This window comes from Halichoeres trimaculatus, unplaced genomic scaffold, assembly GCF_033239565.1.
Source record: "Halichoeres trimaculatus isolate MK-OKI-2021-1 unplaced genomic scaffold, fHalTri1.1 fHalTri1_scaffold_14, whole genome shotgun sequence".
Lineage (NCBI taxonomy): Eukaryota > Metazoa > Chordata > Actinopteri > Labriformes > Labridae > Halichoeres > Halichoeres trimaculatus.
Window position 1 is genome coordinate 18,135,490 of NW_027437192.1, and position 245,710 is coordinate 18,381,199.

A 245,710-nucleotide genomic window follows, 5' to 3' on the forward strand; every position below is an offset into this window, starting at 1 on the left:
CCTTGACGGAACAATGCATGTGCAGGAGCATGTGGGTCTGGAGAATGGCCCAATACTTGGCAGATCTCAATGTACCGTCAAAGACAGTGGGATGAGCAACACCAGCAGCACTGGTGCATCCCTGAACCATATCTCCTCTACAGTAAGTGCTTTGCATGCTGAAGATAATGCTTGGATTGGCCTTCTGCATCCCCTCACCTCATCAGCTTATCTTCCACTCTTCCACTTATCTTCAGGGGCTTCTTGACATCCTTGTAGGACCGTAAGCCAGGATCTAAAACACAAAATGCTGATTGGCTGTTTTAATTGGTGTTTTCTTGGGCTTGAGGCAGCAGGGGCTCTCCCCCCTCGAACACAAGTTGATTTATAACAGTTTCCAGTTTAAGGGAGTGTTGTGTCCTGGCTCTGTTTCCAAGGCTGACAGAAGTCTCTGTGTCTGCAGGTCTACTCAAGAAGGTTAAGAATCAGAAGGAAAAGCTTTCCAGGTTGCATCTAAAGGTACTTTATTTAACAAACAGGTGAACAAAGCTTATGAGTGTGAATTCTGCAGAATTCAGACTAACTACACAAGGACAAACACTACTCTTTATACAGTTTCATAAGGGGTGGCTCCACCCCTCAACTTTTCTCACGTACGCTCAGTTCTAATCGTGTCCTGGATCCGTCATTTTCCACATTACTGTATCAGTCTCCAGTTTTAATAGTGTCCAAACGTTCCAAGCTTTCTAGTAAAAAAATCAGGCCCCTACAGGCCTTTGTTTATTTGCCATTCGTTGCATTATTTGACTTACAGTGCATGATATACCACAATATAGTGGAGCTTACATAAGTGAATATTTGACACAGCAGTAGCACAGCGTGGAAAGTACCTAACATTTTAGAGTATATCTATGTCACAGATTACACAATTTCTTCCCAACTCAAGAGGTGCATTTCCCATGGGTGAATGGCCTATCTTACCATTCAGCCAGAGGGAGAGTTGCTTACTAGGCAACATGAAGTGGAATCATTCCCTAAAATGATCATAAAATGATCCCACAGGAGTCAAAGCAAGCTCAGTGTTTGACGGTGTCTCAATTTGTGGATCATTCGATTACTACAGATGGAGGTCACTGAACCCCAAATGCTCCCACATTTGATCTGATTTTAAATAAACATGATTCGTAAACATGTGAATCACAATCATGCAGCTCTGAGACCTCAACCCTGTTATCAGTTCACATTGTGGTGTGGAGTTACATATTGATAGGTGACATAGAGGGTGAACTTTGAAAACCACTCCTTCAAAAAAGTCTGTTCTCAGCACAAAAGATATTCAATAATGAGTACAGAAAATAGTTAACGTATCAAACACACATTTAAATAATGATTTTTCTATTTCCTATCTAAAGTCATTGTCCCCAGCACTTCTCAATGATAGTTATTGTCCTCCTTTTTATAACAAACTGACACATTGGTTCCTACAAAAGAAATTACAGGTCACTCACAAGTCTCTTTATAGCCCAATAACACTTATTATTTACAGCTCTTTGTAAGTTAGTATTTATACTACATTTTTATCTATTCACCCTCTTACATTGTTGTTACAAATCAGGAAGCCAATGCAACGAAATTTCAACCCCCAAATGCACTGCTGTGTAATTTGTGTGATGACAATAAAGGAAATCTTAATCTAAAAAGTCTCTGCCGTCAGCGTGTGAATCTGATGTGGATGAATGAGAGACGCAAGAAGTGTGTCTTTGAGTGGCCAGAAACACTTGCCTTGTCCATGTTGGTTCATTAAAAACAGCACAAATCTGACAGTGATTCACGATGAGGAGGAGGGGTGACCGTTAACTTACGCCTCCCCAGAGGTAATAGAGATAGTAAGTTACTATAGCTCTGCCCCTCCCCAAACCAGTAATGTGTAAGTCGCAAACGATCTAACTTTTAGAGCCGGCTCTTTGAAAGGATGTGAATTATGTATATCTTGTTGTGTGATTCTTTACGTTTGTTTGTATTTTTACCCCGTGATTGGTTACTTTGGGTACTTTTTTTTTTTTAATTTATTTTACCTTTTGTAGCACTGGGCTCCATGCTAAATGTGTTGAGTATGTTGAGTATGTGAATAAAGCCATTAAAAGCCATACATATATGATAACGTATGCTTTTGTGATATTTTACACATTATAAGTATTTTCTATTTTACTTTACTTTTGGTGATAAATTAATTTAAGCAAAAATAAAATCTAAAGAGCCGCTGGGGAGCCGAAAGAGCCAGCTCCTTTTTAAGTGAATCGAGCCAAAAGAACCGACTCTCTTAAAAGAGCCTAAAGTCCCATCATCACTTCCCCTCACTTAAACTCCGCAGCTGCAGACTGTAGCACTCGCTAGTTTGATATGCAAGGAGTGGGAGCAACGTCAGGTCGAGTCTTACCTCTGGTTAGCTTTTTTGTGTCTTGCAGGCATGTTGGGAGAGCTGTTGTTTTAGTGCTTAAACTTGTGCGAGTGAGGACTTTGCACCCTTTTCCTGTGGGTAGAGAAGACGTGACAAACTTCTAAACATGACGAACTTGTGCTGTCAGGTGAGTATGTCTGTTCACTTTGGACCCAAACTATTTTCTATTGTGCGTTTCGGAATAAGTGTTGAGTACCTACCGATGCTTTATGTTGCTATTAATATCTTCATATTATTATCATTGCTAAATTTTATATTTTTTTACTTTTAATATGAAATTTGGAGGATGCTCCCGCCATGGCTCGTTAGTTAACTAGCTTCACCTGTCAGCACCACTGGGAAACGACCCTCATTTGAGCACTAGTGACAGCAAGATTGATTTTTTTAGACAAAATGCACGAACGGGCGTGTTGTTGTAGGTACGTTTAGAGAGAAAATGTGCTATTTTAAAATTGCTAACACTTTACGCGCCCATTTGCATTATGTAGTTCAGGAGTCACTGGTGGAGGGCGATTCGCGTCCGGACCCACGCGCCATCAGACCTATCATATCAAAAGGGTTTTTTTTTTTTTTTTTTTTTTTTTTTAAATTTGATGAGACTCTTCAGTTTTCACCACCCCAGCGTCTCTTGGCAGTATTGTTTCAAGCAAAGCTTTAAGTGCACTAACAATTGCATTCAAAGACTTAATATTACATTCCTGTTGAGCCATCCCACGAGACACTTCTCAGTCAATCAAGTGTCTGCATGGCAGGCGCTTAAACACTGATGCTCTGCATGCTAACGAAAATCTAGAGTTACAAATTTAAAGTCTGGATGACTGAAAGCGCCAAAATAAAATATATAGATAAGTATATAAATAAATGTGTAGTGAAGTGTTTTAATATTGAAAGTAAATCAACAAATATATAAATAAGTATATAATTATTTCATTAATTAGATGCACGTGTTATTAAATGAATGGTAATTAGTCATTTTAAACCTATAATTAATACATAATTTATGAAAGACATAAATAATTGAATAATTGTTCTAATAATAATTTAAATTGCTTGTTTATTCTATATGAAAACACACGTACTTATGTCAATATTATGCAGTTATTTCATGGTTTCTGCTCCAGCATCATGACCTCATTTTATACGTCATCTTCTTCCAACAAACTCAGTGAGCATATGGTGCTAGATCAGGGACAAAAGTTTTGATCATTTGGGGGGAAAAAATGAAAAAATAAAATAAAATTGAGAGTATAAGTTTTGAGCTTGAACTTTCACACAAACATTGATTAATCAAAATAAAAATAGACAGCAGTGGCAATGTTCTGTTAAGCAAGCTTTTTATTCTATTCTAGGCACCAATGTGGCAAAAAGATTTCCCTATGGAAGATCAATAAAAATATTCTATTCTATTCTATTCTATTCTATTCTATTCTATTCTATTCTATTCTATTCTATTCTATTCTATAAAAGTATAAAAGCAATAAGAGGTATGTCAGATTGTGCAGTTTAGCAGTCACACTCTAAAACTTGACGTTTCCCACTTCCACATACCACAGTGAATGCACCACGTCCTCTAGCAGATAAAAAATAATAGCTTTACTTTGGAGAGTGTTACGTCTTTCTTTGAGGCTTTGAGGCTATCTGATGTGTCTGTATCTTCAGGTTCGTTCCAGAGTCAAAAATCAAAAGCAAAACCCTGTTCAAGTTGCATCCAAAAAGCACCTTATTCAGTAACAAGTGAACAAGGAGGGGAGTGTGAATCTTGCAAGGTTCAGACTGCCTCTATAACGGCACAAACACCACTTTTTATACAGTTTCAACTCGGGTGTAGTTCTACGTTAGTGCTCCACGATTTGGGGAAAAGGTGCGATTTGCGATTAGGTGGACAATATTGCGATTGCGATTATGCTTGCGGTTTAATAAAAAAAGTTGTGTCATGATGAGTCTACAGACTTGCTTGGTTATCATGGAGAAAAATCTGAATTGCATGTGCTGACATTGGGATTGCGATTGCGATAACCTCTTTTGCTATTACGTAATTGCATGTGCTGACATTGCGGTTGCGGTTGCGATTGCGATTGCGATAACTGTGCAGCCCTATTCTACGTCCCCTTTTATTCCAATCAATGATATTTCCTTTGTTTTTAATTCTGTCCAGTCAACCTGTAGGCATATGGGGCTCCTCCTTCAACTTTCTTTACGAAAGCCTAATTCTAATGGTGTCTTTTGTACTCATCATTTCCCAAGTATTAATCTCCAACTTTAATGGTGACCAGACATACTAATCTTTCATTAAAGAATTTAGGCCTATACTGACCTTTAGTTTTATAAATGAGACTCATGCAAACTTTAGTTCTTCACCTCTTTTTTTCTTTACATTTACTCGTCTGGCTCACGGAGACTCTAGTTCATGACTGGCTCATAACCCTCTTTAATCTCATGTAGGTGTCTGGCCATACATGGTACATCATAAATCAGGAGCGGCACAGGATGAAAAGCACCTAACATACACAGCCACAGCGTAAATGGGACATCATAATGCAGTGAGCGGCACAGGATGAAAAGCATCTATCATACACAGAGTGAATAGTGTCTAACATTTGAGATCTTTAGGATATATCTAAATCATACAATACACAGTTTCTTTTAATAGATTTTCCCATTAGTCAATGGCCTATCTTACAAGGTTTAACCAGGGAGAGATATGCTCGATGAGCAACAGGAGGTGGAATTCATAAAATGATCCCACAAGAGATACTATGGGAAATCATCCTAAGTATTATAATGATGGGTAAATTTTGTCAAAGGGACGTTTGTACAGTGTGATGTGGTTTTAGGTGTGGAATTTTCCAAAGCTTGAAATGCACAGGGTTAGCAAAATTAAGTAGCTTTAGGCAATTAACGTAAGCTGTTAGTGGTCATGAAATTTACAGTGTCCAGGTCAAGTTTTTACCTCATGTGTATCATCTTCACTAACATCTGTATTTGCTAGAATGTAAAGGATAATAGGACAGTGATTGCAGCTGCTCAGAGACTTACAAATGTGCTCATACAGAACCTCTCTCTTAGCTCTGTGCATTTCCAGCTTTGGCAAAGTCCACACCAAAAACTGCCCTCTTTGTCATACTGTCACTCATGATTCCATGCCCCTCTCATACCCCTTTTCCACCAGTGCTCGTTCGGTGCTACTGATAGTGCTGACTTGGTTCGAAGTTGCCCCCTTGCAAGATCAGGGCCAAAAGTCTGAAACTGAAAACAAAAATAATTTGAGAAAATTAGAGAAAAACTCACAATATGAATGCAACAGAGAAGTCCTGCATCAACAGGAAATGTTGCAACAAACGACCACCTGGCACAGAACCAGCTATCGTTACTACACTAAATACTGAAAGACGAAAACCACGAGTTACAAGATTGAGGTTAAACAGGTGTGGAGATGATTTAGTATCCCCTGGGACTGCCATGCAGAGTAATGTTACCATCCCAGAGCAGAGCTGCCAGTGTGGTGATGTGATGTAACACCACATGGTGAAGTCTATGGCTGTGTCAGAAATCACTCCCTGTTCTCTTTATAGTGCACTAAATAGTGAATATGCAATTTGTAGTGCTGTCTAAAATCTAAATGGGCACGGTCATACACTGTAGCCCACTCAATGTATCCCACAATGCATTTTGAGAAATAGTGTATTAGCAATGCTCTTTATGTGAGCAATACATAAGATCATGATTAGACTACTGATAACATGAAACAAATTAAAAAAAACTGTCAGAGAACAACACTCGGCTATCTGTTTACCTTTCAGACTTTTGGAGGGTGTCTCATTACCCCGAGCAGAGAAACACAAAACACATATGTTGGCCACTGAAGCGTCAATCGCAGGTGATGCATTTACTAGACCTTGTAATTCTCAAACACAGCACAAGTTGCTATATATATTGTTTGTTTATTTAAAAAATAACGTGTTATAAATGTTTCCATTATTTGGCTGGTGCAGATAATACACTGGTTATGTTATTAGTTATCACTGAAATCCATGCCATTTTGCAGTGTTTGAGAAAAACTATAACTGTATATCCCCAGCTGTCCAAGAGCAATGCAAGAGTAATTACGTCACTGTCAGCAGCTGGTGAATGAGTGAGTAGTGTCAGAAATGTTGTTTTGATTTAGCTGATTGAGTGGACTATGTAGTCTACTACATCTAATTCACTACAAGGGAGTAGGGAAATGAGTGAGTGATTTCGAACACAACCTATGTTTTCCAGGGTAGTTTCATGGAATATGGGCTCAATCCCAAACCACCCCCTACACACTACCCCTTCACTTCCGAGTGTATCTCCAAATGAAGTCACACTCCTGGCTGTGGAGGGCACATTAATTGAAGGGGGAGGGCATAAATATGACCGGCAGGAATGGGAGGCCCTCTTCAGTTCACCGGAACACAGAATACTTGTCGCCATGGCAATAGAAGGACGCTCTCTGTGCATGGCTATTACGCTGTGGCACAGACTGTGAGTAGCTAGGATTGCTACACATAGGCCTGTCATGATAACAAATTTTGCTGGACGATAATTTTCCAAAATATTATTGCCGATAAACGATATTATTGTCAATATTATTTTGATTTTTTTTTCCATTTTTTCATTGATGTAATTATGATAAATGGGATAATAAAGTGAGTACACCATATCAAAAGCAAGAAATTTAAATTCTTATGAGTATTTAATTATAATTAAAAGGTCAGGATTTTTAAAATAACAATAACAAATAACAAACAATATAATAAATTTAACAAACAAGAAAGAGAAAAAAATTCATACAATGGAAATGAAATGGACTCTCTTTTAGAAAAAAAAAGCATGTCAATGAAAATAATTAATACTAATCAAAAACAATAAAACATAAACTCTGTCTCTAAAGAAAAAATGAAACTCCCAAAAAAACAACAATAAAAACTATAGCCTAAATAAAAGGGAGTTTATACAGTTCCTGAATTGTTTGTAACATGTACTTTTCCCCAGTCAATTCGTACTGTCTGTCAAACATTTTTAACATTTCTGACTTTCAACTGAATTGAAGGGCTGCATTTCTTTTGCAATGTAGCTATTGTTGAGCGCCCACCATTTGGCGCTTTTATTTCTATTTACTTTGCCTATCAAAAGCCTCAGTAAGAGCGGATTGTCAAAGAACAAGGCTCCGCTGCACCTCCCTCTTCCTCTTCTTCTTCGTCGCCACTATTTTCAACAAATGTGACATATCAGCTCGTTGGTGTTCATGAGCTCACCCTTTGTTCATTCTGATAAAAAACAAAATATTCCCACACTGGGACTGTGGCAGGCGGCTTTAGAAACGTATCTTTCGTGCCATCACTCATATTAGCGTGTTTCCTCCTTACCCCTCAGGACGCTCGCTTCAGCTCTCTCCGTGTGTACGCGCGAGCAGCCCCGTCTTCACCCCATAGATCGCATTTTTGACAGATGCTCACTCCGCTATAAATTAGTTAAATCGTGACAGACCTAGCTACACAGGACTGATAACAGCTGTATGTTTCCGAAATGACGCTTAGATTGACACAGAGGTATCAGTGACAGATAGATTTCATTGGGATAGGGCAGATACCTGCTCCCCTGCCTCTTGTGTGTGTGAAATGAGAATCATTTGCAGTTTGGAGCTGCACCGCACTGTCTAGTTTTTTTCTACTTCAATATCATAAAATCAGAAGCCAATACAATGACATGAGCTTCATCATACTTCAAATAATTTTAAGTCATTCCACATGTCTTTCAATCCTGTTACCATCTGACATTACCAATCAAACAAATGAGTTAATGCTTCTAACTGTGCTCACATTTTAGGTGTCAGGGCTGCATGATCAAATCAAACGTCAGCATAGAGTAGGATTTGCTTGTTTAGTGTAATCTTTTAAATCACATCTTTTGTGATTTTCTGTCAGTGTGAGGAACAGATCTGACAGATGCAGCACTTATTTTCATAATGCTGTTTTGTCCTCCATTTTGTGCCATAGACACAAAGGTGCCTTTCCTTTGCTGTGATTGATTTTGACAACTGGTGCCTCTTTGTTTACAGTTGGGGGGCAGTCCTTATATAGACCAAAGGAATTTAGACCAGAAGATAGGCACAGTCATATTGGCCATCTGTACTGTGCCCAAGCATTCTCCATCCTTAAAGTCCAATTTCAAAGCCATGTTCTCTGTATTCTTCATTGGGCAGACTCTGATTAGACCATGCTCTTTGTAAACTAGGGATGCAGCTATTGAATATTTTAGTATTTGAGTATTCTACTGAAAATTCCATCGATTAATCGAGTAATCGGATAAGATACATTTTTGTTTAGTTAAAGAGCAGTTATTTTTCAAATGAAAATTTTTCTCTTTAAGAAATAAAATTTTCTGATACTTTGACACATTTTTTGTGTCTTGTAAATCTCATCAAATGTTGCGGATCCAAATGGCAACCGTTTCGTAGAATGACCCATTAGTCTCCAAACTCCAGAAAAGAAGCCAGATTTGTTGCTATTTGCTATTTTGTATAAGAGGTAGCTTGAGGGGTCTGAAAACTCTCTTAATATGGCCTCAGCTCTATTTGAAATTTAAAATTAAACGATTCCTCGAGGCGAAGAAAATTACTCGAGTAATTATTGTAATCTAGTACCTCGAATCATTCGAGGAATCATTTCAGCTCTATTGTAAACAGACGCTTCATGATGACGAAGGCGGGTCATGCGTGTGTACAAGTCTGGTTCATATTGGAGTAATGTTACTGCGGGCTGTGCAGGTGTCAGGGCGAATTTAAAGGCCAAACATAAAGATATCCATTTTATATGATATTTGTGAGATTTTAGCTGAGGTGAGTTCTGGAGCCAGACCTGCAGCAGGCTTGTTTTCAGAAAAGGTGATTGTGAGAGAGGTCAGGAGTCAGTTTCCCAGCCGCAAGCAGACAATACTTGAATCCTTTGCCAAAACGTTCCACCCTGATAGGAGCGTACAGGAAATCTCATGGCGTGACCACTCAGTTTGGCTAGGGCCAAACTATCCCCGTAGTGACGAGCTGTTAAAAAACAGACGCATGATGACATCACTGAAATCCTTATAAACAATAATAAACCCGCGAAGGCTGCCAAGTTGATTCTGTCGTCTCATCATTCATATATCTGTGTTTGCATCTGGGAAATCCCTTACACCGGCCAGGGGAATGGCACTGCAGGGGGCCAGTTGTGCTTGTGTAGAAGGTTGCAGCAATTCGTGTTCTTTGTCTTGGAAGTAGGACTATGGGAGGATTAGCTTGGCCTCAGAGTTTCTCAACTGAAGATTCTTGCTCTGTCACACATGCAGGAGGATCACAGAAAAGAACCTCGAACAATATGTGCAATAACAACAATAATCAATTAAGTATGGCACGGTACGGATGGCCACTGAGAGAAATTCTCTACCGACAGTCAAGGAGGAAGACATCATGAGCTCAGTTGGGTTTTTTTGACACAACCTAATTCTGGTGACACTAGGCGAGGTGTTGTTCCTTTTGTATTCACTCATTTATCATGTATTTGTTTTGATGTTTGCTTGTTGAAACTGTGCTTAATGCATTTTTTTTTGACTGTGTTACTGTTAAAAGCATCTAGTCTCCTGTCAACACCTCTGAGTGGTAGACTCTAGATTTCTTTGCAAACAGGAACTTCTGCAAGTGTTACAGTTATCAGCCATCATCACATAACCTACACCGAGACAGCTGATGGAGAATCCAGGAATCCCGGCAGTCATCCTGGCTCCATCCAGAAGAAGACCCGACTTCAGACGGGGCAAGACCCTGGCGATGTCAGCCCCACCCTCCTGGCCTTCATATTGTCTCTCAGAGCATCTTGTGGACATGTTTTGAAACTTATTTTCTGTAACTGGTTCAACTCTTTCAGTCTTGTGGTCAGACTAATCTTATTCTTATAGTTTTTAATATTTTGTAATTACATTTTTAAAATAATTTTCATGTGTTGAAAAAGACTTAAATTTACTAGTGTGCAAATTTAAGAACACATCGCCAAAAAAAATCACAACAACGGAGAGACATTGCAAATCAAATGTAGTCTATAAAGCTGGACAAACATTACCAGGAAACCTGCTGAGAATAACAACTTAATGCATAGTCAAGACACATCAACAGAAAACAGCTGCTAAAGGAAGTGGTTTGTTTGGTGCAGCGCATTTACTTTTTGGGCGAGACAAGAGGCAGACAAGGCAGGAAATCAAAGATTATCAGACCATAAAATGGAAAGAGTTGTCGAAGTGTGGTTAAGGAGAGGTTTCTGAAAGAGTGATGGCTTTGTGGAAGTCAAAAAACTCAGCTCAAGTCATCACTGCTTGGTAGGCTGCCTCGACACAGACAACATTCTGTCTGATTGCTTCTAATCATTTCTGGTCTTTTAAAAGGCATCTTTTGTAAGACTTCTGTTGTGATGAGTGAATTGCTGCATTTTTCTGAAGCACGTGTTTTCTCTGTATGTTTTTGACTTTTCAGTGCACTTTTCTGTGTTTTTGTTTTGTCAATTTGAAACATTTTCAAGCTCTATATTGTGCCTCGATGATTGCATTTCTTCTGTACTGACAGGGTAGAGCTGAAATACTGGACTGACCTCCACCAAATGCTGTTGAGTTTACAGCATCAACTACTACAGGGGAAAATCCTACATTTAGGAAGGCTCCTCTGGCACCAACAGGTCTAATCTGAAAGATCAGCGCTACAACCTGTAGCACTGATCTTTCAGATCAGAAAGCTTCTAACTCAGCTTGAAACGTGTTTGGAAGTGTTGCTTGGAAATGTTTAGGGTACTGTCTTGGAGGGACTCAGCGTGAAGTCGGGATAGGGACTTTGAGGAGGTTGATCCCATATCGGACATAAATCCAAATGCTTCCCTATTGGTGACGGACAAATTACATTGAATTGGACTTGTCTGACCATGGTATGGGGGTCAGATATGTTTTTTGCCTGAAAAGGGTGTTGACTGATGTGGACTTTGACTTTATGCCTTAAGTGTATGCTCCATGTTTACTAGGGCTATTTTCTCAATGCAGCGGATATTGTTTCCAAACCTGGCCATGACCATTTTCTGCATGTCTGTCTCAGCTTTCCTATCTAACCAAGACAAGAATCCTGGGAAAAGTTACTGGAAAAAAAACTGATGAGCAAACAGGCCAGTTAAAGCCAAGACTCTTTGTCAATACTTAGTCAGTCCCCCTGTAAGAATGGCTGTTGGAGCCTTACAGTTTAATGCTTGAGACTTTCAGAGTTTGATAAGAAGAAAAGATAGTTTGCAAATTAACGTCAGCTGTTCCAGCTTAGGTAAACTGAGAAACAAGCTTCAGGCTTCTGCTTTTACTTCCCTGATGGACCTAGTCTGGTGGAACCATCCCTTTCCCCTTTTTGACAACTGAAATCAACCTTGAGCCTTGATTCAGGGGTCTGTGCTTGTTCTTGAGGCAGAGGGGATGTGTTCAAGCCTGGACCAGCTCTGCCCCCCCTGTTTTCTTTCCTGTATCACACTGCAGACTTTTGGCTGTGTTTTATGGGTTGGGGGCATCTAAGGGGCTGGGTTGGTAGAATGAGTGTTATCACTACCTCGAGCTTGCACGTAAAAAGCCTGGGTCTGTTGAATGTTGGTTTGTTAATCGTTAGGGATGTCCCGATATTACATTTTCACTTCCGATACGATACGATACTGCAGGATTGAGTATTGGCCGATACCAGTATTAATCCGATACAATATCAGCATTAAATATGAATACTTTTATTACTTATTTTGTAGTATGTCTGTCATGTTAGAAAAGGCTTGATTAAGTGATATTATTTAAACAAAGAACAGTAGTCAGCAACAGTAAGTATGAGGAAAGACTGATCCATTTATTATTAACCAATGGGTATCAGAGACTGCTATTGGAGATTTTAGATGCATTCCGATACGATACCGATATTTGTTTTTTTGCTGATATTGGACCAATATCTGATACCAATATCGGACTGGGACACCTCTATTAATTGTGGCATTTTGATGATGGATATGATGGACCATGAGGGCAATCAGTACAGGCACTTGTGGGGTGGGTTTCTGTCCTGAGCAGGTATCCCTTCTGCAAGCACAAGGTTGTGTTTAACTCAAATTTTAGGCAGTAATGAGTCCTAGTCAGGATAAGGGTGATGGATACATGTTTGACATCTTGCAAGGTTCATACGGACAGGATTAGTCGGAAATCACCCAAGAACTGGACACACATTAAAAGACTATAAAGTGTACACGTGGAAACTTCTTTTTACAACCATTTTAAGCGCACAATGTTATTTTGAAGCGTAAACATGTTGCTTGCTCTTGTACAGCATATATGACAAGGAAGGATAGAGAGAAGAAGTCAGAGGTGATGATATGGCAATTCTGGAAGCATTGTGAATACATGACACATAATCCTGTTCAGAGGACCAGTCATAGGTCCAGGTTCAACAGCTCTGTATTGTTTTTTTCTGCATTTGCAAGGAGCCAAAGCCCCTGGGTTGGTATGGGGGTTACGCAGACTTAAGGTGAAGGAACACTGTGGATTCTATGCAGAAGTCTAAATCATGATTACTTCTACTTATTACTTAGGACATGATTTGATTACAATTAATGACGATACATGAGCATGTGTGGCTTGACTAGGATTGTAAAGATTTGTGAAATTATACCCATTCTGACTCGGCATTCCAGCTTTGTCACTGAAATACGCCTTGCTCTCTTTGAACACTGTTTGTACATATTGTAAACAGAGGTCTCTTTCCTTATTTTATTTGTGTTTTGCTGATGTATCTTTGTGTGATTATTTTTTAGGTCTGTCGCACCACGTTTTGGAAGATTCATGAAATCAAGGGGCACATGTTCTCAGAGAAGCATAAAAAGGTGGGGATAAACTATAAAAACTTGTACGCTTGATCAGATTATTCCCTGGCTGTGTTTTTGGAAGTGGCACTTATAGGTTGTAGATTTCCCCAACAATAATGAGAATAATAAGCCTCATATTCAGATCTGCAGCTTTTTTTGCAGGTTTGCTGAAAAAGCAATACACAGCAATACACATCTCTAAAACAAACCTAGAAATTCCACTTCACAGCAACTATAAACCATAAGTTTAAGGAAAATGAAGTAAAATTACCCAAACATTGGAATATATGACTGTTGGTATGCAAACTTTGGCACTGATAACCCTGTCAACTTGTGTCCCCCTTTTCACAACAGAAAATGAAGGAAGTCTTCCAGAAAGGTAATGCTCTTTTTTTTCTTTGTACACTTTTTTTGTTTTTGTTTGATTTTTAGTGTTTTCTTCATGAGGACATATGAGACTCTAGTTAATCAAACCCTTTTTCTTGTTACTTTTTTAGAAGAGTCCTGTGGTCATGGTAAGTCTCTTTATTTATTCTTGATCTCTTGTTCATGATATTGGTTATATCTTTTGCATTTGTGATATAAATTAGAAAAACATTTATAACACAAGTTATGCCATGATGGCCCACTGATCAGTAAGGTAACCTACCATATGGACAAAATATATTGCTTTGACCCAAGCCCCTTTTTTTGTGAGCTTCCAACCAGTGACAATGCTGATACTACATACACTGCTCAAAAAAATATAAAGGGAACACTCAAACAACACAGTGTGACTCAAAGTCAATCACACTTCTGTGAAATCAAACTGTCCACTTAGGAAGCAACACTGATTGACAATCAATTTCACCTGTTGTTGTGCAAATGGAAAAGACACCAGGTGGAAATTAAAGGCAATCAGCAAGACATCCCCAATAAAGGAGTGGCTCAGCAGGTGGTGACCACAGACCACTTCTCAGTTCCTTAGCTTTTGTTGTGTCTTTTTTGAGGCTTTGAGGCTATCTGACGTCTCTGTATCTTCAGGTACGAGAATCAAAAATCAAAAGCAAAACGCTGTCCGGGTTGCATCCAAAAAGCACTTTATTCATTAACAAGTGAAGGAGGGAGGAGATCCCTCTGGAGACCATCCTCCACCTCATCAGGAGCACGCCCAGGCGTTGTAGGGAGGTCATACAGGCACGTGGAGGCCACACACTACTGAGCCTCAGTTTGACTTGTTTTAAGGACATTACATCAAAGTTGGATCAGCCTTTAGTGAGCGTGACTCCAAATCCAGACCTCCATGGGTTAACAAATTGTATTTCCGTTGATTATTTTTGTGTGATTTTGTTGCCAGCACATTCAATTATGTAAGGAACAAAGTATTTAATAAGAATGTTTCATTCATTCAGATCTAGGATGTGTTATTTTGGTGTTCCCTTCATTTTTTTGAGCAGTGTATTAAACCCCACTTTCTCTAAAGGATCCAACATCTAACCATCTTGACAGAAATTCAAGAGAGCCAGGTTGACATGTGGGTATATATCCTTGTTGACACATTCTTTGGACTTCTTTTTGTAACTTAGTGCTATGTGCCTTCTTTTTCACTTCACACTTCTGCTACAGATCAAGTGCAATGTCTTGGCACACTTAAGATAAGGTTTCCAGCCCTAAACAATTCTGGAGGTCTTCAATTTTAAAAAACATTTCTAGTGAGAAACTATTTGCTTAGTTTTTCTTGATGACAGAAGTATTTAAGAAACATGGAATTATAAGTCTTCACAGGCTCCTACCGCTGTTTTATCTTATTCAAATACCTGAAACAGGGCAAGCAAATTTTATTAGCTCAGAAACAGCCAATGTAGAAACTCTTGCAGTTTGGTTAATGCACTCAAGACTCTGGCTGTGTCTTCAATAGCTTACTTCTTTACTTACACTGACTGTTTTGAGTGCATTCTAGCATTCACACTGACAGTATGGAAAAGAGCAGTGCACTTTGAACTCTCAGCTGGCACTCAAAGTGGTCAAAATGTTGAGTGTGGAACATCTGCCACTTCTTACTCTCAATGGTCACCAAGTTAACTATGTAGAGGACGGGCCAGAAAAAGGATGAAACAACGGATAGCAGTTGCAATTGATGACTAGCAGAAGAAGACCTTTGAATGGTTGTGAAATGTGTTTGTCATTTCCAGCAAGTGATGAGTGGCAGTATTTGATTTGAAACACTACCCTCTAAAATTTAAGCACTGCTAGAATAAGGGCATAGTGTACTTCATGTAGGTACATGGAGGTGATGGAAGTTTTCAATTGAAGCATCTGACTTGGCTTTACAAAAGGTTGGTTTCAGGGAATAAATGTGGCAAAGTGCAAAGGACCCAACACGAAGCTCTGAGGGACACCTTTATGCACTTTTAGATTGTGAACTATTGGAAATGAGGTGAGGTGCCCGACATACATCTGAGTGTCAATTGTACTGCTTTGCCACACTTCAATATCCGTTAGAAGGAACAGGGTACAATGCAACCGTAAACTCAGCTACTTTTCCCACACTGCCTTGCAGGGTACCTTTAACTGTGCACTCAGTCATTTTCCCACACTGCTTTCCTGACAGGGTACTCTTCACTGTAGGTTCAGCCATTTTTCCCACGCTGCTGCCTTGCAAACCATGAAGGGTACCTCACAGATATGGTTTGTCACTCAAAATAATGTCTAAGTATTGAATTTCCCATATACTTGAATTACTTCTTGTTGGAAATGTGATGCTATCTATCTGACCAAAATACCTTAAAATGATTAATCTGACTCCATTCTCCCCTCACCTCTTTCCACGTAGTTCGTTGATGGGGAAGGAGACGTCCTGGTTCTCAGTTGAACACAAATTTGTTAACAATAGGTCAAGAATATGCATTTACAGAGATCTCTGGTGCAGCCTCATTTCCCTGTTCCCTACATGTTGCAGAGACAGTTCATGAGACTGACCCTGACTCTTTATCTCAGCACCAACATATAGTCACTAACAGAGTTTCTCTGAGGAATGTAGGTTGAGTCATCTTCTTATTGACTCTCCAGGTGTTGTCCCCCTCTTATTGGCTGCTGGCCGTCTTTTGTCTCTGTCTACGACTGGCATTCATCAAGTGGGTGATCACCCCCCCTTTTCTTATCCGTAGAGAAACTGTTAGAAACACATCTCTCGCTTCCTCCTTTAATTATTTACCTTTGTCACGTCCACTGAAACGCCTTGACTCTAAAAAAGTAATTACTGACTTGTGTTATTAGTGTTACACAGTTACTTATTTTTATTATTGGGTATAAACATTAACTTTGCTTGTGGTCACTCTCTACTCTGGGTGCTCCATAAAATCCCAGGAATCCCCAGCCCCCCTCAAGTGTCTTGCAATGCATACCAACAACGATGAGCACATGTTTACAACCAAGTTAGTAAAGCACATCTGAATAGTATTGTTAATAAAAACATGTCTACATAGGCTATATACTGTTTCAGAACCTAAGGAGTGTGTGTATCCTGATGGGGGTGTGTAGGGATGTGATAAGGGTGTGGATAAAGAAAATCTGAAACTAAGGTCTTTGTATGTTTGATATCCATACCCCTATGTGAGCAGCAGCAGCAGCAAGACAGAGACAGAATGAGACACTTTGAGACATTGGCCCTTATTTATGAAGTTTTGTCTTGTGTGGGAAAATGAAAATATGAAAGTAGAGAAATGAACGACATGAGGACAGAATCAGCCAGTATCCTAGTCAAAAAGTGTGTTGCTTGTACTCAATTACACACTGGTGAACTGGAGTGTTGTGGTTATTTATACCACCAAACAAGCAGAATGCTTGTGATCTCGAGTAAATAAATGTCTTTTGTTATTAAATAGTCCACTTTTTCCCACACAGTTCAGGCTTATATGTCTTCATGGTAGATCATCAGGGGTGTAACCAGATCTTGTGCCACGAGATCTTGCGAGAACAAATTGTGACAGTATTTCTGGTCCCAGTGAAGAGCTGTCTTTGGGCAGAAGCCTGTCAGCATAGACATATGTATATCAGACTGTGAGCTATTCAGTTTTTTATTTGAGACCTATGATGGACAGCAATGCACCTTTGCAATGCCACCGAAGCAACCTGCAGTAGAATCATTTCAGTTTGGATTCCTCTATCAAGAGGCTCTGGGAAATACTCTACACAGCTTTTTTTATTTTAAAAAGTATTTTGCAGTGATTTTACAGGGATGATCTAAAAATTATCCATGGACAGTTTTTCTTCACTTCCCCCCGACATGAAACTTGCACACACAAACTCAGACCTGGTGCGGGATTTGCGCGTACCCGTTGCCCACGTCCAGATTGATAAATGTTAAACTGTGCATAGATATGAGTTTACACCCATTAATCTGTTGTACACGTTTGATAAATGGGGGACAATGATGCAAGAAAGCCTTGACTACATTTTTCTCAACCTGAGTGTGAACATGGTTCATATGGTCATAGCTGGGAAAACTGTGAACAGAGTAAAATACGACCTGGTCATTGGTGTGACTGCTAAATCTCTGTTAAAAACATAAGATGTTAGAAAAATATAAGAAAAGATTTATTGTTCAGGAGGTTGAAAACCAGAATAATGGGGGTCATGCTCTCTTGCATTTTCTACGGAAGAACTGAGTAATGTATGTTTCAGGGAGGCGTCGGGTTTTATTATTCTCGAAGGAGTAAAGGATAGGAGTGCGTAAGTAAAGTACTGCCACAGTCCAGGTCACAGATTAAAGAGAGAGATAAGGTTACTGACCAGTGACAAAGAGATAGAAGACTAGAAGACAAACCCCATGATTTGGGAACACACTGTGTGTCTTCTGGAGTGCATGTTTGTGTTACTTTCTCGCAAGAGTTCAGTAAAAGCTTTTATCAACTAAACTGACCTTGTGCAACTTTCTCTAGCCCTGATTGAGATTTCTCCATCATAAGCTCAAGTTTGAAAGATGTTAAAAATCATTGATTGAGAATGACTTATTAGACTTACATTAAGTAAAGCAAATTTTAGGTTTGTTGGAGCAGGGGCTGGAATACTTTGCGTACAGGTAATCTGGATCAAATTTATGTGATTGGAGGATCTTGCTCTTACCCTTGTATGTAATCGTGCCCTAATATTGGAGCTGTTGTTCTTGAGATTGATTTTGTCTCCCTGGGCTCCTGGGTCTGTATTCACAAAGCATCCTAAGGCTAAAAGTAGCTCTTGGTGACTTAATTCTTAGAAAAATGTTAGAATTCAAGGTATTCTGACATTTCTCTTAGAATTTACCCTTGGCAATATAAGTTATTCACAAAGTGTCTTAGGCCTTAAAGAGCTTCTAAGGTGAAAAACCTTTAGGAGGATAAGCCAAAGAGTGGCCGCTGATACTAGTGTCAGACTTTCCTAACATGCAAAACACAGTGTCTGCAACCTGAGACAGCTGTTTAGTTGGGGATCTGCCCTAGTAACTAACCCTGTAAATGAGCATTTGAAATTCTATAACATTCTTAAGATTTTTTTAATTTATGGCCGCTCTTACTTGGGATTGCAGCACATACCAGCTCTCCTCACACTGACGCTCTTTGATTTGTTGGGCAATTCGCTGCCAAGTCTGCCTCTTCCCTTAGCCGTGATCCCAGTTTCCCTCTTCCATACTCTTTTATTCTCCTCCACGTACTGTGCCAACATCAGGCACTGCTCTGTGTCCAGTTGTGCTTTCTAGTTCTTTATCTATTCTTTTCATTCTTTGGTTTGGTCTTCCCGCCAAATTAAACTACTTTTAACAAGGATGCCAGCTATCACAGGAATTGCTGACAACTGAGTCTGTGACCACCATTAATATCAAACACATTGAGTAGTAACATGACCAGCATGGACAGTAAACACAACAACAAGTAAATCAATATAATCACTCATGTGAGTGAAGTACATTTAAATTTTAGCTCATGTTTGGCCAAGGGGGAAAAAAATGCAGAAGGCTTTTTTTTTTGCCCCTTGTCTTTTTCCCTTTTAGTAACAACCAATCACAGCTTTTAGAGGGCTGTGTCATACCCATCGACGGGCTCAACCACACCTGTCTGTCCCCCTCCTTGCCCAGAGCTGCTCTCACAAACTTCTTGAATCACTCTCAAGCTAAGATTCCTTGCTAAAAATGTTTAGGCTAAGTGAGGAGCTCTCTGAGAGGACTTTAAGAGCCTTCGTGGATACAGGCCCAGGTTGTTTAACTATGAATACAATCGATAGGGATAGACTGTGGATAAAAGTCATGGAGTTTAGCGTGAATTGGTCGACTACCAGTATGGTGGCTTGAATGCCTCACCTTCTTCACATGGGACACCAGAAGGTGGCGTGAGTTGGCACAGGGCAAGGATCAGTTGTCCATTATTTCAGCACCTTGCCCTGTATAACCATAAATGAATATCTATAGGCTATTTAAACTAAGCGCTCTGAGGACCATTTGAATCCTAGACTTCTCCAAGTCCTTCATCTGACTAATGAAATCCAGGGGTGTGGCAGAAGAGGAAATAGATCTTGAGACAGGTGAGGGTACAGGGGAAGAGGGCCCTAAATGGCATTAGAAAGGTATGTGTTACATCAAAGCAGGTGGCTGAATTGATCTATCCCTCAGTCAACAGTTGGCAGAGGTCCACTGGTGAATGACTGAACTTCTAACTCCTCAAGTTTCATGACAGGTTTAGAAAAATCTGGCTATGATTTCTTGGTGTCAACAGCACCCACACGCAAAATTGTCGGTTTGACTCCTGGATGGTTTGACCAAACGAGCAGTGCCATGATATCAGGGACCTTGGCACTGGGGGAGCTGCATGTGAGCATCTCTCTGTCCTTCACCTTTGGCACATATTTCCTGTCTCTGTCTGGCTTTTGCTCTGTTTGCTACCGTAAAATTCACATTGACTTTTATGAATCACATTGTTCTTTATTCTGCATTTGTCTTTTGCTTCTTTGCTTATTCACACACAATGCAGATGGTGGCTGATACATGTTTGTGTGCTGTGTGCCTGGTGATACTGTATTTGCAGTCATTTTTTCCTCATTCTTATTTTGGTTTTGCGCCATGTGTATGCTAGGTCGTATCAGTCTTTTCTTTAGGAAGTTCTAGTTGGTCTGACGTTCCAAAAAATGAAAATACAACTTGTACCACACATTTAATGACTCATAGCTGAGTGTCAACTCTCCTGTTTTGGTGGGACAGCTCGCAGTAGCCTCCAGTAAAATATTGATTTTTTTTTTTATGTTTGGGTTTTGACTTTGCTGTTTTAAAATGCATGAAGTGTGAGAGAGAGAGGAAGGTTATGGTAATAGTACTGCCAAAAATGTAAAACTACTCTCACCCCTCCATTATATCAAGGATTGAATATGTTGTAACATGTTATTTAAAGTTATTTCAAAGGTTTTTTTTCTTTGCAGGTTTCCCCCCCGTTGTTATGATACAGCCACATCAAAAAAAATATATCAAACAACCCATCATAGGTAAGTAGATTTTCCGTGAGTATATTTAACTTCTGGTGCCGATTTTTTTGGTAGGATGACTTGGCTGTCTCCAGTCAAGGGCATATCACTTGGCTGACTCTAGTGTTTTTTCCCAGAAAGAGCAAAACATGTTGCCAAGGAAGTATCCACTAGAGCCTGAAGTGGATTTTCACTCCTGTCCCATCCCACTCCCACAGAAAAAAAATCCTGTCTCGTCCCACTCCCAGTAAAATGACTCCCACTCCCATCCTGCTCCCATTCAGGATGACTCCCACTCCCACACCCCAGCAGCAGCTTTATTTCTTAAATATATGGCAACAGTTACAGTTCATCTGTGGTAAAATTAGGAGCCATTTATTGCCTCAATCCAAACAAAAATATCTACCTCAGTGTAATAAACCTAAAAAAATGACCTTTCTTCTTACTATTTTATTGAGCAATTCTTACTGTTAAGCATTGACAATACTTTTGTGTTTTGACTGTATAAAAAAACCTGCAACAAGAGATCTGTCCAGTCTGTCAGTTTAATAAATAGGACCTTACTTCTTACTTTGTGTTAAGCCGGGCTCACACTACAGGATTTTGATATTGTCAAAAACTATAACTAAGGGAATTTTGTCTATCATTTTAGTTAGTTTCAGTTAGTTTTGTGAACACAAGATACAGTTTTAGTTTACTTATCGTTTTTGTTTTCTTTTCTAGTTTTCATTAGTTTGAGGTAACTGCAATGTATTTTAAATTTTAGTTTTCGTTTTTAGTTTAGTTTTAGTTAACTATTATAACCTTGGTACATGGCCACCTGTTCAGGGGCTTGGTGTGGATCCAAGACAATTGTTTGTTTTTAAAGCTCCTAAAGTGGCTTTAAAGCATCTTGTGATTATCTCATCATGTTTCGGGATCATTCTCTTACACAGAAATGAAAACCCAGGAGAGGACTCGATGTAATGCCAGTGGTGTCAAAGACGTTTTGCAGTAACTGTTTTATTTTTATGTCACTTTCTTCCAGGCTTGTCCCTGCTGACCCTCTGTTTCAGTCCAGACATAAGCATCTTCTTTTACCTTTGCCATGTCTGTGAAGAAAAGTGTTTACCAGAAAACATCATAAACCATCTCAACTCTGGTGACCACTGCAGCAACTACTTTGTAAGCAAATATAAAAAAAGAATGCACCAGGGCTCACAATTTGGATGCATAGGAAATACCTTTGATTTGTTGTTGTGTTTTAGACCTACACGAATCCCAATGTACTGAGTTACTCCTGGATCCCCAGCATGAGTATGAGAGACGTTCTGAGGCGTGAGATCTTAAAGGAAGGCAACAAAGCAGGGACAAGACGGCTGCAGGTTTGTATCTTGAATAACACATTCTGATGTATTGAATCAGGTTTGCTTCCTCCTTTCACGATAACATGTTTTTTAAGTTGCTGTTTTTGACTGTGTTAATTAAAAGCATGAACACCTCTGTTTGTGTTTCCTCTGTGCAGTTGTTGGATTTACCAAAGCAGCTGCTAGAAAAGCTCGCATCGTGCACCTACTCTAAAGGTATGTGGCTCTAAGACTTCTTTAAAGTACACGTTTGAACGTTTTGCTGCACAGTATTGCTAAAAAAACCATTTTGTTTCCCCAGTGATACAATCTCTGAGTGAAAACGACAAGCTCCTGAAACTGTTCGAAGGTGTGGCAAATATATTTCTTTTGATCATCTCTGTTGTAGTCATGCTATCGAAACAGCTGCACCATTTTGTAATCTGACTAACATACACCATAACACACGCATATTTACTGAACTCCAAAGTTTCACCTTGGCTTTGAAAACCTGACGGATCATTGAAACTTTTGTGAATAATTTAGTAATTATATACTCTTTTTGCTTGATGTACTGCTTCTTATTTCTATAATTGCTTGAATGTCTGCACTTCATCTTTGCATTTCTTTTTCCTGCAGCTGTAGCGCCGAAGAGGATGATGCTACAGCAATACCAAATAGACACCACCCGAAAGCATCCACTCCTGGGTGGGTATATGTGCCGCAATCTATCAGAACGACTCAAAGATTCCATCAAGGCTCGGCTAAGATTTCTTTATTGAAGATTTGTGCTTCTGCAGTGGAAAGAGGAGCTCTGCTAGAAGTTCCTAGGTTGGGTCTAGCCCATGTAAAAAATATAACCAGAATGTTGGCGGGGTCTTAAAAGTATTAAAAGTTGATCAATCAATTTTGGGGAAATAAGGCCCTTAAAAAGTATTAAAAAGTCTTAATTGTGGTATTATGAGGTATTAAATTTTATAGGTATTCAAGCTTTGCCTCCAAAAATATCCATGAATATTTATTTTCCTCCTTGTGACTGTCCCCTGATTGGCATTAAACATTCAGCCAATGAAGTTAGAAATTAGAATAGAATAGAAAAATGTTATTGATTCCAAACTGGGAAATTGTTGTGTTAACAGCAGAAATTGATTGAGTCAGGAGAAAAATACAAAAATTGAAAAGAATAAAATAAACACATTAAGACTCTAGTTACAATAAGATACAACAATAAAGATTGTGAGAGGCAAATATACCAGCTTTAAATTAACGTCACTGCTAGTTTTAGAAAGAGAAATTAAATACAACATTACAACAAATCACACAATCTCAGGCAAATGTCCTAAAATTTTGATAATGATGAAATAATTCCTCATTTTTTCAGCAAGTTGGCCTTGAATAGCTACTGTTACTTGTTGTATGAGTGTCAATAAACCTGCCTTTAGTTTCATTTGTTCTTTCAAGCTGTAATCTTTCCCAGCTTACATAATTTCTGTAAAAATGCAGACTACAACTGTTAAAGATGGGTTGCCAACAACAACTCAAAGTCGATAAAGTCTTTAAACTTTTTGAAAGATTTTTTTAAAAAGTCTTAAAAAGGTGTTGAAATCAACCTCAGGATTTAAGCATATACCCTGATAACAGAAGCTTCTCACTTGTGCCTGGCCCAAATCTTTGATCAAAGGGAGAAAGAAAGGAGACAGCAAACAAGTGCTTGGTTCAGTCCTCCAACTCTCTCTCAACTTTATTCAGATGTGCGGGGTATATGTACAGTGTGACAAACAAGATTGCATGAGTATGACCGTAAAGTAAGTAGCTGTAAGTGGTGCAGAGTATATGGTGGTGTGGAGTTACATATTGACAAGAGGCCCCCTTCTTACACAGTACATGCTGAAATGGCAGGTGAACTTTGACACATTATACCAGTATCACACACCTATAAGATTTGATCAATGGCAAACTGATATTGGAGACTTTTCTCTATCCCTGGTCTTCCTCAGTTTTCAGTTTGTAAAATGTATTTTTCTCTCCTCTTTCCCCTGGTTTGGTCTTGTAGGCATGCAGCACATTGTGGAATGCGTTTGTGTTGGTCCCACTGAGAGGAGACACTACCTCTGCACTCTGTGCAACCTAACTTTTGCCACCCACATGGTCATCAAACATGTTCTGAGCTTTGACCACATCTTTGGCTACTTTGTAAGTATTGTTGGAGCCCTGTAGAGTTTCAGACTTAAAGGGGACATATCATGCTGATCCGTGATTTAATACTTACATATAAAATAATTAAGTTGAAAACAAGACCTTACACCCCTTGAATTTTCAAAAAATGAGATATTGTATTTTTTCTGATATCCTAGAACGAGATTTGATGCCTCTGAAAATAGGTCATTGACATTTGGCCTCGATTTTGACCTTCATGACGACACGAGGATCCTTCCTTTTTATTGGAGTAATCTGATAAAGCAGCTCCTCCTCTGTGATGTCAGTTAGTCACACAACCGCCACCGAGGGATACACCCACCAAGAGCCAAGTATAAACGTGTAAACTATACATGTTACAGTACCGGTTTGACTCACCGCACTGAAGCGTCCTGAGATGATCTGTGTTGAGGTGGATTTTCTTCCTCCTGAGCTGCAGAACCGTCCTGGTCTGACTCGGGGTCCAATACAAAAGGACGTATCCTACACTCTGCCATTTTATTAGTGCTATCAATGCCTTACGGTGAAGTTTTGGCAAACAGCAAACTCGCTCGGTCTGCTCCATTCAATGTGGCGATTTTGTAAATACTGCCATGCTGCGAAACCGCCCCCTGGCTCTACCCCCTCCGCCCCTCTGATAGAATTGACCAATCAGAGCACAAAGGGCTGTGACGTTGCGAGGTTACTGGAGGTAATTCTGGAAACGGAGCGTTTCAACGAGATCTTCAGAATGGCCTAAAATGAGGATATTGAGAACGCTATTGTGGGGCAATGAAGGAACTAAATGACTTGTACTGAGGGCAGAAATGCTTTACAGGCATCCTAGTCTGGCATAGTGAAAAGGAGAAACAAGCATGATATGTCCCCTTTAAAAAAGATTTACTTACTAAAGGTCAAACTACAACGTGTAGATACTGATGGGTTCATTTATGAACAAACCTCCTTTAGATTGGCTACACTAATTCTTTTATATAGTCAGACACTGGAAGACTCCTTAAATACACACCTCCCTCCAGGGCCTTTTGACACATCAGAGTCTGTTCTTATCCTATTAAAGTGCCGAGGGGTGATGATATTTGAGCCTGTTTACAGCACTGTTGCAGACTCGCAATTTTGTGGAGGAAAAATGATGAAGCAGGAGCCAGAGTTCAGGTCACTAATGTGGAGGAGCTCTTTATTGACACCTTAATGCAGCCCAGGCTCATTTTTCTCTCTGTGTAGAAAGCGTGGCACCCTTCCACTTTGCTGTCAAAGGAGAGCTACACTGACCACTCTGCTTTTGCCTCCCTGATCCTTGACTTGGCAAAGCAGACGGAGAAGATTCATGATGCTGCAAACACTGGTTTGAAGGTAATGTAGTGTCTAATCCACCAGGACATATTTTCCCAGGTTGATGCTTTTGCTGGAACATTTTCTTTCTCTCTGCTACAGCAAGTGCAACTGGAGCCTGCTGAGTACTCTGCTATTAATTTTGCATGTTACAAAGAGGGTGAGTTTATTTGTTCAGGTATTAGTTTGTTAGTCCTCATTTGGGAAGGATTATCAGTGGGTAACTTGTATTGTGGCTTGCAGCTTTAAAGGAACTGGAATCCATCAGGAAGAAAAAAGAGGAGAGCAGCTTGGTGACGGTTGTCACACCAGGACCAAAGCTTGGTGTGTATAGTTAAGTTTAAAGCATTTTTTGTAGATATTTGAGTTTTTGGTGGAAAATCATCTATATCATCTCCATTGCCTTTTCAGTGTTTGTTGTGTCAGCATTTAACAATATAAGCACATACAGTATTATAATAGCTAATTCCTATCTTTCCTCAGAGTGTAATCCTGTGGGTCAGTGCGGGCAAAGGTTACCTGTGTTGGTACGCTGTCAGGTAATTATTCAACTATCTCTGTATCCTTAGTGGTCATTTTTTTCCCTCTGTATCTGTTTAATATTTCATTAACAACTTCTTTATGTGTTGCCTTGCATATCTTTCATTGCAGGGGTGTAAAATAAACTTTGACTCCATAAATCAATATTCAATTCATGTGAGATCAGAGACTCACCAACAGGTAAAAACACTTTTTCTTTCAAAAAGAAACACTGTTTTTATGGCTGTTTTATTACAAAAAAAATTAGACCCTTAAAAACCATTTCTTCTTATCCTCTCCAGGTGTTGAAGGAATATTTTGGTAAATCCTTTAACTTTTCTCTCATTTATCATAATACTGAATACTGTCATGTTCACATAAATAAGATGATTTATTTTCTTCTCTCCTAAAGGTAACGAGGATTCCAACTTTATGCATGGAGGTATGCCTTTTCTGCTCTGACAGCTTGTTGCAAATCCTTTATAAGAGAAATCACTTTGAATGTTTTAAATATAATATATCCATATATTATTTTGGACAGAAAAGTCATCTAACATTAACCATTTTGGGAGAAAAATATTCATGACAGCATCCATTTTTTAAAAAGTATTGCTTGGGTTAATTAATGAAAGAAGGGTTTGTTGATGTTTACATCTGCTCTGGTTTCAGAAAAAGTTGTTGTTACCTTTTTATTCATGGTGCACTTCTCTCACCTCTTCCCTTTTAACATTAGGGACAGTGCCCCACCTGAAGTCATTCACATACCTCAAAGAATGCCCAAAAAGTCAACCAGCTATTGGTGAGCTGACGCACCTTTGTGTCTTCACTTTTACCAAGTTAAACTTAAAAATGTTGACTTATTGCATTGCTTGCTCGTGTGTTTTTTCAGGTGTTTCCCTGGTTGTGACGTGCATCAGCTCTGAACGACGGGAAAAACCTGTTTGTGTGTGCTTTGCTTGTTCAGAATGCTTCTCTGAGTTCTCAGCCAAAACACACTTGAACTCTTCAAAACACATCATAAATACTTTGGTGAGTTTAGTTTTTTTATTTTGCAGGCAGACTATGGGACACCAGTATGCCTTTGGTCGAGCACAGCAGGTATATGTGGCAGTAATAGCACTAATTTGTGTGAGGATGCTTTTTTTGGTAGTTGTCCAGCTGCTGCTTAAGAAGCCGAGCCTGGATCCTTCAATAATGAGCAACTTTGGGCCTATTTCCAAGTTACCTTTTTTTTTTAACAAAAGATCCTTAAAAGGGTGATTGCTAATCAGCTAGTCCCTGCGCCAGGAAGACATGACAAGTTTCAATCAGGTTACCATCAGACGCACTCTACAGAGACACAATTCATTATCATTATTCAGACTATTCTTGGAGCAGGGGCCATCAACCTTTTAGAGTCTGAGGGCTAGTTCAAGGGAACCATGTCCTGCCAGCGCTTATCTACCAAGCAGAACTAACGTAACCTCACTCCTCATTTCATTGATTGACTCTCAAGTTTGTACAGACCACTGTAGAATAACTGCTGACTGTGGGTTGGAATGAACATTATCACAATCAGCTTAGTCTGTGTTTTTGATCCAAAACATAAAGCCACTAAAAATTTCTAGAAAGAGCTCCATTTTGACCAGTACTATTTTTAGGGCATGCCTCGCTGTGCCTGAAGTGGTCCTTGTGGGTGACCAGGTGCTTGTGGGCACTGCATTGCGGACCCCTGTCTTAGAGAGACAGAATGTCATCATGATGGCCGCGGACACTGGCAATTTCACGATTGCAGTCCTGTTTGACCTAAGTGCAGCTTTTGATACAGTTGACCATCAGTTCTTGCTGAATTGGCTCGTGGGTATTTCCGGCAGTGCTCTGAACTGGTTTGTCTCCTGCCTTACTGGTAAAAATGTCTCTGTTTCAGCTGGCTTTTATACCCCTGAGTCAGTCCCTCATCATGTGGTGCGCCTCAAGGATCAGTTCTAGGTCAAATTCTGCTTGCCTGGTATAGGCCACTCCTCCGCAACATTGTATGACATTTAGTTGCATTACTCCTTTAATCCTGATGATACCAATAATCTGATTCTGCATGACTGTCTGTTTGAAATAGATGACTGGTTAATTAATAACTTTCCTGAGCTTAATGCTACTAAAACCGGAGTCCTGGGCCCGTACGCATGTCTAGCCATTTAACTAATTGGACCATTTGACGTTCTGTTATGGAACGGCCCGTTTGGCTGTAGCGCGCATGCGCGACTGCAAATAGCATTTTATTTTTTCAGCCGTTGAAATCGGGGGTTTTATTACTAGAATACACCTGGACGAACAGCTGTTAGTCAACCAGGTTAGCAAATAGAAAGGTAAAATTTGGCGATCTTGAACAGAGTAAATGTGTGTTGCATTTCCGAGCGCACTAGAAAACATCAACAATAAAATCAGTAATATGAAAGCTGCTTTGCGAAACATGCGCCACAGCAATGTCCCAGTACCTCGATGAATAACTCTCAAGCAGTTTATAAACTCCAACATTTCACCATACACATATCGGAAGAACAGACGTATAAAAGCAAAAAGCGAATCAACTGAAGTCAACTGACGGCAGAGTCTAGCCAGCTTGAGACTTCGATTGTCCCCCTTATCTCATCTGTTCGCTGAAAAAATGTTGTGTCTCCTAAATTTGCTACACGGCTACACATTGCCACATTTCCAAAGGGTTGTCTACTGTCTTTGTATATTTCGTCTTAAACAGCAACGCATCGCGCGGTGTCCGCCTTTAAACAGCCGAACAGGCGCTGTAACCCTGCCGTTAGCACCTGTATCACAGGTTCTATCTAAAGGTGCTAACTGGTACTGTATAGTGGGGTCTTTTCGGCCGTTAACCTGGTTTATATGCATACCGCAAATCCATTTTTTCGCGTTAGTACAAACGGTCGGTTCTCCCCGCTAATGGCTCAATTGTTATGGTTTGGTTGTAGCCCCTGAATGCTATCTGTAACGTTGCTAGCAGTATTCGGTCATTGAAACCGTAGGTGAGGAACATCTCAAAACTATGGATGATGTCCTTGTGTCATCACGCCAGGATTATTGCAACTCTCTTTTTCTCTGTCTTAGCAAACCCTCTACTGACTTAACTTTCAGAGCTCTACAGGTACAGGCGCCTGAGTAACTGTCTGAGCTGCTTCAGGTGTACACTCCTGGCAGGAGACTCAGGTCTGTGGGTCACAACTTTTTGTGTTCCCCAAAACTAGACTCAAGACTCATGGAGATAGAGGGACTTTGAGGCTGTTGCACTGACATTATGGAACGCTCAACCCCAGACCCTGAGAGTTGAGACATCTCTCACCAGTTTTTAGAAGCAACTTGAAACCTACTTTTTTAGAGTAGCATCCCTGCGATCCTGTGGATTAACTTGCTGATAATTTTCCTTTTATGAAAGTGTGCTGCTTTTGTGTTTTTCTCTACTGTTTGTTTGTTGTGTGTGATAATGACTGCTGTTTTCATTTGGTGAAGTACTTGGAGAGTTTTCTCTTTGAAAGGTGCTGTACAAAGAAACATTACTTATTTACTTACTTTGAATGTATGTAGTTTATTACCTTGATAATATATTGAGATAAACGTTTAATTGTTACCTGACTCTCTTTCTGAGTACCTCTCTTTGTAAAATACTTGATTTTGATTAGTCAGCTCCAAAACGTTGACAAGATTATGACTGGCAAGAGGTTTGGCAGGGGAAACTTATAATACACAATATATCAAATCAGTCCGTTTTAAGGACTCCTGCACCGATGTGCCACTTTGTAACAACTTCTGCGTGAGATCCCAATCATATATCACATAGTCTCTTGATTGATATCTGACAGCAGGCACCTATAAACTATCATTTGGTTCATGTTAACCAGATTTGTCTTAATTTTGTAGCTCCATCTGAATCCCTGGCGACTCCCTCTTGGTTGGGATAATTTTCAGGATTTGGCTTCCTTGAGGTCTGCAGCGAAGGAAGAGGAAAGAGAAAGAGGACTAAATCAAACAGTGTTAAAGGCAAGACACCAAAAGAAAAGACATAAATGTACTGTAATGAAAAAGTTTGTCTGATATCACTGTGGAATTATTAACTTTATGAATGTCATTGATAATAACAGATTTTCTTTCACACCCAGATACTTGACATACCACCGTGGATGCTGAAGGACCTCAACCCTCCAAGTTACGGAAAAGGTGGGGATGAATATGACTGTAAACTCTATGAAGTGTTTAGAACTGAGGCACAGCCTCTAAAAGAGTAAATTTCATTTCATAGCAGCTTTTATTTAAAGTTTACTTTGTACTGCTTTGAACTGTGTCTTTATAGTCTACATTTTGTCTGCAGTGTTGAGGACACTGAAGCAACAGTACACTCTCCTGAGAGGTGAAGGTGGGTCATTCAGTTTCTCTCCCAGTTAAGTTTGATGTAAATATTGTTATTATCATCATCCTTATTTGGTTGGTGCTTATTTTTTTTATGCTTCTGTAGTTCCACCTTCTGAAACACGCACAAAACTCCAAGACAACCAGGGGTTTCCTCTTCTGGGTAAGTACCAATAAAAGGAAATATAGTGTAACAGTATAGTGAAAGTCTGAATCTTGTATGTTCTCTGTATAATTTCTGAACTTTTTGTTGCAGGCAGAGAGTTCCTGGTCAAGTTTAATGTCTTTGACAAAATGTGCCAGGACCCAGAACCAGCACTGTTGTGTACGCTTTGCCAAAGGAAGTTGCCATTCTTCGAGAATTATGCTCATGTGTTTGGACGGGAACACATAAGAACATTTATTGTGAGTACTAAAAAGTTGTGGTAAAAAGATGAGAGAAACGTTCTGTTGGAGGTGATACAGTTAGCCACAGCTGTAGGGAGTTCTGCATTCTAATCAGGAGAATGGCCTTGGCTGCAGAAATGAGTTACACACAGAACTCGTGAAAGGGGCATTCATGAAAGGAGCTACAAATTATGATACTATTCATTCTTGTGAGACATGCAATATAAATTCAGTGAGTCTACTAAAGTATAAGACACAATACGCAGATGATAACTTGATTATGGTTACACAAAAACATGCAATAAAGAAGCTAAAAATCTCTCACACCTGTGACTAACCTCAGGTTTTACATCCCTGGTAAGATAACTAAATTTAACAAAAATACAAATCTGGAAGAGATTTTAATTCTGTGTGGATGAATTCATTTAACTGCCAACTTAAATATACACGCTTGATATGTTGCAAAAATAAGCAAAGAACGAAAAATGATAAGTTGAGGGACATTATCAATATATGTTATCAAATTCAAGTTTTCTTTATTGTAGTTCTACAGTTTCATAAATTCAAACGTCTTTAGGATAAAACTTTGTTGAGATAACATTTTAATATGTTGTAACCGTGTGTAGAATTTTATACATTTTATTGCTTTTATTGGGAAGGTAAAGTTGATTTTGTGGCTCTGAAATGACTTTAATCCACATGACATGAGGCCAAATGGTTCCTTTTATAGTAAAGGTTGCAGACAGCTGTGCCAGGCAGATTTGTTTTGATTCAATATTAGAGAGTTGGCTCTAGGTTGTGACCTGCTTACTTTTTATCCACAGAATCATTTATAACAAGATATACTAAAAAATATGCAAATAAAAAACACAAAAAGATCAAAAAATCACAGCTGCTTTGTTTTGATTAGTTTAATCCGAAGATATTAGGTAAATAATTTAAGAATTGTAGGAATGTTCCTTTAACTTGGCTATTCCAGTCTGTTGATATGATCTATCTGTGCAGACCTCAAGGTTCTGCAGAAATATCTTTGAACTGTTCCTTTTACACTTTTTACAAAGCTGAACATGAACAAAACATATTGTTGTTTTTTAGAGTTGTTTTCATCCAGGGTCCCTGAAGCCAAACATGGATTTAGAGACACTTTTGGACTTGGCAAAACAGGCATTACGCCACCACCCTGTGCTGAACACACAGGTATTCTATGGCAGACGTTTCTGAACAATCAAGGTGAAGTTTCTTTTCCTCTATTGTGCTCATGTTGCTCTTTTTGTTTCCTGCACTAAAGGAAATTGAACTGGAAAAGCCCATCAAGGAGCCGTGTACATACAAAATGGGTGAGTATGTGTATGTCCTGCAACAAAAAATCCCATGAGCGCATGTGTTACTTTGAGATGGCTCTTGACTCTAATCATACCATTTTTGTCCTCCAGCATTTTTTGTCCTTCAAAGTACAAAAACAAGACAAGGGAAAGGAAATCTCAAGCCAAACATCACTCCTAAAATGCAGCTGTGTAAGTTATGCAAAGTTTAACCACACTTAGAGGTATGGCTAAGGCTTAAAATTAATCATAGCAAGAGTTTCTTGAAGGAAAAGGTTTTTTTAATTCAAATACACAATCACTGTTTTCTTTAAGGAAAGTACAGTTGTTATTTTTATTTAAATTCTTTTTTTTTAACTGTTGTGTTTCCTAGTCCCCAGAAGATCTTTGAAAGACACAGACAAAACACACATGAAAGACGACAACCCTGCTAACAGCTGTATGGTGGAGAACTTGGAAAAAAAATGTCCAGGGTCTACAGACCTCCCTGTCGATATGAAAGTTGGGGCAGAGGTCAACATAACACAATGTGCAGAAAACATGGAACAGAAGGTTGACCAGAAGCGTTTAACACCAAGAGAACAAGACTCTGTGACGACTGTAAAAGAAGAGATCAAGAGTGCTGGTGGGACATGCAACTCAATAAAAAAGGAGGAAGTAGAAATGGCTGTTGTGAGTAAACCAAGCCATGTGAAAACAGAAAGCTGCGAGTCCAGACATGAGACTGGAGTACAAGATGTCAAAAATCTGAAAACCTCAGAGAATTTCCCATGCAAAGAAGAAGAAATTGAGACATTTATTAGCATGTCCAAAGAATCCGAGGACACACGTCAGAATGAATGGAACAGTTTTGTTGTTACAGAAGCCCAGAGTCTGCCAAGTGGCAGACAAAAGGAGGAAACTGAAGCTGAGGAGGAGGGGAAGAAAACCAAAGCTGCAGAGGAAGGAGGCAAAACAAGTCAGGAGAGTGTGAAGACTGAAGGTAACTAAATAAAGCAGTTAAGATAGTCACAAGTTGCAAGAGAAACCACATGAACCAATGCTCTACTTCTGGTGCTTATATGTATGGTACACACAACCCATTTCTTCAATGAACACTTGAAACCAGTGACAAATCCCTAACATTAGAGCCAAGTACAGTCTGTATATGAGGGCTGTTATAACAGAAAGTCTTTGAGATTGGAATTACCAAGTAAACTGGAGTAAATGCATCCAGTTTCCATTTTGAAACATTAAATTTCATGCACTTAAACTAACTACACATAGATGATTTATACAGGTTTAAAGCCACAAAGAATAAAGACCTCTGATTCTCAGTAATATTAATTTAACCAGCACATCATTGTCAGAAGAAGGATAAATGATGGTAGTCAGGGCTACCCCAGTTTTTTTTAATGATGTTCACTGTATTGGAGAAAGGTATATTATATATATATATATATATATATATATATATATATATATATATATATATATATATATATATATATATATATATATATATATATATATATATATATATATATATATATATATATCATTGATTGTATAAAAGGGTAATTTAATTTTACTGGCCTAAACAGTTGTTAATGGGATGTTATGCTTTGTTTGGTTTAAATATTCACAAGTGAAGTGGATGAATGCACAGCAATCTCCTGTATTTGATTGGTTCTTAATTTTTTCTCAGCAGATTTCAATGTTTCCATGCAAAAAAAACACATTAAGTCTGACGTTACATCTGGCTCTCCTACATCACTGCACCAACATCCTGATCAGCTCTGGCAATATATCAAGACGACACACAGAGAACCTGTTATTGGTCAGTTGACCTTTTTGAACCTTTATTTTTGAGTTAAAAATTTTTTCAGGTTAGTTTTAAAGAAGTCATACAGAGCTGTTTTAGTGTTTGATTTTCAAGTATTTTGGGGTGAATTTTTGCTTTTCAGAACAGCTGTGGAGAGTAAAGAGGTGGGCAAGCTCCTAAAATTTTTCTAGCCCCCCAGGATTACATGAGGTGCACTGAGGTTGCTGTTGGGCCAACTTGCAACCTTTGTCTGTTGCTGATGATAATGTTTAAGGTGGTAAAAAAAAGAGAAAAAATGAAGATCAGAAGGGAAAATGAAACTGTTTTAACTTAAGATTAATTTCAGGGTATTACTATAGTTACAGTTTCCATGGAGATGATAAATTTCCCATCTTAAAGATGATCATCATGTGTTTTCCAGGATTAGGTGCACTTCTTGAGTGCAATTGTGATCAGCATAACCCCATCTACTTCTGCGAGTGCTGTTCTGAGAAGATCCTAGAGAAGGACATCATCAGCCATGTCTCTGGAGTCAACCATCACAAGATGTACTTTTTGGTAAGTAATTGTTTTATTTGCAGCCACCAGCTAGCTCAGGACCAGCACCAACTGCCAGTAACTGCCGTGAGCACTGGCAAGGCAAGGCAAGTTTATATGTAGAGCACAATTCATACACAAGGCAATTCAAAGTGCTTTACAGCTAAAATAAAATAAAATCACAAAAGACATAATAAAATATGGCATAAAATCACATCATGTTATTCATGACATGTTTTTGTGAAAAAGGTGTTTCCATTGCATTGTTGCGCTAAATTTTAATATCTAAACTTTTGGAAGGCCACCTCATGAGAGTGTTAAAACTTTTTATCCAAATGTGAAAGAACCACACTCTGATCCTCCAGCAACGAGACCAGATCAGAGAGCCACAGTGTGCTGTGAGAGCACTGGAAGAAGACAACCGATCTCTATGCATAATAGTCTGTAGACTAAGAGAGGAAGTGACAAACATCCACCAAACCAGAGCCAGACCACAACAGGAGGGTCATCTAAAGCTGAGTGTCATCTCTGCTCTCTGTGAAGCCCCCCCATCATCATCACCATCATCATGCTCGGTGTCAGTGACGCCTGCTCCTCCTCCTTCACCTCCAAGAACTACAGTATGTTCAAAGTTCGGCTGCTCGATTACTTACCCACTCCTGCTCCCATGAACACATCACATCCATTCTCCGGCAGCTCCACTGGCTTCCTGCCCAACATTGAATCATCTTCAAGAGCCTGCTCACCACCTGCAAAGCTCTCAATAACCTTGCTCCCCCATACCTCTCAGACCTCAAACGCAACTCAGACTCACTCTCCTTCAAATTCAACTCAAAATCCCCCCTTCGAGACAGCTTTCAAGACTTGACCCCTGCCAGTAAAATCTGTCTTTTCTCTGTTTTTCTTATCTGTGTCATGTACTCATATCTGTTTTGTAAAGCGCCTTTGAGTATCTTCAAAAAAGACTATATAAATCTGATTTATTATTATCAGAATAGATGAGCTTATCTAATGTGTTGTTTTGATGCACTCTGTGTTTCTGTTAGGGGTTTAAACGTCTACCAAGTTTACCAGGAGGATGCCAAGGGATGAGAATCAGTCACTTTGCTGCTTGGTACGAGAAGCATTATGGATATGGAGAGGCTCAGGTGTGGTCCTTGTCTTTTAACTTGTTGGATAATAGCTGTGTAAGAAGTTTTTTTTTTATTGAAAACGTTGGTTTCAGCCAAGGTTATGACCAGATGGGACCGTGAGGACTCAATATGGATAATAATGGGAATGTGAATCTTACGATTGACAGAGACCAATCTCACGTTATAAGAAAATTACGATGCATTAATAAACTATTAACTATTCAAATTATGCCAATCCTTGAAAAAAATATTAATTTTATTATTATCATTATTGTTATTGTATTATTATTGTTTTTGGTGCAGTTTTCTGCTGGTCGGTATACTTTTTGATGCTCTACGTACATTTATTTGGCCGTTTGTCGATTAGCATGACTTTTGGTAGCTAAATATTAATATGACCCGTTTGTGACAGCTGATGTGATGGGTGGGTCTGCCTGATTTAATTTGAAATTATATTAAAAAAATGTTTTCTGTGTTTTTGCATTCTTACAGATGCTAAAAGGAGTAGAGATTGCAAATCTGAAAGTAGCACATGCAATAGTTATGAATAAATCATATCATGTTGTTGTGTCTTAAATTGAGGTTATCTGATGTCTCTATTTCTTCGGGTCCAATAAAAGTCAAAAGTCAAGAGAAAGAGCCTTCAAAAATGTATCCAAAAGGTCTCTATTCAGTAAAAGGTTGAACAAAGGTTGTGAGCAGGAGTTCGATCGAAACCCGTGCTGCCTTGAACAAGGCTTGCTGTGTTTTATATACCCTTTTCCTAGGGGTCGGCCCTACGCCCCTTTTCCAATTCTAACAATACTGTTCGTTTGGTTTTTAATGGTGATCTCATCCAATGTGGGCTCCACCCCTCACCTTTCCCACATACTACAGATTATATTGGTGTCCTAGAGTTCTCAGAACTTCCGGGTCTTTTACTGTCAATTTTAATGGTGTCCAAGTATCGTAGTTTGTTTAATAAAAATTAGGCCTAGTTAGGCCTTTGTTCGTTTAATGATTGGCCTTTTTTTAGGATACAGAGTTTACACAAACGAGCACAAACAAAACATATGCCATCCTGCATGGTCACACAGGCAGATGCACAATACCATACAGATGATCTCATTTCAATGACCTCATAATCGTTAGCTCATCACCGTAGCCTCATTAGATGTCATTAGATACAGTAGCCTCATTAGATGTCATTAGATACATTGTGGAGAACACCGAGCTTCCAGAGCCTGCCTGAGTCATGTTTATCTGAATCATATCTACATGATCTCGCCCAACACATGGCCTCTCGGAAACGACCTAATGCTCCATCATTTGTTTAGATTACATACAACAGGTGCCTTCAGTAGATAACGTCATTCCCTTGGGCCGGCGGTCCCTTTCTGTGGCCTGCTTTCACAGGCCTGTGGGTTAGCACACGGGGGAGTATGTAGAGTTTGGTATTTGGATCTCTCTGTAGTCCAGAGGTTGAAAATACTCTACAATGTATATACATATGTTAAGTTTACCCTCTGACCAGTATATGGGGACATAGTTCATTTGATATGATTCTTATGTGCAGAACATGAATCAGTCAGATCTGACAAGGTAAGTTGCAACTTTGTGACAACAGGCACCAAGGGGTTATGAATGGCCACACTTGCTCTGTTCTGTTGTCAGATTTGGATGTGAAGCTAAGTATTGTTTATTTTTGGGCTCCAGGTTTTGGATGTCGATGAGGAGGTTTACCATAATTTGTTGACACAAAACTTTGAGTCAGGTAAGTGTAAATCACTCCAGAAGTAGACTGTTGTAATAACTTTAATTCTAATAGTCTGACTTACAGTTTTTCTTTTGAATTTTTTTTTTTTATCATTTCTTTAAAGCCCTGCAAACAGTGAAGGCACTGAAGGCTCAGCAGGACAGTGTTTGTGAACCCATCCTAACCTCAGTGCTGTCTACTGCTCAGCCTGTAGACACCTCACTCATCCCTGAGACTCAGCCTGAGCTCAGTTTTCTCCAGGATAATTACCAGGTAAGTCAGTACAGCACAAAAAATGAACCACTTATTTAACAATGTACCCCCTTTGTGGTGTAAAAGTCAAATCACATGCTGAAAAAATAAATCCACAAAATTCCAGCTTTTGTGACAGCATCTTTTTCTCAAGTGCATTTATCCACTGCACACTGTTTTTTAAGTAAGCAATGTTGCAATGCGCAGCTCTCAGTGGGATTTAGTCATATGGAGACTGAATGGGGTTCCAGCTATAAACATGTGGCTATGTAGAGCAGGGAAAGAGGTGAGTCCTCTACCATCTTCAGAAGATAGAAGTGAATGCTGAGTGAACCTGTGTGAAGTTTGAGAGAGCTGCTGTGTTGCCAAAAACGTGCCTTTCTGACTGAAAGAAAATATTTTTGGCCTCCATGTATCTGTCAATGTGTGTTCTTAGATGTTAACATATACAAATAGAATGTTTGGGAAGCAAGGTTATAATAGTTAACTAAAACGAAACTAAAATTTAAAATACATTGCAGTTAACTCCAACTAATAAAAACTAGAAAAGAAAACAAAAACGATAAGTAAACTAAAACTGTATCTTGTGTTCACAAAACTAGCTGAAACTAACTAAAATTATTGAGAAAATATCCTTAGTTTTAGTTTCTGACAATGTTAAGCCTTTGCCTTAAGGATTTAAATTGATCCGACACCTTTTCCCAACCAATTTTACGACAGTTTTAGGCAGTTGTCAGCGCCTTATGGCACCATCATAGCAACGTACTGGGACATGCTTGTTTACTGCACTGACTGGCTGTGCGCTGTGCTGCGACGAAACGTAGTTGAGCTATGAATCAGAGCATCTGTAATAGTTTAATTGCATTTGACTCTGCCTTTCTTGTTACAGAGTCCAAGTTTCTACTTATTTAAGCTCATGTTATATTGTTTTATATAGTTTTTGTTTATATTATTTTTATGTAATTCAGGTTAACATTTTTTTTTTTATTATTTATGTTTATATTTTTATGATAAGTTTATATTATTTTCTTGTGTTTAAGGCAGCATCCAGCAGTTCAGTAATAGCATTGACTGAGCAGTGAGCACTATGTTGGACTTGAAAATAAACAGTATGACAAAATATTTACTCTGACCTTTTTCAACCCTGCACCTGGCAAATAAGGTATGAAAAAACTAAAACTAAACTGAAACTGAACTAAAACTAAGCCTTGTTGCAAAAATCAAAAATAAATAAAAACTAGAATGCTCGCTCTAAAACTTACTAAAAATAAACTGTAATGGAAAAAAATTCAAAACTAACTTAAACTTAACTATAATGACAAATACAAAACTATTATAACCTTGTTTGGAAGAAATACATAAAATACAAAAATTTGCCTAGTTAACCAAAAAATGTCATGGCCCCCCTGCAGTACCTCCTTGGACCGCCCTTAAAGACCTGCTATAGTCTGCTTTCCTTTACACTTATTGAGAGACCCAACTTGTTTTGTTACTGCCTACTCTCGCTTCCCACTTGACCATTTGGTCAGTAAAACAACTGTGTAATGACCTTACTTCCTTACTTCTCCCCAGCATGAAAGGGTGAATGATTGAACCTGTTTGGAACCAAAACTTTTTTCTTGAAACTAATGCATGTGTTAGGTCATACTCGATTAAACTATTTTTCCCATTTTGTAGCTCAGAGTTTGGAAAAATAATTTATGCTCAAGCTTAAAGAATCACCAGAGCACCATAGGAGGCACATCCTGAAATTTGATCTTGGGAGGTTAATTAGTTAAAAATTTATATTTTTATATTAATTTAATTTAATTATTTATTTATTTGAATATTTATTTTTATATGTATATATATTTTTTTAATATTTTATTTATTTATGCACTGCAAACTTTGTTGTGTAGCTCTTTAACAGCTTCAAGCAGTTTGTCCACCAACATGGTCTAATTCAGTCATTTCATTTCAAAGGTGATGGACATGGAAACTGAAGGCGGTTTAGAGGACTCTGAAGAAAACCCATCCTCAATAACCAGCACAAAAACACCTGAAGTTGCCCCTGATTCAAGTGAAGATGTCAAAGTGACCCTGCGTAAAGAATCTCATTTTGCCCACAACACTTACTGCCAGATTGTTGTGAAGAGTGAAGAAGCAGCAAGTCCTTGTATGTCTACAAAGGGCACAAACACATGTATACAACCTGACTCCGGACAAGATAGCTTTAAACTTGAAGTAACTTCAGACACAGCTGTCAAACCAAGACAAAAAGAAACAAATGTGAAGTTATCTCAGGATGCAGATATGTCAGACACCACTATGACAACCTCCACCAAAGCTATGACAGCCGTGTCCAAACGTACAGCCAAAGCCCAACATTCTGCTCCAGAAAGCTTTGAACAAACAGCAGCACCTATTTCTAAGCTTGCTGCCAACACATCCAGCTGTGCAGCAGCCAAATCAGGAAAATGTGCAGCATCTTCATCCAGTGTTAGTGCAACCTCCTTCAAGTCTTCTACAGCCAGCTCCAGTAAGACTTCAACAACCACTGTGTCTGTGGGTAATGCCAACAGTGGCTCTGCAACAAGAGAGGCTGTCCACAGATGTGCCTTTGTCACAACAACCACCGCATCTGCAGATGATAACAGAGTTACAAGTGAGGTCACCAAACCTGTTACCAGAACAATAACCAACACGCCTGCAGCTGCAATCAACAGGGGTTTACAAACCACTTCCCCTAGTGGCATTTTAGCCACAACTAAAAGTAGTCAAACCACCCACAAGGTTTCAGCATCTATAAGCAGTCACTGTGCAACCACCAAAGATTCCTCTGCAACCAGTCAAAGCAGCGTTACTTCAACCTCCAAATTTCCACCGCCCACCAACAGCTGTAATGCAAACAAATCTAGCAGTAGAGAAACTGCCTACAAGTTTGCAACATCAACAATAAGTGCCAATGCAACATCCACCAAACCCACTGGAGCCAACCCAGATACCAGCACATCAAAAACAACTTCGACCTCAAAACCTGAGCAGGTGTCCAAACCAGTCACAGACAAGACTGGAGTTTCAACTAAAGCTGGAGTGAAGCCCGGGGTGGTGCAAGAAGCCTCCTGCAGACATCCACCTGCAGCCATATCTCAAGCAGTGGTATCCTCTGTGTCTGCTGCTGACCTTCCAGGGAAATGTGGAATTGCTGAAAAATCTTCCAAGACTGCAATGGAGAAAAAATCAGTGGGATCCAACGCTGATGTTGTACAGAATGATGGCAGTACTGCATTAAAGGGTGCTCTTATAATTGGTGAGTGTCAATTTTAGTGGTGTGAAAATGTACTCAAGAAATACATGACTGTGAGGTAGTATCTCTAATCAGCTACAGGCCTGACAAAGGGCATTATGAATGGTAATGGGCACTTGTGGTTTTTTGAAAGCACAGACAAACTTGTGTTCACTGTGCTAACAGTCTGTGCACTGCTTTTGCACATCTACATAGCAGGTGTGCATCTTAGTGTTTATTATCTCTTGTAGCGTGCAAATTGTTGTTGTTGGTTGATAATTAAGTGCTTTGTGTTAACAGCTGTATTTACTTTACAGGGTTAAACTATGGGATCAAAGTGTCATGTGGAAACAGAAAGCAAATTTACTGCCGACTGTGTTCATCCAGGTTGAGACGAGCGGGTCACTTCAGTAGCTTCAGACACAAATTAAACTACGTGGTATGTACTGGATCAGTTTGGTAGTGAAATTGGGAGAGATGTACAAATCAGGGCTGTGTATATGCAAACTTTGTGCTCTGAATGTACTTTTCAGAAAATGAAGTATCCATCGTGGACTGCCAAGCCGTCAGAGATGAAAAGCAAACTAGACAAGATAGTGACTCACTTGGCTGAGATTGAAAAGGATGTGGAGACCAAAGGCCAAGAGGTGACACACATAAGTCGAACTAACACTCGGGTGGGGTTGTTTTATTGTAAATATTGAAGAGTGTGTTTTAAATAAATGGAATAACATTGTCATAAACTTCGTAATGATCATTTATAATGTACCAGAACAGAATCTTAGGCCTTGTACACATGTAGCTAAGTATGTTAAAAATCAAATATCACCCCCCCCCCCCACAATCTGTTTTTAAAAACACTTTCATCCACACCTAAATGTGCAAATCCCCCAATAAGAGTGGCTCAAAGCATGCCAAATCCATACATGTAGTGTTTTTCAAATGTGAAACCCGTGCCACCCAATCAGAATGAACCCCTATCATTCAGCTGTGACATTTGAGAACCCAAAAGCTGTTTCCAAGAGTCTACCACAAAACCAGAGTCTTCCAAGGTCTTCACACCAGCCAAAGTTTTCAGAAAACATTGTTTTCAGTGACACAAAACTGGGGTTTAGTGTGGATGACGGGACGAAATGTATAAAGATATATGTGGTTTCCCAGATACACCGTTATGTGTGGACATAACCTTAATCAGCTATAGACTCTGAACTGGACTCTGATAGTAATTAAACTCCTTTGTCATGAAGTTCTGTGCATGACTTAAGATTTCATTTTTCTTTAAAACTTGTTTGGAAATCATTTGTAAAGCCAAATTAGAAACAAATGTGTAAAAATTTGTTGCATTAAGCACCTTGATGTCTCATTAACCATCCTGCATTTATGTTTTTTTTTCTTAAGAGATTTGAAGTTAATTTGAAGACTTACAACGAGCTGGGTGACCCTCTTCTTTCAGAAGATAAAGGTAAATAACCAGTTTAAGACCAAACACACTTCATAAAACAAAATCAAAGCAGGCACTCCACTACTTTGATAATTTTGGTGTTAATATCATCAGATAATTGTAGTTACCACTACGACAAAAAAAAATTGAATAGTTTCTGTAAAATGTGCTGTGATGCTTTTATGGGTGTCTTTTACCTGTACTGAATCGTCAGTCATTTTTACTATGCAATCAACATTTGTCAATCAAAACGGGTATCTAAACAATTTTTTTTTTCTTTTTCTTATAAAGGAAATACATTTTTAACTAAATCATTTTAGGTGTTGTGATGTGATCAAAGAAACATACTTTTGTCTATTATAAAGTTGATTTGGATATCAACTGTAGCAGACACAGTGACAAACAATGAGCTTCTCTTTAGTGGAAAACATGGTATCACTATCATGAGGGTGCAAATTGAAAGAAAGAGTAAATTTTGTTGCCAATTCTTTCAGAGCCCTCTTTTGTTCCCCTTCTTCTTAGACCAACGTACCTACAGCAGCTTCCCCCACCAACCACTGTTCACCTTCATATTTTTCACTCTGTTTTTTTCATAGCCTATGAAAAACTGATGGAGAAGATGAGGCAGAAAGACTCGTGGGTCTCATCCTCTACAGCTGACCCTTCAGAGGTGTGGACACCAGACACTGCCTTCCCAAATTCTCCTGAGGTTTTCAGCCCAGAGGATGGTAAATTCAGTTTCTCAGTCCTAAGTTGTGACTGTGTTTTCTTTATCCTCCCACAAATAAGTTTTTTTGTCTTTAAATATATTGACAGTTCCAATTGGGGTACTGCATTTTCTAGAGTGTTATTTCTAATCACTTAAGAAGAAGTGAAATGAATCAGTGATTGGGATTTTGTGCTTTAGAGATTGTGTGGCAGAATGAAACGGCTGGGTCTGAGAATAAAGAAGTGCTCCAGGCACCTCGTGCAAAGACTCCAGGTGAGAGCAGACAGGCACATAATCAAGCTTAATCAAGATTTTTTTTATCATGCCGTGTCACTCAGTCATATACTGGTGGTGTTATTTTAGAGAGCGAGGCCATCTCAGGAGATAAAAGACCTGAAAGACCTGCAGGACCGTTGGACCAATCAGAGCAAATCTTAGATCTAAAAGCTGAATCCATGGCAGGTAAGTCTGTCCTTTCAGAAACAAGTGGCCTAACTTTTATGCAGTTGTTACTCTACTTTACACACTAACTTACAGGTAGCTCGTATTTTAGGCATCTTTCATCTACCAAACTAAAACAGGTGTGATAAAACATCATCTCTGTTCTGTTTAGCCTTGGATCAGCAGGAGACAGTTGAGTCTAATGAGGAGTTCAGAGCTGAGGAACAGGCCATACCAGAAGGTATGACTCCTGAAAAAACAAGTCTTATGTGGTTTCTTTTGTAAAAATACTGCTTGGTTTTAAAAGTTTTAAAAATTGTGCCTATAATAATTTTTTCATTTACTGTATTTGTTCAATAATGTGATTGTTACCTTTCTTGTCTCCTCCTTCTGCATCCTTATTTAGTCACACAAAGCCATCATCTCTCCCACTCCCAACCACAAGTTGACAAAACACCTCAGAGTGGGATGGCTCCTCAGACCTTCATCTCTCAGGTTTTTAATGCATCTCAGGACGCTCCTGATAGGACAAACCAGCTGGAGGGAAGCAATTTGGAAAATCAGGTCTCTGGGGAAACATCACCTGTACAACACTCCAGCCCAGAAAAGGCTTTCTCTGCAGCATCAGTAAATACAGGACAGCAGAACCAACCAAGACCCAGTCAGACTGTGGAAAAAGGACCGACACTGCACGAATGGAGCTCAAGAGCTGAGCCCCACCATGCACCACGGGCACTCCCAAAGATTCCAATTGGTGAGGTTACGTCAGAGTGCTTGATTCAGTGATTTTTCTGTGCGATTAACTAATTTACAATTTTCACACAACTGTCACAGGAGACGTGTCTTGGGGCTGCAGTAATCTGTCCAAATTTCTGACTGTGAAGAGACTGGACTCTGAGCCGATCATAGGTGGGTGTAAGAGCCATAACGTAATAATTTAAGTACTTTAAAATATAATACTAAGTTCATAAAATCTATATTTTTGTTTATTGTAATAAATTTTATAGATGCCTGTGCTGTTAGATATTAAAAATCACTCAGGAGTTAAGTTTGAGCTCCTCCCCTTTGGCCTGCCCCTTTATATGGATGTGTGATGCCTCATACACGGCAGAGTGGCTCAGAATTGACGTGGCTTGGGAGCATATGGTTTTTCTACTGTGTGACTGACCTGTGATGTAAAAGAAACGTTTTCTTTTATTAAAAGTTAAAAACCCGGATACATCTCTTTTCATTCGCGTAGGAACTAAGTTATCAAGCCCGCAGTTTTTTAGTGGCCTTGACACAGACAAGAAACGCCACTACAGTGGGCGTGTCTACCCATTAATGTCAGATGCCACATTCAAAGTAGAGCCCGACCGATATGGGATTTTTGGGGCAGTTGCCGATACCGACACTGGGGGCAAAAAAAGCCGATATCCGATATATCGACCAATGTCTGATAAAACTGTCAACACAAGAACTGTAGTGTAAAGCAATGATAAATAAGAACAAGCTGCAAACACAATAAAAAATAAATAAGTCAAACTTTGAACACAGTAAGTAGAAAAAAAAAGCCAAACTGTAAACACACAATGAGCAACTTACACGTCATTAAAACACTGTATTATAGTCTTACATTAGATAATGGTGGACGTGTGAAATAACAGTAGCATTTATCTCTGTTTATCTCACAAAAAGCAACTAACACAACGTTAAAACGCTGTTCTTAAGTCTTACATTACATAATGGTGGACAGAGGGGGCGGGCACTCGTGCAGTGTACAGCCCAACACACAGGAACAGGAGGGACAGAATCTCTGTGGAGCAAAACTTTCTATAATCGGCTACATTTTGGCCGATGTTGATTAACCAGTGATAGGCATAATCGGCCCGATTAATCGGTCGGGCTCTAATTTAAAGAGGTTTACTCTTGCATGTGAAAGAAAAGTTTGATACTCATTGTGTTCTTCAGGTCTTGGCGCTGTGTGGGAATGCAGAGGGCTGCAGCAAAAAACCTTTTACCTGTGTGCGAGCTGCAGCGAGAGACTCTCCAACCGTGACATCTGCAAACACATGATCAGTGACAAGCACCAGCTCAATCATATGGTGAGTGGTGTCTCAGTAGAACGTTGAAGTCCTCTAAGCAAAACACTGTCCTGAAACGTTCAAGCAAAACGTATGTTTCCAGCTGAAGGAGTACAGTCAGTTGATGGAGTTCCAGAAGATGAACGATCTGCAGCCTGAGATTAAATGTGACGTTTTCAGGGAGGTTTTGATTGAAGTCTCCCGGAGGGAGCGCAACCTAAAACAGGATGCCCAGGTAGCTCCTAAATTATTTTTAGCATGCATTTTTATCTCAGAAATAACTTAAGAAATTCTGAGCAAATTCACCCACCAGAAATCCATCTTTTGCTCATTGTCACTCTGTTCTTCCACAGTGTGTGCCCCTGCCACAGGATCTGTTTGAATATGTTAAATCAGCTCCATTCAGTGAAGGTAACACTAAACTTATTCTCTTTGATAGTCTTCAAATTTTATGCTTCTCATGAGAAAATAGTTAAAAGTGAGAGATGATTTGTTTGCTTTTTGCAGCTTTAAAGTTTTTGCAGGACTTCAAGACAAACCAGAGACTGAGCATCATCTGTCCTCCTAGCAGTGCTCCACAACAACAACAACAACAACAACAACAACGAGGTGAGTCTCATTGTTCCAGTCACAGTCTGTCTTTTTTAAACTCTTGCACTGGGTTTGAGTGTTGAGCTTTTGGTTTGTGATGCACAGACCAGCTGCCTGAGGAGGATCAGAGTCAAGCAGGATCTCAGTCCACAGAGATGAAGCCTGCACAGGCGCCAGAGACAGACAAGACCTGTGACGAAGGTAAGAATGTGTTGTTTGATTTAGAAATCGTATTTCTTTTTAGGTCGAGTCCAATGCTACGAAAAATAAAGACAGAAAATGCACAAGGAATAAGACCTTTCAAGATGGTGTGTAAAGTATTTCATCGTCCAGAGAAATGTTCAGAGGCCATGAATTAAAAATGAGCATTGTGACCAGTGGGTCCAGAAACTAGTTTAATTAATTTATCACATAATAATAGTTCACCTCTTAAAGTTCAAAAGTGTGAAGAATAATTTGACCCTTGAATAGTTTATGTATTCAGTCATGTATTTAACCTCCGTACAAGTCTGTACACGTGTTTATGATCACTTAACCTCCTAACCTTTTCATATATTTGACTTTATGGAAACCCTGTTCTAATCCTGTCATGTAATCATGCTTGTAATTATCATCTACTAGCTCATGCTTCTTCTGACACCTACACAGCACGCACCCACATGCCTTAGACGTTTCTTAAGCACATGCCATATATACTGACAGACCTCTGTATCTGACCTCGGTGTGGAGGCTGTCTTTCGACCTCTTATCTGTTGAGGGACACCTTCCACACCAGCTCAGTCTGGCTCATTCCAAGACAGTGAGGTACGAAGTATTACACACACACACACACACACACGTACACTTTCTTTTTGACTCTCTCATAAATAACAAGAGCACATAACACTTCTTGAGTTTCAGCATCCAGCATCTTGTTGACATGCTGTAAACTCTGGCGCTGTATTAAATCTCAATGTTTTGCTTCGGTCGTCTCATGACCATTTTTCCTTTTTGAGTTATGTCAAGGGTTTCTGTGGTATGAACCATCAAAGTTATACTGAGCTCTTAAAATTGCGGAGGGACAAAATCCTGACAAGAAGCATAAATAAATCTTTGACTCATGGTTCTTTGTTTTATTTTTGATAAAAGTAAAGCCGTGTTGATCTTCTGATGCTGTGTATTCCCAAGGTCTTTGTGTGCTGAAAACACAATAAAAGATAACAGTAGATGGTTTCATCTCTCTGACCTGTATCTCATATTTTCTCCTTGTCTGTCTGAAAAGTGAGGCAAGAAACAGAAGAACAGCATCTGGTCGGGATCATCCAAAGAAAAGTCTTGAGTCCGCCAGAAGAGACCGGTGTCTGCACAGAAGAGGATTCTTCTGATGCTCAAGTCCCTGAGTCTGGTACTTGTCAGAGTCCAAAAGAGCCCGATAGCAACCAATCAGAACAGAGACAACCAATGAGTCAGTCTATCACAGGGTCACAGGTGAAACTGACAGAGCTGTGCCCACCTTCCTCACCTTCCTCACCTTCCTCAAAGGATGGCCAAAAGACCGGTCCAGCTGTGCCAGTGTTCACAGGAGATACAAGCCTTCTAACCAGGAAAAGAGCAAATGATACATCTGTTGAAATGTTTGCCAGGTCATGTATGGCTGACTCTCAGTTTGAGGAGCCTTTGCCACCTAAAAGGGCCTGCAGCTCTCTGCAGTTCAGCACAAAATCAGCCCCTGAGCCCTGTTCTGTTCCCCCTGCTGCAAGTGCCACTTCCCTATGTGCTGAGGACAAAAACACAGAACCTGGGCCTAAAACATGGACGCCTGACATAACAGACCTCTTTGGTCTGGTAATGGAGAGAAGGTCAGAAAAGAAAATGTCCCCTCTCAAAGCAGCTCAGCCTCACTCTGAGCTTTCTACATCCTGTGCTACCAACCCATCAGTAGGTGTGAAACTGGGTCCAAAGTCTGAGCAGAGTTCACCTGAAGTACCGTCCAAAAAGAAAAGATGGGATTTAGAGCCTCATCTGGATTACGCTACACATGGTACCAGTTTACAGTCTGACACCACTGCCGACTCCAGAGAGCAACATACCCAGGGATCTGTAGATGTTCAAAGCATGAGTGGAAAAATGAACTTATTCAAAGCTTATCCCATCAGTGAAGACACCGGTCACAACCCAGAGCCTCAAGTAACCACAGAGCATGTCATCAGGGAGGTTTCTCCATTGCCCATTAATGCCATTGTTACTTCCAGGCCAGACCATCGTGCATGGCAGCTCATGGCCAACTCAAAAATGCAGGGCTACTGGGCAGTGAACAGTACGGCTGCTCAAAGTCAGGCTGCTCATAGTCAGACTGCTCATAGTCAGGCTGCTCATAGTCAGGCTGCTCATAGTCAGGCTGCTCATAGTCAGGCTGCTCATAGTCAGGCTGCTCATAGTCTCTCCTCGGTTCAAACAGTGAGCCACACTAACACTCAGGCAGCCTCAGCAGGATATGATCCAACCATCCAAATAGGTTATTCCACAAATGGACATTCATTGTATCTTGCTCCTCAGACTGTTGGGGGCTTCACAACCCCTTTCTGTCCCTTGACATACACCCCGGGCACATACCAAGGTGGAAGTTACATTTCGAGCAGATCCTACCAAAGCCTAGGATGGATGGAAGTCATGCAGCAGCAGCAGCAGCAGTTTTTCCAGCAACAGCAGCTGTTTCAACATCAGTATCTGTATCCCCCGAGTGTAAGTGCTGCTGCAGCAAGCACAGGGGCCTATGGGACTGCCTATCAAGGCCCCTCTCACCCATCCAGCCAACAGCTCACAAACCTTCCCCAATATAAACAAGTGCAGCGCCCAAATATCCCACAACAGCCTTAACACCAGAACACAAAGTGATTTTTATGATGGCATGTGGAGTAATTATTGCACACACACACACACACATACATTAAATTAAAATATATTTAAATTTATACTTTTAACTTCTTGTTGTTCTATCTTCATATTTGTGTATTAACATTTATATCTTAATTAAACAGTGTTCATTGATATTTTCAACATTTTATTTCGGTTTGCCACTTTTTCTTTAAAGAGAAATGTTGAATTACAGAAACTCATCGTCAGCTTTTATTCCAGAGCCAGTTGTTCGACTGTTTGTTTTTTACTGATCAACGTGTATAAACTACATTAAAGGTGTTCCTTCAAACCAATAATGTGCAAAGGGAGTGTTTTTTTTCTTCTGGGTCTGCATGGTTGAATTACAGCTGTAACCAGTTCATAGAAAAACCTCAGTCAGAACTAAAGGCAGATGCAAAAGTCCCGTTCACTCAGTAAAAAGCTTTTGTTTAGTCTTTTCAAGAGTGGAACAGAAACATGAATCTGAGAGGATACACAGCAGTGTTTCTTGATCATGGGGTTGTACAGTCTTATCTCCTTCTTTTGGCGTTGATCGTCATTAGTGTCCTTGAATGTTGCTGCACCTAACTGCTATATCTCTGTTTCTCAGTCCCTCCCTTAGATGTGGGAGTCGAGCACAGCTGCAGTCTGTTTTCCACTCCTCTGACACATACATCTAAGTACTATTTCCCCATCAACCGTTCTGAAACAAAAAGATGTTTCTGTGTGTTTTGTTCAACACATTTGTGAAGGAGTCAGACAACTGAAAACCCTGCAGTGAGTGTCACAGGAGGCATCAGATGGTTCCTTTTTTTTAGAGCTTGGCTTGCCAGTGTCCAAACCACTGTCTTTCATTTCTATTATAGTTTTGTTTTGTTTTTTGATTAGCAGTTAACGTTGGACTATTGTGACAACTCAGGGTCTCAGAAGCTGAGGCAAAAAAATCTGAAAGGCTGACACAGAAAACTATAGGTAACTATGGGCAGTACTGCCCCTTGCTTTTTCTGTTGCAGCCATTCTGCCAGGAATGTGAGACACAATTTGTCATTACAATACATTCTCTGGATGTATGAAGCCCTGCCTTTATAATCCCATAATCTATCTACCTGTGCCTTCATGAATCAGCAGATGAAAAAATCTATCATCTATGTCACAACCTGCCAAAAAAAGGTCTCTACTTGGACATTTAAGACTGGAAAAAAAACAAAATACATTTTTGTATTTACTGCAGCAGAAATTTTCTGATTTACAAATTAGGTGATTTTGTTTTTTGGAAGTTTATACGACACCTTTCCCCAGCAGAATTTGGTGGGAGTGGAGGAAGGGAGGAGAGGGTGTCTGGCTTCATGTTTTCTTTCAAAGCAAGGTCATGAGAGCTTATCCACAGGAGGCCCTTATCAGCTGAATGCTTGAGAGCCCATCAGAGCCAGACCTGTACATTTAGTGTGTGGTACAAACTTTTATTTTGTGCAAACTGTGTTTGCTCTCAGGAGGATCCTTTTCAAACAGATCACATGTTGTTGGAAAGATTTAACCAAAGTTAGGTTTTAAGGTCTGTATGTGAAGTCATTAAAAGTCGTATCATGGTGTCAGTTTGATTCAGCAGCTGGAATAGCATAACAGCATCTATTGAAAGACATTGTTTTCATGTACGCAGAACTTGAACTTATACTTCTGAGAATCATCAACACTGAAAACACAGAAAACTTAGTGATGAGCAGCTGCTGTGAGTGTGAGCACAACGAGAATCTCTTTCATGTCTATCCCTCAGTATATGAAGGACATCCCTGAAATCAGAAAGGGGCCACTTTTCATGAAAGTGTATCAGTCTGTTGAAATGCAGGGACTTTCTTACATAGCAGATTATGTTAACTGAAAGACAACTTATTTATGGAGCTCCATAGGCCTGTGTTCTTTTAACTCTGGAAAAACTTCTAACAATACAAAAATAAACTTTAAATGCAAGGCTTAAAGTCATGTTGAAAATTAAATGTGTTATTATGTTGTTTCCTGTAACTAACAGTCCTATATTATACTGCTTATCACATGGTTAGTCCACGAAAAGCACATCGTCATCTGTTACATATTATTAGCACAAAAATATATTCTGTTCACTGAATAGCACTATGCTTGCATAAAAATTTACGAGTTCACTAATTGCGTTCAGAAGTTTAATCTTTGCTTGAGGGAACTGTCCGCTCTCTCTTGTGGTGGTCATACATGAACAGCTGTGTGTAAATCTATGTGAACTTTGTGTGAACACTCCGATTTATATCCTTAGGGGAGGTTTTCCCCTGGATGATGAGCGGCCTGAGGAGATGACCCTTTCACCTTCTTGTACTAATTTCTGAGAGTGGTAAAGACTCTTTTAAGATACATGTGATCATAAATAAATATGTCTGTTGAAGTGTGAAATGTTTTTGCGTATGTGTGGATGCCAAGTGGTTATAAAGCTGTACGCTGAAGTTGCCTTTGTTGGAAACTGCTCACTCCTTGCAAGTTAAAAGTTCATTGAACAAAGTATAGTTTATAGAGTATACTCTGCTCTCTGTGATCATTCTGCCACCACCTGTGAGTCAGGGCACAGGAAGAATTTTCCACACAAAACAGCTCTAGCTTTACATGCTGTGCATTTGAAGTACATATAAGTAAGTAATGGAGATTAGCATCAGCTTAAAGGTCTCCTCCATGGACTGACTTAAAGGGAGGGGTGTGAGGAGTTTTAAAGTGATCTTGAGAAGCTCTCCTTTAAAGATGTATGCCTGTTTGTAATCCACACTTTAAAATGAGATTATCAGCACCAATATAGGTTATTTCCCAAAGCTACTTCTTAGCTTCCGCATCGGGTCAAGCAGGACTGGATTAATTCACGGATCGTCTAACACCACACCTGCAGATGAATCTTGGTAGTGAGAAGATATATCTGTGTTTTTCTCTTCTGAAAAAGACTGTGATTAATTTTGAAATGATTGTGGACAGAGGGGCCTTACTGTCAGACAGAAAAGGGCAGAAGAGCAGAAAAAAGCTTAACAGGAGAGTGCTAGAGCATTAGCTAAAGGCTAAAACGCAAGCTAACTGTTTGTGATAATGTTTATTCTAACCCACATGCAGCAGTTTTTCTGCAGTGGTCAAACCTGAGAGTCTATCAATAAAATGAAGAGTGAGGTTATATTAGCTCTGCTTGTTAGTTGACTGGCAGGACATAACCAGGATTTACTAGATGCGCTAAACATACCCAGCTAAACTAAACTATGGTACAAACTGACAGAATGCTTGTTGCCACATTTCAAACAACAGCGCTACAAAACTGTTGATAAGTACCTTACCTCGGTGTCTTGTATCCTGTAAAAAGTTGTCTTGAACACAGGCCTTGTTAAAAGTAATGTCTTTACAACAATATGCATGAGACTCAGACCAATAGGTGGCGAGGTAGTCCAGTTAAAACAGATCATCCTCACAGCATCTTTAAAATGCTTCAAATGAAGATTCACTAACACAGGTAGCATTGTTTTCTTTAACATATAAGATAACATGTCACCTAGTACACATACTTAAATCATAAATAAATACAAAAAAATAAAAATAATCTAAAACACAATGTAAATACCCTTATCACAAAAAATCAGGTAAATAAGAGAATATATGATACTAAATATTATAAATACAACTATCTACAGTCTTTTTTCCTAATGCTGCATCTCTGGGCTTTTCTGAGGGGGAGGGGACAGAAGATGTGCTTGTTGCTGCTGAAGTTGTGACATCTGTTGATGGCACATTTGCAGAGGTTGGACTCAGATACCTAAAAAGTACCTCTGGAGAGAGATGATGAAGAGTATTACAGCTATAATAAAAATGATGGTTTCTAACAAAAGGTACATATTGTCTACCATGCATTTTCAATATACAATGAACTTTTTTGATTGGCATATTATGTTAGATTCCACTTCACTATCATCGCAGTGAAATGTCAATTAGCAGATGCAAAGACGCTGTAAATTGCAGTTTAATGCAGCATGTGGGAACGGTAAGTTATGGAGTACAATGTCGTAGAATTTTACTATTTGTCCCAAGGTTGATGTGAAATAAAGATTCCTAGAGACAGATTGTCTTTCTGTTGTTTTTAACAAGCTCTGTGCAATGGGTTCAATCAACAAACAGAGTGTGAGTCTGTTGCAGAAAGAAACAATGGATCAAAAAAGTTGAAATCATTCAATGGTAACGCACTTTAGATGACTGTTTCAACCTTGCCCGGAGATATGGGGGTACAGAAACAGTGACAGATTTTGAATGTTTATGGCATAGGAACAGATACTGAATGTTTTCAGAAACACAGACACTGACTGAGCAATTCTTATAATAAACTGGGAGAAGTTATTCAAATAAGTTGCACAAACATACAAGAAATTAATTTTTCCACCACAATAATAACAACAATGTGTACTTAGACAGTATGAACTGTCACACAACAAACAGCGAAGGTTAAAATGTGGGATATAAAGGGGTGAAGAGAGAATAGCATTTTGATTGTTAAAAACAAGAGGTCTGATATAAGCCAACAGCCTCACATTCCAGAGAGTAAGCCACTGCTAACACACCGAGGACTTGTGGAGCTCAGAGTTGAGACAAAACTGAGTCTGTTTCAATGAGCCGCAGTCATGACTACTGTGGGATCATTTTATAAATTCCACCTCCTGTTGCTCATCCCGCATATCTCTCCCTGGTTAAACCCTGTGAGAAAGGCCACTGACTAATGGGAAAATCTATTAAAAGAAACTGTGTATTGTATGACTTAGATATATCCCAGAGATCTAGACACCATTTACGCTGTGTATGTTAGCTGCTCACTGCTTTCTGAGCATCCTGCGCCGCTCACTGATTTATGATGCCTCATGTATGACAAGACACCTACATGAGATTAAAGAGGGTTATGAGCTGGTCATGAACTGGAGACTGCATGAGCCTGACGAGTAAATGTAAAGAAAAAGAGGTCTGAAGTTTACATGAGTCTGACTGAGGGCCAGTATAGGCCTAAATTCTTTAATGTACAAAAGACACCATTAGAATTAGGCTTACGTAAAGAAAGTTGAAGAAGGAGCCCCATACGCCTACGGGTTGACTGGACACTATTAAAAACAATGGAAATATCATTGATAAGAATAAAACGGGGTGTAAAACCACCCCCGCGTTGAAACTGTATAAAAAGTGGTGATTTTGCAATTGTAGAGGCAGTCTGAATCTTGCAAGATTCACACTCCCCTCCTTGTTCAATTGTTACTGAATAAAGTGCTTTTTGGATGCGACTTGGACAGCGTTTTGGTTTTGATTTTTGATTCTTGAACGTACCTGAAGATACAGAGACGTCAGATAGCCTCAAAGAAAGACACAACACTACATACATGCTTTCATTATGCTCACAGAAATGTACAGAAACTCATTATGTTCACAGAAAACCACCATGCTTAACTAATGGATTCACTAGTTACTTATCTAATAAATTCATGAGCTTTGCTCACCTAAAGAATTTAGGAGCTTGTGAAGTTGTGTTTAGTTTTTCCTTTGGGGGGCTATCCACCTTTCATGTCTGCCATCCATGAACATTTGCATGTAAATCAATGTGAACTTAATGTGAACTTTTGCACTAAGATCCTGAGAGAAAACAGGAACGGAGCCTTCTCAGGATGAGAGGCCATGAGGAGATGACCCTCTCACCCCTGCTTCGTAAATTTACAAGGAAAATAAAGACTCTTTGAATATTTATGTTTTCACAAACACAAATGTATACCTCTGTTGCTGAGTGCAATGAACCTATACATGTTAATGTATAATGAACATATGTTCTCTTAACTTCAGTCCTAATCAGAAATGAAAAAAAATCAATAAATTGTATTACTTTAACCCTTTAAATGTCCATTTGGTTACATGATGTCACTGTCTTTATTTTGAAAAACAAAAATAAAATCAAAAGCATAAAATGAGTTTTTTTTATATATATATATATAATTAATGTTAGAGGGCTGGGGATTTTTTTTAATTAAGGCTTAAACATATACAAGATTTGTATACACTTATACACTTTTACTTGTATATATATACATATATACAAGTAAAAGTGGATAAGTATAAAAGTATATCAGTATAAAAAACCCTCAAAGGATACTCAGTGTTTCAAGTTATCATTTCATATCTTACCCGAGTAAAATTTTTTCAACAGCAATACAAAACAAAGCTTGTTAATAGACTTCTGATTCTTCATAACTTTCAGTATATTACAGAACTGTGAGTGAACAAAGGAACCAATGGATTTGTCTTAAGCGAAAAAATTTTTCTCTACTGACAATGTCTGGACTCCATCAAAGAAAGGTGAAATGTCAACTAAAAGTTGGTTACAGTTGGTTGGTACCAGAAATATCATAAGGTCACAGCCTGCGTGCATCCACATGTATTTTTGGGGCATGTAGGATTGACTCATTTACATTAAGAGACTTTGATGGCATGACCATGAGCTTGTAGTTGTGGACCTCAATGACCAATAAATACTCTTCAGTTGTGTCCTGGCTTTGTCTCTGAGGCTGACTGAAGTCTCTGTGTCTGCAGGTCTACTCAAGAAGGTCAAGAATCAGAAGGAAAAGCTTTCCAGGTTGCATCCAAAGGTACTTCTACAAACAGGTGAACAAAGCTTGTGAGCATGAATTCTGCCGAATTCAGACTGACTACACAAAGACAAACAGCACTTTTTATACAGTTTCATAGGGGGTGGTGCCACACCCTCGTTTTAGCTTTACCAAGGGCGTTTCTTTGGTTTTTAATAGTGTCAATTGTTGTGGAAATTTTCCTGTTTCTGGTGAAGAATGAAATGGAGACTTCTGCCAGCCAGCAAGGTTTTATTTTCCTTGGGAAAGAAAAAGGTCAGTCAAACATGCGAGCGGTCAAAGTGAAGAAAGACCTGGAACATCGTTCAAGTAAAACATTTACGCTTCAGAGAAAGGCCCCCTAAGGTCGTCTTCACGCCCTTCTGTCTGCTGCAGAAATCCACATTGCAACAGAGCCTTGAAGCTGGGCAGAAGGTGTGAGAGGTGTAGACCTAAGACAAAAGGGTCTGGGAGCTTGTTGAGGAATCAGGATATGGGGAGTCTCTCAAGGAAGCAGGAGATGGGGCCTCTCAAGCAGTGAAAACAAAGGCAATGAAATTGAAATTACACCAGTCAGATTACAGATGCATGGAGCTCCAAACCTCAACTTTCATTACGTACGCTTAGTTCTAATTGTGTCCTGTATCCGTCATTTTCCACATTATTGTATCAGTCTTCAGTTTTAATGGTATCCAGATGTTCTAACCTTTCTAAAAAAATTAGGACCATACATGCCTCAGTTTATTACATTTTCATTACATCATTTGTCTTACCATGCATGATATATCATAAGATAATTGAGCATACACAAGTGACCTTTTGACATGGCAGTAGCACAGTATCTAACATCTCAGAGTATATCTACAGGTTACACAGTTTCTTCCAAACTCATCAGGTGCATTTCCCATGGGTCAGTGGCCTATCTTACTGACAGAATAATTGTATATAAAGTTATCTCACATTCAGACTGTATGCTGTTCTCATTTATGTTCTCCTTTGTTTTTGCTGATACAGGATATGATTGAAGGTCTTCCTTCATAGGAACTTCCCACTGCGTGTTAACCCACATGGGAAAAGAGAATGAAACTCTGACTCACTCACAATCACTGATAATTTTACGATTCACTCACCAACGCAGATGAAAACTGTACGATAACAATTGTGTCACGTTGTAAGTGTGTGTTCCCCTTCCCTTAGACTGCATTGTGAAGGGTGTAACTAGGGCATCCCTGAAGAAATAAAAAGAGAGGTGACGTAGAGTGTGCTTCAGAGCGTATTGGAGATTTGTAACTGGGCACATCTCTGCGTTCTCCTTGCAAGTGAAACTGAAGACCGTTGTCTTTGCCTCATTTGTGTATGTTTTCTTGTGTCTTATGTTGTTCGAACCTGACACTTACATTTTTTAGTAAGAAATGAGTATACTCATTAAGCAACAAGAAGTGGAATTGATCCCACACTTCTTCAGCTGCTTTTTGTTGTAAATCAACTTTGATAAGAAAATCATGGATTTTTTGCAACTCAACTAATAGTCTGTGTATGTCCAAAAATATATTGGCCAGCGAATAATTCTGTTCACATCCAAAGTTTACATCAACAAATGCATGCAAGAGTAATGCAAATGAATCAGATAATTTTATAACATGCAGCATGGAAAGAAGACCCTGTAAAGTGTTCTCTCTAGACAGTGAGGTTGCCTTGACTTAAGGCAGAGTTAAAGCAATAAAAATGCCTAAGAGCAGCCCCCTGTAACATATACAACAGGATCACTGAGTGTCAGCTGTCTAAACTTATCTTATCTAAAATGCCCCCTAAAATGTCTAATTGCCCCCAACCATAGGTGTCTGTTTGTGTTTGTGTGTTTGTAAGCCATTGTGTTGTAAATTCAGATGCTCCTAACCTTTTTCCTGACCTAAAGTAAAACAAATTATGGTTGGAATTTTTCAAACTTTAGGCCAAGTCTAAATCTCTGATCAGAGGGAGAGAAGTAGACAGCAAACAAGTGCTTGGTTCAGTCCTCCATCTCTCTCAGCTAAATGAACATGTGTTTTGATCAAAATGAAGATAAGCTCAGTGACCCCTTCCCTGTTGTCATCAGTTCACGCAGCAGTGTGGAGCACCACACAAGTGATGTGGAAGGTGCACTTTGAAACCCACTCCGTCAAAATAAGTCTGCTCTGAACACATAACATATTCAAAAATGACTGCGGCAAGTATCCAATGTATGCTAATAGTTATTGCCCCCGACTTTTTTCTTTTTTTTTAAAGTTAACTATATTTACAGATGTGCATGGCTGGGTCCAAAGGAGAGTAGTTGCTACTTTGGTTTAAGCCAATGTGTACCCAGATACACAAAGTGACCCAGGGTTTCTTTTCAGCCTAAACTAGTCCGCTAAAATGTCGCATACCATACCACATTTAATTGCTGCCTTGATTGGTCACAAACCTCTGCTTTGCACCGCCCACTTTGCACGGTTCAAGCACGAGGACGAGCGTTGCCCCGCCCACTTTCCCCGGTTCGCCGCGAGGAGCAACACAGTCAAACTTCCTCAACTTTGGTGAATCTTCACGATTTTTTAAAATCACGCGTTCAAGACTACGGCATTTGAAGGTAGGACTACATAAATCCAAAGCCTGTTATTTCGTTCTCACGCTGTTCTGTTGACTATCATCTTCAATACAGACTTGTAGCATCCAATTAACGTCTTTTTTATCGTGTTATTTTAATGTTCGTTAAAGGTAAAGTGAGTCGGTTGGCTGCTCACGGTTACACATTTCGTTAAAAGTGAGGCTAATTTAGACGAAGATAGTTATGTTAGGGATTTAGGAATTACTCTCTTATTTCACGGTACGTTTGCACATTTATTTTGTTCAAGTGAAAGTGAACTGAACGGTAGCTATGGACTAATGTGAACCGTTAGTTGGCAGATGGCCAGTATGTCTAGTAACAGCATGACAGTGTGTTGGTGGTTTATCCACGGATTGTCCGAATACGTTAACATCCTGTATGGCGTTGTTTAATTCAAGTTTTCCTCGATGAACCAGTTTGATACACCGCTTGAACTTTCTCCTGCATACTCTGAACATCTGACCTGCACCCTGACTATATCAAGATGATTTTTTGAGTCAACAGTTACTGTAAGGAGCACGGACTGAATGATAAGTAGCCATACGTTCCTGGCCTGAGCAAGCAGTGGGCTTAACGCTCCATCTGCTGGTTACAGTTGAAGTTACAACCACAGTTAAAGCAACATTATCTCTGCTGTGAGGGGAGGTGAAAATACAGCACAAATAGGAAAACTTAAAATGAAAATCAGTAATGTACAAACCTATAAAAACCCACCCATTATTCTTTCATCATATGATCTAGGCTCCCTGAGGGCACTGATCGCTTAATCATAACATATATGTATAAACAGTACATTGGTATTGTGGTACTAACAGTGAATCTATGTGCAGGTCTCCTGCTTCAGCATGCAGCCCATTGAGGCAGCCAAAGGTATGACTTTTCCTCTCTTTTCGTGGCTTTCATGACTACACCACTTTACCAAATTCACCATGGTCAAATGAATTTCTGTTTGCAGGATGTCCTCTCAAGAGCCAGCTGTTGGATTCTCTAATGGTGTATCTTAACAACAAAAGAAGACTACAACCCATTATTGGTTAGTGGAAAAAACAAAGGCTTTTGTTAGACATCTGATGTCCTTTTGTGCGTGTGCTGTCATGATTTGTGATTTTTCTCACACTCAGGCCTGGGGCGCATCATAGAATGTGTAAAGAAGGGTACACAAGATACAGAAACATTGTACCTGTGTGAGGTGTGTGTGTGTCGCCTCAGCAGAGCTGACATACGGACCCACATTATGGGGAGTCTCCATAGATACAACTACATTGTAAGTGGTGCTGTAAAATGAAGACCAGCTTTTTAATCTTCTGTCATAAGTTGTGGTGTTTCAAGAGGAGATGTTTTGCTTTACAGAAAGTCTTGCACCCAGACCTCGTGCCTGAATGGAAGGAGAACTGTGACCTGTCAAAGCTGGCCTGGCCACTGATGGAGATAGCAAAGACCCTTGAAGAGAAAGAGGGACCTGGAGAAGTGCAGGTGTACTGTTTTGGCCAAGTATGTCTTTGTTTGTAGCAGTGTTTTAGATATGCCTACTCAAATTTCTTTGTGTTTTCATGTTTAGCTGATAGAGCTTGAAGATTGTGTATTCCAGACATTGGCAGCATTCAGTGAAAGTGAAGGTTAGTAACAGTAACCTTATCCTAACATGCTTTTCAACCATGTTACAAGGCCACCTCTTTTTTTTTTTTTTCAACGACATTTTCCCTCTTACTCCACAGCAATTGCTCTGATCAGTATCATAAGAACTCGTCAGGTTTGGACTCAACCTGTGAGCTGTTTTAAGGAGCCACCAGTGCAGCCGGAGCAAACCCAACCACACAGGACTGTATTATTTAACCCCGACCAACAGAGATGGTGTGACACCAGCACTCAGATGTTCCCTGAAGCTTTTGTGCCGTCGGAGAGCAGCTTTCTTGATAACCACACAGGAACTTTTGTACCACCAGAGAGCAGCTGTGTTACTAACCACACGGAAACATATGTGCCGTCAGAGAGCAGCTTTCTTGATAACTACACGGGAATGCATCCTCTCATTGGTGAGTGCAGTTAACCCTTTCACTCCGGATGTGTCGCCATCAACACATATGCTAAAGTGCACTTTGAATTTTACAAAATCTGAATTTTATTGGGTACTTTGTGGTTGTTACCAGGGTGGAAAAATTAATCAAAATTTAAACTGACACCACAATGTTATAGAAAGCAGTTTTCAAATTGCAAAGGGTGCAATTTTAAAAAAAAGTTTTCAAGAAAAAAACGTAGATTATTTTCCAAAATCGCTCAGCCCTAGTTGTTATAGTAGTTTCACTCAGGCATTCACGGAAGCCAGAGAATATATATTAAGTGCAGAGAAGATAGACAGAAGGAAAGCACAGAAAAACAGAGCTAAGTTCGTCCAAAAACTCCCAAAAGAAGATTCTCCCGGGTTATATAACCTTCACTGAGATTTCCGTGTGATCTCGAGACCGACGGAGCATCTGATGGAGCAGCTTTATCTGAAAAAAGGTAACATTAGATGGGATAAATTTTGAGATGAATGAAGCTCTTCCTATCTAGTTTTTACTTCAAATGTATATTTCTTTGTGTAGATTGACACTTATATTGTGTGTTGTAGTTTAACAGTGTACCAAGTCTTCGTTGTTAAATATGTGCGTAACTCAATGTTTATTTAGAACAGAGTAGCATGCTGTGTTTTTACTTTATGTGTGTAAGCAATGTCTTCTTAGCTTAAGTCTTCTTGGCATTATGTATACATCACTTGAGGCTTGTATTGTGTAGTAACCTTTGTTGAACAATGAGCAATGCCTTTTTTGTTCTGTACGGTTTGTGTGTGACCAACTGAGTATTTTTTATTTTTTTTTTCAGTTTGTCTTGTGATGCGGAGCAACCATCCTGGGGAACAGCCGTGGGGATGCTGGAGGTACTGGTGATGCTGTCTGAAGCTTTTTTTTTTTTTTTTACAAAATAAGAAACAGAGACTCATAAATGTTACTGTACATGTGTTTTTTAATGTTCAAATTTTAAGTTTATCCTGTAAAGTTTGTTATTTATGTTCAATTGCAGTGTTTTTTCCCTTCATTAAACCCCGGAAATCAAATTCTGTGTTTGTGTTTTTCTTCATTTTAAACTGTCTACTCTTGTATGAAACGCAATAAATTGCAAATAACTCTGAGACATTGCAAGTTCCAAATATTTCAGAGGAAATGGGCAAAAGCACTTACTCATGGGACATTTCTTGACCTTTTTATGGTCAAAGTTAGCCAAAAAGTCCAGACATTTTAAGGCGCAGGTGTTAAAGGGTTAAAAAAAAAAGCAACAAACAGAAGTCATGGTGAACCTATTTCAGTGGGATTTTGACCAAGGAAATGACACGTTGATTTCTGTAATGCAGCACCCATAAAATGAATTTTTAAAAAAGTTTCTAAGATGATTAGTTAAGAATCAATTTTTAGTATTTTAAGTTGGTAGCATTGTAACAGCATGGTTTAAAAATTGACGCATTTTAGGAGGTTCGATTAAGTCCTGTTTTAGAATCAAGTCCCTAACAGAGCTTCTTTCACAAGGCTAACAACAAGCTTTTTTAACATGTAGGATCCATGTCATATCCATCATAGGGTTAAATTCTGATGAAAACAATCCTCATAATTTGAATCTAACAGAGTACTCATTTCAACTGCTCATCCCATTTCATTGCATGGTGCATCATTAACCTTTAATAGTGAGACATCAAAGTTGTGGTGCTCAGTTTAACCCCAGAGCATGGACCTCTGGTTGTGTACCTGCTGTTGGTTATGGTCACACACTTTCTGTATAGGGTTGAGAATGGATCTAATGTTACTGAACTATGTCCAAGAAAGAGTTGAAGTTGTGATATATATATATTCCAAATGTCCAGCTATTGCTTTAAAAGAAGTCCCTCTTATGTTTTTGAATCAGGTCTTTCCAGAGTGATTGAGTGTAGAGATGAAGATGGCCACACATACTGTTTCTTATGTCACTGCTGCCGCATCAGAACCAACAAAAACAACATCATTGATCACCTCACCAGCCCATCCCATCTTGTAAACTACTTGGTCAGTTTGTCTTGGATAAAAAGGAAAATAATCCAATTGTGACACATCAATATGTACCAATGAATTGTGTGGAGTATGTGAAGTTGATATTGACTGGAAATGTCTGTGCAGGGGGAAACTTGTCCTGAGCAGATGGAGGTATTGACAGCAGATAACAGTGATGACTATCAGCTTCTTCAGTCAGCAGCTGAGAGAGTGGAGCAGGAGGAGGGCATAGAAAGGCTAAAGGTATCATTTTTACATTTGTTCATCAATACTCATGCACGCTGTACAATAACAAGTGTTTTTATGCCACAAACATCTCAAAATTGTTGATTTAAAGTGGTGAAATTTCACATTCCAGGTTGTCAAAGCACCAGAATCTCTCTGTGTTAAGTTGACAAGCAGAAGTTACCACTGGTGTAAGTACAGATATGCATGTATGTGCACTGTTTTTTTGTTCGGAAGTTATAACCGCACCCCTTGAGCTCCAGCTCTCTGCTCTTACAGATTGTGAGTACAATGTTGTTGTTCTATCCTTTTCTTTTCCAGTATTTAAGAATTCTACTTTTAACTCCTCTTTTATTCTGCAAAATGTGTGCTTATTTCTCTCAGTTTATTTCCGGTATGATTTTGTTTTCCAGGTGTAAAGATGCTATATGCTGAATGGCCACAGACTGACATCCTAAAAACGAATTTATCCGTCAAAGGTGTTGCTTTTGAATACAACTGCTCACTTGAAAGAAGACAAAGCATTTTCTTTTCAGTGTGTTTTCTTACAGCTTGGATCAAATCTTAATTTTTCCTGAAGGGTTCAGTGTGAACACAGAAATGCCGGAGACTGGTGCCAGAGTGATGACCGTGTGCAGAGAAAGGCCAATGAGGAAGATGAAGAAAAAGAGGGATACTGTGTTCAGGGTAAGCGTGCCACTCACCCAAGGTCCACTGCTGCTGAAGAGGATGTCTTTCTCTGAGGACACCATTCCACTTGAAGCAGGAGAGTATGCGTCACAATCAGGCTCAGATCCAATCCAGATCCCATCAGGACCAAAGGAAGATGAGTTGGACTTGGACACCACCTTGAGATCAGAAAAAAACCTCACAGTAAAAATATTTCAAGAGGGCACAAGTGACCTCAGTGATAATGACCAAGGTGGAAACTTTACTGAGAAAGATGAAAAAAACTCTGATAGCGATAACGGTAACGGACAACACCCTCCTCAAGACATATCAAGTGAGATGTTGAACACAGAATGGCTCGACCAAGTCCCACAAGCACAAGATGAGTGGATGCTGCCTCCTGGATGCCACACTCAGGACGGGGCGCCTGATTTCACGTCCTATGGACAAATGTACTGGTACAAACCAACCTCACAGGCTACAGTTGACACAAATGTGCCAATAGAAAATACACAATGGGAGACAGTCTCAGATCCAGCACTCTCCTACTCTGAGTATTATAGTTATTATGACTATTATAACTATTTTAACTATCCTTACCAACAACAGGCCCATAATCAGTACATTGCACAAAGTAGTTCAGGTCTACAGACAGCTGTCCAGTCTGGAATGGATTGCCTGGCTGGTCAAATGCTCACTTAAATGCTGTGATGATTGATGTCCACCCATGCTGAGGAGATACCCTCACTCACAGAAGCAGCTCAGTACACTATTTGTAAATTTAACAAGCTCCACTATTTGCCATGTGCAGTCAGCTCCTCTAGGTTATACGACACATCATGTCAAACTAAACTGCAGATGACCTACCACCAGCAGTTTCCGCTGTTCATGAAGCCTTTTCTGAACTTCAGTTTAAGAGCTGCGGTTAGTATGGTTGATGATTTCAGGATGTATGAATACAGTGACTTCCTTTATACAAATACAATGGTCAAACTTTTTTTTTTCTTGAACTGAGTTAAAACAGTAGAGGTTTGAATCTTGGGTATTTCAATGTTACCAAGGCAATTCAAAGCATACTAGGGGAATAATATGATTTATATTTTCAATATGAATCAGTATATCTTAGATTTGTATTGATTAAGTAATGACCACGTCTCTCTGTAGTAATCTTATCAGACTGAGGTTATGGTTGAGAGGTTTCCCCTAATAATTGAAATACCAATAACATTTTTTTCCTATTTCTTTTCAACCATAATGTTATTGAGTGTGTGCATCTGCAACATGGATGACTCAAAAGATGAAACTTTGTTTGAAATGTGTGTTGGCTGCTTATTTTTGGGAAACAAATGTTCACATCATAAAAGGTCATTTTAGCTCTAAGGTCATCTGTTTATGGTCAGTCAATCATTCTGTGCTTATGGTGACTATAATTCATTCTAGGTTAATATTGAGAGAAAAATATTCAGTTGAGATTGTTCCCTGTGCATTTTGTTGTAGTACACAGTGAATCAATGCAAATGGTCAAACTCATGCACATTAAGTTTTGTTAACTCATTTTGGTTCCTCTTGTTTAAATATATTAACTACACTGGAAATAGAAGTGATCAGCACTGCAGATTGTGAACAAATAAACAAATGCACCTGACCCCAAAATTGTTTGCCAAGTGTTTTTTTTTTCAGTTCAACCTCGAATGCAAGATTTTATACGCGAAATTCAGGAAATTCCGCCTGACGTGAACGCACCTCATCTGTCGTCCGGAAGCTGGTCTTGCAGGCTTGTCTGTTGCCCCGAGCTAAACCAGCGAGGCAGCTACTCACAACACCTATGCAAAGACGTCGTTAGTCAGTTAGTGCAAACAAATTTTAATAGAAAACGTGTGGCTCTTCGTTTGGATGGCTGCACTCTCTGAATTGATCGGCTAGCTAGCTGTGAGGTAGCTCTGGAGGAGCCATCTGGGAGAACATTAGTCTAGAGCTGCCTCTCCCAGCACCAGCACCCCCTTTACTCTGCACAGCCTCGACAAGATGTCAGCTTTCTCTGAGGCGGCTTTAGAAAAGAAACTGTCCGAGCTTAGCAACTCCCAGCAGAGTGTGCAGACCTTGTCTTTGTGGCTCATACACCACAGAAAACACTCGAAGACTATTGTCAGTGTTTGGTTCAACGAACTGAAAAAAGGTAAGGTCGACATGAGCTAGCAGGTTTCCTTAAACAAACACAGCTAACAAGCCTCTTTAAGTCACATATAACTTAAGTAACTGCCTGCAAGATGAAATTACTAACAATAGTTTTAGTTGAAACATGTTTGAACTTTTCTAACTATCTATAGCGTTAACAAAAGTCAGCTCATGCGGCATGTCGTTGCAGATTAGCCGCTAACGCTAACTAACTTTCATGCAGTGCTACTCTTTACTGTTTGACTCACCAGCACAACCAGCATTAGCACGGCATGTGGCTACTCTTCATATTACTGCCCAGTAAGACCGCTGAGAAGCTACACTCATGCTTTTACAATGCGTACAGTGTATGCTAATATTAAATTGTGTAAATATTGTTTGGATGACTAAGCCCTATCCAAGGCCACACTTTATTACACCACTGGAGTGCTATTCAAGCTCACTGCAAATGTTATTTTGCGGACTCATGTCACACTTAATTCTTTAGAGATGCATCAATGGGCTGTCTTAAACTGAACAGTGAAAAATAAAACAACTGCTGTTAGAAAGGAACAGCACATGATGTTTAATCAGCAGAGAAATATTACATCTGCAGAAAAAGTGTAGCATCTTTGAACACTTAATGTTCTGGAGGTCATTTTTTGTTCCAAATGCCTTTATTAAGAGTGTATCAAACACAAAATGACAGTAAAGTTCCACAGTGAACCATTAGCTAGCTAACACAGTGGTGTATTTAAGAACTGAATAAGTAGTTTCCTCTGCTGTTTAAGACCAGGAGATGACAAACTCCTTTCTTAATAGTGTATAAGTCGGATAATTGAAGCTGACACCATTACATTGACAATATTCTATAGACCTTAGGGATGCACGATATTGGATTTTGCCGATATCCAATATGGCTTTATCGAAACCCCTTTTGGCCGATACTGATACCGATAATCACTAGTTTGTTTGTTTTTTTCACTGTAAAGAAAGCTAAGTCCATCCTGTACTGGAATTTATATGTTACTCTTATTGTGACGGTCTTATTTGTTTAAGAAACACACATAAAACAAGACAAAAAACATTTGATTTTACCATAAATAAGAAATGTATTATTTTTTCAAACTCAAGACATTCAGTATTGAAATACAGAAAAATAATTTCTTTAGATCACGTTAACTTTAAATGTACAATGCATTTTTAAACATAACCAAGTTGCATTTGATTATTTTAGAGCTACTGTAACAACCTGGTGACAGACACAGAGCTCTGCAGTGCAAATAAATGAAGTGCTACATTTTATTTAAGGAGCTTATTTTTCAGATGGAAAATAATAATAATCCTAACTGAATAGCACCTTATCCACCTTATCCTATCGGCAGAAATTTTCATATCTGCCGATACCGCTAAACGTGTTTTTAAGCTTTTATCAGTCGATACCGATATTGTGCCGATAATATCGTGCATCCCTAATGGATATCTGTTTATTTGAGGCACTAATACCCTCTTTACTGCCCCCCTTGGAGGACACGTAATACAGCTTTAAGTGGTTACAACAGATTGCCAACACCAACACAAATGGCTTATAGAGAGTGAGTTGTTTGTGAATCGTCACCCTGACTTCACTTGTTCCTCTGGCTTTGAACAAATTTCAGGGCATCTTTTAGCCGCTCACATCACAGCTCTACTGTTTTGGTTGGATGTGCTGCCCTTTTGACATCACTTTCAGCTCTAACAGCTCTACATTGTATTTCAGCTCCAACAATGGACACTAGAAAAAAGAAAACTGTGCAGAATTTAGTGGGTGAAGAGTCTGACATTTCTCAGGAGGCAGTGCAGACTTTAGACACTGTGAACAGAGAGTCACTTTCAATTTGCCAGGGGGGCATTGCTCCAAAAGAAGGAAACCACAAGTATTTCATCGCAACATAAGTGACAATGTTACTGTTATAGTGTTAGCTTCTGCGACCATTCAAGATCATCAGCGTAATTGATGATCTTGTCTTATGATTGTGCAGCTAGCATGTACGTCTTGTGAGCCATATTTTCACTGGTTCTGTTTGTAGCTGCTACGGCATGTGTAACTTTATGTGTGAAACCCAATCTTTACCCATTACTGATTGTTTTAATTTCTGACAAATATTGACCTGTGTTGGAATCATTAATAACTACACAATTATACATTTTCTCCAAAAGCTTTTAAATAATGAACAAATTGTGAGCTGTAGTTTGAAGGATGTTCAGTGTTTCTTTTTGTTTCCTGTCTCCTTTATGTACCACTTAGTGAAAGAAAAACTTAACTGCACAACTAGATGCTATAGAATAGAATAGAATAGAACTTTATTGTCATTGTAACAAGTATAACAAAACTGAAGTCACAGCAGCAATGAAGAAAACAAAAATAAGAAAGTGTATAGAAAGTGGAAAAAGGTCCATAAGAAAATAGAAGATGACAGCTTGTCCATCATTGTCCAGTTCAGCCAGTCTCCACCTCCACAGGGTCCAGGACTGAGCTTCTTCAGCAGTCTGTTCAGTCTCTGTCTCCTGGATCCTGTCTGCTCACAGCAGGTGAAGCTCTTCCAACATGGTGTTGGTGTCTGATGTTAGCTTCGTTAGCCATGTCTGTGAATAGCATGATGCTACTCTGCCCTCTGGTATTCCCTCTGTTGCTGGGTTAGCACAGCTAGCTCGTCCATTTTTACTGGAGATAGACCTTATGTTCCCAATAACGATGGATGGAAGGACAGGTCCATGTCGTCACTTCTTAGCTCACACCTGAGAACCAGCATGTCGTCCTCACCTCCTTCTCCTCACCTTGTGGGAAGAGATCAGGCCTTACACCAGTTAGCATTGACATGCTACAGGATGCTAACAGCTGAGTTCACATGTAAACAATGCAGCCATGGTTACATGCAGGATCTCCAGACAAACACAGGAGAAAAAGTAGTAAAAATGTCACTGAAGCCATAAAGTTTGGTGTCCATGACCAACAAATGAGCCATACAAAGTAATGATCCACTTCAAATAAAATGATTATCAATAAGAGACAAAAAATTACAAGAAACAGACAAAGAAGAGAGAGCTGCTGCAAAAGGCAGCCATAGCCAACAGGGTGGCGCCAAGCAATGAGTGATGACCTGCCATTAAAATCTCTTTGAAAAACTTTTCCAAGTTGAACAGCAAAAAATGCCGACCTTACCGACAGAAATGCAAACGGGACTGCTTTATTTGTGGTTAATACTGGCACACTGCTCCTAAGGGGGCTTGTTTTCATGCTAATGAAATCTCAAGTGGTTGTTGTGTTTTTGGAGCTTGTCTGCAGCACTGAAAGGAGAGAGCAGTTTTAGTAATGAGTTGGACAGAGAGGACGACACCTTTCCTAACAACAAATAAACATGCATTAATATTTACACTATAATAACATGTGCAATGACTAAGACATTAGTTTTCTTAGCATAGAAAAATATTGCATTACATTTCTGATTAGTATTTTCTTGTGATCTTTCCTGGGATTAAAAAAGACAAGATCAACAATGCTCATTCCAGCATGTTAATTGGTCAGTAGGTCAGTATTCATGGGTTTGAACAAACCTTTAAAAAGGCTTTTCTTAGTTTTGTACATCATTACCACACACATCACTGGTGTAAATCATGTGTCTTTCTGTCTTTGTATGTTTGCATGTTTACAGCTCAGGTTTCACGCAAGCTCACCTTCCTTTACCTGGCCAATGACGTCATACAGAACAGCAAGAAGAAAGGACCAGAATTCACCCAGGACTTTGCACCGGTCATTGTTGATGCATTCAAACATGTGAACAGGTAACTGTGTATCTGTTGCATCAGGGATACAGTTTTATAAACTTTTACAAAGCAGTTTGTTGTTTAAACGTGTGACACTTTGAACTATTGGGATGGATATGGAAGACCTTCCTGACTGGACTCTAAACATGCTGATAGATTCATTCACATTCACAGTCTTCCAAAGAACGACTCATGTTTTTAATTCTTGTTCTTTCATCCAGAGACGGAGAGGACGGTTGTAAGAAACAGCTGGGTCGAGTTTTGTCGATCTGGCAGGAGAGAGCAGTGTACGAGAACAACCTGCTTGATCAACTCTCACAAGTCCTGGGTGAGTTCATGAAACTTTTCCTGCAGAGGCCCAAAGATAGTGCTCAACCCTTTGACCTGCCCTGTTTAAACAACTGGGGCTTGATGCTGAAAGACCTGGCAGCTTCTCTGGGAGAATACACAGCTTTTCCTATCATAGTCTGGGTGTTTCAGTTGGAAATGAGCATAGCATCAGGATGATATTGTTCATGATACTTAGGGTCAGAAAACAGGATTCCTTGTGATGTTCCTCTGTCTGTCTTTGTCAATCCCAGACGGAGAGAAGAAGGCGAAGAAGAGGTCATACGAGGCGATCCAACCAGATGATGAGGACTTTGCTTCTCAGAGCTCCCCAGCTGAGCCCCCACAGGTGCAGGCTCAGACAGTCAGCGCAGCTATTGATAAAGGGCTTAAATTTAACAGTGCTATCAACCAAACAACTTTTAGACACTCTCGACAAATAATACATGATATCCTAACACTACCTTTTTCCACCATCCAGTTTTTACACTCACCGGACACTTGAGACCCTTTTTCCACCAAGCAGCTCAGTTCGCTTTGTCTCGGTAAGGCATGCGCGTCAAGGCATTTCCACTGACTAATCCTGGGACAGATCCCCAAGTCACTGAGACGAACCATCCCACTTTCTGGGACCCTTCCGTTGGGGTGCCAGACTAAACCGATGCGACCCCAGAAGGTGGAGCTGCAACACTGCAGACTGTTAATTGGTCGAAAGAATAATAACTTACCATATGGCACACAGTCTTCCCTGAAACAAAGCTTAATTGCACTTTGTAACAAAGAGCCACATGAAAATAACAAAGAAGACGAATTGCTTCCATCGTTACTCTTTGTTTACTGTGTCGTGTTTTTCTTCTTTATTGGATTTTTTAGCAAGGCACACGACGTCACACGGTTATGGCGTCATGCTTTCATGTTACTGATGCAGCGATTGGCATCTGGCTTAACTGCCGCCTACCAAGAGGGAGCACGGTTTGCTGTGGAAATGCCAACAGGATCAGGTTTAACTGATCCAGCCCGTACTCAACCTGACTGCTCCGAACTGGACTGCTTGGTGGAAACAGGGCTTTAATTTGGTACACCTTGCTAGTACTGAGTTGGACTTCGTTTTGCCTTCAGGACTGCTTTAATAGTTCGTGTCATAGATTCAGCAGGATGCTGGAAACATTCCTCAGAGATTTTGCTCCATATTACCATAATGGCTCCACACAGTTAATGCAGATTTGTCGGCTGCACATCCATGATGCGCATCCACCACATCGAAAACGAGCTCCTTTGGATTGAGATATAGCGACATCTCATGTTCAAGAAACCAGTTTGAGATTGTTTGAGCTTTGTGACATGGCGCTTTATCCTGCTGGAAGTAGCCATCAGAAGATGGGTACACTGTGCTCATAAAGAGATACACTGCAAAAACAGCCCTACTAAAAATAAGCAAAATATCCTCAAATTTGCTACAATTTCCTTGTTTTGAGCAAAAAAATCTGCCAATAGGGTAAGAAAATTTTGCTTAGCTAGAATTCTTAAAACTAGCTTATAAATCTAGATGGAACCTGTCTTGAAACTAGATAAAATGTCCTTGAATTATGAGAAAAGTTTACTCATTACAAGCATAAAAAAAGGTATTTTAAGAAAAGTTCACTTAAATTTTGTGTTGTGCTTTTTGATTTAGCTTATTTCAGGAATGTTTTTACTTAATTTAAGATTAAACATGTTTTTCATTTAGTAAAAAAGTCTTGGAATATGATAGATTTTCTTAAAATAAGACATTGTCTTTCTGATCTAGCTGGTTTAAAGAAATTATCCTCCAACTCCAAGAAAAACAATAAGCAAAATTAACTTAGAATAAAACATAATTTCTTAAAAATGAAACACAAACGTGTTTTTATCTAAAATCAGGAAACCATAGGCAATCCTGTTTGCTTTCCATTTATTAAAAAGGCAAATCAGCTGACAAACAGTTCCAAAAGCACAATTCTCAACAACTCAGCCACCATCTTCAGAAAATACTGTCTTTTGTGCTTTTTAAAAGGAATATTGCAACATTTTCATTGTTTTCGGTGTCTTACCTCAGTCCCCAGTCCATAGCACGCAGGAAGAGACCATTTTCTTGACTGAACGTCCAGTACCAATTATATTGAGAGACTTCTGACCAAAGCCACTAGCTTAGCTTAGGCATATCAGATAACTGTTGACAGTCAGATGGATTCAACTTATGTTTGTGTGATTTCTTAAACTGAGAAATTCTGTAACTGATCTTAATCTTAAAATAAGTAAAATAATCTTGTTTTTCTGTTAGGACTTCATTCAAACCTCTGTTGTGGCTTGTTACCAGCAATACTTGCTTAATTTTAGCTGAACTTTCTTATGAAGATTTTATTAGATGTATTCTCTTGAAATAAGTTTTTTTTTCTAACACACATCTTGCTTGTCAAGATAATTTTTCTTTTAAGGTAAAATTTAAGAACAAATTTCTAGAAACAAGCTTTTTTTTTCTTTCTTAAAAATCCTTTTTTGCAGTGTAGACATGGTCAGCAACAGTACTCAGGTAGCCAGTGGGGTTTAAACCAGGGCTCAGCTGGTACTAAGGGGTACAAAAGTGAGCCAAGAAAATCTCCCCTACACCATTACACCAGCCGCAACCTGAACTGAAGCTTGAGCCATGCTATTGTGCCGTTTAAACCAAATTCTGAGCCCACCATCTGCATGTGGCAGCAGAAATCCAGACTCATCAGACAAGACCAATCTTCTGTTGTCTGATTTTGGTGAGCCTGTGTGTCATGTAGCCTGACAGGAGTGTCACTAGGTGTTGACTTCTGCCGCTGTAGCCCGTCTGAACACACAACATGTCCAACTTTGAAGCAATCTGTCCTTTCCTCCTCTGACCTCTAGTATCAACAGTGCATTTTGTTCCAGATAACTGCTGCTCACTGGATAATTCCCCTTTTTGGGACCATCCTGTGTAAACACTAGAGATGGTTGAGTGTGTAAATCCCAGAAGATCAGAACAGCCTGTTTGGCACGCAAAAACCATGGCACGTTAGAAGTCTCTTAAATCTGATTGGCTGGTTAGATATTTGTGTTATTAAGCAGTTGAACAGGTGTATGTAACAAAGTGGCCGGTGGGTGTATTTGTAGTCAACGATAATTTGGAGACACATGACACTTTTTTTTTTTTACTGATTTACTTCACCACCACCCTTACTTCTCTTCTCCCTCCACCTCAGACACAAGACTTAATCCGAGCTCTGCAGGAGCTGGAAAATGCAGCCTCCGGTGACTCCGTGCTGCGTCAACGCATATCTTCTCTTCCAGCTGAGGTGCAAGACACGTCACTGCTTCACCGAATCACAGGTAGGAGGCAGCACACTGTTGCTAACTGTTTGTTTAAATTAGATATTTAAAGACTGTTTGCCTCAACAAAAACTGAAAGACGTTTGGGCAGAACACTGGATTATCAAACATTTAATGTGCTCAGAATGCCTCTGTCTGCAGAAAATAAAACACTCAAATAGTCATTTATCATCCAAGAGCTTTTATGTCCTAGTACTAGAAGATATCTGAATGTCCTTTCCCTGAACCCTTTGTGCTGATCTGTTTTAAGCCCTGTTCCTGTCTCTCTGTGTGCTCTCGGTGCTGTAGATAAGGAATCAGGAGAGCGGCTCTCCCGGCTGGTGGAGGAGGCCTGTATGTTGCTAGCAGACTACAGCGGCCGCCTAGCAGCAGAGATCGACGATCGGAGGCAGCTAACGCGCACACTAACGGTGTTCCTGCAGAGCCAGAGGGACGGCTTGGCCCAGAATGAGCAGAAACTTGAAGTGCGTAAACACACTTTTTTTGTCTTTCATAACTGTTTCTGTGTGTGTGTGTGTTTGCTTTTTCATGTCTGTGTGTCCATCTGTGTGGCTGTGTGCTCACACTTCTTGTCTTTAAAACTTTTGAAGTAATGCTTCTTTCTGTGTATTTCAGCATGTTGTGTTCTCCTGCTGAATACCTGCTTTGTCACTGAGTCAGCCTGTAAATGTCCGTTTGAGTGTCAGGCCTGCAGGCATTGCTAATAGAGACCCTAGTTTTTGATTATTTCATTTCACCAAATTATTACTCAGTGTGTATCGAGGTAAGTATCAACCAAAATTCTTCATCATGAAAGTCTTTCTTTCCTTATTTATGGTGACATTAACTGTCTAGCTTTTATTCACAGGGTACCAAGAGGACAAATTTTCAATTTATGTATCTTTTGTTGTAATAAAAAAATGAAAATAAAAAATAAAACAAGTTTTGTGAGTGCTTTTATTTTGCTATAACCTTCAAGCTGTAGATGGTACGTGAATAGTTCAAGTTTCAGTTAAAAGTCTGATCTCCATTTATAGTTACACCTTATTTCGTAGTATAGACATTTATTTAAACCTTCACTTAAATATGAATAATGGGCTAGCTAAAAGTCATTGTGGGTTCAGTGAGCATTGGAAAACTACAAATATTGTTATATGTGTAAACAAAATCAATCAAACAGAAAGCATTTTCTAAGAGTCTTAGGAAAAAAAAAGTTTAAATTTGATGTTTTTCATAGTCAGTTGTGTAAAAGAAAAATCAAGATTTCAAGTGTTTTGTTCCCACCACACACCTACATGCGTGTTTCACAATAAGTGATTAATAAAAGTAAGAAGAAAACAGAAAAATTTTCTCAGAGAGAAACTCGTTATGATATGTGTGAATTGGAATCACTGATCTTAGTACAGTTTCAGGGCAATCTAAAAATCCTCCAGCATGCTGTTTTGTAGGACTCCAACTTGTTTGGTTTTCTTTATGTCTTAGAGGAAAACACTTAAATACATAAACTAAACATCATTTGATGTTACTTAAAAAGGAATGGGTGAAATCTATATTTAATCTGGTTACTGCTCATCTTTCCTTCATAAAAAGAGAATCTTAAACATGCTGCAAGTTTGACACGAACGTGAGTTTATTATGATGCTATTATCTGTTAAATCTCACCATGCACTCAGGGGTTTGGAAGAGATGCTTCACTTTCTCGTATAAATAGCTAATTGTATGTCCAATGGCAATATTTAGCCAAAAATCAAACTTTGTGTTTTGACATTTAAGGACCTTTTAGTCAAGCTCACATTCTGTGATGTCAAGTTCAAAACAGACCAACTCTTTATTTTAACTCTTTCCTCACTCCCAACATACAGATATTTAGTTCTTTATGGGTTTCCTTTGAGTGTTTGTATTTAAGGAAGCCCCACTTACCAGAGATCTGACTTCTTTTGCACTTTTTTTATAACTTTTCCAGGAATACAAACGGAAACTGGCGAGGGTGACCCAGGTCAGGAAAGAGCTGCGCTCACGTCTCAGTAATCTTCCGGGAGGACTTTACAACTCATCAGACTGACTGAGATCTCCTCTCCTGATGCCACTCCTGACTTTCCTGCTATTGAAATACCCCAACTGGATCCATAATAATACCACAGCCGCCTGCTCTTTATTTTGCAAAGTGTCTGTGTCCACTGTGTGGTGACTGATGGTTCTTGTTCTGTTTCCAACAGATTATTTATTTAAATTGATTTTATTAACAGAACCCTCTTTTCTCTCTATCTGTTTGCTCACCTCTTCAAGCAGTCAGTTTCAAGTACATTATGATAACCAGACACAGGCCTCTCATGCCTTGGCCCTTATCCTTCTAACTTTTACAGCTTTAAAGTGATATGGATGATGCTGGTGTGATATTTTTGTATTTATAGTGATGAAAGAGAATGCACCAGAATGTATCCCTTTAGTGTGATCATTTGTAACACTTTTCAGTGTTTAGGGCTGCTGTCTTAATTTTGTTTTGTAATTTCTGCAAGGACAACTGTCTGACTCTAGGTTATAGGTCAGTATTAGTTAAATCAGGATTCATGTGTTTGTGCAGTGTGATGAAGGCCTCTGAAAAAGTGTATAGCTGTGAAACTCTATTCAGAAGCTTGTTAGTAAGCCATGGCCCTTTGAGCTTATCAAAATATGTTGTTAATACTTGTGGGAGGTGGGTGCAAAAACATCTCTGAATGTACATATTCAAATTTGTGTGTAATTATGAGGGGGGCTTTACCTGTGTGTGCTAATGATTTATTTCCACGTTATCATGACTTGCCATATAGTTATTCAGAAATTTACTGAAGTACACTGATACCTTCATAGGTGATAAGACCTCCAATACAGGCCTACTAGAACAATGAGTGAAAGAGTGTTCCTGTGTCATTCACTAAATCAGAAAACACCTGAATGCTGTGCAGCTGCCTCACACAGCTTTATGGATGCCCAAGTTTTTTTTGTTTTTGTTCATATGGAGCTATTTGTTCTTAGAGCCAAATAAACAGAGGATGCACAAATAACAGTGTGCACTGTGTATAATTGAAAATGGTTGTAGGTTAAGTCCTAACCAGCAGAGGGCGGTAACAGGAAACCTTGGGGTGAGGCATTTGCTCACACAACGGAAGTACCGTGAATAAATAGAGTGATGAGAATTCCGTCTCTTTTACGAGAGTCGGTTCTTTTGGCCAACACTTACGAAAAGAAGCTAGACCGATTGGGCTCCCATGTAGTTCTTCAGGTTTTTTTCACAGTACATATAGACAAATCATGCCACTGTTACAATAAATAAATGAATGAATAAATGAATAAATAAATAAGAGGAGACAAAACACCTTGGAGCCGACTCCCGTTGTTCACTACAAAGAATCGGCTCTAAGAGCCGGAATGTGCGCGTCTGACACATCGCTAGCATATTCCCACTTTTATGTACGCTTTAACAAAATCTGTTTGTGGCCTGTAAATATTGAACATTTAACATTACATTGTAAACATTTTTAGATTTAGGGGGCCAACGTGCTTGTCACAGACTTACAGCAGCCTTTATGGAGGTGTAGTAGAGCTAACTCTCGTCGCTAATTTGGTCTCTTTCGTTAGCTTAAACCTAGTAGGACGTCTGCACAACTAGCGAGCTAAGAGTTTCTGGTCTTTAACCCTGGTCTAACCTAACATTTACTCAAGTTGCGAAGCAGCAAATAATGGACGCGTTTGAAACACCGTATGAAGAGGAAGCTGAATTCATTCAGTGCACGGTAAGCTAGTGCTGGCTTGCCAACAGGTACAGGCGTCGGTGATATCGAGGTAGCATGAAGCGATGCAGAGAAGCCTCCTCTGTTTACTTTCTACACTTAAGTGCAATTTACTCTAACACACCATCACGATTTAAACCTCTGCCACTTAAATCAGCTTTTTGTCCAATTTAGCTGAAAGATTGATGTGAAGATATATTTTTCAAAGCATTTATAGAGATAGCGATGGTTACTTTTTCTATAGAGCAGGAATTTAATGTCCCTTCATCTCATGTGCTATCATTGAATCCAGGTCTGTGATAAATCCATCAAAGGAGAAAGCTTGTATAAGATACACCTGACAACGCCGGGACATATAAAGGTACGCATTGCAACTTAATGTTGTTTTAGTTTGATGGATTTGATTAATACCTTTGTTGTTATTGTAATATTTTTACACGTCCTGCTTATTTCTTTCATTAAGTCACAAGGTTTGGGATAAAGCTCTTGGCTGGGAACAAGGAGCAACCACTTATGATATTTGACTATCTTTCTAAAGTGGATGCAGACTCTTTATTAGATAAAAACTGATCTTAAGTTCAGACAACCTTTCTTTCTTTCTTTCTTTCTTTCTTTCTTTCTTTCTTTCTTTCTTTCATATCCTGTTACCTTACGCTGGCAGTTCATGCATCTTGATGTGCCAAAGTCAAAAACTGGTTGTACTGTAAGTACTGAATCAGTGGCAGCAACAGCCTCAGCATCCTTGCAGAACCAGACTTGTCATTTGGTGATTTCTTTTTGTCGTTGGATTGTGGATCCTTTCTGTGGTGACTGAATCATCCCCCTCTTAAGCAATGACTCCCCAGGAAAGAATGATGCTTGCTAACATTTGTGTGGGACCATCATGGAGACTAAACCCATTCATTTTGGAGGAGCATTATGTCTTTGGAGAATACACCTTGCAGTAAGTTTATGGCACCACATGAAGGCAGAATGCTTTTTGTCTGACCGCAGAACTTGAGCAACGTTTCATTCATGTTGTGATGGACACTGTCTTCTTTGTATTCATAAGAAGCTGTTTGTTTCTTGGACCCATCACTATTCCTCTTCTTTTTCTTGGTCCCCCCAGCCAAGCACTCAGATTCAGAACAACAACAACAATCCTGGAGACCTTTACGGGGTAAATGGAGTTATTTAGATGGTCTTGATAGTAATCCCCAACTGAGAGTGATCATCTTGTCGTTTATCATCTTTGTAGTAATTATTTTTGTGTCACATACTTCACATGAGGTGCTCATCTGTATGGGAGCTTTACGTTCTTAAGTGGAACAAATCAGAAGGAACCCAAAATTCATGTGATGGACAGAACAAATTTCTTCACTCTTGTCATGTTTAACCTTGTGCCTTAATGGAGTTGTGCCAGCAAGCCCTAAAATAAATAATAAAAGGGCACATGCCACGCGAGCTCTACATATCTGAACACATGGACTCCAACAGCAACTCTTTGAACCTGCATCTTCTTTATCGATTTGTACACCGTATGCATTCAGCCCATAATATTTAGGGGAGTGTGCATGATTCAGATGATGAGCTACATACTCACAGCCGCTTTTTAGCGGGCTGTAAACCTGGCATTACCTCTTAAAGTGTTTTTTTTTTTAACACAGGACCTAATGGGAATTTCCCAGTTTTTGCAGCTTGTCTCAACATTTGAAGAACTGCAGGTTTTTTGCACTTCATCTTCATCTTACACCACTGTGGGTCTCCACTTTACCTGCACATGGTCAGCAATGGTTGCTACTACCTGCAAGAAAAGCTTCTTGTACATTTTCAATGCCTCCTGTTTATCACCTCTTGTTTATACCACTGCTTAAATTCCTCTTGAGCCGATAGTTTGAACATTTTTCAGGAAAATGGCATAATATTTAACATTATGCTTGAATACTGACAAACGTGAGGGCCTGTAATTTTTTTCCTAAACCGCTTTGTGTAGTCAGTGATTGAAAAGCAACTACTATAACTGGTAACCAGTTATTTGTTTAAGAAAATGATCCCCTGATGTAACTTTCTGTATTTGTAGCAGTGGTGAACTCTAACCAGTGTCCTGTTTACCCAGCACTGATTGACTTCATATTTATTGCTCTCCTTTCATCTCTGACAGAAAGAGGATGGCTTTGTTGCTGCTGGTAAGTAGACTTCATCTTCAACTTTATCACTTTGTTCTCTGGCCTTGAGTTTTTCTTTTATCTGTCTGTTTTGACAGTTGTTTCAGCCACTACACAGATCACAGAGACCACTGTAAACGGTGTCCTGGTGTTAGTGGATGAGTTTATTTAAATTAAACAATAGTTTTGACCCCCTTGGCGAGCTCAAGAACATTGAGTTAGAACAAGCAAAAGGACATGTCAAAGTTCCCAGGATGTCAGTTCCTCCGCTCGTCGTCGGTTTGAATGTCAACAGGAGCTATTTTCACAAGGTGATCTCAATAAATATACAGACATTTGGATCTGGAGCATTGGAAGGAGCAATACTCAGCATCATCAAGATATTCCTGGCTTTCTGTGAAGGCTTCAGACATTCACCTTTTGCAGTTGCGCGAACATAAAGCTGACTAAACCCCAGGGGGTTGGTAGGTAAAACAACCGTTTAACTTCTGAGTCGACAGATGTGGTTATATCTGTCTCACTTTCAAGCCCTCTGGGAAATGTCTGGACATTTACAGGAATGTTTTACCCACATAAAACAGACAATGGATGGCCTTTCTTCCCTTTCCCCAAGATAAATGTTGGATGAAACAGCTCTTTGGAGACATGAACTGTGGGTAGCAGACTTGGAGAAGACATGTGCTAAATGGATATGGCAGTAAGTGGAACCAGTAACTGTTACAAAGACAAAGACTACAGCCTCTGTGACCTGGGCGCAGGCTTCAGCCACAAAGTCGGCGGCGCCCCATGGATGGCCTCTTTAAAACAAGAGGGAATCTGGTCATGCAGTGGAGTTGTTCCACAAAACATCGGTGATAAGTTATCACCACAGACTGTATAACAAATGGACGTTGTCTCCGTGATGTCACCTGTTTGTTTCTGAAACAGAGTTTTGAGGCAAATTGTCAACAGGGTCTGTGAGGTGTTTTTGTGGTTTCCAGTTCTTCTGGAGCCAGCCTCAAGCGAACACTGGACGAACTGCAGATTTTATCTGCATTGCCTCATATTCTTATACTGGAGGTTGCCACTTGGTTATTATGACACATGGTGAAGAGTTTCTAACTCAGATGTGGAGGTGGTTGTCTCATGTGGGGCCAGGTAACTTTGAGGCTTCTGTTATGCCTGGTTGTGATTGTGAAACGTTGGGGCAAGTCGAGTCGATGTCCAAGCTGTAAAGGAGATTTTGTCTGCATTCAGGATAGAACAACGCTGTGTGTTTCTTTTCATTCTGTTTCACTTTTCTTTTCATTCAATTGACCACTTTAACCTCACCAAAAAGTGCAATTATTACAATCATGGGGCTGACGGCATAGGCTTCTGTGGATGCTGTGGCTGGATGGCAGAGTAAAAAGCACTGCGAGCAACCAAAGAGTACCACAGGGTCTAGATCATGCCTCAGAGATGAAGGCATCAAAGCTTTGGTCAATGGGTTCGTAGTGCTGAGAGATGAGCAGGGGGAGACGATATATTTCGTGTGACCGTGGTGGTTTGATGTCTGTAGGGGTAACTTTTCCTTTGTGATGAAAAGCAGTATTACAAGCTTTGTCACTTGCAGAACTTTGAGAGTTTGTGGTAAGTTTTACAGTCAGATATTTACAGGCTGCTGAGGACTTGTACTGGTCAGGTGGTTGAGCAAACAGTCTTCTTCTCAGGCCACATTCCAGTTTGACTTGGGACCAAAATAAGTTGAAATGATGTTGCTCCATGTCAATAAAAATCAAGAACATGTTAAAGGCTGCCATATTTAAAGCAACACTTTCAACTGTCTTACTTGGAAATGTATTGTTTGTGGCTACTCAGTTTTTGTGTTTTGTTTTTGTGGAGCATGAGTTGTGAAGATGGTTGCTTTAACAACCCCTAGCCATCTTCACAACAAACAAACAAAAAACAGGCTCATGAGTTCATCTGTGGACCTGTTGTTGCGTTGAGTGTGCCCTCTGCTGGTGATCATTGAGTTGACACTCCACATTATTCCTATTCAGTGTGAATGGATGGCACTGGCATGAAATCTGGTGGCACAGACTTGGCCTACTCAAAATGAGATGCAATCAAAAGTGAAGACTACATATATCTGGAATGCTTGTAGCTGCTCCAACTTGGAAGAAGAACTGTGAAGAAGAATCTGATGAGCCGGTGTTTGGCGACCCATCCACGACTATGCGGGACTCTTTGCCAAAAGCTTGGGTACAAGATGTAATGAATGGATTTGTTTGGACCTAAAAAAAGAAATGTTCCTGAACCGCATCTGTGTACGTTTGCTTGTAAGTAACCTTGAGAAACATGAAGCAGACTACAAGAAGAAGACTGTGCTGTGTGCACGAAATAAAACAAGAAGATGGAAATATGTTTGCTGGAATGGAGCAAAAAATGGGAAGGATTACACAACTTTTTGTGACTGCTTCTGGTGATGTGGTATGAAAAGCGGTTTTCCATTAACAGCTGAAAACTTAAATAAGATCAGAATTTAGTTACTTTTTATCACATTATGGATTTTAAAAAGGTGCTGGAGTGACAATGCTTTTCAGGGCATTATGCTTTCTGGAAAAAAAAAAGGTTTTACGGCATAAATGTCATCTTGGCTCTAAGTTGCAAACACTCATACAGCAGAACCAAAGATTCAGAAGATGCTGATAATAGCATCACATGATCACATGTTGATGTCAGAGATGACCTCCTTGCTGATGTAAGTAGAACAAAATTTGAGGACCACAATGCTGCTCACATTGTGGAAACATTGTATTCACGTGGCTGAAGCAGTCATATTTTATATGTCATTTCCTAAACAGGAGATGTTTTTCACTGGCTTGAAAAATTAAAAGCAAAGTGCAGTGCACATAAAAAAAAAATAAAACCTCAAATAGTAGAGCACTTTACTGTTGTTTGCACTGAATTAATGAAACCAGTGAGGTAAGCTGTATTTTACACTTGCATGTGACCATTGGTAGTGCTTATTGATTAAAAAATAATGATAAACTCATTTTAGGAGATATTATCATTTGCTAATTTCTTATCTTTACTTTTCAGGGCTTTCTGTCAGACAGCAAACCATACCAATATTTGAGGACATTATGCAGTATCTGGATTACATGAAGCTTGATGAGCCCATCATCGGTGACTAACTCAGCACCATCAGTTTAACAGAATTTTTTTTTATTTTTTCCAAAGTTAAATTTGGAAATTTCCTGAACTTTTTTCTCTGTTTTTATATTTCAGGTCTGAGTTTTCTGGAAGAACTGCCCAGTGACCCACAATCAGGTCCTAGATACAAATGCACACTTTGTAATCAGACAGCAAACCTCCCAGAAACAGTCCGCCATCTGATTGGACGTAAACACAGGCAAAAATACGTGGTAAAGCATCATTGAAAAAAACCTTACGCTCGACTTGAATATTTAGTGAGTGGAGATATGAACCGGTAGTGACATTTTTTCTGTGTAGGAGCTGAAACGACCTGATTTGGTGACCTGGGATAAACTGTCTATCATACACCAAGGAGGAAAGATCATACGAGCCAGAGCAGAGATAATAGAAAGACAAGATGGAAGAGGGACGCCATCAGTAAGACACACATATATCCATTAATATAAATGTGGAAAATCATTTGGTGGTGTGTTGTGTTTATATGATGAATGGTTTTCAACATTTAACAACATGTCATTTGCATTTTTGTATGTGTGTTTCAGGCATTACCAAAAAGGAGGAATGCTGGCCAATTAAACAACCCACGAGGTACATCCTGACTGTGATTTTAGATCTTATGTCAATGCATATGCTTATCTTTCTTACCATGTTTCCTTTAGTTTTCAAGTTTGACAATTTGTCCTTTTACTGTCTCAGAAAAAGGTAAACATCCTGCGTCTCTGATGCATTTTAGTCCCAGAGCTTGCTCTCAATATGTCAGTTTGACATACGAAGTGTCTCCTTGTTCTCATTAACAAACAAGTTTTGAAACAATGGGACTTAACTGTAGGAACTTTGCTGCCCTAAACAGATTGTCTGTCTGATCAAATTTGAACTTTAATCTCATTGATTTATTTATTTTTTATTCAATTTAAAGTATCTGCCATGATTATTTTTTAAAAACCCAGCCATGAAAAGATTGTTTCATTCACACATTTGTCCCATTTATTTAAAAAATGTCACAAATATGTAATAATTTTCAAGGAATGTAGTTTGACCTTTGCTATGGATAAAAAGAACACCTAAGGGTCAAGTTTACAAAATTACCACAGCTTCACAGGAAGTGTTGGTAAGAAGTTTCAAATGAGTCCTAACAGAGTTTGTCAAACTATTCTCGCTCTTGTTTCTCAGCCCGTCCAAGACAGAACCAAAATCAAGGCCCCAACATCCCACAGAGAGCAGCCCAAGAAAGACCACACCTGCCACGGCTGATGGACTACCAGAAAGAGTACTATCAACAAGGGAGGTTTTCAGCAGAGCGCCTAAACACACCTCTGGCTCACCCTGATGACCCTTACATGACAAGCATGGAAGAAGGCCCAAGAAGAGCAGATTACAGGGACAGTGATATGTACAGACGAGAGTATACAGACCCTAATTATCATAGGGAGTATGAAGAGGAACATGTTGAACAACAAAGAAGAGCTCCACTGGGGACAGGCGGTGGGCCCCAGTATGATTCAAGAGAAGAGATGACTCAGCTGAGGACCAGGGATGATTATCCAGATGAGGCTTCTTACAGGAGACCTTACCCACAGAGAGATCTGCTGAAGGAGTTCTACTCAGAGGAAGTGAGGCGTCGACAAGCTCTCTCAGCTGAGCGTCCCCATTTGCAGCCAGGAAACCAAGAAGACGGGGAACACCACTGGTCTCTGCAGCGGGACTCTGTAAAACCTGAGAGTATGAATAGAGCAGGCAGGCAGTGTTCAGGTGAAACAGAGGCCAACAGAAGGAGCTTTCCCACACAGATGGAAGCTGAGCGATCGCGAGACAGTCCGTTTAATGTGAGCAGAGACTATCTGGATGAAATGAGGAAACCATACCAAGAAGAGACGGCAATGAACCCAGGGTTAATCAGAACAGGACCCCCTCAACCCCAACGGCGAGTGGAAGTGACCAGGACAATTTCTGAAATCCCAGAGCCATTCAGGCGCTTCCTGGAAGGGCCGTCCAACGATGAGCAACAGAACGGTAAAAGGAAAAGAAAGAGCCGCTTCTCTGATGCCACAGCAGAGGAAGTGGAAACGACAAAAGAGCTGTGAGTGAAAACGCACCTTGCTGTTGAAACTGGTTCATTTTGAAGGAACTGATTAATACTTTGAGTTATATCTAACTTTGTATTCTGGATGTGCTTGATTTGTACTTCAAGGTATAGCGTTGAGTTAGGACCTCCAAATCCAAAGTTTGTTGCTTATCCTCGACCTGTTGGTCGCCCCCCAAGACCTGAAATCCATGAAATGCAACACCCTGATCTAAACATTCAACCACAGGCAAGTAATTGGTCCAGTGGGTTGTTATTTATGATTTATTCATGTATTATTGACTTGATGCTGGTACTGATCAAAAGAAGAAACTACACTCACTTTTGTAATGTCATCTTTTCTTTCTAGAGCACACATCAGGCAGAAGGCAACCAAACTGAAGGCTCTGATTCAGGCCATGTCTTTGATATGCTGGTAAGACCATACATTTTCACTGCTTTCTAATGCTACAATTTATTCTAAAAGCCACCAAAAGGAACTTTCATTTGTGTTAATCTTGGCACAGTATGCCTAATCCCCTTGATCATGTCTTATATGCAGTCTTTTCTTGATGAGTGAACTCCTCCTGCTCTCTTCAGTATCAGTTTCTGACTGTTTTATCACCGACTCATGAACCCAACTGGAGCTTTAACTTTGCATTTTCCTTATTCCTTTCTCTTTAACAGAAAAACATTGAAATTGAAAATGCAGAAGAAGCCATGTTCCTGAAAAGCAAACTTTGTGACCTTCTGAAAGAATTTGAGAACAAAAAATCTCAGAAAGCTGCCAGGGTATGTGTGAACCAACTTTAAACACATATTTTTTTGCTTTCCTTCAGCACATCTGGGTAAATAAATAAATAATCAGCTCTTTTTTGGTTTTGTAGCAAAATAGCCAAGAACGAGCCATCATGTCAAAAGACTTTGGTGGTTTCAATATGAGCCCAGAGCTGGCTCCAAAGCACCGTTACGAGCCAGGGACAAGACAGGATTCAGACCATAGACGACCAGAAGAGCTCTACTATCAAGAAGATCACCGTGGAAGAGGCAGAGAATACGAGGACATTATCCCTGATGAGCGACTGCAAGAGTACGGCCATCCTGTGCGTGAGGAGGCGAGACAGTTGAACAGGAGCCATCATGAAGGTAAATCAGATTCAAACTTACTGTTTAGGTTTTTGTACTCATGTCTAAAAAAATAGCTTGACAGAGGTAATCAGAAATATATATACTACCAAGGTGTTAACTACAGTATATTCTGTAAATTCAGTATTCATGGATTTTGCATGATAAAGATCAAGAAGTGTTTGTATGCAAATAACGGCGGTCTAAGAAGGTATCTGAAGATTTATTTCAGATATTTAATTTGTATTCCACTTGTGACTGAGCTTGCTCCTATTAAACAAGGTGGAAATGTTGTGTTACAGGTGTTGAATAGAAGTCATTTTAGAAAGTATCTTAACATGAATCTTAATTTTTATTGTCCGTGTATTTAAACCATTTTCTTGTAGAGGATTTTGGGTGGCAGGAGACGTCTAGGACACCACATGCCAGCCATGAGGCAGCACGTTTTCCTGAAAGGTTTCAAGAAGCCAGGCACTCTCGTGACTACAGACCTGCTTCCGTTGATCATGAGTTTTTGGACTCTCACTCTCCTGCTCCCGCTCCTTCCCTCTGCTATGAACAAGGACCCAGACTGGACAGGGGACCTCGGTACTACAATAACCTGGACAAAATCACCTCCACCTTGCTGGAGCTGGTGGCAAGAAAATAAACACCAGTTTTACACCAGTGTACTGTACATTGAAAATATTTACTTAATGACTTTACTCAATTTGAAAATATGATTTGTTGTTTAAAATTTCTTTGATGGTTCAATGTTTGTTTCTTACTTCATGTGTGTGGATGAATTAAACTTAAAAATATCCATCTTTGTTTGAGTAGAATAATCGATTAATGCAACTGTGATGGTTTTCAAATTGATTTACTGCTGTTTTTAACAGTGACTTTACTGATGAATTAAAATTTTACTGTGCAGCAGTAAGCGTATGAAAGCATTTCATAAATAAACATAACAAAAATAAATTGTCTTTTACTGCTGTTGTTATGGGGTCTTGTAAGCTTCTTTGATATAGGTTCAATTATAGAGACAGATTAAATACATTTTAACTATTTGACTTTGTAGAGAAATCTACAAATTCATCTAGGGTACTACTGTACTTCCACTGTTAGTGATATTTTTGAAATATGTGTATTATGCTCAACAACTTTGGGGAAATACTGCATTATTCCCTGTTCAAATACGACTGTAATCAGTACTTTAAAACTTGATACATAATATCATGGCATAATACACTTGATGCATAAATGAACACAAAGAACGCAGTTTTCAATAGAGGATATAATAAGACTGGTTTGACACCGACAGAGCCCCTACTCCTCTCTTCAAAATCCCCCTCTGTGTTACGTGTGGATAGTTTGTCGTCCAAAACTAAATCCCTGCAGGGGATAACGTCCAGAAACTTGCAACTACATCTGAACTCTCCTCCTGACTGGAAAGCCTTGAGGAGGAGGGGGACGTTTTTCACTGAGAGGACGCAGAGGCAACGTCATCGCGTTCGTGTATCTCTTTCCGGTTCGAGAAGCAGCCATCTTGTTTCCCCTTGCTAGCTAAATAAAATAAATAATTCGCTGAGCCGGACTTCACTTCGAACCCGTAAAACAAAGTAAGTAAAAAACTAAAATTCATATGTATACAGAGCGTTCACGTGAAAGGGGTCCATGTGGGGCGGAGGCCGAAGCGAGTACTTCGCTTTTCTCATTTGCTGTTCTTGACCAATAGACGATTGTTTTGAAAGATGAACATAGGCGCCATTTCCCTCCCCGCTCTCTGAGGCGCTTATTGGTGGCCCGCTGAAGGGATCACGGGCGGCCAGGAAACTGGTGTTTGTCGTCCTCCATGTTGGCTCGTGCATGTGTGCCCACTAAAGGGATTGGCCATTTCTAATTGGGCCCGAATGGCGACAGTTGCAGAACGAACTTAGCCCTAAAAACCTTGATTGGTGGAATCTAGTCCGAGGTTTGATTGGTCTGAAGGACAGATCCAAACGTTGTCTTTATTGGTTAGACTGTTTCTTCCTAGCTTTGGAAAGCTTTGCAAACTTTCATTTGACGGGAGGACTTCTCGTCCATAGGTGATTAAAATTAGAGCCACACTGCAGATGGTCACCTGTGCCGTACACAGGGCTCTAGTGTGCATCTCTCACAAGCTAACATTAACTTCCCCTATGTTAGCATCAAGTCACAGATAACACATCAACGTTGGGTACGGATGCTAACTCCAAGATTTTCTCTTCAGTGTGCAGTGCCCGATATTTCATTGTTTATTTCCAAGATGCACTTTAGTGTACCGCCTTATTTTATAAACGGCCTGACTCTAATTGATGATGAAATACTTTTGTGTTTGTGTGGTAGAGGAAAGTCGCCTGGCTCTTTGTTCATCCTAACATTTTCATGAAATATATCGCTGCAACATCGTGTTAAAAGATCAGACATTTGGAGTAAAGTGGCTCTTTTTCAGACGACGTTTGAAAACACACAGAGACGCTTTGTTTTCAGACGTCGTCTGCTACTTTTCAGGTCAGTGTAAGCAACATATCGGTCGATAAAACTGAGATACAATACCTAACGTTACAGCGCTTATACAATGAGGAAATAGCTCTCTGTAGCTCTCTAACTCTGTACCTCTCTTACCATATCAGACCTATTTCAAAGCACGGCTATGCGCCTTTTTTTACATACAAGTTGTTGAGAAAATCAAACAATCTTACATTTTTTCAAATGTACTTCAGCATTCTCCATTGTTGAAACTGGAGACATAAATTTCACCATCTTGACATCTTGTTTTTAAATCCTATATTATGCACTGAGAAAGGACATGTATATGTCCCAGCCTTACTTCCATGATATGTTTACATATAATATTGCAGGTGCATTATGTTAATATCACATAGTAAAGGTCAGTCATCACTTTAGGGAACTTTATCTGAGTGACCTGTGTGAGCTAACCATTCAGCATGGCAGGCATACATGCATTTTTGCATTTTCAGGGTGAATGCATGACTAGGCCCTGCTACCCTCAGGGTTCTGTGTGTTTATGCAACCCATAGTCTGGGCAATGCATGTTTATCTCTAAATAGTGTCAGTGAGAGCAAACACGTCCCTGCTACGGGCAGCACAGGTCATGGGAAGGTCTCATTTGTATGGTGACCTTGCCAAGTGTCATTACTGAGGCATTTTGGGTAGCCAGAATGCACCTACAGAGAGAGAGCTACTTTGGCATGGCAGCCATGCTGGAGAGATTAATCTTTGTGCAGCTCAACTCTAATCATTAACTCCACTGCTGTAGTACCTGCTCCTGTCCCAATGCTCCTCTCAAAAATAGAAAAGGGAACATTTAGCTTTGTTTCTCTTGAGTCTCTATCTGGTGCTCTCACCCCCTCCCATCCTGTTACAGCTCTCCTCTCTGTCCTTCTCCATCCTCCTGGTTCCCCTCCCCCTCTGAGTTTTTCATTGATGGGGCAGGTTATCTCTTTCTACCTTTCTTTAGCTTGTAGGCTAAAAGTAGAGGTTTGCAGTATTGTACAGATGACAGATTAAACCTACCATCTTTGTTGGAGACTATCAGCTTAAGAACACCATGACATCATTACCTGCCATTAGTGGACACACATTTGTGTGTAACACTCTGTGTCTGAAGAAGTCAGCAAGTGAAATACGTCCATGGTTGACTACATTAAAACACTGTTGGTTTGTGCACATGAAAGCTGTGTCCTGTCAGTGCTTCATCCTGAAGGTTACTGTGTCAAAAGTCTGCACATTGAACCAGCAGGATGTTAACAAGAAGGGCATTGTGTGACATTGCTGACGTGTGTTTTTTTGATGACGCTTTGATTGTGGAAGTTGCTGTGAGCATAGTTTTTAGGGTCAAGACAACAACGTCCTTGTTGACAGACTTACGCCTACATCTCTCGGGTCTTGTTTATCCACAAATAGGGCGAGAATAAAACACACTCTCCTTTCTTTATCTCTCTTACTCGGCTGACTTAGCAGTCAGCTGATTTTGTGCAAAGTCGCTGCAGAATAGATCATTCTGCTGTGATCTGCTCTCGGCAACTAGTTATCGTGTGTGTTTGATTGATACCCTAATGAAGGTTTTATTGGATTAATGTTGTGGCTGCGGTGAGTTGCATAACAAAGTGCCTGTTAGTTAATTTATCCTGATTCAAAGTGTATAATGAGTGTGTTAACTCTTCACTTCATCTAAGCATAGCAGATGAACGGATCAGGGACTAGATGTTGGCTGTGTGTCCCTCTGACTGTGAGCAAGGATGAATGAGAAGGCAAGGACAAAATGTGTACGTGTGAGTGGATGTCCATGCCTACCTGTGTGCACGTATGAGACAGCGAGTCTGCCCAGTATGCTTTTGTACTTTAAATCATGTGGATGCAACATGCGGCATCTATTCTGGCACTTGCCTCAGCCAGTGAGGGCCAGCCCGGCTGCTTGCATCACCGCCCCGACAGCCTGTAGCGGCAGAGAGGAGGCGGGGCCGAGGGAGACATTTAGTTTGACATTGTAAATAAGCAGAGAGCAGTTGTCAGAGAGCAGCCCTGTGGAACCTTTCTCATCCATCCAGCAGCTGGAGAGGCAGGGACCGCCTGAGGACAAGCCATGCCGAGGCAAGCCACAGCGAGAACACTCTCACACACTCCCCCCTGAGAGCTTTCCGCAACTTTATTTGCTGTTTTTCATCCCTTTCCCCCTCTACTCTTTCTTCCTCTTTTCTTTCCCCTGACCCCTATCCTGCAGCTCAAGGTAACTTAGAGCAGGAAGTTGGCTGTCAGTGAAAGGGGGCCGGGCTGAGGAAAGAGGAGGAGCGTGGGATGTGTCACAGCTGACTGGTGTGTGCTGCACCCAATGGCTGAGCAGGGCTTTGTTTTCTCATTGGCTGTGAGTGTGAGAGTGAGGTAGGAGCCGGCTGGGAGGCGGGGTTTGAGTATCATGTAGCATGCTAGATTGATTACTCCTGAATGTTAAAGGGGAAGGAGGCTGAAGATTTTTGTCTGAGAGTCGGGAGTTGCCGCTGTCCTGTTTGCCTGCTGTTGCCTGCTGCTGTGCTGGCTTTCTATCCCCCACCCTTCACCCTCGTCTCTGCACTGGGGCCAGGGGTCAGCTCAAAGACAAACGCACAGGTCACCGGCTAGGGGAGAGAGAGAGGAAGAGGGGTGAGAGTGTAGGAAAGAAAGAGAAAGAGAAAGAGAGAAGGTCAGTGAGTTGAGAGGACTTGGTCAGAGACGGGCTGTGTGTTTGGGCAGCAGGAGGACGTTGGGGGGCTGCTGAAGGAGACGGGGCAATGTGTAAAGGGAGAGTGGAAGAGAGAAGGGGGGAGGGGTAGAAGAGGGGGGGCTTGCTCTTCTCTGTATGTCCAGGCTGAGAGTCCTTTTTTAAAGCCGTCCAATGGAGCCAGAGTGCTTTTTGTCTGCTGTTACGATCAGGGAAGCGGAGGAAGTAGAGGAAGACTGAGAGAGTTTTTCTGTCAACCTCTGTGCTGCTGCTGCTGCTTCTTCCTGCTGCTGCTGCTCTCAAGGAGACTTGGACAGAACTGTCCGTCTCCCTTGTTTGACTCTGCTTGGACGGGGCAGAGCGCTCACCATGAAGGGCACAGGGGTAAGTCTGACCGCTGACAGTATGCACACACAGAGGATCTATCAAGTTTGTTTCATCTTTGACTTTCTGAGCAGATTGTTGGACTCTAATCACTTTCTGTCTCCATCACGCTCTGCAGTGATGAGACGGTGTCTGTCCTTTGCTGCTGTCCTCACCCCCCCCCCCCCCCCTTCTGTCCTATAGTACTCTGGAGTTGTGCGTTGTGTGCCTGTGTGTGTATCTCATCCATGTCCTTCAGCTGTGACTTCAGCGTGACGTTTACATTTTCACAGAATGGATTGTGATTTATGTCGAGCTGTGATTGTTATTTATATATTTATATGACGTGTTTGTCTTTTTCATCATCATGAAGTTGAACATTAAAGTGGAGCCTGTGTGTTTCAGCGGTCACTTGATGTGTTTTAACTTTAGGCCATAGCGTGCACATAGATGCTCAATCCCACCTCTCCTGAGTGCGCTGCTTTTGATGAAAGTTAACTTCTTCATGACTGCGTTGGATGCACTCTACCGTCTTGCTAGTGTTGATATCTTAGACCCTGTTGCTCCTTTTTTTTTTTTCTTTTTGCTCATGATGCTGGTCCGGACCCTGCTTTCCAGCGGACGTCCTTGTTTACACGCCAGCGCCAGACTGTGACGCAGAACTGAGCATCAAAGATGACATCCATGTCGAAGGGAGATTTGGTGCACTTGGGGGACTCTGAGAGAATCCTTCTCTGCGTTGTTGTCACTATTGGTGTCAGGGGTCCCCAGGGGTGGAGGTGCAGCTGGTTGCAGTGACCTCAGGACCCCTCCAGGCCCCCACCCTGACAGTGCCAGACGCCCAGATGGGACGGCCTGTCAGCCTGTCAGCTCCAGGGGCAGAGGAGGCTAATAGTTTGATCTGATCTCTTCTGATGGAATCTTTGGAGGGCGCCTCTTATCTCACTTGCCTCCGACTCCCTTTCTCTCCCCTCCCTTGTTCCCTAATTGAAAGTTTCCATTGGTGCCTTTGACAAAACAAAGTCCCGTTGGGGAAAGAGAGAGAGAGAGAGGGAGTGTGTGTGAGAGATTGAGAGAGGGAGACTAAAAATAACTCTTAAGTTGAAGCCCTTGCTGCCAAATCCCAGGGTTGGCTGCTGTCTGCATGAGATTTGAATATCATTTGTGCCTCTTATTGTAACAACAGGAAGGTAAACGTACACAAACCAACAAACTGCTGAGACACAGCCGGGCCTTTCGGCGTACGGCTAAGGTGACCAGTCCTCTTCAGCGTTCACTCTTTTGCCCTTGTCCCCCCTCCTCCTGTGTTTATACATGTGTACACTGTCACTAAAGGCAGTGTGGGTAGCCAGGGGGGAGTCAGCTGTGCTCCAGCGTGTAATATGCAGGTAGCTTTAGCCCTGCCCACTTTGACGCCACAGACTGGGCCTAGCACTGGATGAAGGTCACAGGAATGTGAGATTGGCTCCTGCAGTCTCTCCGTCAGTACCGAGAAGAAGGAAACATGTAGAGGGAGATGAGAGGACACAGAGGAAGAGAAACTCAGAGGAGGATAGCAGAACGTGGCTGACACGTACAGTATGTCATGTTTTTATTTAGCTTCTTAGATAGCACACAGCCACTACCTCTGGGGTCACTTAAGTGCTGCAGCGAAAGTTGAAAAACCTGTCCTTTTTTTTTCTATCCTCCCCCTTTTTCTCCCTCCCCCTCCTCTCTTTCATCTCTCCCTCCTCCCTCTCTGGTTTCTCTCCCTCTCTCCCTCTCTCTCCTCTGTTGAATGACCTTGGGAGATCAGTGACTAGCACTTCCTGGAGTTGGCTTGAAGCAGAACCAAGGGCAAAGTTTGCAGGGCCGTTCGGTCGGCCGGTTCGGTCCGGCAGCGCTGAGGGGATGTTGCACTGCGGGTCAGCGCAAGCCTGCACACAGCTTTAACCCTGGCTGTTTTTTAAATTCTAATCTCCAAACACTTCTGACAACATCTGTGAGAATGTTGAGCGTGTGTTTCAGGAGTTAATCTGTAATTCCTGGCTGAGAACTTCTTGTTTTTTGTTTTGCTTGAGTAGATCATTTACCCTGCTTACTGAAACCGTGCCAGTTGGTTCCTGGGTGGTATTTGTCAATGGGTTCATCAAGGTGAAAACAAACATTGCTCAGAATTTATAATTACATCTTTTAATCGAGACCTATTATTACAAATATGTTTGTCGATTTGACATTTGACACTGTACTGCCGCCACTTCCCTTTACGTTCAGATAGTTAATGAGACAAAAAGCAAGCGAGCAAATGTTTAAAATAAGATACATAATATCACTGTAAGGTTAACTCCACAGTTCACATGACTGTATGCCGTACAGACTGTGTTTCCCTTGTTTTTCTGCTTAGGAGGCCAGTTGAAATGCAGCAGACATTAACCTTTAGTGACCTTCCTGCTGAACCGCTCATTCTGCATCACACACAGTTTCACTGAGCAGCATGTGGAAAAACTGACCTCTTACTAAAGACATCATGTCGGCCAAGCAGAACTTATCACACAGCGGGCGCCATAATACAAAAAAGAAGACGTCTTTCTGTGGATTTCATCATTTATAGGGAAACGTAGTGGAAACCAATTCATGTGGATACATGTTTGCTGTTTGAGCAGCTCGATATCAGTTTGAACTGTGAGACACCGTGATTAGGCACGACTTTAGAGGTAAGGCTGTCGAAATGTTTGATACTTTTCAATTCAATGAGCTTTAAACAATACAGTCTGCTTTTTTTTGCTTTAGATAATATCCAGATGTACCAACGTGTATGAAGAAGACTTTTCTACAGACATATCTACAGATTACAGCTGAGAGGACAGAGGTGGTTAAATTACATAGACAAAGAGTGAGCACTGCTAATGAAAACAAAGCAGAGAAACAGAAAAACTTATTTTACTTTTTATTTATCAGCTTGTTCAATTTTGATGTCTGTTTTGTGGCTTTTCTAAACCAGCATAGTTTACAGTGTGAATAAACAACCCAAGTTTAAGGTAGTTATGTTAAGTGACAGTTCTCCTATCTCCTCCGTCAATCATCACTCAGAATTTTTCGTTTTCTATTCATAGCTGTGTCATAAACTTGAAAACTACCAGGGCTTATGTATAATTCTACATAAATACTCTTTCTGTACTATGATCTCAAAAAAAGTGCAAGTTCTGGCTGCACAATACATTGTTTCAGTGTTGTCATCACAATATGTGCTTGAGCAATATTCATGTTGCAAGGTTATGTGATATGTGTGATACGTTATGCTTGTTCTAAAAAGTCTCTAAACAATACTTTTTATTGATTTATGTCTCTGGCAAAATATTCAAACCTACAAAAAAGGCAAAGTGTTGGAGGAGGACAAATTTGTGAGCCACTGTGCATCTGCTCACATTCAATAAGTATCCCCCTAATATTATTTGGTCGCAGAAGGAAACTTCAACGGAGGAAGTTCGGTGCAGGAGCGCGTTATTAAAAAGTCTGACATGATGTGAGAAAAGTCACTTGCAGGAAATATTATAGATCAAAATCAACAATTTACAGATATCAACAAGATTGAAACTCTTTGCTAACATAAATAGAGTTTACAGAGGCAGAGAAAGATAGAAGCAATAAGGTTAGAGCTGGTGATCATCATTTCAGTGAGGGCTCAGCTGAACACAGTCAAAAAAAGAAAACTTTGAAAATTATTGCAATATATATATATATATATATATATATATATATATATATATATATATATATATATATATATATATATATATATGGTAGAAAACTGAAATATTATTTTATTATTATTTTATATCTTGCAGCCTTGGTGGGAGTGGGTTGAAAAACTTTCATACAAAACTAATCTTGTATTTATTATGGAATAAATAGGGGATATACTAATATGCTAATATCTTGTCAGTATGAGTATGGCAAAGAAACATCAGTACCAGCAGAGGTGATTTTCTTTGTCTTTATTTGTAAACGTTATTTAATCTTTCATTTCAATTTTGAGAACCTGGTTTAAAATCACATTGATTGAAAATCGGTGCACAATTGGCCAATGAAACACACGAGAAAGTGCCTAAAACTGCAGTTCCTTCAGTGTCCACTTGAGGCTGGTGTAAAAAGCCAGTGAGACCCCATTAAAGCCTTTATTGAAATGCTCGTTGTTACACCACAAAATCGAACTGTGGTGATTTTTTTAGATATTTATGTTTTGTGTTGCTCACAAAAATGTAAAATAATTAGCTGATTGGCACAGCGGCTCCATTGTAGCTGTTAACCAGGAGGCTTAAGGTTCACCTCTGCCTCTTGTTAGGTCAAACAAAGGTCAGGTGAGGAGCAACCATCCTCGCACTTCGATATTCTGTTTTAGAAAGCAACGTGTGACGCCATCCTGACTGCATTCATGTTTTACACACTCTGTATCCTACACATACAGTATGTGTGTGTACGCTGATACGTGGGTCAGGTGGTCCTCTCACCGCACATCTGCGTCAGTGTGAGGAGTGTCAGCTCTTCTTAAAGGAGAGATCAGTGATGAGGTTTAGCACAGTGACAGCAGCGTGATACCACTACACCTCGAGGAAAAGCTCACACTTCTTCCTCAGTGAGGCCTTCAGGATGGCCTAGACTGCTTGGCTTCGTTGCTGATCAAACACTCAGCAAAAAGCTTGATTTATGCAAATCGTTGGGCCATTAAGAGGCTAATTAACCAAGGAACATTTCACCTAACTAAAGAGCTTCTTGGTGTCTCTGTTAAGTGGTACTCTGTCTTTTAACCCTGCCTTTGTGCAGAGTTTGACGCTGGAAGTTTTGCATTTCCTCTTTGCCCTTTCCCTGCTCTTTTCTGATCTCCAAAAGGGATTGAATTGGCACATAGCTAAGTGACACTATCCTGTTGTCTTTTTCTGCTCGGCTGTCCTCCCTGCCTGCACAGCTATCAGGTTTATTTGAACAGGAATTGAATGCTCATGTAAAGTGGAGTGATGTCAGAGCTGGAGCGCGTCGCTGATGCTGCTGTGAGTGGCCACTTGATGTGACGTGCCAATGAACGAGCCAGACGAGGAGGGGAGGTAGAGAGAGAGAGGTAGGAGAAACAGGACGGGGCTTGCTGTACAACATTAGCGCTGATTCAGCTGCTGCAAGCGGAGCAGCATCGACTTTCTGAGGGAAGTTGGAAAAGGGGGATCAGGTGAGAGTAAATTAGACAGAATGGGAGGACACACACCGACAAATGACAGAAAGATGGAAGGAACTGGGAAATGGAGAGGAAGACGGATGAGGGGTCGCTGAAGGAGGAAGGTGCTGTGTTTGGGCTACGCCAACAGAGCACAGAGATCAGATTTGTCTTTACAGACACACAAACACAGCAGAGTCGGTAGGAAACCTAACACTGGCGTATCTCTTTCTTGATGACCTGAGGAAGGACAACAAACCCGCAGGGGAGAGGAGAGATGCAATGCACACACACACAAAAATACCAAACAGTGCACCAAAGCTGCATCACTGCTCCAGCACATGGTGTTATCCAGAAAAACAAGCTCACTGAGTACAAAGAAACTCAGACAAGCTCCAATAATGTAAAGATTTTCAATCTTAAAACATTCAAAGCAAATTGTGCTTATCGCTGCAGATAAAACAAAACATCTAGAGACCGGCTCTCTCTGCATCAGCTTTCAGACTTTTTACAACTTTACAAAGTTGACATTTATTAGCTTTTGGGGAGTTCCACTGTGGATTTTCTTTGTGCAGCAGATAGCCCTGCACACAGTGATTGTTTGACTCGTCTAGACCTAAACCTTAGAAGGTGTTGCAGAAGTCAGCAGAAGACATTTTGCTCTGCACTCATGTCTGAGACATTAGCTGGCTCCCACGCAAACTTTCCATCGATGCACAGCCCTGGGAAATATGGTAATAAATTATTTTTTTGCGTTAGAACATGCAAGCTAGCTGGAGGAGTAATGCTCAGAGGGTAATGCTCTCTCACACACATGTTGCTCTGTATAATTTTTCTCCCTTTCTCTCAGGTTTTTTTCCCCCACACCTGCTTTCTCATTTCAGCTCACACATCAACACCCTCCTCGTCCCCTCTGCTGTTGCTGTGGTTAAGTGTGCGGCGTTGTGTTTAGATTGAAGGTTATGGGGTCAGAAAGCGCAGCGGGGGTTGGGGAGCCTAAACTTAAATTGAAGCTCTGTTTGAGAAGAATGGGTATAAGATAAAGAGATGTGATGTATGTGTGAGAGCAGAAGAAAGAGCCAAAGCATCAGAGGTGTAATGTTTTTTTCTTCCTTTCTTCTCCCCTCTCTCTATCTGTTTCCTCTTGGCAGCAGTGTTGTTACTATTGGCCCCGTTTTACACGACAACGGTTTTAGGGTTAAACGCAAAAGTTTTGTTGCGTTTCAGCCTCGCGTTTACACGGAAACGGCGTTTCAGCCGACCTGAAACGCAAACTTTTGAAAACGGCCTCCAGAAGGTTTTTTTTTTTTACCTGAAACGCTCTCGACACCGTTGCTGTGTAAACAGTAAGCCTGCGGTTTCAGTGGAAACGCTGACGTCACAGTCTGCCTCGCGCGCACGCATACAACAGGACAACAGTACCGTTGTTACGATCGTCACGAACTACCGTGTTGTGCTTGTGCTACTTAGTGTGCTGTATCTGCTGACTGTCTTACAACAAAATCTGTATCGTTAGCTCCACTTTTTGACTTGGTATCCCCCAATACACCAGATGACCGGCTCACCTTCTTCGGTGGAGATCCCACAAAAGCGGCTTCTGGACAAGACAGTTCTAGCACCACCTACAGGCCTGGCATGCTCACTACGGCGTTTTCACTCCATCAGCGTTTCCGTGGAAACGCAGATTTTTTTCACTTGAGTTTTCACTCCGTTTTAGCTTTTTCAAATGAAACGTTGTTGTGTTAACGGGGCCTGAAATTAGCATTATGGTTGTCAGGAAGTCTTCAGGGTTAAAGAAAATATGTGATTGTGTTGTTTAGTATTTCAATAACAACAAAAATTAATAAATCAGCTTTTAAAGGTGTATACAACCTTTATGTAACTGCCCCTATGTCTGTGTCAATACCTGAGCTTACAACATGTCTCTCCTGAATTCAAAATAAACTGAAACAGGTTTTATTTCATCACTAAATTGAATCCAGTTAATGTGAGGGCCGCGGAAAGCTCGCGTAATCTCCATCAGACTGCATCAAAATAATATTACAGCGTCAGAAGGCCCCTGTCAAACGTTTAAATGAATGCATCCAAGATGAAAGTGTGTTTCTAGTGTAGAGGAAATGTTTTTTTCCCCTGACTAAACATGTGAACGCTCATTTTCTGACATTAAAACTGTAATTAATTGCGCAGCCCGAGCTGTTAATAAAACCCTGTTCTTTATTTATTTTAGATCAGGCCTCCAGTCAGGGATAAACCTGCACCAGCTCAAGGGTGTCTTGTGTGAAATGATCACCAGGTTTAATACAGAAAACATGGAGGGTGAATACTGATTTCTAAAAGACAAAGAAACGTCTCTCACAGCTGTTTTCGTCACCATGTTTGCATCGTCACGGTGATGCCCGAGACAAAAGAAACAACCAGAGGTCATTTCCTCCATCAGCGAGAGGACGAAAAACTACATTTCCCATCAGTCATTCTTGTCCCGTGGAATGCTGGGATTGTTCTAGTGACTGCAGGATTTCAATCAACCTTGAAATGCAACTGGACACTGGAGCGTTAGGCAGAGACGAGGGGGGGACAGTCAAGGTCAATCACTCGCCCGGCATGCCATCGCTACAAGCAGCCTGATTGATTTATATAAAGCCGACCCCCCCGCTGCCATTCTGTCTCATTGATTTAGGCTGCTTTCGCTCCCAAACTGAACGACAGGGCAGGATGCAGCGTGGCTTCTTCTTTATTATTCAGTAACTTCCACAACTGCCATGGAAGCAATCTCCCCCTGTCAAAAATCAATCAGGTAGAGGGTCTGCTTTCTGAATTAGTGATTTATCCGTGTAAAATATTTACAACTGCACTTAAGTGGGATAAAAAAGGGACGCTGACATGGATCCAAAGTTCAAACAAACCTCTTCACTAGACAGTTTTTTTTTTTCTTTGAGCTAGGCCGTTTTAGCTGGACCAGAGCTGGAGCCGTTCATGCCCAGGGTGAGGAGAAAAGAGAGGAAGATAAAGAGGGACACCCCCCCACCCAAACACACACACACACACACACACACACACACACACACACACACACACACACACACACACACACACACACACACACACACACACACAGTTCCAACACTCATTTTCTTTGTTCTGTCAAGTCTTTTTTGTACACTCTCCGTCCTGTTTGACCCACTTTGCTGGTTTGCACATCAGTCTGACGGCGGTCTTGTCCGTCCCTCTTACCTCCCTCTGATAAAGCCTTTGGCACTTTGTCTTAGCTCTGGATTAATGCTGAACCGGACAAGGCACTACCCCTCCCTCAGAAGCCAGAAGCAAACCCCCCCTCTTAAAGTCTCTCTTGAGTGGCTCCACACACTCCTCTCTTGTTTGCCCTGCCACCCACCCCTGTCTCTTTTTTCTCCTTCTCCCCTCTGCCAAATCTTTTCACTGAGGTAAGGAATAAAAGGGAGAGTGCGATCCAGACACTCCGAGCTCTGCGTGCTCAGACAGGCAGGCCAATATTCCCCCAGCAGATTCCTGGCATGCCATAGTAACCTGCTGGATCCTCTTTCAGATCCCTCACAGAGGCACTTTATGTCTACATGCATGTGTGAAACAGTTTGTAAACCTCAATCCCCACTTCTTTTCTCTTTCTTTTTTTTTCGTAGAAGTCTGCGTGGTATGCAGCAGATGCAAACTTTCGACCTCTTGTGTCAGGGTTGTCTTCAGCGTGTGGGGTCACCAGCAGCATTTGATTTGCAGCGTCATGCTTAGTTTGCAGAGAAGCTTTTGTTGTGGTTGAAGCTGATCGAGCCATTCATAACCGAGGAGTGTGCTGCTAGACTGGAAGTGGGTTGTCGAGTATGTCAACATCCACCAAGGACAAGAATAGAAGCCTGTTGAGGCTCTATTTTGATTTTATTGTATTATAATGGAAGGGCATGAGAGGATGTGTGGTTGTTACACACAGGAAGTCCTTTGGGGAACACGGTCTGGTTAAGACTGACTGTGTGACTGTAAGCTGCCTTTGGTGACCAAGGTGTAAAGTCACATTTTTTAACTTGGTTCTCATAATTAATGTGCTTTCTGCTTTCTGCTTCTTTGTTCCAGCAGAATAAAAGATGTCAGCCGATGCGTTTGGAGCCGGGGGCAGCGATGCCCAGCAAACCCTGCAGTCCTTCTGGCCTCGAGTCATGGAGGAGATCAGAAACCTCACTGTGGTACGATACATCCAGAAATAAACACGTGCTAATACTGAGGCAAACAGCTTTCCTCAGCTGCGTGTCTGTGTCTTAGACTGACCACCCTTTCTGTTCCTTTCAGAAGGATTTCCGTGTGCAGGAGTTGCCTCTAGCCCGGATCAAAAAAATCATGAAGCTGGATGAAGATGTGAAGGTAAGAGGGCGGCCAAAGCTACACACATTTCAAAATACTTGTCCAAAAAAGACAGAAAAAAAAACAAAAAAAGATCACACACACAATTTTGATTCTTTAGTCTCCAGGAGAAAAAATATTTTCATGTATTCGTCAAAATTCATAGAGACATTTTATGCAGTTTTTGCTTCATCATTAATGAAAGTTGATCCTGATCCAGGTTCTAATAGTTTTGTCATTTCTACAATCCACACTCACACAAAAAGTTTTCTGAAAATGGATAATAATAATAGAATTTGAAAGTTTTCAAATCATTTAAACCCTATATCTATTTTAAATAATTCAATGAAAACACATTAAAACATTCAGCACATTTTAAAGTTGATGTCAGCAACACATTTCAAAAAAGTTTAGACAGGGACAACAAAACACTGGAAAATGTGTCCAAAAGCACCCAGAGCAACATCTCTGCAAACCAGGTAAATTGTCCCAAGTTAACAACATGACCGGGTATAAAAAAGGCACACCAAGAAGATCACCACTCATTATTGAAATAATGTTCCCCAGTGTACCATCACAAAGAATTTGGAGATTTTATCCTTTCCAGAAGGTTAAAAGATTAAAAAAAGTCTGAAGAAATCTTTGCACTGGAGGGACAAGGTTGAAAATCAATACAGGATGACTGTGATCTTCAGGCCCTAGGGTGGCACTGGGTTAAAAACTGATGTGACTCTGTTGTGAAAATCACCTGAGGGGCTTAAAATCACCTCCAGGATCCATTATCTATGAACACATTTTGTCACCACACTCAGTAATGCAGGTTAAAACTGCATCACACAAAGATAAACCATTTGCAAGCATGGACCAGAAACACTAACCACTAATCTAGGCCCAGACCCATCACATGGACTGAGGCAAATTGCCCCCTGGTCTGAGGAATCAAAATTTGACATATTTTCTCTCATAAATCATGGACGCAGCATCCTTCATTCTAAAAAAGAGGGACAGCCCAGCTTGTACGATCAGCATCTATGCTAGCGATGTTGGGATGTGTAAGTGGCTATGGTATGGTTGGCTAACTTATCTGGAAAGGCACCCTTAGGAATGAACATATGTGCAGGTTTGGAGCATCACACAGTATGCTGCCATTGAGAAAATGGCCTTTTCAGGAAGACAATGCCAAAACACATTTTGCGTAGATGACAACAGCGTGGGCTCTGTAGGAGAAGAGTCCAGATGCTAAACCGGTCAACCTGCAGTCTTAACTTGTCATTCATTGAAAACATTTAGCACGTCACAGAATAAAAACAGGGGAAACCTCAAACTGTTGAGCAGATGTGTCATTAATTAAGGAGGTTACACTACAAAACGGTAAAATTGTTTAAAAACCTGTTGTTAGAGTTAAAATTAACCCTTCATATCAGATTCTATTTTGATAAACAGCGTTTTTTTGTTTTTATTGGAAATGTTCATGTCATTTCACTGTCTGAAAGCCTGATGGATAATGCACTTTATTTTTGTGTTTACATTAAAGCTTCTGCTTTCAGGCCTGTTATTGGTGCTCAAGAATAGACTGTTATCTTATAATGGAAAAATACAATCAGCTCTTCGCTTTCAGACCTATCTGTGAGTAAAAGTGCACTTATAGTGTGTAATGGGATAGCCATTCATCACTCAAAGAAAATGTTGAACTCTTCATACCACTTTGTGGGCCACCAGCATTGAATCTATAAGTTTATTAATGTAGCTGAAGTTTAAACACTTTTCTGTTGGAGATTTGTACTCATAACTGACAGTTAAACTAAGTTCACATTTATTTTAAAGGGCAGAAAATAAAAATGTATTTTTAACAAACTGTAAATTGTTTACTTTGTTTTAAGTCATAACTTTCTCCCATTGGATGCGTCTTCCTACTGTACAGCCATCAAAGAGAAAGCCCTGAAGAGTGTGTTTAAGTGTGTATATGTGGCTTCAGTGTATCGTGTCAAGAGCAGCACGGCCTTAGTTAAGCAGCAGCTTAAAGTGGTAAAGAGATCAGCAGATCACTAACATATCTGAAGACAAGACCCTTCTGTCAGCAGTGACGCAGCAGCTTTCACTGCACCGTGTGTGAGCTGTGGTGTGTATCTGCAAACCGTCCGTTGTATGCAATGCTTTAACATACATTTCATTTCTGCACAGTCCTGTCTGTAGGTTAGGTATAATTTCCTTCTACGTAATGACCCACTGGAAGTGTGCTGACCTGTGGTTTTACTGCTGAAGACGTGTCGATGGGGACTATCTAAGGGCTGACACTATCTTGCAGCTGCAGTAAAAATAGAGGAAATGTTTGTGGGTTTTGGTGAATAATAATGAAATCCTCCAGCCAGGCTACAAAGGTCTGTGAAAGCAGTGTTTCCGTTTAACACAACCACATAAACTATTTATCAAGTGGTTTTTTTTAACACAAACGCAGTCATTTCTTCTTTTGCAGCACCTGTGAATGTACCACGGTGACGTGTTGCTCAGGTTCTGAGTGATTCATGTTGTATCTGTTATGCGATTGATGTTTGATGGTCTGTGGGTGTTGTTTTTTTAACCAGTTGTAACTCCATCCCTTCCCCACAGATGATCAGCGCAGAGGCTCCAGTCCTTTTTGCTAAGGCGGCTCAGATCTTCATCACAGAGCTCACCCTCAGAGCCTGGATCCACACAGAGGACAACAAAAGGCGTACGCTACAGGTCAGACACACTCAGAGAGGCGTCTTTTTTTTTTTTTTTTTTTTACTTCATGTATGGCACTGCTTGTTCTGGTCAAGCTTCAGAGGAGCAAAGTGACAAACCTTTTAATATCAGACCACTGTCTTGTCTTTTTTGGGATTAACATCCACTGTGATCATTTTGCTCCCTCTTCTTTTGTACATTTCTGCTTTGTTTTCACCCCACACCCTTGCATCATATCCGCTGTGTTTCTGCTTTGCTGCTTTTTATGACAAAGTGTCTGTATGTGTACACAAGCTGAGGCCCCATACCAGCATCCCCTTGAGGACTCTCCCTCCGCTGAGCTCTTTCTCCCTCCATTGACTTTGAAAGCAAAGCCAGGCGGGTGCCTTTGACCCACTTTTCCCTCCGGTGCCATATTGCCTGCTCTGCTGTCCTAAACTTAAATAAAATGGACTCTGAAAAGATGTGAGGGGAAAGAGGAAGCACAGACTGAGTGAATGCGTTTGGGAAAAATCAGACAAGAGCTTGTCTCACCTGAACATCAAGAGGTGGGGGAAACTGTGGAGCAGAACATGAAAGCCCTTAAGTCGACTTTATCCATTCACATACCTCTGAGAGATTAGCCGTCCATGGAAATGTGTGTGTGCGTGTGTGTGCGCCAATGCAGGTAGAAACAGAAACTGTTATCATTTTCATCACACTTTTTGTGAAGACCTACTTTGGAAGTGTGTTCCCTTTGCTGTTGCCTCGACTTATCCTCCTTTTTTTAGCGCTAACCTCCTGCTCTCTGCGCCCTCTGCTTTAAATAGAAACTTCATTCACCCTGTATGTTTACATGTTAATTACATTTTACACCCTGGATGACGCACGAGGTACGTGTGACCCCGTGAATATGTGATTTTCTTGCGCTTAAGTGAGTTAAAGCAGCACCCTCACATAGCCAGAGTCCTATTGTGAAGAGGGCACGCCAGTTGGTGTCACCATAGCAACGCTCATCAATAGAACAAGTGTAGATGTGACCTGGTGTTGCCAGATATTAATCAAGCTCCTATAAATAGACTCTAGTGCTGGGAGGGCCACAATAGGGGGTCCTGACAGCCAATATCCTGTGGAAAATTCCACAGAGACAGCGCAGCGCTGTGGATATAGGAAGGAGTATAACAGCAGAGCCGTGGCTCATGGAGGGGGTACGAGCCGGTCCTGTTAAATTCCACCCAGCATGCACACAGGTTTATGAGGAAGGGGCTGGGGGGATTTAATCCGGCCACCTGAAGCAACATAAAGTTGTTAACTTCTTGATTAAACGATTTGATCTTGCAGGTTTTAACCTAAAATAAATGTTGTTACTTCACATGTTTTCTTGACCATTTGTCAATCAAATTTTGGAAAATTGTATTTAATGTAGATCAGTTTCCTCTGGCCAGACGTGAGGCATTTGTCCAAATAACTCAGATGTTCCCAATCTTTGATGAACAGAGAAACAAATCCTCTCAAACACCAGGTTAGAACCAGCAAATATTCAGATCCTTCTGCTTTGAAATAAATCTTTGGTTTAATATCCATCACTTGAATAACTTTCTGTTGACTTATCCTTTTCCGGTCTAAACTTATCCTCCCTTCCTGTGGGATCAGTTTTCAAAGCAAAAACATGTTACAGTACCACCGGGAACTTTAATTCATCCTCCAGTAGCTCCTCGTGGGGCTATTTTTGGAGGGTTGACCTTAAGCTATAAGGCATGGTTATATATAGGTTGCTGCATATATTGCATTAGCATAATTCAAGTCTGACCTCATGGCTCTGACTCTTGTGTTCACAGAGGAATGACATTGCCATGGCGATAACAAAGTTCGACCAGTTTGACTTCCTGATCGACATCGTGCCCCGGGACGACCTGAAGCCTCCAAAACGACAGGTAGGACAGCGCAGCATGGAGAGATCGTCCTATTTCCTGCACATGATGGTTCTTATAACAAGGAGCTGGTTGGTTTGGTCTTCATCTCGGAAGTTTCTTTATTGTTGGCAAACTAGAGGTGCTGTAAACATCCTTGACTGGAAGCTGGGGTTCAAACAGAAGGAGCTTTCAGTCGGATGTTTGCAGCATCTTATTGCCTCTGACAGCCAACAGTAACCCCAGTGATGACAAAGGTTTAATTACAGTGGCAGAAAAACGTTTTGTCAGAATAAAAAAGAAATAATGAAAAGCCAATTTCCCGCATAAAATGAGGATAATCTCGAGCAGGAGATTGATGTGGCATGTAAGATACCAGATGGAGAGGTGAGATATTTAAATTGGTTGTCAAGAAGACTGTCTCCGGGCATGTAAACATCCTACACTCTCAGCTGTGTTGTCATGGAGCTGGGAGAGGGGTGTTTACGCTTCTGGTGATGGAGTAACTTCATCAGGATGCTGCTCATTTGTCAGGTATGAAGCAGGATGACACAGGTCAGCGTTTGCTGGTGTTCATGAAATCTGGGGTTGTTGTTCAAGTACTGGCTAAGAGTTAACCTGCTGAACTGTGCCGAGTACAATAATCCAGCTCTGACACCACCCCACTGTGAAAGTGGGAACGTTTCTGTGCATAAATCAGTGATAGTCGCACAACTGTTTGTATATCTTTATTACACTTGAGTCAGAAGTATTTGATAAAGATGTTTTATGTAAGTTGTTGACAGTTTAAACATCACAGTGTTCAGCTTGGCTTGCCTTCAGGCCTGCAGTCAATGGTATTGACCAGTATGTTTGCCTGTAATGGATCTTGTGTCAAGATTACATTACGTTTCCCCGGTCACGTCCCATCAGTTATTTATCAGTGCTGACCTCCTCTGCTGTTACACCTGCAAAAATAATTCATGGAGATGTAATGGACTGATAGGCCCCTTCCAATATGTGTGTGTGTGTTTGTGTGTGTGTATGTGTGATTTTCAGGAGGAGATGCGTCAGTCGGTAGCTCCAGCCGAGCCGGTGCAGTACTATTTCACTCTAGCCCAGCAGCCTGGAGCCGTGCAGGTGCAGGGGACACAACAGGCCCAGCAGCCCGGGGCACAAGCAGCCACGACCATCCAGCCGGGACAGATCATCATTGCACAGCCTCAGCAAGGACAGGTAAAACTAACCCTGTGCTTTAAAAAAGAGAGCCTCAGGTGATGCAGATTAAAAAACCTGCCACATGGATCATCAGAACACCAGAATAAAGCGATAAATCCCCGTGTGTCCTAACATCCAGCGCTTTTATTTAAGAGAAAATACATCAGCACACGTACTCAAAGAATGCATTTAGTTTGAGCGTGTGTTTGCATTCTCACCCCACCCACTCCTGGGACTCCTGCTGTACACGTCTTGTTCTTCAGGTCGTCATCGGAGGTTTTATTGATGTTAGTCTTAGCTCACATTTAGTCGCTGATAGCTCTCCCACCAGCAGGAAGACTGAACCTCAGAACACACCCAGCAAACAACACACACACACACACACACACCCTCCCTCTGCAGAGGAAATGCTTTCACACAAACCAACATTCCCATCTCTGCTTCGGTGAAATGTGATTGAATGATTACAAATACAGGAAACGAGTATGTAAGTAAGTCCAGTTAGTGCTGTCAATCAGTCTCTTTCCAACACAGGATCATGTAATTTATGTTAAAAAAAGGGATTTGAGTGTTTAGTCATACTTACAGAAAAAAAAGACTTCTACAACTTGAATCTCGTAAGAGTACAGTCATTTTTCCTTAGAACTACACCTTTCATTTCTGTATATCACTATTTTCAAACTTTATCTCTTAAGGCTTTATTAGTTTCAAAGTACAATACTTTTCTCCTAACCTCTGTTTTTTTTCATCTCCCAACTGGCTTCACCCTATTTTGTACTTTTTCATTTTTTTACCATGGCCTCCGAAATTCAAAGAACCCACTCACAAAACATGATGATCAAACCATGCTGCAGTTTTTTTGTTCTTTTCTCTGTTTCTCTTCATCCCGTTTGTATTGTGTGGTTTTTGTTTCAAAGAAATTATAAGACTGAACAAAAAACTGAATTAAATAGCTGTATTGTTAGGGAACAAAGTCCTTGCCACGTGCCAATGTCACCAACGCAGGCATATGAAAACACACACACACACAGTAGTGAGTCTTCAACAAACATGATTATATTGAGACATGTTTCCCGAGCGTCTTTCATCTGAATCCTCTCTTCTCCTCTTCCTGTAACTTTTGCTACCCGCTCAGCCTCTGCATGTCATGTAGCTGTGGGCCCTGTGCTGCTTCACGCTGCTTCAGCACGCTGCCTTTAGCTGAGCTGTCATAAGCATTAAGACCTCGCTTTATTCGCTAGCACCATTTACTGCTGCAGCCCTCAGTGAGAGCAGGAAGGTCACAGTTTGACACTCACCCTGTGTAGACTCATCACAGGCCCTGAATGAAGCTGCACTTCCAAAACTTGAGGACATAAATGAAATCTTTTCACATGTAATGATTATTTTGTTTTGATAAATATTTTTTGAAAGAAGCAACCTTGTGATCACAATATTTCCATCAATTTAGCCTTAAGTGTGAAATGTATCCGTTTTATTGTCTTACAGCCTAATTGCACCTATCCCTCTTGTTAGTTTTCACATCATGAGGTGTAAAGGAGGCCACTGTAAAGTGCAGCTGGCCAGCTTACAACTCCTCACCAGGCTCATGCTTTCTCAGTACACCAGATTTGGTTAATTTAGTTCATTTGAGGAGTAGATGATGGAAGAACTAAAGCTTTCTGTGTCTGCGAATAGAAGTTACGGACATTATTTAGCTGCTTCCCCCATGCTTTACACATTCAGGCACCATAATGTGTCCTCTTCTTGTTTCTCACCTCAGCTTCTTGTATCATTCATAAACATGTCATTTAATCTCATGTGCTGCTTTGTGTCACTGTTTACCGGCTTTGTCATGCTTTTGTTCACGCCTCACACGCTTCACGTTGAGTTGTTGCAATCGCTGCTTTCTCACTGCGTGTCTTTCTCTCATTCTCTCATCCTGTTCTGTCGGGCCATCAGATGCTGCAGGGTGCCACCATGCAGCAGTTACAGCAGGTGCAGGTGCAATCACAGGGCACACCCATCACGGTAAACATGCATGCACACGCGCATTCATATGTTTGCTAACCACACACACAGAGGTGACTGCTGCATTCATATGCGTCCTGTCCTGTTCTGGTGGCTGAGGCCTGTAGGGGTGACCGCGGTGTGCGATCAGGTGGCTTTTCCCCAGATACTGTGACAGACAAACGAGAAAGAGAGGTCACAAAATCTGCTGTGTCACCTCTTGCCCAACATTTTTTCTTCCTGCCTGATAATCATTTAAAAGACTTTCAGAATGAGGTTAAACTCTTATCTGTGGGAGGTCAGACATTGCTCTGCGTCAATCATAAACTCCATCCCTCTGCCATCTTTTGTTGATCATCTAATATGACACCATCTCATCTTTCCTTTCCCCCTTTTCCTCTGCTCTCCCTCAGAGTGCACCTGTGGCCATGCAGGTGGGTGAGGGGCAACAAGTACAGATTGTTCAAGCTGCAGCAGCCCAGGGTCAGGCTCAAACCGCGCAAACCCAAGGACAGACCATGCAGGTCATGCAACAGATCATCACCAACACAGGAGAGATCCAGCAAATCCCGGTGAGAGGAAATACCAACATGTGAATAATAAAAAAAGAAAACTAAACAAAAGAAAACGGTATTGACAGAAATGATGGGACAAAGCAGAAAAGAAGTAGTGTGGGTGAAATGATTGAAAGAAAGGAAAGAGTCTGGTTAAAACAAATTAAATGAGTGATGTCGTCTATGTTCCACTGAGTTAACTCATCACCAGAGAGGGTGAATGATTTGTGTTTGATACTCAGAGTAGGAAAATGGCTGTGACCTCTGCATTTGAATGACCTTATTTCCCTAACCAAACTTTGTCTCCCCCTTGTGGTGTTGGCATGTAGGTGCAGCTAAACACGGGTCAGCTACAGTACATCCGACTAGCTCAGCCAGTCTCGGGGGCGCAGGTGGTGCAAGGACAGATTCAGACTCTTGCAAACACCCAGCAGGTAATCACAACGGCAAAAAAAGGAAAACACCACGAATAAAAGGCACACATTCAAACAGTCAGATGTTGGAGTCTTACTGTTTTCTGTTTTTTCCAGATCACACAGACGGAGGTACAGCAAGGACAGCAGCAGTTCAACCAGTTTACTGACGGACAGGTAACAAATGCTGTTAATGTATACAGCGTCTTTTGAACTGTAGTGGTAATGATAACTTTTGGGTTAGGGTTAATGGTGAAACTCTTAGCAAGGCACAGTGTAAAGTTCATTTAGTCATTTAGTGTAGTGCCTTTTACAGAGCACAGTCACAACCTGCTTTACATAATGTCAACATGAAAACAAACAAGTGAGATGGAGAATAAATCAGAATAAAAATGATGACACACAGCAACAAGAGCCACAGGACGGATCATAATTTAGTAAAATAGAGATTAGGGCTGGGATGATATGCTTTTCTCCTGATACAATTCTTTTATATTTTTTGGAGTGCTGATTCTTTCTTGAATTGCGATTCTTTGAAAGTTCCGATTTTTGGGATTTTTAGTTTGCTATTTCAACACTAGACCAAGTGAAAAAGTTCAATGATGATGATGATGATGATGATAGACTATATCAGAAGCCATATTTTTCCCAAAACTGCATAGTACATGTGAGTCAGTTTTTTAGATTTATTTAGGGGATCTGACTGCTCAACTTTTTTCAGACCCAGCTAATAAACAGAGACTAAAATTAAGGACTTAAATTGGAAAAAAAAAAAAAGATTTTGAACAAAAAAAGCACAATTTTAAATTGTTAAAAAAATCCTGATACTACAATACATCGATTTTTTTCTCCCATCTCTAATAAAAATGATAAATAGAATACTTCGACAATGCATTTGGAAGTCAAAACCTCATGTCAGTAGAGGTAACGCACCAATGAAACCAACAGTAATAGTTCTGAGCATTGACAATGTTTTCCTTCAGCTGTCAAAGATCTGTTTTGGACTTACATATAATGTTGAGTCAGTTGGCTAATCTCTGTCTGTTGAAACAAAAAAAATATTTTCTGTTAAATTCTGATTTTTTGACTTTATGTTTTGCTCCCTTTCTTTATATAATATATTAGTATAATCCACTATTCTATATTATTATATAAGTTTTCTTTCCTATACCTGGCAGGGATAACAGGAACTCACTGAAAAATTATCAGACAGAAAACTTAATGAGTGTCCAAAGAAGATTTCCTTGCTCAAACAACCTGTAATCAGGGATGTCCTGCAGTCTGGTCCTCATCCGTTGTGTCTCTCTCTGTTTTGCAGCAGTTGTATCAGATTCAGCAGGTGACGATGCCAGCCGGACAGGAGCTCACCCAACCAATGTTCATTCAGTCCACCAACCAGACAGCTGACGCACAGGTCACACAGGTCAGCACTGACTGAGCCCAGCCAGAAACCTTTCCTTCACACACACATGTGCATACCAGCCCATCTGACTCCACCGACTTCAACAACAGAAACTTGAGCTTGACTTCGAACCCTTCTCTGAAAGCTGAGGGACCTGAGTTCTTGTAACACATTTTTGGTAATAAATTTAGTGCACTGGATAAAAAGCCAAAGGGACACTAAATCGACTTTTCGTATTCATGTGAAACTGCATGTTTGAGACACCTTTTGTACTTCTGCCACTCATCTTATCTCAAGTCCAAACTAATACTTCTTCAAAACACAATAGAGTGTGTGCTTTATTCTTGGCCCCCTTCATTTTGAGAAAGTCTTCTCGTACGTGACCTGCGCCTGACATATCTTTCACCTGCTGCTTCCAAAACCGATGAATCAAACCTTCTCTCTTTTTTTCATGAAGTTGATGAAGCCATATACCTCAGATTACACTTTTTCACAGCAGGCCAAATTAAGGGATCCCAAGAGGAGATTATGAGGTTCACTGATAATTCTACATGTACTTACTCTTTACTGTTGTTTTCCACAATGATGAAGCATATTTAAGGGCTTCAAAATGTATAGCTTAACTGAATATGTGAAGATGTCTGTATGTTTGTGTGTGTGTGTGCTTGTTGTATCAAGAGTACACACTGCAGGTCTTTTTTTCTTCCTGTTGTTCCTCATCCCCCTTTTTTTCTGGAGTTGAGAACTCTTCTCTGCCTCTATGCAGTTTCAAACATCCCCTCTTTCCTAGTTTGAGTCTCATGCACATACAGGTGAATAAAAAAATCATCCTTTTTATAGAAGTCTGTTTTTCCAAACGAGTGTTATGCTCTCAGTTTTGATGTTTTTGGCCTCACACCATCCCTCTTTTATTGTACAGTAATGATTATTATCAATGTTCTTATTATTGTTGTTTCTGCATGTAGTTAAAACTGCCAGCATGACATGCAATAGATAGGTACAGTTTTATTTTTGACGTTCCTTTTTTTTGTAAACAAACTTTGTGAGAAAAAAATAAAAACCATTGCCTGTCAAAGAGTTTTTGTTGTTTTTCACATCAAGGTCTCATCTGTGTTTTCATTGTTTTATTTTAGGTGAATTAAGCAGCTTAGCAGTGTGAAGACTGTAGACAGGGAGTGAGATGCAGCAGCACCCTCAGCAGTCAGCCTCCCTCTGTATGCCAAGGTAGACACATCCCACCACCAGAGCTAGAAAACATCACCTCTGATGCTTTTGTAGTTCCCTAAAGGTACAAGGTCAAAATGATATCCAAAACAAACATTAAACTAATGTTGTCTCTGTCTGGGTCTATGTTGTTTTCTCGAGTGACCACAAGAGGGCAGCACTGATCCAACAAACAGCTAAAGTCACTGATTTTCTGTATCGGGTAACCTGATTTATTGCCAAACACAGGTTTACAATTTTTCACCAGTAGCATTGTTTAAGAGCCATAGACAATTCATCCGATATCTACACACATTGTGCCTACACAAGACAATTTGAGCTCCCACCTAATCTCATTTCTACTGGAAAAACTTTCTGGGCTACAAAGGCCAAATGGTTAACAATAGAGTCACGAGTTCTGTGGCTGGAGACTGCTCAAGTGCTGCAAGATCAGACTGCAATCCTTATCCGACCTAAATCTTTAAAGGAAAAGAGGTAATTATGGTGAAAAGAAAATGAAGTAGGAAGAGAGGCGCAGGCAGCTGACAATGTCCCACTTAAGCTCCTGAAGAAGGTCCTTTATTTGACTTTATGTCAGCGTTAATGTTCAGAACTTTCGCTTCATAGTTTTCCCTCATATTAACACCCAGAGTTACTGCTCATTTCCCAATGGTTAACTTAATCCCCGTTAGCAAAGCCAGAAGTAAACATTAGTCAAACAGAAGGACCCTTTCTTAATCGACTTAATCACCAGACAATAACTGCCTTAACGAGTGCGGACTCATGCTCGGATCTTTCTAATAAGAGCGGCGAGGATTGTGAGAATGTTTGAGCTTAAGTCGAGCACGAAAAGATTGTCTGCTGGTATTTTTCTTGGCCGGCACGTCTGGTCGGATCAAGGCAACCTAGTCCAGAGGAATGGGAGCTGACTGCCTTTGCTGCAGTCTGGACCGTGTGATCGGGCCTCACTAAGTCAGGAACAAACCTGTAACAGATTTGGACGTTCACTTAGACGGGGTTTGTGTTTGATCCTCTTTTCCCTCTTGTTGAGGTGTCAGGAGAGTTTGTTTTAATCACCATCAAACTATAATGTAAGCTTTTCCCAGGTCCTGGCATTCAGTGTTGTATAAGAATAATGTGACAGTTCAATTATTCGTGAGCGCTTGTCTCCAGTTTTAATAAGTTCAGAGCCCAGGATCAGCTACAGGAACAAATCTCTAAGGGAGAAAAGATTTGTCTATTTATGTGCAGTGAAAGTTTGAAAAAGGGATGCATTAAAATGAAAATAAAAACCAATACATACGGTAACAGGTATATCAGGTGTATCTTGTTAAAAAACACAACATTTGAATTTGACTCCTCCTCATTGGATCAGTGCCAGCGGCAGCACACACTCACAAGCCCAGCAATCGCCTGTAGGATCACAATTCTACATTGGGGGAAACTCGAGGGCAGTGCATCAGCATGTTAGCACAAGCTAATCATGGGGTGTTTGACACATATCCATTTAGCAAAAAGCCAACTCGTGTCCCGAACTGCTCGCGAGGTTCCTGAGAGCGAGTGAAAGTTGAGCCAAGCTTCACCCTCTTTTAGGAAAAAGCTTCATTTCACGCTGGTTGTGTTTTCTTTCTCTGTGCTACGTAGCTTCTTCCACACGCAACTATTAACACATAGTCACTTGCACACTGGGTGCACTGTGATTGACCGAGGTAGCCACGTCCACTCTCCACCCAGATACTTGGTGAAACAACCAAAACATCACACACAGGCTGAGGAGAGGGTTGAGACAGACACAGACACTGACACACATGTATAGAGGCTCATTAGAGACGATTGAGCAGGATTATTCCTGTAAAACATGACATTTTATTTTTTAGGAAAATCCTGCAGACTCTACCTTTAAAATCAGGCTGTGGTAAAAGCGGTTCCATCTCTCGGGTCTGTCTCACTTGTATTTTTGGCTTGTGGAAGGTTTGAAATATGTTTGAACTGAAATCTTTTTCCTGAAGACCTCTTTGCACCAAACACAGTCCGGTTTGTGGAAGGTTTGACATCGACCACTTTTTTAATGCATGTGTGAGTGAAATCTTTTTATAGCTCTGACTTTTTTGGGTTGAGTTTGTTTTTGCCTGTCAGTAGTGAGGTAGTGTCTGGATTGGCGTCCACTCCACCCCTCTAACCGGCTGTCACTAACACTCTCCACTCTCCGAGCTGGAGGGTGCTCAGTCACTGCTGTAAAAGCACTATGAGTGGTTACAAAGGCTCTTTTGACTGGTCGTGAATGAGCCACTGAGTGAGGCCTCAGAACCAAACTACTGTCATTTCCTGGCTCAGTCACTTACATATTCATGTTTCAGGAAGGCAGATTGTCAGACTGATTAACACAGGAAAGCTGCCTCACATCATCGGACATTTTTACACCAGCTACACGATGGCTTGAGGGTGTTTCTCAGCGGGCGGTTCTTGCTCCAAACACAAGCCTTGTTTCATGTGTCATTTCATCTCTCTGAAGACTGAAACCAGACCTATCACGACCACATTAATCAAAAACAAAGGACACTACATCAACAAATCATCAGCCCACTCCTCCTTTGGTGTCTCTGATGTTTCCACGTAGAGAGATCTGGGTTAAAGAGGAGGAAATGGATAAAAAGAGGAAGAGAAAAGAGGTTAAATAAATGCAAACAAGACTGCGGCCTGGGAAAACCATTAAGTGGTGTAAGAAAACGTCCAAGTGCGCAGCGGAAACAAAAGGTTGGTGGGGGTCGGACGGAGTAAGATCACACTGTGCTCTGTGTAGTGCACGAGTGCTGATGTAAGGGTTTTTAAGTTCCCATAGATTCCCCTGAGTGGCTGTCGACTCCCCGAGCTCAGCGGAGCTCTGTGGGGCATGAGTGAATGCTTGGAGTGAGGAGTGCAGTGGAAAAACAACAAAAGTGGGGGAGAGGTGGGCGTGAGGGGAACAACAACAGCCGCCTTCACTGTGTGGGCCCATGTAGTCCTCTTTGGGTCATCCCTGACTGTAATTCCACCCCGAGTGCCACCATATCTTTGTGGGTGAGTGTTGGGGCTGTGCACATTTGTACTTTCAAACATCCACTCCAGATTTTACGGTGTGATCTGGCTCAGCTGTTGTGTGTTGTCACATCGGGTATTCTGCCCAGCCCTGAGAGTTGATGACTGGATGAGAGAAACACCACAGAAAGAGAGGTTGCATGTTATTGCCTCTTGATGTAAATCCCGCTGGGTGCAAACAGGGCTGTCCTGTCCATCGACACCTTCCTCCTCGGGCTGGTTTGGACAGCTGAGAGATTGAGGAGGGGAGGAGGATGAGGAGGAGGAGGAGGAAACCAGGCTAACAGAGGGAGGCTTGTAGCAGGAGATCCCGCTTAGGATGACGTTTAGATGGCCCCTCCCCCTTTCGTTAGGTCTCCTGTCCTTCCTGTGTCTGTTATTTACAGCTGAGTTTATATTCTGACGGCAGACAGACACACCTAAGTGGATAGTTTTAGAAATTTAACATCGGCCGTCAATGGACTTCAAAACCAATCATAATCAAAAGAAGAAGCCTGTCTGACTCTCACATTTCTTGAGAGATTAAAGTATTTCTTCAAAGGCCTCAGGCACAGGGTGATGTGGATTTAGACTGGAGCCAAAACTAGAAATATCAACCCAGTAAGGCATGATTGCCACTTTGTATTTACTTTGAGATATGGCAATAATTTAGGGCATTGAACCATGATGATGTGGCATGTTTTCTGAACTATTTTTAAATCATTTTGTGCCTTTAAAGATACTGTAAAGAGTTTTCAAACTGGTGCTGAAGGAGTGTCACTCTTAAACCTATGCTAGAGACTAGTGACTACATCATGTACGATTGTAAAGATATGCTCTGGCAGACTTGGTATGGTAGTTCAGAAAGGGTTAACTGTTTTTGTAAGAAGCTAGAAAACAAAGGCTTTGCTATAGTTAAATAAGTAAAATATCTATAAACATTGTCATTGTCAATCATTATTTTGTTAAAGTTAATAATTCAGCACTGCTACATTACTTCATCACTCTGCATCCTGAAAAAAAAAGTAATCGTGAACAAAGAAAAGTGCTGTTAAATAGAAAATCAATGCATGTGCTGGCAAAAGCCACATTTTGAAAGTTGTGTGTACTCATGGGAAATGCAGTCTTCACCCCAAAAGATTACTCCAATACTGTTCAAATGGGACTTCAGAGTAAACATGAAAACCACTTACAGTGCCTTTAAAATGGTTATTGGTACATTTAGCAAACTAGGCATTAGCATCTTCCTATGTCAAGTGTAATCCGAACTGATTTATGACTTTCATTAATTTGTTCACATTGATAGTTCTAACTTTTCAACGGTGATGCCTTTCTGCTTTTAGTGTCATATGTTAAGATACACTTAATCTTTAACCATTGATCCTTCAAAAGTTTGAGTTGGGAAACATCTTAAGGCCTTTTTTCCCACTTTGGTGACATTTTGACGCTTCAGTTTTCCTGACGGGGCCAATAACAGTTAAGTCATCTACTTTTCAGAGTCAATGAATGTTTTGTGGCTTTTGGGGATTGTTAAAACAAAAAAAAAACACACATGAAACACAAGGATCCATTAGAACACATTTGCTGATCATAACAAACTAACTTGCCACGTTAAGCAGCCTCTGTCTGTATTATCACATCGCTTGAATGAGGCACAGCTGTCAACACTTGATTCCATTTTATAGGCAGCAGTAAGTCTATGGGCTACATGTGCAGCTCTGAGTAAAGATTTAAGGATTAGTGATGTATAGTTATGTAATATGAGCCGGCCCTGGGAATAATGTAGAGATTTTTGACTTGTGAGAGACTCCAGCTGCATTCCCACATGTCGTTTCACAGACCTGCATGTTCCATAAACTGCAGCAGACACAATGGAGTAACCTGGCTCTGCTGTTGTTATGGAACACTGTAAACAGAAGTCAGAGGAGATGATCTCTTGGTGTTAAATGTGTGTAACTTTCATGTAGCTCACATAAAAGCCCAGATAAAGGTCCACTGGAGATCAGAGATCTGAGGGGTCGTGAGTTGAGGGAAAGAGTGAAGATTTTTCTCTTCTTTATCATGAAAACTCTTCTTTTTCTCCTCAGGAATCTAACCTACAGTAGCTGCAGGTTTACATTTGACCTGTTATCCAAACAGTTCACTGTGAGTTATCTTTGAAGTTGCTCACGGTGCTTGGTCACATGATGCAGTGAGGCCAACAGGAGTTTGGGGACCACCTCGCCACGCATTCCTTGGAGGCCCCTCTGACAGGTGATCTCTCTGCAGTGCCCTGTGCTGCATAACCAGTGGATTTGTGTCATAACCACAGCAAGCCTGTGTGTGTGTCACTGTTGTACATTTAGAAAAGATCTGTCCACTGTGGTCGTTGTGTCGCTGGGTTCCCCAGCACCTGTCTCTGCTTTCACTGACGCCTGTGGCCATAGATCCCCCCTGCAATGACAGCACAACTTTAGTCTGTTACAGTGTACTAAAAGTGTACTTTTCTCTCTTAATTTCACTGGCGATGCATGCAGGGCTTGACATTAACACCGGCCAACCGGCCAAATGCTGGTGGATTTCGGCAGTGGCTGGTAACACCACCGGCCACCGGCTGGTAACACCACTGGCCACTTTGGCGGGTTGAATTTTATCTCAAACATGGAGCAGAGAGACAAGCAAAAAGATGACTGATGATGAAAGCTCTGAGGAAATTTAGTTTACCTCTCCTTCATTGTCATTCTCATGAAAAAATAAATGATTTTCTGATTACAATCGTTAGTAAATATTTAAGCAGACAGTGTCTCTTGCTGAGTTTTTATCAGTTCAATTAATCCCCTGTACCATTTTATTATAAGCAATAACACATTACTATTTTAATTACTATGTCTTAATAGACTGCATATTTTCATATGAAAGGAGCACAATGTTACACACAGCTTTATCAGAGCTGAATACCTGATTAAGGACCTGTGGATTTTAACATTGATGTAGTCTTGTTTTGAGTGTGCATAGGGGTCATTTACATTTAAAGAGGTTGTAAATCTTTTTTAAGTGAACTTTAGCATGTCATCATCGGCTTTTATCATATTGAACATAATTATCCAACAACAAATTGTGGCCAGTGAAAATACTGAGTGGCTAGTAACTCAGGGATACTACTAGCCACAGTGGCTGGTGAGCAAAAAAGTTAATGTCAAGCCCTGGATGCATACAATTATCCAATTTAGATAATCAATTATTAGGAGAGGAGTTATGGCATGGTTTTTAGAAAGAGCTTGTAGGGCTCTCCTGTAAGTTAAGTGCGCAGCCCTTTTGATTGACCTTTTCTCTTTTTAAATAAATGTCTGCTTTGTTCTCTGTGAAATTAAATCAAATTTTAACAGCTTAAATAAGTCTTAAATTACAGGCACTACAATATATGGCTAAGTCCTGTAGGATGAGTTATCAGAAAAGGAAATGTATACTTCTCTCTGTCTGAAACTTTGTGGCACTGTAGGGTGTTGGGATACATGCACAAACAACATTTCCTTGCAAAGTTAGGTGCTCCATATGAAACCTGTCATCCTTCCGGTCAAAGCTTGCTAAATTAGAAAATCACAACCCAGTCTTCCTCTCTCTTGCTCTGAACGTACAGCTGTCCCGCGCGTTTCCCTCTCCCATCTTTTCTCATTTCTCCCGCGCGCCAACTCTCCAGAAAGGAGCGTGTTTCATCTTTGTCAGCGTTTGCACAGCACATGCAAACATCAGCACTCGTTTGTGTGGCTTTCCCTCTGTGTTTTTTAGGGTTAGCTGTCTGCGGTTTTTGACATCACCCTGATGGTCCTCTGTGCTCGTGCGCGCTCCGCCCCGCGTGCAGGAGCGGAGGAGCGCTGGACCAGAGAAGCGCGCGAGGAGCTGGAGCGAGCTGATGTTAGCGGCCGTGGCGAGTCTGACTCTGACATTTGAAACTTAGAGAAATAGCTTAGGCCAACGTAGTGACTGTGTGCTTGTAAGAGTACTTTCATGTTCAGAGACAGCAGGGTCATTACGCACTCGCTCGTTTTGTAGTGATTTATCAGCGCAGGGGTACTTTCACTGTACTTCTACTAGTGATGACAGGTTAGCAGCTCAATTGGTTGTTTTCTTGGACTTAGTGCATGTGTAATCACTTCTCTGCAACCGGCTGATTACTTATCACATCTGACTCTTTTACAATGATCGCTGAAGGTCACTTTTTAAAGCGACGCACTTGTTCCACAACTGTGCGTTTTTTCTTTTGTGATCGTGACTTGATTTACAGATAACTTTTAAATCTTGGCATCGACTCTAAACAAACAGGTATGATTTTTACTCGTGTGTTTTGATCGGTAGACTACTTTTAGTCCACTTTACAGCCAGTAGCTATGACTCGGGCAAAACTTTGCTGTGCGCTCTTGTGCGTTTGATCCTCTGAGAAAAGTGATCGAAGCCTATGTAGTTAAACCAGGTCCTGGTCTGAAGATGTTAGGAAGTCCGTCCAACAACGGCGGCATCAGAATGCTTGTGCCCCCGGCTCCGAACGACGACAGGCGGGTAGAGTTTGTGGCTCTCACCGCTGTCCACACTGAGAGGAGCGAGCCGTCCACCCCGGAGCGCGGACACCCTTCTCACCGCACAGGTCTGCTGGGCACCCCGCTGCCCGGGCCACCGGGACCCCGGGCAAACGCGTCCGCTACGAGCAAACGCTTCAGAAAGTTGCAAAACTGTCTGTACAACGTGCTGGAAAGACCAAGAGGATGCGCTTTCATCTACCACGCGTTCATGTAAGTACAACTCCATCATTTCCTTCATGTAACAACTTTTTAAAGTCTCATGAAGTCTGCGAGTGAAGCCACATGCAACCAGAAGTTCTTCATCAGACTCTTTTCCACTCGTGATTTGATCACAACATGCTAGCAGTCATTTGATGAATTTTCCAATTAACCGAGCAGAGTTGCGTATACAGCAGTTAGCACGGTCATCTGCCATGCATCAACACAACACGGGGTCTTGTGTTCATTTTCCCCCTGTCCCTGTGATTAAATCATCTGGGGGGACCTTGGATGTTCAACTCAATTTGTCTCGATCCACAGGAGGCGATTGGCATTTTGTTAAAATCAAAACTCATTTGCAAACATCATTATACCTGCTGGTATCCTAACTGATAAATGAATTATGATGGTTCAGCATTCACTCACTTGACTAATGACCTTACGAGTGGGTGATACACAGGATCAATTTATTATGACATAAAGTGACACATCACATGCTTTTCATGAGAAGTAGGATAGTAACATAAACTTGTTTGTTGCAGTTTCTTCTGGCAGCGTTGATAAATATACCAAAGTGAATTTGTCCTGACTCTTTCTGCCACATGATAGTTTTTAATTTAAATAAAGAATAACCTTGTTTATTTTACCCAAACACCACAGCGAGCCACGCTAAAGCAACTCTCCTCAGTGTAGAAAGTATTCTGTCAGGGCTTTAAAGTCCCCCTCGAGCCATATGCTCTATAATGTCTACAACATGTAAACACTGGAAAAGTATGAGCTCACTGGAAGCTGTGGCTGCTTCGCTCTGACAGACCAACAGCCCAGGACTTCAATGTGAAACATTTAGCGCTCATTTGTCCAAACCAAACTGTGCTATGCTTCATGTTGTTGAATGTGCACCTGTTCAACACTTAAATTTAACCCTATTAATAACGAATGAAATTACAGGAACGCTTTATGTGAATGCTAGCCTTAAGAGTCTCTTTAAAAGTCAGAGTTCACTCAGTGGATATTTACCGTTTCCTCCGTGTCTGTATACTGTCCGTCAGTTTCAAGGGCATATGTGCACCAGCAGCTGTTTTCCAGTTGTGCTAGTGGACGGAGCACAAGTGTGGGGCTCCTTTGACCGTGCTGTACTTTCTGTGTCATTGTTTAAATAAGAACAGCAGTCTTTCTGCCAGTGGCATCAAGTGTTTACACCAGAGGGAAATCCCGCTGCAGAGCCACAACTCTCATACATGTTCTCGTTATATAGAGCCAGCACATTTTTATTTACCATTGTCTCACTTCTTTCTATTCCTACAGGACTTGGAGCATGTCTTTAGAGCACACACACACACACATGGACTCACTACATGCCATGTACCGCCTCCACTCTGTGTGCCTCCCATTAAGAGTTTGGCCTTTGTGGGGTAGATGTGGGTGACATTCTCCCTGACATTACTGGCTGGCAGCTCTGCCACTGTTGTTGTATCTCTGTCAGAGAAGGCAGAGCAGGCGCACGGAGGTGCTCGGATCGGGTTTCAGATGCCTCAAAGATGGAGCTGGACTGACTTTAAAAAGTGAGCCGCCTCTTCAACATCCTGTAGTGTGCAGCCGCATTAGCATGCTGCACAATGTCAGAACCCAAAGTCTTACTCAGCTTTTGGAAAAAAGTTTTTCCACTTCCACGGGAGACGCATTGGGTGCACGTCTGTTTAGCGGGGTGCTCCCTTCCCATGTTACTGTATCATCATGTTTTGGCTCATCATGCTGAGAGTCTTGGCTCATGTGAGGAAAATTCATTGTGTGATGGAGCTCAATTAAGGATGAGTTGATCTATTGTAATTAAACTGAGCCGCACACTGCTGTGTGTGGCGCTGAGCTAACTTCCCTTAATCCTTTAATTAATCATATGTTGTAATGGAGGACAGTGGAACAGATATGTGGGTTCTAGAGAGCCTTATTTGCAGGTGTGAAGTGTGGACAGGGAGAAAGTAAAGATCCAGACATGGGCACTCACTTTAATGCCATCCACACTCCTTTTTCTTTTTTTGAACCTGTGATAAAATATTTCAAATCCAGCTTTTCACACAGTTCAAGTCCTCTACTTCTTCACTCTCTGTCCAGCAGATGTAACAACTGTATGGCACTGATTTCCTGCTCTCCTCTCTTCCAAAATCTGGTGTTGGCAAAGTGAATCTATCCACCTGGAAAGCCTTTTTTACATTAAAGAGGAAAGAGACGGGAGAAGGAGACTTGTCAAAAGACAAGTAAGCAAAAGAGTTACTGGAAACTTGCGCCACAAAAGGGGGTCCACCTGCAAAAGCATGCTTTTTTTAAGTTGGTGCATGGGGGTGTGGTGCTTACTACAGTTCCCTCGCTCAGTAACAGCAAAAGTGCAAGACTTCCTCGGCACTTTTGTGTCCCCTCTCTTTCCTCCACCTGCAGTGAAACTGCAATGCCAGCAGGAGAGTGGGACTGAGTTTGTTCAGAGCGTTGAAGTTTGTTCAACACAGCAAGAAAGTTTGGGTTGTAAGAGTGTGTTGTAACAGATGTGTAAACAGTATCTACAAAAAGGATTGTGTGTGTATTTGTTGACAGGAATTATAATTTCACATTACGCCCTCCCAAAGGAGATGTTGGCCTGGTCTGATCACTTGAAATTGTAAAGAAGTGTAATGAGTAATCAGCCTTCAAACAGTTGCAGATTCATCACTCATTCATGGAGTAATTGATTCTTCAGCTTATCATGTCAGGTCTATTATTAAGCTCCTCGTTAGTTTGTGTTTCTGTGTGTGTGTGTGTAAATCTGCTCTATGAGCACAGCAGATGACTGACAACATTTCCAAGGATCAGTTTCAGTGTTTCCCCTCACCTTTAACCCCCCAGCCATCTCCACCACTGGCACTGCTAAATATAGACAATCACATGAAGATTCCTGTTTTCAACATAGTTTTTATTTTTTTTTTATCCTAGCAGGAGGTCCTCCAGGGCGGGAGATCAAGTCTAAAATCAGGCTTCCGACCTCGGTCAGCTCACACCACAACTTATGCTGTCGCTGTGCAAATCCAAGAAGCCATGTCAGGGCTTGAACTTTGTGCTTTTTCCTACCGTGCTTCACGGCTGGGTCCAGCCCTGGACAGAGAATGCAGTAACAGTGCATGTGGATGGACAGGAAAAGCAGCCAGGACGGAGCACAGCCCAGCCGGAGTGATTGATTGGTTCTGAGGAGGTTGAAATTATACCGGTCATGTATTATAGATGTCTTTCACATGGGAAGCAGAGCTGTGAAGAAAAGTATATCACAGGGTTTAGGGACCAGAGCGCAAGCCTTATTATCTGTTTATCAGATTTTCAGAAACAAATATGTTGTCTCTGTTGTTCTACTTAGCTTAAGAGAACAGCTGAATATCATAGGAAACATATTTTATTTGTTTGATTAGCAGCTTCTATTTATTGTGACACTACACTGGATTTTCACGAGGACAAAGACACCTCTTACATTTCTCTTCCATGTCTTGAGTGTCTGATCTGGCTTTATGTAACCGCAGTTTGAGCAGCTATGATCACCTAAAGAAGGGCACAGCACTTTACTGAAAGGTCCTCTAGCAGAAAGCCCCAGAGACCAACTCGAACTGTTGAGCCTCCTCAAGGCGTCCTGAGCTTGTCTTGTTGGTGTTCAGGTTGCTAGTTACACTTGGTTGATGTGTTTGTTCATGCTGCCCTTCAGTTAGTGTGGGAGTCATTAAAGGCCAAGGCCAGGTGAAAGAGCCAGTAGCGTCTTATCAGCTTTGTTAATCCCTGAAACTTGCATACTGTAAATGAATTTCTAAATTCATCATCCCCCCTTCTGAAAACAGGGGTAATTTTTAGCGAACACTTTCCCAACAGGCTTCTTACTGTAGCCCTGTTTTCCTTATTCTCTTTTATAACATTTTTCTACACTCTCCTCTTTAACCATGTTCCTTCTCTCTCAATGTACATCACTCTCCTCTCTTTTTCCCTCGTCTCTTTTCTGAGTATCGTTTTAGGATGCTGGAACTAGGGCCGCACGACATGGCCTCAAACCAATATCTCAATATTTTCAGACCTTACTGCGACACACAATATACACCTCAATAGTCTGATTTCTCCTCTAAATCACCTTACAAATTTTAAATTCAACCCTTTGATGTGTAGAAGTGCCCATGAGCAAAGTGAGTGAGAGGAGAGAGGAGAAACTGAAACTTAAGTAGGCTGTGTATTGTCGTGTTTCTCGTGGAGAGCTGGGAGCCACCTTTTTTCCCTCCCCTCCTAATACAAAAACACAAATGTGCAGGAGAGTTTTCTGGGGGGGGCGGGGAAGTGTGCTGCCTGCTGTGACAGGAGAACCAGCAGAGAGTGAAACAAAGTCCACAGAGAATTACATACTAACGTCTTAAAACATTTACGTGATAAGTTGTTTGTACTTGGTAGTGATTTCATACATCTCACGTGCAATAATACTCAATATATCAAGTGTATTTGATAAATCCTCCACCTCTAGCTGGAACTTACTGTTTATTCTTCCTTGAAGAGTTGCTGAACCAAACTTGATTAAACAACAGCTAAGGGAGTTGCTTACGTGTGAGTTGCGTGTTATGTGTTGGCTCTTGCTGCCCGTTGAGTGACACAGGTGTTTGGATGTGTAGAGGTTCTTTAGGAGCCATGTTTTTCTGTTGAGTGCCGCTTAGATAAATAGAGCCTGGATCAGTTTAAGGTGGCAATGCTTTTTAAGGTTCAATAACTTGCAAAAAGAAACCAGCGTTGGCTATCAGTTTAAATGAACAACACTCAGCATTTAAAGATGGATGATGGTACGAAAACAGTGATGTATTGTGCTGGTAGGGATAAGCCAGGGGAATTTCTGTATTATTGCTTTCTACTCTTCTGCAAAGGAACACAGACATTTAGTCAACATTAAACCATCAAAATCCCTCTGATTTGTACAGTTCGCTCTCATGACACATGTTTTACTCTGTTCCTATTTTACTCTAAAGAAACACTTCTTACACTTAGGCCCTGGATTACACGACAATGTTTCATCTGAAAACGCTAAAACTCAGCGAAAACGCAGTAAAAAAAATCTGTGTTTACACGGAAACCGAGGGACTGAAAATGCAGTAGTAAGCATGCCAGGCCTGGAGGTGGTGCTCTAACTGTCTTGTCCAGAAGCAGCTTTTGGAGATCTCCGCTGAAGTAGAGTTGAGCCGATCATCTGGTGTATTGGGGAATACCAGGCTACAGATGCACAATTTGTATGAAGACAGTCAGCAGATACAGCCGATTGAGCAGCACAAGCACAACACGGTAGTTCGTGACAATCGTAACAACCGTACTGTTGTCCTGCTGTATGCTTGAAGCGTGAGGCGGAGTGAGACGTCAGGGTTTCCACGGAAACGACAGCTTACTGTTTACACGGCAACAGTGTCTGCAGCGTTTCAGAAAAATCCCACTCTGGAAGCCGTTTTCAAAAGTTTGCGTTTTAGGTCGGCTGAAACGCTGTTTCAGTGTAAACGCGAGGCTGAAATGCAACAAAGCTTTTGCGTTTCACCCTAAAAACGTTGTCATGTGAACGGCCCCTTATTAGCAGCACCTGAAGCCATATAACTTGTAGCACTTTGTCGCACTCACTAAGGTTTTCCCTTCTGTCTAAATTCCTGCTTGTGTTGTATGTTACTGTGGACAAAGCGTCTGCTAAATGAAATTGTAGAATTGTAAATTGTAAAATTGCACTCCACTTAATTGCTGCACACAGAGCTAGGGATAGACCAATAATCTGCCAGGCTGAAAATCTGTGCCAATATTTGCCATTTTTAGGCATATTGGCATTGGCCTTTTCTTTGATCTGATGGACGGTTAAAAAAACTCAATTTAGGACTGGGTTATTCTGGCTCTCAGGCAGCAGCACCTCTCTATCTGCATTTACTACCCTGTCTCTAGCATTGTCCCGCTCACAGCACTATCTGATTGGTTACACACAGAACCTTTGCTTAGGTAACAGCCAATCAGCAGTGAAAGCTGTGCATGCACAGTGCTCACACACACACTGTGAGAAGGAGAAAAGGTTTTGCTGTGTGGAGAAGCAGATATAGTAGGTTTCAAAAGCAAGTTTAGGCAGCTGACTCTCTCGAAATTGTAATAAACACCTAGTCCCATTTTTTAAAATTTTCCTTTATATTTATAAGACATGCTGCTGAGCCTGGGAGCTGTTTAATAAACTATATGCTTAAAGGCATTTAAAAAAGTTGAGTGTTGCAATTGATATTATTCAAAATTTTGACACCAATATTTTCTTTTACTGCAAATAAATATTGGCTCCAAATATCGGTTATTCCTGACTAATAATCAGTGTGGGTATCTGCCCCGAAAAAAACACATCAGTCTGTCTCTACACAGAGCTGTTGAAGTCTCCCTCTAAGAGGCCTGTATCACAAACCGCACATTCAGACACTAACACAGATAGATCTCCTCAGCAGTAATTGAATATATGATAAGACACTTGAGTGCGCACAAATATTTTAATAATGCATTATGTATGCTATTAAATAAATGCTCGTTACTTGGTCAGGGAATTTATTCCTCCTCCTTTTCTCCCTTCAATCTTAAACAACAGCTTCACACATTTCCACAGTTAACCTTCAGATTAGTCCTTCTGTTGTGGGGAAATCCCTTCACTTGATCCTTTTATGGCGCTGATGGTGTTCACTTATGAGAGCTTGTGTCTAAAGCCACATTATTTATAGATGCAGAGGGAGATACCCACAACAAGACTCCCTCCATCATCGCACAGCTGATGGTTTTGGTCAAAGAGGCGACGCTGCTGTGTTCATCACTCAGTGCTGTACACAGGATGCAGATTGCAAGCTTTGCATGAAAGGTGAATTGCCTTTCTGACATTATTGAACTCATTTGACTCAGACAGCTTGTTGATTTAATGTGTTGATTCTTGCAGTTTCCTCGCCCTCTGAACCCGCTATTAGCCAGCTAATCTACTTTCTCACCCAGGTCATAGAAAAAGTCTGGTCTGCTTTTCCAGGTTTTCAGCCAAGCGACACAAAATCCACTAAAACCGCTCCACCTCCTCTCTGGCATCCTCCAAAAACCCCTGACGCGTTTGGTGTTGGACCTTTATTATTAATGGTCTAAGTAATGAAAATCAGAAAAAAGCTCTTTGTTTGTTGTTGGCTCTTTTAGTCAGCACATGAATGTGTTTTTATTGATGACTCAGTAAGAGTGAAAGAAAGGGGAAGTGGCACCATAACGCAGTGAAGGGAGAAAGCCACTCGGCACTTTGTGTGGGGTTTTTAACCTGCTCAGGACTGCACACTGGATGCCTGTTGTTCATTTACCGCTGCTGTTTTATTTTTTTTATCTGTTCCCTTCAGCAGTTGTGTAAATTCTGCTCCATTAAGAATCTTTTATGGCTTATGTGTGCTCTCGCTCCTCCATCACCCTCTCTTTTCTACATCTTTCTCCCCTCCCATCTGTCCTGAGTGGGGATATCAGCTCTCATTTGCAGCACCGCCTTGTCTAATAGACTTCCCCTCCCTCTCTGTCTCTCCATCTGATCCTCTGTCTTCCTCTTAGTCCTGATTGGTGGACATCTGTTTGTGTGTGAAAGATCAGCTGTATGTTCCCTTATAATAAACAGACATTGTTAATAAGGTCAAAGTATTTAAATGAGCTATTAAAACTGTTTAAATCAAAATATACGACAGTAAATGACGTTACAGATTAAGAGGTAATACCACAACAATTTTGCCAAGTCTCGACTCACATTATCCTTTTCTTTTCTGCCGTCTCTTTGCATTTAAATTTGTTTCAGCTCCTAAAATGCTGTTATTTTAGACTACGGTTTATGCGATGTATCTAGGTTGAAAATGAATTTATTTAAGGGATTTTCTCAGCCAAAATGCACGAAAGTACAGTTTTACCTTACAGTGTTGAGATACAGGAAAAATGATAAAGAGGAAGAATAATTAATAAAGAATAAAGCTTGATTTCTTTCTTTTCACTTTTGTTCAACTGTGGGGATAAAAAATCTGTTTTACAAAGGAGTCCTGGCCAAGACAGGGATCCCTAATCGGGATGCAATGTCTGATTCCAATTGAGTCTGTAACCACGTGATAGGCCCTGATTTTCGATCACGTCATTAGATCCGGACATCCCTACTGTCAATCATCTTGAAAGGTGATGTAAAGCCTCGGTTTTAACCTCTAATAACTAAATAACAAATGAAAAAGAAACTTTTTTTTTAGAGAAAAAGGGCTTAAACACAAGGCAGCCCAATAAAATCTTAATATCACCACAGCATACAGATATAATAAACATTTCTGTGAAGTGTGTTTATTTTATAAAGTTTGACCACAGCTCATTTAGAATGACTGGGGAGACAGAGTTTTGACCTACGCTGCAGCCAGTTTTTTTGGTGACCTCACTTCAAGCCAAGTGGGATGACGTCCATTTTTTTTTCTATGCCCCCAACTAATAATCTTTTTTTAAGGTGCCATACTAATACATTACAGAGCCTAAATTTGATCTTGGTAATTCTTGCCTTCCAGAAATAACTCTAGTTTTATTTTATAAAAAGTTTCAAAACACTAAAGTTTTTGTTAAGACAATTTTATGCTCTGTTTGCTTATATTTACATCAGACAGCTTAAAGACAAGGGAGAGACGAGGGATGACGTGTAACACTCAGCCTCTCTGATCACTTGTTGGTGTGAACTTAGACAACGTTTCATCTGAAAACACTAAAACGCAGTGAAAAAAATCTGCATTTACACCGAAATGCCGAAGGACTGAAAACGCTGTAGTAAGCATGCCAGGCCTGCAGGGGGTGCTATAACTGTCTTGTCCAGAAGCCACTTTTGGGAGATCTCCACTGAAGTAGAGTTGAGCCGATCATCTGGTGTATTTGGGAATACTGAGTTCAAAAGTGGAGCAACAGATGCACATTTTGTCGAAAGACAGTCAGCATTGTAACAATGGTACTGTTGTCCTGTTGTATGCATGTAGCGCAAAACGGAGTGTGATGTCATCGTTTCCACTGAAAACACCGGCTTACTGTTTACACGTCAATGGTGTTGGCAGCATTTCAGAAAAATCCCACTCTGGAGGCCGTTTTCAAAAGTTTACATTTTAGGTTGGCTGTTCCTGTTTTATTGCAAGGCTGAAACGCAACAAAATGTTTGCGTTTCAGCCTAAAACTGTTGTCGTGTAAACAGCCCCTCAAGAGTCTTTTTAATGAAAAAGATTTTTTTAATCAAAGAAGGTCTTTTGTCAAACAGAACACAACCTTTTTTCTCAAAGAGATGATTAAGACACTGCAGGGGATGAAACGCTGTTTAATGGCGTGATGGCTTCTTTACGCTGCTGAGTGGTTTGTGGTGACTGAGGTTAAATTTTATCTGAACACTTTCAGAAGGCACTCTCTGTCTCTTGCCTGTCAAACACTGGGGCATTTACACCTCCTTTCCTCTCTAAGCTTATATTTTCCAAGGAGTGCTTTCCACCAGCGCCAGAGTGTGACCCAGAGGACGAGTAGAAAAAGGAAGAAGCTTGAATTTGGATGAATAATAATGATAATGTGATACTATATTGATCCTTTTAGGAAAAAAAATTCTTTCCGCTTGTGTCTACAACAGGAGCATGTAGGGATCCAGTGTCTTGCTCAAGGGCACGTTAGCCGGACACATGGATGTTCACAGTGGACTGGAAGTCGGCCTCTTTTAAGCAGAAAAGGTAAAGGGAGAAGTGGAAATATGTAAAGGAAAACTCTTGTTTTTGGAGTATCAATAGTGTAACTTCATAAGGAATACGTGGTTAACAGAGTGAGTCGTTTTATGCATGCATGTTTGGAAAGGTAGATTAAAGACTTGTACAGAAAGGAGAGTCGAGGTTACCTGCTGTATTAATTTCTTCATTCAGGGCAAATTGTGTTTCCCAAGTGAGCGGACTGTCTGTCCTAGGATGGCCTGTCAGGAGTCAGGTTTCCCTCTCCAAATACCTAACCCCATTCCCTCCGCTCACTTTCACCCATCAGGACACATATTTGCTCACACACCAATATCATGATGAAGGAAAGTGTACAAATGTTGTTTATTCACTTGACTGAGCAGAACATGCAAAGAAAGGCTGAAGGTCAAAATGGCACCGTTCGATTCTGCATTTGACAGACAGGTGATCAAAACTGGTACGTGTACACACATCTTTTGTGTTTGTGTAATGTTAAAGAAACCGGCCAGAGACACTGATGAATTTGGCTGTGAGGGTAGAAAGGAAATGAGTTTACTTTGTGTGGTCAAAACCTTCTAAAGACTCCAGACCTGCTCTTATAGCCAGGAAAATTTAGAGGCTGTCTCTTGAGTCCCCCTCTCCTTAAATCTTACCGCTACCAGAGGGAATATGTCCACAGACACTAAGTGTACTGTAAAAGTCATTGGTATTAGTTTTTGCTCAATTTCGAGGATTTTTGCTTAATTATCCCCAGTGTGGTGAGGACACTCTGTTGTTCAAACTTCCGACATGGTTGAAAAAAAATGACCTTCTCTCAACTGTACCCTCCTGCCTCCCACCCACACTGGAGGATTTCTCTTGAAACACTTTATAGAGCTTCTGTTCCCACAGTGCCCTGCTTTGAGTCAATGTAACACTGCACCGTCAGAGCCCTGCAACCAGGCAGTAAAGTTAAACAGAACAATTAGGAAGTGGGTGACAATAGACTGCCATGCCAGTAAAGTCCGACTCCCTTTTGACTGGAAATTCATGTCACAATCCTCTGGAGTCTGAAGCTTGACTCCCTCTGTGAGAGATGCACCGTTGCTGCATTAGTCGCCTCCCTTTTGCAAATTTTACATAATCATTCAGACCGTGAGAGCAGGTGGTTGGTTTTTAGGTTTGGGAATAGTCTAGTTATGTTTCAAGCATGATTGTAGTCCACTTACTTAACATCAGGCTGATGTGCAGGAAAAACAGTTGATTCATATGGAGTGAAAGCATGTGCAATAACTCCTATCTTAATGACATCCCAGCTCCTGTCAGAACAGATAACAATAGATATCACCTCTATTAAAACAAGCATTTTATACATCCCTATCTTCCCTATGAGTACAGATCTGACAAAGCTTGCTTTGTTTTTCTTTTCACCAATTTGTATCATCAATGCTGTGAGATTAAGTTGCTGTTTCACTTTTGTAAGACAGAATGCTGCCTATGTGGAACTTATTTACAGTGAAACTGAGACTCACCGATAACAGATAAAAAGGTGCTACTCCGTGGAACGGAACAATAAGAGAAAATGTTGTTCCTTGGTATATTGTCATTGGTTTCTGAGCATGCTGCACCATTAAACAACCATTGTTCTCAGCTTGAACACTTGAGCCTTGTTTCCACCAAGTGGATCAGTTCGGTTTGGTTTGTCTCAATACCGCATGCATTTTGGCCTTGACCCTTCCATTGGGGTGCCAGACTAAACCAATCTGATCCCAGAAGGTGGATCTACAACACTGCAGTCAGTTGATTGGTCAAAGAATCGTCACTTACTGTGCGACAGCGGCTGTATATCTCCTCAAAGCACACAGCCTCCTCTGTATCAAAACTTGATTGATCCACATGGAAATCATGACGAAGACAAATTTCTGGATGTCCTCTATCATTGCTCTTTGTTGCCGTGTCAAGTTTTACTTCTTCATTGGATTTATTTGTGGGGAACACTGTGTCACGCTGCTATGGCATCATGCTAGTATGTCACTGAAGCGTCTATCGCCATCTGGCGTACTCGCTGCCTACCGAAAGGGGGCATGGTTGGCTGTGGATATGTAAACAGGATCAGGCTTTACTGATCCAAACTGGACCACTTGGTGGAAGCAGGGCTTTGGTCACTTTATGTACGGCTTGAATGGCTTTTCTTTTCTTTGAGGGGTGTCGCTGCCACCACTTAGAGAGTTCCAGTGCTTCAGTGAATGGTGTAAACAGGGCATATGTGTTCATGAAGTGTGTGCCGTGAGCAATGAGTGTTCAGGAGGGTCTCTGTGTGGGGAGACCATAAGGCAGGCAGAAAATCAATCAATACCTTTTGCTTTGCTATTATCTCTTAGCAGCACACTTAAAGTCGAACCATAATGAACGTCTGCAATCTGCTTTGCCAGCCATCTGCAAATGCAGACTGATTTAGGAATCAACTCGTTACTTTATTTTCTTGAGGTTATCCTGTGAGTCTTTAGAAAACTTCCCTGAACACTCCAGGTTGAAAAAGTGCTGAATTCGTTTGGCCTCTGGTGTATTTGTTAAAACTTAGATGTACTGTTTGTAAAAGAATTATATGAAAACAATTTTTGGAAGCAAAATAAGATGCAGTATCTAGGTGTAAAGTTTCCCTCATAATTTAATTTTTTCATCAGTGTTTGTTATTAATGTGACATTTCCTCAGAAAGAAATTTCTTTCGACTTGACAAGTTGTTGTTCCGTCCTGGAAAGGAGCTCATACAGTTTTTTTTTATCACCAGATTATCTTTCATTTATCTTCTTATTGCCCAGCACCTTGTCAATACATGATATAAATGATACATGCAATATGGACAAAATCTTCACCAACAATGTATATTACCTCACATATTCATGCTGATATATTGTGATATTGTACATTTTAACATATAATCAATTAAAAAAATAACTCTCCATCTGTTTTGAACTAATCCAGCTTATAAAATATCTGACGGATCAATGAACTTCATCACTTCACATTGATACAAAAATCACTACCATGATACATCCTGGCCTTTTATAGATATTTAGTGTTTTCCAAAAGGTGTAATGCACTCAGGCACGTTAAATTGAGACCTACCTAAACTATTACAACTTCTCTGACAGCAGATAAATCAAAATAGCCTCCTGATATGTGTGCATTGTTATAACTACAACTGTCAGTGGGGAAAAAAGTTATCTTAGGTCAGAGACTTTATAAGTGAAAGGATCTAACAGACTGTGTACCGTGTGTTTTCCCACAGTCTCATTGATGTCTAGAGGCCCAGTCCCAACCAGCCTCAGAGTATCAGACTGTCTCTCTCTCTGGCTTGTTATTGTTCTCATATTGGATTTAATTCTTTGTAATTTTACTCCATTGGGCACATGAGCGCTGTTGTTATTGTTTTCAGCTTGACTGTGCAGTCATGATCCAACGCTTCACTGCTTAAGCATTTTTAATTTTTTAGGCAGCGTTAAGAGTTCCTTTAAACTTCATGTGCCACTCTAGGCATCAGTTTCCTTGTTCTTTTCTCTGAAAATCCTGTCCCCTCTGCATGCTGTCTGTCTCTGGTCTCTCTTGTCTCCGGGATAGCCCACACGTCTCCATGTCTTTCTCCTGTCGACTCCTGTCTGGCTGCACCCGCAAGCAAGGCCTGTCTTCAGGGTTGTTAAGATCATTTGAATTTATAACCCCACTCACTGTAAACATGTGAGGAAGCAGCACCATGGAGATGGCGCTCAAACACAATCACAATGTGGGACAGTATTTATAAGGTCTGCCCTGCCTGCAGAGTGCGCTTTGCAGTGTGTATATATAAGTGAGCCAGTGTGTCTGTTTGTGTGTCATTGGGCTTGTGTCATGTTGTCAGAAAAGGCCATAAGCAGCTGGTGCAAAATGTGTGTGTAATCATGCAGGTGTGGATTTATGGCGATTGTGTGCGCGCATGTGTGTAAATGACTGCCCAGTTGCACCGTGGGTAGAGCATAAACAATAATCAAATGTTAACGAGGGAGTCGTAATTACGCAGGCTGCCTGCCACTCTTGTGAGATTATTTTTTCCTGTGTCCTTTCCCCTCCTGCCTTATTTGCACAATTCCTTCACTTGTCATTTCCTCTATTTCTTCACAGCTGGTAGTTTTTCAGCTCTCTTCGCTGTGACCCGTTCCTCTACTCTTATTTTTCTAAATTTCTATTTCAGCGTTTTGCTGCACCTGTCTATTCTGTTGTTTTCTCTCTCTAGTGCTGTTTTCACACATTCACTGGGAAATTTCTAGGAAAAACCTTAAGCTCCACCTTCAAAGTTTAACTGTTAACAAGTCCCCTCATTGCATGAAGTTGTCCCTCTTGGTGCAGGCAGTTACAATATGAATTTATTAACCTACAAGGGATGCATCTCTCCAACTTTTCTGGTACCAATACCACTATCTGGGCTTTGGGTATTGACCAATATCAACACTGACCCCGATACCAGTGTTAAAGTAATAACCTGCAGGGCACGCTCCCCAGTGGGATAAGACTGGTACTGTTTTGGGTAAAAGACTAAAAATGAGCACATATGGAATATCTAAGGTTTATAATTATTTCAAATATAAAGTGTTTTAAACGTTTACAAGCAATTTGGTAAAAACAATGCTCCAGAGCTTACAGAAATTACTCTTTAATTATTCAATTATTACTACTCTTATTACTATTCAATTAAACTTGTATACCCTGTCAACTAGTAATGCAGCAAAAAACAAAGAAAGTGCATCAGAGGTGACTTTATGGTACAAAACAGTATTACACAAAGGTAAGTAACCATATGTTTTTAACAAAGACATAATTTTTTGGGGAAAATGGCAAATTGGGAAAATAGTTTGCTTCAGTCATTATCTAGCTTTGGTTAATTAAGTAAAATGAAAGGTAGCATCAGCAGAATTTTCCTAAAAAATAAAATGTCAACTTTTACAGGATTGATCCTGCTCAGTCGTCACTTCTGAGCCTCTATATGTGTGTGTCAGTGTCTGTGTCTACTTCGAACCCTCTCCTCTGCCTGTATGTTGATGTTTTGGTTGTATCGGGACATTTCTAGGCAGATAGTGGGCGTGGTTACATGTCAATCACAGTGCACAAGTGACTTTGCATATTGATGTCCCCGTGTTGAAGAAGCTATCTCGAGCAGGTATGATAGTGGACGTAGCAGGTAGCAAGAAAACCCAACCAAAGTGAAACAACGGCACCAAATCAGGTGCATGGTGCTTGAGTCTCCCCCCACATTGAAACGCGAGGGTATCGATGGTTGCTGGGCTAGTGAATGTGTTCATGTAGTCACAGTTGGAGGCTGTGGGTGTGCGCTACCGCTGGCACTGAGCCAAGGAAGAGGAGCCCAGTTTGAATGTTGTGTTTACTCACAAGTAATGAAAATTCCTGCAGACCCTCATTGGTTGATGTGGTGCTCCTTTAGATGCTTCATCAAGCTAACTAGATTGGCACCATGGATCAGCCCTTTCCCACCTACACGTGATCCAGCTTCGAAGGGCTGGATCAGGTCATCATCTGGATTGGATTCGGTAGATTCCTATAGCCTTCTGATCCCGATATGCTTTCAATTCTTATATCTCAAACCCTTCCACATAAGTGTCTAAAAGCACATTTTCAAAAAGATGGAAGACGAACTAAGAAGCTCTGCATAAACTTTTCCTGAGTAAGTGGAGCAGTCCCCTTTGATTGAAGGTTTCATATTCGGGTACCTAAACACACCAAAATCACATAGATGGATTTTGCAAACTTGCAAACTAACAACCTCTACTTTTGATTTGCGCTTCAGTAGCATTTTTCACCTGAGCAGTTAAATTAGCCATACAACTTATGCATTACCCCACTTGCTTGCTTGCAATGAATTTTTCTGAAGACTTCCTGCTGAGTTGCCACACAAGCTCACCCTGACTTTACCACAAATGTGTATGAGAAGGCTGAGAGGGAATATCCTGGTTGATGTCAACAAATCAGGATGGTGTGTTAGTCTGTTCATTGATATGTAAGTGCTTAATTTCATGAAGCACTTCCATGTCAACAGGCTTCTTGAGGAAGGAGGAGGAGGAGAAACTTTGTTCAAAAGTCACCCATGCAGCTGTCTCCCAAAAGGTCTGCATCTCCTGCTTCTTTCACCTTTACTCTATCACTTTTATTCTACATCCCAACAACAGAGATTGAATTTGATAAAGCGTTAACGACAATTAGGAGCTTAAAGTGGATGCATGTGTCTTCTTGTGGACAGTATAGAAACACATTTTGACCAACTGTTGGATACAAACAAGCTGCCGCATCAAACTGTCCTCATTTCTCTTATTGTGATGTCATGCAGGCTGACATTTGGATAACTTTTTTTAATGTCCTTTTGCAATAAAAACTGTGCAAATGCTGGTCCCCCCTTAAACAGCATGTTAGCATGTATGTGTGTGTGTGTGTGTGTGTGTGTGTGTGTGTGTGTGTGTGTGTGTGTGTGTGTGTGTGTGTGTGTGTGTGTGTGTGTGTGTGTGTGTGTGTCTGAGGGCCCCTGGTCTCTTCTCTTGGCCCTGAGATTAAAGCATGTCAGCAAGTGTGTGATGAGACCTCACAGACGATACCTCATCTCTCTCTCCCTCTTTTCCATTCTGGCTCTTCTCTTCTCGTCTCGCTGTCCCCTCGTCTGTCCGATACATTATTCAGCCACCTCTTTCTGTCTCTTGCCCACTATTTTTTTCTCATTATCTGTCTCCATGTCTGCCTGATACTCACTTCTTGTGGCTACTTTTCTCTGCGCCTCCCTCTCTTTTTTTTCTATCTGCTGCTGAACTATATTTATTCTCTGTCTCATCCTCTATCTCGTCTTAGCTATCCCCCTCTCGTTCATCGCAGCTCCTCAGTGGTCAATCGATCATTCTTTCCTGCGGTCGCTAGACCTTCTGGTGTCCTGTGACGTGCGGACAATGTCCTGTGCCCCATTATGGACCTCAGAAGACCTTTATGAGGACAGAGTAGAGTCCTGAAATAACCAATTGAATCTATCTTAAAACTGCCACCATAAGTGGACTCACTGGACAACTCTGTCTGTGACGTGACATGTTTTTATGTACACATTGCTTTGTCTTGTCCATGTACTTTGTTTTTTTGTATAATGGATGACATGAGGGCTATCCAAAAGTGACGCCAAAACTTTATCATGAAAAATTGTGTTCAAGTGTGAATTTTGTGGCACATTAAATTTGGATTATTATTTTCATTTTATGCTGAGAAATTGTATTGACATAGTTGACAATTTTGTTGACAGATGTTGCTTCTTCAGTGCTACATGCATTTGTATGGTGGATTAGAGCAGGGTTGGCCAACCACATGTGGCTCTTTGCCTTTTGGTGTATGGCTCTTTGATCCATTCATGAGTAGTGGTGTGCTGATCAATCTAAAACATTGATATACTGATGCCAATGAGATCAGTGTTGATCCATGTTTGGGTGTACGGATTGATACTAAAGTTTCGGTTTCTCTTCTCTAGTACGAATTTAAACACACAAACACAGTAAATCTCGCTTTGAAAATTGAAAATGTACTGATTTTCATTTTAAGTCATCTCGTTTATGTGTGAGAGGAAGTGCTTTTGTAAAACCCTGGCTCTCCGTAGTACCATGGTCATTTTTGTGGCTCTTGGTCTCTGACTGGTTGGCCACCCCTGGATTAGAGGAGTAACAGTGGAAGAAAAACAGTAACACAAGTCCCTTAACTCTCTATTACTATGAGTGTCAAACGAAAAGCTGTTACAGCTAATTTCCACCTGATTCACGTTCAGTCTGTCTCCACTCTGCCACGGCACTGAAGCTGCCAATGTGTTCACTTCCACTGCCTTTTCTCTGTTGTGTTTCTGCTTTGTTTCAGCTCTAGCAATTGTGATCCCTTTACAGCTAAAACACAAGACTTTTATTTTAGCTGAATGCTGCGGCACGCTGCATCAATCAGTACAGGTCGAGCAGAACAGGAAGTCACATGCCAAAACAACATCAAAGCACACGGTTGGTTTTCAGAAAAAAAAAACTGCATTGATGCTAGGTTGTATCTTTCTTAGTTTAAGTACACCAACAATGACGATGAACAGAGCCAAAAATCATTGAGTCAGAGGTTTCAGAAGCTGAACATGTGTGAGGAGAAGCTCATCATGAATTTAGTACCTACCCCACAAAATCCTCAAGCTTTATGACTCTTGCTGCTCCATGCTGCTCTCAGTGAGAATGGACTTCAACCTTGTGGCTCTCCCAGCTTAACCATACTACACTGTCTCTGCATCTGGAAAGGGTAACCTGCTCAGTATTTTGTTGTCCCACCAGGGAGTATTTTAACTTCAAATTTGTAAAATAAAAAATGTGGAGTGGGGTCTCATCCATTTTTTTACATACAACTATTTTGTCAGACAGCTCAAGGAGCTTTACCACAGACCGTAAGCACTGCCTCGATGGTAAGCCAAACAGGTATGCCTCAGGTAATAGTCCAGTCACTGTGCTATAACTAAATATAAGTAACAAAAACATGAAAACGTCCTTGTTGCATGACTGATTCAGAATCTGAGGTTTTCTGATAGAAACATAATAAAACAATTTTGCCTGTGCTATTTTGCACACCTTTGATTTTAATGAGATTGCACACGTTGGATTTATTTTAATCATCTCCTGGTATTTTTCAAGCAGTGGACTTAATCAAAGGGGGTGGGGGGTTAGACAAGTGACCGGACAGGCTGTAACGGGAGGGAATGTCAACAAGAAAAAGATCTGAGATGTCTGGGCAGTGTGTGGGCTGAAGCAGGGTGGGAGGTACACTGAGATTCATCAGAGGAATGAATAATTCAAAGAGTATTATCCCCCCACACTCACCCACCTTTCTCCTCCTCTGCCTGTCACTAAATTGGTTGTAATGAGTTAAAGAGAGGAGAGGGTGTGTCTGAGAGGCCCACGAGTGGTTGGCTCTGATCTTGGCTCTGCTTCAACTATACTAAAGAGGAGGAGGAAATGATGAAAGAAGCTTGGACAGAAAGAGGAAAGGGGGTGTGAAGAAGGAAAAACTTGAGCACAGTCTGAAAAGGAAAGAAGATTTTAAAGCTTCCTATGAAGAAATAACCCAATTACTATGATATCACTATCTTAAATGCAGAAGTTGATGTATGCAGCCTTAGCCTGCAGGAGGATGAGTGGCAAAAGGAAAAATGACTTCTCTGTACAAAGACAAAATATACTTTATCCAGAATTTAGATACACAGAAGGTTTAGTGCAAGCATTAAAAATACATATCCTGTGTCTTACTAAGTGAATAAAGGTCACTTGTTGTTATAGAGTGATACAGCTGTGCAGTTTGTTTGTAGATGTAGGTTTTATGATGTTCAGGTATTATGGCAGAAGTAGGTGTGTATGTTTGTGTGAAAGGAGATGGTCGCTCTGGACTTCTTGGCTTACACACAGCCGGACATAAAGAGACTGACAGTAACACAGAGACAAGTGTAGTTGCAGATGTGATGGTACACAACTTTGACGTCAGCTGGACTGGACAGTGCAGGGATCTGCCCAGAGAAATTGATGTCAGGTGGACTTTTAGGACAGTTTACATAACAATGGTTTATAGAGTGAAACGCAAAAATATTGTTGCGTTTTGGCCTCTAGTTCAAATGGAAATGTTTTTTCAGGCGACCTAAAATGGAAACTTTTGAAAACGACCTCCAGAGTGGAATTTTTCTGCAATGCCACAGCCACTGCATGCCATACAAACAGCAGGCCAGAGTTTCAGTGGAAATGCTGACGTCACACTCTGCTTTGCCCATGCACATAAAACAATACAACATAATGTGCATCTGTTGCACCACTTGTGCAGTTACTATTCACCAATGCACCAGATGATTGACCAACTCAACTTTGTTGGAGATCTACCCAAAGCCGTTTCTGGACAAGACAGTTATAGCACAAACTACAGGCCTGGCATGCTTACTACAGCATTTTCAGTCCCTCAGCGTTTATGTGTAAGCACAGATTTTTTTTTCTCTGCGGTCTTTGTGTTTTGTGGTGAAACGTGTAAACAGGGCCTTAAACCTGATGTTTGGATGGTATCAAACCCTGATATTGGGTCAATGTTGATAATAGTGATATGGAGAGTGAATATACACCTGGTGTGGTTGGGTATTGCAATTCTACATTGGACAGACATCTGATCAAATTAGAGAAACTTCAGGTGCTGGCATTGGATTGATGTAGAGACTTGAGATTGGATTGACATCACAACCAGCTGTTGGGTTGGCATCTGAACCTGATGTTGAGTCAATGTCAAAATGAGTGATAACAAAGCTTAATGAAGGGCAAATGTTGAAACCTAAAAGTGGGTGAACCCCATGAGCTGTTACTTGATAAATGTCAAAATTTTGATAAAGTTCAGGTCAAAACCTACAGAATGTGACACTGAGTTGATGTCATGACCAGACTCTGGGCTGTCATTACTTGACTTTGGGTTGGCTTTAACAGCTGCTGTTGGATGGACATCCAAACTTGATGCTGATCATGGCAGACCTGCAGGACCTGACCTTGGTTTAATGTGAGAACCTGAAATTGTCTGTACATATCAATTCAGCATTAGGTCACAACCATTTTTTGGAACAGCATCAAACCTGAAGTCAGGTCAAGGCCAAAACTTGACTTTAGAATCTGACGATGGGTTAAAATGAAAAACTTGTGTTGGATTGCACAACATCAAAACATGGGATTGTGCATTTAATATGTTTAATTGAAATTAGCCCATATGAAAAAAAATAAAACACTTTGGCATGATTGATAAAAACTTGTAACTAAGATTATTGTTAGAAGCGGAGACACATAAAATTTGTTACTGTTGTCCTTACTAATCCTCTAGGGACACATGTCACATGATCATGCTGCAACCCATGATCAAGGTTTTCGAGCGCAAAACAAAGGAAATTAGATTTTAAAGAAATCCAAAGATTGATTGTCAGAGAATTTTTGCATCACCAGAAGTACGTTTCATCTGCAAACACCCGCTGGTCTTTAACCTGAGCAACAAAAACATCTAACTGCCAAAATAAGCCACTACTTGTCTTGTAATCCCATTTAACTCAAAATATGTGGTACCCCACAGTGCTTTACATATCCTCTACCTGCTGTATTAGTTACTGCTACCATTGTGCCCTCTGTAAATCCTGTCAGCTCCTCCAGATCCGCTGACCACCCGGGTTGATATGACCCTGGCTCACTTTCTCACACCCTGCGCTCAAAGCTGCTGGGCCAATCCCATTACCCAGAGATCAGATGCTGCAGTCACTGCCTCCTTTTTGTTGTTTCTCAATCCTTGGAAGATGCCCTTGACCCTCGATAATCCATCACTGGAGAGACCCACTGGCTGGTGTAACAAGGTTAGACCTGTCACAGAGTAATGATGATTGGCCTAAAATTCAGTGGTTCTTCTGGTCAAGAAGAGCGGGGTGACAGAGTTTGGGACGCACGTGTGTTTTGAGTCATGGGGAGTTTCACTTCCAATAAGCCTCTGGCAAGTCACATGGTGCCTGGTTGAATATAAGAGCCTGTGTTTTAAAATACTTTAAAACAAACTAAACACACCAAACACAAGGAATTCCAAGAATTCTGTCCAACTCGTGCTAGGTCTCAACAGAAACCAATCCCCAACTACAGCTGGTGCGTATCACGGCTGTGTAAAGGTTACTTCACTCACTGGTTCAATGGTTAAATGTCAGTGTTCTACAAGGACTCTGGTGCACCTAGTAAAGAGTTGTAGATTCTGTGCTAATTGGCTAGCTGGTGCTAGCAGTGCCATCGCTAAATGTCAGAGCTCTCTCAGCACACTGACAAACTGTGGTCGCATCCCCAGGCTCTGGGTACAACAGTTCAGTGACAGGGAAAGACAGGAGAAAAGAGGCTCAGAAACAACACAGCACATCCACAGTCAACGTAGGTGTGTTTGGCTCTAGTTTCAGACTGTGTGCTCATGCATGAAGTGGTGCTTACACCTGATTATAAGCTCATTTAGTTTGTCATGAGGATCTCCATTTCTTCACGCTTCATGGAAAGCTGATGTCAATATTGTCCGTATAAACCACATGTGTGGATAATTTGACACTGAATCATCTCTTTTCAATGCACTGTCCCTATCTGATATTCTCTCCAGTGCTAAGCAATCACCATGAAGTTGTGTACATCAATCAACTACTCGTTAGACAGTGCAAACGCAAGCAGACAGACAAAGACTTAAATCCTTCAGCCATTTTTCCTGTGTGGTTGGACTGTCGGGTTCCTCCATTTACTGATCAGGTGTGTGACCATATTATTCTTCACTCTTTAACCACTTGCACCACATAAGTGCACAGCATCAAATAATTTGCTATTTGAAACGTAAATAGCACCCAAAAAATTTAAAACAAACATGCACCTAACTTTGAGGGACCCAAAGTCTTGCCTTTAGTATATTTTCTGTGTAGATTAGTTCTACAATTCTACAGTTTTATCTATCCGACTCTTTTGTCCAAACTGCTGATTATAAAGGTTATTTTACTCCACTTTTCAGAATCACACAATATTCATGTTCTTAATACATTTACATGCAGCTTAAGAAATCAGACTGTGAGCTTGGTCAGCACAAGATCAAACTATTACAACGCATGTAGACAGCTTAGTCAGACTGAGAATGGACCAACGTAAAGCCTTGTTTTTAACCTCGTATAACTAATGAAAACGAAACTTTTCAGAAAAAAGAGGACTTGAATACAAGGCAGCCAAATGATATCTTCAAATCACCACAACAATCGGTGAGAAACATTTCTACGAGGTGTATTAATTTTTTAAAGTTTGACCACAGCCCATCTGTTATGACTGGAAAGCCGGATTTTTTTAACCTATACTGCAGCCAGCCACCAGGGGGAGCAGTTTTTGTGGAACTTCGAGCCGAGCAAGATGACGTCCATTTTTTTACAGTCTATGAATCCAAACAGGAACCTTCTTGCTGTGAGGCAACATTGCAAACCACAGCACCACTGTGCACCCTGCCACCGTATTGAACTAATTCTATCAGTCCTGCACATTCATACTCTCCTGGTTATGCCACAAGGAGAAAAATTAGGTTTAAGGTCTTATCTGTTGATTCTTTGGCACACATGACCACAGGAGATGGGATCGAACCACTGACCCTCCAGTCAAGAGGTGACCCACTCTACCACTGAGCCACAGCTGCCCCTGAATTGCATTTATAGCATTGCATCCGGTATGCTAATTTCCAGTTTGTTATTTTAAAATGCTTGGTACAAAATGATTGAAATGTTAAAACTTTTTTACTTGAAATGTTATGTCTAGTTTCTTTCATGTGAAAAAGTGCCAGAAAGCGAACCTGTTTCCTTGATTTAGAAAGACACCGGAAAAGAAACACCAGTCTCCAATGTGCTTAGTTCACTGCATAATGATTTTATTTTACTACACTAGATACTTTGTAAGGGCGTTTATCTTTGAATTTACATTGTTCAGTAGAGAGAATGTGTCAGTCCAATCAGCAATTTGTCTGAAAAGTTTACAGACCGACAATAAAACGCCAGGGTGGTCGTTGGTCCCTTGATATAAGTTTGCATGTATGTGTAAGCAGGGAAGAGTTTGTGTAATAAAAAACCCTTGTGAGTTGTGTAACCAGCAATCATTACACTTTGCTGTTACTCTTACTCGTGTAAATAATTGATTAAGACATGATGTATACCTGAGAACACATTCCTCTTATTTTTTACAAAAAACACTCTAATGTCAGGTCCACCTCCCCCTTCTCAGTGACTACTGGAGCCTCTGAATCCCTCTGTCAGCCTTTTTCCTCATGAAAAATCACTTTTCATCTCTTATTTGTGTGTTTGTTTTTTTTTCGTTCCTGCCTTGAAAAGTTTGCTGTCACAGAAGGAAGAGGAGGAGGAGGAGGGGACGCAGGGTTACTAACGGTGGCTTGCCTGTTCAGATCCGTGCTGCACACTCCTCTGCAGCCTACCTGTGCACATTTTTCCTGCAGTCGCTATATAAAGACTGAGAAATGCTATTAATATCTTTCTACTGTTTCCACCTTTTTTCCCCTCTCCCTCCTTTCTCTTCCTCTGCTCACCACACTCTCACTTCTTCCTCTTGCTCCCAGCTACCTCACTTATTTGCTCATGTTACTCCTCTCCTGACACGGCTCAATAGTTCCTTCCTTTTTCACTCATTTGTTAGCTCTGAGCTGTTGTTAGCATTGTAAGGGGAGGTGTGTTTTTGTAAACACTTGTGAATCATTACATTTCCAAGGTTGCATTTGACACAGGTTCACACATGTGCATCAGGTTCTACTATAAATAAATCCTATGCCGTAGTAAAGAAGTGTTTGTATGTGTATGTCCTTGCTGAAGGTGTCACTAAGTGTGTGCTCAATAATTGGTCTCTGTGCGTGGTCTCGTTGGGTTTGTGTGTTTGTTTAACTGCTGTGTGTGCAAGGATTGCAGGTCACTTTCTGGAAGCTATCACCAGACTGTTATTGATCAGGTCTGGCTCCACGCACGCACGCACGCACACCTGCATTTACACGCACATTTACAAGTGCAAGTACGACGGCGTAGTTTCACAATGACCCCTGTAACCGTTCACTTTTTGTCCAGCTTAAACCCTCCATCTTCCTCTTTGCTTCACATCTTTCTACCTCGCCTTCCTCTTTTTCACTGCACCCTCCTCCCCAGTCTTCACCCTCTGGTCTCCCTCGACCATCTCTGTTTGTGTGTAACTGATAGCTGCTTTATCATCCTGCGGTTATTGAATCAAAAGTGCATTCTCCAACACTTCAGCTCTGCTTCTCTCTATCGGGCACGCTGACTGGCGCAAAGCAGAACACGCTAACCTCATAAACTCTTCCAGAAAGACACACAACATAACACAGCAATGCTATATGACTCATTTTTTTATTAGCAGTGGTAATACCTATTTATCTCGCTGATATTTTCACAGCCCAGTCAAAGTAATGTGAGATCTCCCTCTTCACTTATGTATGCTTACAGGAAAAACTGCAGTAAGAGCACCCTAGCTCACCTCCATTAGGAGCAATCTGGTTGCCCTGTAGGCTGCTGGACGTTCATTTGTTGTCTGGCCCGGCTGGAGCTCGATGGCTCTCTGGAGCTTTAGCGCAGTGAGCCAGAGAGGATGCACTTTATACACCGAGTCTGGCTCTGTGTTACAGTTCACAGTTAGTTTACAGAGAGAGAACATCACACCAACCAAAGATGACTGTAAAAAGATCTAAATGTAGCGCTGATAATTGCTTTTTTGCCTTTATTGTATTTTGCTTCTTTCTTTCTTTCTTTCTTTCTTTCTTTCTTTCTTTCTTTCTTTCTTTCTTTCTTTCTTTCTTTCTTTCTTTCTTTCTTTCTTTCTTTCTTTCCATGTATCACTGTGCTTGCACTTTTTTTGCATCTCCACACTGTCCATGAGACAAATAGCTCTTCGTTGGCTTTTGGAGAGCAGTCAGATATTGTGTGTACATTATAGCAGAGCATGCAATATTCTTTCTGAAAGTTAGAGGGCAATTACTAATGCAGACAGCCTTACTGTAAACCTCTTGAGCTGCTGACTCCCATAGATTAGTTGATTCATTAGAGCAAAAGGGACTTTTTGATTGGCTACGAGACATGTGGAGCACCCATACATTAGTCTGTTCATTTAAAATGAGCGTAACGAGCCCGTCCTGTCTGGTAACATGTCTGGGTTAGTTGTTATTCTGCGGTGACGACAGTCGTTCTCTGATGCTAATAACTGCTTTACTTAGCAGGAATACGACACAAAACAGACATTTATGAAAAGTGACTGAAAATGACCACTTGTCTATCTGTCCTATGTATGTGTCAATGTTATTGTTTCTTCATGTGTTTGCTAAATCACAATGGTCCTTTTTACGTTTATATTATTGTTTTATGTTTCTATATGTTTTATGCTTTCACTTTTTATTGTAACTCACTTTGGTAGGCCTCCAGCTGTTTCCAACGCAAATAAAACTGACATTGACATTGACAGTGCAGGCGTTAGAGATGTGAGATATAACATTTAAATTATCATTATTTTCATGCAGTCGATGAAGCTCAAGCTTACTATCATCTGCCCAAGACTAACTGGAAAAATATATGTATTCTTTTTGGATTCATTATTGGTCAGATAGGAGCATTTTAAAACAAAGAGTGTTGTTTTGCACATGTAGAAAATCTAAGTTATAGAGTACACCCACTCTATAATGTTTAATAATTGATTAGATTTCACATTCCTGCTGCAATATTAAAAAAATGCAATTGCATATTTCACATGCTTTCATATTTGCCAGTCCTTTGGTCAGTAGTGACCTAAACCCTGACTGACAATTATGTCTGTACAGCCTAATCTTGATTTACTACAAAGCCCTGTGGTTCCCACCGCTGTTTCAAGGTACATGGTCATGCTCGCAGCTCTTTACAGCAGAACTGAGACACAGCAGTGCCTCAGCTACAAGCTAGAGCCTGAATGGTAAGTGAGGGACCCCCTGTATACCCCCTGAGCCTTTTAGTCATGCCCTTAGTACCCCCCCCACTCATACGTGTTGATGATTCTTCAAAAGTAGAATATAACACAACTGATGATTGAAGGAAAATCATTTTATTTTATCTCCTTAATTTGAAAATTTAGTTCTCTGGCATTTTCTTCTTTTTTTCAGTCAAATTAAACATAAAAATAAATAATATGTTGCCTTGAAAATAAATAAGTTTTATAAATAAATAAATAAATAAACACAAAATCAAAATAATCAAGCTACCTTTGTTATATATAACTTAACATTTACCACAACAATGGAGCTCTGTTGAATAAGTTCTCTTTAAACAGGTGTTAAAACTTTCAAAACCAGGAAACACTTAACACAATAAAAAAATAATATTCAGACTCACTGTAGCAGTTTTACTCTCTTTTCATCAGTTATTTGAGCTTCATTGAGACACTTGAGCTTGGTTGTCTTTCATATTTGCCTGGCTGCAGGTAAGCATCTGTTTTGATTTTGGTGTGGCTGTGCCACAGGCTATTATCTCCCAGGGGAAACAAGTTGTAGCGCACATGTACATTTTATTGACAGGCTTATCAGTACTTCCGAGTTGGAAATAAATTATTAGATGTTTCCATGTACCCCCTACAGTGTGTTGGTATGTGAACCCCTGATACAGAATCACGGAGCTAAGTTATCAATGGATTTGAAGTTTTCATGCAAAAAAAAAAAAACATCTTATGAAAAGGACTTGTAATTAACAGTGTTACTGATTTAGATACACGCTATAGTGTGAGGTTGTGTGATAGTTGGGCAGATATTGAGGCCTGTTTGTGTCTTATGGTGTGGACGAGAGGAGGTTCGAGGGGTACAGATACGGTGAGCTCTTGTGGACAGTAACCCGCTGCAGTGCTTTGAAGTCACTGTCTACAAGTGAAAGTGGAACTTTCAGGTGAATGCAGAAATGCTTTCAGAACCTTTTTATGCAGGACTGTTGCGTTTGCACTTTGTCAGAGTTTGAGTCTGAGTCCGGCTATTTGTGCAGTGGCTTGTTTCCTGTCATAAAGCACAAGTCAATGAAAGAATCCACCTGGGATGCTGCAGACTAATCGCCTCCTTAAGGAAATAAACTCAGTGCTTTGGGTTAATTGAGGGAAAAAAGACAGACGATTCTGTCAGCACATTACTAAGTTGATAAATGATCCAAAGTGCGTTGTTTGGGTATTTCTTCAAACTAACTCTGCTGTTGCTGAAGCACAAACCCTTCTGCATTCATGCATCGGTAGGCTGAGGTATAAACAGGAGGCATGTGGTGTCTGTTTATTTTCGCTTGATCTCCGGTGCTTCTATAGCAGTCAACTTTGTCTTTATATTTGTAGCGTCTCACCATCCGGAAACTGAGCAGGCAGACGAAACAAAAACAGTCTGAGAGGCTCCTCACATATGTGATGACAAAGTGGTGTACCTCTGTGACTGCATGATGGAAAAGAGGGAAACAGAAGATAAAACTATTTTAAAGTTTGCCCATTTGCTCTCAGGCCTCCAATTTTCAGCCTGTTTAGCCTGCTGTGAAACCAAATTATTCATGTCTTCATAGATGTTGATACTCAACGAATCAATCAACCAGGAGTCCACAGGAAAACACCTCAGATGTGTCTCTTATCTTCCTCTGCTGTCCTCCTCCTCATCTGATGTAACATTGATGCAGGACTGTTCAAACCACCTCATGTTCTGTCCAGTATTTACAGAAGCACAATGCTGCTCCCATTTCTGTTAAGCAGCTTTTAGACTCTTTTCACACACTTTCACACACATAATCCCAGAGAGGAACTTGTTGATCGCATTACTAATCAAACAGAAAGGGCACCCTTGTGTGAAAGCATGAGAATTTCTTCAGCACCTACAAGTGATGTGTAACTTTGGGCTCTGACATGCCAAACAGTTGGGCCGGCAGCTGCCACCTGGATAATCCCGCCCTGCTGTTGGCTGTTCACATGGCAAGACATCGAGCATGCTGGGGTGTGTTCTCACTGGTGTTTGTCTCCAGGCTCGTATCGTTTTATGTTGCATGTTGTCATACAATAATTATCTGGTCACGTATTGGACAAGCTTTGGTTTTCAACGCTGAGCTGCAGAGAAGTGTCACATCTGAATTTTGGGAAGAGTATATTTTAAGAGGTCCGCTAAGGTTCAGACTGCTGTCAGCCAATTTCTATAAACAAATCATAACTGAAGTGGATCAGTGTTTGATGAACTCATGGTGCAACACTGTTCATTTAAGAGAAATAAAAAAAATAACTTGACATTATCATTATTTACTATTTGAAATGTAATGATAGGTAAATGAGAGCTGCTCCACTCTCAAGAAATGTGTACGATAATTTAAGTTTTGTTTTCTTCAGATGTAACACTTGTGTGCTTATATCTCTTTGGTCTAAACTTGGATGAATGATGGAGGCGGATCAGCTGAGACTTTTTCAGTGTGGTGGAAAAGATGAAGTGTTTACACTAACATGAGAGCACGTCCAACATCAGACGCATTTTACTAGAATTTATATTGTGTGTTTATTCTGGAGTAGTTCTCAAACTGAAGTGGCCATTACTCCTGAGTCAAGCAGATCAGCAAGGTCCAAGTGGCAGTGGGATAATACAGGTCATTTACAGACCAGTTCAGGGTTTTAACAGACACACTGCTGACTATGAACATAAGGAATAAGCCTTTATGCTGCCTAACACCCAGTCTCTATGAAACCAATGTTTTAAAAGAAATAATAATTGATAGAGGATATGATAAAGCCCCTCGACTGGCTTCTTCATATGGGAAACATAGGATGGAATTAGCACAAGCTAATCACAAGTATCTGACACATACCTGGTTAACATAAAGCCAACTTGTGTCGCTCTTTGTCCCGCGCTGTTCTCCAAGTGCCCAAATGTGAGTGAAAGTCGAGCCAAGCTTCATCCTTGTTTAGTAAAAAGCTTGATCTGTTCGGTGTTTTGTTTTTTCTCTCTCTGTGCTACGTCTACTATCCGCTCCAGATAGCTCCTTCCACTCACTAATCAACACGCAAAGTCACTTGTACACTGGGCGCGCTGTGATTGGCTGATGTAACCATGCTTACTCTCTGCCCAGAAACTCCCTGATACAACCAAAACATCAACACACAGGCTGAGGAGAGGGTTTGAGGCAGACACAGACACTGACACATGTGTAAAGAGGCCCATAGGAGATAATAGAGCAGGATTATTCCTGTAAATCTGTTTTTTTTTTTGCATCCATACTTACCAGTTGTCCCTGAAGTCACTATTATTGACGTACACAAACAGTCACAACTTAACGCCAAAAACAAAGCTTTAAAACCAGACTTTGGAAGTGAATGGACAGAATTTTATAAATCAAAAATAAATAAACAGTTTCTTTTTTAGGTAAGCAGGAATCAGTTTTTATCGATGACTCAAGCACTGTTCTTGTGTAGATTTAGTTTGAAACACATCCTAACTTGTCTGTGTCCTGTGTTTCAGTTTCCTGCTTGTGTTCAGCTGTTTGGTGCTTTCCGTCTTCTCCACCATCCCCGACCACCAGAAGTTTGCCAACCAAGGCCTCTTCATCCTGGTAATGACCCCTGCTCTCCTATCTCCTTCAAACCTCCTGCCCACACAAATGCAGACACATATGACTACTTCAGCAAAGATTTCTATTGGCTGTTCTGTCAAACACAGCATCCCACTTACCTCAGTGTATCCGTATGTGCTTGCGTACATGTTGCTTTATTCGCACAGACAGCCATGTAAGCAGGTGGGAGGCTTCAGGTGTTGTTGACAGCGCAGAAAATCACAGGCATGATCCACTAATCCTAATAGCCACCGTATAATCTCCCCCTTCTCCTCTGTGCTACAGCTGCTTTAGTTAAAGGTAATGGACACTCACTTTCTCCTCATGACCCCCCCTCCATCCTTCCACCTTCCCACCTTGCTCTTCTTTACGTGTTATTTAATGGTCCCGCTTTTGACTTTCCTGTTCCCTCCGTTCACTCTTTGGATCAATCAGCCAGCCATTAGCGGGCAATCAGCCATTAGTGAACTTTACTTACATGAACATCTGCGCTAATGATGGGCTGGCTCGGTGCACCTTAAACTGCCCTGAAAGCAAGAAAGACAATACGAGAGGGAAAGGGGGCGTGTTAAAAGGCTGTTACTTCTGTTATGGTGCTTTTATGAATTGTAATCTTTTTATAAAGTCTTTGAACATGAAGTACACACATTTGACGTATAAGACTTGAATTTATTATTATCTTCCATGAGGGTGAAATTATATAGTGACAGATGTTAAACATATAAAGACGAGGACATTTTGTAAATAACTAATGTTACGCTAGTTAAGACAGGACATGTCTGCCATGTGGGGTATGTGTGTGTTCATGTTCTTTTATGAAGATAGGATTGACCTCCTAACATCTTGGACTTATTAAATATTGAACTCAAGGATTTAAGTTACGCACACTGTTACCTGTCTAATATTTTGTCCTTGTTATGTCAGTTTCACAAAACCCTCTGAGCTTTCTCCCGTAGTCCAGAAATTTCCTCTGTCAAGTGAAATAAGAATTTTAAGAACACTGATTTGGAAATCAGGCAGACACCTATAAAGAAACTGAAAAGTAGCTGATACATTTAAAACACCTAAAAATGACGAAACATCAGCATGACTTTTCTGATGAGAGAGATGAATGTAAATTAAAGTTTCTCAATAATGGTGAGAACTTACTTTATTTTGTCAGGTTATGAATCAGACTGGCAATAAAAGTGATCTGTGAACTTGAAAAGCAAACAAGGTCATCAGTTAAAGATTTGTAACTATTAAATATCCTGTATTAAGATTGATGCCTGGCTTGACAGCTGAAAAAAAAAACTAAAAAAAAAAAAAAGCGCTCCACCTTTCGTTTTTTTACAGTTTTTTCCCCCACAACAAATATTTAAAAGACACTTTATATGTAACTGTTAGACGCAGCAAAATAATCTTTTTAATTTTAAAATATTTATTTCATATGTACAGCAAAAAGGATGAACAAAAGTCTTAGTAGCATTTTAAAGGAAGTTAATACCAATGGGGGGAATGCTAAAAACTGCAGCTGATCCTGGACTGTCTTTTTGAAGCCACATACACACACTCATATTAAAAAAGTCCATCTTTACATGTTCACAGCTCAATACAAAAAAAAACCCATTTTGATCTGAGATTCCCATTTCTCTGTGTTGTGGTGAGGTGGGGAGTACATAAAAAATAAAGTTATGAGTTCTACAAAATTAGAAGTATGTCCGACTTGACTGAGAGGAGGGTACGCTGCAGCTGTTAGCGAGAAGGCTAAAGCCCTACCACAACTTTGGCCATCATTTGGCTTCAAAACATGGCTTCAGACAGCAAAGGGGGACACCACTGAGACTACTGATACGTTTGATACAAATTATGGTAAAAACAATATGAGCTATGTTCAGTTCAGTAAAAAATACAGATGTTTGAATAGAAGTAAAAAAAAAAAACTTTCAACGAGCAGAGAAAATGAAGTTTAACTGATGAGTCAAACTCCAAGTTACTCGTCTGTTGCATGACGCTGACCTGTGTGTGTTTTGTGTGTGTGTTCCAGGAGTTTGTGATGATCGTGGTGTTTGGTTTGGAGTACTTCATCAGGATCTGGGCAGCTGGCTGTTGCTGTAGATACCGAGGATGGCAGGGGCGGCTGAGATTTGCCAGGAAGCCCTTCTGTGTCATAGGTTAGTGGTTGTCCGAGTGTGTGTGTGTGTGTGTACACCTCTTACAAATCCACTCCAAAGCCCTGTATGTTATAGTTAGACAGGTCTTGTAACTAGACCAGAGTGAAAAATTGTGTAACTATTATATACGGTGTCAGACCAAACTAACCTTTTGGACTGAAGCCCTGTGTGTGTTTACAAGAGAGTGGTGTTGTCTTATCACCTCGTAACAACTTGTCTTCACCTCTCTATGTGTTGGTTCCTCTCCACAGACTTCATAGTGTTTGTGGCCTCCCTGGCTGTGATAGCAGCGGGTACGCAGGGGAACATCTTTGCCACATCAGCCCTGCGCAGCATGCGTTTTCTGCAGATCTTGCGTATGGTTCGTATGGACCGACGGGGAGGCACCTGGAAACTACTGGGCTCAGTGGTTTACGCTCACAGCAAGGTGGGAGGGCTAAATATAGTCATGTTTCTACTATGAAAACACATCTTTTCTTGTTTATGTTTGTGGTTAGCTGTGCTGACAGTGCGCTGATACAGAATACTACTGCATGGTGACTGCATTCAGCTTTGGGGGTTATAAGAAGAGAATAAATTATGCTGAGGACAAGAGTCAGCTATTTAAAAGCTGGGAATAATAGTTACTAATGGGATCAGAAACCTCATGAATATCTGTTAAATGGAAATTGTCGTAGACGCCCTGGTAACCAACTTTACTCGGCTGCATGTGCTGCTCACAAACACTAAACTCTCCTTATTTGGCAATTAGTTGTTAGTTTTTATGCTGACCAAACAACCACCACCCTCCGCTCAGCCACAGAACAAAGTTAGATGACAGTGATGATGATGAATTGACGTATCAGCTGTCTAAGCAGAAGCATGTGGCCAAGTCGAAGTGGAAGCCAAATGTGATGATGATGGGAATTTAGCCAATAATGATGATAGTGATACGGTAATGACAGCAGGGATTATGGTGGTAAAGATGCTGTTGTTGCTGCTGACAAAGGTGATTGATACCTCCTCTCTGTCTCTCTCGGTCTCACAGGAGTTGATTACAGCTTGGTACATCGGTTTCCTGGTCCTGATCTTTGCATCTTTCCTCGTCTACCTGGCAGAGAAAGACAGCAACTCAGACTTCAACACCTATGCAGACTCCCTCTGGTGGGGGACAGTGAGTACTACATGATACACACACAGAGGCTCTCTAAGGATGGGAAATAACATCTCACTTTTGTCATCAAAGTAGTCTTGAATGCAAGGTTATTAATAAGAAATGAGGGAGAAACAGGCAGAACAAACATAAAGGGGAATGTAAAAAATACGGAAAAGTCAAAGGAAGTTATGTAGTCTGCACTTGAACAATTTAGCCAATAGTGACACAGTGACTTCTCAGATTGTTCTGTTTGAAAAAAGTGAGCATGTATAGGTTAAAGAGCGGAGTTGCAAATGTTTTGACACATGAACAGTCAAAAATAATTTAAAACAACATGATGTTACATTATTTATTATTACCACTTGTTATTTTTTAGAGGGGCTGTGAGGAGTTTCTAAGTGATCTGTAAAAAAACTCCATTCTAGATATATGCCTGATCGTAATCCGCACTTTAAATAAGATTTTTAGCGCTTATATAGGTTATTCCTAAATGCTACTTCTTGGCTTTCTGATCGGGTCAGGCAAGATCAGATTGATTTTCTGCACGTCTCTATCCTCCTGACTACCAGGAAAAAAAATATTGTCCAATCACAGAGATTTTAAGATTCCCCAATCTTTGTGAGGTTATTAGAATACTGAACACATTTTTTGGATTTTTTTTTTTTATATTTCAGATATTATGTATATTACAATGCACATTACAATGCTAAAATACAGTAACCATTATTCAGACAATGTTCAAATGTGTTGTTAAGAGTCCCATGTAAAATATGCCACCAAAATTTCAAGCGAAAATTTGCTTATTAAAAAGTTTTATACACTTACTTTTCCTCTTCCCATAAATTGCACTCCCACTGATGGATGCCATTTTCCTTAATGAAAAAGAGAAATGAACCAAAGCCCCACCCCTTCACATTTAGTATCATTGAAAAGCCCTAAATGTCCTCTGTAGATGGCATGAGGAGTTTATTCAGTAGTGTGAAGTAAGTGGAAGATATTTAGGTTTACAAATGTCCTCCACAAAGGACAAATTTGAACTACTGGTAGTCAGGAGGTTAAGACAACACCAGGCTGGGTGGCAAAGTTTAGAAGTGAGAAGAGAGATCTGGGTTTTTCTCTGCTGAAAAGGATTTCTGGGATTAATTTTGTTGTAATGGTAGACACAGGAGCCTAACTACAGAAAAAGGACAGAAGAGCAGAGGAAAGCTAAACAGGAGAGTGAAAGTGCACAAGCTAAAGGAGAAAGCATGTGCTAAAGGGTAAAAGGGCTAAACTGTTTGTGATAATTTTCATTCAATAAAAAGAAGAGTGAGTAACGTTAGCTCTGCTTGGCAGATGACTGGAAGGACATGACCAGGATTCACAATCATTCCACGTTACATTACTTTACATTACTTTACATTACAAATCCTTCAGGGGTTGAAGAGTTGTAAGTCTTTATGACACCAGAAGCAGCTGTTAATCTGTGACTGTTAAAACTCCTCTCCTGTTCAGAACAATGACAAACAGAGACTGTAGGACTACCTGGTCTACCACTGCCTCCATCACTTGGTTTGTTTGTCATTTTAAAAGTGTAAATCTGTTTCAAACAGATGTGCAAAATTTTCTTGAGAAAATTTTTTTTTTTTTCTTACTCCCAGATTACTCTGACCACCATCGGCTATGGTGATAAGACCCCTCGTACCTGGCAGGGACGGCTCCTAGCTGCTGGCTTCGCCCTGCTAGGAGTCTCTTTCTTTGCCCTGCCAGCAGTAAGTCACTCACATGTTTACTTATTTAAATTTACTCACAACCGTGTTTATGGCGCCTCTCAGCCCCGGTCAGAGTTGCATTACTCTCTTTGATTTGCCTTCTGACCCTCAGGGAATTCTGGGGTCAGGCTTTGCTCTGAAGGTTCAGGAGCAGCACCGGCAGAAGCACTTTGAGAAGAGGAGGATGCCTGCTGCAAACCTGATACAGGTAAAAGTCACGTGAGCTGTTTCAATGTGGAACATAAAATGGAGTGTAAAGGTCAGGTCAGGGGTCAACTTTTACTTTGTGTTTCTTTTTTTAAGGCTGCATGGCGTCTCTACTCTACAGATGCCAAACACTCCTATTTAACAGCTACATGGTACTTCTATGACAGCATGCTGCCGTCGTTCAGGTAGGAGCTCCATGAACAGATTATCACACATCTGTGGACGTCATTTGTCCTCTGTTTGATGTGTTGTTGGGAAATGCAGACAGAGATTTCAGAGTTGCATCATAAAAACATTAATTATGTGCACATAGTGATATGTTAGAACAAAACAGACAGTTTCCTTTTTTCATTCAAAAACTATTTTCAGTTAAATGTCTGTTGTGGTGGCTTTTATTTACAAAACACATTTTTTAAACATTTCTGACACCACTTTTATATTTTATTTTATTTCATTCTCACAGTGGTTTCTTACGATTTGTTCTTCTGTATTAATTTGACTAATTATTATTTGCTTAAAAGGAGGGGAACAGGAGAAGCAGAAAAAGAGAATTTCTTGTTTTCTCTGAAGTTTCCCTCTTCTTTTGAGCATTCGGACCATTATTTTGGCCTTTTTGTGAGTTTTCTCTAATATATTCATTTTTTTATTCATTTGTCATGTGTTTTTGTTTTGTTTTGTTTTTTTTTATTTATGCACGTGGGGGGTGTCAGAGACTTGACGCTCCTGTTTAGTCACCTCCAGAGACAGCGTAACAACAAGAAGGTTCTCCACAACTCCTACCACACGCTGCTGTCTGGGCTGCGGCCCTACAGTTCCCCCTACCTGTCGGGGGACAGGTATGCACCCCGCAACCTCTCACAGCCTTACAGTCCATCCAGACAGGTGGCTGTGAAGTCCACCTACACTCACACACAGGTACAACTGATCAAAACAGTGTTAGCAGGGACTTAGAGAACAATACTCCCATCAGGTGTTCAAGCTGACAAAGCTCTGCATGGATATGTGTGTGTGTGTGTGTGTTTGTGTGTTATTGACTGTATAAAAAGATTGACGTGTTTCCCTCTCCCTCCACTGTACAAAAGTGAAGCCAAAATCATACCCTGCTGACATTACACTGAGTCTGTGCTGCAGGGGGAGCTGGGATATCACCATCCCACCTCTTTAGCTCTGTAGCCTATCAATCATCAGATTTAACCTTACTAAAAAATAACTGCAGAGGTCCGTCAAGTTGGTACTGTTGTGTATTTAGTTTCATAGTTTGACCTCTGCCACTTCTGTCAGTGTGGAGGAGGCAGAGATTATTTATTTTGCAGCCAGTTACCTCCGCGGGGAGCGCTAAAGATTTTCGAAAGGGACTGGCAGAAAGGACCCAAATGTGCACAAGAGAGGCTCTTTATTACAAGAGAAATCAGACAAATATAATACATAAACAAAATCACAGCAGAAAACTGAGAAAAGGTCGAAACACGAAATTACAGCTTGCTAAACACTGTAGACTAGGTACTTGGAATTCACACTAAGGATGGCACAAGAACTTACTAGACAAGACGATCTGGCACAGGACAAGCGTAAGATGCAGACTTTAGTGCAGGAGGTAAAGGGACACAGGTGGAAACAATGAGGAGCGGGGACGACAACCACAATGGCGGGAAAACACCAGGGCCCTGTTCTACGAAGCAGGATTACTACCTAGCGAGGTAGCTTTGAGGATAGGTTCTGGATTCCTGTTCTACGACATGGGATCACTCCTCAGCGAGGCGAGTCTCCATGGCAACATACGCTGAACGGCTAACCTGCTCCGGGGCAGGTTAGGTTCCAGATTGAACTCGCGGACAATAAAAACCCCGCCCACTGACCAATGAGCCCTCACGAAAAAATGGCTTGTCCGTTCTTAGAGGATCCCATGGACATCGGAGCTCGCATTGTCCGAGGCGCACTCCGGCACGCAAGAGTTTTCAGGGACCGCACTGACCCCCTCTCTTTTTCGGATGACCACCTTTATGAAAAATACCGGTTTTCCAGGGAGGGGTTGGTAGTACATGACACTTTCTACAGGTAGTTAAAGGGAATGAAGAACTCTCATTGCCGTAATAAGATCTTCAATGCCAACACTTCTGTTCCATGACAATATTTTATTGCCCGTATTAAAATTGTGACAGGAATTCATGTAGGGCTCGTGTGGGCTACATATCACACAAAAAATGTTAACACGATAGGAATGAACAAATGAATAAATTTATCTAAGAAATAAATTAGGTAGGGTGCATGTTACAGTAAAAGTGCATGGTGAACAGTGCTATTTCAGGATGATAATGGCACAAAAGATTTTTTTTTGCACTACACTTACGCATTTAGACTGTCAGCAATTTTCTGCCAGCATTCCTTCCGTGCTTTAGCAGCGGCGACGGTGTTGCTTTTAACGTTAATTATATGTTTCACCTCGTCATACTTCCTCATGATCACCTCCTGCTCCTCCTGTGTGAAGTATACGTTTTTTCTCTCTCTGGCCTGCTCTGACGCTCCAGACTGCTCCATGTTCGCGATTGGTCAGATGCAGCGGGCTCCGCCTTATATGCGTGCACGCGCTCATTGCCAAGCTGGATCCACTTATGAGGTTGATAACCAGATTCGTAAAACCGTGTAGTGAGACCGCAGGCTACCGCGCTCAGTTCAGCGAGTTAGCTCCAAGGCTATCTCGCTAGGCTGAACTTGAATCGTGGAACAGGGCCCTGGGCAGGAAGTGAAGTGACTTGAAATGAGAGAGGAGAAGGGACTACACTAAACCAGACATGACAAACATGAAAAACAAGACAAGACATGACAATTTTGGCTTCACTCCTTGGGAGCTGTCACGTCGTCCATCTCTTTATACAGTTTCTGGTTTGTTTATATGTTTAACAATGCGCCACTAACGCTGATCTGAGACCACTGTGTTGCAGGCCCCCCCCTCCACTGCTCCTCTGCATCTTTGTCTGCTCAGCTCATACACACGCCATCTCCACCGCCTCCCACTGTTCACTCACTGGTTCCTCTTCCTTTCTTCCTCTTTCTTTCCCTGTCTCTCCATCATGTCTTTTCCATGCCATCCACCCTCCATCCTCCATCTGTTCTCAGGAAGGCAGAAACTCCGTGCAGGTTTGTTCTTCCAGTCCAGAGCTGTGCTTGTCAATAAAAGGGGTAGTCATAGTGAAGGTGGATTTTCTGCTGTAGAAACTTTGTTGCGTTTTAATGAAACAAGGTTATTCATGATGGACTTGTGCATGCATGATAAAAGAAGTACATGAAATAAGTATTTATTTGGAAGACATGTCGTTAATTTGATGAGCTGGCGTCATTTTAGGATGATTACTGCCCTGTTTTGATGAATATACTCAGGTGAAACCTTCCACTTTTGCATGATCACTCAAACCCACCTCCTCACGTCTCACTGTGTGTCTCCATGATCCAAAACTGCCTCTCCTTTCTGATTTAATCCTTCAGTTTCAGGTAGGGCAGCAAAATTGGGTATAAAAAGAGCTTTTTGGATTATTGAGATGCCACTCCTCACCCTCGCCACCTCCCCCTCTCTCCCTGGTTTTCCTCCTTTTTGCTGTCCTCACGGGTTAACCATGTACCCAGGTTGTGTCCCACGACTCCTCATCCACTTCCCTCCAACCCTTCTTCCACTTCCTCTCCTCCCCTTACCCTCTCTCCCTCTGCCTTGTGTGTCTCCTCAGTCAGCTCCTTTCTAAAAAACGAGGTCTCTTCCGGATTCATGCTGGCCGCAAGCAGAGGTATCCACTGCAACGCGCCTGTGCACGGGGCACGCTAAAACGTCACCAAGACAATAACAACACTCGTACCTGTCATCAAACCCAAACAACCTGCTCATTTTACCCAAAACACTCAAAACCTGTGGGCTGGTGCAAGCTGAGGATGTTGATTTTTTTGAGAAGCTCTGTTACATTTCAATAAGATGCAGATGCTTTAATACATTCCTCATTCTCACCGTGAGCAGGCCCCCGTCCACAGCTTTGAGTGATTTCTTTCCTGTGATGAAATGAGGATTCTCCAGCTTGCTCTTGTGTGCTGGAGAATCCAGTTATGATCTTGCCTGGTTTGCTTGAACGCCATGATAAACCATGTGTAGATGACATACGTCTATATGGTTTATTAGTGTGACAAAGATAATTTTCCTTTTTTTTAGCCAAGTAGACATGTTTCATCAAACATCTCAGATGAAATGGCTAAAAACAAGTCAGCTCAATATTTTTTTCCCACTTTGTAGCTGAATCAAGAAACTGTCTTGCTCTGGATTTGCTGTATGCTTTCAATTTGCTTGTTTTTCTCATTTAAAATGTCTTCTTGGAGAGAACGCTAAATGATTCAACATGCTGTCCCATGTCAGATTAATCGTATAACCTTTTTACAAAATGAGTGTTTGTGCTGTATTTTGAAAAGGTCTTTAAGTGCTCAAATGCTTTGGTTGGCATGCGATATTCTTTCAGTGATTTGGAAAGAATGAGCGAGGTTCATGCTCCTGAATGCATCCGAATCATTCATAACTGCATGCTAAGGTCTTTCACTCTGTCTTCCCCACTCTCTCCAGTCTACCTGAAGCGTTTCAGCTTGTTTGTATGAAACGCCGATTTCCACTAACCTCCTTTAACTATTTAAATTTTAATTTAAATGGCTGCCTGTCACACACGCACAACAAAGAGTATATCATCGTAAAAAAAGAAAGGGGGAGTGAACTGGTCTGGAATTGCTCTGCGGTGCATGATGTTTGCATTTCCTCATGGATCCGTGACAGTGTGTAACGTGTAAGTGGCTGCAGAGGAGTAGTGGTCTCCAAAGCATGCTATAACAGCAGCGTTAGGGGTAAGAATGGCCGTCGAATAGCTCCCCTCCTGTAAATAGATGACCTCACATACCAGCCTGCCTTTGGTGGTGGTGAGTGGTATGGAGCGCGTAATGAGGAACCTTTGGTGCGACTGCGCCTTGAAGCTGATGTTTTAATGCTTATTCACTCTGCTGAAGGGATTAAGGAAGCGTGTCTTTTTATTCTGATGGTGGGTGGAACATTTTTCCGCCGTCCCAGCACTACTGCAAGTCTTGGATCAGGTTTCAGTCAGATCCTGCTGAATCAGGTGGCATGATAGGCACATTAAATAAGCAAATCTGCAGGGCAGAATCAGTTTTTAGCTTTTTATAGAGCGGTCCCTGTGGTCAGACGGTGTGCATGAAAAGTCAGCTAGTCTGTCCGTTGCTGTGGGAAATATTAATGTTTGTTTGTATCTGCGATTTTTGTGTTTGTTGATGATTTCTCTAAAATCAGAAGCCTTATTTTTTGCTGTTTCACTAACAAACTCTTTTCTAACAAGCTGAGGCTGCCCCTTTACTGCTTCAGTATGCTCCCTGGATAACACAGCTTAGTTCACCATGGAGGTCAAACGCATGGACCTGTGATTTCTAAATAGAAACTTTCCAATCATGATCCGCAAAGAACACTGCACCTGCAAATGGATGACTCTTGTATTTCCACTTTCAGCAGTAAAATGGGATTCAGGGATCGGATCAGGATGAACAATTCCCGATCATCCCAAACTATCAAGAACAAAGCGTCGCCGCTGCCTCCTGGCTCTGGGGTCCGCTGCTCTCCCAGTCAGGAAAATGTCCCTGAGGCTACCAGCCCAGGGAAGGTCCAGAAGAGCTGGAGCTTCAACGACCGCACACGCTTCCGTACTTCCCTAAGACTCAAACCACGACCACCTGCTGATGGTAGGATGTACACACACACACACACACCAAACACACAGTCAAATGCACACCACCATTGTTTCTGCATTTTGATGTGTGTCCCTCTGTTGATGCTCAGTGGAAGGGGTTGGTGAGGACAGTGTGGAGGACAAACCCTATTGTGACGTAGCCATGGAGGAGGTGATCCCAGCAGTGAAGACTCTCATACGGGCTGTCAGGTGAGTTCTGCTATCAAAGGTTGATTTGGTAAAAAAAAAAACAGTTTTTGTGGACCTGTTCACTTGTTTTGGTGAAACACTTTAAAGAGATGTATAAAACACACTTTCCCAAAGTGTTCACAGTAGCCACGTTTACATGAGGAGTTTTTCGTCTTTCCGAATGGAATCTTTCTGAATGACTTTTCCAAAAACAATAGTATAGATGGAAAGGAATATTCCAATCTCTGGTCTACATGCGCCGCTCTAATCAAACAGAATAGTCAACGGGGCATGCGCAGAAAAACGTAAACATCAAATGATTGATCAAAGATGGAGGACAACAGTTTTTTTTTATCATGGTATTGCAATACTCCATATTGAAAGTGTCCGTCTAGTCTTGAAATTATGTTCAGTTCTTCAAAGTTTGGATCAAAAACAAACTTTCCTCCAGTGCTGACTGCTCGCCGCCATTTTTAAAATTGAGGAACGTCTCTAGTTGCATCTTACGTCATATCTTAGCATGCGCTGAAAGAACGCACCCTGACAACTTTCCGTCTGAGTGGATACATGAAACCTCAATCTGTTTGGGGAAAGGAATATTCCACCTCTGCGAAACCGATTAAATGTCCATTCAGATTGGCACTTTTCTTTTGGAATAAGGTGTATACAAAGGTTAAATTCTTTCCGTTTGAGCAAATAAACCGAAAGCAAGCGGAATATTTGGGTTCATGTATACGTGGCTAGTGATGCCTCTGGTTGACCAAATATTATAGTATTTAGAAAAATTGACCTTGAGTTTAACTTGTTCTCGTACACATCATTGAAAGCACCTCAAAGGATGTTTAGAAAACTATAAAAATTTTGATAGATTAGGCTTTATAACACACATGAATCTCATTGGTCAAAACCTCATATCAATAGTGAGTTCTCAAATGCAGAAATGGTGCCAGGGACAAACCAATTTTTCATTCATAAATCAGTCACTGTTGCCAAATGTGTTGGTTAAATTACATTCAGGATATTTTTTAAGTTAGTTTATTTTTTGGGGGGCTCATGTCTTTAATGAGACAGGAGAAGACTGTGGATAGTTTAGGAAAAGGAGCGAGAGTGAGGAGTGACATGAGGGAAACAAGCCACAGGCTGTATTCAAAACCGAGCCACCTGCTCGAGGGTGAACCTCATGGAGCGCGACCTAGACTGCAAGGCCGTCTGCGCCCCGACATTCAGGATATTTTGTATACAAATCCATTGCCAACACTTACGAAGTCAAATAACTTGAACACCAGTGTTATAATTCACAGCCTGCCAGCCAAGCCATGCTGGGTCTGCAGGTTACTCCCTAAAAGGGGCGGGGTAAGCCAGAGCTTATTTGCATGTTCAGTTCTGGGGATGAAACACCTCGCTGAGAAATGCAGTAAAATAGAGGGATTTCAGAAAAAACACCACATACTGGGGATGTCCTGATCACATTATTTGCTCCAGATCCAATTTCAACTTTTTGATTTTGAGTATCTGCTTATCCCGATATTTCCCGATCTGATCTTTCAGTAATGCATTAAGAAAAAAGAAAAAAAAAACTCCCACAAGTTGTCCTTTGAGATTTTTTTTATTTTATTTAAATGAGGGTATCATTCTATCCAACATGGAAGTAGCTTTTTTTCTCCACTTAGTGCAGCATTGGATCAACAAAATAAAAATAACGATTCTCAGTGGTGCATCACAAGACAACAAACCCTAATTTGATGCAGAATAGTGCAATAATGTGTTGTTTATTGTATTTCCTCAGATGGCGAGTTAAATTGGACGTGTTGTATGACGCTCTGTTCTGTCCTCCGCGCTGAACGTCCGCCTTGCAAACTTTGCATATGGCTGTTGAACTGGCTTGACTTTCAAGCTTAAAAACCTTTCAAACTTTGGACATTTTCTCTGAGTCAAGACACTGCTGCTGGATGTAGGCTCATAGCGTTAGCCTCCTACTGTCGTTACAATTGTTACTAGAAGCCCGGGCGTCCCCCTAAATGTCACTTCCGTGCAGCCTTCCTAAACAGATCTACAAACTCATAGGGGTTGCGGGAGCGACACGTTATGAGCTTGTAGGTCTGCTTTTTTCTGCACGTCACTACTACAGATTGCAGTCTCGCCTTACACGGCTATGTGACAATAAGGTTGCAATGTCGTTGTTTGCAGTTTTGTTGTACTTGTTATAATGACAAATAAATGATTCTAAAATGAATGATACTGTGCTATTATATACATTTTAATTAAAAACAAAAACTAAGGCCCCAGGCTTTTCCGATTCCCTCTCCCCCGATCTCTGATAGTTAAAAAATGATGTGATCAGCCCCGATTCCGATCACGTGATCGGATTGGGACGTCCCTACCACATACGTAATCAGTCCTGCTCAAATGCCTTCAATAATCTATTTTCAATGAAGCAAGGGAACTAATTTCACAGATGATTAACTACAGTCATCTTTTAATAGTTATTTTGTGTAAAGCTTTACTTGCTTTGAAAGATCCTCTCAAACGAGTCAAACCAACTCTCCTGCAAGTGTTTTGTTTTTTCAGAAATGTATATAGAGTGATAAGCCCAAGACTAAAAATAAACTTTTCATCTAATAAAATTACATAAACTGCAGAAAAAAACAAATTTGCTTCAGGGGATACAAGGCCAAAGGTCAAAGATCTCCGAGTTGTTTTTTTTGTGTGTATTTGGACCAGAAAATGGTTCAACTTCTATTCGTTTTCTCAGCTGTATCCTGATGAGAAAGCCTCGAGCAAAGAAATCCTGGGCATTAAATGCTTGTGTTTCCAGGAACGTAACATTGTTACATCCCAATTTTGACACAACCAGAGATCTTGGTCACTAGTAGAAGCAGCTCACGTTGTCCAGGTGTACACAGACTAATCATGAGCTCGTCTTGGGTGTTAATGCATGCAGCAATGGGTGAACACACCGCTCCTACATTTAGGCCCTGCTGCCGTGTGCAAATTGAGCTGACGGAGGAGAAATATCCACTTAGGAGAGGTAACTGAGCCTCGCTGCAGGCCAGGTTATTTCCCCGGTCTGACCTTGTCACTCAGCTGGTTCAGGCCGGTCATGTGAAAGGTGGCGTGATAGGATGGCCTTCTAGTCCTCACAAACCCACACACACAGATCCTGCAGGATCGCACTACATCACGACAAATGATATCATTCAGTTCACACAAGGACAGCTGTTCCACTGATTAAAAGCATTCAAGAGTTTGATTCTGACCGCTGTCACTGTGTCATCTGCCCCTGTACGCTTTGTACACTTTGATGTAATGATGTTGTTGTGTGTCAGAGTTAAATACCCTCACACAACCTGATCATAGACAATCTACATACATGGAAACCACTTATTTTAGCCTCAACATAAAGAAAATAGAAACAATGCACAATCCATGAACTCTGTATGTGTGTGTGTGTGTGTGTGTGTGTGTGTGTGTGTGTGTGTGTGTGTGTGTGTGTGTGTGTGTGTGTAAGGAAATGCTCTGTATGCAAATCCTTACCAGAATTATAACAATTAGTAATTAATCATGATGTAATAAAAATAAAACAACACACATAACCTTCTGTTCTATAAACATATATAAACCCCAGAGACTGTGTCAAATGCAGACACATAGTAGTATGTGCACAGACTACACAAACACACCAACACAGGAGCAGTGGTAGTTTTTCACTGATGGAAGCAGAAAAAATACAACTGCCAGCAAACATCTGGTGTTGGGGCCAGGCCGGTCTCCAGAGAGGTGTGATGAAAGCGGATTATAACGGATCTCTTTCTGGTCCCCGATGTCAGAGCTGGTCCTTTCACAGCACTTCTCACGGTCGTGTGACGCTGTCAGTGCAGGTCCTTATGTACTCTGTGAAACTCCTGAATGAGGTGGGTAACATCCTGGAAACAGAGGGAGAAGCATCCTGAAAGCTCTGTTGTAAAGATGCAGTCGGTGTGATTACATCGTCCCGTCTGTGTGGTTCTCTGCATGGGCACAAACAGGCAGCCATCTGAATCATGAAAGCTGGTAAACAAAGTAAATCTGTTTGAATATTCAGATAATCTGCTGTACCAGGATACTGACATCTTAACGGAGGGTAAAGAGAATGATTTTTTTTGTTTTTTAGGAACAGCATTTATGCATTAAAAACTCATGAAACACTTTTTTCAAATGTGGAAGTATTTTACACTATCCTGTAGGATTCACTTCGACATCACCACTCTTTTCTATAAGTCACTCTTTGTTATAATAAGGTGTTTTAATGGATTAACATGAATAAATGAAGCATTGTTTCCTTTTTTCCCTTTTTTTATTGAAAAAACTTCTTATCTGTTGATTTACAGAAAATAGATGTTTTCTGACTTTAAATGCAGCATCATGGTATAATATTCTTTGATATGGTTATGCCCCTGATAATGAGGTCATTAAACGACCCCTCCTCGAGTTGCACTGACTCAGCAGAACTCTGACCTGAGCTGCTCCATGCTGCTGCAGACAATAGAAGAGAGGGAGTCCCTGTAAAAGTGCAGGTGTGTGTACAGCAGGTGCTTCACACACACACACACACACACACACACACACACACACACACACACACACACACGCACACGCTCACCAATACAGATTCTTCGCCAAGTTCACAATTGATGTCTATGAAACAGAATATTTGCAGCAGGCTTTAGTGCTGAGGTTTCACTTTGAAACGATGCACGTGGTTTATCAGTGCCTGACTGAATTCTTTTTATGGACACAGGGGGAAGAGAGAGGAAGAAGTGGGAGGAAAAGAGGGTGAGGTGGATGGAAAAATGGAAAAACAAGGCCCCATATCTTTGAATGTTAGGATGCTCTGTGCTGTGAGGAACTATCGGTTAATGATTTTAGCACCCCCTATAGGCAAAGATGTGCATCTTATCACTCATGTAGAGACATGAGGTGGAGGAAGAAACATACTAACTTATCTTATATGCTTTTAAAACTGTTTAATCCAATAAATCAGCCCATTTAAATTAGTTACGACAGCATTATTCCGTAAATACACACCTTTCGGTAATTATTCATTGTTTAATAATTTACTAAAGGAAATTAGTTCAAACCTTTAAACAAATACCAGGTGCTGGCTGCAGTAGAAACCCATCCCTACAGCACTAAAGTTATGCTTGACCTTGTCATCTCTTACAGTCATCTCCAGAGACAGAAGTAATGCACTAAACTGATGGAACAATTATTAAAGTCAATTAGTTACTCAAATGGGCTGTGAGGAGTTTCTAAGTGATCTTGAAAAAGTCTCCCTTCTAGATTTATGCGTGATCGTAATCCACACTTTAAAGTTAGATTATCAGCACCAATATAGTTTATTTGAAAATGCTGCTTCTTAGCTTCCCGATCAGGTCGAGAAAGACTGGGTTGATTTATGGAACGTCTAAGTCTCTATGACGACACGACACCGGCTGACAAAGTTTAGTAGTGAGAAGATAGACCCGTGTTTTATTCTGCTGAAATTGATTTTTATGCTTAATTTTGTAGTGATGGTGGACACAGGAGCCAAACTGTCAGATAGAAAAAGGTCAGAAGAGCAGAAGAAGCCAAACAGGAGAGTGATAGAGCACAAGCTAAAGGCTAAAACACTGGCTAAGCTGTTTGTGATAATGTTCATTCCAACCCACATGCAGCAGGTATTCTGCAGTGGTCTGTTCAAACTTGAGAGTCTATCAATAAAATAAAATAAAATAAAGAGTGAGGTTACGTTAGTTCTGCTTGGTAGATGACTGGCAGGACAAAACCAGGATTCACTTACATCACACATTATGGACATGTCTCACAGCACCAGGCTGCCAGTTGCTCTAAATATAGCCGGCTACTAAACTACGGTACAAACTAACAATGTTTGCTTGTTGTCACCTTTCAACCAAGGGGCAACATCTGGTTAGTAAAAATGAAGCCTATGCGAAAGTGCTAAATGTTGCTGTTCATCGAGAATCCACATGAGGTAGGCTGCAGAAAGACCAGAAGTCACGTACACACCCAGCAATAATAACACAGAAGCATATTTACAACCTGGTTCAAAGAACGACTTGGGTCTTAAACGCCGATTTCACTATCGGCACACACTGTGGTGAGTGAATTTTTTTTTCTAACTTGGCGGTTAAGAAGTTATTAGGATTGTTCGATTGTCCAATCAGAGACAGAGCTCAGGTCATGTGTCTGAAATGAAACTCACAGCCAGCGTCATAACAAATGTGGCTGCGTCCGTGGACTGGCTTAATTTCAATTGTCAGGAACAGACGCGTGACGCTGTGGAGGCTACGTCCATGTTTCATACAGTCTATGGTTTCAACAAACAGCGCTACCTAAGTGTACTGATAAATTCCTTACCTCATCGTATCTTGTAGAAAGTTGCCTTTAACAAAGAATACTTTTTTTATGATCTGAACTACATTCATTTCCAAAATAAAGACAAGTCTTGTTAAAAGTCACCTCTTCACGACAGTGTGTGAGAGCCAGAAGGTGGCGCTGCAGTCCAGGTTAAACAGATCCTCCTCGCAGCACATTTAATCATGCTAATTTCTCCAGAGGGCAGAGTTCCCGAATGATCCCTTTCAAGACACTCCAACATCTGTTGTACCTAAAAACTCACAGAGGCTCTAGATCTTCCTCATAACATTTAGAAGTGAATCGGCTGATGTATATTTTTAAAGAATGAAGCATTCATTCAGGATTTATCCCTTTAGAAATGATTGAAAACATGTCTTGCAGTATTTGTGTTATATTTTGTGCAGGTAGCGTGGTCTAATCTGGCGAGACACCAGACTCCCCTGCCTGGTCCACCTAGGGTTGGTGTCAGCATAACAGTCATTTTATTAAGCCTCAGATAAAACCTCCCCATTGGACACTATCAGGTATCCAACTTTGCTGAATTGCAAGAAAAATAATAAAAGGACTAACTATGCAAGTATTTTTAGGCCAGGGATGACACTTCCTGTTCTGGCAATGACGCTTGGTTTCAAAGTGTCCGGTTCCTCACATTAGAGGGTATAATACGCTTCAGTGAGCTGTGCCAGCTGAACTGTGCCTCTGCCAGAGACTTCTTTCTAGGATGTGTGTGTAAATGGGGGGGGGGGGGGGGGGGGGGGCAAAGCCTGACAGTGTATGAAAGCCTCAGCATTGACAGAAAAAGAGTCAGCATTTTAACAAAACCCTTGGAGGGTCCGAATCAAAAGTAACCCCCCCACACACACACCATTCCCCCTGTTTCCCCAACCTTTTTTTGCACCCACACCTGAGACCAACCCTGGCAAAAAATCTGCATCTACCTGCAAAATAAGAAAAGGCTTCCTGCAAAAAAAGAAAAAAAAAACCTGAACGTAGGAGTCATCAAGAAACAGAGAGTGCTTTGTGAGGTGGGAGAGTGTGCTGATGGCTGCTACGCCACCAGCTGTAGACTCCACCACTCCTCCTCCTCCTCTCGCTCCTCTTCTCCTTCCCTCACACCTTCTCCTCTTTGTTGCAGCAGCATTCACTGCACAAAACCGTATGTGGCTGCTGTAAATGCAAGCGCTGCAGACCTCAACAAAGGTTACTTGAGAAAGTGACCCCTCCGTCTAAGTTCAAATTTCACTTTGCTGCTGCTGCTGCTTAGTCCAGGTAGCTGTGTAAGTTTGCACGCTGTGCTTCTCAGATAGTACGGGTGAATGCAGCTGTGGCAGAGTAGTTTGGTTTTTGTGTGTGTGTGTGTGTGTGCGACGTTTGTCTGAGAGCCGCTGAGTGTTTCTGATCTTCCGCTTACTTGACCTTTGATGTGATTTCTTTTCTTCCTCCTGTGAAAATGTCGGGTATTATAGTCGACTTAGTGGTCTGGTTGTGTGAGATAGGATTCCCTCGTAAAAATAAAAAAATAACTGAAGAAAAGAAAAGAAGAAAACTGCGCCGCTTTCTCTCTCTTTCACTCCTTCATCTCTGTCCTCCTGACTTGTAGAGCAATCCATCACTGGTGGAGATGACACTACGACTGTGTAGATTCTGTCCTGCTTACACTTGATGTTTCCTTACTTTCTGTGGAGTCTGTATCAATGATCTATGGATGACACACCCAATACACACACACACACACACACACACACATCCTTCCCTCCATCCACAGACTGCTGTGGCACGGGATGCTGTCAGGGGTGCGTTCAGGTGCAGGAGTGCTGGGTCAACATTCCTTGGTGTGATTCCCCCTCTCATTTAGATGTGGGCGGCGATGAGTGGGAGCAGCTGTGGTACAATGTTGGCACTATAATGGCTGCCACACTGAAAGATGAGTAGAAACAGAGGGGAATCTCTATTGCAATGTGTGTGTGTGTGCGTGTGTGTGAGTGTGTGTGTGTGTGGTACCCATTACTATTTGTGGGTTTGTACTAATTGCTGAAACAGCAAGTCCAGATAAGTAAATGTCTCCTGGAGATGTTGTCATCATCACAATATATCCACATGGTTTGGTGCGGTGGCGTCTCTGCCCTCTTTATGGGGCTGTTAGTGAACGATAAGGTCACTCTGACTGTAATTAATCTTGTTTGATCTCAGGGTGTCCCTGCCTCGTTTGATAGCTGTCCTGCCATTGCATTTTTCCAAAGGTTTACAGTACGTCCATACATGTGCTGTATGAGGCTCTTTGTGGTGCTAACAGTGAGTGTGGTGTGTCTTTGTGTAGGATCTTAAAGTTCCTAGTGGCAAAGAGGAAGTTTAAGGAGACACTGCGGCCGTACGATGTGAAGGACGTCATTGAGCAGTACTCTGCAGGACACCTAGACATGCTGGGACGTATCAAGAGTTTGCAGATGAGGTAGGGGTTACATTTTAAACTGTATTCATGAAAAGTGTTGGAATAAAAAGGTGAGTCCAACAATAACAGAAATAAACAGCCCCACCCTGCAATAGGGCAATTCACACTTTTTTCTTATTTTGTTTTAAAAAACAATGGAAGAAAAAAATAGCAAGATTTAAAAGAATCAAATTTATCCCATCATTTTTTTAGTGATTGTTCTGGTCACTGCTGTCAAGCTGTCATTTAATTGCATATTGCCATTTTTTATTTTTATATTGGAAGTCCTTGTTCTCAGTAAGGCACTACAATTCACAGGTAATTTGCATAGCTCTAAAGAGGAAGATTCTTTGTGACAAAAGTGACAAAACTTGTCCACTTGATTCAAAATTCAAAGAGTTTATTGTCATTTCCACAGTAAAGAAACGTTTTTCCCTGTACAATGAAATTCTTTCTTTGTTGTTCACAATGAAAGCAAACAGTAAAATATTTTAGAATCGCTAAGATGGAAATAAAAAAATATAATAATAATAAAATAATAACAGTAAATACAAATGTACAAAGAGTACAGAAAATAAGGCAGTTGAAGTCAGTGCGAAGTGCAAATATAATTTTATCAGTGCAAAAATGAAAGAAATTCCTGCAAAAATATGAATGCAATTGTGTGTAGCTCTTGACTTCATATTAAAATTTACAGATTTGTCCAGTCCAATCCAACCCAATCCAATCCAACATTATTTGTTAAGCACTTTAAAAAACAACCATAGTTAAAACAAAGTGCTGTACAAGAGAGTGAATAAGATACAAGATAAAAGAATAGACATAAAACACAAGTAAAATGAATTTGTCAAAGACAAGGAGCAGAATAAAAGACATGAAACAAATTAAAATGAATAAAAACACAGAAGAAGCAAAATAAAATAAATAAACTTAATAAAAATAATAATACAATCGCCAGCCACTGTACTTCAAAGGCCAGGGAGAAAAAGTGGGTGTTCCAGTGTTGTCCAGTGATATATATTTATGTATTATAAACTCTGAGGTCAAAGAGGAATTTTGTGCAAGGTGATTTCTGGGTTAATCATTTTCTTTCACCATATACCAACATAAGACTGTCAATGTGAAAAGTCATAAGATTAGTAAACAAACAGGATATAGTAAATCAGACTGTTCAGACAAGAGGAGGTGGTAGGAGGGTTTTGGATAGAGCCAAACTGCCTATTCCACCATTTCCAGTCTTTATTCATTCACACTAGACTGAAAATAAAAGTGTTTAATTTGTTGTGTTATTATAAAAATATTTTCTGCTTCTGTTAAGGCTTTACTGTAAATATCATGATGTGTTCCTTTTATTCTAAGAGTGGATCAGATAATTGGGCGAGGAGCTGTGCAGCCGGATAAGAAGGCTCGCCCTGAAAAGGGGGAGAAGACGCCACCGGAGCTAGACCCACTGGATGAGTTGAGCATGATGGGCCGTGTCGTTAAGGTGGAGAAACAGGTATTAAAGTTTGATCTATAAAGTTTTTTTTTTATGTATGGAGGGTTACATTCTGACTAGAAGCTCTAAAATCCTTAGGAGGAGAAAAGAGAGGACAAGAGAAGCATGACACATTGTTGTCTATTGTGTGTGTGTGTGTGTGTGTGTGTGTGTGTGTGTGTGTGTGTGTGTGTGTGTGTGTGTGTGTGTGTGTGTGTGTGTGTGTGTGTGTGTGTGTGTGTTCGCTCAGGTCCAGTCCATAGAGAACAAGCTGGACCTCCTGCTCAACTTCTACTCTCAGTGCCTAAAGAAAGGCTCCTCTAACTTCACTCTGTCCTCACTCCTGGACCCTGACCTGACATCTGACTACCACAGCCCCACGGACCAAAGAGACCTCTTCCCCTCGGCCAACACGCTGAACATCTCTCAGTCGGAGAGTGGAAACTTGGACTGACAGTGAGCTGAGCAGTCTGCAGGGCTGTTTGAACACAAAGACCTTTACACGACGTCTTCCTGTGGCTGAGTCTGCAACTCGAGCAGCCTGAACCTTAATGTCTTCATCACTTCATTTCATTTCATCTGAGTCTGCGATGATTTCTTTTTTCTTCTCTTCCTCTTCTTTATCCTGAAATGAATGTGTCTCCAGAGCTGATTCAAGACAAAGGCCACCAGAGGGCTCCACCTGACGAGGAGCTCCAGCCAAAGCTGCTCACCACACACACACGTCTGTCAACCCGACACGATGAGGATGAGGAGTGGACACATGAAGAGCGATGAATGACTACTGAACCACTCTCAGCTGCTCACCTCATGCTTCATAAATATACCAACTTTACAGCTTCAAATCAGACTCAGACTTTAGATTTTTCTACTTTTTTGAGAAATCTGTTGTACCGTATAGATATTTCTCTTTTTCTTGGCTGTTTGAATCACCTGGGTGAGAAATATCGACCCGATGCTGGAGATTTGCTAAAAGCTGGATTCACACACACACACACACACACACACACACACACACACACACACACACACACACACACACACACACACACAGAAGAAGAAGAAGAAGACGAAGGAATTTTGTCGAGACATGTCTCCCAAAGACCTCCATAGATGGTCCCTCTCCAAACTCAAAACCAGTTATTCTTAATGAGTGAATCCTGCTCTGAATTACTCAAACTCACCCGACTGAGACAGATGGAAGAATGTGTTGAAACGACTGATATGTACAGCACTTTTTATTCATTTTCATATTCTTCATCTCCAACAAGCCCACATGCAAAAAAAGAAAAAAGAAAAAAAGAAGGGATCGTATTCCCTGGTTGGCTGGTAAGTCCTTCCTATTAAGGTTGTAGTACAGCTAAAATGTCCTTTATTGTGCAAAATCCTTTTTTTTGCAATGTTTAGAGGCTCATGTAGCTCTTAAAGTATTTAAGAAAGCTTTCTTAATCAAGACACCCCTCAAGTCTCTCTGTCTTGCAGCCCGTCCTCTGGACATGCATGCTCCTCAGACCAGCCCTGTAGATAAAGCTCACTGATCTCAGAGTTTAGACATCCAGCCTACAATTAGTGAGAGATCCCTGACCTCTCCTTCCCCCTCTTACAGTCAGCAGCTGTGGATACTTTCTGGCCATTCTGGTGCAGTTTTGATACAATAAAAAGCCTCTAAGACGTCCAAGTCTAGTGCATGAACTCCAGACCAGTACCCTTATGAATGCACAAGTCTTAGGAAATCCAGGACCCAGCCTTACAGCATCACACCGTTAGCAATGCGTGCACTCATCAACCATCACACCCTGTCGGCCAAAGTCTCTTCAGTAGTCTTTCCTGGTTCTTTCTTCAAGATTCTTGATGCACGTCTGTGCTCGTGGACAAAACTGGAGAGTGCAAAAATGCACAAACATACACACAAACACACAATGTGCTCAATTCCTTTTCTTAAATTCTCGGCACTTGATAGATATGACACTTTTTTTTTGTCTGTGTTCTAGTCTCTTTTCTGTAAATCTGTTCATGCACTCGATTTTGTGTAACCTATTATAGCAAATTTTCTATTTTTTTTATAATTTTGGTTATTAAAGCGAATGTAGAGTTTTAAATTAATATATTTAATATAGTCAGATATGATCTTGAACTAATGTAGCATTGTTTTTTGTCGAAATGAATCATGGATGATGACACACCTGTAACCACATACAGCTGATCAGGTTCACATTCACAGAGCTCTACGTATATTTTCTGATGTCGTCAGATAATTGCTGCCAGCTTGGACTAAGAAAACGTTCATCCTGCTGTTTCTGGCCAGTGAAAACACTGATTCTACCCTCACATGTGAGTCATTTACATGGTGCAGTCAAACCAGTTGACTCAGGTGCTCCACTTTTCCAACCAAGTCTAGACTTCATGGCTCGGTCTGTTTGGATCTGTAAATGTCAACTTTTGCATTTGTTTCATGTAGAAGAGATAGAGCGCTTTGGCCTAATTAAAGCAGAGGAGCCTGCCTAGTTGAGGCATTATTAGATTGTCATTTCATTGTCATGTGGAATGCTGAGCTTCATCAAACGGTCAGTGAAACCCCTGTAATGCATGTTGTTGTTAGGGGTGGCCCCAGTATTAGAAGAAAAAACAGAATGAAAGGATCCTGTGCCTTCTATGTCATTCTTCTATAACTATAAAATGTTAGCTTTTGAATTTTTTTTTTCAAAACCTGGGTTATAAAACCCTTAAAATGGTCAAAAGTACTTAAGGGTTGGTCCTCATGGCTGCTGCAGTCTTTGATCTCCTCTGACAGTATTCTGTATACTCAACACATGAGTGTATCTCTACCAGGAAATCCCCTCTTCGACCCCCTTACTGTACTTTAACACCAGGAGGCACAGACGTCTGTAATATCACAGAAAACTCTGCAGGCATGTCTCCTTTCATAAGCATGTCCCATTAGAGGAAAATGGCTTCCACAGAACTACCTCTGAGGTCACTAGGGGGCAATAGTCTAGAAACCTGAGTATGAGACTCCTTATAGGTGATTGTCTAACTGACTGAATGCAATGCATGACTTGATGTGCACGTTCTCTTCTTCACTCTGTTCTTCCTCATGACTTCCAAACCATTGTTCACTGACTTGCTGCCATTTTACATTCCAGCTCGTTGCCCTTTAACTGGTAGGTTTATGGAACTGTTGTTAAAATGAAACACAAACTGATCAAAGCAATAAGCAAAAGCAACAAAGTCTTCCAATTCCAAGACATATGGGATAACAGAGAATGGAGCTTATCTTGTTTTCTAATCTAATGCACACCTCTATTTGATCCTTTAGGAAGTACGAAAATGTGTATCTGCTGAGGTTAGAATTAGCTCACTCAACTAACTTATTAATTTATTTGTTTCAATAAAGCTCTTTGGACTGTTTGCTGACTCCTGTTCCTTTTTTTAATCCAGACATTTCCAACAAATATCATGTAGCGTTCACTATCCTCGAGACATTTATTTCTCCCTTGGTTTAAAAGTAGTTAGAAAAACAAAACTGCAGACAAACTTTAGAAGTAATGTGATTTCTGTAAAATAATAAACAGGATGGTACAGAGAAAGATTTCTCAACATAAAACTCAAACTCAATTCTTCATCACTTAAGAAGGAAAAATATAACACCCTATGTTAAACTGTGTATTAGTGGTGTAGCACAAGCATATATACATAAAGCTCCTGTGGAGTTTTTAACTGGTTATGAAACAGTCTGAAAACGACAGTGGCAACTCTTTGTGACCTCAGAAAAGCAAAGAAAACTCTCAGTAAAAGGATGGATGATTTTTATATTGATACTTAGAGGCCCGTAACAACAGCAAGGGGGTAGGTGTCAGGCAAGATGTCACTGTTTAAAAATAATGAGGGTGAGACACTTGGCTTGAAAAATTTCTTCGGGATGAACAGAACAGAGTCAGCAAAGATGTATGGAGTACCACTTTGTCCATTGGGAGACCACAACAATTAATAAAAAAACAAACAAACAAACAAAAAAGTTTCCTCATTGGGGCTTTGATTGTGATAGACAACAAAAGGCCAAACATATGTCAAATAATAAGGCATATTTTTAAACTGTGACTAAAAAGTTATTCCATTTTTCTTTACAAATCTTCGGCTTTGATGTCAAAGCTTCCCACACCGTAGTGGTGGTAAAATAAGGTCACATGTCTTTTATAAGGGTCCACAATCAAATAGGCAAATGTCTGTTCCTCCTCCCGTCCCCCAGGGAAACATCTACCAGAGTCATCCTGCAGAGAAAAAAAAAAGCATGTAAATAATAAAATCATGATTAAAAAAACACAAATACATTTTATCTCATCTATGGAAAGATGTGAAATTGGACTGTTACTGTTTATAAAGGAATCTTGCGGTGAAGTGTTTTGTTAACAGATGTGCAGGTATTTAGTTTATGAATAAATGCCTATTAATCAGGTGATTTACATTACTTTGCTTTGTCAGCAAATAAGATGTAATGACCCAGTCAATGTTAGTCTGTAGTTAAATAAAAATGTATTGTATGTATGCATATGGTTACTTACATGGGCACAGACTTTGAGGATAGATGAGACAACACTGATCTTCTTGGTCTCTGGATGCTTCTGAACACTATATCCAAGTAAAGAGTAGAAACACAATCTCACTAAATTTAAAAAAAGTACTCAAAAAAAGATGACAGACTGGTAGATTTTAGCCACCTGATCAGGTCTTTATAGATGAGCTTTGTGGTGCTGATGTAAGGATCTATGGTGTCCTCATGTTGACAGAGCTCCCCTCCAAAACACAGGTGCTTGAAGATGCAAAACAGAAATTCTCTTCGCTCCTCTCTTCCAATCACAGAATAGTGCTCAGAGTCCTCCTCCCGCAACATCTGGAGGAAGAAAGTTTTTTTTTTAACCTCAGTCCATGAAAGACAGATACAAATGGTTCAAAGAAAAAAAAGAGAGTAACCTGTCTGAGTTCATCATAGTCTGGGTAGACATCATGAAGGCATTTAACTACATGACCAGAGGGCCTCAGGACACCACAGGAGTAAATGGGATCAAACAGCTTCATGGAGACTTCAGTGCACAGCACCTGTTCCACATCAACACACACCACTGGCCTGTCTGCAACATACAAAGAAAATATCTCATGAGATTGGACTAAGCTATTCACCTGCTGACATCAACACTCTTTTAAAATGAGTGATTTTAGGTATACCAAGAGTCATCCGGGCTCCACCCTTCATGTTCCTCAAACTGGAAACAACATTGGGATCTCTGAAGAAACACTGACATCATAACCAACACCAGATTAATCAAGAGGGGATGTAGTGGATCTAGTGCTCTGTTACAAGGGATAAATTACACCAATTTACACATAAAATGAACATAACCAGCAAAGGAAAGGTTAGCACAAATTATTTACACCTTAATTTGAAAATACATGTTTAATTTAAGTCTGGATATTAGGCCAAGTTATGATTTTTGGGTCTTACTAGTGCAAACCTGTCACTTTTGTACGGGTAAAAGCTCTGGTCAAAGCTGAAGCACTGAGCTGAAATCCTCCCAAGCATGGACCTAGAATTAACCCAAACATAAGCGTCAATTATGGATTACAAACATCACATTCGTGTTTTTTTTTCAGGGAGGGAAACATTTTACAACTCACCATTTCATTAACAGAGCTAGCGTGTCTCTGTCTTGAAGGAAAGAGGGCTTCTTCGCGGGAAGCGGAGAAAAAGAAAACGTCTGCTCAAACTCGCATCCCTCTCCTGCCATGTTTATCACCTCCAATGTTGTTCTTGGGCCCGTTGAAAAGAGGTCACAGGTATATGTTCAAAGGCCACTCAGCCAATAGGCGAACAGTCTTTAGCGATTTGTCCGGTTGTATGATATTATGCCGGAGTAGTCAGTCTACTGTTGTACTTGTTGCCTAGCAACGTCGCTGTGGCCCAGAACATTCTCAACATTAAATGCTAGCTAATCAAGGCTAATTTAAGCCTAGTTAGCCCACTAGTTTTTATCTTGATTCGCCAGTATCCCCTGACTTTTCTCAAAAGTTTCTAAAATTCTCTGTCTCTGTCCACCAAACGTACTTTGAGAAGATGTTAAGTCTTCACAACCACTAGAGGGCAGCCATGTCCCGCTGTAGTGACGGCACTGTTGCACTGTTTTTGGCCTACAGACTTTTTGGTTCATAGAAACAGTCTTGTGATTTTGTAATTCCTGTCGTCTTTTATACTGCATGATTTGTGACATTACGTAAACAGGCTGGCATCTATTAAGTATGCCTTTTTAAAATAAAATATCACAAGTCTTTTACACTAGGTTTGCTGATTCTTTTAAATAGAACTCACTCTGAAGTGTATCAGTTCAGGCAGACTTTGTGTGTCTGTATTTAAACAGATGTCCCCGTGGATGTTTTGACTAGCTCTTTCTTTACAAAGGTCACAAATGACTAAATGTTCCACTGTAAATTTGTTCAGTCTCACAGGAACATCTGAGAATCAGAAACATAAAGGGCATATTCCCTTTTACAAGTGGCCTCACATTTATATTGGCTCTTTTTTTCTGACACAGCAAAGGGCAAGGCTTCCTCTCATGCAACTCACTTTTTGGGGGTATTACAAGCTTCAGTCACTGTTACTACTGATTGTCTGTCAAGTGAGTTTACTCCTTTTCTATATCTACACGACTTCTTTGAATCCCCCCCGACACACACACACACACACACACACACACACACACACACACACACACACACACACACACACACACACACACACACACACACACACACACACACACACACACAGATCCATGAGATTCATCCTGGCTCAAATCCTTGTTTTATTCCCATCATTCCCAACATTCCTGGATGGTCGAGGATGATGGACCCTTGTGAGGCACATTCCAGTATAGGACACCCGGACCCTGATACTCCTCTAGGGGGGAGCAAGCCAAGAATATCTGGCATGGTTGAGGAAATCCTGAGGTCTCGATAATGCTGCCATGTCTCTTTTATGTTTCTGCCTTTGGTATAAGAAGATCCGATGCATCAGAAAATGTTGGTGCACTTTAGAGAAGATGATTAGTGTGCCGTCAAGAACAGGAGTACAATAAAAACTTAATACTTGCTTTGTTTGTGATACGTTGTGATGGGGGCAAATCTTCTCAAAAACATTATGTAATACATTTAAATTTATATGTGTGATTTTGTATTAGATGTCAAATCACACTGTTCCAAAAGGCCAAAAAAAAGAAGAAAAAAAAGTTGAAAAGAAGAAAGGAAATGAAAATATCCTATCAAAACTAATGGGAGTGAAAACTGACAAACGTGTCAGGAGGCCAGAAAGTCAGATACAATCTCAAACATCCTAAAGAGTAAATCCAATCTATACCAGTTCTATTTTTGTTAAATACCTCATTATGTGATGCTTGGGTTGAGGTAACAGCACTTGATTTTTGCTCATTAGAATCAAAAGTAAAACCTAGCGAACAGAGGCTGAGGCAGGTGAGAAGATGTAACAGCTGAGGAATGTTTTGGGAGGTGATCACTCACTGCGATCACACATTTCCCTGTCAGTCACAGATAGACACATTTTTTTCAAATCAATGATGATGGGATGATGGGTGTCTCGGTCTGTAGGTTTGTCCATGAATTCTCCATGGAGAGGGTGACAGACAAAGCTTAAACTTTGCTGATGATAATGAGGTCATATCCGCTGTAATTTTTCACCACATTATGAGACCTTTGGGATATGATTATAGCCCCACTTTCCTGTACTTTTTGGGCTTGATATATTGGCGCTATGCTGTCAATAATAGTGGAAGAAAACATAACTCGATAGTTAACAGATCAAATCAAATTTAAACAATACAGATTGTCATGTGTTTTCTCAGCTTTTTCTTTCTTATCCAAGCAAAGTTTTCTGAAGAGATAACTTTCATTTTCCAATCCCACCCTGACCTCAAGTTTAGTTGTAATGGAAATCAAATAATGAAGACTAACAGTTCATTGATAGATTATGATCTCAGAGTAGATCTGGATAATAGTTTGATTGTTTCCACAGAAATAGAAAATATGTTCAATCAGGGCATTGACAAAAGAGAAGAGATGCTTGTGCTTCTTTAAAAGCTGACACTGAGTTTTCTTGCCCTGTTTGCTGTTTTCAGAAAACTTGTAGGTTGAGCAGATTGAAAACCTTTCACCTTCTTAGTGTTGATTTTCTTAGGCAAGAGCAAGACAAAGTCACTGAGTCACTTTGTCAGATGGTTATGCTTGCTCACCTGTGCCCCCTGAAGAAAACATGTTCTAACATTTCCATCAGCAGGTATTGAGAAATGATCCAGAGTTTGAGATCTGTTACAGCAGAGTGTGGTCTCAGTTGAGAGGCTTCTGTTCAGTGGGTTCCTTTAAAATAATCATTGTTCAGTGTCCAGGCGTATTAGCTGACCTGAGCTCTGTCAATGCAGTCTGAACCATCAATTTACAGGTGTCACTCAAACGTCGAAACATGACTCCAGTTCAAGGACCATACAATTGTCTTCAAGGAGACGACTTTAACTATGTGTGGTTGATTCTTTCTCCTCTCATCTTCTGCTAAAAAATATGTTATGGAGAAAGAAAGGTTGTATGAAGTTCAGCCCCTTTGAAAAAAGATTTTTTTTTTTTTAATCTGAAAAGCCTCGCCATTGTCTGCTTGTCTTATGCACTTCCAACATTTTTTAGTGAAAAAGTGTAATGAGTTCAAATGTATTTAAAATTAGAGCTTACACACAGATGGTATGTCATGACAACTGAGAAAGTGGAGCCAAGGGTTGGGCCCGCGCTCAGAGAACAATGGGAATTTGCTGCTGGAGTATCTTGATAATGAATGATTCAGACCCTAAAACTTTCCTGATGATGTCACGGTGAAAGTGAACTTTGTTTCTGAAGCTCTTTTTATTCTTTTCAGGGTCAGGTGGCTCTGGCTGCGAGTCCCAGAGGGACCGCAGTTATTCTCAGTCACTCTGCACTCAGCTCTCGCTGTCATTGTGGTGCTGCAGAGCAGAACATTTCAAAAATAAAATGCCACACCCATAAACATACATTTCCTTTCATTCAGCAGCCATTACAAACAAAATACTTGACACTAAACGTTGATACTTTCATGTTGTAAAATTGTCATTACCTTATCTGGCTCAAAACGTTTTCATTGAAGTGATATCAACTCTGCCTAAAAACAACTTTTGACCTACAGAGGCATGGGTTAGAAAAAAGATGGGGAGCAGTTTTTAAGATAGTTCATTTTGACACACTTTTATACTTTATTTATCCAAAGAGGAGTGTAAAAACAAGATCAAATCAGCAAAATTAAGATCCTTTTTTTTGACAGAGAAGCAGTTTTACTGATTTGCTGTTGATCTTATGGTGGTTCAAAAAACCCAAGAGGTGCTGGAGATCAAGAAAACAAGGTTTGGGAACATTAGAAATCAGAGTAACCATGTTATGTCTTCCTCTGAGCACACTCTCACCCTTTATTCTTTGTTTATTAATTCCTCCTGCACCTCCTGTGTGATAGTGTATCTTAGATATCCTGGGAATCCTACAGAAGCCGTGTCAGGACACGCCACAGAGAAGTGAGGGATGGAGGTGGAGGTGGAGTGAGCCACAGGTAAAGAAAAGCGATAAGACTGTCACTGATGTGACTGTGCTGAAATGATAAAATCTGTGGTAATGTCTGCTCCCTGCCTCATCAGCACACTGAACCTCTTTCACAGAGCGCTGCAGCAACTTAGCTCAAAATGTGTTGATGGATAACAGGTGCTGTCACCGGATCGTGATGGCATAGATAGCCGTATAGGATTCCTGCTGTGGTTAAGGAGACAAAGAGGTTTTAGCTCTTTCAGGGTCAAGGGTTAGCATTAATTACAGGTCATGATTGAGGGCCTGTGTCCACTAAAAGCATTTTTGGTCCTGGCAGGCCGTTTTTTCTTTGCTAACCAATGCAGCTCAGCATTTTCAGCCCTTTGGTGTCCTGAGTGCAAACACACCATAAGTGTCAGCTGTGCTCACGGTGCTCTCATTTGTTTTTATGAGGTCCAGAATTCATACATTTGTAAGTCCGTAGTCAGCTACCAGGTAAGTTAAGTATAAAACTCACCATATCAAAACAGTGTACACATTTATCCAGCGGTACCATGAAGACTACCCTTGTAGATGTTGCTCTGTGTTTAAAACCCTGCATGTCAAAGCCACTGACTGGATGTAGAATGGATAGCGTGGCTCAAATTCATGTGTTTGAATTCACACTTTTACCATTGTATGGTTTTGAAACCAAAATACCTTTGCCAGAGGCGACCCCCTTGTGGAGCCAGTCTCCTCAGTAGAGACCATGAGGGACTCAGAGGGGATCTGAGTGGAGCCAGGGGACAAAAATTTATACAGTTTTTTCTTTAAAGATTCTTCTCTCTTCTTGGCTCTTCCTCCCAATGTTTCTCAGTGCTCCTGAAAGAAACAACACAAGAATGGCAGCTGCCAACCTTTGGTAAACATGACGTAAAAACCCCTTTTAACCTCTTATAACTAATGAAAACAAACTCTTTGGGCCAAAACAAAAAAAATGTACTTGAACACAATGCAGCCCGATAATATCTTCATATCACCACAGCATACGCATGTGAGAAACATTCTTACGAGACGTATCTACTTCTTTAAGTTTGACCACAGCTCATCTGGAATGAATGGCAGGATGGATTTTTTGACCCATACTGCAGCTGGTCACCACAGGGAACAGTTTTTGTGGTGACCTCCCTCTGAGCCGAGTAACATCCTTTTTTTTTTTACAGTCTATGGTCAAAGCTCATTTTTGATAATACTATTATCAGGCAAGGAAATTTATCAAAACTTCAGAAAATAAAATTTAATGGAAGTATGTTTCGTTTTATGTACTATATCCATAGCAAAAGTGATAATGTCTTACCAGGTGATTTAACCTGTTTGTCTTTTTCAACTTATAGACAAGAATCTGATCCCACTCTGTTCGGATAATCAGTGTCTCACTCTTTGTCACTTGTCAGCATTGACTCGGAGAAGGTCATAGTAGCTTCTTCCTGTTAGTATCAGAGAGTTTAAAACCTCTGCGTTTGCATTATTGCAGACGCTACACCCCCATCTATGGTGCAACACTGCCTGTATCTATGGAAAGTGTTTTTTAAAGGCCTCGTTTTGGGTGACCTGAAAGTCTGTTTGCATGTAGACAAAAGGCCAAACACGCAGAAATGCCACGCTTTCAAAAATACCGCCCACGTGTGCACTTGGCATTAGGGGTCAAATGAAATGCCAATAAAAGCAACGTAAACCTAAACTTGATGCTGTTTCCACTTTCCATTCAGGGGTTTTGTTCCTTAGCACCATGGTTTCTGCTCCAGAGAGATGTACAGTCAGTGGGTGTAATGATCTTGTTTTTTCTGGCGAGAAGGCAGCATAAATAAGACATCTGCAAACTACCTTTGCTGTGTGAATGGACAGAGCCTGGAGTAGAGAGCTTTGAATATGAGCTTACCTTTATTTTCCCATTTTTGATCGTACTGTGGAGTAAAACAGTGTCTGTTTTGTGCAGGTGTCTGAATATTTTTAACTAAATTTTGTTGGTAAGCGCTGTTGATGAAAATGTTGTGTTTCAATATTTAATATTTATGCATGTGGAAAAAAGTTTCTAATTAACTATACAATGACAATAAAACCATGAATATGAGACTTGAGAGAATCTACTGTGTAAGACATGACACGAGAGCATTTGACATGAAGTGCATTTCCCATTAACAACATTTTCCATATTGTTTGTGACTTCCTCGCCCTCTTGACATTTCGCTCTAACAGCCTTTTTGTCCCACTTCTCAACATTTCTGTTTATCTCATTTTTGTCCTGGTCTCTGTGGTAACGGTCTGTGTAAAACGGCCCGACACTGAACACGATGCTCGATGTTCTGCAGGCGTCCAGGAATCCCACATTTCTGCCAGCAAACAACAAGGCGGTCTGCTCATACAGTCACTGTCTGCTGCTTTTTGCCATGGAGGCTCTGCAACAACACACAATAACATTGATGCTTCATGATAATGCATATTTACCAACTTCCTCTAACAAGACCCTCAACCTTCTGATTTTATTTGAGAACAAAGAGCTGAGGCCAGCAAGTAAATTGTGAACAAGCTTTTGGACTGAGAGAGGGATGAGAGAAAGAAGAGGACATTCAAACCTTCAGGGAATGTCTAATGTTGGCCTAAAATAACACACAGCGAGCCTTCAGTTTACTAAGAGTAAACAAATACACCAAATTCATCCCATCCATGAAATGTTTCTTCAGTCTCAAATTGCCCTGCACATCAGTGTACTGCTTGTGTAATGGTGAAGTGAGTTGGACAGGATAAACAGATGAAAAACAAAGGAGAGGTGAGGGGTGTTGCTGCCACCCCCGAGTCTCTCTGCTGGCCCCCTGAGCTCCTGTCAGCTCCAAATAAAACAGAAATCCCTTCCTTTGAGCCGAATCTGCCTCCACTATTCATGGAAAACATACTCTTCAAGAAACCAAGCTGAGTAAGAGTCACGCTGTAATGAGTCATACTACCTATCAGCACAAGGGACACACTAATTATTCATGCTGACCTTGAACAATATGAACTGTTCCAAACTGAGATTTTGAGTGATTTTTTTGTCTTTGCAGGCTTTTTCATGCGCTTTTCCAAAATCTAAAAGAGCTAAGATGAAGAATATCGATCACTTGCAGGACTAGCAGGTGACTTACGAGGCCTTAGAACCAGTGGCGTCTGCTGGTCAGTCAAGGAGGGGAAGCTCAATTTTCTCCAGCCTACATTGTAAATCTATTTATTCGAACATAAATTCAACCCTTCGTTGTGTTGCGGGTGTAAAAGCGGCTTTAAACAGGAGAAGCTCCTCTCTACACCTGCCGGCTGTAAGTGTGAGTGACAGGGGGGGAAGCTCTGCAGCTGTAGCTGTAGCTGCTTACTGGTGAAGAGAGAGAGAATCTTTAAACACAGCGCTCGTCGTTTTTAAGAAAAGTAAACTCGCTGGAGATCGACAAAGCCTCTGGATCAGTCCAGAACAACTGAATGTACAAGTTAAAAGATGCTCTGGTGGAGGGTTATACTTCAAGATCGCTGACTGGCTTATTTCACTGTCAATCAAAAAGGGATTCGGCCTCAGACAGATCATCCAATCATCATGCAGAAGCCCAGCGTCCAGGCCAGCCCACTGCCCCATAGACCCCCAGAGACGCTGAGCAAAGCCCAGTGTTTATCCAATGACCGTCCAGTTTCCACAGTGGAAAAACCCACTCTATACTTCCCTGCTGAAGTCAGAAGACACTCAGCGTCCGACTGTGTTAAATCGCTGAGACACTGCAGGGATGAATGAGAAGGAGGTCGAGGCAGTCACCTGTGATAGGTAGCTGATTCTGAACAAAAGATGAAGGAATTCTAGGGCATGTTTTATCAATGAAATGTAAACACAGCAGAACACATCACCACTTTTTTGGGGACATTTTAGGGGAAACTGAGCTTCCCTTGCAGTCTTAAAGCAATCGCCACTGCTTCAAACAGGGTTGTGTTTACTGAGTCCTTGAGAAGCAGCCATAAGCAAGGAATTAAAAAATGGAACGTTTGGTGTCCATGATGCTGATTCCTCTCAAAGGGGTTCCCATTTAGCTGCCAATGAAACATCAAACCAATTTAGGTTTTGAGTCGGTCCATGGCCTATTAGATTTTTTGGGGGTGATTATGAGCGATGAGCACCTTCGGTGAATGGTTGGGTGAATACTTGAGTGCAGGAGTGGGTGACAGGTATTGAGCGATGGTGTTCAGACCACCATGTCTGGGTTAGTCCCTGTGGGGATGGAGGGTTGGATGGACCACCTGATGCCTCCTCTTAGCTTTTTGTTTAAAGTGAAGAGATGACATCATAGACCAGACAACGGTGTGCATTGGAGAAAATCCATAAGGTGATCTGAGGTTTTCTTTTCCCAGCAGACACACACACATCTCCAGAAGTGATTTCCCCTGTGTCTTAAGTCACATTTCCTTCAGTTTGAGGTCAAAGTTTAGACATTTATCAAGAAAGTGTGAACAGAAAATCTGAAATATTTAGCCACGGTGTGTGGAAACACCTTGCTATGGAGACTGTATGTGCGGCAACAACAACAAAAAAGGCAGAAACAAAGTAACAAGCCTCCACATGCTGCTTTTATTGACTTTAACTTGAAAAAATACACATATGTGGTAATAAAGTGTTGGTGGTCCTTACTTTAACTCCTCAGGGCACCTGCTCTGTAGTGTATGATGTGTAATCTTTGGCACAGAAGAAATAGAGCTGTCTAATTCATGGTAATAAAACACAGACAATGATCTCTGAGTGGATTAAAGGTGGCTAAATTTGAAAGTTTGGTGAGTGATTGTTTCTTTTATAGTTTAATATACATGCAAAATAAGCTACAGAAATGTGTCATTACATGTGAGGGTCTATAAAAGGTTTTAGGTTTTAAAACTTGTTAGTTTAATTTTTGTATTTCAACAGTTTGACAAAAGAAAAACAATAGAGTGAATGAATGAATGAATAAATAAATAAATAAACAAACAAACAAAAAAATAAATCAATAAGTAAATAAATTAATTAATTCCCTAATTTATGTAATATTTGAGTGATAGTATCAGATAACAATTAAAACATAACTTGTGTTGATACTCGACCCCACTGGGTCCTTCTGGCTCTACTTTTAGCTGATGATGTGATGTTATTCATTGATCCTGTTATGCAGACTGTGTTTCCTTTTTGCTGACATAAATGTGCTCAGAGAGTTTGAACTATTCAGTTTTTCCAATGATTCAGGTCCAGTCACTTCTCTGTCAGCAATAATCAAGCTGCAAGTGTGCGGTTTCACAATCAATATGAATCTGAAGTGACAGACGCAGAGATGGGAGGGTCGTAGAGGTGACAGACGGACTGACCTTTTCAGCGAATAACCCCTTTGTTTCATGCTGAGTGATCTGTTATTTGTCTCATGACGATGAGTAGAGGTTGATGGCAGAGGGCTTTCTCTGGGTTTATGTACAGAAGTTAATACTATATATATATATATATATATATATATATATATATATATATATATATATATATATATATATATATATATATATATATATATATATATATATATATATATATATATATAATTCGTGATTTTATGTTTCATGTATTCTCACTCCTCTTTCTTAGTTTGTCTCTTCTTTGCATCAGCGTTGGTGCAGTAGCTTCTCAGGCTGCTCTCAAGCCCAGCCTGATACAGAAAATTGTTTACAATCTAATCATTCAGGGTACTCAGGCGAACTTCGATTTTTTTGCCACATAGTAAACAGGCAGAGGTGAAATGTACCAGAACTCCTTTCTGCAGATTGATTTGATATAACTTGTGATCAGTTTGTCTCCATCATCATCTTTTGTTTCAGATCTGCTGACTTCTGTGTCAGCAGGATTTTCACACCCCTGCAGTCATGACTCACAGTTGGAGATGTTTTGTCTTGAAGATAAGCAGAACAAAAGTATATGATGAAACCTGTTTTTTTTTTCTCAATAGGAGACGTAGAGGCTGACCCTGAAACTGGACCTGAAAAAGAGGATTAAAGAGAGAAAGGACTTAAGAACGTAGCTCTCACATGTCTGTCTCATATTCCACTCTTAAAGTTGTCTGTGAGAGTTATCTGGTTTAAGGTGTGTAGCCTGCAAACAAAAGTACATCAACCGCTCTCAAAAACAAAACTGTTGGATGCAACAGCTCCAGCTGCAGAACAAGAGAGAACACACAGTACCATAAAGCTCCGATTTCCCTCCAGATAACTGGAGCTCTACTTCACAACAACACGTGGGTGTTTATTTATTATACACCTGCAGCTGTCTGACTCAGAAACCTCCAAACGGATTGTTGATGCCACGTGTCTCCTGTCAGCTCATCCTTGTTTACTATCAGCTCCTGCATGTTCCTGGAACAGGAAATGCTCTGGAGGGATGGAGATGGATGTGTGTCCACCACTCCTCCACCCTGACACAGTGCAGCTGGGATTCCTGGGCTGCTCGGTATCATGGGAGGGTTGTGACGTGGTAGTTAGGAGAAAGAGGGGGATTGTTCCCCAGGATGAGTGTGTTTGAGTGTTTCGCCCATGCAAAGTGTCAGTCATAACTTGGATTCATGTTAAAATGCCAATTTTTTACAGATTTCTAACCAAAAGGAAGAATTTGCAGGATTTCCTAAAAAAATAAAATGTCAATTTATACAGGAATAATCCAGCTCAATCGTCACTTCTGAGCCTCTATGCATGGATGATTCTTCAGATAAGGGAGTTTTTCTATCCCTGGGGTAAATTTTCAAGAAGAAAAATTCTTCTTTTTTTTTTTTTTTAAAAAAAGAAAGGGTTACCTTGAAAAAGTTGTGAAAAAAGGAACAGTGTCTCAAAAATGATACTTAAATACTTTTTATGTGTGTTGAAAATTCAAATGTGCAAGATTTTCACTGTTTTGGGTTTATTATCTGTGTGATGGTGATGACAAGTTTAACTTTTTGCACAAAATGTTGGTTAAGTTTTAGACTTTCTAAGCTAACAGGCTAGGTAGCATACAATGTACACATAAAAATATGTAAAAAAAGTGAAATTTCCTGCCAAAAAGTTAAAATATTCAAAGAGTAGCTTGTTTGGTAATGACACCTAATCAAGGGGCAACATTCGGTTAGTAAAAATGAAGTCAGTGTGGAAGTGCTAAAAGTTGCTGTTCGTCGAGGATCTGCTTGATGGCTGGCTGCAGAAAGACCGGAAGTCACGTACACATCCATCCATAAAAACAGACTTTTACGGCATTAAAAAGCATATTTACAGCCTGGTTAAAAAAAACATCAAAGTTTTTTCTAACTGCGGTTTAGCAGTTATCAGGTTGATTTCATTGTCCAATCAGAGGCACAGCTCAGGTCACGTGACTGGCAGGCGCCCTGTAGCAGTCTGAAGAAAAACTTCAGCTGGCGTCACAGCAAATGTGGCTGCATCCATGGATTGGCTTCATTTCATGGTTTCAGGAACAGACGGGCAACGTTGAGGAGGCTACACCCATGCTTTGTACAGTCTATGCACCTAATAAACATACTCTCACATCAGGGTGTATAAAAACTAATTCAAGAATCACCTACATGTGTACCAATGTCTGTGTCTGCTTTTAAGTCTCTCCACTGCCTGTATGTTGACGTTTTGGTTGAGATGTTTTTGGGCAGAATAAGCGTGGTTACTTAGGCCAATCTCAGCGCGCCCAGTGTGCAAGCGACTTAGCATGCTGGTGGTAACGAGTAGAAGACGCTATCTGGAGCAGCTATGATAACAGACTTAGCTCAGAGAAACAAAGACACAACCAAAGAGAGACATTAACACATAAGGCTTTTTAGTAAATGAGGGTGAAGCTTAGCTTGAGTTTCACTCACCTTGGGGGACTTGGAAAGTAGCATGGGACCAAGAGCGAGCAAGCCGGCTTTCTGCTAACCAGGTATGTGTCAAATAACCCAGTGATTATTTGTCTCTCACATGTAGAAAAGCGATGCTGCAGGTGGTTGTTGGGCTAGGGAATGTGTTTACGTGGTTAACCCTAATCCTGAGACATAAGAAAAGTAAATTATTGCAGTCTTATCATTAATCTGATCTAATTTTGAAAGACATGCCAGCTGCTATCTGTAGTAGTGCTATCTAAAGGGTTTTTACGTATAAACAAAAAAAAAGCTAACAACAAAACCTATTAATTTCTTCTTTTACTAAAGTAAACACATCTGTAAGTGCCCACATCTATGTGCATGAGAGCCTGTGTGTTGCCCTAGCTGAGGCGTCTTTGTGGAGATGTGTATGTGAAGCTCTATTGTTACCATGTGTGTCCTCTGCCTCCACAGTTGGGTCTGTTTCGGGGAAATTACCTCACAGACAGAAGCACTTCTGATCTGATATCTGGTTCCTCTTTTTTGTCTCTGCCCCGAACAATCAGTGTCATGTTTAACATCTGGAGGGGTCTTTGAGGCCTGAGTCACTGAAGGCCGGGTCAGGCCTACGCGTGTATGTATCAAATGTACGACCATACACGAGTGTTACGACACACACCGCCTACTGATCTTGTGAAATACATTTCTAACAGCCAGTGGAGGTGATTCAGTGGAAATGAATCACAAGCGCACTCTCCCTCATCTGGTGACTTCCTCCACTCATTAAGGGGTCTGCTGGAGGAGATCTGAGGGTCCTCACACACACACACACACACACACACACACACACACACACACACACACACACACACACACACACACACACACACACACACACACACACACACACACACACACTCCTACAGATGGCTACAATTAAACACTTGTGTATTTACGGTCAATGGAGCATCACAGCCATATCATTCTACAAATGACTCATTGACTGACTGTAGTTGCTGCATTCTTTACCTGTTAGTGCAACTGAATCAGTCAAAAGTAAACAACAGGAGCAGCAATGACTGAGAAGGTGAAGACAATAAAACACTGTAAACATAGCTTGGAGCATCTTTCTACAGGAATTGTGTAAGAGATGTTAAAGCAGTAATTATAGAGTTGTAGAAATGAGACATCTTTGTTCATAAAGCTGACAGAAACTGTCTGAGAGATTGTTTTTTTGTCCTGTATGCAGGAGACGATGTTATATGTCATGTAGTTCAGTGATGCCTGCTAAAGACAGAAACCTGTTTTGTTTTGAAGTGTTAAAGCACCAAATCAAAAAAACTAACACGTTTTTGATTCTTGCCATTGATTTTTTTGAATGGACAGTTTTAAACATTAACTTCTAACATTAGCTATGTTTTCTTTTGTTAACCTCTGTGTATCTATTTATCTTATTTGGCCAATGGGTTACTTTGGACTATATGTGGGCATTTTAAAGTGAAACTCTGTGTTCAAAAGTGTTTTCATATTTATAATCTCAATCATGCCAGCGGGAAGCAAAAATGTTCTTCAGTGGTTTAACTATGGTGTCTAAAAAGGGACAAAATAGCAAGAAATTTAATATAGTGTACTTGTGTTACACCTTAAATTCTTTATAATTTATAATGATGCCCTAAAACTTCTAATACCAGTTCTTACTCATTTTGTATTTCATATTTATTACCAGCTTATTTGACTTCTGATATAGAACATATACCCTACATGACATCTAAATTGTCACCAAATGATATCAAAAGTTTGAAATAAAAATTTAAAATAAGCACCTGTCATTTGGAAACATCTAATAAAGTTTTATGAGACATTCTCCAGTGTTTTCTGTCTGCATCAGTCTGAGGTATGTGGCCTCAAGCAGTTAACGTAGGTTTTAAATTCTGGTTTATTGTCTGTCAGCACAGTGTGAGTACAGTATGCCTGCTCCAGCGCTTGTGTTGAGGCCTCTGTTAGATGTTTTTTACTTGTTTAAAAAAAACAGTTTAGAAAGATCATTATTAATTTTAGTAAAATTTCTTTTGAACTTTAAATTAATGTATATTGGAATCAAAGTTTCCATAACTATAATAAGATCTCAGCTGTTTTAAGAGAAAAGTGATGTGAGAAGTCAGCGCAACATCCTTGACACTTTTTTTTTTCTGTTAATATTTCGAATTCATGTTCTTCGACGGAAATAAGGAGAAAATTTGGTTTCTCATTGTAGCATTACATTTTTCTGTAATTATTCCACAAGAGCTTTTTTACACTTATTTAATTTTCTGACATCTAAGATCCTTTGTTTTGACCAAGCTCTTCTTTGTCCGGAGATCTTTTTCAAAAAGCTTTTTCGCCTCCACTTCAACCTCCACTCCCTCACATTTATTGATTCTGCCTTTAGCTTATTGATCCGCTCAGAGGGGGACCTGTGGCACAGCTGCGTCTTTGAGACCACCATGGCAGTATCCTAAGCTCCTTTTTAGCATTTTTTATGGAGAGAAAAAAAAAACAAAGACGAAACTAGATTTTACATGCTAGAAATTTTTGATATTTTGGTACAGTTTGTGTTGAAATAAAGTGGTCACAAAGAGCATTCAAATTTAATTTTGGATTGTTAGATATTGAAATGATCCCTGAATGATTTCCCAAACAGATTCTTTCCCTTCTGGAAAGATGCAGATGTTACAAAACAGGAGGAAATGACAGAAACAGGTTCAAGACAAGCGACACGTGGATCATGAATGAAGAAAACATTTGGGATATTTTGCTAATTCAAAGTATTCGGCCTCCCTAAAACACCTGCCAAAACTTTGACCCCAGAGGCTTGTTCGTAACTTTCTAGAAGGCCTTCCCAGGGCTATCCCATGATTCCTGGCTGCCTGTGGTGAAGACAAGCCCATGACCACTAGATGGCGAGGAGGTCAGCAGTCCTTACGACTGTGTGTGAGTGTGTGTGTGTGAGTGTGTGTGTGTGTGTGTGTGTGACAGAAGCAGATTTGACCCTGTGGGGTAAAAACACACAAAGATAGTGGAGGGGAAGCTGCTGTCAGAGAAAGTGACAGAAGACAGGAAAAGACAAACAGAGAAGAAGAAGAAGAAGAAGAAGAAGAAGAAGAAGGTATACCATTTCACTTTCACATTCTCAGCCTGACAAAAAGGACAGACATTGAAACAAAGCAAACCTACAGAAGTGTGTGTAAGTGTATGAGCAGGGGACACAGGGCAGAAAGTGTGTGACTGTGTGTGTGTGAGAGTGTGTGAGAGTGGAGGGGTGGGGGGGTCGAGGGAGGGAGGAGTGGTTAGCTCCTGCCCTCTGCCTGTATATAGAGAAGAGCGAGTGTAACAGAGCAGATCCTGTAAGAGAGGGAAGGAGGGAGAGAGGAACAGAGGGAAGAGAGACTGACCTTTTACCCGCGTCCACCTGTGAATGACTCTGAGAAACTTTTCAAAAAGACTCTAGTTTCTTATTGGATTACAAAAGCAGGATTTCTCTGTCAACTCAAGGTAACAACAGTTTTTCTTTTTATCAACTTAAGCTTTTCAACTATAGGTTTCTTTTATTCCAGGCAGGTGCAGCATGATCTGACTGATCTCATGTTACAGAAACATCTATCGAAAGTAGTGTCCTTCATATGTAAGCTGGTGCACAATTTTTCACTGAGACTAGACATACTTTTTCTTTTTTCATCCAAAGAGAAAACAGAAGTTTGTCAGGGCTTTCTGTCACCACATATTTACCTTCTGGGTGTGTGATTGTAGAACACAATATTCTGTGTGTTATTAATAGCTTTGAGATTATGAATAGAAAACTTGTGTGTGTTTTTTCCTGGAGGTTACCGAGTTCACCGAGTGTATATTTGCTCAACAATAAGACTTAAAGCGCACCGAGGGCATATTTTCCCATCATTCACCTGCTGTTCAGACCACATTAGACACCTGTATGATTAAGCACACGTCCTCAGCTTTACCCTGACCTGGTGTGTACTGTGAAAAATAAAGCACGACAGAGTCTTCAAGGGCTGTGTGACACAGGGGGGAAATGGAGCTGAAAGGGCTTTTGTACAGACACACACACTGAGCCAAGATGCCTGAATTATCTGGTGGGTGGTGCACAGATATCTTGAGTTCAGCTGCGCAGGAAAGTTCAGGAAAGTAGTGGAGTCATGAGGCACGTGTAAGCAGGGAATACGCCTGGATGGCTCGCCCACAATTACAAAATAATAACAGATTCATTTCACTTACCTCTGGTTGCCACTGCAGGTAGTTTTTGGTCTTTCCAGTTTTGAAAGTTAGTAACTGAAATTTCTTCCACCAAACTAATAAAAGTGAAAGTTTAACACATTTGCATCCTTTTGAATTTGGGGTTTTACTAAGCTTTTAGAGAGACTTTTTCAACATTTTGAGATTTTTAAATGTATTTAATGACACATGTAGACTATCAATGGAAAGAAGTGTTTTAGATTAAAAGAAAGATCTCGAAGCGAAATAAATCAAAGTTACAGTCAGCTTTACTCCACAAGAGGTCGAAGAGAAAATGTGTTTGTGTTCTGGTTGTTCTGACTCTTTATGCTGCTGAGATACAGAGTTGAAATAAAATCATGTGCATGTTTATGATGCATCTGTTTGTGTTTGAGTGAGTGTATCTGTGTGGCATCCTGTGCTAATGGTTTATCTGCAGTGTGGGATCAGTAGCTTGGCTGCAGCTGTCTGGAGCTCTGATGGGCCATATGGTGTCTTCTGTGACAAGCTGTAACACCCTGGTTTCATCAGACTGAGAGGTGCTGAGACATCATTTCAATGTAAATCAAAAGATGTGATCACGAAACGTCAGACATGGGCCAGGTTTTGTTGATTTGATTAAAGCGGTTCAATTTACTGGCCAAAGATTTACTTAAATGATCAACTCATTCTGATGAATAATCCATGCAGTCATGAGAAGCTTCTTAGTTTTGATTTGATCAAGTTACTAAGTAGGAGCTGAATAGATTTTGGGAGGTTATTGATCAGGGCACAGGCGGCGGCTGCTAGCGTGATCAGCACTTGTGGTTTTTATTCACCCACAGTTTGACCCACAGGTCTCAGCAGCTCGTTGAGCAGACTAGTGGGTGTTTTATTGCCCTGCTGCTCAGAGTCTGCCACAACAAAACACTTGTGCGAAGGAGGAGACTTGCCCATCCCATGCTGCCATATGCTCCTGTGTGTGTGTGTGTGTGTGTGTGTGTGTGTGTGTGTGTGTGTGTGTGTGTGTGTGTGTGTGTGTGTGTGTGTGTGTGTGTGTGTGTGTGTGTGTGTGCATTTTCAACTAAAGGCACAGTCATGCAGAAAACAGCACAGCAAAGGTCTTTTCCGGAGCCCCTGCTTTATGCACAGGGTTCATTGTGCTCTGAGATGTGATTGGTTAATTAATGATGCTATTTATGTAAGCAGCAAGCCAACCCCCTCGTCTTTGTCATGCACTGACATAGACTCATCCATCTGGTAACCTGAGACCAGTACACGCACATGGGCACTCGCTGACACAAACAGCAGTTCATGTGGATTATTGTCTGACCTTTGTGAAGCCTAGAGTGAGAGTTGGATGCTTGTTTGTGACTCCCTGAGCCTCATCATTAAATGTGTTGCACAGAAAGCAAGTGTGGTTACATAAGAGAGACACAAAAAAAGAGTAACAATCAAAATCAAAAGTAGTCTACACACAAATCTGGATTTAAAGTAGGAGAAAATGGTGAAATTTTCCTTTAATATGAAACTGAATGATTCTGATATTTTGATTTAATTATTTAATTATCTAATACGAACCCACTTCATGCAACATTTTTACATTCTTAGAATTTCCCTACTAGAGTCCCCTAATAGTAATTTTTACAATTACTATTATATGCTATTACTCCCTTACTATATGACTCATGCACAGCTGTTAATACACATGCTGCTATTTAATGTATTGAACCATAGTTAGCTTTAAAACTAATTTTGATCTGCAGACGGTGGTTAATCACCAGCTGGAGCCCTAATGTGATCATGCTATTTCCTGAATGCATTAAACAGACATTAGTGAATGCACGTTTCCCTCTGCCTATGCTGTTACCATTCCTCGCTTGGCATTTACATAAACTGTATTGTTTTGGATATTGCTCTACATTAACACTAGATGTAAAGTGTTTATCCACCCTGAATACTTATCTCCAGTGTGACTGATTATTTCTGGCAGCGGGACATGACTTTATTTTTGTGCCTGTGGTGACAAACTAATATTAGATGATAAAGCCCCTTACCTCAGTGGGTCTTTATTAGACTAAATCATATTCACTTACATGATGATTACAGAGCAGAAGGATTTATGTGCTAATGAAATGCAAACAGTGTTTCTTTAAACGCCAGCGCTTATGGAGGATTAACAAAATCTGGAATTACATACATCAAGTTGGGTCAACCTTTCACCCTCAGACCTGGAGCGACCTGATCATACCTCCGTCACCTTCTTTAAAGACCTCTGTTTCTTACATCACAGGCTTGTTTCCATCACTGTCTTGCTAAGTGTGTTTTCATATCGAGCTGCTGTTTCTCTTGGCTGCTTGAAGGGAAAATTGGACAAAATATGCTGATGATCTCCGGGATCATGCTGGTTTCTATTTGGACCAAGTGCTATTTTAATGTCTATCTTTAGGGACGTGTTTCTAAATGGCATATTATAAATTCTGTGCGTGAATTATCCAGCAGAGAGTTGGCAGTGGTTATAACCCATTTATGATCTTCACAGTGCGTCCCCTTCCCTGCTTAGTCTGTGAAATGTGAAAAGCAGCTTACCTCTCTATTTTCACTTTAGGATAACAGCATGAAAGTGTCTGATTATTTGATGACTCAGTTATGAGACGACTTTGACCTAACCATCTTATCTCCTCACTTTACGCAGGTTTATCATGAAGCTCTTCCTGTTGTCCGTGGTATTGCTGCTCTTGGCGGTGGAAGACAGCACTGCAGACAGAATCCTGTCCAGAAGAACCAAAAGAGAGCTTGCAAGTCCGCTCCACGTTGGTGGCATTAGGGACCCATTTGGTTCATACTGCGAGAGGAGAGGAGGCTGCTGTCCCGGCAGAGATGACCTGTGCACGGTACCCTACCTGGACACAATCTGCTACTGTGACCTCTTCTGTAACCGCACAGTTTCTGACTGCTGTCCTGACTTCTGGGGTCACTGTTTAGGTGTACAGCCACCTTTCATTGGTAAGTGAAGGGTGAAGGAGCCAGTGTGTAAATGTGTTTGTGTGCATCAGTGAGCTTTGTAGGAGAGTGTGCAGTACTGTCACAGTTAGTCAGGATCTTCAGAGAGCAGCACAGACACCCCACTGAAAAACCTGGCACTGAATCACAATACAAAGCTACAGGACCCTCTAGAAATGAATATAAATTAAAGTTTGTTGCTTCTCCCTTTTTGACAAACTGACAGGCTGAAAAAGCTTCCAATTTTCTCCAAAGAATATGGTTGAAAAAAACATTTAGTAGGCACAGGTAGGACAAGCTACACATTTTTAATTTGATGAGAATAAATGAAGAACACTTGCAGGGACATTGTTTTTGCATATTCAGGACTTGGGGATCATTGAATCAAACTGATGTGAACGTGAAAATAGAATAAGCATGGAGGAAGCCAGAGGGCAAAAAAATTAAAGATGAAAAACAATGTTCAACAACACTCAACAACACACTCCCTCCATTATCATAGTGCCAGTCACTCACTTCAGGTAGAGGTGTAAAATGTGCCAGTGACAGCAGAGACCTACCTGAGAACAGAAGAGCGGGGAACAGTGGGTTTCTTATTAACCCAGACAGAGGGCGGGTGGAGGGATGGATGGAGGGATGAATGGAGGTCAGCAGAAAGAATGTGCACTATGTGGAGAAAGGAGGAGGTGGAGTCACAGACAGAGGGTGCAGGATAGGAGGCAGAGGGGCGGGTGCAGGTACATGTCTACTGGATGACAAGGTGCCACTCAAACACTAAAGCATGAGTAAGAGTGTGCACACAGATACCTCCAGCCCCTTACAGTAGGCTGACATACAACTACTCACCCACAGAACTCACTCATAAAAATTCCTCCTCTGTCAATGTGTAACTTTTTGCAGGTCTGCAGCGACAGAGTCGTAATAGACTGTGAGACAGCCGTGACAGAGGAGATGTGGTATCAGAGGGTCTCAGTCATAAATTAAACTTTCAGCTCAGGGCCTCCCACCAGTAAGAAAGGAAACCTATGTACACTGTAAATTCTGAGCCAGCTCATGCTTTAAATATGAAATTCACACTGACAACACCTTTCACTGTAAATCAACTCGCAGGCAAACCTCACTGAGAATCTGTTGCCAATTCAATACAGTTTTCACAATCTGTACATAGAGCAGGGCTCAAACTGTAACTATTACAGCTCAAATTAATGCAAAATGTTTGCTAACACTGACTGCCAACTCAGTTTTTGTTGTAACCGACTGTACTCAAACAGCTGCTAATTTCCTTTTGCTACTTGACTGTAGGCTATACACTGTATCTCAGATGTTGCTAACAAATAAGGAAGCTTTTACTATTTCACTGCTTTAAATTGAATGACTATTAAAAAAACAATCAACAGTGAAAATCAAGAGGGAAACCTTGTCACATTTTGAGTAAAAATCAACATATAGCAAAGCTATTACAATCAGTTAGCAGCTAACATCAGCATTGAGCCACCTAATTAGCTAAACTCTCTGTTAGCTGGGATGGTTGAAAGCAAGGAACAATACCAACTATCATTCTTACTCCTTCTACTGTTTATTACCCTTAAACAAAACATTTTTTTCAAACTGATGACAAACCAATGTCAGATTAGGTTGACACATTCACAGCAAACAGACTTCACTACAATGTACTGCATTGCATGAATGATTAGGGCTAAGCCATGAAAAGTAAGCATTAAGCTAACGTTACAGGGTTCAGGAACTATATTTTTTAGCTTCTGAATACTGTAACGTTAGCTTATCAAAGCTTATGTAACTGATGCAGCTCCTGAATGCAGCTTAGCTGTCTAATCACTCATGAAATGTAGTTCATTGCAGTGAAGTCAGTTTGCTGTTAATCTGTCACCGTGGTCTGACATCGGTGTAGCTATTATTAGCTATAGCTGTAGCTGATGCTATCGCAGAGTTAGGTAGATGGTTAATCGATCGTTGTAACGAGCAATTTTAAAATACAACCAACAACTCAAAACATGGCTAATATTTACATGAAGTAGCAAGAGATTGGATATCTGATTAAAAAAATTGTGATATCATGGGAAATTTGTCATACCCGGTGATTTCAAGTGAGGTCCTGGTTTGTCTTTGTTTCAAGGGCTGTGTAGCCCTTCCCCTTGATATTATGGAGAATAGGAACATTACTTCACTACGCACGGGCAAAACCAAGGACCATGGGGTAGAACTGGGATTGGCCAAAATGTTACCACTAGGTACAGTTACACTGTGCAACATTACATTACAAATACAACTAAGTGAAGATATGTTAGCCAGCTTCCTAACATTACTGGTTTGCCAACTTAAATTTACTAGCTAACACAATGTTAAGTTGAAAATGGTTGAATATGTGTGATGTTATAGTTTTTTTTCACTACAGACTCTTTAAAAACAAATAGTTCACACTTACACGACCCTAAATCTGCAGATTTAGATTAGCACTTATCTTGAAGCAGCAAAACGATGACTGGGATTATCATCTCATCTACATCAATACAACTCACAACCTCACACACACACACAGCAAATTGGCTGCTGTGTGAATGAGGTGCTCATGAATACTATTCTTTGTAGGTGCCTAATAAAGCATGTAATAAAGGAGCTACTTTTGTGGCCACTCTCCTCCAGTCCCTCCAAAGGTGGTGAAGCGTAAGAGTAAGCTGGTTAAAGCATGACGAGGGCCCAAGTATCCTGGGAAGGCAGGAAAGAAGCTAACGCCACATTCCTACACTGGATTACTGGAGCTCAGAGCTCCTTAGACCTCACATATTCTCCCTGCTCACTCACACACTGCACACACACTCACACACACCAGGGGTTTACTGTTAACACTCTTTATTGTGGCTGCTACTGAAAGAATTTTCCTCTGTGATTGTATGGTATTAACTATGAGCGCCTTATATGTGTGATCTCTGTATTTAGAGGATGCCTTTTTTGTAGTTTGTTGTTCAGCCACTTCAAAAACACATTTATGTTAAGTTGCCCTGTTTTCTTCTCCTAGGCACCTGTGACAGAAATGGCAACAGGTTCTTTACAGGACAAACATACAAAGAGAACTGCAATTTATGGTACGTGAACCACTCTTTCTTTCCCTAAGTCTTTTTCTCCACTCTAAATTCCAGGCTTTCCCATAAATGTCCCCATGAGTGGCTTAAAGTTATAAAAACATTTCCTTACACTTCATATCAATGTATATTATACTTGTTTTAACACCAATATTAACCATTGCATGCGTATTGTACATATAATACATATGCACAAGCTAACCATGTTGTTTGATGAGCAGATTGTACCAAATGAAGCAAATAACACTTCTCTAAATTTCATGCTGGCAAACAGTACCACCGGGATCTGTGCTGGAATTTAAAATTGACTTGTGAGGTTTGTGAAATGTGTGTGTGCACAGCATGTGTTTCTTATAATGAAACCACTGGTGGCTTTATGTTGTAACATTTATGATTAGAGTGGAAATTTTCAACTATCCCACGAGCATCATATCTTCACACACACACTGACCCTGTCAACCTCCACTTCCCCTAGTGCTACTCATGGCTCTGTAAGAGTAAGTCATTATGACACTCTATAGGAAGAGTAGCACAGGTGCTCATCATAAATCAGTGACAGCTGATTTCCATTAAGGTGTCTCAGTTTTAGGGTCCTGGAAATGGATATGCTTGGTAGACATTTGTGACATTGGGGAAATTTATTCACTCAAAGCAATTGTTGGTATTACTGATACATTTCTGCTTTATTGTTTGAAAATATGGCAGAAAAAAAATTGTGTTGGAGAAATGGGAGGCAAAAGAAAAACTGCTAAAAAATAAAAGTCTGCTAAACCTGTTATAGACGACCTTAAAACTTGCTCCTGTGAGAAGTTTTTTTTTCTACTTTGTTTTGACTCTCTTAGTTTAGTCCTTGACGTTACTTCATGATTTTCCCAGTTCAGGGCTGCCGACGGACCAATTCACAAACAACTCCTCACTTTATGACCCCGACATTAGGCCACGAGCTGCTAAAAACATTATTTGAGATTAACTTTGAGTAACAGTAAAGTGTCTTTATCGCTGTGGCCTTCAACAACCTTAAAGCAACAGAGTCCATGCAACTGTTGTCATTTTTGTGCATGATATTAAGTCGAGGAGAGTAGAGGAGCTCTTTTTTTAAGCAGACAGAGCAGGATCAGGAGGTTAAGTGAGTGGAGGTTAAGTGAATTCCTCACCTGTGCTTCAATATGGTTTCCCACCTACGTGTCATTTAATGTTCCTCAACAGCACTGTATGCAAGCGTGTACAAATGTGCACTCTTGCACGCAGATGCTGATTTTAAAACCACACTGACCTTTGCTGTAACTTCTTCTGTGCAACTACAGCGTGCTCAAAATGTGTCTTACAAAACAACGTTAACCCCAATGATCTCCTCACCCTCCTCTGGAAGCCTGGTAGCTGCTTTTTGTCAACTTGATAGCCTTGACTTTTAGACTTTTGGAAAGGAAGCTCAATTAGGCTTGACTTAGGGAGTCTGATGGGGCTGTAGATAGCAAAGGGTGTGAGATGATAAACAGCATTACTTGAGGAAACCCTAGTGGAGATTTAACCAAACATAGACTGGGGAGTACAAATAGCGTGCAGCGGTCCAGGTCACCAGAAAACAGCATTTATGTGCTAACTCACCCCTTTCACCTCTAAACAAAGGAGTCTTACAGAAATAGTCTCTGACACATGCTTGTTAAAGCAACACACACACACGGCAAAGTTGCACCACAACTTTGGCACAGGGGGACACACACTCCCATTTCCTCCTCCCACACTCTTCACTTATTGATTTCCCAAATGTGCATCCTCCTAACTCCTCTTCCTCTTCGAGATGAAAAGCCGCTCTCCCTCTTTAACATGAAATATCTCTCATTAGCAGAAGTCCAGCTGGAGGATTATCTAATCTAACCTCCTACCAGTTTTCACTAAGCACTAAAACATCTGAGCAAAAAAAAAAAAAAAGGGGGAGCAAATATCATATGCGCTCTGTCAAAATCAATTGTTTGACATTTGCATCACTGTTGATTTGAGCTTTCCCTTTCCTGTTTTAAGATTATGGCTATAGGCAGATATTTTACACTACACAGAATAGTGTACAGCACAACCTGCCTTGGAGTGAGCAAATACTCCTGTTTGAAGATGCAGCACGTTAATGGGATTACCAGCTGAGGCCTTTTCCTCCCTGAGCGGTTTGCATCCTGATAACTCTTTGTGTGCTCCAAGTGAGCTGAAACGTGGCGCCTCTCGCCCTCATTGACAATCTAACAAAACCCAAAAGACCAACTATCTCCTTCTGCTACCACTTCAGATTGGACATCAGCCAACATAAGCTTGGCTGTCCTGAGCTGCCGTAAAGATTCCCAGGTGGTGTTGATAAGTCATCCCTAAAGACTTGTTATGCCTCCAATAAATGGAGAGAGGTAATCAACAGATTCCTGAGCATCAAATGTGTCATTTTTTTTTTAAACTTACACAAATTAACACATCAACACTTGCACAGAAAGTATGACACATAAGCAGTGTCTTATCTATACAATACCATTAAACTAAAAGTTGCATTAACTTATATCTGACACCATTGAACATTTAGATACATACATGTTATCTTCTGCAGCTTGTAGTTTTTTTTCCTCATCAGCACAAACCAGATGTAATGTTCTCCTGGATGCTGTATCTATTGGTTGTTGATGTTGATTCTAACAACAAACAGTCTTTGCAGAAGTCAACTTAGATTTTATCGACCGTCACTGGGATTTTATCCAAACGCCAAGATGAAAACAATGTTCCTTTAAAACAGTTTGGATTGAGTTTTATGACAAATTTACATTCATCTGGGACTAAAAATGTCATTTAATATAAGGTCAGCATTAAGTGCTTAAGTACTTTATCTTTATTATCTATCTTAGACTGTATTATTACAGTGTGGGAATTGCCTTATGTACATAATGCGACATCACTTGACACAACCACAGGATTGACGCATTGACTGAGCATGGACTCTACGAGCACAGCAAAGTTAAATTTTACTTAAATGTAGTCAAAATGCTTCCTTGAAACATCTTCATGAGCTAACAAGTGATTTCTATAAGATTGCACAATAAAATTAGAATAAAAACAATGAAAAAAGCACAACTTTAAATGTGAATAAAAATATTCATTTAGATTTTTTAGTTTTCATCAGATTGTACAACCATAGGGTTATTTTTTATTTACTTATAAAGTGAATATTTCTTTTAGCACTGAACAAAAGCTCACACTTAAAACCTCTGTTCCCGTCATTGATCTGGAAGTATCGGTGACAATTTAAAGGTTCCATGTTATGCAACTTTTCAACAAGTTTAAATAGGTCTCAGAGGTCCCAGCAAAGTCAATTTGAAGCTTTTAGCCTCAGAATCCGGTTATTTCCTTGACTTCAGCCACTCTGTAAATCCCCTCTCCTGAGCGCTCCTGAGAACAAGCTGTTTCTGTGGGCGTGGCTCTAAATGATAATGAGCTGCCCTGTCCACGCCTCCTTCGATCTGTGGACGAGGGTGTGGCTTTCGCTACGGTACCATGCGGGTGTTTACAGAAAGTGCGTAGATATGGCTCAAAGGAGCCCCGTGGTTCAGTCATACCAGTTTGATCCAGAGTCTGACCCTGAAAAGAGGCGCCTGAAGAAATCCTTACCCTCTCTCAGGTTAGCCTCAACCATCAGGTACCATCAGGTAAATACAGCTAACGTTAGCAGCTAGGTGCTAGCCAGAGTTATATGACAATACCGGGCAGAAAGAACTGCACTCAGCCTGGACTGTTAGTTTTTCGAGACAGTACCATGAGGGACATCTATCAAGCAAACCAAACTGCAGCAGTAACACACACATTAGTGGTGACTGTGGTCTTAGCATCCATAATAACAGCTGAGAGTGTGTTGGGTACCCTGTAGCACAACATTAGCTCCGCTGGGGGCTACCGCGACAAGTAGTCACATCCGTCCAAACAAAAGATAACTAGCTTCCAGTGACATATATGTCCATATATCTTCTCTTTAATGTCCCCTGACATTATCTACTTATGTGCGCTAACATAGTGTAAGGAAACTATGTTACCAACCGTAACTTACGTTAGCTGCCATGCTAAAACCACATTCATTAGGCTATCTCCCTAGGTACAGCATATAGTAATTCACATTAAATTAGTAAAACTTACAGCTCTTACGTATGTAGCTGGGTCACAGACAGTTGGTACAGATCCATGCTTCAGCTTCAGGTTCTTGGTGAATCCTGCTTTGTACTGGCCCTCGTCGTTGAGAAAGCAGTCCGAAGTGAAATGGTGAGCGCACACATACAATATTTTAGTAGTTGTTGTGGGTGCATCTCCATCAAAAATAAAATAAATCCACTGCGTCTTCAAAACCTCAGATGATGGAGTTAAAAAAAGGCTTCTGTGCTCTTTTGTGCAGCCAACAACAGAGCAACCGCCGAGCTTTGCTTGTACCTTTGCTATGTTTATTTTACTGAAGCAGCCGAGCAGCCAAGGTGAAAAACGCGCTGCACAGAAGGGGCAGTACAAGGTCATGACGTCATGCAGGGCATATCTCAAATCCGCGTGTTTGAGCACACGTCCTGAAAGCAAGTTTTGTCTGGAGCAAGCAAGAGAAGGAGACAATAGAATTTTCTCATTTCGGGGTGTTTGTAGACAGGCTGGGGACGCATATTACTGTTACAAAACAAGTCTAAAGTGAATTTTGCATAATGGGACCTTTAGGTTAGCAATACAACAGACCCCCTACCAGCCAGTTGTGTGTGTATAAGTGCATATCTCTCTGTGTGTGAGTGTGTGTATCTCAGAGGTGAAGAGGGAATTAAGGAGTGTGACCAAAAATGTGAAAAATGGACTCCTGGTGTCCCAGGGGCTCCCATATTTCTTTCTCACTCAGCCTGTCCCACTGTCTCCATGAGTCTGTCATTATGTGTGTGTGTGTGTGTGTATTGCTGTTTTTGACCCATGGGGACTGAGCTTCATCCATGTGCTCCTGCTGGAGGCTGAAAGGTCATTGTGGATTGTCCATCAGTCTGACTCTGACCCTGTGTGTACTGTATATTTGTGTGTGTGTGTGTGTGTGTGTGTGTGTGTGTGTGTGTGTGTGTTTAAGCATTGTAAATGAATCTCAGCTGGGTGGAGTGCATTGTGAGAGGTGATACACATTTAGGCTTCAGTGGGACTAAAGGGGATTTTGGCATCTCCCTCATTGTGTGTCTGTGTATAATGATGCTCTTGGGCAGGTTCCCGTCTCTGTAAACATGATGTCTGATGTACAGTAGACTTAATGGATGGAGGTCTGTGCATGTCTGTGGGAAACACCCCTCATTGTTTCTCTCTTACAACACACTCATTTATTATGAAATTCCTTAAATGTCTGCTGACCCTGTAGCTGCTGCACTCTGCAATTCATAGTGACACTGTAACTTCATCTAATAACCAGGTATTTGTCATGGGGGGCCACCTGAGAAGAAAATATTTTGACATTCAACCTATATAACATGGGGAGAGTAAAATAATCTTTCTCAGCACCTGTTGGCGATAATTTGAAAGGACATAATATCTGAATCTACACAAGCTTAAATCAGTTTGTTCAGAAAGAGTAAAACAGATAAAGTAACAGACAAAACATTTTTCATCACTATCAGAAGTGCTGTAACACACCGGATATACATTGAATTTGAAAAGATGTCTTGGTTTTCTTGGAGAGTTAGATTGAAAAAAACTTGTATCACCCTGTTTTACAGTTTAAAGTACACAAATATTTTGGTTTTTTTTCCATTTAAAACATCTTCTTCAAAACAGTTAATAGGGAAGCAAATATCTATTATGCAATAATATCATCTATGCAACAGTAAGAGCATTTTCTAAAGGTAACACTTTTTACATTTATAGTACTAACTTTTTTTGACCTTATCTTCTAGTTACTGAAGTAAAGCTAGATGCTGTGAGGAGTTTCTAAGTGATCTTGAAAAAAGTTCCCCGTCTAGATACATGCCTGATCTTAATCCACACTTTAGAATGAGATTATCAGCGCCAATATAGGTTATTTTGAAATGCTACTTCTTAAGTTATCCCTCAGGTTGCACAAGACCAGACAACATCAAAAGTTTAGTAGTAAGAAGATAAATCTATTTTTTTTTTTTTTTTCTGCCGGAAAATGATTTCTGCGATTAATTTTGTCGTAATGGTGGACACGGGGGCCTAACTGTCAGACAGAAAAAGGACATGACAGCACAAGAAAGCTAAACGGGAGAGTGAGCTAAAGGCTAAAACAAGGGCTAAGCTGTTTGTGATAATGTTTAGTCCTACTCACAGTCAGCAGTTATTCTGCAGTGATCTGTTCAAACTTGAGAGTCTATCAATAAAATGAAGAGTGAGGTTACGTTAGCTCTGCTCGGTAGATGACTGGCTAACTCCCTTATCAACTGTCTCACAGCACCGGGCTGCAACTAGTGCTACATATAGCTGGCTACTACTGTGCTACAGACTTACAAGTTTGCTTGTTGTCATGTTTCAAACAACAGGGCTATGCAACTGTACTGATGAATACCTTACCTCGCCGTGTTTCATCCCGTAAAAAGTTGTCTTGAAAAAGAAAATATGTTCCAAAAAAACACGTTGTTAGAAGTCACATCCCCACGACAGTGTGTGTAAGACAGATCCTCCTCATAGCGTCTTTAAACAGCTTGCGCGACACACACACACACACACACACACACACACACACACACACACACACACACACACACACACACACACACACACACACACACACACACACACACACACTCAGTGAGTCATTAGAAAGTACACAGTGCAAGTTGTTTTTTGAGAATTCCTAAAGCAAACATTATCTTTATTATTAATATCCTGTTTTCTTATCTCTTCTGTCATCTTCTGCAGTTGCTCTGTGTCCCTCTGTCCAAAAACGGATCACTGCTCTGCAGCCTTAAAAGGCTTAATGTCTTCTTTAACCTCTCACTGGATTCCTCACCCCCTCATTTTTCCTTTTTAAAGTTGTTTCCAGTTAAAAATGTTCCTTTCCATGAACTAATAGATTTCTATTTGTTGACCTGGTGGAGCATAAATATGAGACTTGAAAGTATTTTAATTGTAGCTGGTAGATGCCTTTAATGGTCCGTTTTCTTTCCTCTATTTTCTGTCTGTCATCTGTAGCACATGTGGGACCACAGGACGGTGGGAGTGTGAGCAGAATGCCTGTCTAATGGAGCCTGACATGATCCATGCTGTCAACAGGGGGAATTATGGGTAAAACAAAAAGAAAAAAAACACAGGCACATATAAACACACCTGTAGATGTTTGAATGTGTTCAGTGTGATTTCTCTTTTGAATTTCCTCATCTGATTTCAGGTGGAAGGCGGCAAACTACAGCCAGATGTACGGCATGACGCTAGATGAGGGCATTAGGTACCGGCTGGGCACACAGAGACCATCCAGGACCATTATGAACATGAATGAGATTCAGGTAGGGAACAGGCTTCATCTTCAAACCAAGTTAGGACGTAAAGTTTTTTCTTCAAAAAAGAAGGAGACAGGTTCCTGGAAGCACAAGAACGTGAACAGTGATTAATTCTTTACATAAGTGCCCCCAAGCACGTCATGAGACCTCTTCATCCTAGTTTTGTTTCTAACCTTTGACCTCTGACCTGTCATTTTAAGAAGTGTCAAGAGAGAAAACATGTCTATTCAGTGATTAAAGGAATATCAGGTTACGTGTTGCTAGCAGGTATGACCTCTTGAACTGCGGCTTTCCCTTTAAAATTCCACTAAAATGTTTTTGGACACTTAGGGTCCACTTAAACTGTGGGATATCTTGAATTAAGTTTTCTTCTTTGAACCAAGGGATGGCATCCAGTTTAGAAAGTGAAGCCTATGGGAAAGTGCTTAAAGTTTCTCTTCATAGAGAAACTGTGTGAGGCTGGCTACAGAAAGACCAGAAACCATGCACACTCAAAAAAGAGACTTTAAAGGCATTAAAAAACCTATTTACAGCCTGGTTCATAAAACGGCTTAGGTCTGAAACACTGAATTTGCTATTGGTACACGCTGCACCAAGGGTGAGTTTTTTTTGCGGTTAGAAGATATTAGGATCGTGTGATTGTCCAATCAGAGACACAGCTTTGCTCAGGTGACTGGCGGGTGCCCTATAGCTGTTAAAAAGGAAGCTATAAGCCTGCGTCATATTCAATGCAGCCATGTCCGCGCATTGGCATCATTCAAGCGGCAACCTCCGGTCTAAGAACACGAGACAATGAGGAAGTGCTAAAACCTGCTGTTTCTCGAGTGTTCGCTTGAGGCTGGCTCCGGAAGTACCAGAAGTCACATACACACCAAGCCAAAAACGGCAGTTTTTAAAGCAGAAATTAACCTCTTTACAGCCTGGTTCAAAACAACGTCTCCTGTCTGAGTCTCTAATTTTACTAACGGCACCCACTGTACTGGGGGTGAACTTTTTTCTAACTCGGTCGTTAAGAGGATATTAAGATCGCGAGCTCACCCAATAAGAGGCACAGCTGAGGGTCACGTGACCAACAGGTGCCCTATGGCTGTAGGCAAAGCCCTTGCCACTGCCAATATGACCGCTATAGCCGGTGTGCTTCATTTTCCGTTTCAGAAACAGACGGGTGATGTTGTGGAGACTACGTCCATGTTTTATACAGTCTATGGCTTCATTTCACTGTATGAACAGACGGGTGATGTTGTGAAGACTGCATCCATATTTAATACAGTCTATGCTTTGTACCTATAGAATTCTCTGCTATTAAAAGTTTCCACAAAACAATCTTCTGTTTTGATCAATATTGAAAGTATTTTTGTCACAAAGCCATAGACTGTATAATACATGGATGTAGTCTCCGTGACATCACTTGTCTCTTTCTGAAGCTGAGTTTTGAAGCCTATCGTCATCAGATGCTTACACTAGATTCAGATTCCAGTTGTCTGTCGTCCTTTGCTCTAAATTACAAGTAGTGTTGGAGATGTTTAACTTTTAGGTGTTGGTAACTATCAGCGAGTGTGACACATGCAGGTGAGCAGGAAGTTAACCTACAAGCAATAAAGCAGAGGAACGGTGCATCTTTGCAGCTGTGCTGTAGAGTTTCACCTGCATGCCTCATGTTTATCATTTGTAATATAGAGGTTCAAAACACAATACAGCAAAGCGAGCTCTGATGAATGTTCCCCTCCTCATTACATGGGCTTGTTGTTACTTTGTAATACTGTCTCAGTCTAGAGCTGCATCCCCCTCTGATCTGCTCAGTCTTTGTTTATGTTTTACCCAGACAGATTACATAAGACAGAACCAAAACACACACATACACACACACACACACACACACACACACACACACACACACACACACACACACACACACACACACACACACACACACACACACACACACACACACACACACACACACACACACACACACACACACAGAAGATGGAGGAGGCTGGTAGCTGAGCTGTCTGCAGAATGAAAGGAGCTACTTTACCTCCCCACTGCACCTCCTCCAACTCCATCTCCATCCATCCTCGCTCCCCCTTGCTAACATTCCACGTCTGAAAACCCTCACAGCTCCGCCCCTCCTTCCGCTGTCAGCGTGTCTCTACCTGTGCCAGGAGCCAGATCAGAGCTTTGTAGTTCATTCATAATTTTTTCCCCTCTCCTTTCCTCTGTCCATCATATGACCTGTGTCTACAGGATGTGAAGTTATGAATCCATCAGTGACTTTCTTACGCAACTCCTCACTCCGAGAGCCAGTCTTTGCTCTTTTATCACGCCCATAGGTCAGGTGTTTCAGGTGTTGATGACTCTGGACTACGACCTTCCACACATACGAACCTCTGACCAGCAGCACATTCCTTTGGTTATGAATCAGGTGTCCGTTTGAGCCCTGAATACCTCACTATTAACCAGAGGAATGCAGAGCAGGCAGCCACGAGGAGAGTGGGAGGGAGGGTCCGTTGTCCAGAAGTGTGGTCTCTGTTATCACACATAACTCGGAGATTAGGAGAGCGTCCAGTCTGGAGTGGAAAGTGGTGTTGGGTGTTTGGCATCTGGGAGGCACCTGCCAGTGAACACCAGGAAGATAACGCTGAGTAATCCTAATTAAGATGAATCATAGTGATATGGATATGTTAAAAAGGGGTGTTTGCTTTCTAGGTTTAAGTGATGCATTCAATGCCAATCTGATGTAACCAGCAGCCTCATGGTTTCATGGGGATGACCAGGATCAAAGGTGCCTGTCTTTCTTTCAGCATCATAGGGTCAAAGGGTCCTAGTTAATATGCTCCACTAGATGGTGGATTAGCAGACTTATGTAACTCAAACTTGATGTACAAAGCATTTTGTTTGCAGCTGCTAGACTGGAGTTTGTTGAAGGAAAACATTTACCCTCTTACATTCAAAAAGTCCCTCTACTACTGCTTTATTTTGGTAGGTTTAACTGTGTTAAACTGTAAACGACTGTTTGAAATGCTGGGCGGGCACTCAGTGATAATTACTGTTTTGGCTTCATGTTTTGGGTTTCTCTGTGAGAGTGTAGCTGCAATAAAGCCATCATGACTTGACTGTTTCAGACCTGTGATAACATTCCCTCCTTTTCTGTTATTTTCTCTCTTTATTAGATGAACATGGATCCTCAGAGCAACAGTCTGCCTCTCTATTTCAACTCAGCAGAGAAGTGGCCGGGCAAGATTCATGAACCTCTCGATCAGGGAAACTGTGCCGCGTCCTGGGCTTTCTCAACCGCAGGTAGAGCAGAAAGATTGAAATATAGAGACAAATGAAGGAAGGTATAAGACAACAGCAGAGAAAGTGAATATACATAATCTTTATTTAATCTGTTTATCTGCAGCTATGCTATCAAGCAATCACAGCATAATTATGCCTTAGTGTAAGAGTCCTGAGTATGACTTTTCAATGGTTATCATTAGTTTAGCCCCAAGAAGAAAAAGTAGAGGAAAATAAAGGATAACATCTCTCAACATTTTTACATGCAGTGAAGTTTTGAGTCATAATGTTGCATATCCTCTTCCCCAGCTGTTGCTTCTGACAGAATATCCATCCAGTCAATGGGTCACATGACACCCCAGCTTTCACCCCAAAACCTTATATCCTGTGACACCCGCAACCAGGGAGGCTGTGCAGGGGGACGCATTGATGGAGCCTGGTGGTACCTCAGACGTAGAGGGTAAAGGATTTTTTCATATAAACAAAAAACAACTGCTCAATGCACGTTTGGCCACTTACTGTTACACCTCCTCTTTTCTCACAGAGTGGTGACTGAAGACTGTTATCCATACCAACCTCCACATCAAACACCAGCAGAGGTGGGCCGCTGCATGATGCAGAGTCGCTCGGTCGGCCGGGGGAAGAGGCAGGCCACGCAGCGCTGCCCCAACACACACAACTACCACAACGACATCTACCAGTCCACACCCCCCTACAGGCTTTCATCAAATGTAAGCAACCACAGATGCTCCTTACGCCTCTCCTTACACTCATTCGTAGATTTATTCAACTGCATATTTCTTAATCTTCAAGGCGCACACAGCTTTCTTGCAATCCCTGTGCATTTTTGGGATTTCCTCGTGCCTCAGTGGGCCATAATCTCTCTCACGTGCTTTTACAGTAGGTGTTTTTGCACACTTTCCTCATGCATACTTGACTCGGTTGTGAGTGTGCTTGGGAGTGAGGAGGATTTAAGGCTCCACAGCACTCCTAACTGAATTAATGGAGGGCAAGAAGTTGTGTTTTAAGATTCAGGCTGGTTGATTCAGGACTGAAGAGGCCAGTGGAAATGTACAACATTAAAACGCAACCTTGTTTGTTTGCTGTATTGGTTTGAGTTATTCACACACTGCACTTAAGATATCATTTTCAAATGTAATTTTGTTTTTCAAAGTTGGATTTATGGATTCTTAAAGTTTGTAGACAAATTCAAGTTTCTTTATGTTTTTCCAGTAGCAATATGAAGTTAAACCCTGCGTTTCTACTCTGTTTATTGTGCACCCAAACACTGAAAATGAGATTAATACTGAAAGATCTAAATTTAGAGACACTAATTCTTGTTCGCTTCATGCACAGGGCACCTCAACCTCATTTGCACTGAGTATCATGTATCACAAGTAAATCTGTTTCCAGAGACAGTCTCTGCATGAAGCTTCATCTACAGCCCACATGTGGTTTTGTCAGCCAGCATCCATCAGAGCTAAACGGCAGCTAATGCCTCTCGAAATCATTACAGCCTGTTGTTTCTGACTCCTGATGGCCTGTGAAGTCAATAAGCCAGGCATTAAAGCCAGGGGGCCCTGCAGGACTCAATCTTGTTATCTGACTTTTAACATCTAGGGGCTTTGTTTTCATCCTCTCCATTTCACGACGTGTAACAATCCTGTTGTCTGTCTCTCCTTCTCTCTCCTTCAAATCTTCTTTTTCTATCATCCCTCTCAGGAAAAGGAGATCATGAAGGAAATTATGGATAATGGTCCCGTGCAAGGTGAGATAACTTGTAAATAATATTAAAACAACAACTTTGTCTGCCTTCGAAAGTGAATACAACACTGCTATGAACACGTGCACCTCTAAGCCTCGTGTAAGGAAGCTGACTTGGGATGATGTCATGTTTGACCCCGTCAACCTTGTGGTTTTACCCTCGCTTTCAACTGTGACCCCAGTCACCTGGTCTGAAATGATGGGTCTTCATGTCAGTGTGGTTGAGCTGACCCTCGTTTACTTGCTCGCCTTGCTGTCTGGTGCCCATCTGGGCCGTTGTCAAAAACACTTGAGAAGAGGAGTCACATGTTAGTGTGTGTGTGTGTGTGTGTGTGTGTGTGTGTGTGTGTGTGTGTGTGTGTGTGTGTGTGTGTGTGTGTGTGTGTGTATGTGTGTGTGTGTGTGTGTGTGTGAATGTGTGTGTTTGGTATGTTCTATGAGCTTGTGCCAGCGTTGTTGTATTGTTTAGGAGTCCCGGGGAATGTGATGGCTTCATGTTCAGTTTCCTTTTTGGCTTTTAGTTTAGCTCTGACACAATGACACAGAGGTGTGTGTCTGAGCACTCACCCATTGTGTGTTACTGTGAATGGCTAACTAAGGTGTGTGTGTGTGTGTGTGTGTGTGTGTGTGTGTGTGTGTGTGTGTGTGTGTGTGTGTGTGTGTGTGTGCGTGTGCGTGTGCGTGTGCGTGTGCGCGTGTGTGCGTGTGCGCGTGTGCGCGTGTGCGTGTGTGTGTGTGTGTGTGTGCGTGTGTGTGTGTGTGTGAGTGTGTGTGTGTGTGTGTGTGTGTGGAGCAGGTAGACCTCCAAAAGAAGGATTTTCTGGGAAATGCACCCCTGGAGAGTCATTGCCATTAAGTTTGAATAGAGAAGTCAGAAAGAAGTTTAATGCTAGGCTTCCATTGGCACACTTACACAAACACACACGCAAATACACATTCACTGTGTCTGAAGTCTGGGTGTGTGTGACTCAGGGGAGAAATTAAAAATTGTTGATGAAATAAGGTGATTACCTTTAGATTGTTGTTTGTTTGAATAATATTTGTGTCCCTTCCTGAGTAATTGATTCTGCAGCTTTTATTGTGTGTGTGTGTGGTTGTGTGTGTGTGGTTGTGTGTGGTTGTGTGTGTGTGGTTGTGTGTGTGTGTGTGTGTGTGTGTTTTACATTTGCTGATTCCCTGCTTGTTCGTTCTTGCAGCTATTATGGAAGTCCACGAGGATTTCTTTGTCTATAAGAGTGGGATCTACAAACACACTGACGTCAGCTTCACCAAACCACCACAATACCGCAAACATGGAACTCACTCCGTCAGGATCCTTGGGTAAGTTGATTTACTACAACGCACATTAACATAAAATATTTTCACCCTCCTTTTTCATTGAACTATCAGCCTGTTAGTCAGTCAGGATATTCTCACAGCTCATTTCCTCTGACGTCAGGCTCAGGGTGGGATATTAAAATGTTGTGATTAGGTCTAAAACTGTGACAAGCAACTGAAAATATATAGAAGTCAAAGTTGGGAGGGTTATTGCGCTTTATTTTTGAAGTAAAAAAACTAAAACAAAGTTGATCATTCATTGAGTATCCTAGCCAGCTAGCTTGCTTTTGGCTAACTTTAGCATTCAACAAGCTAAAATGACTGCGTTGTTAGCCTACATTTCTGTAAGCCTACATCTTCTATTAGCTCAAGTTTGCTTAATAGTATTGATAAAGTCACAACAAATAAGCGCATACATGTGTTTGTCACTGCTCTTTTATCAGTTCATGTTAGCCAAAATATATGTTAGCTAACATTTCCTACCAGGTAACGTAAGTGTTAGTGAGCATCTTTCCAAATTAACAGTTAAGGAATGAATGATCACTTTCATTAAATGTTTATCACTTCATCAAACAGTGATGTGATCAAGGAAATGGTTTAATCCTAATGTTAGCTGCAGTCGACAATTAGCTAGCTTAAAGGGGCTGTGAAGAGTTTCTAGGTGACCTTAAAAAAGTCTCTCTTCTGGATATCTGCCTAATCGTAGGCAAACTTTAAAATGAGATTATCAGCGCCAATATAAGTTATTTTGAAATGCTACTTCTTAGCTTCCTGATCTGGTTGATCAGGACCGGATTGATTGAGTCATTATGACACCACCATGCTGGCTGACAAAGTTTAGAAGTGAGAGGAGAGATCTGTATTTTACAGATGAAAATGATTTCTGAGATTCATTTTGTAGTAATGGTGGACACAGGAGCCTAACTGTCCAGAAAAAGGATAGTAGAGCATAAGAAAGCTAAACGGGAGAATGATAGAGCATGGCTAAAGGCAAAAAACAAATTAAAAGCTAAATGAGCTTGTGATAATGTCCATTTCAACCCACATGCAGCAATTATTCTGCTGTGGTCTGTTCAAACTTGAGAGTTTATCAATAAATTGAAGAGTGAGGTTACGTTAGCTCTGCTTGGTAGAAGACTGGCAGGACATAACCAGGATTCACTAACGTTACACATTACAGAAACGTCTCAGTGCACTGGGCTGCCAGTAGCTCTATGTATTGACAGCTACTAAACAACAGTACAAACTGACAACATTTGCTTTTTGTTAAGTTTCTAAAACATACCTGTACTGACAGATACCTTACCTCTTTGCACTGTATATGGTAAAAAGTCATCTTCAACAAAAAATGAATATTTTAATCCATTCCATTTAAAAGCAAGCAAGCAAGCACACACCTTGTTAAAAGTGATGTCTTCAAGACAGTGTACGTGAGACTCCAGGCCAGAAGGCGGCGATGCGGTCCAATTTATACAGATCCTCCGCACAGCATTTTTAATCAAACATTGTCTTTCAGTTAATGATCAGATGAAAAAAAATAAAAATATTTTGTACCTATTTTGTCTGTAACCGCCTGTTTGCAAATATTTGATTTAGAAAAAAAAAAATCAGGAAAAAAGTGGAAAGGTTGCGCTGCGGGGCGAAATTTGACTGATTGGTGGAAAAGTCTTCCATTTATAAACACTACAGAGAAAATCATGAAGCAAGGTAAATTGTTGTTCCAGGCATGAACCTGATCAGATGCGTAAAGCCATAAACTATTAAAGGAATATTTTTTAGGCCTTTTAACTGCATCGTTTTCTTTAGTTGGAGTTACTGGTGTTAACAAAGAAATCATCACATCAAATATGATCTGGATAAAAACCTTTCCCACCCGTGAGTCATGTCTTCAAGAGTCTGGTTTCACTGTTGCTACATGCTCCACAGTAGCCACTCCATCAGACCACAGTGTTTATTTAGGATGAATCAGGTTCAGTTTAGTAGCTGCTTAATTCAAAGCGTCACCTGCGCAAGTGTTTGAATTAAGCTGAGTGTGTGCTTGTGGACAAACTCCCCTCCCTGTCTATTGCTCATAAAGACACGCCTTGGCTCCACTCCTCTGCCCCAAACAAGGCCCCCTTCCTTCCCCCTCTATCTATAACTGTGCCGACCACAAATATGCAGACGGGTAGACAGCCGACACACCTGCGTTACCTGCCCCCACCCCTCGTCTGTCTGTAATCCCCTTCCTCCTTTCTTCCCCACCTCATCCCCTCTTTCATATCTCCTCAGCCACTGCCCGTCTGACTCACTGACCATCCTGCTTCCTCTCTTTCTCTTTCTTTTTTCCCCTCCTCATCTGAGCCGTATTATCGTTCAGACGCTCCTCAGCGAGGCAGGTTGCTGTTTGCTGCTGTGTTGTTTACGAGCTGTTAGGAGGGTAGAAAGAGACAAGGAGGGGTTTGGACCTGTGAAAAAAATCTGAAACCTGCATTTTACTAGGTCTTCTCTGGGAGTCAAAACAGCTGGTTTGGAAAATGTGTCTGCTTTGAAAATGATACATTGCTGCTCACTTAAGTCTCACTTTCCAAATTTGAAAAATGGGCACCTGCCTTGTAATGAGTCCCAAATGGGAACCAAGAAATGTGTGTTTTGTGCATTTCAGCGTACAGTGGTACCTCATTGTCGGAGCTTGTCCCTGAGTTCTAAAGAAAATCCCAGACAGAGGATCACAGTGCAGAGATAAAAGCCGTCTCTTTCTCTTTATCTGATTGGCCATTGAAGTAGACTAAACATTTGGGAGCAGATCTTTATGTCCCATTATGAGCGCCTGTCTCATATGTATATTTTATGACATTCCACTTTGTGTCATCAAATGGCATGTGTAGGCATGTGCAGGATAAACACTCCAGCTCTCATCTTAAACCTGTACTTAACATACTTAAATCACAAACCCCTCCACACATACATCACATAAGAATGTTCTGAAACAAACTATAATTATATCTCTACAGCCTCAGTTTGTCAATACAGGTATGCAGGTTGTGAGGTGACACAGAACACAAGGATGCCTCCTTCTCTTTGGCTCCTTCCCCTGATGCTGTGATCGGGCATCCCTCACTGAGCAAGTGGATGTGGATGTAGCCGCCACACGGGTTTTGGAGCGGATGGAGCAAAGAGAGGAGGAGGAGTAGTAGTAGTAGGAGGGGAGTGTGTGTGTGTGTGTGTGTGTGTGGTGCTCCAACCTGCCAGCCACAGGCATCAGTGTGTTTACACAGGCCAAATCCCACAGCGATGCGCTCCTTTAAGCCCAGCGCCTGGGAAAGTTTGTGGAGAGAGCATTGGGGTTCACTGTGGTGGAAAGGGCATTGTCTGGGCTGCTTATCCCGACTGCACCAGACAGAGAGGCAGGGATCAAACCATCGGAGAGAGGAGGTCAGGGCCACTGGGGAAGGGCGGGGCACGTGGGCAAAGCAGTATGCCCGTCATTGTCCCAGAGTGAGCAAGTGAGCTGATTGGAGCCCTGATAAGAGATCAGCAGTGGTCTGATTGTGTCTGGATCTGTCATACTGATACAAGTGTAGAGAGTCATGCATGCATATGTGATCAAACACACACACACACACACACACACCCCGTCTCACCAGTTTGCAGTTTTGATCTGTTGTTACACAGCTGATTAGAATGAGACGGCTCCTGCTCAGTATGACGTCTGACAACATTTTGGGCCAATAAAGTCACTAGCTGATGGGACGTTGGCACAAGCAGCCCCGTGCTGTGGTGGCAGGTTACCCAGTTGGCAGTCAGACTCCAGCCACTTTATTTCCCAGCATTCCTTTCCCCCTTTAAAAAGATAACAAGCGATTGGGCACCGTGAGTCTCTTGGGAAACCGTGCGGCTCGCAGTGAAAAACAGGATGGGAATTGGCCTCGAGAGAATGTTTTGATCATGACGAGCAGAAAGCGTCTAAAAAGTTGGCAGCGCTAAGACTAAAGCGCACAGAGCTGGAACTCTGTGGCCTTTTGCCAGGCTTTCCTGAGAACAAAGTTAGAAAGATAAAGATAGGTCTGTGAGTTCAGACATATATATTTTTGTTTCTTCGTTTGGGCGCTCCGCATATTGATAGGATTGAGGAGGTGCTCACTTCCTTGCAACCGTCCCTCTACTTCCTGTTTTATGCGTGGAGAGCGGAAACAGCAGAGGAAAAGGGGGAACTCCGTGTTCTTTGGATTGGCATGATGTGGGAGAAAAACCAGGCGGTGTCCAGCCAGAAATACTCTGTTTTCAGGATGTTGTTAACAAGACTGAAGATTCCTCTCGCCACACTTTGACTGGCCTTTACTTCTTCCTCTTTTTCTCCATCAGTGATGCCAGGCGTGTCCCATGCGGACACAATCCTAAGAAGTGTTTACAGCCCATGTTTCCATGTTTTAATAATAGCACTGAAACTCTCACTCAGATAATATCTCTGGGGATATTTTGTTTCCTTGTTGAATGCATGTGAAATAACCATCCTCTCTGCTTTGTGCAACAGGTGGGGAGAGGAGAGAAACTATGACGGGACATCGAAAAAATACTGGGTAAGGTGTTTATTTTGCAAGAATTTGGTGATATACAAGTGGAGGATTGGCAAATGACCTGGTATATGGCATACTCAAAGTGAAATTTGTTGTTTTGTGGTAAATTTGAATTTAATTTTCCATTTAGATTGCTGCCAACTCCTGGGGAAAGAACTGGGGCGAGAACGGCTACTTCCGCATTGCTCGTGGGGACAACGAGTGTGAGATCGAAGCATTTGTCATTGGTGTGTGGGGCCGCATCACAATGGAGGACATGCAGAACCATCATCACCATCATCGTCGCCGCCACATTTAGAGCCACAACCAGTTTAACCAAAAACAACAACAAAAAAACAAAAAAACACAGAGGCCTTTGTTTCTAATCCAGATGAGTCTCAGCTCCTCAGCACATCTGTTAACCCATCAAGCTGGCTCGGATAACTACAAGCCCCTGAACTCTCACTCTTGTAATGCCTCAGCTCTCTGTGGATCCATAAATCCTTTCACTCCTCCATCTTTACCCCTTTAAGGACAATTCTTCACTCTCCCTCTTTTTAACTCAAAGTTTATGGCACCAAAACAAATAAAAAGTGAACTGAGCTTAAGCTCTGCTTTTCTGCCTTGCAACTAGGCACCTCAGGTACCTACGGAATCCAAAGACAACACTTCCCAGAATCCTCAGCGTGATATCTAGTTGTGTGATGAGAGAAGCAGAAGCTTCTTTCGTCTTTGTGAACCTTAATCTCTAGTCTTTTCCAGCTCTAAATCTGTGGATTACCCTGATTTCAGAGGAAGAGCTTGAAAAGGAGGAAATCTGAGAGTTAGATTAACATCAGACCGTTTTAAGAGAGACACACCCAGCTGAGTGTGTAATATGATCATATATCATACATGACCTTACAGACATCTACCTGTCAGCTACACAGAGACAAAGCTAGGGTCATTCCCCTTAGTTTTAGAGAGGACATTTAGAGTCAGGAGGTAGAGTTTCTCACACATTCCAGGAAAAAACACAAAACCTGACACCTGAAACAGTGGGAGATGTGATGTGGTGTATCCCATTACCAGAACATGGGATTTAGGAGGATTTAAAGTGCCGTTTACCGTGACCAGCATTCAAAAATAAAAAAACTCCCATGACTTCATGATTGAATATTTATGAAAGGCCAAATATTTGTCTTTTGAGGAACAGTATCAGTAGAATGATATGTTTTTCTTTCAGAAATAATCAGGAGAAAACATGAAAAACTTCCTGCAACACTTAAGTTGAAAGCCACATTTAACGATACTAAAAGAAGCCATGCTTTCAGCCTTGACCCCACCAGCTCATTAGAAAAGTAAAACACTGATGCATCCAGAGGATATCAAAAATGCAATGGTCTGGCGCATCAAGTTGTTTTGATCACCTCTGTCGTCTTAAAAGGCTCAGTTTTGTTTACTCTGTTACAGTTTGAACAAAATATTTTTAATTTTTTTTTTTTTTTAAAGACGTACTGTATGGAATAACTCTTAACACACTCATCACTCAGCTGCTTCTTGCTTGTGCTTCTTGTGCTTGTACCTGTTGGACCAACTGTGGACTGTGGAGGGAAGGGGGGTGTGGCCTGAGGAGGCAGAGAAGGAGGGAGGGAGGAATGGGTGGATGCCTGCACCCATACTGCTGCTATAAAGTCTGTGCTATAGTGTTTGACTGCAGTCTTTAGTGTGTTGCATTCTTATGTCATAAACATGTATAGACGCTTGTGACTAACGCTGGAAGTCACGCAGGTCACAGATTAGCTGTAGCTTTTTGTCGTCATATTTTATACATCATCTTCCCCTTTCTCTGCTTGTATACTCAACATGCCAACCAAACCCTGGTGCTCCCTGAGGTCTTCATTTCAGGTGGTCGTAGGCTGTTTGAGGATTTTCTCATTCGTTTTTGGAGTGTATTCTCACTTGGAGAGGACAGAATCGCTTATTTAAGCCACTTACCTTGAGTAACATCCCGCTGAGCTTCAGCTGTAACTTCAAAAGGCTTTTCCACTTCTATATCCTCATATCTTGTGATGTCTTAGCTTTTGAGAAATGTCTGGATGGACAGGCAATGTGCAAAGTGGTGGAGAAATTATTGCATTCTTCTCATGAAATGAACCGTATCTTTGAAGTTGACAATTTCAAGGAATCAATAAGATGCTCAACAGTTGTACTTCTATAGCACAAAGGGAGTGTGAAATCTGTTCTTCCTCTCTAGACAGAAAGAAGATTTATTGGCTTTATTCATTTCTTAATTTTTCAGCTGAGTTCCTGGATTGGTTTCCATCACTCTTCTCTTAAAAGTCCCAAGAGTTAACGCATGTTTTCGTCATCAGAGAGGGTTTGGTGTTTGATTACCTCCTGCTTCAAGAAAAGCGTTGATATTGGAAAATCAGACAGGCAACAGAAAGTATGAAAAGGTGTGTTACAGCGGTCTGAGAAAAACAAACTCTTAAGGTAATACAAAATCAAATTTTTTTTCTGAGGAGACAGATCCTGTCAAAAATGTGCATTTCATTGCATTTTGCCAAGTTAATGGTAGTTTAAGCTACATTACTGGTTAAATATGAATGTTTGTTATGATTTCGAATACAATGAAAAGCTCTATTGCCATACTGTTTCCAAATAAATGTTTCCATAACAACACATGTACCATGTTTTGAGCACATAAGCATTTAAAATATTTTTGAATTAATGTTGCAGTAGCTATAGTTTTCTCCAACTACTTGACCACTCCTCCAAAATCTCCCTGTTGAGTTGCAGCAGACTTCCCTTCAGAGGTTGTGTATTTTATGTAAAATGAACCACTCCATATTCACTGATGTGTAGACTTTATTTATGACAAGATGTGTAAATTATATTCTTTTATTCTTCTGTGTTTAAATGTTTTATTATCTCTCTGTCTCTTTGTATTGTGTGCACTAAATGCAAAACCACATTAGTGTTCACTCGTGCTGCACAATAAAGTCTTTCCAAAACGACGCTGTCCCGCTGTGAGGACCTTTATGTGAAGGTTCACAGTTTGTATCACTGGAGCATTGAGGTAATGGGGCAAAAATGCCTCATATAGCATGCATGTGTGAAGATTAGATAATAGAGAAAGTGAGTGATTTTTAGGCCCATCGAGGATCAGTGAGGCACAATGAGAGAGATGGTTGCAGGGTTTTCAGGGGGAAGCTCTATGAGACGAGGCCGGGTGGGATGAGGACAGTTTTTCTAAGGTCCTGCTGTGTCAGCGAACTCTTCCATCACTGAGAGCAATAAGTGACCATCAGTCAGTGGAGAAGCAGGGCAAACTGTATGCAGGATCCATCTGAAATGCATATATTTAAACTTTGATTATTGGACCTAAATGTGCTCCATTAGTTACACTTCAGGCACTAGTTAAAATGTTAAGTTTTCTAGAGACGAGGCTGAAGGTCCGTAGTTACATGTTAAAGACCTTGTTTTCTTTCTTTGATGACTGAGACTTAAATATGCCCAAATGTGGCTGATGTATATGGGAGACAATGGTGCAAAGATAAAAACCTCATTGCTGCTTTTCCTGGGTGTGTTCAGATTTTTCAATTTTGGGTCAAAAACAAAGAAGATATTAAAGCTACTGTGTGGAGTTTTAATCTGCTTCCAAAACAGACAGAAATTAATATTGGTGCTTTGTAAAACACACGGGCAAGCAATACTATCAATTATAAGAGTTATTGTTTCAATATTGTGCTATTGTAACGTCTAAAACTCCTAGTGTGGGATAGGTGTTGGCCAACTTGATGAAGTGTTACAGAACATCCCATAGTACATTGAAATTCCTATCATAGAGATTTTAGATAAAAACACATTTCCGCCTGAAAAAGAAACAGAGCTGTGATTTTTTTTAAATTTTATCAAACATATCACACATGTACCAAAATAAATTCAGAAGACATAAGAGGTGCTGCTCTGTTCGGAAGGATGGCCAGAATTGACACATAAGTTCCTGTTAAAAGCACAGTGTGAAGTTTTTAGCGGCCTTTAGCAGAACAGACTTGTTTGAAATAGAAAACAATATCTACAGCATATTTAAAGTGACATAGCACAGGACGTTTACTGATCATAGATTGTGAGCTAACACTACAGCAGCCTCCCGTTAGCTAATGACACCGAAGCCGTCAAGAAACATTGCAGGCAAGTCAGCTGCCGCAGTTTACTGAATACAAACCTTTTGGCTTATTTTTCAATATAAACATGTTTTATATGACTCACTTACCACTGGACAAATTTCCATAATCTCTGCGGCTCGAAACAAACACGCTGAGCTCTGCTGCTGCTGTCTGAGCGAGTATTCGAGTGGCAGATGGTGTGTTCGGCAGCGTCAGATTTTTTTGTATTACCGTAAAATACCAAATAAACGCAGAGTTCCAAATAATCGCCAGGTTCCAAATAAACGCTGAGTGTAGCAGCACGTTAAGCAAAATAGACGCCCGTTCCAAAAAAAAACGCCGGGGGTATGGTAAGTTATTCGGCGCAGCCTAGGAGCCGCGGTCCATTTCTTTTGTTCTTTTTTTCATTCCGCAGTCATAGTTACAGAACACACATGCAAAAGCTGAGCTCACAACTGGCAGTTGACTCTTGAAAACTGATTTTTGTAAAAGAAACATAATCAGACTGTACCTTATTAGTAGTGGTGCAACGGTTCATCATTGATCCGTGATCCGTTCGGATCGACGTAATCGGTTCGGCACACACATGACCCTACAGCAGTGTTTTTTGTGCAGCAGAAGCCCAGAGCACTCGCACCAAAGACCTCCTCCCTGCTCGTCTGCCAGTTTCCTCTGCATTCAGATGGGGCCATATTTTACTTGACCAAAAACACAAATAAACGGACTCCCACCGAAAAAATCTTATATCGGTCTGCATTCACGCTTTATTTAGAGAATTTTCAGCGCGTTACTTTAACACAAAAACACCGCTAAATAAGGCTCTAGTTCTCATCGTGTCGTAAAACGGCACTACCTCCGCTGCAGAACCACAGCTGGCTACAAGGCACTCGCCGCTTAGTGAATCAGTCCACGCGTGGCGTGCCAGATATAAACAAACGCAGGTAGTCTGCCAGGACGAATTATGCAACAACAACGTAAAGATGAGGAGGCTTTGAAGAGTCAAAGAAGACGTTACCACTTCCGCTGAATGTTATTTGCTGGGAAAGGAATTAAACGCCTGTCCCAAATAGTCGCCCGGTCCCAAATAAACGCCTGGTCTGCTCAGTGAATGAAACAATTAAACGCCCCCGCTACTATTTGGTATTTTACGGTATATAGTATATTATATTATATATAAATTATTTGCGTGTGGTGGGGATAAAATGTCGCCTCTGAGTATCAGTTAGAAGACTTTTGTGCATGTACAACTGGCAATGGGGGCATAGCCACCCTGACAGCAAAACTGTCAGGGTGGCTATGGCCCCCCTTGCCCCCCCCCTTGCAGGCGCCACTGCTTATGTTTACCAAGAATGAACCCTTTATATCTGTGTTTGAGAGCGGGTACCCTACACCTGAGGCCACCATTATGCTCGCCATGTCCACAGTAGTACAAACTAGTGACCAGCTTTTTTGTGACTGGCCCGTCAGAATATGAGAAGTTGGCAATACTTTTTAAAAATTTTGTATAAAACAACGAGGAAGCTGAACTGTCAGATCTTTAGAGCTGAACTCATTGTTTTCCACCTCTCCTTCACTTTGCCAGTACGGTATGTAAGTGTGTTTAGCTGTGCTCCCTTGCCCTACATCAACACCTGTGTGAACATCTGCCTACCTGGGGAGAGGAGTGCCCCCTATTTGAAGTGAGGTAAATGATAGGTTTTGAAAATGATCCAAAATGGTTAAATTGTCCCATAAATCATCAAGTACTGTCAGTGAAAACTACCAGGTGTTGGCACTGTCTTCATTTTCAACAAACACTTTGACGAACAGGCGGGTGAGACAGCCCGCTGTGTCCAGTTCTGACGGCCCAGAGGCTGAACTTAACCTCACATTCCTGCTTAAAATCAATCACCTATTAAACCTTTTAGATTCCATCTGAGTACATACAAAGCATAGTTTGAGTTATACTTCAACTTTAAGTACACATGTGATGTAGCCTGGCTCAGAGTGGAGAGTTTTAGAAATGCATTTTTCTTTGAAAACTCATACTTTCTCAAATAACATAATAACTGATTGTGTGTATATGTTTTCTAATACCTCTAAAATGCTGCTGCATACAAGGTTTCAGAAAACAAGTTTCATTGAGTGACACACTGCTTCCTTTTTTTTTTTTTTTTTTTTTACAGTCTCCATTAAAAAGACTGAGGATGATATTGATTGAACTTTAACACTCCTGGCTGACATACAGAGTAGAAGATAAGATGGTAAGAGGACAAAAGATAACACCTTTTTTTCAAAGAAGGCACAAAAACTCAACACAAACTTAACTTCCCCAGAGGAAGCTTTTTTTTTTTTTTTCTTTGTGTGTGTTGTGTGTGTGTGTGTGTGTGTGTGTGTGTGTGTGTGTGTGTGTGTGTGTGTGTGTGTGTGTGTGTGTGTGTGTGTGTGTGTGTGAGTGTGTGTGTGTGTGTGTGTTCAGTTTTTAAAATATGACTGTAGCTGCTCACATTTTGTTCAATAAGTTCACTTTTATTTTCTTTTTTTTTTCCTCCCCATAGGAGATCTACAGTCTTAGATGTCACTGATGACTTCAAACTTTAAAACAGTTTAAATCTGCCAAGTTTATCCCTCAGTCTACTAAAACTTAATAAAACCTTTGGCAAACTCTTCTAAAGCATCTTAAAAAAAACAGTGATATTTCAGAGCTTATCTCTTTTCAGCAGCCACACAGACCAAGTATGGAAAGTTGGATCAAGGGGCTTGTCTGCTGACTGTTTACATTTCACTCATTGTTTCTGCGTCACCAAGTAGCCAAAGCATTCATTACCTCAACGGCTACTACTCCTCTCCCTGCCAGCTGATGAAGAGGAGTACACGAGGGCCAAGAAAGAAGCGGAAGTAGTTATTAGAGGCAGTGAAACAGTAGAACAATCAGTGGCTGGAGACCCCTCCCTGGTCTTCCCCGTTCCAGGAACGTGATATTCTTCTCAGGTTCTATGCAGCCACACAAACACACACATGAAAACACACAAACAGGCTTACGCAGCTTTTCCGTGTGGCCTATACTTGAGAGCGTTCAGGAGATGTCAACAAACATGTTGTGGAAGATCAGGTCGGCTGCCAGAGGCAGAGCCTGTTCCCATGAAGAACAGCCTCATAAAGAACTTATATTCTCCTGTTTGTCCAGAGGAATCCTGGTTGGATGTACGGGAGCAGGAGTAAATCAAACAGCTGCAGGGGAAATCCTGAGTCCATCATATGCACTGTAAACCTTTGATGTATTTCTCTCTGCTGGGTAAAACAATATTCTCATATTTCATATTTTATTGCAGAATTTTTTCAAAAATAGCACTTCCTGTGAAAAAAATTCATCACTCCCTCGCTTGGTTAAATTTACTTCCATATAAAGAAAAGGGCTGAGATGGAAACTGCAGTCTTATCAGAAATCACTGATTCAGTACACTTGCTTTTTCCCCCAAAAAAATGTGTTCTTGACTTTAACTTTCACTTTAATGTTAAGATTATGTTCAACTCCATGGGCTGATCATTAACTGGTGGTACAACTTTCTATAGCTTTTGCTCTTTTACACACCCTAACATATTACTGTTTGAGTTCCTTTAAGTGTTATTCTTTACTCTGATAAAGCTTCTAAAATCTTTTTGATGGAGCTGGGAGGTTGAATTTCCCTCTGGATCTCTACACTCCCACATCATATTACTTATAATCTGTTTTATAGTAGCCTACCCTCAATCAGTCTTAAAAATCAAGGCACTTAGCTTCAGCCTTGCTGGTTTTGTACTCTAGTGCTGCCACCTGCTGTTGATCCATCTGTACAGCTGCAGAAAGCACACAATCCAAACAAGGGGCCAGGGTGACTGAGTAGAAGTCAGATTCTTAACTGGAGATTTGCGTGTGTTTAAAATGCAGAACCTGCAGAGAAGAATGGAAGAATTTTCCCAAAAATACACAAAGCAAGGGAGTGTAACACTTAACAGGGAGGGAAGCTGGTATCTTCGTAAGGAGTTTTTAAGTGATCTTGAAAAAGTCTCCTTTCAAGATATATGCCTGATTGTGATCTACACTTTAAAATGACATCATCAGCACCAGTAAAGTTTTTATTCCTAAATGCTACATTTTAGCTTCCTGATCAGGTTGTGTAAGACCAGATTGATTAATGGCGCGTCAAAGTCTTCGTTACAACATTATATTGGTTGACAGGATCTTTGTGTTTGTCTCTGCTGAAAATGATTTTTGTGATCAATTTTGTAGTGATGGTGGACACAGGCTACTGTCAGGCAGAAAAAGGACAGAAGAGCAGAAGAAAGCTAAACTAGAGAGTGATAGAGGCTAAAACATTAGCTAAAAGCTAAAAGAGCTTGTGATAATGTTCAGTTCAACCCACAGTCAGCAGTTATTCTGCAGTGGTCCGTTCAAACTCCAGAGTCTATCAATAAAATGAAGAGTGAGGTTACGTTAGCTCTGCTTGGTAGATGACTGGCAGGACATAGCTAACCAGGATTCACTAAAGTTACACATTACAGACATGTCTTGGAGCACCGGGCTGCCAGCTGGGCTGAATATAGACGGTTTCTAAACTACGAACAAACTGACAGAGTTTGCTTGTGGTCATCTTAACCTTCAGATATGTTGTAGCACTGGCTGCCAGTAGCGCTACATATAGCCGGCTGCTAAAACGTTTGCTTGTTGTCACGTTTCAAACTATAGCACAATGTAACGGTTGATAAACACCTTACCTTGTGGCATTGTATTTGGTAAAAAGTTGTCTTGAACAAAGAAAACTTGTTTCGATCTGATCAACATTCAATCCCAAAACAAACATACATCTTGTTAAAAGTCAAGTCATCTCGTCAGTGTGAGTTGGACTCCGCGCCAGAAGGTGGCGGGGCAGTCCAATTGAAACAGATCTTGACCTTTCCCCAATTTTTGGGATTATTTTACTTTTTGTCATTGATTTGTTATTTTCTTTGATAGGAAACATATGATAAAGTTTGATATGACCTTATTTCTAATAGTATGCAAGATTTGCATTAGGTGATGTTTAAACAGATGGACAGCAGTGGTAGGAGGATCCTTCTCTTCTAACAGTCAAGGACCAACCCTGATAGGTGGTGACAACAGTAAGACAATTTTACATTATCTAAAAAGAAGTTCAAACAACACCATCTGGGTGTGTGGATTTTATTAGCTTTATTGTGTTTCACTCTCTGCTATCAACATGCATATTCCTAAACAACTCATCTTGCAAGATCATGACCCTTAGGAAACATGTTAATCGAACAGTCAAAAAGACTCCAGGAGCAGCATCAACACACAAGTCTTCATTCGATCAGTCTGGACTGCCTTCTTTGAAACAAACTGACTCTGTCTAACGTGAGCTTGTTCCTCTCCTGCACTCACACATTCTGTAGGCACATATGTAGAAAATACCTGAAACAGACAGAGGATACATATATGCTCATATCGTGTGGAGAAAAACAGCATTCATAGATTTTCTTACAAAAGTTACAAACAGTGCAGTCATCTTTCCCTCTAACCTGCAAAGAAGGTCATGAGCATGGCCACCCAGCCCAGTATGTAAGACCAGGAGAAGCGCCAGTCACCGAAACGTCTCCCCAGGAAGTTGACAGTCACTCCAGTGTAAATTGCCATACCCAGAAGAACAAAGAAAGCTGAAAGGGGTGAAAGGGAAGTGCAGATCAGTTATGATTAAGCTAAGTGTAAACTGTGCGTCATATGAAAGGAAATGGGACTCACTGGAGACAAAAAACATGATTCCTGCAGCAAAGGAGCGGTTGAACCTTTCAAAGGAGGAGAAGTGGGAGAAGGACATGATGCCGGCGATGATGCCTGCAAAGCACGACATCCCGGAGAGGATCATGAAGGCCCTGGTGGCATTCCAGTAAGCTGGGAAAAAAGGATCAGGATTCGTCAGATAACTCCAGAAGCTTCTTAAAAAAAAACACACACACACACACACACACACACACACACACACACACACACACACACACACACACACATGACTTTTTTGTTTTCACTGGCATTTTCCTGTCAGCTCAGTTCGAGTTAAAGCTCCTGTGATGAGTTTTTAACTGGTGAAGAAACTTAATGAAATCCACACTAACGTCTCTGTATGGGTTACAAAAGAGCAAATGAGACCATCTGCGGTGGCACTGGCTATTTGTGTATTTTATTTTTACATCCTGAATCTGCTGTGGGGGTTAGGTGTCAGAGGAGACAATAAACGGCATGCAGAGGAAACAGCATTTTTTTAAACATTTCTGTCAGAAAACTCTACCTAAACCAGGCTCAGGCTCGGACCCTAACAAGCACAGGACAGGGTCTGCAAAGAGATGGGGTATCACTTTGTCCACAGGGGGGCATCAAAACCAACACTATCTGAAAGTTAATCACAGAAGCTTTGAGTAGGGCTTCTTTTTTGTTTTTCTAATTTAATGGATTTTTTTTTCTTCTGTTAGAAACAATGTTTCTCAAACTTAAAATTTTCTATGACCCCCTCTGAAACTCTATTCCACACTCTTGAAAATTGCCTTGCTCTTCCTGTGTAAAGATACATTATTCAGTACATCATTTTTTATTCAAAAGTAGAAAAACTGGGGGGAGCTGGTCTTGTTTATATCAGTGGTTCTCAAATGGGGGTACGTGGACCCCTGGGGGTACGCAAGATTAAAAGATGTACACCAACCAAGCAAAATTTCTTTATCACCATTTATTTAATCAATCCAATATAAGTTTAAGTTCACAAGTTTAATACTATAACCAATAGACACTCAGAGTACGGCGCTATGTTCTAGTTTTTTTCCATCCAAAACTGCTTTGTGCTTGTTAGGGGGTACTTGGCGGAATAAAAAAAACATGGGGTAAGTCGCTAAAAAAAAGTTTGAGAACCACTGGTTTAGATTATCCACCCATGTATATGTCCCAATTTTTAAAACTAAAATATACACTAAACGAAAAGAAGATTGGGGAGCACTAAATTAAAACAGCATTCAATTATTCTGTGGACTTTTTTTCAATTCAAAACAACCCATCTCTGAAATTTTAATTGTAGGTCCTTTCAAGATACACAGTAAAACAAAAAAAAAGTTGCGTAAACCCCAAATTTCAAGGCAACTGTCTGCACTGGGTTTTTGAGTTTTGAGGCCAACTAAAAATCTACAAAAAAAAAAAAAAAAAAAAACTAATAAGTTTTTGTTGAGATAACTTATTTCACTTAATTCACATCTAACATAGCTCAACGTTTTGACTTCTACATACCAATATTTTAAAAAAGTAAACATATGAACTTTTGCACCCACACCACCCATCAGTTTTACACAGTTTATACCCATCCCCACACAACTGACAAGCAGCGTCGTATGACTAGAGGAGGATGATTCAAAGCTGGCCTTGTGATTCAGAGACAATCACTCTATCACTGAACCAAGGCCACCCCACCAATTCATAATCTACGTGCTAATCAATTCATGATCAGGCGACCAATTGCAAAGCTGGAGTTTACTTTACTTTACGGTGCATTCATTTTATTCACAAAAACAGGGGAGATGGTGGCACATGTGGGAAATTGAAAATGTAGATGAGGACTCCTGTAGATTTGAGTTGAAGACCCTGTTTTTTGCTGAAACATGATCAAAGAGTTTAGTTATAGCTTCAAATATGTAATTTTGAGTTCTGCCAACTTAACTTGTGAAATGAGACCAACTTTACACAACAAACTTATTATAGGTAGTTCAGGTAAGTACTCCAAAGTAGTTTGAAACATAGCGGAAGGTTTTTTGTTTATAAAAAAAAGAAAGAAAAATCAGGCCAATAATCTTGAGTTTTCAGTTTACAGTGTAGCGCTTCACTTTGAGTATCAAAGCCTGATCCCCCAAGTCAAGCTGTCTGTATTTTATTTGTTTTATTGTGACTGCTTTTTTTTTTTTTTTTTACTTTTCTAATAACAAATATTAAGTTTTATATTTACCTTTTTACTACTCTGTATTCTAATGTTGGACTGTTCCTCCTCCACTTTACATTAATGAGGCTGAGATAAAATCACATCAGGATATCTCTTGAAATACTACCTTAGCCAATGCAGTAGCTGGAGTTTAGAAACACAAGACTTTACACACAGCCATGATAATATTTAAATAAAACTTCCACAGTACGTCAGTAAACACACCACACAACAACCCAAACACTAATCTGCATTTTTTCAGAGATTGTTTTCTTGTCTGCCCAGTGAAATGTCTCCCTCCTGAATGTCCTACCTATGCTTTCAGTCTGCATGTAGCACTTGTTGGACATGCAGTACCTCCACAGACCCTGGTGGGCGTAGTTGCCAGACAGACGGTACTGCATCCAGTAGTCGGTTGCAGTGGAGACCACCAACAGGATGTTACCGACGATGGCACAGAACAGGCCCCCTCCCATGAAGCTGTACATCTTGAGTTGATATAATGGAGCCACTGCAGAGCAACTGTGATGAGGAAAAATCACTCAAGTTAAGAGGAATACTACATATGGTGGAATCTCACATTTCAGTTTTTATGTGTAGAAAGTACACCCTTTGAGTGTGAAACTGAATTTCAATCTATTGAGTTTACAAACATGTTGTCCTAAGAGCTTCAGCTTTTTATGAAGATTCCTTGCTCAAACCTTACTGGTCCAATAAAATACACAAGTGTCCATTTGAAGCTGTATTTTCAAAGCACAAACAAATGATACCAGCTTATCATACAATGGCAAATGAGAGAATAACTACGAGTCCAGACTGAGCCCTTGAAGTAACTTTAAACAGGCTAATGTAAGGCTACTTAAACCCAGAGATCGAATGAAGAGACTAACAGACTGGATCCCTTAAAACCTTCCTATCACACATATTTACCTCTTTCTTGAAAACATCCCTATAGGTTGAACTGGTGCAAACAAAAACCACAGTAATAGCTCTATTATTGCACTTTGTTGTTGTCCTCCTTCCTAATCCTCATGTCACAGCAGAGTTAGTTCAGCAGTAGTCAGGTTTTATCTGATTCTGCCAGCCTCCATTCAATCACTGACATCATAAATGTATTGCTCCAGTATGAACACACACACCCACACACACACACACACACACACACACAGAAAAAAAACACCCTAAAATATGATCCCTTACCTTGTTTCTAGAAACGCACCCTCTCCTCTCCGAGGTAGTGACAGAAACAGGTGGAGGGGAAAGAGAGGGAGAGAGTTGTTGCTCACTTGGGGGAAAGAGAGAGAGCCACAGACAATACTACACCCACAAAAGTTTCCCCCTGTTTTTTTTCTGTCGATGGAAGCAAAATCCTTTGCAGCAATCAGTCTCCTGCACTTGAATGACGTGCTGCAGGGGCCACAGTGCATGTGACACCGTAGATTAGAGTATGTGTATGTGTGTGTGTGTGAGTGCATGTGTGTGTGCGTGGTTTGTTGGGTCTGGTACAGGGGTGTTGGCCCATGTTTCTTCTTTGGGGTTTTGTTTGTTTGTAAATGGTGTGCTCTAGAACAGGGGATATGCAAAGGTATGCAGGACTGTCTGTGTCAATGCGACATGCTGAAACACACATTTTTCTTTCAGTGCTGTCACACTGTGGCAGCGTGGAGGGACACATATAGAGGGAGCGCTCTATACACAGGCAGTGTCTCTCAAACTCTCCCACAAGATTGTCTCAAACTTATCTTCACATCTTAAGTTCTACCTTTCACTGTTTTTGGGCAATTAACGACACAACATATACCTTCTCTTCAACATTCACTCTTTTCAGAGGACAGCTTTATATTTTTATATTCACTAGAACAAAGATCAAAGTACAAATCTGGATATTGTGTTTTCTTTTAATGTCTAGAACATTTAAGAAAATCACAAAAGATTACAGTTGAATGTAAGCATCATTAGCTCAAAGAAGCAGATTCTTTTATCTGCAGGAAAATGAATAACAAGAAGCAGGTGCACTGTAGGCTGCAATTGCACTTAATTGGAAACGTGAGCACAATTAAGAAGTTTTTTGAAGAAGGACTGAAGCCTAACTACTTCAGTCAAGCTACCTGTCGTGGTTACACTGGGTAGCTTCCACTTGTGCATTTAAAGATTTCAAATATATATAGGATAGAAAGAAAAAAAACAGTAATTGTCATCCCTTTATCCCAAACTAAGAAACAGACTTACCTTTTTAATGAGGGTTAATGGGTTTGTTTCCTACCCCCCATACAGCATGACCTTCCTGAACCCCGATTCCCTTTTTACACTTTCCACTTTAACCATCGTCTCTTTCAATGAAGGGCTAAATTCTCAAAATTCATTTGCCTCATGGCATGTGGTGGCTTGGCCTATCACAGTGACAAATCTACTGTTTTGCTCCCCAGATCAGCAGAAATTGGGCTGTTAGTGTCAGCCAAAGTTATTACCGGCTAATCAGCAAGATGTATATTACCTGATTACACCTGACTAATTAGAAGTGGCAACAGTAATACTAGTGACAGCCTGGTCAGACATATCATGCAAATGAATGTCTAGAAAGGAGTCACAACACACCTAGTGTTCACCTCTGCCTGTTGACAGTGTAACAAAAACAATACTTTCACTTTGCATCCATGGACACAACATGGAAAATATTCTTAAAATGACCCAATTCTTGAATTTCCTTTCGTGTGTTGTACATTCTATTCTATTATTGGGAGAGCATAAAACTTTAGATGGTTGATCAGTCGCCAGCAGTCACACAAAACAGAATTACTTCAGTGTGTACTGGACTCTTTTGCTTTGTGACAGGGTCTCGTCGCTAGAGATGGGTACCGAATTAGGTACTTTTATCGGTACCGACCGAATTCTGTCAAAAGTACCGGGTACCAATTCAGATAAAACCAAAAGGTACCATGTTTAGGTACCTAAGTGCATCCTTGTGACTGTGAGGGAGTGGAAGAGTAGGTGATTTTCCATGCTGGACATGAACACAGTATTGCAAGGTTATAAATTGAAGAATAAATATGTTAAATCCAAGTATTTTTATATTCTATTATTAAACAAATTGATATTTTTTACCACACAAACACAAAAAAGTACCGAAAATTGGTACCGGGCATCGGTACTGGGTATCGTTTCAAATGTGAAAGGTACCCATCCCCACTCATCGCACCCAGGTGCCAAAATCTTCTGCTTCTCAAGTGTCCGCCTCAGACTGTAGCTCAGTGGTTTAGAATATATTAGATTTTATTGGCTCCCACAACAATTTGCTTCAAAACGCTCTAACAGAAAAAGATGGGTGACATCACGGATGCCACGCCCTTTTGTTGTACAGTCCATGCCTATAATAGATTGACATAAAACAAACAAACAGAATAAAACAGTTTTAACATTTTTTAAAACATATTGACAACATGCAGCAATGCTTTTTTTAATCAATGAATTAGTGTTCATATGGGGCTTCTGTAAAATTGAATCAGTTTGAAGTTTGAATATATGTTTTCTAAACAGCCCCAACTGATCTTTCATACAATATTCAACTTACAGTAACTTTTAATTCGCCCACTTGAGGTAAAATAATAATTATAAAAAGTGTGCCTGGCATAAACTATTTGGCTGTATAGTTCACTGTTTCAATTTAAGCTGTTGAACAACGAAGTTTGAAATTTCACCAAAGTTGCACCTTATCCATGAAACCTAAGATTCACCTGAATTTGGAACAGAGATTTCAGAGAATATCTCCAGACCCACCTTTGGATGGACAGGTAGATATGTGATGAACTACAGACCGTATAACATGTGAACCATGGGAACTCCTGAGAGCCATTCTGGAAGGAGGTTTGACCCCTTATGACCCGGAAGCTGACGCCATACCCGAGCTGTTCCATCGGCGGAGTAAAGATGGCTGACCAAGGCGCCGCGGATCCTGGAAATAACAACAATAATAAACCTGAGTCATCGGAGGGAACTATCATAAAGGTCACAGTGAAAACTCCTAAAGACAAAGAAGAAATCGCCATCGCAGAAGATGCCTCTGTCACTCAGGTTTGTTGATAATTCAGCTGGGAGCTGGCTGCTCTGCTGCTCTCACGTCATGCCCCTGCCCACAACTTCTGCTAGCAGGCTAGTTAGCCCTGTTAGCATGTGTCATGTCGCTTACCGGCTAACTTATTGTGTGTGGAATTGAAGGAATTGTACGTATTGGAAGTATTGCAGCCTTTGCCCTCGCATTTTCGTTGTTTTTGATCGTTATTGACTCCCCGTAGAAAGACAAAATCCCCTCAGTATATGGAATGGCTAACCGGTTAGCCAGCTAGCGGTTACAACTAGCTAGTTGGCTAACTCGGTTTCCTAGCTCAGCCAACGTTAGCTAAGTATGTAACCAAACAAGTGTCAGCTGACGGGTTGCTGTCTTACTAGGCCTTATTTTACTGCCACAGGCCAAAAAGGACACATAAACGTGAAAGTTGTCGTGAAAGGAGGTTACGACACTTTCATTTTCGCTAATCAGTCTTTATAAACTACCAAAGCTTGCTCTCCCTCTAGAACATTCTCACTGCTGCCACTGAGTCATTCAGCTTTCTAGGGAATACACAGTATTCTCAGAACTACTGTTGTCTTGGCGACGTGTTACAAAGACCCTATAGTGCAATCAGTGTAGCGGAAAAATGTATAGTTCCTAAACTGTGCTAGTCTTCATTATATGCTGTGTGGTCTTTAGGGTTATATCGGGATATTATCGTCTGGTTGTATATGTTTCATAGTCATGTATCATCTACAAAATTGAGTTAAACTTTACTCAGACTTTGAATTTGGCTTGTCATTTTAACCTTACGTAGTAAAGGGTTTACATTTATGATATTATACATCAATACGTAAACAGTGAGCAATCTTTAAGGTTACAGTTGTGTACTTAGTGAGTATTGTGGTAAAAGCTACTATAAGGGATTTTATTCTTTGTCTTTTTTTTTTTTCCATTTTGAGCTTCCACAATGTTATCAATGGGTTCAAAAAATACACAAAACAAACCTGTTATTTACATAATATCAGTGGAAGAAGATAAGTGGAAACTAGTAAACAAGTCAAAAACAAACCCCAGGGACATTTGTATGCAGGGAAGGAGAAGGACATTTAGAAAAGCACTGTGTACAAAAACTAATTCTCAAATACCTAGCAACGGGCAGAAGAGGCTCTCTGGACAACAACTGAACAGATTTGTTTGCGGACATTGCTCAGCAAGGTTATCTATCTAGGTTTCTGGTGGTTAAAGGGTTACAATTTGGCCCTATAATAAATACAAGTAGCTGATTGTAGCACTGTTAAAAGAACAGATTAATCTTTTTATGGTTAAAATGAAAGACCAAAAAGCATCTGACAGAGTTATAAGAAGATTTTCTGTGCTCATTTTATGTCAAGGAGTAACAGTGAATTGGCAGATTTGAAGGATTCAGACCACTGCTAATAGGATAAGTACCCAGGCCTTATGTAGAAATTGGAATTTAAGGCCTTAAGGTTGCGACATAACAGAAAGCTCTTCAAGCTGCACCACTAAAGTGTAACTATCTCATTCTTAATGTGAGCCACTTCCTTTTTCTTTTTCACTTCTTCCCTTATTACATTCTTATTTCCTCCTCATTTGTCTCATATCTCTTTTTTTAGTTCAAAGAAGAGATCTCAAGGCGGTTCAAAGCCAAACAGGACCAGTTGGTTCTGATTTTTGCAGGGAAGATCTTGAAGGATGGCGACAGCCTCAGCCAACACGGCATCAAGGACGGCCTGACAGTTCACTTAGTCATAAAGACAGCACACAAGTAAGGCTCATTTATTACACAAAGTACACTGTTTCATGAGTTGAATTTGTAGCCATCCTTTGACAAGGATTGATATACTTTGGAGAACTATTTTGATGCAGTTTTTAGTGCAGCTATGTTTTCTGAACATGTCTTGTCTGTACACACTGTAAGCTTATACCAGTACAAATGAACTCATACAACTACAACTACCCCCACAGGGCAGGAGATGGCAGTAGCACTTCAGCCTCCAGTTCAACCTCCACTCAAGCAGGCAATACCTCCACCTCTAGTCCGGGTACCAACCCTCCCTCCACAGCAGGCTCAACTGGCAGTGCCCCCCCTCCTGCACAGACACCAAACATACTGAGTAAGGTTCTTTTTAACATTGAAACATCATATATAAGTTTGTTACCCTAAAGAAGTCTTACGTAACCATCTGGCATTCCCCAGCTGGCTTTGGTGACCTGGCTGGCCTCGCTGGAATGGGCATGGGCTCGGCTAACTTCATGGAGCTGCAGCAACAGATGCAGAGGCAGCTCATGTCCAACCCGGAGATGCTCTCTCAAATCATGGAGAATCCGCTGGTACAGAACATGATGTCCAACCCAGACCTGATGAGGCAGATGATCATGGCCAACCCTCAGATGCAGCAGCTGATGGAACGCAACCCTGAGATCTCCCACATGCTCAACAACCCCGAGCTCATGAGACAGGTGAAGGACACTGACAGAGACTGTGTGGGCTGACTGGACTCCAGTACAAATCAATCTGAAATAAAACAGTTCATGACTAAAGCCTTCACTCTCATTGATGTGTGCTTTGTAAAGGTGTTGAACTGAGGCCAAAAATTATTATTCACATTATCTTGTTAAAATTCAAACCAAAATTGCAAAAACTGCATTAACCTGTATAGCATAAATTGCAATCATTTTAAGATTATGATATAGTTGAGCACCAATCAAGCAGGAAAACCATCACTGGCAGATGAGAACTGATTTGTATTGTAGAGTTCTCAGGGTTAGAATAAACTTTCGCTGACTTGGCTGCACTTCCCTTTTATCTTTCCCCTCAGACCATGGAGTTGGCCAGAAACCCGGCCATGATGCAGGAAATGATGCGGAACCAGGACAGAGCCCTAAGCAACTTGGAGAGCATCCCAGGAGGTTACAATGCTTTGCGGAGGATGTACACAGACATCCAGGAACCCATGTTCAGCGCTGCCAGGGAACAGGTAATCTGATTTGTTGTCCTTTTGTGAATACAAACATCCAGTTACCTTTGTCATAGTTTTCTTCACCAGTAATACATGATAACTTTATTTAGATATTTTCTTTGTTTACAAATGTGCTCAATTCCTCTCTCTTTAGTTCGGTAGCAACCCATTCTCAGCTCTAGGTGGGAACTCTGAGTCTGGTGCTCAGCCGTCGCGAACAGAGAACCGTGAGCCTCTGCCTAATCCATGGGGGCCACCAAATTCTTCTAACCCTTCTGAGAGTGGAGGGGGCACCACAGGGAGCACAAGCACCACTGGGGGCACCAACCCCAGTGTGTCTAACCCTCTTGGTATCAACCCTGGCAGTTTGGGTAATGGTAAGAAAGAGAGATTATTACTATCAGTACACCTGCTTTCTTAGTCATATATTTGTCCTCTGTACGTGTCCATAAATGTATAAAAATAATTTTTACCTGTGTTTTTTTTTTTTTTAGGGATGTTCAACAGCCCGGGCATGCAGAGTCTACTGCAGCAGATTTCAGAAAACCCTCAGCTGATGCAGAACATGCTGTCTGCTCCCTACATGCGCAGTATGATGCAGTCACTGGCTCAAAACCCAGAGTTGGCCTCACAGGTATGAAAAATGACTCAGTGAGTACACTTAAGGGGAAGAAAATGCCAATTTAAAGAGTTTCATTACACTGCAAGTTCAAGTTATATAGACTTAAATAATCAAAAACTGTCTTTGTTGCTGAGATGCGTCCCTTTGATTCAGTTGGCTGAGTACTCAAATAATACTGCAGCCTTTCATTCATTGTAAACAGAACGATATAGTCAGGTAACTAATGAGGCTAGCTATTTGGTACATACTGAACCAGGTGGTTTGTCTGTTAAGCTCTTTCACATTTGCAGCAAATAGCTAAGTACACAACAGGAGTCAGACTTATTAGTTTCCAATGACCTGATTGACTTCAAATAAACAGAAAACCTTTTGCAGTAGACTGCTTCAAAATCACAGACATAAAAGAAAACCATTTTCCCAAGATATTTCTCAGCCAGATTTAGACCAACTTTGACTGTTCCTATTTGTCTGTCTTCTCCAGGTTTTGATGAATAACCCCTTGTTTGCTGGGAACCCACAGCTGCAGGATCAGTTCAGAGCTCAGTTACCCATCTTTTTGCAGCAGGTACCAAACACAGTCCAGTCCCACGATTCAGTTCTGATTTCTGGAACTGTGTATTTCTGAGTTACATTAACACACAGGAACAACCTCTGTGGAAAAACCAAGAGCAGTACTGATTAGCCAATAGGGGGCAATCTACTCCAGTAAACCTTGACCCTGGTATTGTGAAACCGAACTGATTCTTATCAGCACGTGCTGAACATTTTCTTGTCCCTAAGGAAATTCATCTCTGCCATACATTTGTGTATGTTATTTCATGTTTGTTTAAATGCTTCACTTTTTATTTTATTTTGTTCTGATATTTTTTTGGAAATTTGTTTTGAAGGCCCTTTTTATGAAAGTTTATTGTTGAAACCTGTAAAAAAAGGTAGATGCCTAGTTTTAAAATTAATTGTTGATGACACAAGTTGTTGCATTTTACATTAAATAATTAACTTCAATCAAATACTTTTTTTTTTTTGCTTGGAATTATATCAAAACAAGTTGTATTTTTTTTCACTGTTAGAAGAACAAACTTTTCAGGGGATACTGATCTTTTTTTTTCTTACAGAGTAATTTTTTAAGTTAAGATACAAAAATCTTTTGATTAATTGATTCTCTGATTGGATGCAGATGCAAAACCCAGAGGCCCTGTCAGTGATGACCAACCCCCGGGCCATGCAGGCTCTAATGCAGATCCAACAGGGTCTCCAGACGCTGCAGACAGAAGCACCGGGTCTCATGCCCAGGTTTGTTTTCATAAATATACAGATGGATTATGGAATTTAATGTCACAAATGAAGAACAACCACTGTTTCTATAACTGTCGTCTCTTTTTTGTTGTTTTAGTTTGATGACAGGCGGACTTCCTGGCATGCCGACTGGTGGAGTTCCAGGTATGCCTACTGGTGGAGTTCCAGGTATGCCTACTGGTGGAGCTCCTGGTATGCCCGCAGAGAACCCAGCTTCCTCACCCAGCAGTGCAGGAACAAACACCGCCCAGCAGCAGCTGATGCAACAGATGCTCCAGATGTTTGCCGGAGCTGATGGTGGACGTGGAACGGTACACACATATACACATACACTAAGAATTCATGGCTCATAACCAGAGGATGCAAATAATGAAGTACAAGTACTCTGTTACTGTAGATTTTTCAGGTACCTTGTGCTTTTAGAAGTATTTATTTCTCTGATGGTTTTTTTACTTTTTCTCAGTTACATTTCAACATAAATATTGGTACTTTCTACTCCTTATTTTCCCAAAAAAAGATCATTAATATGTATGTATAGCCTAAGCCTAGGCTTAGGCTATACATACATGCATGCTAAAGTAGATTCCATATAAAGTATCCTGTGTTTAGAGGTGTAATAGAAATATTTTTCACTTTCAGAAGTACTTTTGAATACCTTTTTAGAGTCTGTACTTTTTACCTTTTTCCTGAGTAGATATTTGAATCAGTTCTTTTTACCTTCACTCATGTCTTTTTTTTTTACATAGGTATTTTACTTCTACTCAAGTATAAGGAATGTGGGTACTTTTGCCATCTTTGCTCACAACCTAAATGTTTGATTATTTTCTTATGCTCCCTTTATTTTACCTCATGCAGACCCAGACCCCTGAGGTAAGGTTCCAGTCCCAGCTGGACCAGCTGAGCGCCATGGGATTCATCAACCGCGAGGCCAACCTGCAGGCCCTCATTGCTACTGGAGGAGACATCAATGCCGCTATCGAGAGACTGCTGGGCTCACAGCCCTCGTAAAGACATACAGTACATCTGACACACAGACACGTGCATACATAACCTGACTCATCAACACACCCAGCATCTACAGAGAACCAAGAGAATTAAAAGCGTAATGTCCCAAACCTTGCAGAAGAAACTTGGACAGAATCTCATTCTACATCTGTTTTCAGATCATTCCCCTGTCCCCAAACTTCGCTTTGTGTGCATCATCCAACCAGATCTCTGTCTCAGAGTGCTGCTGTAGAGCCGGACTGAACCACTCTCACCTCGAGGGGTGTTCTGGTGCAGAGAAAGAAGCGAAAACCCCTCCTGTAAAGGGATTCCCAACCATTCTTCATTTGTTTTTCTTTTTTTACATTAAACTGGAGTCTAGTGTTGCAGAAAGACATTTACATAATACAGATCTAATCCATGCAATGTGATTGGCTGTCGTCTCAATTTCTTACATGACAGTTTGTTAGCATTGAACTAGCAGGTCAGTAAGTAAGAGTTTTATGGTGTACACACAGTAATCCTGAAAACAAGCAGGAAGATTACGCCCAGATGGATAGTCAGTCTCATTCCTCTTTTTTTCACCATTTTCAACATTGGACAGAAGTAGCTGGTTTTGCCCAACATCTTTCACTATTTATTGCAGGAGTTTAAGAAAAAGACTCCCTTAACTTTACTCTGAACTTATAATTTGTCATTCCAAACAAAAGTGCCCACTTACAGGTGCACAGTGTCTTTTCCTCCTGAGGCACCACTGCTGTGCCTTGTGTCCTTCCCTGCCCTGTCAGAGCATCGTCTGAAAATTACAACCCCCAACTCAGTCTGTTAATTAGAGACCATGATCAGTTGTTCACAGATTCATCCAGAACTGTCACCGTCGTCAAATATCACATCCCAACAGCTCTGAAACAAAGGAGGCTGTTATAATGATCATGAATGACACAAACAAGCTTTCCTTTCATTTTAATCTGATTCTTCTTTTTATTCTGTTCTTCTTGTTTTGAGGTGCAGTTAGTACCTAGAGATAACTATGATTTGTCTCGCATAAAATTAACGTGGAAATCAAGCGAGTAAAGAAGTAAAAACATAATGGAAAGACTTTACAAACGATTGTGGTGTGGTGCCACCATAAGTTTCTCAAAATCAAGTTTTAGGTTGTCTTATTATTATTATTATTATTTTTTCTTTTGAAAATCTCAGCATTGTAGTTGTGGTAACCTTGGCAACTGCTTCTATAGCTTTGCTTTGTCTGTTGACCTCAGCTGAAAGAAAAATCCATCTCCCAGTTGAACATGTTGGAACTAACTTTTAACAGTACTGTACTAAATAAAAAATAAAACATGGTCAAAAACGGTCGCCCTTCTGTGTCAGTTGATTGATGGGTTGTCAAAATGTAGATGGGTCAGTGGAAATCACATCTTTTTTATTTTTAATTCATCGAAATATTTTGCCCTAATTTAAACAAAACAAGCTGACTTTTTTTTAAAATTAAAAGTACAGTAAGGAGTTTTCTGCTGCTTATGAAACAGACTCTATTTAATCAGATCTGTCCATTATACACAAACCAAATCATTAGTTAGGAGATTTTTACTTGTTGAAAAAACAGGCATTTAAATGCTCTCTTGAGAGTCAAAATGCTCACTATTATGCCCTCTCGGCAGCTAAAACATATGCTAATGTGCCCTCTTGGTTTCCAAAACCCATAATAAAGTGCCCGTTGGCCAAACACACTAAACTGCTCCCTTGGCTGATTAAGACATGATCAACTGCCCTCCTAGGTGGCAAAAAAATAAATCAAATATTTTTTTTTAATAACAGGTGCTGTGTCTCAATATCTGTCACAGCTGTATCAGTTGACTCTAATCCAACACTGCTGCCTGGCTATTACTGGAAATGATGGTCACAGGTAGTCTTCTGTTGTTTATTAATTGCCACCTTCACCCATTGTTTGATGTGTTCCTGCCCCATCTGCGACGTAGCCAAGACTATGGCCAATGAAAGTGGTGTCCACCATTTTGCACGACGCACAACTTTTTGACTATTCTGAGTCCACTAGATGAGAAATCAAAACTTTGTTTTTCCACTCTGTAGCTGTGAGTGCACTAATTCATTTAAAACTGTCAGGGTAAGTACAGGAGTAAGACATTTAAGACCAAGGCCAAGTTCATAGGTAAGTATCCAAAATGGTTTGGTTACAACAACATACAACTAAAATAAAATAACTACATAAGTATTAAATTTATTTCCAGGAGAAAGCTTTTAAAAACTTGTGTTTTGGGTTCTTTTATGGGAAGCCCTTTTGGTATTAACTCTACACAAGTAAAATAACTCAAACTGTTACCTCTGAATGCTGAGACCATTATTTATAAACTGTAAACTCTCTTATCCAAAAAACTGTGGCATTTATGCATGTAACAATAAAATGAAATATTTCTTTCTATTTTGAAACACATGGGATTACAAACACGCCAAACACAGTTAAGTCATACAATAGAATAATAAAGAAGACAAAAAGCTCAACAACAGGTGATTGAACCAGTAATCAACTCAACTGGCTTAATTACTTCAAACAAAAATCATAATGAGGCAGTCTGTTAGTCCTGTAGTATGGTAACTTTGTTGCATCCACTTAAGTGCCCGAGGGTTTTCATCCCTGTAGGTGTGAAACAGGCAGCAAAATGGCGCACGCACATCCACCTGTTAGCTCACGTTTTATTGTTATTCAAATGAGACGAGTCACTGAGCTAAAAGCGGGAGCAGCGTAGGAGAGGGGTGGAGTCGGTCCTGTTAGTGGTTCTACCTGTTCCACCTGCTCTCCTCCCCCTCTGGACCTCCCCTGGGTGTCAGCTGATGAGGGATCGGCTGGCCACAGTGCTCCTGCCCTGTCTGCCTGACTGACTGCCTGACTGACTGTCCTCAAGCAGGAGTCACCTGTGTCCACAGATAAAGGAGGAAGCGGGTTGGTGCAGCCTAACCTGTTCTCCTTTTCTTCTTTTTCAACTTTTTACTCAATCTCTTTGAACAGGGGAGAGAGTAAGGAAGAGAAGCTGTGTTTTTCTCCTTTTTTTCTGCTTGTCTTTGCTTAATGTGGCTTCAGGATATTTGCTAATCAGGAAAGATTCACCACTGAATGCAGCATGTCGTCGGACGAGTCTTATAATTATGTCTATAAAGGTGAGTCCTGTTGACTTTAGCTGGGATTGTTTGGAAGGGGTTAAGACAGATAGGATAGGTAAATAATGCTGGAAGAGCTAACTGTAGTTGTGATTACCTGCCTTGATTTCAAAGGGAGGAAATACAGAAGGAAGTGATACCAATCAGTCTGTTTAGCTGTAAAACATCTGACCTTTGACCTGTCAGACACAAGCTCTTTCATTTCTGCCCCACTTACACCAGCCTGTGGTTCGGTTTCAATTTTCTCATTAACCTTTGATTTACCATTCCATTCATTCTTAAAGGAAGTCAACCACAGTGTAGATCTGTCACGTTTGCATGATGTCATGATGTGTATTGTCTCATGAGGGTGACACAAAGTCTGCACGTGCCAGACGAGATAAAAGATATTCATTCCTTTTCAGAAAAACACAGTTTTAACCTGCTGACACTCTTTTCTATTTGCTGTTTGCTTGAGTAGTGATTTTAAGCCCAGGTGTGGTGGTGGTGTTATAGTTCTCATGCTGTGTTCTCAGTTCTCCTGTCTGTGCCTGTTCAGTGGTTTTGATAGGGGAGTCCGGAGTAGGAAAGAGCAACCTTCTGTCTCGCTTCACTAAGAATGAGTTCAATCATGACAGCCGCACCACCATCGGTGTCGAGTTCAGCACGAGGACTGTTCAGATGAACAACTTCACCATTAAAGCCCAAATCTGGGACACGGCTGGGCTGGAGCGCTACAGGGCCATCACCTCAGCGTGAGTACACACATGCATGTCGTACGCTCTCCATGCTTGTCAAACACACCCTGTTTTAATCCTGCCTGTGCTGCCTCTGTTGGATTCAGGTATTACAGGGGAGCAGTAGGTGCACTGTTGGTCTATGATATCAGCAAACACCTGACCTATGAGAGCGCAGAGCGATGGTTGAAAGAGCTACTTGAACATGGGGATCCTCATATTGTCGTCATGCTGGTGGGGAATAAGAAAGACCTGGAGACCCTCAGAACTGTGCCAACAGAGGAAGCCAGGGACTTTGCAGGTTGGGCAATTTAAAAAAGAAAATCACACAAGGGCGTGTGGTGTTACTAAATATAAGAATTGCTATGATTCATTTAAAGGCAGAGCGCCAAAGATAATAACAGCTGTGCAGTACAACAAACTTGAGTGTGATTGCTTTTAGAAGTATGTGCTGCATTTGATTGTAAGACCTTGACAGCAACTGAAGTCACATTTTTTACACACAGTTAAGAGTTAAAAAGTCGGGTCTGCAGGATTTTTGTTGTTGTTAGTAAACACAATATTCAAACTGGGCTCAGTGCCAGCTGCAGCGCACACCCACAGCCTCTGACCGTGACTATAGCCGCGTTTCCACCAAGCAGTCCGGGTCGGTTCGTCTCGGTACGGTGCGCTTTTAGCGGCGTTTCCACAGACTCATCCTGGGACGGATCCCTTAAAGAGCCGAGACGAGCCGTCCCACTTTTTTGGGACCCTTTCGTATGGGTGCCAGACTGAACCGATCCGCTCCCGGGAGGTGGAGCAACACACTGCAGACTGTTGATTGGCCAAAAGAATCGTCACTTACCCCGATAGCGGCTGCATTTCTCCTTGCGGCTCACAGACTTCTCTGAAACAAAGCTTGATTGTTCTTTGTAACAGAGAGTTACATGAAAATCACAGAGAGGACGAAATGCTGCATGTCTTCCATCCGTGCTCTTTGTTTACTGTGTCGCGTTTTCTTCTTTGTTGGATTTAATTGCGGGGTAAGCTGCTACGGCGTCGCGCTATTGTTTACCAGCTGTGGCTTCCGGCATGCGGCTTACACGCCGCCCACCATGAGAGGGCACAGTTTGCTGTGGAAACGCAAACGGAATGAGACTTAACTGTCCCAAACCGTACTGAACCGACCCGTACTGCTTGGTGGAAACGCAGCTTATGTGAACACACTCACTAGCCCACCTGTAGCATCGCGTTTCTTCATGGGAGAGACTTGTGACTTGGCATGTTAGCACAAGCTAATCACTGGGTTATTTGACACATACCTGGTTAGCAGAAAGCTAACTTGCATCACTCTTCGTCCCGAGCTGCTCTCCAAGTGCCAGACAGCGAGTGAAAGTAGAGCCAACCTCCACCCTTGTTTAGGAATAAGCTTGATCTGTCAGGTGTTTCGTTTCACTTTGGTTGTCTTTTTCTTCCTCTGAGGTACGTCCACTATTGTAGCCACTCAGGATAGCTTCTTCTACTCACAATTATCGACAGCCGAATTCACTTGCAAACTGGAAGCAGAAGGTTTACTCTCCTCCAAGAAACGTACCGAAACAACCAAAACGTTAACATACAGGCAGAGAAGGGGGTTGAGGCAGACACATATACTGACACATATGTATAGAGGCATGCAGAGGATGTTGAGCAGGACTATTCCTATATAAGTTGACATTTTTAGGAAAATCCTGCAGGCTCTAACTTTAAGTGCTTTATGCTATATATATCATAAAGTGTACAGATAACTTACTTTGTTATTGATGCTGATTATTACATCCCCAGGTTATTAGACAACATTCCTGCACCTACTTCACTGTGAGTTTGTTGTTTGTCTTTTATTCAAACCCAGAGAAGAAGGGTCTCATGTTTATTGAGACATCAGCGTTGGATTCCACCAATGTTGAAGCTGCGTTCAATGAAATCCTCACAGGTATGTATACACACGTCTTCACTTTGACTCTGCTCTTTGACTTGCCTGCTCATGTCTCCTCTTTTTGTTCAGCCATCCACAAGAAAGTGGCTAGCAGAGAGGTGACCCGCGGCTCCATCTCTGCGGTAACTCTGTCCAGCCCCATTGGACCTATCGGAGAAGCACAGGAGGAGAGGCGTGGCTGCTGTAAGAGCTCCTAACATCAGATCTGTGCAAAATAAAAAAACACACTTGACTGTTGTTCGGGCCTCGGCATGACGTCATTCACGCTGAGACTGAAGAGCAAGGTGCCTGTTGACTTTAAAGCAGTTGAATGTACAAAGCTCTTTAGATGTAAAAGATGTACAGTATGTAACTGAAAAACAAAAGGTATAATATTAATTGAAATGTTAATATTTTATGTTTTCATATTGCTAACGGGCATTTTTATTCATGACTAATGTGCATTTATTCTCATCTTTTTTCTCCATATTTTTAAAAGAAATTGTAAAATTGTATTATTTTTATAAAGTAAAACTCTGGGATTATCTTGGAATAAGTTATTTATACCATTTCGACTGCAAGTTTTCATTTCATTAAAACATGAATCTAATCTTCATTTCTCATGTGTAACCTTTAACTCGATAAAGGAAAGGAAAGGAAAGATGGCCGATATGACATCAAGAAGTAGATCACCAGGGGTCCAGGAAATTCTAAAAAGTAAAATTATTGATTTATTGAAATTCTCTGTGATCACTCAAAGTCTTAA

At 40.8% G+C, this 245,710-nt stretch overlaps 11 protein-coding genes across 21 annotated transcripts; 9 read left to right on the plus strand and 2 right to left on the minus strand.

Moving 5' to 3' along the window:
- Nucleotides 1-2,350: 2,350 nt before the first annotated feature.
- Nucleotides 2,351-49,418, plus strand: LOC141802558 (uncharacterized). 4 transcript variants are annotated; one of them, XM_074686099.1, is made up of 51 exons: nucleotides 2,351-2,564; nucleotides 13,294-13,362; nucleotides 13,699-13,723; nucleotides 13,842-13,859; nucleotides 20,764-20,826; nucleotides 21,833-21,969; nucleotides 22,053-22,169; nucleotides 22,310-22,367; nucleotides 22,453-22,500; nucleotides 22,770-22,838; nucleotides 24,184-24,323; nucleotides 25,548-25,676; nucleotides 25,758-25,815; nucleotides 25,899-25,979; nucleotides 26,139-26,194; nucleotides 26,307-26,375; nucleotides 26,477-26,495; nucleotides 26,587-26,616; nucleotides 26,908-26,973; nucleotides 27,064-27,203; nucleotides 30,075-30,194; nucleotides 30,314-30,371; nucleotides 30,523-30,567; nucleotides 30,667-30,723; nucleotides 30,817-30,965; nucleotides 32,043-32,144; nucleotides 32,236-32,284; nucleotides 32,381-32,461; nucleotides 32,643-33,251; nucleotides 33,960-34,088; nucleotides 34,495-34,631; nucleotides 34,976-35,230; nucleotides 35,657-35,758; nucleotides 37,439-37,496; nucleotides 37,603-37,751; nucleotides 39,693-41,019; nucleotides 41,313-41,434; nucleotides 41,529-41,642; nucleotides 42,394-42,457; nucleotides 43,033-43,164; nucleotides 43,344-43,418; nucleotides 43,509-43,607; nucleotides 43,759-43,827; nucleotides 43,993-44,340; nucleotides 44,421-44,495; nucleotides 45,537-45,670; nucleotides 45,753-45,884; nucleotides 46,003-46,060; nucleotides 46,157-46,258; nucleotides 46,346-46,441; nucleotides 47,502-49,418. In XM_074686099.1, exons 1-51 carry the CDS (start codon nucleotides 2,544-2,546, stop codon nucleotides 49,094-49,096), a joined length of 8,055 nt encoding a protein of 2,684 aa, XP_074542200.1. In that variant the 5' UTR covers nucleotides 2,351-2,543; the 3' UTR covers nucleotides 49,097-49,418. The 4 variants fall into 4 exon arrangements, with proteins under 4 accessions (XP_074542200.1, XP_074542199.1, XP_074542201.1 ...); XM_074686098.1 differs by having other exon boundaries at nucleotides 33,957-34,088; nucleotides 47,502-49,417; XM_074686100.1 differs by lacking the exon at nucleotides 33,960-34,088.
- Nucleotides 49,419-58,261: 8,843 nt separating this feature from the next.
- LOC141802570 (uncharacterized) lies at nucleotides 58,262-64,960 on the plus strand. Its single transcript, XM_074686111.1, has 12 exons — nucleotides 58,262-58,351; nucleotides 59,200-59,239; nucleotides 59,325-59,402; nucleotides 59,491-59,633; nucleotides 59,720-59,842; nucleotides 59,928-59,985; nucleotides 60,085-60,402; nucleotides 62,300-62,436; nucleotides 62,548-62,664; nucleotides 62,780-62,837; nucleotides 63,060-63,125; nucleotides 63,227-64,960. Exons 2-12 carry the CDS (start codon nucleotides 59,215-59,217, stop codon nucleotides 64,015-64,017), a joined length of 1,914 nt encoding a protein of 637 aa, XP_074542212.1. The 5' UTR covers nucleotides 58,262-58,351; nucleotides 59,200-59,214; the 3' UTR covers nucleotides 64,018-64,960.
- Nucleotides 64,961-65,053: 93 nt separating this feature from the next.
- LOC141802738 (regulation of nuclear pre-mRNA domain-containing protein 1A-like) lies at nucleotides 65,054-76,150 on the plus strand. The gene is made up of 7 exons (XM_074686431.1): nucleotides 65,054-65,491; nucleotides 69,162-69,291; nucleotides 69,495-69,601; nucleotides 69,855-69,949; nucleotides 72,828-72,954; nucleotides 73,243-73,418; nucleotides 74,897-76,150. The coding sequence occupies exons 1-7, from the start codon at nucleotides 65,341-65,343 to the stop codon at nucleotides 74,993-74,995; spliced, it is 885 nt and encodes a 294-aa protein (XP_074542532.1). The 5' UTR covers nucleotides 65,054-65,340; the 3' UTR covers nucleotides 74,996-76,150.
- A 163-nt stretch (nucleotides 76,151-76,313) lies between these two features.
- On the plus strand, nucleotides 76,314-86,064 carry LOC141802737 (uncharacterized). Of its 2 annotated transcripts, XM_074686429.1 has the most exons (13): nucleotides 76,314-76,703; nucleotides 76,993-77,061; nucleotides 78,841-78,865; nucleotides 81,908-81,994; nucleotides 82,097-82,233; nucleotides 82,322-82,441; nucleotides 82,567-82,612; nucleotides 83,195-84,101; nucleotides 84,213-84,333; nucleotides 84,454-84,519; nucleotides 84,771-84,875; nucleotides 84,971-85,229; nucleotides 85,595-86,064. In XM_074686429.1, exons 1-13 carry the CDS (start codon nucleotides 76,650-76,652, stop codon nucleotides 85,855-85,857), a joined length of 2,259 nt encoding a protein of 752 aa, XP_074542530.1. In that variant the 5' UTR covers nucleotides 76,314-76,649; the 3' UTR covers nucleotides 85,858-86,064. The 2 variants fall into 2 exon arrangements, with proteins under 2 accessions (XP_074542530.1, XP_074542531.1); XM_074686430.1 differs by lacking the exon at nucleotides 78,841-78,865 and having other exon boundaries at nucleotides 76,635-76,703; nucleotides 85,595-86,063.
- A 614-nt stretch (nucleotides 86,065-86,678) lies between these two features.
- On the plus strand, nucleotides 86,679-111,545 carry nfyc (nuclear transcription factor Y, gamma). Of its 7 annotated transcripts, none has more exons than XM_074687455.1 (11): nucleotides 86,679-86,809; nucleotides 100,073-100,182; nucleotides 100,289-100,357; nucleotides 102,944-103,057; nucleotides 104,857-104,952; nucleotides 105,967-106,143; nucleotides 108,067-108,135; nucleotides 108,528-108,686; nucleotides 108,998-109,102; nucleotides 109,199-109,258; nucleotides 110,400-111,545. In XM_074687455.1, exons 2-11 carry the CDS (start codon nucleotides 100,084-100,086, stop codon nucleotides 110,517-110,519), a joined length of 1,068 nt encoding a protein of 355 aa, XP_074543556.1. In that variant the 5' UTR covers nucleotides 86,679-86,809; nucleotides 100,073-100,083; the 3' UTR covers nucleotides 110,520-111,545. The 7 variants fall into 7 exon arrangements, with proteins under 7 accessions (XP_074543556.1, XP_074543557.1, XP_074543555.1 ...); XM_074687456.1 differs by having other exon boundaries at nucleotides 100,076-100,182; XM_074687454.1 differs by having other exon boundaries at nucleotides 86,681-86,809; nucleotides 100,286-100,357; nucleotides 110,400-111,544.
- Nucleotides 111,546-118,617: 7,072 nt separating this feature from the next.
- Nucleotides 118,618-172,929, plus strand: kcnq4 (potassium voltage-gated channel subfamily Q member 4). Its single transcript, XM_074686683.1, has 14 exons — nucleotides 118,618-119,503; nucleotides 149,306-149,396; nucleotides 151,423-151,549; nucleotides 151,801-151,976; nucleotides 152,577-152,702; nucleotides 154,325-154,435; nucleotides 154,548-154,643; nucleotides 154,739-154,827; nucleotides 155,353-155,478; nucleotides 160,173-160,402; nucleotides 160,500-160,599; nucleotides 169,292-169,423; nucleotides 170,762-170,900; nucleotides 171,130-172,929. The coding sequence occupies exons 1-14, from the start codon at nucleotides 119,202-119,204 to the stop codon at nucleotides 171,331-171,333; spliced, it is 2,049 nt and encodes a 682-aa protein (XP_074542784.1). The 5' UTR covers nucleotides 118,618-119,201; the 3' UTR covers nucleotides 171,334-172,929.
- A 1,601-nt stretch (nucleotides 172,930-174,530) lies between these two features.
- On the minus strand, nucleotides 174,531-176,800 carry cfap300 (cilia and flagella associated protein 300). The gene is made up of 7 exons (XM_074687264.1): nucleotides 176,550-176,800; nucleotides 176,377-176,458; nucleotides 176,100-176,169; nucleotides 175,848-176,005; nucleotides 175,595-175,767; nucleotides 175,439-175,505; nucleotides 174,531-175,147 (listed from the first exon to the last, which is right to left on the minus strand). Exons 1-7 carry the CDS (start codon nucleotides 176,657-176,659, stop codon nucleotides 175,001-175,003), a joined length of 807 nt encoding a protein of 268 aa, XP_074543365.1. The 5' UTR covers nucleotides 176,660-176,800; the 3' UTR covers nucleotides 174,531-175,000.
- A 14,963-nt stretch (nucleotides 176,801-191,763) lies between these two features.
- On the plus strand, nucleotides 191,764-220,075 carry tinagl1 (tubulointerstitial nephritis antigen-like 1). The gene is made up of 12 exons (XM_074687558.1): nucleotides 191,764-191,902; nucleotides 195,312-195,622; nucleotides 198,654-198,720; nucleotides 205,882-205,974; nucleotides 206,078-206,192; nucleotides 209,360-209,486; nucleotides 209,775-209,925; nucleotides 210,010-210,196; nucleotides 211,188-211,233; nucleotides 212,426-212,549; nucleotides 217,060-217,105; nucleotides 217,233-220,075. Exons 2-12 carry the CDS (start codon nucleotides 195,319-195,321, stop codon nucleotides 217,398-217,400), a joined length of 1,428 nt encoding a protein of 475 aa, XP_074543659.1. The 5' UTR covers nucleotides 191,764-191,902; nucleotides 195,312-195,318; the 3' UTR covers nucleotides 217,401-220,075.
- A 6,478-nt stretch (nucleotides 220,076-226,553) lies between these two features.
- On the minus strand, nucleotides 226,554-230,501 carry LOC141803399 (lens fiber membrane intrinsic protein-like). The gene is made up of 5 exons (XM_074687394.1): nucleotides 230,394-230,501; nucleotides 229,507-229,715; nucleotides 226,988-227,137; nucleotides 226,768-226,902; nucleotides 226,554-226,660 (listed from the first exon to the last, which is right to left on the minus strand). The coding sequence occupies exons 2-5, from the start codon at nucleotides 229,679-229,681 to the stop codon at nucleotides 226,599-226,601; spliced, it is 522 nt and encodes a 173-aa protein (XP_074543495.1). The 5' UTR covers nucleotides 229,682-229,715; nucleotides 230,394-230,501; the 3' UTR covers nucleotides 226,554-226,598.
- Nucleotides 230,502-233,031: 2,530 nt separating this feature from the next.
- ubqln4 (ubiquilin 4) lies at nucleotides 233,032-240,473 on the plus strand. The gene is made up of 11 exons (XM_074687584.1): nucleotides 233,032-233,261; nucleotides 234,876-235,027; nucleotides 235,228-235,376; nucleotides 235,460-235,722; nucleotides 236,082-236,240; nucleotides 236,377-236,599; nucleotides 236,717-236,856; nucleotides 237,326-237,409; nucleotides 238,019-238,134; nucleotides 238,235-238,448; nucleotides 238,993-240,473. The coding sequence occupies exons 1-11, from the start codon at nucleotides 233,067-233,069 to the stop codon at nucleotides 239,143-239,145; spliced, it is 1,848 nt and encodes a 615-aa protein (XP_074543685.1). The 5' UTR covers nucleotides 233,032-233,066; the 3' UTR covers nucleotides 239,146-240,473.
- A 1,685-nt stretch (nucleotides 240,474-242,158) lies between these two features.
- Nucleotides 242,159-245,162, plus strand: LOC141803120 (ras-related protein Rab-25-like). Its single transcript, XM_074687018.1, has 5 exons — nucleotides 242,159-242,295; nucleotides 242,834-243,029; nucleotides 243,119-243,312; nucleotides 244,882-244,962; nucleotides 245,035-245,162. The coding sequence occupies exons 1-5, from the start codon at nucleotides 242,259-242,261 to the stop codon at nucleotides 245,160-245,162; spliced, it is 636 nt and encodes a 211-aa protein (XP_074543119.1). The 5' UTR covers nucleotides 242,159-242,258.
- Nucleotides 245,163-245,710: the final 548 nt, after the last annotated feature.

Coding starts and splice junctions, on each gene's coding strand:
- ubqln4 (XM_074687584.1), top strand. CDS start 233,067: ATGACCCGGAAGCTGACGCCATACCCGAGCTGTTCCATCGGCGGAGTA. Junction 236,241..236,376: donor TCAGCGCTGCCAGGGAACAG/GTAATCTGATTT, acceptor CTCTCTCTTTAG/TTCGGTAGCAACCCATTCTC. Junction 236,857..237,325: donor ACCCAGAGTTGGCCTCACAG/GTATGAAAAATG, acceptor TGTCTTCTCCAG/GTTTTGATGAATAACCCCTT.
- LOC141802558 (XM_074686098.1), top strand. CDS start 2,544: ATGACGAACTTGTGCTGTCAG. Junction 24,324..25,547: donor ACCACATCTTTGGCTACTTT/GTAAGTATTGTT, acceptor CTCTCTGTGTAG/AAAGCGTGGCACCCTTCCAC. Junction 30,195..30,313: donor TAAATCAAACAGTGTTAAAG/GCAAGACACCAA, acceptor TTTCACACCCAG/ATACTTGACATACCACCGTG.
- LOC141803120 (XM_074687018.1), top strand. CDS start 242,259: ATGTCGTCGGACGAGTCTTATAATTATGTCTATAAAG. Junction 242,296..242,833: donor TTATAATTATGTCTATAAAG/GTGAGTCCTGTT, acceptor GTGCCTGTTCAG/TGGTTTTGATAGGGGAGTCC. Junction 243,030..243,118: donor TACAGGGCCATCACCTCAGC/GTGAGTACACAC, acceptor TGTTGGATTCAG/GTATTACAGGGGAGCAGTAG.
- cfap300 (XM_074687264.1), bottom strand. CDS start 176,659: ATGGCAGGAGAGGGATGCGAGTTTGAGCAGACGTTTTCTTTTTCTCCG. Junction 176,006..176,099: donor TGGAGCCCGGATGACTCTTG/GTATACCTAAAA, acceptor TGTATGTTGCAG/ACAGGCCAGTGGTGTGTGTT. Junction 175,148..175,438: donor TCCTCAAAGTCTGTGCCCAT/GTAAGTAACCAT, acceptor TTTTCTCTGCAG/GATGACTCTGGTAGATGTTT.
- LOC141803399 (XM_074687394.1), bottom strand. CDS start 229,681: ATGTACAGCTTCATGGGAGGGGGCCTGTTCTGTGCCATCGTCGGTAAC. Junction 226,903..226,987: donor AATCATGTTTTTTGTCTCCA/GTGAGTCCCATT, acceptor CACCCCTTTCAG/CTTTCTTTGTTCTTCTGGGT. Junction 226,661..226,767: donor GCTCATGACCTTCTTTGCAG/GTTAGAGGGAAA, acceptor TGTCTGTTTCAG/GTATTTTCTACATATGTGCC.
- tinagl1 (XM_074687558.1), top strand. CDS start 195,319: ATGAAGCTCTTCCTGTTGTCCGTGGTATTGCTGCTCTTGGCGGTGGAA. Junction 210,197..211,187: donor CCTACAGGCTTTCATCAAAT/GTAAGCAACCAC, acceptor CATCCCTCTCAG/GAAAAGGAGATCATGAAGGA. Junction 211,234..212,425: donor GGATAATGGTCCCGTGCAAG/GTGAGATAACTT, acceptor TCGTTCTTGCAG/CTATTATGGAAGTCCACGAG.
- kcnq4 (XM_074686683.1), top strand. CDS start 119,202: ATGTTAGGAAGTCCGTCCAACAACGGCGGCATCAGAATGCTTGTGCCC. Junction 151,977..152,576: donor TGGTTTACGCTCACAGCAAG/GTGGGAGGGCTA, acceptor TCGGTCTCACAG/GAGTTGATTACAGCTTGGTA. Junction 154,828..155,352: donor AGCATGCTGCCGTCGTTCAG/GTAGGAGCTCCA, acceptor GGGGGGTGTCAG/AGACTTGACGCTCCTGTTTA.
- LOC141802738 (XM_074686431.1), top strand. CDS start 65,341: ATGTCAGCTTTCTCTGAGGCGGCTTTAGAAAAGAAACTGTCCGAGCTT. Junction 69,602..69,854: donor TCAACTCTCACAAGTCCTGG/GTGAGTTCATGA, acceptor TGTCAATCCCAG/ACGGAGAGAAGAAGGCGAAG. Junction 73,419..74,896: donor AGAATGAGCAGAAACTTGAA/GTGCGTAAACAC, acceptor TAACTTTTCCAG/GAATACAAACGGAAACTGGC.
- LOC141802737 (XM_074686429.1), top strand. CDS start 76,650: ATGGACGCGTTTGAAACACCGTATGAAGAGGAAGCTGAATTCATTCAG. Junction 82,234..82,321: donor AACACAGGCAAAAATACGTG/GTAAAGCATCAT, acceptor TTTTCTGTGTAG/GAGCTGAAACGACCTGATTT. Junction 84,102..84,212: donor GTGGAAACGACAAAAGAGCT/GTGAGTGAAAAC, acceptor TTGTACTTCAAG/GTATAGCGTTGAGTTAGGAC.
- LOC141802570 (XM_074686111.1), top strand. CDS start 59,215: ATGCAGCCCATTGAGGCAGCCAAAG. Junction 62,838..63,059: donor AAGCAGAAGTTACCACTGGT/GTAAGTACAGAT, acceptor TTTGTTTTCCAG/GTGTAAAGATGCTATATGCT. Junction 63,126..63,226: donor AACGAATTTATCCGTCAAAG/GTGTTGCTTTTG, acceptor TTTTTCCTGAAG/GGTTCAGTGTGAACACAGAA.
- nfyc (XM_074687454.1), top strand. CDS start 100,084: ATGTCAGCCGATGCGTTTGGAGCCGGGGGCAGCGATGCCCAGCAAACC. Junction 100,183..100,285: donor AGATCAGAAACCTCACTGTG/GTACGATACATC, acceptor TGTTCCTTTCAG/AAGGATTTCCGTGTGCAGGA. Junction 109,103..109,198: donor CTCTTGCAAACACCCAGCAG/GTAATCACAACG, acceptor TGTTTTTTCCAG/ATCACACAGACGGAGGTACA.